At 47.2% G+C, this 285,119-nt stretch overlaps 2 protein-coding genes and 1 long non-coding RNA gene across 17 annotated transcripts; 2 read left to right on the top strand and 1 right to left on the bottom strand.

Moving 5' to 3' along the window:
* Positions 1-61,499: 61,499 nt before the first annotated feature.
* LOC119146086 lies at positions 61,500-78,309 on the bottom strand. Of its 8 annotated transcripts, XR_005103631.1 has the most exons (8): positions 78,195-78,300; positions 77,120-77,206; positions 73,035-73,180; positions 72,211-72,315; positions 69,274-69,435; positions 68,043-68,193; positions 61,601-61,686; positions 61,500-61,520 (listed from the first exon to the last, which is right to left on the bottom strand). It is a non-coding gene; the product is annotated as an uncharacterized LOC119146086 (long non-coding RNA). The 8 variants fall into 8 exon arrangements; XR_005103634.1 differs by lacking the exon at positions 73,035-73,180; XR_005103629.1 differs by lacking the exons at positions 72,211-72,315; positions 73,035-73,180 and having other exon boundaries at positions 77,120-77,202; positions 78,195-78,309.
* On the top strand, positions 77,841-164,020 carry ADAMTS9 (ADAM metallopeptidase with thrombospondin type 1 motif 9). 7 transcript variants are annotated; one of them, XM_037383189.1, is made up of 40 exons: positions 77,841-78,032; positions 78,149-78,537; positions 79,788-79,950; positions 93,036-93,322; positions 94,289-94,372; positions 94,475-94,596; positions 94,999-95,039; positions 95,160-95,265; positions 97,254-97,400; positions 98,256-98,397; positions 98,614-98,721; positions 103,298-103,443; positions 110,040-110,221; positions 110,323-110,459; positions 111,540-111,657; positions 111,922-112,017; positions 114,820-114,986; positions 115,095-115,224; positions 115,808-115,934; positions 117,550-117,760; positions 118,518-118,682; positions 119,804-119,968; positions 120,843-120,962; positions 122,755-122,859; positions 123,002-123,169; positions 123,365-123,649; positions 124,301-124,462; positions 125,052-125,228; positions 138,969-139,136; positions 144,209-144,382; positions 150,268-150,438; positions 151,930-152,124; positions 154,111-154,243; positions 154,484-154,578; positions 154,738-154,832; positions 154,927-155,060; positions 156,530-156,621; positions 158,557-158,661; positions 160,726-160,820; positions 161,130-164,020. In XM_037383189.1, exons 1-39 carry the CDS (start codon positions 77,939-77,941, stop codon positions 160,813-160,815), a joined length of 5,796 nt encoding a protein of 1,931 aa, XP_037239086.1. In that variant the 5' UTR covers positions 77,841-77,938; the 3' UTR covers positions 160,816-160,820; positions 161,130-164,020. The 7 variants fall into 7 exon arrangements, 6 of the variants coding, with proteins under 6 accessions (XP_037239086.1, XP_037239087.1, XP_037239089.1 ...); XM_037383190.1 differs by having other exon boundaries at positions 77,849-78,032; positions 98,617-98,721; XR_005103628.1 differs by lacking the exon at positions 161,130-164,020 and having other exon boundaries at positions 77,849-78,032; positions 154,927-155,026.
* A 10,892-nt stretch (positions 164,021-174,912) lies between these two features.
* PRICKLE2 (prickle planar cell polarity protein 2) lies at positions 174,913-283,900 on the top strand. Of its 2 annotated transcripts, XM_037386674.1 has the most exons (9): positions 174,913-175,001; positions 175,332-175,417; positions 252,603-252,786; positions 264,467-264,580; positions 266,323-266,460; positions 266,827-267,030; positions 268,765-268,951; positions 271,270-272,133; positions 282,839-283,900. In XM_037386674.1, the coding sequence occupies exons 1-9, from the start codon at positions 174,960-174,962 to the stop codon at positions 283,705-283,707; spliced, it is 2,688 nt and encodes an 895-aa protein (XP_037242571.1). In that variant the 5' UTR covers positions 174,913-174,959; the 3' UTR covers positions 283,708-283,900. The 2 variants fall into 2 exon arrangements, with proteins under 2 accessions (XP_037242571.1, XP_037242572.1); XM_037386675.1 differs by lacking the exons at positions 174,913-175,001; positions 175,332-175,417 and adding an exon at positions 240,062-240,590.
* Positions 283,901-285,119: the final 1,219 nt, after the last annotated feature.

The following is a 285,119-nucleotide window of genomic DNA, read 5'->3' as shown; positions in this document are numbered from 1 at the left end:
TTTCTTGCTTCATCTGAAAATACAGGGCTAGCAGCTGGTGCAGGTACACACTGTTACACCCCCACTGATTTCACTAGCCTGCCCTGATTTAAGTTAATACAGGAAGGGCTTTTAAAAAAAGAAAATGAAAAAAAAAAAAAAAAAAGAATGGATTTAGCATGCTGTGCAAAGTCGCGTGCTCTGACACCCATCAGTACTGGCACTGGGTTGGGTCAGAAGTAGAAAGGATTGTCAGGTCCCTTCTCTTAAATCTGGTTCTTGTGCCGCTGCCATGTTGACAGAGATGCCCCTTGTGCTCTGCTTGTGTGTTATGTACCCCCTGAATACTAATGCATGGCTTTCTGGGTCTGTAATCAGATAAATTCTCACTTCTTCCAACATTTTCCAGCAGTCATGCTTACAGCCAATTTTGAGAAATGTGGAATCAACTGCTGTACCTCTGGATTCCAGAACTCATCTCTGCAAGAGGCACATTTCTGGAGACGGCAATATACGACAGCTGTAATTTTGCAAGGAAAAACAATAGCAGCATCCTCACGCATCAGCGAGAGCTCTTTCATGTGGTGAGGTTGGCACCGACCCCACCTCTTGATAGGAGACCATGCATCAGTTATGAAGCACCAAATGCCTGAAAATAAATCAGTGTTTTGCCCAGCCCAGCTCCCTGCATCCAGCGGTTCAGAGCCAGGAAGCTAGGAGAGGCTCCAGGCCCCTGGCTGGGGGGAGTCCCAGCACCCCCTGGCAAGCTGAACCCCAACTGCCGACATGACTTTTATGGTTATTTTTAATGTCTTACAGCTTCTCGCATACGTTTTGGCACACACATCCCCTCGAGGCTCTTGCACACTGCTTGGTTTAGCACAGACTGCTGGATTGGACTGGGTTGTGACCTTTTTTTTTTTTGCTAGGCTGGCCCCTGCTCACACACAAAGCCTGTGCAAAGGATGCAGGATCGCACCTGCAATCTTCATGGCTAAGAGGAGCATGAACTTGAGGCATACTAAGGACAGATGAAAATAATTACTTCCTAACTGATCTGGAGGAGAATGACCCTTAGAAACAATTTCATTTGGTTGAATAAGTTTCCTAAGAATGATACTCAAATGTTGATGCAATGAACCATAGTACTTTCTTTCTACAGTTCTGTAGAACTTTGTCTCCATGTTTTGAGCCAATTTTAAAAATTCACATCAATATGCCAAGGAAAACTTCCTCAACAAACATAGTTCCTGCATCTGTGCAGTAGTTGGTTTTCAAAGTTAAACATCCCTGCTGTTCACATTTTTTTAGATGCCAGCAGTGATTAGACATTACCATGGGCTAATTGCTTGTACAATTTCAGTTTCTACCTTGCAGCAGCCTTGAAATTTACAGCTGCAACAACAGGAACAAATCCCATGTTCTCAGCAAACACAAATTGGTCAAAACCAAAACAAAACTGGTTTTTCTTGTGTTCTGTTTGCAGCTGTTTATTCCAAAATTGGAGAGCTGCTTACACCCCCTCCATCTGAACCTTATAAACAGACATTACCCTGGTCTGAGGCAACGTATATTTAATGTCAGCCCAGAGCTCAGCAAAGGCACCTTCTCTGCTCAGAGAGAGACTCACATTTATGATTAGTACTCTGGATCTCAAAGACTTTCTTTTAATGAAAGGGATGCTGAACCCTTTGGTTATAGGATTTGTGTGATTTGTGTTTTCTCATGTCTGATACTGCTGTTCAAACTAGATTTATGCAAACAGGACTCCATTCTTGCTGTAATTACTGCATGTACACCTAGGAATTGACAGACAGGATTGCAAACATATTGAGGGGAACAGCTGTGCATGTGCAGTGTTAAAAAAATCAAAAAAGCATGCAGACACGCACCCAGAACAATGCCTCTTTGGGGCAGCATTGCTCAAGGGTTAATGTCTTTCTGCCTAGAATGAATTTCTATATTAACTGAGCTGACTGTCCTCGGGACAGAGGCGCCTGGACAGCAGGGTGTGTAACCTCCCTTCAGCAGAGCAGCTGGAGTTACCACAACGTGTGTTTCCAGCCTGCCCCAGCTTCAAAAAACTCTCCTTGCCCAGGCATTGCCACCCAAAAGAGTGAAGAATCACCTTGCTGCCTTTTGCAAATTTTGGCATGCCGTTATTAGATTCAGATGCTGGAACATGTGCTAATGCTGGAGAGCCTACATCATGCCTGCGGATGTTTGCTAATCCCAAATTTCAGAGCCTCCCTGGTCTTGCCAGAACATCAAAGCTTAGCGGAGCATTGCAGCACAGATGAGGAAATTACAGAGGGGGCAGTACATGGCAGGTAATGGATTAGGGTCTTTCAGAGGAGTGAATGTTTGGATCAGGAAAATGATGGGTAATTATGAACAGTACAGGACTTGAGATTGTTCCAGGATTAATTTTTATCTAGATGCTTATTCTCTTGTCAGCATTTTCGCTGCCCCCCTCCCCAATATCCCCTACGGGCAGCAATGGGAGAGGCTGAGCGGCTGCCTGCGGAGCGGACCCTCCACCCATCTTCTCTTCTTCCTCTCCCTATGGATCTGCCCCCAGGTGCTGCCAGGCTCGGACCCTGCGCAGATTCTGGAGGCTGGCTGCTCTGTTGTTAGCAGCTCTTCATCTTGCCTGTTACAAAACCATGGCAAATCAGTCCTTCTGCCCTGTTTTACTGGGACAAATCCCCAAGCAAAGATCAGCACGTGAGCTCAGGCACACACATACTCCTATGAATGCTAGTGAATGCCAAAACAAAAGTAAGAATAAGTAACAAAATCTGAAGCCACCCTAATAAATCCTGTTTTTAAAAGCATTGGTTTGAGTAATTGTAAAAAGGTGTTTAAATAGCCTGGGCCAGTTTCAGTTCCTAATTCTAGGAATGATTGTGAAACAAACTACAAAGCTGCTGTTTACTGGGCACAGACAAAACACAGCCTGGCGAAGTGGGGAGGTGGAAGGTTAGGTGGCATAGGTGGAGGGGACTGTAACTTGGCCTTTTTCTCTCCAGGCATAACCACAGCCACATAACACGCCACTTAAAAAGCTGCTTGAAGTGTTCATGTGCGGGTGAAAGCAGGGTGGATCCGTAGCAAAGGCTCTCCTTGCCTCCTGGCTCAGCAGATGTGCGTCCTCGCTGGTCGGGCCACTTGGGCAAAAATACTTGCAAGCAGGAGGTCATCCTGGCAGTGTACAGATCTGCAATGGCTGGTGAGGCCAGAGCAGTCTCCATGCTGGTGGAGTTAAGGCACAATGTGATATTCCTTGCCACATTTCCCATCCAGAATGACTTCTAACAAAAACCAAAGTAGCTCTACTCCTCTCTGCCCTCGTCTCTACTTGTCTGGAGCTGCCTCTGCTCCCACCCCTCCAAAACCCCTCTGCCCTTTGTGATGTCTTAAAAATCAACGGGACTTCCAAAGCCATGCCATTTCCATATGAAAACTTCCAGCAGAGTTTCTCACCCCTGGCCCTGAGATGTTGCGTACAAACTGTAAATGTGAAGGGGAAGGCTCCATCATCTTTCCCCATGGGAATTTCTTGGTTGCATAAAGATTGAGGATTTGCTGTATAGTCCAGGTGCCTTTTGATTTGAGTTGTGGCTTAGTCACACAAGAGAGGAGGTAGCATATTTCATTGGAGCTGCTGGGAATAGACCATGGCCAGGAAATGAGAAAATGCGGCCGTCCCTCACCTGCATTTTCATTGCTTTCTTCCCTCTGCGCTCCCCTAACGCGTCAGGAGGCACTGAGCAGCCTCAGGAAAGCATTTGTGTGTATGCTGTGCTCTCTCTGGAGACCGGGTAATTCCTTGCTACTGTTATTAACAAGTAAATTTATTTCCTTAGCAAAAACTGGCAAGGCTCGTACTGCAGTACTGGTGTCTTTAAAGCTTTGACCAGTAGGTCATTACATTATCTTCACCCTACAGCACCAGCTACTCTGTTTATTGCTTTTCTTCCTCCCTCTCTCGTTTTGTCATGAGCAAGAAAGAAGAAACTGTCCTTTCCCCTACTTACCTCATTAGGACTTTAATAATTGAAAGCACATTTTTGGCAATTAAAGTTGGCAGTCATCGGGGTTTATTTTTTTTTTTTAAAAAAAAAAAAACAAGTCTGAACCTTTGCAGCAGCCTCAACAAAAAAACGGGGTTTTTTTCCCTCCCTCTTTTTTTTGGAAGCTTAAAAAAAGAAAGTCTGTGCCACCGTTGTGTAATGCTCTTCAGTGGAACAACTAGCTTTCTATACGGTTAGCAAAATTAAGGAGTTTACAGTTTTTCCAGCTGTTTTCTGTGATGCAACATAAACAGCAAGAGCAATAGCCTGCCTTGGAAATGCTCCGTGCAAGCCACACGATTGGATTCCAGTGCGATAAGGTTAGGTTTTGCTGTCTGCTGTTGCTTGTTGTTCTTAAATTTCTGAGTCAGCAAAAGCAGCAAGGAAAAAACATGCAGATATCTTACCATCACCCATTTTCGTTCCTTCCCCATGCCAGAAGGAATGCAATAAAATTGATGTAGGGATGCAGGGAGTTACCGAGGAAGTTTTTGTGGCTTCTAGAGGAGAAGCTTTGGGCTTTGCATTGTGGAAACAAAACAGCCTTGTGGTGTTAGCAGAAACAAAAACTTGCAAAATAAGGGAGCTTTCATGCCTGTGTATGAGGTGAGCTGTGCAAAACAGGGTCATATCCGTCAGCACGGTGGTCACAAGTTGCTCGGATTGGCCCTTGCTGCGAAATGCTGCATGGATGGATGGAGCTATGGGTGCTCTGCTCATGTTCTGGTTAAACATTGGGCAGCTCTGGCCTCAGCTGAGGCTGGTTTTTACCCATCCACGAAAGTCATTCCTTGCAGAAGGCACAAAGCATGTGATTCCCTCCTCATCATGTGGAAATGGCATGGACAGTCAGTTGGAAGCAGGCGTGGAATGGGAAGGAGGTTGTGTACCACCCGGGGTGGTGTGATGCTGCTGTCCCCCTGGTCCGAGCACCATGCAGGAGTAAATCTCAGTAGATAGGAGCGTTGTGGGTAGGAGTTGAGCTGGAGCAAGTACAGTGGCATGGAGCCAAAATATTGTCTGAAATAGCAACTAAATGGCAACGAAGCACCAGGTTTAAGTAGTAAGCACGTGGCTTAAGAATCTGAGCTAACACCTGCTCCGATACTGAGACAGTGCCCTCCATGTGGGAGGGAGCTAGTGGAAAGTTTGGTCAATCATTTCTGCAAGTGCTGCAATTGCAGATGTCGATGAAGCATGAGTGTAGTGAAGGACTTGAGCTGAAACATCCTCTGAAAATAGATAAACCCTTCTAGAGCTCAGAATCCACTTGAGAGCATCTTGCTGAGGAAAAAACAAATGAGTTTAGTGCTGTTTTTTTGTGTTTGGTTTGTGGTGATTGTTTTTTGTTGGTGGGTTTTTTTGGGGGGTTTTTTTTGTTTGTTTTTTTAGGGCTGAGCCATCTAAAACAACCATGGCCTTTCATTAAAGCCAAGGCAAAGCCATGGAGGTCCTGTAATTCCTTCAGCTTCTGTGGAAATCCAGAACCCCCGAGATGCCTTTACAAGTCTAGACATCATATACCTGCAGACACCTCAGCTGGAAAGGTATGCTTCCTATGAACACTTATTTTATTGTTGAAGATCAAGTGGAAAATCAAGCAAAAGATGGCAATGCCTCTAGCATCTGATTCCACTTCTTGGTTGCACTTTATCCTTCCATGTTCTTTTCAACTGGTGAGAAATGACAGGGCCTGATGCTGGTTTTGTGCCATGGGAAATCATCTGAATCTGAACATAGCCTTCCAAAGAGATTTTTCAGTGAACTACAAAGGTGGTTTTTTTTCCCCCCTTTGTGGATTTGCAACAAGCCCTCTCCTGCCTCCCCCACGCCTGTCTCTTTCTATAGCTGCACCGCCCGGTCATGCCCTGCTCCACGGAGAAGAAGCCAGGCATGTCTGCAATGTTTACAGCTGTCGTTGCTGCGATACAGAAGGAGGCTCTCTGGGTCTGTGTGCCAAGCTGTTAGCTATGGAAAGTGTACCAAGTCAGGGGCTGAAAATGTGCATACTGACAGGTCCCTTGCTAACAAGAGGACTGAAGGCAACAAGCAGCATTTTCTGAGCAATTCAGAGTCATTCCTTTAAGCAGAATAAACTAGAAGGCAAAATAATTTGATATCGATGGCGGGTAACCATGCAGCTGAGACAGAGCAACAGCTCCGGTGCTTTGATCTTGTTAGGATACTGGCACTGGTCAACACTCCCAAGTGAATTGTGAAGAGGAGGATTCAGATGCAATGATGTTCTTTGCAATCATTCCCTCTGAAATCTCTTGTTGAATCAATGGTTTCAGGAAGAAGAAACCAATATGAACAGCTGGGAGAAAAACAGGCTTCCCATGCCCGAAGATTTTAGAGATTTCAGAGATTTTTCTGTTCTTTGTCAACACAAACCCAAGGCCTCCCAAAATGTTCTGCAGAAAAAAAGGTTGAAAGAGGCTATTCAGGAATAACAGAGAGCCCGAGGGCAAGGCCAGTTGCGTGGGCTTGGGGAGGTGCAGCTTGCTCTGAGTCATGGGGCAGGCTCTTGAATATTATCCCCCCACATTCCTGACAAGCTGCCCAAGAAGTAGGCAATTCCTTACTCTGCAGTGAGGCTTTTTTGGCCTTTGGTGAGGAATACTGGCCAGGAGCTGAGAAACCTTTGTTGATGAAAGTCTCATCCACATCAATACATTCTCACAAAGGCTTTTGATGAGCTGACATCACGCAGTGTAGATATTTCACTGGTAGAGCCCCAGCCTCCTCCAAATGCAATACCATAACAGGCTTAGCAGCAGCATAAACATCAGCTTTAATGAAAGATATTCAAACAAATATTCTAATACTGTCTCTCAGACTTCAATGGTGTTTTCATGGTATCATCCTCTAAAGCAAGACTGCAGTTTCCTGCTAGACTGCTCAAGCTTTCCATCACCTACAGCTACCAGCTGCAGTGCATTGAGGTTTGTAGCTGAGAGATGCATCAGGACAGAAACCCTCTGGTTGCTTGAACACCTTTGTTCGTCTTGGCCTCAAATACTTGTTCCATGCACAATACATCAGATAAATTTATTTAGTCCGATAACAGTTGTAGAGGGGAAACTCACTTGTAGGTAAGTTTCTTGGAGGAACTCCTGCAGCTCTTCCAGAAATACCTAGCTATAGGTATTCTGTCATTGAATCTTTTTTTAAAACAAAAAAGGTTGGAATAAACTCTATTATAAACTGATGATTCCTGCAGTGTTATTAGAACAGGGTTAACATGCCACTTTACTGCTGTTCTGCCCATAACTTCAAGCTTCTTAAAGTGTTCATGCTTGCCTAAAAACCGCAGCTTCTCTTTTTCAATATACAATTTTTAATCTTCATGGTTGGATTCATGTTGGGTTTAAACATGACCTTCAAGGCTTTATATCCCAGAAGCTAAATGGAAAAATCCCTGATGTATTTTGTTCATTTTCTCTCTTTTTTTTTTTTTTTTTAAGAAAATCAGTTGATCCTAAATGCCTGACTGTTGTGAAAGACTAACAGTGACCAAGGTTGCATTACTTGTATCACCTTTTTATCAAAAAGAAATATGTACTACATTAAAAGCCATATTGTTTAATTTTAAACTTAATGTTATGACCATGGTAAATAGAAAGGGAAGCATTATTGCGGATACAGTTCAACAAGAGAAATCCCAGACACTGGAAATCTCCCATCTAATTGCTGCACAGGTTGATAAGGGAATGATTAATACAGAGACAAAAGAAAGGGCAGAGCATTAGACTGGGGATGCAGAAAAAACCTTCAGGCTAAAAAGCAGCTAATAATTTTGAGCATATTCTTCAGGGACAATGTAATAGAACCAAAGGGTGGAAAACCTCGCTCAGCAATGCTGTGAATAGGCACAGGCAGAGGAAATAGGAATTGCCAGAGCTGGGATATTCTTAGGAGCTGTGAAGGTTACAGTTACCGGTATGTCACCCTGGGACTGTGAGCAAGGGACCTGCCCCACCAGAGACAATGGCAGACCTGTCCCTGGGTGAGAGCAGGGTCATGCCCTGGCAGAGCAAGCTTTGCCCGTTGAACCATTCCTTTTTCCTTTCTGCGTGGCTGTTTGTCAGTATCTTCTTCCTGCAGAGGCCCCTGGACTTTGGCTTAGCTGGCGAAGGGTGGGTTTGTAAGCCAGCTCCTTTATTGAGCAGAACCTGAGTGTCTTTGCCATCACAAAGCCTTGCACAAACTGGTACCGACTCTCCTGCTAACCAGAAGTCTCATCTCTCCTTCCAGTGCAGAGTAGCTAAGCTTTGAGTCCATTTGTTAGCTTTGGCAAGCTCCGTGATTTCTTTAATCTTCCAGTAAGTCTTTTTTTCCCCCTCCAAATGACTCTAGGTCCTTTACTAGAAGGATGTTGTAAATCACTCCAGAAGCTGAGGGGAAGGAAGTTAAGACACTCATCCAGCTTCTCAGCGTGTATCTGAAATAGCTCTTTCGCTCCGACTGATATCAAGGATGTTTTCACAAATTGCACTCCATGTTTTTAGGAAATCGACATTAATTTAATAGCTTCCTTAATGCTTCTTTTTTACTCCCTCTAGCTGGGGTGTGTGTGTTCCTTGACTCTATATGGTGTGGCAACTCGGAGTCAACTGTAACTGCATGGACACCTGTAGAAACTTGGCCTTGAATGTACTCATGGCCTCTTGGCAGGCCTGCTCCAGTTTATTTGGGATTGAACCAGCAGTAATTGACTTTCAGGAAAGGACTAGTAATTTCCTTTTCCAAGCTGAGTGCCAGATTCCGGCAAGACCCAAATACCTGAGCTGGAAGAAGAGCAAGGCTAGAACTTGTCTGTCAGCTAGAGCCGCGCTGCGAGGCAGGCATGCAGGGCAAGATGTTTCTGTTTCCCTAGTTCCTGGTGGAGTTATATCTAAAATTTTGCTATATTTTTTACTGAGAGCACAATAGTCCCGGGCTCTGTTTGCTCCAAAAGTGGGCTGCGAGGGGCTGTAGCTCCGGCAGCAGCACTCACACCCCAGGAGCAGAGGCAGGGTCACCCCCTGGTGCTGGCCAACGCCTGCCTCCATAGGAACGGGGCACCCGGCCCCACCTGGTGCCCGTGACAGCAGATGAGGAACCTTGGGCTGTAAAACACTCTCCAGTGTCTGCTGTAGCTGCAGGTGGTGGTGACAAGCAGCTCCCTGGCTGTGCATTAAACCCAGCACCCCTCTTAGTGCTATTAAGTGTATTCTTCTGGGCTGAGTAAATTACCACTGGACATCTGTAAAACACATTTATGTGGCTAGAAGTTTTCTGTAGACAAAGATGGGTTAGGTCTAGTTACCCTCCCAGTTTAGCCTCAGGGTACATTTCTGCTGTGGATGTCTCCAGTGAGGAACAGCATTCCAGAGTTAACAAAAAGCAAGAGAAGCAATTTTGGGCTGTGTTATCCATTAGTTGCTGGAAGCTTGTGCCAAACAAATTCTTATTGTTACGGTTGATTTGTGTGTAGATACCAATGGATATACCTCTGAGACCAAGAGAATTCTGTATATAGGAACCCGTCTCCAATGGTCCACATTTTTATGACTTTCCATGCACCGCGCTGGGTATTGCACATTATTAACACATATGCTATCTGATTGCTAAAACCCAGGGGGATACATTTGCTTTTCCTCATTCCTCAGACATGCAAAAGTGCATTCATATGTTCCAATTTTTGCATGATTGCTGTCTTTATTGACTTTTTTGGACCATTGTGTTAGGCATATATGGGTTTTGGAAGGATTGGAACCTTATCCTGACCTTTTCAAAAACGAAAGAAAAAACTAATAAAAACTCTTGTAACTTTGGGACAGATTCAATTCTTTTGTTCTGTGTCCCTGCAGTGCCTAGTTGTAGATTCCTCAGCCATGAATCCTGTACCTGCATACTGCAATTATTTAAGTAGCTACAAAATAGCTGTATACAAAGGCAATAGAGCATCAGGGACACCACTGCCCTGCTGCACAAAGATATGGATTAAGAGCTCCTTTAGACAAGTGACACTGCTTGCTGCACAGGAGTGACATCATGACTACACTGAAAAGCATACACTGAAAAATTTGATAAACACATTTCATGAGTTTCTCACGATGCAAGTAATTTTTCTAATTTTTAAAGATAATTTGAAGAAAACCAAGCACCAAAACCTTTTCTATTGGGAAGGGCCTCTTAAAACTGGGAATCAAAATTACGTTCTAGCAACAGCTAATACTTGGCAAACAAATGTCTACTGAGCCCATTTGCCGGAATTATTTATGTCTTGCTCTCAGTATGTACGTGAGGTATATTGCTAACATAGCACTCATCTAATTTAAAGCTGGGAGTGAAGCCATTGTGTATAGTAGAAGGTATGAGTGGGGGAAATCCGAAGATACTATTTTCCAGGCTGTATTTGTTTCTAAATCTGAGAAATGCCGCAATCTGGTTATTCCAAAGAGGGACAGGAAAAGGGAAATTTCTCAAGAAGTATTTTTATGAACCATGAAGATAAATCACCTTCTTCAGAGCTGAGTTAGCAGTAGTCAGAGAAGCCATAATTCCTAAGCAGGGAAGGAACTCGGTGTAACCCCTGTTCTGCATGCTGGCCGTAGGCTGCACCCGCCGAGCATTTGTTTAAAAGCTTAGTTCCTCCAATACCTAGGGGAGTCCTGGAGAAAGGGAGCACTAATGACATCTGAAGTTACTAACGTGCTATTAAAAGCAAGCCTGCAGTTTAAAGTTGGCAGTGCATGAATCTTTTGTGATTAGAGGAAAAGCAACAGATAACAAGATAAAGATATCTACCAGAGCTGACTCACAACCTTTGCAGAGCACGAAGAAGAAATGGGGAAGTGTGCTGCTCAGAGCAACCCTCAGTTCAGCTGGCCTCTAGCATTTCAATTGCTTTGAGTCATTCCCGCGCTTTACACATGCAGCTTAACCACTAAAGGATGAAGCAGAAGCTGTGCTCGCTTCTGGATGTCCAGCTGGGCATGGCTTTGATGCCCATAGGGGCCAAATGCCAACAGCCCTCTGAGCGCAGCTTCCAGAGATGTCCTGGCTTGCAAGTGTTGTTTGCTCCTGATGCTGTGATGCTCCAAAGCACCAGGGGGAGGATGAGCAGGGCCTTTGGGGAGAGGAGAGCATCACTGAGAGAGGGTCCACACCTCTCACAGTCTTCCTACCCACCCCAGTCTACCTTACTGCTGTGGGACAGCTGTTTGATGGACATGTTACCTTTTACAACTGGGAAAAGGGGCCCCTCTCCTGGAAAAGCTCTCCTGGGGAGGTATATCATCTGCCATCCAGTCCCTTCCTGCAGACTAAGCTTACTCAAAATGCACTGCGGGATTAACCCTTGAAGGTCTGATTTTTTTGAGACGCTTGGGTGACTTTGGTCAGGAACAGCTTTGCAGACTTTAGGCATACGCAAGCACAAGATATCATGTCTTTGATTTTGTTCTTTGGTGTCCACAGCTGAAAACGAGATCTAAAGTGCCAAAAAAATCAGGGCAAAAATAGAGAACAGAAATGTGTAACTCATCTAAGGTACTAGACAGTGACAGACTATATAAAATGTTATTGTTCAACAAACACTGTCTCTAATAAACTCCATTTACTAGTGTTAGTAGCTGGGCAACTTGGAAACCCCAAACTCCGGTTAAGTAAGGAAACAAAAAGCAGAGCCATATGATGATACCCATAAACTACGCAGCTGGTTTCTGTTTTAAAAGATATTCTACTTTCCATATTAAATAAAGCTGCTTAGAGTGCAAAAAGCCCCATATGGCTTTCTGGAAAATGAGAACCAAGTTCCAAAATAAAAAAATCCTTGGCTGTGTACAACCATTAAAAATAAAAGTGTGCTTTTTCTCTAACTAGCTACTGTAGCATCAGAGATGAACCTGTCTAGGTGAAGCGAGGAGCGGGGGAGCCTGCTACTTCTGCTTCTGTTCCCAGGAGACACCTGGACCTTGGGAGCTGCTGCAGCGGGAGCTGTGATGCTCAGTATCCCTATGATATGTATACATATATACACAGGTTTCAGTAGGAATGGAAAGACCTCAGGTTTTTGCATGAAAAATCTTTAGTCCTTTGTAAAAAGCTGACCTTCTCTGCTATCCTTATCGGTACAGTTTGACTTAATATACTCATTTCTAGTTATAGCCTAGGATTTCTGACTAAAGATGATTTAGAGAGATATATTGCTGTACTTTATAAATCTTGTATATATTTGTAAAATGAAGATAGATGAAGTATTGCTATATTTGTTTAAAAATATTTAAAACACCTCCTATTTAAATCTTCAGTTCAGCTACTAGTGTCAGAGGCAGCTGTTAATCTTGCCTTTGGTTTGGCCAGTCTCCTTGAGTATTTCTGTGCTTGTCTTCTTTTTGATAATTCCGTTGCATGCAAAGTCCTGGAAAGCTCCCAATTCTCTGTATTCCAAGCATCAGACTAGACAGCCTCCGAGAAAATAAAATTGCGGCATTGGCCTATCACCATTGCCAGTAGTTGGTTCTGCTTGTGCATAGTGGTTATCACAGAATCATAGAATCATTCAGGTTGGAAAAGACCTTGAAGATCATCAAGTCCAACCGTTAACCCATCACTGCCAAGCCCACCACTAAACCAAGTCCCTGAGCACCACATGGACGTGTTTTTTAAACACCCCCAGGGATGGTAACCCCACCACCTCCCTGGGCAGCCTGTTCCAGTGCCTGATGTCCCTTTCAGCGAAAATGTTTTTCCTAATATCCAAACTAAACCTCCCCTGGTGTAACTTATATATACCTATGGCCAGGTAAAAGTAGCTTGAGGCCTCTTAGTATGTTTTTTATATACATAAGTGTATTTATAACTATATAAGTTTATGTATCTCTCTGCCACGTGTTGGCAGAGTTCTCCTTTGGCTGTGCCGGTTTCTGTACAGACAGAAGTCGCAGACCCAGGGACACGCTTACAGGGGTGGTATTCTGGTGTTGAGGACTTCTGAGATAGGCTGGGGAGGTCAGATAGAAATATTTGTCGAAATCCACAGGTGTCTCATTCATCTCTAGAGGCTAGAGTCCAAGTTTACCTTGGATTTTTAACATTTCTCATGCTTCTGTGCTGTCTTCATCTGAATTTTCAGGTTTGAAGCCACCTTTCCTGACAGTATCAGGACTCACAAAGAACATGTGATGTGGTAGTCCCCAGTCATTGCTCTGCTGGTGGGGAATTTGTCTGTAAACAGCTGTCTTCATGGAATCTGTCAGCAGTTTTGAAAACATCCAAATGATGTTTTACTGAGAGTTTTATAAAAGAATTTTGAACATAGAGCATATTTTTTTCTATCATGCGCTGTCATAAGTAGCCTTTGAAGAATAATGAAACCATTTAAGCAGCAGCACTTGAATTTGGGAAGGAGTTTTGGCAGACTGAATAGCTTTAGGAAGCAAATCTTTCCAGAGGCCAGGATGTAAGTAATAACACATTTGTACACATGTGAATTAATATGGCAGAGATTAAAAAAAAACCAAAACCAAGTCAGAGAAGGTTGTTGACATTGCCCATCAGAGCTGGAGGCCACCGTGAGGCCATTGCTCCTTCTGTGTGGTTCTGCACACTGCTTTGGACAGCACAGCTCTCCACAGCCTTTGCAGGACTATAGTATCATTCACCCTGTGCTTACAGATGATGAGGGGGAAACAAATCTGCCGGGAGGGTGGTGGAGAGACTGTGGTTGCAGGATTTGGCCTGTGGGATGGCCTGGCTGAGTGGTGTCTGAGGATGGTTTCCTTCGTGGAGGGCTGGATTAGGTTGACAATCCCAATCCCCCCATGGACAGTTTGCGGGCTGTGGTGGCAGCAGTCAGCACATCCCCTACTAAAGAGAGAAGTGCAATTATCAAAACACAAAGCAGCATCTGCAGGGCTGGGAAGTGGGAAAGGCAGGATGGGAAGGAAGAGGAGCAGCATGGACAGATTCAGCCTCCCAGGACAACTGGATACAAAGCTTTACACAAACTTTGGTAGTAAGAGGCAAGTCTGCATTCAGAACTGGGAAGGGGGTTGGAGGATATAAAGATGAAACATCTTTCTATCTCATAACAGGGAGATAAAAACAAGGTGAGCAAGCTGCTGTTTTCAGGAGGAGAGCCCCATATTGTGGATCTGCTGCCCAGGGGTCACACAAGCATATCAATCTCAAAGAGGAGGTGAGTGCTTTCAGCTTCAGTGAAGAAGAACTGAGGAGGAATTCACTGGAACGTGCAGGACTAGAACTGCAAGTCTAGAGACAGAAAATCTTGCTAATTACAGATCAGGTTATTTATGAACTGTGGGGCTCTATCTTGCAGGAGCCAGTGGTGAGGCAAGCAGCTGTAACCCTAGAGAAATGCCTCCTGAGAGCCAGCAGCCTGGGAGATAAGCAGAGAGAGCTCCCAAGGAAGGAAGAACATGAGTCAAACAGAGGAAGCAATTGGCAAACAGAAGCTGCCTGGAGGCATGAGCATCCTGGGTCACAGTATGTCCTGTGGAGAACTGGTCCCTCTCTGAGCTGTGGCGCAAAGGGTGGGATGAGCAGCTTTGCCTTGTTCTAAAGCCTCAGTGACTGCAAGAACTACAAGAAGACAAAAAATAGAAAAAAAAACAAACCAAAAACAACCAACAAACCAGTGCAAAGGAAGAGGTTTGCCATGTGAATTTGTCAGATCTAGACTCAATAAATCCATGAGGCAGGAGAGGACTGCCAACCATTTGGTTATGTTCACACTTATGTTATTGAATCAACAACCTCTTCCCCGACAGCTGGATTGTCATTTGATAAGCAGCAAAAATCAGGCTGCAGAAATATAATAAAACCATTCTGAAGGCAGTGGGGAAATGCAAGCTGGTGATAAGAAACCTCCAGAACAGGCGACGTTACCACTTGGGCTTTATGAGAGCTGCTGGCACAGAGCAGTGCCACCTCCAGCAGCGCAGGAGGCATGGGCACAATGCCATGCAGCGCCACAATGCACTCAGCTTGAGCGCAGGGCGACGGTCCCTCTGCCCCTTGTCTGGGGCACAAGGCTTTGCCAGGCCTTATTCTGAGGAGGTGGATGGATTCAGAGAGAATTGTGTTTAGTCTTGATGAAGCCATTAAATAACGAACTGGCAAACCTTCAAAGAAGAGACATTAACGCACCCATAAAAACCAATATAGACTGGATCAGCAGCCACCCAAAGGAAAGAAATCACCTCCAGGAAAAGTAAAGAACCGCTTATCTAAGTGGAGGAACCACTTAGCTGAACGCTGAAAAGAAGTTTCTCACCACTATCAGCACTTTGGGACAGGCCAGCTCATCTACCCAGAGCGAAGCATCCTGTGGCTGGGAGATCAAGAGCAGCTGCTGGCACCCCGAGCCAGACAGGAGCAGCGTCGCCAGCCACTCCGGGGGAGCTGGCTTTCTGAAAGACAAGCACACAAGCTGTGCCCAAAAGCCTGAAGATAAATTTTCCACAGATTCAGAATCCTCCTTCGGCTTCCTGCTTGAATTCTTGGGATGGATGGCATAAATCAGCCTCAAATGAAGAGAGGCTGAAAGATACATAAAATAGCTTGGGGTATTAAGCTAATAACAAATCAAAATGGATCAAAGCAGGGAGCTGCTCTGTGTAACAGACTACGGCGCTGCTAACTCAGAGATTAATTCTGCTCTCATTCAGTAATGTAGTGGCCCTTGCCCTGGCCACCTCTGTGGCTCCCAGCCCCGCTCTGGGATCCAGGTCTCTCCTGCAGGACCACTGAAGGTGCTGACACATCCCACATATTCTCCTCAGCCAGGTTGCCTCAACAGGCACTCAAGAAGAGTGCCATTTCTGAGGAATATGAAATTTTTCTCTTCAGGCCCCTCTGCTCCTGCCTGCTTAAGATTGAGTCAGGACATTTACACTGTTGAACAGCCCCTTTTTCCCTCATGCTGCCTCGAAGTGCAACTGGAGAAAAAAAAGCTCTGCATCTGCCCTCCAACAGGTGAGCAAGAGTTTTTATCCCCAGTGTGATGGTACGATCTGTCTCAGGTGTTAGCCAGTCCAAAAAATGATGTCTTCATGGTGGAGACCTGCAAAAGCATGGCATGGGCTGCACTTTATTTTCAATGGAAGAAATGTTATATAGATATGACTATATATCTGAGTCAAACGAAAGACCTTTTCTTTCCCTGGGAAAGGAGAGAAGCTAATCAGAAAGGAAATGGGAACTGACTCCATCCCAGTGTTCAGACAGGACTGAACTCAACCCCTTTCCTTTTCAGAGGGTGCCTATGCAAACCTGCCAGGTTCTTCACCTTGCTCCTGAACTCTGTTTGAGTAAGAAAGTGGACGTTGCCTTTGGACCTCTCAAGCTGATGAGTTTCCCTCAGCTCAGGGAAAGGGGTAATATATTTTGAGGTACAGCTTATTCAGAGAAACCCTAGAGATCATGAGGCTTGGAAACATTTGGTCAAGCCCCAGCAGAGAAAGTACCAGGCCTGCAGAGACTGCCAGGTGAAACAACACTGCAGGGCGCCCAGGAGCCTGATAGGGAACAGGGAGTTTGGGGAGGGGGGAAACGGAGGCAAATAATGAAGGTACGGGTCTGGAAGGAAGGAAAGGAGCAGCCTGAACCGAGAGGCTTCAGGTAACAGGAGAGCTTTGGGGAGAGCTCAACACATATTGGAAGTGTTTTTACATGTCTGATCCAGACTGAGTGACCCTAGAAGGCTGCTGGCATCTTTGGTAGGACCCAATGGTAATGTCATTTAAAAAGAAAAGAGCTGTGGCCAAGTTTCAGAAGCGTGGGTTCACAGAGCGCTTGCACCTGCAGTCTGCTATATTGCACGTGCAGTCGCTCTGAGCACATAAGCAGATTAAATGCAGACCTTAGGTGGACTCTTGGCCCGCGCACTTCCAGGCAAATGGTCGGCACTTCTTTAAAGACATTGCAATGTGTTGTAAGCATACAGCCTCGCTTTCATCATGCCTTCAACCACATCTTTTTCATAAAGAGTTTATTTCACTGCCTGACTGACATCTAACCCAATCTTTGTGGCAGAGGGAGTACAGGTTGTAACTGTACCGATCATAACGACCTTGCTCCATTACCCCTCATTTGCACAGCCCTTCCCAACACAGCTGTGATGTTACCAGGCTGGGACTTCGCATCTCAATTTTCACTGCGAGAGTGCCAAGATGGTTTTTCAATACTGTTGCTTTAATCATGTTGCATCCTTTAGCATTACTGGAAACACAGCTCTAAAACCCTCACCCATTCTACACCGTGATTGAAGTACCACCTTACCACTGTTCTGCTAAAATAGGTACACTCTGAACTGTGGCAAATATCGGATATCTCACTTCCAGGAAGCAGATCTGAGCATCTGAGCTATACCAGATATTGTTCATCTTTTGTATCCGTGCTTACTTACTGTGTTTGCTTTTTCCAGTGTGCATTCCCTGCTGCATTAACACTATGATGCTAGCTAAAATTGCCTCATCATTTGTCTATTGAATTAAAAGATCATCAGGGCATTAAAATGTTATTTAGTAGCTGCTGTTTACACAGATTGGTCATTAAAGATTCCAAGCTCCATTTAGCTCAGAGCTTACAAAGCAACTCATTAAGCTAAGACTGCACGGCCCCCCGTTCAGCAAAGCAACTAGCGTGTGCTTACATCCCATTAAACTCAGTGAGGTTCAGGCTCATCATTTTGACTTTTGCCGTTTTGTTCATTGGACATTGCATCTGTTTCTAGCAGTTATTTTAAATTGTATCTTTTCTGATGCCACAAAAAAATCTCAAAAATACCATGAGAACGTTGAAAGCCATTTAGAAACCAGTGTCCATCCAGCTGTACCATGAAAAACCTTGCTACCTATATGCACAAGCTTTCCACCTGTGAGTGATGCTCACAGCGTGGGCTGTGCATTGCTATTTGAGAGGAGGCAGCAAAGAGGCAATGACTGGAATACAACTTGACCACTGTTGACTCAAGTGTTACCTTTCTGCAAGGTTGAAAAGATTAAACCCAGTCACAGAACACCTGCATCACTCATTATGTTACTCAATAGAGCTTTTTGTGTTCCCTTCTTTGTTTCTCTGTCTCCATTGATGCTATCGTAGATTAATTGGCACCACTGCAAATGTTCACAGCTGTCTACAAGATGCTGGTGAGTGCATCATGTCAGTCAAGCATGCTATCACCAAGGAGATGAATTTATTTCATTCTTCAGGAAGACGGTTCTGTAATGTGACCTAATAAAATAAAATCTTTCAGCAAGCTTTGGGAGAATATCCATCAGTCTTCAGGTTAAACCAGAGAAAGATAAGCTTGTGCTGATACTTTATTATTTTAACAGTTATGAACTGAAATTTTAATAAAGTGGTCACGAGACAAATCTTGTTATATAATATAAGCAAGATGCCTATTAAACTTGGGATGTATAGAGCTTCTTACTCACATGTCTGCAATCTGGCCCAAAAGAGGGTGAGTATATATGGTTTATATATGTATGCATACATATACAGGTATGTTTTGCAAGAATTATAAAATAACATTGTGTCTGGCAGGTAAGGTGGTTGTTATTCTCTGGGTCACTTAAATATTTCTGCCAAAGTGATTCTGACATGTGCTTGAGCTCACTGCTTCTTGAATATACACAGGCTGAAGCAGTTGGTTACAGTCACTCTGGAGTCAGACCTTTTACACCTGTATTTAGAAACACAGGCTGACAAGCCTACAGCTCAGACTGGCACTCCCACTGCTCATGCAAAAGTGGTGGTGCTGGCAGGAGTGCTGAGGCAGGCAGTGATGGGGAGGGGGTGGCACGGCCATCAGGCAGTAGGCAATGCTGCCCACCCGAAGCCCCTCAGTGGCCATTTGCAAACCATCTCCAACAGAGCAGGTGGGATTTTTTCAGATTGAAAAGAAGATCAAGGTGCCTTCACCCTGTGATTAACACAAGTCCAGCTGTTTCCCGTAAGAGGAAACTAGACGGTGTTTAGGTGGTGGCTCCTTTTGTTTGGAAGGTGACCTGTGGTGCGTGAGGCTGGGGTGAAAGAGGTACTCCTAGGAGAAAGCTCAGCACCTAGGCTACCTTGTGCCCTTTCTTGCACAAAGACAGTAGAGCTGCATATTCATGTTCATCCCAGGTAATGAATTTGTCTATGTATTTTAACCTAAAACATTGATGGAATTGGAAAACTCTGCCTTATTTTGTTCTTCTAAGGGGTCTTTACAACAAGTCTTGGGTTATGCTTCCTGAAAAGTGTGTTTCTGGTTTTTTGCTATAGGCTTTTCATAACAAAAGCAGTATAATATATCCTGTTTAATGTTATATTGACTTACCATAACAGACTGCCTGTTAAGTGTAGCTAGAATGGAGTCATTACACCCTCTATCAAGTTTCAGAAAGTAGTAACATTCAATTTTTTCTACAGAGACTTGTTTTTCAAATGACAAAGTAATTCATATAAGAACGCTAACCAGATTCATTTTTATTTAGTTCTAAAATCATAAAGAACTAAGCTACACAGAGCAAAAGCATTTGACTAGCTATGAAACTTTCACTTTTTAAAGTCCAGCCAGCATAAATGCCTTTACAGTGCTTGTTCTATGAGACCTCTGCTTAAAAGCATATTACAGGCTTATTGTTGTAGTATTGCTCTTGAATTATGAGTATTACTTGAAGTGACAGTGCATCAATGTCAAGTGCTGGTACACTCTCAGCATCTCTAAGGTTTTTGGAAATAAAGTAATAGAAAACCTAGGCAGCATGTATATCTTGGGGAAATATGAAAGGGGAAAAGGAAATTGGCTCATCAAAACCATTTTACTTTATTTTTTAATACAAGTCTGAAGAATGTCTCCTGCAAAATAGTGGTTTCCTGAATGCCATAAATCTTTCTGAGTTGGCAGCCTGTCTTAATTGTTCCTAGCTTTGAATTATTCATTCAAAAAATGTGCTCTTAATAACATTCAGTTGTGATTCTTAGCCTTCACGAGGGAGAGGTGTGCGGTTGTGTCAGTAGCCTGTGCTCGGCAGAAGCGTATAACATTTGTCGTAGCCGTGATTCACAAATCCAGGGCTGTTTCATAGCCCTCCTCAGCAAGCTGAGATGATGTACTTAGTACTGGAAGTACATGTGCATTGGAGAAGATTTGTGGGGCAGTTTGAAGAGGTGAATCTTAAATTAAATGTACTGGAAATATGCCCTTCTCATTAAAGTTGGGACTGCTGCAAAAGCTGCTGAATCCCCACACTTTGTATGGATTTCTTTGTGCTTTGCATGGGAGAAGCACCGTAGGGAGACGTTTTGATGCCCCTGCTAAGGAAGCAGCAGAACTTGTGCTACAAAAGGCCCTTGCAGACAGGGCTCATCTTTGAGGAGAGCAGAGCTGTCTTGGTAGCGCAGCGGGTGGCACAGCTGTCCCACAGGTGGGTGAAGCTACTTCAAGGCTTTTCAGTAGTTTAGGCACTGCACAGCAACTCGGCCCTAAGGAAGGAGCTGTTAGCCTGCCTCCTTGGGCTCTCCTTTCCCGCAATTACTGGAGTGGCAGAGGGGGCAACTCGTTCTTTCTCTTTTGAAGTGTTTGCTGCTTTGGCTAGAAAGGCAAGCCATCAAAAACCTGCCTCGCCAAGGCTGGAGCATTGGTAAGGTGGACAGATATGTCCTGTCCCTTGGGTGGTGCTCTTCCCTGAGCTGCTGCTCTTCTGCAGCTGCCTGCTCTGCCCAGGCAAAAGACTGGCCCTGGAGGAGCCACCTTGTTCATGTAGACTGCCCTTTCTTCATGCACCTCCATCCTTTCAAGCTCTCTTGAGTGCACAAACAAGGAGTTATCTACTGCCTTATTTTTCAATGTGTGGCAAGCACTGAAATTAAAGATATATTCCGCAGAGCGCAATTCAAGTCAGGAGCATGTTTTCATGTAACAGTTAAGGCAAAGAGCTCAGTAGGAGTCAAAAGTTAAAAATTAACAAAACCAAATAAAGATATTTGAATATTCCAACTTTAGGCTATAAACTAATGATCAAAGAGATGAGGTTAGAGAAAAATGTTCCCCAGCACAGCTGGTGAATAATTCTCAATTAAGTATGTTATAATTTACACGATAATGCCAGGGATGTATTCAACTAGAGTGGACGCTAGTCTCCTGGTAGAGCAATGTTCTTGTTCCTTGCCTTCCACAGTTCCAAGAAAGTTGATCAAATGGCTTAATACATGCTAGAACATCCATATTCTGAGTTCAGTCATTTGTATTGCTATCACATGCAATTATTGCTTACAGTATTGATTTCTTTAGAGGTCTTTCAGTCAGAGTTAACAACCTTCTTGTACTGACCTACTTATAAAATTTGTTTTAGACTTTCAGCTGCCATGCAGCAGCTGGCATGCCATCTGAAAATCTAGCTGCTTTCTTCGCAGACCCTATAGATTAATGGCAGAAATGTCCCTAATGCTCAATTACGCTAGCTCTCCTTCTCGCGGTTTAAAGAGAAAGGGGTGAGGAAGGCAGGGTACTTGGTGTTCTCAGCCTGGCTTTTTTTATTGTTGAAAGCAGGAAAGTTTGAGTCCCCACCCCTGTGGGACTTCATTAATACCTCTCCCAGGTGAACTTAGCCCCTCACAAAAGGGTTCTTTGTATTTTGTCTTTAACCAGCTCTCTGTTTGGGCAGATATCCAGGCCAGTAAGAAAAAAATGTCAATATTCTCTGTTGAATCAGTGGCTTTTTCCTGCTATAAGTTTTGAAAGAGAACTTCAGAGACAATATAGTTATAATTGGACATAGAAATAAATGCGTGGTCATATATATATATATATACACATGAGAAAGTAGTACAGAATTTACATTGAAAAATGTAAATTTCTCTCCAAGAGGGAAAACCAGACATTAGGGGCATTGTTTCATTTAAAATAAATAATTAAAAAAAAAAGCCACAAGTGCTTTGCCCAAATGAATATGGGCCTTACACAGCTGAGCAATTGCAGTTCTTATTTACTGTACTTGGTAAGATGAAAATAGCCAGAAGTTGCCCTTAAACCCCTGACCCAATACCAACATTTTAGCTATGCATATGTGGCTAGGGATGAGATGAAGGGAGGAACGCAGAACTCGCTTAATCCAGGCATGCTTTCCAGACGGTAGAAGTTAATGGTACATTTGGGAGTATCTGTACCTGTGAATTGCTGGGGGCAGGACTCAGGACTTGCACTGCTTGTTCTGTGGGATGGACTGGGACCACCGGCAGCCGTTCTGCATGCACTCTGCGTGCAGCACTTTTCCTGCTCCTCTAAAGCACTGCACGTAGGTTGTGTGTTAAAGCCTGAAGTGGCTCAATTCTGTTATCTTCTGTTCTGGTCCCTCTATTGATAGTTGTTTTGCCAGAGTGGAAACTTGGGGAAGAGAGACTGAAAACAGGCAGCTTTAATATGAGCTTTTGGGGCTTGCAAGAATAGAGGACAGATACTGTGCCATGTGGAGGTCGCTGGTGCCATTATGGCTCCTGTCACTATGATGTCTGAGCACCTGTGGCTTTGATATAGTTACTCTTCTAACGTAGAAGGCAGAGAAATACTGCTGTCCTCATTCTAACAGTGTGGCATTAAAGCAGTGCGAGTCACATCCAGATTCATCAAAATATTTCAGTGCCTAATTAAGGACTGGACAACGAATCCAGCAGTTCAGATCTAAGACTAGCATCCTACTTGCCGGGCCAGATTTCTTTCTCTAAAGTAGTTCGTGATTGTCTCATCTTGTTGGTGTTGCAGTGAGGTCCCTCTTCCTTAATGCACACGTTTATCTAAATAAATGTGTTTCCTCCTGGTAAACGTGTGTCATTTGTAGTTATAAAAGTGGAAGAAAGAATAAGAATAGTGCTATCGCTAGGCTAGCCTGCATCTCTGAGTTTGAATACTATCCTGTCCTGGAAAGACCCCCTGCACCCGAATATGTGATAAGTTTTTAATATTTTTTTCCTTCCTCCCATGGGGAGAACATGCAACAAACTTGGTAGACGACCATCACACTTTGTTATGCTAATCTGGCGCTGAACTGAGACCCACCAGTGGTGCGTCTCTTTCTAAAGAGCAAAAAGAAGCAGAGGAAAAATAAATTTTAAAAAGACCCAAACAACTTGCATTTACTTCATCTCACCAGAATGTAAACTAAAGTGAATCTTTGATGTTACATGCACAGATGTTGTAGTTGACATATCTCATGGCAGGCACCAAGCGAGAAGTGACGGAACGGCAGGAAGTTGAGGAGACCACAAACATCCAACGCTACGGGGATGGCCTGAGGCGGCAACCTACACAAACACAACGATCTGACTCCGTTCTTAATTAAAGCTGTTCTTCCTGAGATAGGACAGAAGATCGGTGCTGCGCTTGGACTCTGAATTTTAGCTGTGGTTATTGATGCTAAAGTAGGTTTTGGGGCCAGCAGTCCATGCGCAGGCACCCACCCAGAGAGAGATACGTTTATTGCAGTCTGCATGCATGCAATAAGCTGTGATATCTGGGTGCTCTTTAAAGAGTTACAGATTTTAGATAACCAAAGAGTTAACATGTCAGTTGTTTGCCAGTGAATTTAACCATTATTTTATTAGCTAGACAGGTACTCCTATTTCACAATTTATTATGCATACTGTTCTTGGAGTATCTGTGAGCAGGGAGGATGTCTTCCTCTTGTCATATATAAAAACTTTTGGAAAAAGTATTTTAAAGGGTATTTGGAGTTAATTGCAGACTCTTGACCCCACATACTTATGCTCTAGTGTTAATATGGGGTGTAAATCAACCAGTTCTCATCGGTTACATTCATATTTCTGGTCTGGGATTTGAGCATGCAGTGTTATAGAAGTCAGCTGTATTGTAAAGGGTCAAAGTAAGAAACAATATAAGGAGGTTTGGAGGGCAGTGTTACATGAGAAATAAGAGAAATTGTGAATGCTTATATTCAGTAAAATGCACAAAAAAAACCCCATGTTCCTTCATGGGCCAGCAGAGCTTGGCTTTTCTCTTGCTGCAAAATGACTGCACATGTTTGCACAGCCTTCCATGTAAATGTGTGTCCCACCTTCGTGTTGCTCATTTAATTCCTCTTTTGAATCCCGAAGTGGCGCTGGGAGCGGTATCTCGTACCGTGTTAACAGCAGTGTTCCATCCTCTGAGTGACTTCTGTGGGCAATGCTAGCACTTACAAGCTTAAAATTCTTACCGCAAACACTGATGCAGTAAACTCCAGTGGAAAACTCTGGCTGGAGCAAACTCATTTCAAATGCAACCATAATGTTCACAGGTGATTTTTATTTTTCTCATGCCTTTCTCTCCATTACCTGTGTGGTTCCCTGAATGCCGTGATGAGATACTAGCATGCTGCATAATGAAAATGCAGTGCTAGACTCATGCAAGTAGTTGGATTGCCGGATCCTAGTTGTGTGTATGTAGTTGGATTCTATTGAGTGTATCCATAATGCTACTGCCGTTGTCCTCAATAGACTCCTTTAGCTTTTGATGGTTTTAATGTTGACAATAGATTAGTCTAATTTCTCCAGACTCGATAGTTTAAATAAGAAGTTCAAGATGGTAGGAGAATGCCCAGTGTATTTGGACCTAAATATTACAAAAATGTATATAAAAAGATATGTGCAATCTGTCAAGTAATGTAGCACAATAGCTCTTAAATGTTATCAATTTATCACTAATATTAGTAACTCTGCGGAGGGGAATACATTTCTTATCTGGACTGCTAGGAGTGTTCCCAGCAGGGAGTTGGAGGGGACATGCTTGGGACAATGCACTGTTTCTAATAAGCTGTACAAATGCTGGTGAATGGCAGCAGATTTATCATCTGAAATTATTCCCTCCCAGTACATTTTTTTTTTTATTGTAATACCAGGAAACTAGTCTTTTTTTTTTTTTAAGTGCTTTATTGAAATCATCTGGATATACTCTACCTAATAAAACGGTAGTCTATGGCTGCTGGACTTCCTGTGAGAAAGAAGAATTAATCAGATATGCACAGACACTATAAAGGGGAATGGAAGTTGTATCAGTTGCTGTAACATAATGGAAAATGTTGGATCCGGGCGTCAGTGGGTGTAAGGTGGTTTAAGCACAGGGCTGGTCACTGGAGCCAGCCATATCCACTTTCCCCAGCTGAAGATGGCGTATTTGTGTCACATGTTTGAGACAAACCAAGCAGGAGCACTGGTACAAATGTTTCAGGAGTTATTTTATTTCCCTTGCAGTCAGCAAAAGCAATGTTTGGAAGCTGTTCTGGGTAGAAATCATTCCAAGTGAGAGGCTTGAACACCAGCAGCCTATTGTCTGTTGCTTGCCCAAAGCCTCTTGCAAAGACAGACGTGGTGCATTGAGGGGCGCTTAGGGGATGTGCATGTCGAGCCATCTTGGATGACTTATTGTCTGATCTGTGCACAGAGCAACTTCAGCTTTGCCGCACACAAGAAGCAACTGTGGATTTGATTCCCAAGTCTGAAAATGAAGAAACAAAGAGCTGCCATTCAGGATGTCTGATTTTGCACTGTGCAAGCAAATAATGGCTTGCCCACATGTCACTGGCCACCTCCAACTGCAGGATGCTCTGCAGAGGTGCAGAGAGCTCTGTTTCCAGAGCCACTTGTATAATTTAGGTCTGTATTAGGGGAAAACCTTCCTTCTTGATTGTTTGGCATATGCTATTGCAGTTGTCTCCTTGCTGTAATATCTAACAGCTCACTAATCATGCATGAAGTGACGTGACTAATACGGACCCTGTGTGTTTCTCATCTGGGGCAAATATCTGTTTACTGTTTTGATTTTTAGGAGGGGTTCTCCCCCCCCCCCCCCCCCGAAATTTGTTTGCTGCTCTCTACGCTGCAGGAGAGAGACCTAGTTAAATGCCTTACTTGTCTCTCGGAGAACTTTTTTTTTTTTCTTCAATGTATAGGAGGAAAGTCAGGAAAATTAAATCACAGGAAAATCAAATCAGTCAATGCTTTTACGCAGATTATTTCTTTTTTTACTCCCTGAAGATAGCTGGGGGGGAATTATTTACCTTTTCCAAGAGACAGCAAGTTAACTTTAAAAAATGTGGATGTGGTCTGCCTGAGCATTCTCCTCTCCCTGTTACCTGGTGGATAAAGTGAAAATGCTTGCAAGAGGGAAAGAAATTCATGAAGCCCAAAATGATGAAGACTCTGAGACCGTGAGGAGACCAGGCTGCAAGGCAGACTGATATGGGAAAATGTAGTGTCTGGCAGCGAGATAACAGGACTTGAGGTGTCTGTGGCCAGATTGGTTTTGATGAATGACCAGCTTAGTGGTGTTGTCTCTATGACTCACTTCTTAGCTATCTAAGAGGTCCCAGTTAAATAGCGCTTGCAGTTTTACACTCAACAGTTTTCTCTCCCACTGTGAATTCATGGCTGGAAAGCACTTGAATTAGCTCTGTCCAGGGTAAAATTTTGGTTTGGAAGACTCGATTTATATCAAAAACATATTTTTCCTGTTTGAAAGAAAAGCATTTCCAAAAGTCTTTTGTAACATCCATCTTAAATAAGCAACAGATAATGTGGTGCACTGTCTCCAGCCTAGTACTTGTCTTCAAAGGCAGGAGCACTTACAAAGTAGCAACGAATGGGCCATTCACTCATTTGCACCTTTCTGGAGACGCATATATTAGCAGTCAGCCTGGAAACGTCATGTGGTCATGGACTGGGGCTTTGAGCTTATTTTGCCTCATTTATCCCTTAGCCAGGCCAGGCTGGCGGCTGCCTTGGGAGGGATTCCTCAATCCGGTGTTTCCCAGGCGGGGAGAACAGCCTTCCTGGGGAGCGGGTCACTGAGGGGGGACAAGTTCAGGGCCTGTCTGTGACTTCCCAGAAAGGCAGAGAACAGCGAATAAATGGCTCACCTCCTTTGGGATGCTGGCAGACAGATACTCTTCTTCTTTGCCTGTGACTACTTCGAAGTGGGGAAAAAATTAAAAGCCTTTCCTGTGCCGCAAAGCGGTGTGAGAGTGATGGTTACTGTGAAAATCCTCCTGCCTGGTGGATCTGTCTGGAAGTCTGATGGTTTGCCTGCGTGAGGGCATTCAGGCGACATAATCCAGGGTAATTAAAGTGTGAATTGGAGAAGGTATTAGACTGCACTGCCTTGTAGTTACGGTAAGCTTCAGTTCTGGATAAAGGTATCTGCCCAGAGGTCTGATGTAGTCTTAACTCATCCCCTGTGAATTCAGAGTGACTTTGCTGAGTGTCCCTGCACAGTAGAGGAGAGGCAAGATGGGTAAATAGACAAAGGAAAGTGCTGAAGATTCCTTTCTCATCAGTTGTGTTAATTTTAGATGCTTCCTCAAGCCAGTAACCACCCACCCTACTCAGTCCTGGTGGCCTCTTTCATTTCCCTGCCCCAGAAGGTCCCCTTCATCCTGCTCACTCTGTATACATTGTAGTTGTGGAATTGCATGGACATTTTTCATGGTTAAGTTGAAGTCCCTTATGCCCCCATGTGAATTTTGCACATAATTTTTCATATTCTTGAACTATGTCCACAAGCCTCCAGATGCCAGTATAAATCTCTGATTTTTTTTTTTTTTTGCTTTCTATTTGCACAGAGCGTTTGTTTCTCATTTGCAAGGGTTAGAAGAAACAAGCTGCAGTCCAGCTGTAAGCCCTGTGCATTTTTATATGACTTTATTCAATAGCATCACTGAGTAATATTTACAGTGCCTCGCAGTGGGCTTCCAGAGCTTGACTCCTGCACGGGACAAGCAAGATGAAATATCTGTGGAGAACTATTAACTCCTGTATCTAACTTCAGGCTAGTTCCCAGGCTACTAGGGATAGGAAGGCAGGCAGGAGCCCAGAGCTAGAGCAGTCACCCTGCTTTTATTGGTAATTTTTGCACTGTTGAAGTCAAAGTATTTTTTTGGCACATGGGTGACATCTGATTTTTGAGGACCAGGGATGGCATAGCAATCGTTGGGGTCTCCTCCTGCTCAGAATAAAGTCAGTGGCCAGAGAGGAGGGCTCTGGCTCTGGATCTGCCTTCTGTTCCCTACAGGGCTCCATCAAAGAAAGGTGTCAGGGTTGGGGTTTTTTGACACTACTCCCAGGCAGCCATCTATGAATCTGCTCATAAGCAGGACATGTTTGATGGTGTCTGTAGAAAATGATGTAACCTCAGGTGAGTTATGAATAGACATTTCTGTCAATGCGCATCCCAGCGCTTCACTAGCTGAAGTCACTGGCAGTGGGAGCAGGCTCTTGATCAGCTTGAGTGATGTGAATGGAGCAATTTTTGTTTAAAAAAAACACACAAACCAACAACAAACAACACACACGAAATAAACTAAACATCTTATTGTGTGGTCTTTGGGCAAACAGCTACTACTTCAGTTGTATTTGTTAACAGCTTTGCTCTTTTGAGCCTTTCCTGACATCTTCCTCAATTTTGCCTGAACTTTTGTTGTAATTAAAATCAAGGGATGCTGTATTTTTCCCCGATTCATGGCTAGCAGAAGAAGCAAGAGCACAGAGTCTGGCTACGCCATCACTTGTGTAAGCGGGTGCAGTGTCTGAGTGAAGCACACTAAAAATGCAACCTCTGCTTGTGGCACTGGCTCAGCCTTCCCACTGCCTACCAAGAACAACTATGCTGCAGCAGCTGGAACAGTTGGGATGGGGAAACTTCTGCTGCAGACAATGGGGGGAGATGTTCTGTGCCTGGAAGAAAGAGTTCTGGGCAGAATTATTCAATTATGGCTTTTGGTGTGGGGTCAGGACTGAGAGTCTGATTTTGGGATTTGGGGGTTGGATTGGGGGAAGGGTGTCTTTACAGTGTGTTGTGGACATCCATCTTCTTTTTCCATGTTGTTCCCTGCATTTTGGTTCTTCATCCATCTAGAGATGGTGCTATGCCAAATTTCGAGGGGTGAAAGTTGTACCCTTCCCTATGCTGTAAAAATTCCAAGTCTCTAAGGAAAATTCTCTCTTTTTATCAAATGTGTCCAGCCAGAAGTTTAGGTCTCTGCTATGGATTTGATACACGGGGATCCACAAAACATGCTGTTTCGTCCTCACTAGTTGTCATGGGCAATATCTTTGCTTTTGATGCTGTACATCACAGTCTTTATTTGTGCCTTGGTGTTAGCTCTGTCCCTTGGTCTTCAAATGAGAATGCATCTACTCCCTGGCAAAGGCATGGTAGATATTCGTCACATCAGCTTGTTCCACTTAAATGCCTCTGAAGTACTTGCAGAGCAGAGAATTATCTCCTATTTTATATCCTTTTAGACTAGAATGAGTTTTTGCCCACCTGATTTCTTATCATTATATTCAGTCATTACCATCTCTTTCCTTCTCATCTCTGTTTCTCGAAAAAAGAATTTCTCACCATACATTACTTGGAAAACGATTGTTACGTTACGCCCTGATCCTACACTAGGATCCTTATGTCAGTCCCTTTTTTCTTGGATTGAGACTACATGAATTCTGGGGACGTTCACATAGGTCTTATGATGCATTTGACTCTTGTAGAGTGTCAGGATATTGGATTTTGGCTGACAGGGAGGTGGTACGGCAGAAGAGGGAAGCTGGTCCTTTAGGCAGGGGAGATATCCTTTCTTACCTCTAATGAAAGGGGGTCTGACTTTAAACATGCAGAAGTCTAGCGAGCCCTCAGGACAAGGATGTGAAGTGACTTGTAGCTGAATCTTTTCTTCCCACCCACCCTTTTTGCTCAACTAGTTTCAGGTCCCCTGTTGTTTCACTGCCTGAAAGAAAAGTTCTTGTAGCAGTGGAAAGCGCAGTGTGGGTGGCTTGGGAAAGCAATGCCCGCTTGCTCCCAAGTCAGACAGGGATGTGAGGAAGTAGCAGTGGTGAACGTTTGTTTTAAAGCAGAGATCTTGGGTATGATTTACTTCCTCATTTCAGATAATACCAAGGGTCAATAACACAAACGCAAAGAAAATGCATTGTGTGACTGAGGAATGTCCTGCAACATGCCCTCAACAGTTGAGCACAATGTTTGAAAACTGTTGGTATTTCACTGTGTTTCTCTGGGGAATATGGCAACAAAACATCCCCCGTTGGAATACTTTAAGCAATCTTACTAACTTACTCAGAGAAGGCAGTTGCTGACCCTGGGGCAAGCTGCCCTCCGGTGCTGTGGAGCACTGGAGCACAATGGCCAGAAGATGCTGGGCTGGCCTCCGTGCGGTTGGCTCTGCTCCAGCCCCCTCCTCTCCTTCAAGGGGAAGGGGAATTTTAGGGGTGTGCCATGTACGTGGCAGGATCGGCATGCAGCGTACAGATCCTCTCCACCTGCTGCCCTGGGGAGCTGTGTTATGCAAAGGTGGTGTACACTTATCTCTGCTTCCTCTGCCCGGGTTTTGCACTGTGGAGCTCATCCTGACCTTCACCTCTGCCCTGTCTTTACTTCGCTAGCCTATTTTGTTCTCTTTGGAAATATCTTGAGTACATTTTAACCATTTCTGCTTCCTCCTCTTCTTCGTTCTCCTGGCTACTGTTCATCTATTATTCAGGCGCAAACGTAAAAGCTGAAAAGTGGTACAGCTCTGGGTCAGCGCTCAGGTAATGCCTTCATCTTCAAAGGCTTCAGCTACCTGGACCAGGAGCTGCTAGTCATGCCCACCTTGAGGTGCCTTTGGCACTGAGGCAGGTATTTTTGTCTGCTGGACAGGATCCTAGATTTTTCCCCTTGGGTTCAAAGGCAGGGCTGTTACCTCTAGAGCCACTCACCACTTGGAAATTATTTAATGTGAATCATTTTCCCTCTGTGCAAGATCTTTGTTGCTAGAATGAACTAATTGGCTTCATTTGTTTTTTCTGTCTTCCAAGAAGAGAAGTGATGTCTGGGCGTTGTATGCACATTTGGTGAGAGGCTGTTCTCTGTGCTGTTTCAAAGAGGCAATTACAATTGTAGCTTATAAATCATTGGGGAGGTATAGGACTGTCCCCTCCTAATGGGGCTTTTTGCAAATGAGTGCTGATGATTTGCTTCCTGATGGTGTAATTGTATCTGGTCTGAACTTACCATACGGATTGCATACCGCTGTGATTATGTATTTGCCTCTCTAAGGCTGCCAGATACATACAGGGAAGCATGTGTGAGCTGACCTCTAGAAGAGGCTCTACAGTTGTGGGTTTCTTTCCCCTTAATCCCATTTCCAAGCTGTGGTGCCCCTAAGACAAAGTTTACTACCTGAACTATCTCGGCAGGACAGAGGATACTCATGCTACGGCACAGTATATCCTGGGGGGGATATCTCAGCCAGTGTGTTTAGCTGGTGTGAGTGGCGTTGACATTGTGAGGGGATCCACTACGTTGTATCCAAAATGCAATGGCTTAAGTGCTGTATTAATAGACTTATAACTACCACTGACACTTTAAGGATTAGACACGGTATGACTCAAGTTTGAACTTCATAAAAATCTGGGAGCAAGCTGGCAGAGATCAGTTCTGGTTGTGAAGTATCTTCCATTGTTGAGTATCGTAAAAGGGGTTGACTTGCAGAGCTAAGTGATGGTTGCTTGCACAAATGAGTAACGACAAGGAAAAAGCTGAGCTGTTTTGCTCGCAATGTTTCCTCCCCTTACAGAGGAAGCAGTGGTTTTGGGATTAGCAATGCTTAATACAGTACAAGAACAATACTATCTATATTTTTGGCTGCTCAAAACACTGTAGGAAAAATAATCTATTACTACACTTCTCTGTGAAATTGGCAGAGAAGGCAACCTTGAGACAGCTCCCATTAAACCAGCTGCCTCCAGGACTGGGAAGGTCTTCCCTCTGGTTGGCAGATCTGCATTGAGCAGTTCCTCCTGCCCACAGCTCCCGCTGCATGTTCCCGAGCCATTGGGCTGTGAAGTGAGCAGGAAGGAGGTCTCTTCAGCTAAAACTGGCCTGACTTTTCACAAATAATTTAAAAAAAAGAATGTAAGGCAGCCTGGAGGTATTGGTTAGAACACTCACCTGGAAGTGCAGATGCTGGGATCCAGGCCCTGGAAGTTACGTGGTATTTTTTAAATACAGAATAAATACCTTGGCTGGGCTGTCAGGTCCTGCTGTGATGGCAAGGTACTCAAGTACTCTGGTATGTTTAGCTATCTAAATAGTCATTTATCTAAATTTCGTAAGGTCCTAGTGAGATTTTTCTAAAGTATCCAGGACACCAGAAACACCAGGCATATGTTGGCTTTTTTAGGTAACGAAAAGCTTTTTAGTTTGTATTCCTAAGCCATTTATGAAAACAGACTTTAGACTCCTGGGCACTTTGTAAGACACTTTAATGTCACTTATCCTGGAGTAGGGCAGGAATTCAAAGCAAAAGTTCCTCAGCTTCAAGCTAACTGGGAGACTATCTCTGAAGAGATGCTTTTCATTCCCAGCAGAGAAAGGGGATGGGGGAGAAAGACATTTGACAAAGGGAGAGGGAAGGGGAAAGGAAGCCCTTTGTCCAGTTTGGTAATAGTTCTGTTGTTGTTGGGTTTTTTCTATTCAAATCATTCAGATACAGAAAATCCATAGAAGTCACTAGTAAAATTCACATAAAGATAATAATTTATCCCATCTAAAAAAAAATTGCTATATCACATCATTTGTAAATTGAGAAACTTGGTGGTATTCTTACAAAACTTCTATGAATAACCATTAAATATTCAAACAATGCTGTTTCTTCATATCTGAAATGAACTCTTGTTAACTTTGTTTTGAACTTTATTCATCTACAAACTTTGAAAATAGGTTGACTACATGTTTCTGTAACTTCAGTGTCTTTCTGCCATGAATTTTCCCATCTTAAATTTCTCTGCCCAGAATTTTTGAAGAAGGGACTATATTTAAATCTATGAGTTGAAACGTGGAGAGATCTGGACGATCAGATTTAGCCCCTTTACTCTCACCGCTACTCTATTCCTCAAAGAGCCATAGTCATATTCACCGTCAGGGACTTTCAGCTCTAGCTTCCCATCACATTGATGACTGTGACTAATTTCTGTAATCTTTAACATTTTACACTGGGTAGGGATATCAGGTTTTCCCACGTGCTTGGTGTGGCCCCCAGCGTTTGCATGTTGCCTGTGTGCCCCATCCAGTCTGGTCACTTGTCACTGCCTGATGTTGGGTACTCAAGTACCCATTCCAGCATCTGGGATGGCTGGAGACTCAAGGTCCTCTGCTCAGGCACGTTATTCAAAGCGCAAAGTTGTGTCAGTCTCTCTCTGAAGTGGTCCTTGCGTCTATATCTTCTTGCAGGGAAAGACCTGATGGAGAGACACGGCTGAGCGAGGAGGATCTTGGCCTCTGCTACGTATGATTTTGCCAGTGTTGGGAAATCAAGCTCTGCAAATTGAGTGCTGTAATTGTGCCGCATTGTGAAATCAGGCATAATATGCCCATGTTCGTGCTTTGTGTTGCGATGGAAGAGGCACTCACCAATATATTTGAAATTGCCTGATTTTGTGTACAGTTCCCAGAATCTTTTTCTTACCCTTCACACATCTGTATTTTTTTGCATCCAGACTGTGTAGTTGTATGTAATCCAGGAAGGACACTTTCCCATGGGGAAAGGCAGTATGTTCAGTCTTACCTATAATTAAAAAACACAACCGAAAACGCTACAGAGCAGAAAAATGTTGCATGTTCCTAGATGTTAGGAGGAGGGTAGGGGAGTATACACTCTAAAAAGCGCCTGCATTTGTTAGGTGCACATTACAGCATGAATGTAACGTTCAAATGATGCAGATACTCTTACTGTGCATTCAATTATCCCGGCTCATGAGAAATTTTTGCAAATTAAAGTGAGCTAGTAGTTACCCTCCAAGTATCTGTCAGTGCTCCAAGTAGCACTGAAGTAAGCTTTAATGGCTCATATGCACTGTATGCCTCAGCATGAGTTTGGCGTTGCTGCTGTTATGGTCTATCTCAGTGAGTCAGTAAGTATTGGAAACTGGAGACAGATAAATCTTCCTTAAAATATGTAGCTAGCATGAGCGAAACGGAGCCAGTCAAGCACCCAGTAAGCTGGTATTGTAATTTTTTTTCATATTCACTGGGTTGGGGGAGGAGTAATAAAAAAAAAAAAAAAAGTATTTTGGGGTACATTAAGATTATGATTACATTGTAGTCCATCAGTTAGTACTGACGTATTAAGTAATGCTGTTCTTCACAAAATCTCACTTTTCAATTCCTGTGCATCTCCAGTTTTGACTCCCTTACCAAGGAGGGGAGATTCTAGCTTTGGTGTCCCTGCACCCCTCTCTGCCAATGGCCCAGGTCTTCTGCCACTGCCTTCTGGGTTTGGAGTGAAGGCTTCTCTTAAACCGAGCTCCCACAGAGTCAGACATCTACACCATGTTTCCTACTCCCCTGATTTGGGGTGATATTCTTCTGGCTGGATTTTAAAATCCACTGAAAAATCTGGTGTGCCTATTGATGCCTAAAGGGGAGCTTTTGGGGCACTGTGCATCTTTCAAAATTGGTTTATTTGCATATGTGTCTAGAAGCAAATTGAGTTCCTCTTGAAAAAGCAAAGCAAAAAAATCCCACTAAAACTCCTAGAAGACTTAGCTCCTCGACTTTAAACAGAAAAAATGAAAAGCTTTAACATAAATGCATCCTGAATTTCACCAAAACTTATTTCCCGTTAAAACTTATCTCTGAGCTTGCAATTGCAGAAGCTGATGTCATAAGTGTAGTAGAGCCATATAGCACATTAAAGCAATTTACAGTACTGAGAATCTAATAAAGGTAGCTGACAAGATAATTGCCAAATTATATGAATGCATTACCACCACTCACACACAAATACTCTTTAATTATTTTTTGGCATCTGAGGAAAGGAAGAGAAATGCTGAGTTAATAGACAACGTATAATCCATCTGTGTTTGTTTTGGTGCATCCTGGGTTTGTGGAAGATACCGACAAGCGACGTTGCCTGGGGTACAATGACCTTTGTGCACAGGAAAAAAATTGCCACTTGCTAGGCTAATAGTGTAAAACAAGAGAGTTGCTTGTCTTTGGATTATGACCCGGTCACCTAAAGCATGTGGGAAAAATGTGTTCAGATAAAGGCTACAAAATTGTTAACACTTTTAATTATGTTTAGATTACAGAGCATTATACAACTAGCTGTGTCTATGTTATTGAAAACCTTATCAGCTGCCATTCAGTGAATGGCCCCACTAATAAAGTCCTTCGTGGAATTTCTGCATGTATTTGTGTCTGGTGTTTGTCCAGCCACATCTTGGGGGTTTCCTTCCGAGGCATCCATCTGATCCTAATCCCAGCCAACAATAGGCATTTTATTCTATTATACTCCATCACACAGTAATTAAATTATTTCCTTGCTATCATTATCATTGCCTGTGTGTGCATCACACAGCTGAAAATAAGAAAAATATTTCTTGTTTAGACAGTTGTCTGAGGTATTATTCAAGCGCTTGTCTGTTACACTTTCGTGATCCATTTAGAAAATGACTTCAAAGTACAATGACATGGAACTCTTTAATAGCATCATTGCCTGATTTCATTTTTTAAATTTATTTTTAAATGAAGTCAGCAGTCTATTCTGTGAGGGGTGAAGGTAAAATGTTCTTCATTTATAATACCCTGTTCAAAGCTTGTTGCTTCAGATGGTAGAAACAAAGGGCTTAATGAAAACCGACTTAAATTAGGGTAGGAAATATTGGCCATGCATTTCTTATGGACAGGACAGATAGGTGTCCTCTTGTGAGGGATGGCTAACTGGCAGTGCAGAGTACCAGGGTTATGTGACCATGCACGTCTCCCTGCTTAATGCATTCAGCATCCCCAAAGGACTCTGTGGAACCAAATTTATTTGGCAACTTGAAAACCTGGGTTGGAGGTTTGGCACTGAAAAAGCCATCAGATAGGGGTGGGGGGATCGGTGCTAGCATTCAGTATCGCAGCTTTAGTATGCCAGGGAAGGGGAGAGCAAGGAGGCATGGAGAGGAGCTTGGAAGAGGAGGAATTAAATCTTGCGGCTGTGCCACGGCTCGCACAGAGCACACGCCTTATCCCTAAAGAAAGGGTGCGATCTTGCACACGTGGGGCTGGGGATACCTGGCACAAACTTGTCTGATATCTTCTGATACCTGACACAACCAGGTTCTCTGGGAGAATAAAGTGGTAATCCTCTCAAATTGCTCCACAGAGCAGGGAAGTGATGACAGATAGTAGATATTTGCTCACTGAGAGTTACTTAGAAATCCTTTCCTCCCAGAATCCAAAAACTTGTGCTGTTTTATGGCCCAGACCTATTAGTCTAGGTTTCAGAGTGAAAGCTTCCAAGAAAAACAAAGTCTTGCCCTGAAGTGTTATTTGAAAGCCCTGATTTTGACTTGTGCAGATGGGAATATACTTGGGGAAAAAAAGCTTTGGGTGGTGATTGCTGTTCAACAGCAGTCAGGAGGCTGCACTTTTTTTCCTTCCTTTTCTTTTGTTTTGTTTTTAATTTTAAACTTCTTTTTCCAGCAGTGCAAGGCAATCACACCTTCAGTCACCACTGTCATGCTCTTTGGAGACATGTAGGATTTGGGATGGGCAAAAAGAACAGTAGGATTTTGGGTAGTTGTAGTATCTGAAAGAAAATGGAAACCTGTTCAGAGGATTTGTGTTCACCAGCCAGCAGCCGGTAACCCCAGGAGCCCACGCAGCACTCAGGTGTGCCTGCTGCCAGGCTGCTCTCCCTGCGACCGGTTCCCAGCAGCTGGCTTAACTGGGCATGCACGTTCATTGCTTTTGCCTGCGCTATCTGAGTGCAGATGTTTCTATCGCACAGCAGTTGTCTGGGTGTAGGTACAGCAGTGGTCCAAGCTGACCCAGCTGCTTTGGTGGTTCCCGTAACACCTTGGCAGAGCTGTGCCTTGTCCTGCCAGTGCTCAGCCTTGTCCCAACTGGGGTTATCCCAACCGTCAGACTCCAATACAGGGAAACTCCTGATCATGTAATGTAAACTTTTTGGTTTAAAATATTAATTTATTTTTGAAGTGATGGGACTTCCAAGCAGGTCTTCTATTTCTTCTCAGTCAGGGCTATGGGATAAGCTGGTAGTGACAGCTGTGGCCAGCACATCTGTTCTCGTTAGTCACTCATGCTCAATCCGCTCTCTGATCAGACCTCCAAGCTTTACTGCTGGTTAAGCACATGGCGCAATTACAAGGTGCTTTTCCTGAATAGCAATTTTGAGACCAGCTTCCCACTTGCTTTTGCCATTTCCTACTCAAATCCAGTTTCCACTGCCATCATTGGTATCAAAGGGAAATCTGCCTCTGTGTGTTTGCCAGCATTAAAGCAAAGCCTACAGCTCTCAAAACAGCACACGTCTTTTTGGGGGATTGCAAAAGGATGTTTTTGGACACATCACATTAGTATCATCTCCAGCACAGAACAGTTCATCCTCACGTGAAGTTTTTACGGTCCTAAATGCCTGGCTGAGGAGTACAAGCTGTTTTTCCAACGTTATTATCCTTTAGGGTACTTAAGCGTGTCCACTACATGGGCACCATTATATAATGAATAATATAATTGCAGAAGCTTTAGCAGAACAGAAGTACTGAAGTGATCTCCATCTACAAGTGTTGACTCAAAAATTGTTTCTGTGGCTTCTTGTCTTCTGTGAGCATTTTGGCCTGCAGGCTTGCTGAGCTGAGCTGTACTGTGGTTGACGGGGAACAGTCAGAGCAGGTTATCACCGTTGAAAAAAATTAATTCCCATTAATATTCCTTATTTCTGTGTATTTTAAGTCAATCAAAAAATGGAGCTGGTGGGGCTGAGACAAACATGGCCTTGTTGTATGAAGATCTGCAGAAGGGGGGAAATAATTACTCTACAGAAAGTTTTTAGTAACTTTAAGATTTCTTATTTCTTCCGACATACAATTTCCACTTTCAGAAATCCTCGAAGTATATGTTTTTGCTTATGCTTGAATAATCATTATATGTCACCAGATTTTGGTTGAATTTTGCCTTGTCTTTTTTTTTTGTTTTTATTAGAAATAGGATAAGATAAAAAGGCCATGTTTTTCTCAACAACTTTGTGCACCGCCAGTTTTAAGTAACCTTCCAGGAACGGGTGAATCATTCTGTTACATTTTTCTTATCTCCTGAGGTCTCTGAATCAGATTTCACCTCTGTGCAGTTAGGAATTTAAACACACTTTACTAAGACCTAAATATATGCTTAAAACTAAGGGTATACGAGTGTTTTTCTCGCATATAAATGTCTGAGAGTTCAAGCTGCTATTATTTTCTGAAAGGTCACATGTGAGTCGCTTTATTCAAGCACTGCAGCGGACCTGAGGTCTGTGAAATCTCTAGCGCACATAAAGTTACCCTCAGATAAGGGGCTGTGGCATCTGGGCTTTGGCTTCAAGAATATATTTTGTAAATGTAAACATTGTCTGTCATTAGAATGCTCCGATATTTGCTTAAAACATGTTGTCCATGTGTAACGCCTAGCAGACAGATTTACTAACAAATTACACTTGCAAAACTGGGGCAAACCCATTTGTGGGGTAGAATAAATGCACACAAGGTACTACAGACAGCAGCCACCCAGTTTTCAGTGGCAGCATTTTCATTTCAATATGTCTGATTAAAAAATAATAATAATCGCAGAGCACAGTAGAAGCTAGGCTAGGGTCTCTCCTTGTCTTTGGGGAGAGAGCAAGTATGAAGACTCCCTTGCTCTCATCGTTGACTTTCTATTTAACATTTATGACACCGCAAGTAGTTACACTGCCAGCAGGTAGAGTAACAACTGATAAAAGTGGTTGCTGAACTATTTCCCTTTAGCTGTAACTAATAGGCATAAATATTTACTCTGTGGTTATCAGTAAAATGTATTTTTTTGCAAGTACCAATAACAAACCAATCCCCTAATTAAGATATAAAACAGCTGGTGGCATTCACAGAAACACTTCCCTTGGACAGATAACTCCAAGAGCAGGGAACAGTGCTATTTTCATTTGGACCTTTTCAAGGAAACAGGAAAGTAGGAAGGGAGTTTTTAAAATGTATTCTACATGCACGTCAACTCCCACATTGTTTTCTACCCCAGATTATAAACCAATGTTTATTCGAGAGGCTTTAGGTTTGTTCGTGTTTCAAATGCTGTAGGGAATGATTAAAGATACTGAGCATTAATCTTGTGGTGGTACCTGAGGCACCTCCAGCTTGTGCCTCCCCAGCTAAACCCTGTGCAAACACAGGGGGGATGTAACCTTTCTGCTGCTGGCAGATCGCTCAGCAAAATTGTCATCAAATGCTCAGCTCTTTTTGATGTCTGCCTATGTGGTGCCTGTCAAGAGTTGGAAAGATAGATTGGCGTCAACTAACTACTGTTTGGATCCAAAAGGCTTTTAATAGCTGTGTTACGATCCCTAGAAACTGCTCAGGGATTCTTCAACGGTAGTTAATGAATGTGTCTTAGTGAAGAGAACAAAATAAAGTCAGGGCAGGCTGAACTCTTCCAAATGGTTTGTAAGTCCTAAACATGAGATTGATTCTATTCTTAATTCAGCAGTTTATAAATTGATATGCGAATGAGGGTGATAGGAAGATAGGGCTTACAGTCAGCTGTTGCCTCATGCTTTTGAGAACAAGCAGACTCAAATTCAAAGCATCTGTTGCAAAACTAAATTAATTCTGGTTGAAATTTATTTCTAGAAAAGTTGTCCACTGGGACATTCCTATAGTAAGTTGAATATTTATTTCTGCTGTGAGACATAATTGCATCTGCTGTGTGTTGTTGATTTCTGGATGTCTGAGGGCCACATCTCATTTGCTCTATAAGGGTATAGCTGTTCTCTTTCCTTCTGTTACAGAACCCTTTACTTGAGATATCCAGCCATGGGAAAGGTTTCCTGTGAGAAGGCTCTGAACGGGTTCATTTTCCTGTTGGGTTTTGGGGGTTTTGTCCTTGTGGTGGAGATAGGGCCAAACTACAAGCAGAAAAAAGGCAGAAACGATGGTCTGCTGTGGCTGGTAAGAAACCTAATTTAAATAGCTTCCTTAATAAAAAGTTTGGTCTGTCTAGTGAAAGTTATTCTTCTGTTTTGCTTGAGTTTCTGTTTCCTATGGGCACAATAATACTTCACTGACAGCCTAAACATTTCCATTCAAAATGGTGCTACTGCTCCTTGCCGGGAGCATGAGGGCTTCATGCTCTGATCCTTCACGGGGGGCCAGGCTCCCTGGCTGGACTGACATCCACTCTTGGGAGGAACATAAACTCTCCCTCTGCTTGGTTTCAAATGACAGAGGTTTGGGGTTTGGGAAGTTTTTGAGGGTGTGTGGTTTTTGTTTTTTTTAAGGGAGAAAATATTTTTAATATCTCTAGCTCTGATGTACTTTTTATCAGTGCCCACAGCAATTTTTTTTTCTTTTTTTGTTTTCCTTTTGGTCTTTTCCTCACCAATCCTTTTGCCCCTGAATAAAGCGATATATATGGGGCTATTTCCACGATCTCCCAAAATGTCTCCACAAAGCTTCTCCAGTGTAATTTCTTGCACGTTGGAGAAGGCTTTTATGGGAAGAGCAGCATGCAAACAGCATAGGTACACAACCCTTTCCATACCTCCTTGCTGATGCCCCATGCTCTGTGGATCTCAGTGCTAGAGTGGTGACGTACCTTTATAATATTACAGTTTAACTACAGAGGTTTTGGCGGTTTTTAGGATTTTCAGCCTTTTTTTCTTCGTTCTTTGTCTAACTACTCAGTGCATGAAATAATTAATGTAGTTTGGACATCTACTCAGGATAAGGCTTTAAGTTCAACTTTTAAACTGTTTACTTTGTGTACCAGAATTTTTTTCCCACTAGCTTTACTTTGGGCTATTAGCCATAGCTGTATCCTGGCCAAGCTTTTTCACGAAGCATCAAGAATTTACTGAGTACATATGTTCTTTTTTTTTTTTTTTTTCCCCCGTGGGACTACCTTTCTCCTGCAATCCAGCCTGGAAAAGAAACTTACCACTTAAACGACCTTGACACTTTGTATTTCCTATACTTACATTGCTGGGTTCAACACAAAACCAGCACCAGTGGGGCAGCACACAAAATTGCGAGCAAATGCAACTTTACAGTTGTACAACTCTTACCTAAAAATCATAATATAAACAAATAAACGTGAATGTTGGACATATGCCAGAAGACAAAATAGAACTAGTTAGCAACTCAGTTGGCATGCAGGGATCTTTATTGCTTTATTAGCAATGATACTGTGTGCTAGTCTAAGCTTTAGAAACTTGGAAAAAAAATTCTCATCGGCAGTCAAAAGTGGGAAATCCGACTGAGGCACCTCCATCAGCTGCCTGCAGCTCACAAGGTGGTTAGAGGGATGCATCTAGGGGAGCTACGTAGATAATTTTCCTTGTTAAATCCACGTTCAGGGTGCTTTCAGTGTGGAGATAAGCCCTAAAAGTCTGCTGTGTATTGGAGAAGTTGTTTTCTACTGGATGAGGTTGTACAGCAAATGTCTTGTGGACCTGCTAACCTTGCTTTGCAGACCTGACTCCATAAAATACGTCCTTTTCAATTTTTCATGTATACTTAGTATGACGCAGGATGCTGAATTGATTCCTTAGCTCTAGAGGCACAACAGTATTTGCTGCTGGGTCTGATGATGTAGTGATTTATCAGCATAAGATGTTGTCCTACTTCTTGAGACTGGTGAAATTGCCAGCCAGTGAAAATAAGATGAAACCTGTTACATTTTTAATGAGTTGTTTCTTGGCCACTGATATCCATATGTAGGGCACCCAAATCTGCTGCTCTGAGTTGTGAAGGCCCACGCCATGTGGATTTTTAACCAGGTAAACTGAATATGCTTTGACTTTCGACACAAGACACTTGACCCAGGAAGAACACCATAGCCCTCAGCCCACTGATTTTTCTGGCTTCATCCTCCAAAATCCTGTCCTTTGCTATTATTTTTGCAAGAAACCTAGCCTTGCAACACACTCCACGTCTGAGAGTTATTTACACTATTTAAGATCGCCCAGCTTGAAGCAGATTTTCCAGCAAGGGTGGAGGGCTCCAGCTGCTTAGGTCTTTTAGGAAGTCTTAAATTTGGCAACCAAAAATTATGTAAGCAACTTAGCACACCTGAAACTCTGGGCTGTTGATTAGTCAGTCAAAATAGCACTAGTTTCTTGTTTCTTTTCAGGCTGTGCATGACTATAGCAGAGGTACTGAAGCTCTGCCTGGGCTCTGGTGTAGCCATCCTCAGCACACCTTCTGTGTCCACACACTGATGTGTTTGCACAGCTCTTGCAGGCAGCTGGTCATTACCTGCTTTCTCTCTTTCCTAAGAAAAAATTGTACAAGTTTCTCTGCCTGCTTTAACAGGGTACTACGTTAATGTTAGTGAAAAGGTTGCTGTAGAATACTCATGAATTTGAAGCAAAAGTTTTCACAGGTTTGGGTTTTATCTTAGTTGGCTATACATTTTAGAGTGAAAGGTTCGTAGAAATAAACTTTCAAATGAATCTAATTGCTTTTTTCCATATCTGCAAACTGTATATATCCTTTGCCCTAGATCTCCAGGGGCTTTTGTGAGTGTCTTGGTTCTCAGTCACCAAGTGTGACCGGCCAAGGACTGCGATCTACAGGTCAGAGCTGCTATATCAGTTTTATATTCCCCTCCAACTTAACTGATTGCCCGGCGGGGTGCAGATGTTTTCAGGTAGCCCCACTTGTGGATATCAGGACATCATTTATTGCCTGTGGCATAATTCTCCTTGTGCGCTTCGAGTTGCTGGTCTAATTTTTTTAGGAATCTCAGTGTAGTGCCCCTGGAGTTTGAAACAGATAACCTTCCTCATTTTGTCCTGGGGGGAAAAAAACCTATCTTTTTCTATATATCTAAAAAAAACCCCAACACTCAAAGCTGTTTTGATTACAAATGCTATGCAAACATGGTGTATAACAATGTGACAGGCAAAGGAGAACAAGTCACTGCAAATTGGGGAGTTCACATTTGGTATTCAGCTTGCAGCAAGAATAAGAAATCTGATGGTTTCGTCCACTATTTTGTTGAGGACTGTCACTAACAATGATAAAAATGACAAGATGACAAGTCCACATGTGCACTTAAGGGAAAGGGGAAAAAAAGTGCAAGATAATTCAATCTGTAGATTTAATTTGCATGCTCTTGCAGTCTCTAAGGACTTGTATGACTGACAACTCTAATAGCAAAAATCTGGATCTAAGGGTCTTCCTCCACTGACCTGGTAAACCTTTGCCAAGTCATGATGGTTGCCTGATGCACAGCCTGAGTGTCAGCTGAAGAAAGAGAAACACCTGGGATTCAAGAGCTGAAAAAGCCATTTAAAAAGGAAATACAAGCTGAAGTGGAAGAAGGTCACAGGCGAAGAGCAAAGACTGGGGTAGCTAAAACTAATAGTATGGAGGAGCAGACATCATTGGAGATGAGGCTGCTCCTGCCTCGTTGATCACATGGATTTCCAGCCTGGGTTTTGTCGCTAGCAATACCATGCTGTTTGTGATATTACTAGTTCAAGCCTGGATCGTCTCTAAATGTCCATATCATGGCAACATGCTGGACAACGGGCAGTCCTCCCCCTCTGAGAAGAGCACCGTCTACAGCCGGGTGCAAGTGCCAGGATGCACCAGGGAGCAATGGCTTTGCTGCCGACTGGGAATGCTACAGAGCTGATCTGCAGATTTGAGATCTTATTTAATGTGATTTCCAGCAAATCTTTAATCGAGCTCATGATTATGGCTGACTAGCATTCTTACGTCGCTTTTATCTGGATCTCTCTTGTCTCACCCCATAAAAAGTGCTTTTTATGAAGATGTGGAGTAGCCTACTGCACAAGTGACACATCACCTCCTGAAATCTAATAGAGCTGTCATCCTCGTGTTACCATCGTATCTGTTAAAGCGATCAGCTGAACATCTGTCCCTCCGTATTTTACACATTACAGTCCACCCTGCCAACTCCCTTTGCCCAGCCAGGTTCCCGGAAACACTGCGTTTTAAATGCTTTTAGAGTGGGAGGAAAGAGGGAGTGTTTTTTTCATTTTTTAGTCAGCTGCATCTGATAAAACAACAATTTGTAGTGCTGGGTAACCCCAAGCATGTAAAAGCTGGTTTGCCAAGCCGTGCTGCAGTGTTATGAAAAGGACTGGAGCTCTTCAAAACCCGTTCAACTGGAATCATATTGGGCCTGAATTTGGCAAGAAAACCACCTAATTTCAGTGCTGAAATTTGTAACAAACTGGAAGTAATTCTCCATTAGCATGGAGTCCATATAAATCAAGGTTTCTGCTTCCAAAACTGAATTACCCACAACAGCACAAGCTATTGTTGCTTTTAAGAGCAGACATTCAAAACCAAGCCTGGCTAGTTCCAGGTGTTCAATGCTGTAACAGGGGCCAGTTTCTTTTGAGACGTTTGGATATGTTAAACAGCATGTTGAACTCTTCTGAAAAATCTGGTCCTCTCTTGGCTGCTATGGCAGGGATTTTTACTCTTTTCTAAAAAAAATAATCTGACCTGTTTTTTCTTATGGTGAATATTTTTGGAAAGTCCATTTTCTGACAGGATCCTTGTATTTGGTTTGATGCTGCCCACAGGAAAGAAATGCAATGAGCTCAAATTAGCAGCAGAGAGCTGGAGAAAGCAGGGATGAAATGGAGGGAGCAGGAAGGGGAGCAGAGGCAGGGCATGGCCAGAGGAGCTTGCTTAGCAAGTCCCTCTTCCTGCACATGCTTGGGTAATGCAACTTCATTGCACGTACCTCTAACAGAATTTCATCCTCTTCTAATGAAGAGCTGAGCTGATTGCTGTTCAAATCAATCAGGTTTCACAGCATTAGCCATCAGCTCACAAATACAAAATAGCCAACTGCTTGTTTTGCCCTTGTTTTGATGCGTTTTGCCTAAACAACAGCAGGTGTTCTGGGCTGCCCGGTCAGCACTTCCCCACGGGTCAGAAACCAAATCAACTACCAAGTACTGATGCAAAGTAATTAACTACTACTGCCACACTTCTCGACTCTCTTTTTGCAGATTTTTTTTTCCTTTCATTTATGGGCTGTACCTGCCTGTGGGGCAGTTTCCAGGTTAGTGTCTCTGCCTTTCTGTTTTCAACTTGGTGTGAGTGGAAAGAGGAAAAAACATCCTTCCCTATGTCTAATTTTAACTTTTACTAGTATGTGGAGGGTTATTTCTTCCTGACACACCTTTGCTTAGACATGGCAGGAGTGTCAAACTATGTGTAAAGATGCTGTATGTTTATATCTGTGTATAACCCGCTGCTATTGGGATCAACATGGGATATGGAGTATTTGAAAGTTCATCTTGAAGGACAAGCCACGGTGCAGGTAGTTTATTAGCAGTGATAGCTCTCAATGTCTTGAGAAATTCACCCTGTTCCACCTGCCAAGACAAACTGCCTTAGCTTTTCCAGGAGACAGTCTGTCTCAATAAATACTTGGATACAGCATAAAGGACACTTGCTGGCTGTGCACCTGCAGTCAAAATGGGTTAAGACTAAACTGTGTGTGTCTACAGCCTGATTACGTGCTACTGATAAACTCGTAATTAAAGAAGTAAAACTCTTTTGAAGATCAAAGGAACTGTTGTTCATATGGATGTGTACAACGTATCTGATTGCGGGCAATGGTCTAGCTGTGTCTTGCAGTAGCAAATACAACAGGGAAACAAACAGGGGTGGCTGGGATGGATGGATGGGTGGATGGATGGATGGTGCTTTAGCACTCTCTTCTTTGGCCTTGGGTAATCTACCTAATGCTAGGGGTAAAATATATGTTGTTGTGGTCAGCACGCCTCTTTCAAATTGAGTTTTCAGTCAACTAGAGAGACCTAGGAGGCACAGTGAAAGTGTTAGAAATATTTTGTCATGAAAAGCCACCCTGACTTCTAGAGAGAAAGGAAAGATGTACTTTCTCCCCCTGCTTCTCATTTTGTATTGCAGACGTGGGTGAGAACTGGGGGGGGGGGGGGGGGAGCGTAAATCTTGCTCAGCTAAGACATCTCTCATTTTTGCATTTTTCAGTGTTACTCATGTTGCATGGTTTGGGCTTTGACCTAGTACTAATGTGCTTTCTAGTGTAGTAATATTAACAATGAAGAGCTCTCAGTGCTTGCTCCTCCTCAGAGGAGCATCCCTCTCCACATCCCTCACCAGGACCATACCCCTGTCTGTTTCCTGAGGTTTGGGGGACAAGGAGAATTTTTGTAGTTTCAGGGCACAGAGTTCAAGGAGTCCCTGAGGCAAAAGTAGCTGTGTGCCAAGATTGGTGTTGATGGGATGTGGAGGAGTTTGATTAATATGCTGAAACTTAAGCTGCGTCTGGCAGAGACTGGTACCAAGATACAAAAAAAGAATTGCAACAAGATAGGTGTTTGAGAAATGTTATAGGTGGCCTCATGTTGGCTGGGGCACAGCAAGGAGGAACTTGCATTCTGGTCCATCTGTGCAGGCCAGGTGTTATGTTGCTGGTAGATACCGAAAAGCATGAGGAAAAGGATATGTCGTGTATCTGGCCACAGGGATTTCCCCCCGAGTTGCCTCAGCAGCAACCACAGAGCAGGATTTTCAGTCTGAAGCAGGTCAGATGCACTAACGTGGGCTGGCACAAATCCCTCCCTCCCACACCCTCCATTCCAGGTAAAATTGTCTGTGCCTGTCAACACCTCCAGGAATCGTGGTGTAAAGGGTCTGTACAACAATCCCAGTCTCATCCAGGGTATAAAGTGCTCCTGCTCTCTTTCTCCCCCAGCTCTCCCCCTCCCATTCCATATATTCCAGCAATGGATTTCCCAGAGCACTTCTGTTAGTAAGACATGCTGTCACTCTGGTTTGTCTGCCAGAGAAACTGGGTAACGCCTGAAAATCTGAAGGGGAAGAAACAATTATTTCTTGATAAATGACTTCTAAACTAAGAAATTTAGAAGTGAGGCAGAAGTATGTTCTGAGGAGAAGGGAGGTCCATGCTAAGAGACAGAAGGCACTGTATATTGCGAATTTCAGCTGCTCGGAAACTTTCCTGTTGTTTGTGAGAAATGCTTTGTGAAGAAAAAATGTGATTATGAGAATGTCCTGCTCTTGCTGTTTCCCAGGCATGTTGGATTGTGCCTTGCTCTTGCTGAGGTCAAACAGTGTCGTTGTGGTACAGCGGGGTGGGCGATGGGGCTGGTGGGCCACTTCACTCCTATCAGTTCTCACACGCTCCACGTAACCAAAGCCTGAAGCATGACCTGTTGGCATGAGGTTGGCTGAACTGGGGTATACAGACAAAGAACTTTTTCAAACACTTGACATTGCAGTCTCAGCCGTGGCTTACATCTGAAGTAATTTGGAGGCTTATTTTGATTAGAATCTGAATAGTCGTTTTTGATTAGCAGACTGCATAGATCTGAAATGATGCAGCAAAGCTGAAGCCGTGCAGGTTGCCAAAGGTAACACGCTATCTTCGCTTGCTCAGGTTTTCAGTGCTGACCTTTTTTGAAGTTGCATTGAACCATGGAATGTTTGTTTGTTTTGCAGCCGTTGTCTACCCATCTGCTTTAGGTTTTGCTTAATTTCAAGAAGGTTGGATTGTTTTGGCTTTTTGTTTTTTATTAAGGGAATTGGGTGCATTAATCCTCTGAAAAATCAAAATGCCCTCAAGATTAATTACAGATATGGGTCAGCTATTTGTTGCTTTCTACCCATATGAAACAGGTGTTTGGGTTGGCAAGTCACCCAGAGGCAAGGGAAGGACTTGGCAGATGAGAAGCAGCCCCATGGCTTTTTTTTTTTTTTTCTTCATCTTTGAGTTTATGGTGAAACCAAGCTTTACATTTTCTCCAGCAGTCAATTATTTCAAATGTCATGTTCTGCAGACAATTCTCATTGGAACAGTTTCCTGGGATCATGGAATGATTGAAGCTGGAAAGAAAAAACTGCAGGTCATCTAGAACAACCCCTGTGCAAAGCAGGACCATCACCATCTGCCTTTGTCTTCATCATAGCCACCCGTGAAGTAGCTGGTGAAAGCAATTAGGTGCATCTATCCTCAGCACTCTCTTTTCCAGGCTGAACAAATGCCATTCTCAGTCTGTCCTGTACTCCAGCCCTTGTCTGCCTTGGCTACAGCATATTCATGTCTGTCTTGACTGCAGTATTTCGGAGGCAGCTTTCCTGTGGGAGCACAGGGTAATAGTCACCCCGCTTGGCCTGCTGGCAAGTTCTTGAAATTCCGTGCAGCAGCTGGCTGGCTTTCTTTGGGACACTAGTGGCTCACACTCGGTTCCTGTCTGCCTCGTCCCTACCTCCTCTATGAAGCTGCTTTCTATTTAGACAACCTGCAGCATGCATAGGGATTATTGCTTCAGGCACGGGAGCTTGCATTGGACTTTGTTGAATTTCATGAGGCTTCTGTTAGTTGACTTCAAAACGTAGCTGAATAGAGCCCTGCCCTCTGGCATGTCGGCCATTCCCACCACTTCAGTATCTTATGTGAACATGCTGAAGACGTGCTCCATCCTGCTGGCTTGATAGTGGAACTTGCTGCCTTTAGCCACATTAAACTGTGAGGAGCTTCACTGATGATCAGCCACCAGTTGAGTGTCAAGTCACTGATCCCTACTTTCTGAACCTGGCAGCCCACCCGTTTGTTCCATATGTCTCCATGTGTCCCCTGAAGGGTTGGCTTGGGTTAGAGGATAGTGCAAGCAAGGTCTGGGGAGATAAGACGGGAAGTTAGTGAGTTCACAAACAGAGGACAGGCACCATTTGCTGATGGCTTTCAATGGGAGGTAGTGAGCTCACAGTGTTTTATCTTGGGGAAATCTCCTCCAGTAGCATATTTCAGTGTTCCTGAGACTCAGAACTCAAGTTTGTTTTCTTAAAATCTATTTGGCAATAGTCCTGCAAACTTGGTACAGCAGAGAGCCCTCTCGTGAAGTAGAAGGGATTCAGACTACAAAGGTTAAATCCAAGTGCTGGACTCCCAGTCCAGCACTGTGGAAGGCCACTCTTAAGAAGAGTTTGTTTGCCAAATGCTGACAGATGACTGTCTTTTCCTCAACAACTAAACTCTTGTTTAGCTTTATTTCAAATGTTTACTTTTCTGCTCGGGTTTCAATAAAAGACCCTTGTCTAGCAGCAGCAGCAAGTCATCCAGCACAAGAATGGGGTCTGTAAAACTGTCCTCATTTTGTGCTTGTAAAGCTCTTTCAGACAGAGCGCACTACCCATCCTGTGTTTTCCTTTTGGAAGGAAGTTAAATATACATTATTTAAGTTATTTGTGTTATTGTTAGATCATCGGGACAAAGGGGCTGCCTAGTAGCAAGCATAAAATAGTTTAAATATATGCCCCTATGATTTTTTTCCAAAACCCAAACCAAACCAAACTCCCAAAACAGGAAAAGAAAAAAAGTGAAGATCGGTCATTAGGTTTTGAGCTGCTTTGGTTTCTGAGTTGTTTCTTCTGAACTCCTATTAGCCTATTGCATCTCAGGCTACCTCCAATCCTCAGAAATAAGGCCACTTATTTAGTTCTTTTAATAGAACAATTGCTCTTGAAAATTAAATTCTGCAGATAGATCTTTTCGTGTATCAGGTCCACTGAGAAGGAATGCATCCAGCACAGTAGTATGCAATTGCTGCTCTTTTCTGGTGGCTTTTCTTTCTACTACTGCACAGTGATCATCTCCCCATCACCAAACTAATGCTACAGCAGCTCTGGGCAGGAGAGAAATCTGTATTTTAAATTTATATTTGTCTTTTCTGTTTCAAGATTTAAATGGTGCTGAGTAGTGAAAAAAGCAAGCTTCAAGGCTAGGGTGGGCGCAGCTCTCAAGCCTGTGAGCTCTGCAGACGCAGCTCCTGGTACCTGTTGGGTGCTCTGGGTGTTCACAGCTTCTGTGGCTTTCTGACAGCTCCCATCGTGTCCAGCCCAAGTGCGGTACTGAATTAATCTCTTCTTTCTGGCTTCTGAAGAAGGGGAAGCCATGGAGGCAAAACCTGCGGGTCCTTCTCCCCCACTGGTGTTGACTAAATCATGTGAGAGGGATTAAGGAGACCAGTGAAGCATTTTAACCCTGCTCTGGCCGCAAGAGCAGTGGGGACCTGGCTTGTTCACTTAACAACCGGGCATGTGTATCAAAGGGGCTGGTATATGAGAGGGGGAGCAAGGCGGAGTTTAACAAACAGCCCTTAATCCAGTTAGCTCTTGATGCTGACGACAGGGGCACAACTTGGAACTGAGGAGTGTGTGCTCCAGGAATTCCTTTACGGGACTGTAAAACCACCGTGTTCCCTGTGGGCAGGCGAGCATTCAGGATCCTTTGCTGCTTTGGGGAAGGCAGCAGTGCCGCAGCAGATCCGTGTGGTGCTCCCACAGCCATTCCCACTCCTCCCTGGAGCTTTCTGAAACCTCGCTGCCTTTTGATAGTGGCCCAGCTCCCCAGTTCAGTGCCTCGTCTTTGTGCGGGCACCGCGGAGTCTGCGCTGGAAGGGAGATAATACTTCCTGAAGTGCTCATTTAGCCCAGCGGGAGAGAGGCGGCTAGCAGCATCCACACGGGTTATTAAGCGGCGCTGGAAAGAAAGAGCAAACTGCAGAGTTGTATTAGTTTATGTATTAGCAGCATTTGTAAGGTACCTGTTGCCTTAGTAACAAGGAACAATGCATATAGCTTTGACCAGGCAAAAAACACCCTCTGGTCAAGGAAATAAAAAATTCATGGCCTTTACTCTGGAGCCACTCCTCTTGTGCTCTGGGAGGGGAGCTTAGGAGACAGAAGAAACTGAGCTGGTTGTTATGATCATACAATCCCAGTTTCTGTTCATTCACTGCTCCTGGGAACCCTGCAGAGCTGCTAACAAGCTGTGTGTATATTGAGAGCACGTAGGAATATGTCAGAGGCAGGGGGGACAGAGGGGTGTGCAAGCTCACGTCATCCAAAGCATGCCCAGTGCCTTTCAGCGCAACGGGCTTTAGGCATCCCTGTGTCCAAAGGGACCCACTCCTGGCTGGGGACCATATTAGTGGTGCTTCTCCTGGCCCAATCCACCCCAGGGAACCAGACTGTTCCTGCATGAAAGGAGTGATAGGCTCTGCTGTTTCTGTGGCAACTGTGCGTGCTGCACTGTCCTTACTTCTCTGAACTTAGTGGTTTATCATTAAATGGGAATAATAGTATTACCCTACCTGAAAAGCCACCGTAGGTCTCATGGTAGCAATTACTCTTCTAACATGGGCTGTATGAGTGAATGCATTAGATGCCGCCAGGGTTTGTATTGCAGGAGGGACTGAGGGCCATCGTGCTGGGCACCAGGAGCTCAGCACTGGCATGGTGTTCCCACTGGTTTATAGCAGGGTTGCCCCATCTCTGGAGGGGGGAGCCTGGCCCAAGTCTGTGGTCCTCTGGACTTTCAGATGCTTGACACTTGATATTTCCCTTATGGAAAAATAGTCTGCTCTGTATAAATAGTATAACAAGATAAACATTGTGCTCAGCATGACAACCAAGAAAAATACTGCAAGGTCAACTTAAAGGCTGAGATGGGTTCAGAAGACAATGAGGACTTTGTGTTAAAATTGGAGGAGAGTGATCACACAGGTCCTGGCAGTCGCAGGAGATAAAGTGGTGCTTTCTATCGCATGTGGGTCAGCTAGCATGGGCTTGTTCCTTTTATTTATTCTAGATGCTGTCTAATGACAGTACAGTTACTGTTCTTATACCTGTTTGCAAGGGGAAATGAACTGATGACAGAATTTTAGTGCCTCTCCAAGAGGCAAATGGGTCAGGTTTCTTCTTCTTTTTTATTTTTCTTTTCTTTTTTTTTTTTTTGCCATTTAGTGCACTACATCTGGTCTCACAAATCTGACTTGTAGCCCAAGATATATATAGGCAATTTAGAGCCTTGTTTTATCATCTTCTAAAGGACGATAAAGTAAGTCAATGAAAACCTTCACCAGGGTGAAATAAGAGGTGAGATTCCGATAGCTGTAAACTAGGCAGCCAGCTAAGGTGAATCCAATTATTTGTGGCATTGCAGGGTTTTGCTGCAGGAACACGTCACATGTGGTAGCCAGCAGCACAAAACTTATTCCACTTTGGCTTGACAGTTGTCGTCACAATTGCTATACAAACAACAGAAACACATTATCTATTACTGTTCCACCCTCCCATTACTCTTTCTGTTGCATCAGAATAGATTTATCTCCACCCTCTGTCAGCCACCACAGTGGCTGCTGCCACTGTTACTTTTACTATAATTTTAGTTGCCTATAGATGCTGCACTGATCTTCTTTCTGCCACTAGAAGTGGAGTTAAGCTGCAGAATCGATGTTAATAAGTCTTTATTTGGGACTATTTTATTTAATAGACTCTCATAGCTGCTAGAGGTAATTTACAAAACTGACCTTCACTGCCTGTCTGAAAAATCAGAGAATCAGAAAATACAATTCTTCAGCAAGTAATGGATCCTTCTGGATTGGGAATTACCCTGGCCTCAAAGTCATGGCCACAGCTTTACCTGCCCCAAAGCATTATTGCTCTAACTTTTGCCCAGGTGATTTATTGCCCTGTGAAGGGCAAAACAAAGCCAAATGACTTGTTCAATACATTTTAAGATGCGGCAGCAGAGATGGAAGTAGCTGATTACTTGCTGTGCAGAGCCTCTTCCCGTGTCTAGTTGAGCTGACAGTGTAGTTTTAAATGTCCCGAGTAATAGGAGTCTGAACCAAACGCTGTAAAAGATATGGTATGGAACAGCTAGGCTTTGATGGAGACATGGCTGGCTAACCTAACAGGCATTCCTTGGCTTTAACAACCCTGCAACAATGTGCAATGATTTGTGTGGCTTTGAGTTCAATATGAAGGTTGCTGCTTTAAAAAGTAAAGGGGAGGGGGGAAAAATGTATTGGCATTCTGTTCCAGCAGACAGCATGCCGTTGGAACCGTGCTCCCCAGTGAAAATGCCGTAGAGACAATCTGTCTGCTCCTACCCATCACATTTCTTTCCATGCCAGTGGCTGGCAGGGCACTTCCATCCATACGCAAATTCCACGCTGCCGGCTGCAGTGGTATTTGCAAAGGTGAAATCACGCAGCTGTTACAGAAGCTTGCTTGCTCCTGACCAGAAAAGTCGATGAGCATTTTACAGATGATGGGTTTGGGCAGTAGGTCTGAATGACTCCACTCTGCTTCGTTTTGCCCTCTGATTTGGCTGCTGTACAGGCTGCACGTACTTCATAGTAAATGGTATAATAAAGGGTTATTAAGCAATACAAGTGTGTTAAGAAGTGCTATCCACAAATCAGTATAAAATATTCAGGTTTATTATAAGACCTTATTACAAGAAAATTGAAGGATTTTGCATCAGTTGATTAACCAGTTATGAAACTGTTCCTCTTAATAAACTTTCATATGACATATTAAATGTACAGTTGTAAATGAAAGGTGACTAGGCTATTTATTGCAAAACAAATGGATTGGTATGATAAAAAGGGGGTTGCGCTTTTGTGCAGGGATACTGCCAAGAGGAATAGGAAGAGCAGTCCCAAAAATAAGAATGCCACAATGTGCTTTTGCTCCGAAACAGAGTCCTGAATCTGCCCTGTTAGAAAAATCTATCGCGGGGACTTGAGTGAAGTATTATCTAACCATCTGAGACACAGCCCTATAATTCATGGGTCATTGACACAGTAGAGAAGATCAGTTCTGTCTATTGTAGCAGCAGAGGGACTCTTAATCCATGGATTATTAACGTGGAAAATTGAAGGGGCTGTTACAGGCTTGTGGTTTATTAGACTATTGTGGATTTAGGGAGCTTTAATTTGAAGATTATGGACACAATGGAGTGCAACAGATCCCTTGACAATGTCAGTGGCAAGGCTTTTGTACAGGAGAAAGCTTCTGCCTGAATTCTGGCCTTCCCCATCCCACAGGGTACTGCTTAGGGAAACACTTATTGGGCTGTAATCACTTTTGAAACTCATTTGATCAAAGCAACTCAGAAACCCACTTCTCTGAAGATAACGTTCCCTGAGCTCTCCAATCTGGAAATTATTTTGCTCTAGCAAGGCTTTTCTTGCTAGCGCTTGATTTGCACCCACTGCTGCTGTTTGTTGTCGTGCAAAAATTTGATGCTATACAATTAGGTATGTATTAAGTCCGTGGAATGTTTTGCAGACTAGTGAGCTGAATGTATGCCATGTGTTAGAGAAGGACCAAGGAGTGAAACCATGGACTTCCACTAGCAACAGCTTAAAGAAATACCCTCCTTCCCCTGATTGCTGCCTCAGAGGAACTGAGCGAGCTTGTCTCTGCTTCCCATCTGCCTTGAAGGACTAACAGAGAGGCAAGGGCTCTGCGGGTACGGAGAGGAACAGTGAGGCTTGAATACAACCAGAGCTCAAAAGACCACTAGCGTGCTCTGAAAGCCCTCAGGGAGAGTTTCTCCCCTGCAGAAGCATCTTTCACGTTGCATGTTCTCCTTTTATCCTCTTCTGTCCCAGAAGCAAGGGAGGGAACCAGAAATCATTACAGGACACACTGCAGGAGGGGTTGGCCTTAAAGTGAGGTGAGGGAGGCGCAGAGCTGGCGTTGGTGTAAGCTTTGCAGCTGCAGTGGTGTTTGAGAATGAAATGGTGTGCCTCTGGAGGGCATGAGCCTCTGCCACTGGCAGTGTCTGAGCAGCTCAAACCTCTGCTGGGAAGCTCTCAGTAGTAACGTGCTCCACTGCAGAGCAAAGGCGGGAGCTGGACAACCTTCCTGCTCGATTCTCTGATACATGTTTAAGATGAAAGAAGAGGGAGCTGTGGACAGAACTTAACATAAAGTGGCTGGTTGGATCAAGGGTCTTGATGTGTCTTCTGTGCACATGCTTGGCTCAGGGTGCCTGTGCTTCCCCGGGTTGGTTTTGCAGCTCTCGCATGAATGTCTGCAGCTGTGGGTGGACTGAGGGGGGCAGGGAGGAAAGCCAAAATGCCATCTGTCCCTGGCATTGTGTGGCTTATTGTGCTGTTGTCCAGAAAAAGCACGATTCAGTCGTGGAGCTCCTTGCTGCTGGAAGTTGAGGAAGCTAAAGCATGAATGGGATCAAAAGGAACTACACAAATCCATGGGTAAGGGCTTGTGAATGGCTTTTGAATGATGGCTCAGACTCAACCTCAAGACCGAGATTTCTAGAAAGTGGGAGGACAACAGGAGGAGCAGCCGTGCTTGTCCTCTTGCCTAGGTTATTTCCCTAAACTGAGTACTGCCCATTCTTTCTCCTTGATTTCATTTGTAGGGCCAGACAAAACCTTAAAAGCTTTCCCAATAAAGAAAGGACTAAAGGAAGAAGACAACTATACAAAGTAAACCATAGGGTATGTAAACTGGAAGAGGGAAGCAAAGCGGGCAGCTCTCACAGGCCAAGAGAGGAGCGAAGGGGTGAACTGAGTGTTCCCCTTCCCTTGCCCAGCATCAACAGGATAGCCACAGGCAGCAGGCGATGGAGCTCACAGCATGAGGACAGGCTTAAGTCAGCAAAGCTCAGTTTCTCCTATTTGTCCCTATTTGCAAGAAGGGCATGCTGGAGGAGCAAGCATGTGCGGGGCTTTAAAAACTGACTGAAAAGAGTTTCTAGGAGCACCGCTGGGCACCAGGGCAGCCTATCCTTTGATGCTCCAACGTGCACCAGAGGTTTGGTTTATATGGACAATCTCAGCAGTCAAGCAGAGCCTTGATTTAATAATTGTAAAATTGGTTGAGGTATTTCACTAGCTTGAGTGATTATTTTCATTGAATAAATACATATTTACTTGAAATAAACTCCCGTTTCTCAACTATGCTTACGTTACATGCATAGCTTGGTTTATATTTAAATAGAAAATGTTTCATATTCAGCCTGGGGATAGTTGTTTAGCACAAATAACTATTTTTTCAATATTAATTTCCACTTCAAGTATTTACATTTGCTTGCGTTCCCTCCCTTGCCCTCTTCCATTCCCTTCCCCCATGAAGATTTACTTATACTTCCCATGGAATATATGTGTTTTAGAGTAATGCAAAACAAATGATGGATTAAGTGTATTTGCAATGGCCTTTGAAACCTGTCCCAGTGTCCAAAGACTGTTCAGTTTTATTCCTTTAAGTGTTCTGAGCTTACTGCTGCAACATGTCATCTACGCAGCCAGGAAGTTGTACAAGATATACAAGATTCAAGCCAACAGGACAAAATCCAAGTGATCTTTTAGCCAGCTTTTGAAATTAATAGAATTTTGTGACCCAGACTCCAGAAATTAATATTAAACTGAGTGGCCAAATGCAGATGGTCCGTATGAAGTCTTCTGTGTAACTTCTAGTTTGACATGTGAAATGTTTTATATAATTTTAAAATATATCGGGATTTTGAGCACAATGCTATTTAAGGAAGCACATGCTGTTGCAAAGGAACACGGACCTTCTGAGAAGTGCTTGGTTTTAGAAACAGCTAGGTTTAAGTAGCTTTCAGAACTTGTGTACTACAGTTATTGAGTTAATATTCCAGCCTATAACCTATGGATATACCAGCAGTGAGATATTCTGAAACCGCAAACTGTAAAATCTGTTGAGTTCGAAGATGTCCTACAAACTTGAAGATTTTGATGTTTGGATTTGTGAAGCTAGGACACAATGACAAATGATGTTGCAACTCGGCCCTGTAGCTGGGCATCAAGTTGTTCAACATGAAGCTAGGGATGTGGGCTAGGGCTCTTGCTGATAACAGTGCAGAATCAATACCAGAAGGTGAACTTGTGTGTACAGACCTCTCCAAAGGGAGGGGGAAGGCTCATAGCACGCTGTGCCTGAGCCCCCTCTGGTCTCCTTCACCAAGCACACATATCTTCTGCTCAAGCCAAAGACGCCTGATTTTTGGCAAGCATTGTACGTAGAAGTCCATGAAATGGGAGCACACCTTTTAATGGTGATGCACTGGACATTGCAAGGAGTCCTGAAAACTGTGGTTGCTCTGAAGCCCTGGGCTTTGAAGTATTGGGAATGTTTCCTTTGACTTCAGCAGATGTCTCCCACAAGTATGCAAAAAAATGTTTGTCTTATTATTAGCAGTAGTTTTTAGGTTACGAAATAGCTAAAGGTCAGGACTTAATTTTCTCTTGAACATGGTGCTGAATGAACAATAGCTGAATAACTTTTATTTGGTGTTTGCAGTCACTGATTACACTCCCTCACGATATTCTTAGAATCACTTATTCCAGTTCTGCCTAATAAAGTGCCTGGAGGTTGGTAAACAGCTGGAGTCAAAGGTTGTAGGAGGTAAAAACACTGTAAAACTGAGGTAGCTGAGAAGTTCTCCTGGTCAGTGTATGAAGGAAGGAAAGACAGTCAGTTCCTGGACCTCCGGGCATCAACCTCCCTGTGAGAGGATTGTGAGTAATGCATATTTTGGTCATTTGGTTGCTAACGTTCAGAGCAGAGTCATATCCTAGCAGTAAGCTTTTTGCCAGCAGATGAAGCTTTCCTACTGAGGTCTAGAAGGCAGAATGGTCCTGTTTGACATTCACCTTCAGAGGGGACACCTGGGGCTGTTTGTTGGACACGAGCTCCCCACTGTGCATAGTGAGTAGGGCTTCTCCCTGCCATTGCCACATAAAACACTGAAGGTTGTTCCCAAGGGTGCAGGGAAATAATGCTGCCTGGATGCCTGGACAACTTCACCGAATTACTCCTACTTGGGCTACTGCTCTCCTTTGTGTCAGGGCTTCCCTGCACAGCAAGGTCAGATGGAGAGCCATTGGGAAATTAATTCGGAGCAAGCCTAGCCATTGCTCCTCAGCTTTGCCAAGACGTTCATCTCTGTGTGGAGGGCCAAGGTGGGAATTTCTTCTTTTTTCACTTGATCAAAGCAGTCCAATTATATCCTTTTAGAGCTTTATGTATTAGCATCACATAACATCTCTTGTCACTTCACTACTCCAGTCATTAATTATCCATCCAAGTGGAACCTGGCAGTGCTTTCTGTATTCAAGACTTTTTGGATCAGTAGTTATACCTGTTGTCAGTCCAGAAAATGTCAGTTTTCGTCTGTCCTCTCCCTTGTATGGAGCTTTTCCTTTAAAACCAAATTTTTTGTTTAAATATTTAAACATTTATTTATTTAAGTAGCAAACCTTACTCACGGCAGATTTCACTAGACTGTATTTCTCTGGCTTTGCTTGTTGTCTTATGGCTCAGCAGATAACGTATTAATAGCCTGTAAGAAAACCCAGCAGAATGTATCCTAGGGAGAAAATGGACTATGTCTGGATTTCTTGATGGTTCTTCTTTTGGAAATGTTATGCTGAAAGATGTTAATGACTGATGGAACAAATACAGCTGCTTGTGCTACATCCACAAGGAAAGATCTTCCATGGTCACTTGTCTTGTATCAAAAGGTGCTGGCGTTTCCTACAGGAACGCTAAGCTCTGTGTTTATTAGTCCAATAAATGGCTGTCACTTAATGCTCCAACCAACCCTCCTAGTAATTACAATCGGCAGGGTTCCCATGCTGTGCATCAGTGATGGTTCGTGAACTTGTTTCAGTAACTTCCCATGAGTCATCAGTAGAGTTGACACAGCTGAAGTAGACAAGTCAAGCTACAATTACATAGCTTTACTGGTTTTTGGTGTTTTGGAATTGTTTTTTTTTCAAGCCTGGATTCCTAAAGAGAAGGTTTCCACCATCACACTGTATATCAGACTCTACTTCTGAATACGTTGCTAAGTTTCATCCCAGTTTGACAGACAGTTAGATATGTCAGCAATGGCAAGATAAGCAACGGAGGAGAGACTGAAGTCATGCCCCCCAGTCAGGAACAAAAGTTGACCTGTACTCTCACGTAAATCTCCATGAACTACTCATACAAAAAGTATTCCCGCTACAGGAGATGTTCTGATTTGATTTTGTGTGTTACTACCCAGGGACTGGCCCAACCCTGAGCCAGGGAGCCAAAGAAAACCAGGCTTTGTGCTTCTGCTGCTCGCAGTTTGGCTTCTTGTTAAATGCTTTCCTAACTTCACCGTCAGAGATGTGTGTCAGCTTTTGATCTTTTGTTTTAAATATACCAAGATGTTTTTTCCATCTTTGTGCAACTGTCCTGGGAGGTACATTTCCAGTACTTTCTTTGCTAATAGTTCTCGAGTACGGAAGCGAAATGGAACCTGAAGGGCGGGGGGGGTGGGGTGGGGGGGCACAGAAAGCTTTATGGTATGAGATAGGATGGCAACCTGAGAACATCTCTGGTGTGGGACAGAGGCTTGTATAAGATCAAAATGCAAACGTGCCAGATTCACATGACGTGTTGTGATGTCTCCACAATCCCAGAACTCTCCCCAGGACACTGATGTTTGGATCTTAACTGTCCCCTGATGAATGCTGATAAAATGGGGAGTTTCTCCCAGGTGTCAGGCCTGTTGAAAGGCAGGGAACAGGCAGGGGCTGGTTTTCAGCTTTGTGGTTTTAGTAGATTCTCATGACCAGCTGCACATCCTACCATTGCTGAGAGAAGGTGTGGGGGCTGAACCCCACAGGTGTGACGCTCTCCTCCAAGTCTGCACAAGCATTTTTTGCTCAGTTTAAAGGAAGGACAGCAATGCACAGGCATCAGCGATGTGGTGTAGGCTCTAGGTAGCATTGCCTAACATGAGGACAGTGATTCTGACAGTAAATATTTAATAGGTCATTCCTGTCTGATAAAGGTGAGAAGTAATCATTAAACTTTTCATGTTCTTTCATCTATCTCCCTTTTTCAGCTGACTTGTTTGTTGGAGTGCTTCACTCTCCTGATTCCTACTGATGAGGGAGGAAATCACTGGGTTTGACATTTTCTGAATAGGAAGAGCCAATGCAGGGAAAATGACATCTGTTGAAGCAAATTAGGAGAGAAAGAGGCACACAGATCAATTCTCAAAATTCTCCCCAGATGTCCAGCTCCCCTTGGCACCAGACATTAAAGAAATTCCTATGTTTTCTATCTGCATCTTCATAAACCTAAATCCCTCTGAATATCTGGCACTAAATCATCTACCCATGGTTACAGAAGGAATTTGAAGTATCACAGGGAACAGATCCTTCTTTAGCAACAAAAATAATGTTTAATTGCTGCCCTTTCCATCTCATGTGCCACATCCTAGAGAAGTTGCCACCTTGAACTGGGCATGTTTCAGCTGCAAATTTCTTTGTTGAGGGGAACTCCCAAACTGCCTTGTATCAGGAGTAAGTATATATATAAGTATGTGTAAGTGTGTGTATGTCTATATAAAAATATACTGTGTGTATACAAAATATATTTACAGTACCAGGAAAATAAGAAATGAGAGGTTCTGAGATTCCCAGTTTTCTACCAGAGGAGAATTATGCCTGTTGCTAGTGGCTGATGAAAACATTTGAAATTCAAGTGCTAGGTTGCACTAAACCCCTCCTAAAACTTAAAATGGCAATGGAACACTAGTAAATTCCAAGTAGTTTTTTTCTTTTCTAACATGTTTAATTTTTCCAGTAAATTCCCTCCTGCCAGAAGCTCAGCTGGGACTGCTTACTTAAATTTATTTTACTTAAAACAGGAACTGAGCCTTAAAACCATTATTAATAAACAGTTTATTTTTTACTGTGAGGCAGCCCAAGTAATTAATAAATTATTGTCCATTTAATTAGAGACAGTCACCTTTCCAGCTGTTTCTTTAATCAGCTTAACCTAAAGCCAATAAATTCAATGGGTGCTTTGCCAGTAAGGTCAGGGACTTTGGTGCAGGCACAAGCACTTTCAGGGCTCCTTTCCTTGTCACCCCAGGTGTTACCAGGTCCTGTTGGAGTTCGGTTGCAGAGGCCCTGAGACTTGCTCGAACTTCTGGGGACTCTGCTTCTTCACCAGCAGGTTGTCCAAGGTGGGGGCTGCCATGCCAGGCCAACACAGTGGACTCATCTCTCATCTTGATTTTTTTCTTATTCTCCTTGAATTCAAAAGTCAACCTGTGAGAAACTAAAGTCACCCAGTCCCAGCTATCCTAGAAAAGCCAGCCTGCCATTGACATAGCCAGCAACTTGCTCAGTGACCCTTCCAGCTAACCCATATGCGACATCATCTCCTGTGGAGTGGGATGTTCCAGGCAGCTGGCTGGAGAGAGGAGGCTGTCTCTGACTACTACCCATAGGAAAGACAAAAAAACCAACCTAATTTTCAGTCCTTCCTACAGCTGGCTCTCTGTGAGCCCCCTGACTTCAGGGGTAACTAGATGAGTTCATGGAAAACAATTCTACTGAGGGCAATGAAATACAAAGATATCACTCTGACTCCAGAAATCACCCGTGATGTTTGTTGGAGAGGGTTCAGGAGAAATGAGATGGGAGACAGAAGATAAAGGTAGCTAGAAATGTCTGGATTGGTAAAATTCACCTCAATTTCAGTGACCTGTAAAAGAGGGGAAAGTGGGTTAACCTTTGTTTATAGAGGTGTGCCAAGGATGTGCATTTTAGTTCTCTGCATCTCACCTTTAATTGATTCCTATTCCCAGTCCTCATATGCTCCAGTGGTACCTGTGACGTGACTCAAACTGGGGTGAGGCAGCCTGTGATGTCTGCAGATAGGAGAAACCAAGACGTGTCAATAATGACAGGTAGCTTGGCATCATTCCAAAATAACACAGAATATGACCAGTTGACTCTCCCTCTCTCATCTGCTCTAGCTTCATCAGACCCCTGAAAACTGCCTTAATCCTCAGTGTCCGTGTGTGCAGGGCAGACAGAAAAGGGGTGAAATCCTCATTCTGCCGTGTGTTATTTCAAGCATCTGAGCTTGACCTCATCTCTGCTGACCAAGTAGCTGCACTTTAGTGACTGCATCATCCGCACAGTGACACCACCACTGGTTGGCCATTAGATAACACTTCTTAGAAAGGGAAATTTAATCTGTTGGATTACTTTTCCAAGTAATTGTGTGTATGTGGGGAATATAAACAGGGAAGCTTTGCAAGGGCAGAGTTTGTTTTTGCTTATGACGTCCTTTAAGACAAAGGTTAACAGTCTGCTCAGACAACTCCTTGTAGGGCTAAGGTTCAAAACCGAAAGCAGCAGCCTGGCAGAAGCATGCTGATAGTAGATGTGACCGAGAGCTGTGTGGCAAGCTGGGGGCTATGGTAAACCTGAATCCTTACAAGAATCCATGAGGGCTTGGGTGCTGGCTCTTTTGGGCTAGTTTCTCACTTTCTGAATTCTTAATGCCACTTACTATTGCAGCTGAGTGGTTTGTTTGTTTATTCTTTATGAACCCTCTAAAGGAAAACCTTTTTATGTTGGAGAGAGTTGGAAGGGAGAAGGATGGAGGTAGCAGCTTGGGAAGCCATCCGCAGCCCCTCTCTCCTCAGAGGTAGATGACCTCCAAGCCACTCCATCTGTTTTGTGATTTTTCCCCTGGGCAGCCCTGCCCCTGTTAGAGGCAGGACCACTAACAGAAGTCTGAAGGACTGTGCTGGCACCAGGGATGTGTTTAGCAGAATGGCCCCTTCATGCACTGCATTGAAAACAGAGCTGGTGCCACTTGACCGCATCAGGTCCTGCATTTGTGGATTTAACCTCATTTTCTGCTATAGGCCTCCTGGTATGTAGGAAAGCAAATTCAAGCATGCCACTCTGTTCACTGAGGCAGCAAAATGGGGGGAGAAGGAAATTCCCCTCCTCCTGTAGTTCATGGTGTTCTTCTAAACTATTTATAAATAGGCCTACCGTAGCCAGTGTTTGCATTTGGATGGCTTCGCTGTTCTCATTTTCAAGGCTTCTCTCAGATCTGAAAGTAAAGGTCGGGTTGACTCCCCTTACTGGAAATAAAGAGGGGAAGAAGGATAACCAGTCAACCCTGTGGGCAGGTGGCTCCAGCGCCACAGTTCCCAGGGATGGGAGCAAGTCCTCGTTCACCCATGGTGAGGGCAGAGCTCCAAGCTCACTCTCCTGTCTGCTCCCCTTTAGTTTCCCTGCCCTCTTCATTAGCTGATGATAGCCCTAACTTCCTGCATCCTTTTCGAGAGATGCCCCTGCACATCATCTGGGATCCATGAAATGCAAAGATCTGGTAAGCAGCACAAATCACATGCGTCGAGCCCGCACTTGCCAGAAGCCCTGGATAAGTTTTCAGCTGAGTTTATACTTCACCTTCCTCCACTCTACGGAGGAATAACATATGGCTTCATTTTCTCCAGAAAAACTTGCACCAAAAAACAACAATCTATTTTGTGAAGGATTATTTTTCACTGATTGAGAGGTGTTTGGAGATGACAGGCATCTGATCTCATCTTAAGCCTTAAATTGCAGTAAATCCTGTATTTATTTACTTTTTACTTCAACCAAATAGGACATTATCCTCCCTTTGAGTTAACGCTTTCAGTGCTTGCCTTAGCTGAGTGCCACATGCCAAAGGTATTATTATCTGCCATGGCTGGACAAGGAACCAAGGAACAGCACAGAGCCACCGGTGCGCGTACGGAACACCAAAAACACTAAATAGGATGGCGTGGCTCATAAGACACAGAGAATCAGAACCAGCCTGTTAAGCAGTCTTTAAATTGTGCTACATGTACATAGCAGTTGTTTTGCTTCTGCATGGGACAATTGAAGGACAGGGAAAACCCTGTGAAATAGCCCAGGACACTGTGTTGTGTGGCTGGGGGCAGGAGGCAATGCCTCATCACCCTTCTGATGGTGGCATCCAAAGGCTGGGAGGAAGAAAGGTCGCGGTGGATATTTTCTTCAGGTCATAACCTATATCTGGATGAAGAAAACATGGCTTTGAATAAGGATGTGCAAAAATTCACTTCTGAAATGGAAAACACCTTTTTTCACTTTTTTTGTTTTGTTTGTTTGTTTTGGGTTTTTTTTTTCTTAAATAATCAAGAGCACGTTATCGTCCTGTATTCACAGGACCTGGCTATAGCAGCCCTCTTCAGAATAGAATAACTTTGACTCAAACGGCACGTTTATTTTGGGATGAGTTACTAATAGAGGTTTTGAGGTGTTCTGAATGTGGGGAATGCATGTGGTAGGTTGCTACGTTATGAACCTAAACAAAGACAACTTATAAGACTAAATATTGTTTTATTGCCTATTTAAGACTTTGAGATGAAATGTTTGTATAAAAGGAGGTACATTATCCCAAGACAGTGGGTTTATTTGTGCTATTACCAACATGGTATTACAAAGACCCAAAAGGTCTCAGTAAACTCTCTGCTCTGACTGAGCTATGAATCAAGGCCATGACGAACTTCTCCCAGTAAGTCCCAATCACTGAGACAAGGCACTTGCCTTTGGGGAGGTGTCTTGGACAGCAAGGCTAGAGGTGGTCTGATGAGTAACGGAACTAGATCGTATGTGTTTTCATCAACGCATGGTTTTTTCACCCAGCGATAATGTGTGCAGGTGCAATTTCTTTTAGCACAGAAGCACTAAAATATTAATTGCCCCTGTTCTCCTTGGAAATGTTCAGCTGCTCCTCATTCTGAACATCCCACGGGCCCAGGGGGATGGTTTCTGTGCAGGCAGTAGCTGTTACCCTGGCAAATAAGTGTTCACCCGCTGTTTCGAAATCTAATTTTCTTCCCTTACTTGTGGGAAAAATTGTGTGGCATTCTTGTGACAGAATTCCTTTTCTAGTTATCCTGTGTCTTGCGCTCTCGCAATCTCTGCAATTATCTCTGGCACAGCAATTATTATTGTACCAGCTGTAATTCTTGCAATAGGTGATCCTAATGAAACATTGCTAGGTGTCTTGTGAAATTCCAGCACGGGTGAGTACAGACCCTACCAGACCTTTTATAATGGATTTTGCTAATTTGTTTGGGTATGCACATGAAGGCTTTGATGTGATTTACCTCGCATGCTATAGCAAAGTGAATTGCCAACATTATTTACCTCTGAATTGTGATCTTTTATCTAGAAAACTGCAGTTTATGGCAGGTGTTTAGAGATGAGTTTCTGCACAGTGTTCTTTTTAATTGCTTGGCACCTCAGTTAAAAAAGCAAACTTATAAAACACTATTCATAAGAACTATCTCTGTATTTCAACAACCATTTTAATTATTACAAAACCATTTATTTTAATATATTGTCACTTCAAATGTATTTTTATATGAAATAGATCTATTTCAATTATAGAGACTAGTCACATATATATAAAATCATGGAGACCTTAAAAGTTGAATTTGCTTTCATGTTTCTTCCATTTACATTGATTAAATGTCATACACTAAATAATTCCCATACCCATTAACATATGATTTGCCCAGTAGTAATTACTTTGTCATCCTTACTTCCTCAGGCTATTTTCAACTTTAAGCCACTGTTAATCCATGACCTTACTGCTTTTGTCTCCAGGTCTGAATTATATAAGTATTATGGAACAAGGATTGAAATGAACTACTCTTGGCTTTATTGTACAATTACAGTCAACTGATTGGCTTTTCTATTTCCACTAACTAAAATAATAGAGTAAATTTAATTCCTTTGTGAAAGGATCATAAGAATTATTTGTGTGTGTGTGTGTAGTGTGGCAAAGCCAAATCAGAAATATTTCTAAGGGGAAAGTAAAACTTGAAGCAAATAGCAACTGCCTGCTTTTCTGGGTGTTCACGATTGCTGCCAAGTAGACACAAAAATGACTGAAGCAGGAATGTACCCCGCACTCGGCACTGGCCGCTGCAATGGTAATTGAATAAAATCCACTGAGAGAGGGGAAGAAAAAACCCCCCACAGTATTTTGGTCATGGAGCTGAAATGGAAAAGTAGGTGCCTTTAAAGGACCTTTTTGTAGTGTGTCTCCTCAAACTCTTTCTCCTTCCGTTAGACTACGTAAAAAGCAGAACACCTGTTGAATGTCAGGTTTCCTTTTGGATGCAGGAGTGCAGCATCGCATAGCATGGCCACGTCTCTAACAGGCTGGGCAGGTAGCTACTGCTTCTGTTTCAGGCAAGCTGTCTGATTCTCATTTGAAATGCTATCTCTAAGCTGCTTTTGTTCAATTGCTTGCTTTCATGAAAGGTAATAATCAAAAGGTCAGACTTTTGGAAGAGTTTGGCTCCCTTGTACGATACTGGTTTCCAAGTGACATGTACATAAGGGGTCACATTTTCCAAAGAGAGTACTGCCCCAACATCAGTGCTGTGAGAAATCTGCTTTGCAGCTCCATGGCTGTATTTAGGGGGAAACATTGCTGACAGGCTGAGTCAGTGGCCCAAATTCTCCTCCCTTTATCCATATAACCACATGAAAGCTTGTGCCTCCTATCCACAGAGTGTGCATGAATAATTTGCTTGGCATGGGACTGGAGCTAGCTAGCACAATAACTATGCTTTTGTAGGCTCCATATGTCCCTTGCCTTGGAGCTTTTCAAGTGATACAAAACTCTGGTACTGTGACTAAAATGAGAAAAGCCTGGGCAATGACTTCAGAAGCAACTGGGAGTGACCTAAAGCTCATGAAAGAACTCTTGGCTTCAGCGGTGTTGACCCAAGTCCATGAGACTTAGGAGTTACATCCAGACCCTATGGAGATCCTGGAATGACATCTGTAGAGACTGGGTTTTTAAGCACTGCAAGGGAGTCTTAATTTCCAAACCCTTCAGAAACACCGGACTCGTTAACTGCACTTTTCAAAATATGCTCAAGAAATAAGTGTGCGCAGACATGGCTGATCCCTCTCCTCCTCTATGCGCTGAACATTTTTGGTGTAGGAGAGTTCAGTAACGGAAGTGTAAACCTTTTGTTTACATCTATAAACCAGATAAGGTACAAATTGCTGCAATACAAACTTCCTTGCTCTGGCCCTCCGCTGACCTCAGCTATAAACGACAAGGAGCCTCCTTTCTCACAGCTGCAGGAGACTCCAGTCTCTAGGACAAAGTTGCAATCAGCAAATGTGCTTGCAAAATCTTCTGTGTTAATTATTCCAGCTGCGGTGTTATCCATGCACTGCCCGGAGCCAGGGGGCTCGTGGCTGTGGCACGAGGGCCAGGCGCTGCTGTACCCACATTGCAGGGTACTCCAGACACCACCAGCTGCAGGGTGAGGCTGCTTGCATTTGCAAGTATTTCCCGAAATCAAGAAACAAGCTGCATGCACTTTTACTGAAAGGCTTGGATAGAGAAGTGCACGCTTGTACCCCATTTCAGACTGACAGCAGACATCCGTGTCACTGTATCACACGCTCATGTCTTCTGGAAGCTCTTTGCTGGGTCATAAAAATTGTTTGCAAAATATCTAAGATTCTGCCAAGTAAATACAAGTATAATTAGATTAAAAAGCTACTTGTGAATTGTCTTATTTTTACAGATTTCAATGGATGTGAAAAGAAAAAGATCTGCCAGTAAGATGAGCTGGTTTCTAGGCACGGGAACCCAACTGCTTGGTGACCTGGACAGATGACACATGGCCTGAAGGAAGGACACAAGGAGAGGGCTGGGGCATGAGAAAAGTCTTTGGGAATGGGGCAGGAAAGCGAAAGGGATTTCTGTCCTTGACAGCTGTAATTATAGCTCCATGCACTGAGAGATCTCACCGCACTTTTTGCTAAAAGCTCGCAGACATTGGCAATACTAGTCTGGCTGCACATGCATGCTATTGAGACTATGATGGGGTTTTTTTTAATCAGAATTTGTTAATTAGGGATTTCTACAGCCATGTCTGTTCTGGGTGCTCAGTGTTTGGTGTCGATGTCAGACTGTAGGGCAGTGCAAGGTCAAGCTTTTCAACATCAGCACTGCACTTGCAAAAGGGCAAGGGTGACGATGCCGTTTGTATCTCCGCAGGCAGAACTCAGGTCCCTCTCCCAGGGCAGCTCACCAGAGGGGCACAAAAGCATTGTCTCTGGCCTGGGTCACCCAACGGCAGGTCCCCAGCAGAAGAGACAGACTAGTGCTCAGGTACAGCACTGCTGTAAGTTACCTTGTTCTTACCCTGTCACTGCTGCATGGTCACCACCGGCCTCCCTGGAGATGGCAAGAAATAGCTGTAACAGGGCAGTAGTTCTGTGTTTAAGCAATGCAGAAGCTCCTCTTTTGTTCCTTGCGCTGTGAAGTGGGTTGCAGGAGGGTGGCTTGGGGATATCTGCAAGAGAGGAGGGCTATGGCGATGGTTCTTGATCAGAGCTGTTATGATGCTGCCAAAGCAGCAAAGAGGTGCAGATGCTGGGTCCCTCCTGATGCTCTTGGTAGAAGCATGTCAGATTTGCTGACTCCTGGCCCAAAGGCCTATTTTCTATTCATAGCGGTGTTCAAAAAAACTTCATGCGGTCAATTAGATACTGCTGCTCTAAACTAGATGGTTTTACACGTGTGTAACCAGGGCTACAAAGTCACTGCTGAGAGGGATTAATTAATTCATGGAATTAAACAGACCAAGCATGTGTTTGTTTTAATGAGCCCAGTTACACACCTGTTTGGGGAGGGGGGTGCCCTTTTGGCTCTTGGGGTCTTTGGTTGACCTGTGGGTGCTGGGTGATGCCAGCACAGCTGAGAAGCTCTAACAGGTCTAGGGCACTCGGCCATAGGCCAGCATCTCCCTGTCCTGAAGGGGCACGAACACAAATGTCCACCTTGTTGGTAAATTAAATGACTCAAATTTGGACAGTTCTCTGTTTTGAAAATGGGCTTTGAGTTACAAAGAACCGTGGGCAGGAACCTGCTATGAAAACTGCATAGGGCAACAATGCTGCTGCTGCGTACCAGTGTTCCCTCTCCCTGTAACAAATGCTGCTCTTAGCTGGCTGGCTATCGTGGAGTAACGCATTAACTGAGTGTGATAAGGCAGGGCAGCTCTGATAGCGGCTCCATTTTCAGTCCTGTGTTTGTTCTGCAGTTAGCACAAAGGGGCCTTAGTCCCTTGGTAGGCCCTGTCATGTCAAAACAATGTCAGTTAAGCCAACAAATCCATTCGTGTTACAGTCAATTCCAAGTCATGCTTCCCCCCTTTAAAAATTCTGTATTGAAATATTAGGGATATTGAAAAATTAAGCTGATAAAACATGGTGAGAAAACGTGGTAACAGCTGGCTTACAAACGTAAGCCTGATTCCCATCACCAACATTCAGTAACATATTTGTATTCTAGTGTATAAAAAAAAAGTAGAGGGGCCTGAAAAATATGGCATGTATGTCCCAACATACATGCATCGTAGGAAGGGAAGTACCTCCTTAACAGAGCTGCCGTATCTCCAGGCATCATGTCCATGTGTGTGTCTCCTCAGGTCTGCCGTGCACCTGCAGGTGATGAGTTGCTCTGGCGGGGTTGTGGTTATCAGGAAGGCTCCAATGGTCCAAATCCTCTAAATATCTCTGGGTAACACTTCTGGCTAGGAAAGAAACAGCATGACCTCAGACTGGGTGTATGGGAGCTCTGTTCCTGGTGTCATCAAATTCAGCCCGATACTGTAGGCAATAATGCCATAATCCTTACTGATCACGCTTTGTTTTAGAAGTTGGCTGTATGAAAGCTACATCTAGATTACCAGTAGGTTGCTAGCTAATTCTTTCAGCCATACTGCTTATTCCTACTGGCATCCTTATGGATCCTGTCCCAGCCTATGCCTCCTTGCAGCCAAAAGACAAAGGAAGGCTTAGTTTAAAAGTCTTGGGAATTTTGAGAACTGATCCATGCTTTTATGTGCTTCAAGTTGACAAAATTAGCTGCTTGCTTTGTTGACTGAAAACAGATAAAAAGAAATACCTGCTTGTGCAATGAATAATTCATCAGTGAAAGAAATGCTGCAGGATAGTATTTGGGATGAAAACTGCACAGTCTCCACGAGTCAAGCTGCTACCTCTAAAGTTAAAGGAAAGGATCCCTGCTGGCTGTCTTCTCTTCAGGAAAAAAATGACAGAAAAAGCCCTCCTCTTAACACTGTCTGCATTTGGAAACAGTCTACGTTTTAAGTAATTAAAACTGATGATTCTGACAAACATTCGCCTCCAAAGAAATGGTCTATTGTAAACGTAAACTCTCAAGATCCTTCCAGGCATACCAGCACAACTGTCTCCTAAAAATTCTTCCTAAGCCATCTGGTGCCTTATCTTTGTAGCCAAGCCACAGAATAACTTTAAAAGAGGATTGTTGCTAGCAGGCTTTAGTCTCAGGACTACAGATTCCCTTGGAAGCATCACAGCTAGCTCTGAACCCGTCAGCCAGGCAGTTCTGGCTGTGTGAATGCTCCACTTCTTTCTGTCACGACCCAAAATGTCCAGCTGTGGTTCTTCAGGGGACATGCTTTCTCATGTGGTTTGCAAAGGGAGTGAAGGAGTTACAGGGAGAGGATGGAGATGATGTGTGCTTCCAAAGGGGGATTTACACTCCATTAGTTCTCTCTACCGCCGCCCAGCCTCAGTGGCATGTCACAAATGTGGTTTACGAAGGCTGCAGCCAATTCACATCCTTCATGTAGCTCTCCCCGCACCTGCGAGGGAACACACGAGGGGAACATACACAGCCTTTGCCATCAAAAAAGGTATTTAGTGGGTGAGAAGGCAGGAAGGCATGGAGCAGGGGGTGGCTGATGGAAACAGCTGGGAAGGAGAGGACAACTCTCAGCTTTGCAGATCATCCTGAGTTTTCTCTCCCTTGGCTGTACCCCACTACTTCTGAGCGTGCTCCTCAACATCTAAACTTTGACACTTAAGAAACATTGAATTCTTGCTGTTCAGTGCCCCATTTTGGTTGCAGGAGCGGAGCTTGAAGGTGAGGTTAAGTAAGAAAGCCAAGGCTGCAGGCACCTGACAGCAAAGCGGCGATCCAGGCACAAACGAGAGCGAGGGATCCCGAGTTAGAAGTGCCCAGCTGCCCAGGCAGGGCCACCGCTGTCACGAGAAACGGGCAGGTCAGTGCAGAGTGTGCAGCTGAAAATGGAACTTGCTCACCCAGGACAGAGTTGAGGAGAGACCAAATCCCTTTTTAGATTTTTTTCATGTGTTTATAAGTTGACTTCTCTCCACCTAAGCATCCCTAGTCTGTTCCTTATCAATGCTGCCTTCAGAGGAAACGAGGAAACGGTGCAAGAGCGTAGGAGCAGGTGTAGGAGGAGAGCTCCTTCCTCGGCACATCCTGCACTCAGCGGGTTGCAGACTTGCTTGAAGTTGCATCCACAGCATCACATTTAAGCAGCATCTCTTATTCCTTTAGCATTGGGGGAGCAATCCCACATGGCTGCTGTGGTCTGGTGCACCTTCTGGCTGTAGTGATGATGTGATGCTAGTAGTGATGCCAAGTGATGGAGCTACCATTAGATTATCTTCTCCCTCCCTGTGCCAGTCTGTACCAGCAACCTTGGCTACCTGGGCAGCATTTTAAAATGCTCTGGTTCTTGGTGCTGCACTTTAGGGAGCAGAGCCATTTTTTAAAGTTAGAGAGAAATGGTTTTTTCCCAAGCTGTTGCATCTTGGTATTGGTGTTATATTGTGTTCATCAGGTGGATAATAATGAGCATGATGTGATGCTGTAAAATAGCTCCTGGAAGCGACAGAGGCCCCTATTCTGTGCTTCTCCAAGTTGATGGAAGTTTTATTGATGAATTTTGACAGAAGCTGGATTAGGTTTAAAACATTCCCATGTTTTAACCATTGACAATCTTTTTTTTGATGGGTTTACAATTGGTATAGACTTCCTACCACTATGGAAATACAACGACATCACAAAGACTTCCCCCAGGGAGATGTCTTTCTGCTTTTAGCTGGCTACCTTGACACCCCCAGGGAAATCAAACAGTTTAGGGAAAAAAGAACTTGGTATTTGTAAAGCTGCTTAGCTTTTTTCCTACTCTAATGGATATTTGTATTTTATTATCTCTGGAGCCAATCTACTATTTGGGGAAAGAATGAAAACAACCCTCCTAAAGTAGAGTTTTACAGTTTAATGATCCCTGCACCGAAATATTACATTGTTCACTTAGACTGCATGCAAGCTGGAGTGAGAGAGTGGAACTGATCACAAGGTCAGAGCTCCACGACTCTGTGTCCTTTGCCAAATCGCCCATCTCAGTCTCCTCTTCATAAGGTGATGGTGATACCTCGCAGAACTGCTCTGATAATTAGTTTATATGAATCAAAGTACATGGCTCAAGGGCTAGAGCTTTTTGTACCTGCAGAACTTTCAGCATTCCCAGGTTGCCTTTTGGTGTGGGATTACAGAACATCTGCTCTATTCAGTCCTCCTAGTATTACTGCTAATGTCTTGGCAAAGGCACCTGGAACACAGCATACATGCACGTGTACATTGTATCAAAAATCAAAAGGAGCATATTCAGGTCCTGTTTAATTTATAGCGTGTCAAACAAAAGATAAACCAATATAGTGTTTAGCTTGATGTCTTAATTTGCACAAAAATGGGCAGATGTAGGATTAAGTGTTTCTCAGCTACTTTAAGACGTGCACCAGATTGCAACCTGTAGTAAAAAGGGTAGGGGATGGGATCTATAAATTCCTGCCAGGCCAAAGGAACTGCCAGGCTGCAGTGAGACCCAGAAGTTGGGCTACGCTGAGCACGCATTTTCCACAAAGCAGATAAGAGGCGTAAGCAAAAGGAGCATCATCTGAACTGTCTGTGGCAATGCTGGGAGCAGGGGAGGGGTGAACTGGAACCAACAGTTTTAAGTGGAAAGCCTCAAGGGATCATTACATCCATCCGTGCTGACCTGAAGCAGAAAATCCCACACATTTGCAGCATCTACGTGGGCTTTGCTGTTCCTCCCACCCAGTCCCTAGTTCCTACTCATGTATCTGTTTTCCAGGGTCAAAGTTGTTTCTAAGGCAAACCGAGAGCCAGCTCCCTTGCATGTGAGAAGAGCAATGCAAGAGACTTGTTTGCTTTTCCTCCTTCACCTTCTGTTCCCAAATGGTGGTTCCCCACCCAGGCAAGGAGTAGGGATGATGAGCAGGCAAGGAGCAAGGAGGAGGTTATACTCACATTTCCACTGCACCCAGCTTGTGCCTCTGTGCAGAGGGGTGGCTCCCACAGCACGCAGCTCCTGCTGCATTCCATCGGCTGAGAGGACATTTATGTTGCACGGTCTAACCCAGGACCAAACAGAAGGATGTCTGGGTCTTATTCGCCTGGGTAACATTGGATTAGTCACTTCAATGTGCCCATCTCTGTATTCAGGGGACCAGGCTGGGACTGAGAGTTTAATTCTTCTCTGAAGCATCCTGGCACATCATTTCACATCTCCCTCTGCCACTGGCCTAAAATGGGGACCAGGACATGGGCCCACAGAGGGCAAGCTGTGACAGCAGCACCAGAAGTGCTGTGCTGGTACTGCTGTCAATGGCAGGTACCACTTCCCAGCCCTCTGCAGTCTGAGGAGCAAACCCCAACCAGCCAAGTGTCGCACACCTCGATGGCAGCAGCACGTTACATGGAGCACAGCTCGGGGTAGGAACTGAGAGCCCCACTGAGGAAGCAGGAGCTTAAATGGCTACTGTAGATGAGTTTAAACTGTATATTTAAATCCTTTTAACCAGGATCAAAAAGAGTGGGCTTGGCATGGATAACAAGTTTGAAAATTAAGTATACAGCAAGAACTTGCAAGTCTCAGCCCCTCCAAACAAACCTGAAAGGTTAAAATGATTTAAAAATCCAGCCTTGACACAATTGATGAGAATGTCCTTCAACAAGAAGCCTTTATGTGAGCAGAAGAGCTTCGTAAACTGAGAGAAAGGCAGCACGGAGCAGCATCCTTGCTACCAGCATAGGCAGATGAGCAAGACAGGCCGATGTCCAGCCAGCAAGCAGTCAGCTGTTTGAAGGGAATGAAATCTTTCACTTTCTGACCACACAGATTAGACACGAGGAGAAAATGTTGGCTGTCTTTGGTTATCTTGTGGCATTGAAGAGCAACCATCAAAGGAAAACAGTCTGCCTTCTGGGATAATTGTTGGGCAAGTGAGTGAATGTAGCAGATAAGGGAAGATGACGCTTACTCAGAGAGGCCGGGCAGCAAAAAGCGAAGATTAGTGACTGGGGATTGCCCTCACCTATGGGGGAAAAGGAAATTGTAACAAGGGTGAAAAGCAATGCAAAAACCTCAGGAAGTTTGGGTTTCTTGAGTGCATTCTTGCGGCAGCATGCACTGCCTTAAATTTTCTACTGAAGTTTTGCTGTTGCGATCAAGTTCTCATTTTGTAGTTTATAGAAAGAGGCATTTGCAGCTCAACTTTTGCAGTATTTATGTAGGCAAAATTCCCAGTGTTTTACAGGGATTTTTTTCATGCATAGGTATGGGCTCTTAGGGGTTACTTTTGACTGGGTGAGGACTTAAGAGTCTGCACAATTACCATACCCTAAGTATTAATAGATCCTTCCTAACAGGAAAGCTATTTGAATTTAAGATTGTAGCTTAGTTTCTCTCAACTCCGCAAAATCTATTTAGTTATGTGACAGCTTTCCTTCTGCACTTCCTAATCTCCAGCTGTAAAGATTCAAAACGCCCCACAAAATATAACTCTTACATCAATGGAAACGGCATTGAAAGTAAGTCATGCCATGCTCCTAGAATGTGTTTAGTGCCATTGCAAAGCCAGGATTTGGTCCTGGGAGCACTTCAGCCCATTCCCAACTCTGCCCCATAATTGAGACCTAATTAGCTCCTCCATGGGCCAGCTCCCCTCTTCTGAAAGATGGAAGGGTTTTCTTTCTTGCCTGCCCTCGTGTCTGTATGTGCCGAGGCTTCAGATCAGTGAGTGAGCCCATGAGGATGCTCCTCTGCAAGTCACCCCGTTCAGCTCAGTGCCAAAAAGAAGGGTCCTATCCACCCCAGGCACAGCTATGTGCTGCCACTTCTCACCCCATGCCAGCTCCTCAGCTCCTTTGAACCTCACCCCAGAGCCAAATTAACGGGTTACCTTGTAGAAAACTAGGGAAAACCCCCAAAGCTTTGATAGGTTTTCCTGTGTCAGTGAGCTGAACAGAAGCAAGGCAGCTCCTGCCAGCGTGGGATCTGGCGCAAAGGGATGCCGAGGCTGGGAGCAGTGGGATGCAGGACACTCGTGAAATGGGGATGGCAGCTGTTCTGGGGCACTCTGCAATCCAGATAAAACAGCAGCAGACCTGTTTCCCCAACACCATCCTGGTCTGAGGACGAGGAAAGGAGCGAAGGCTGCATCCCTCTCCCCCAGGACACTGGCAGGACTAGTTCCACGTAAGCCTTCTCCCCTCCCTTCTGACTCAGCTCTAATGCTATGCTCAGCTTTTCACTCTCTCCTTCCTCAGGCAACTCGGTTCACTTTTCTTCAACTCCCCCTCTGCTGACTGGCAGCTCGATATCGCTCAACACACCCACCTGGCCACGCTGGCTCGCCCCGGCACTCCCGGGGTACGTGTCTGCGCCCACCTGAGCACAGGACACGGCCTCCCCCTCCCCTGCCACGACTTCTGGGGCCATATCCCCCACTCGAGCACCCTGTATCCTTCTCCCTGTGAAGTCTGAAAGTTTTGGGGCACACGTGGAACTTGTGGGAAGGTGCTGGAAGGCTGTCAGGGGTTCGGTGATGTACAGGGTGCTCCTGCTGGCCTCGTGGAGCAGGACTGCAGCTCAGGGAGCAGATAGTACTCCTGCTACAAGTTAAGTAATTTATTTGACGATGAGACGGAGAAAGCCTGAAGAAAAGAATCGGAGTGATAAAATGCCTGGAGGGAAGCCCGGGTGCTATGTAATGATGTTACAAGATTCTCTTTTTTTGTTCATCCAGCAGCCCGAGGACCTCAGTGGCTTTTCCAACTCAATCAGGACACAATCCAGTGTGGGACAGGTGGGGATGCCACACTTTTCTTGCCAAGCCACGAAAGGCCACGCAAGCCAGGGGTTTGCACATTGAAGTTATTTCAGTGTAGTTTGGTCTTGTATCTCTTCTGAGGTTTTCTTTCTTAAATAGTGTGCATGAGCAAGCAATTAACAGAAAATGTGACTGAGCAGGCCCTTTGCATCATGAAAAGCAAATCTGGTCCAGGTTCACCCATGAACAGGTGAGTGCATGGAGATATAACCATGTTTGGCCATTGGGAAGAGCTGCTGCTGGCAGGAGAAGACACGTGTACCAGAACGGGCACGCCACTGCTCCTACACACCCATGGTGCGAGCAGGGAGACACCTCTGCTCCCCAGGGCTGGGGGACCATCAGGCAGGTGTGGCTGTGCCCGTGCCAGCCCTAAGGCTGGACACAAGGAGACCCAACACCACTGTCAGAGCTGACTGCACGCGAAGTGACTCACACCTGGAAGCATCCCAGCTTTGTCAAGCCCCCAAAGCCAATATAGGTGAGTTATCTTATTGTACGCATCCCAGACTTAAATTAAACATGGTTTATAGGCGTGGGCCCAACGCCATGCTGGGAGGTTATGTGCCATGACGCCTTGCCCTAAAGGTGTGCTGACTTGGGTCTCCACAAATGTGGAGATTCCTAAACCGTGCTCTACTGCACAAAGCTGCTGCCAAGAGCCTGCCCCGGCTTCGCAGGTGATGCTTTGCTGACTTTATGTTCACTGTACAAAACTGATAATTCACTCCTAATAGTTGAGGTTTGTAGGGCTTCACCAGTTAGTCTAGAAGAGCCAGGAGGTGCTGTTTTGCCCAGAAGTGGATTGTGGTTTGTTTTTTTTTTTTAAGCTTTCCCTTTCTGTAGCAAATACTGGTATTTCTGTTCCTTGTCCCAGAATGAAGTGCAGAACTTTGAAATTCTCTATAGAAATGCAAATCTGAACTTCCAACCATTGATCTTCTTTTGCCTTGCCTACAAGCTTTAAATTTCATCGCACCTTTTCCCCTATTTTGAAAAAAGAAAAGAAAAACCACCAAAATTTGGGGGTTTGGCTTGAGGAAGGGTAGAAGATACTGCTTGATTACATGTAGCTCTAAAGGATGTCTTAGATTTTCATAGAAAACTTCCAAACTGTAAACCAAAATAAACTCAGATAAGGAAATAATCTGTCCCTTCCCTCAGGGTGCCTGAAAACTGCACAACAGAAAACTAACCCTGAAAAAAAGTTGCTTTAAGCACCTCTTATCTGACAAACGCAGAAGAAAACTGCTACCCAAAGTGTCACACGGGGGATTCTTCGATTGCTGGTACACTTCTTCGAGCTGTCTTTAAAGAAAAGGAAAAGGGGGAAAACATCAATTACGTAAGAAACCTCGGCTGTCCCCCCGGTGAGTGACAAAGTGGCTGGTCCCCCCGGTGCTGGCGGGGCCACTCTGCATTTCGAAAATCCCTTGCAAGGAGCCGGCGGGAGCGGCCGCCACCCCCCCCCCTCCCCCCACCCCCCGTCCAGCCGCAGCAGTTTTTCGAGCCGAAAACCTGCGATTCCGGTGCTCCTCGTCGAATGAAAGAAAGTGACAAGGGGGAAGGCGTGGGGGAAGAGGGGGTAGGAAGGGCTGTCCCTGTTCTAACAGGGCGGGATCTTTTCTCCTGCTTGATCTATGGAGCCCGCCCCCTTAAATTGGCTCCCGGGAGCGCCCCGTCCACCAGCCCGACGGGGGGAGAGGCGGAAAGCGAGGGAGAGCAGGCAGGCGGCCGGGCGGCCGGCTCCCCCATCCCGGCCCGTCGGTCCCGGCCCGTCCGCCCCCGCGGACCATGCGCGGCCCCCGGCGCCCCGCGCCCCGCCGGCCCGCCCGCCCCTAACGCCGCCCGGCTCCAGCGCCTTCCCCCGGCAGCGCACCGGGGGGCGGGGAGGGGGAGAAAGGGGGCGAAAAAAAAAGGGAAAAAAAAAAAAAAAAAGAAGGTGGGGGGGCGGGTGGGAAGGGAGGAAAAAAGGAGGCGAGGAAGAGCCCGAGGAAGGCGGGGGAAGGCTGCTCTCCTCTGAGGACAGCGCGCAGCACCATGCAGCTGGCGCCGCTGGCGCTGGCACTCACCACGCTCTTCATCGACGGCTTGAGGACGGGAGCGAGGAGGCAGAAGCTGCACCCCAGGCAAGGTAAGGGGGTGCTCGGGGAGGGGTGGGGAGCCGGGGGGTGGTGCTGTGCTGCCGCCCCTCGGGGGTAGGGGGCTCGGCCTCCTGGCTCAGGGGCATGTGCCTCTCTTCCCTTGCAGCCAAGCTGCTGGAGAAGCTGAGCGAGTACGAGATCGTGACTCCTACCCGGGTGAATGAGTTTGGCGAGCCCTTCCCCACCGATGTCCACTTCAGGCGGCGGCGGCGGAGCACCAGCGCTGCCCCCGACGCCTGGACGGCCGCCGCCGCCGCCTCCCCCAAGGCGCACTACAGGCTCTCCGCCTTCGGGCAGCAGTTCCTCTTCAACCTGACGGCCAGCTCGGCCTTCATCGCCCCGCTCTTCACCGTCAGCCTCCTGGGAGAGCCCGCCGCCGACCAGCGGCGCCTCTACGCCGAGGCGGCGGACGCCGACGTGAAACACTGCTTCTACCGGGGGCACGTCAACGCCCGCCCGCGGCACACCGCCGTTATCAGCCTCTGCTCCGGGATGGTGAGCGCCCCGGCCCGCTCCCGGCCCCGGCCCCGGCTCCGGCGGGCGCCCAGCGGCGGCGCGCCGGGGCGGAAGCGGGAGGAGGAGGAGGAGGAGCAGCAGGGCGAGAGGGGTGGGCACAGCGATGGGGAGGGTCCCTTCCCGCCCCCGGGATGGGGCTGGCGGCTGCCGCTGGCCGCGCCCGGGGGTTTCTCCCACCCCACTTTTATTATCCCGTCGGGTTCTGGCACTGGGGTGAGCCCCTCCTGCTCCTGCGGGTTTTGGGGGGAAAAAGTGCCACCCAGCGGCACCCTGGGAGGGGTCGGCGGGCACGGACCCCCTCCTGCCCCGGGGGGCCGCCGAGGGCTGCAGAGGGGTGACTGGGGGCTGCCCGGCAGCGCTGGCCCCAGAGCCGCCCAGCACCCCGGGGCGGGGGCATGGCCCGAGGAGGAATGAGAGCAGGCGCCCTGCCAGCCCCTCTTGCCATCCTGGTACCCTTCTGTGCAGGGAGATGCTGGCAAAGGGACAAGCAGAAGCTCCTGGCAGGGCTGGCCCGTCCAGCACCCCGGGGTGCCTGTCCCAGGTGCCCCCCGGCAGGTCTTTGCTGGCCCTTCTGCTCCGGGAGCTCCCCTGGGGGTGCACGTTCACCCAGGCTAGTGCAGCTGCGTGTAGCTGGGCAGGCCTCCCTCCTGCTTCCTGGTCATGCATCCTAGTCTAGGACAGTTGCAGGATAGTTTTTGTCTTGGACGTCTTCTATTTACCCGCCAAATTCCCTACGTGCACGGTCACATGCGACTGGGAGTGTTGGTGTCTTCTCATAAGCAGGGTTGTTGCTGACTGGGCACCTCCCCCTGGTTCTCACATGTGGGTTTCAAGCCCATCCCAGGGAGAGCTGCGGTATGAAAACTGGCACAGTGGGGTGGCGTTGCACCGAGGCCTCTAGCACCATCTCCCCACGAGCAGGGCAGCTTGGTAAACGCCACCGGCATAGGGACAGAGTGTGGCAGGTGTGCCCCCTCTCGTGCTCCCTGCCTACAGATTAGTAATTTGCTTTCCGTAAGTTCCAGTGGGATGGCTGCAGGGAGCAGCGCAGCCCGGTGCGGGTGCAAGTGGAGTGATGGGCGCTGGAGCTGCAGCTGTGCCTTTGCAGGGGTCGCTGCAGAACGGGGCACTGGCGTATCTCCCTCCTCAACTGCTGGCGTTGTTGGGTAGTCCTGCTTGGGTTGTTGTTGCCCAAAGCTGACTGCCTGTTCCTTTCTGGTCCCTCTCAGCTAGGCACATTCAAGTCTGATGATGGGGACTATTTTGTAGAGCCACTGCTATCACTCGAAGAACAGGAGTACGAAGAAGAGCATAATAAACCACATCTAGTCTACCGACACCGCACGCCTCCAACCAACTCTTCAGGGGACAGGCAGACTTGCGATACTCCAGGTACTCGTTTCGTTACTGCCCTTGATAACTCGGCACTTATGAAAGGGAACTAATTTGCAGTAAAAAGCCAGTAGGTCTGCGTGGGGCAGAAAGGATGTGGAGTTGAGGAACCCCTCTAGAAATGGTGCCGCATGCGCTAGGACCGGGCTCACGGTGGTACTGCTGTACCGGAGAGACGTGGTGCGCCTGTGCTTTCTAGTAATCAGTTATAAGGAAGTTGTGGTTAGGAAAGACGTTGCGGTTTCAATTTCATTCTGGCTGTAAGGCTGGCAAGAGATCCGTTGGGCTGTCTTGCCTTAAAAATCCCACGAGCCTTTAAACTTGCCTTCTGTCTTCTCCTACATGTAATTCCTAACTATCCTAATCTGATTTTCACTCTGTCTGAAATTCTGTGTCTGTCCTTTAAATGACATCCTTCTGCCTTGGTCTTGCTGTGCTCCTGGTTTTCCCTCCCTAAATCTGGTTGTGAGTCGCAATGTCCTATTTCTTTCTAGCGGAAGTGAGAAGGTCCTAACGTCAACCCTGATGGTTTTTCCCTTATTAATCACTTTTCCGTGGCTCATTTTCAAAGGCTTTTTTTCTCCTTGTGGCCCTTCCTCCACCAGCACCATCTCCCTGACCTCCTCGCTTCCTCTTTCTAGTCTTTGCACATATGAAAGAGCACAAGCCTTTTCATCTCCCCTTCACGTGCCTTGGTGAGCAACAGCCATGCTCCTACTGTCCCTATTATCTGCAGTGGCCTCCTGCTGCTCTTTGCTTCGTTGACTTCCTGATTTTCACAACTAATCCTCTCCTTTGGCAGCAAACGCTTAAGTTCTCTCTGAAGAAGCTTATTCCTTTGGTCTCCTGTTTCACTTGCTGTTTTTCCATCCTCCTTTGGCCTGCAGCTAGACCTACAGGAGCTAGCAGAGTAGACCTTGACTGGCTTTCCTTGCATGGGCTGCAGGCTGCTCATGTGCTACAAAGTAGGTGGAGTTGCTCAGGGAGTAAAGGTACCACTGGAGGAGAAGTGTGGTGCCAAACTTAGACTTCATTTAGCACGTGTGACTTGTTTGGCACCTGTGACTGTGGATCGCGGTCGTGCTGTCCAGCTTGTGCTAAGTCAGAAGATGCTCTGGTGCTCTGTGACCAGCCAGAGCTGATGCACTAGCAACATGTGTTTCTTCTAGAAGATGTGTGGATACGTGTCTACATGCAAGCATACGTGCTGGGGGACAGTGGTACCTCTCACAAGGCTGTTGTTGTTTGTTCTTCCAAGGGTTGCTGCTGGACTATGCCATTCTGGTTTCTCTCTTCCAGCTGTTTCTGCTCCCTTCTTTGAGATCAGATGCAGGAGACTCAGAACAGTTGGAAAGAAACACGGAATCTGGCACATTGCATCAGTAGCCCTTGGAGGAACGGAGCAGCAGATCACAGGACTCATTGAATCAAAGGTAGCTGGGAGGGCTCTGACTTTCGCTGTGGACTTTACTTTGTGCTGTAATAACGGTCTACTGTATTTCATCCCACTGTTCCATGCCTCCCGTTTAGGGTATTATTCTTCTGGATCATGATTCGCAAGAATAGTACTCCATCCATGATATTACCTACGTGGTATCCATCTCTTTCTCTCTTTTTCCAATATGCTTTGCCTCTTGCTTGTCTTTGTTTCCTTGCACTTCTCAGTTGCTTTGTGTAGAGGAGGGAGGAAGTCTCGCCTCTCAAATACAGGGTTAAGGGTTCCAGATAGGCGTGACAATTTTACTGGTCCTCCTGTCTTCTTCCCCTCCATCTCTTCCTCTCCCTTTTGACGTTGTCCAGGTTTTTGAAAGGGAAGGATGCTTTGGTCACATGTGTGTGGTGAACAAGTCTTAGCCACTTTGTTTAAGGAGCAAGTGCAGGGCAGCTTGGGCAATGCTGACCTTTGGTGTTCCCCTTGGGGTTACATCTGGTGGAGAGAAGGTCTCTCATGTCTTTGGAACAGAGGGGAAAATACAAAATCTAGCAGTGCTTACTGTTTTGCTCAGGGTGCATCTGTCACTCCTGCTGGAGAAGAATGTTTTCATGAGAGTTTGGGAGTTTGTTATAGCTGTAGGGTGTTGTGTAAATCCAGTCCTTTGTCAGAATAACGTGTGAAAAGGTGCGTTCGCATTGCCAGCTTCTGGCAGGGAGTGAAATTTGCTCAGAGGAAATTCGCGTGAGGGAAATCTGAGGTACCCACCCTGCAGTGAGCAGGGGAGCCCATGTTGCCAGGCAGTGGTGCTATTAAGAATGGATTTCTGATAGCAGTCTTCCTGGAAATTATTATTAAGCAACACACTGGTGTGCCCGTGCCATGATGATGTAATTACAGACTTCTCGCAGTATCCAGGAAAAGTTTCCCTCACGAGCTGACTGACAGATTGAGTAAAAGCTTTCATTTCTAGTGGTCTCCCTGGTGTTACTTTTACTTTCTGACCTCCTCTGGTCAGCTTAGAAAAGCAGGTATTTGATTTTCTGAAGTTTTAATTAGCAGTTTCTGATAACAGTTTTAGGTCCTCTGACATATGAGATACTCTGCAGATGTTCTGAAAAAAGATCTTTCTCTTCTGAATGCTGACGGATATCAAATGCAAACCGTGCTCTGCACATGAACTTTCATAGCACTGCGCCGGGGTCTCCTGGCAATGCACTTCAGCCGTCTGGCGTATAGCTCAACTGCCACAATAAAAACTTTTGACGAAGTTTTCCTTGGGGTAATAGTTAATGTAGTTTCAGTCATAGGAAATGGTGCAATTTCTCCTCCTTCCCTTCTTTTCGTTAGTACCGTGAATCAATTTGTCATCTGGTCAAGGATCTGGCAGAGTAATTAGTTGTGTTTCACTGAATAGCCCTGACGGGATGAAGACTTGGCCAGGCTGACAGCATGATGTCACTAGGTGCAGCACCGCTACCACCCATCGCTTCAGGATAGCGAGCTCTTCCGATCCAAATTATTAAATATCCGCTTTTTTGAGGTGGAGGAGGAAGAGGAAAGAAATTCTGATCCTAAAAAAAGAAAAAAAGGAAGTGGCTCATTGCAAAGCTGGAGAGTGGAGCTTTCCTGCGCCCCACGGGGGAACAATCTGACTCCAATGATAAAAGGCGCGTAGCTGCATCCTGCGGCACCGCGGGGAGCTGTGCCTGCCGTGATGGCTGGATTCAGGAGGCCGGCAGCAGGTCTCTGACCACCCCACCACCCCCAGGTCCAGTCTGACATCCCGCTAGGAACAGACTGGCGAGCCCTACCCACCAGTTTCCATGTGAACCCACAGAGGTTTGGTCTTGCAGAGAGATGTCCAGCTCCACACGCCAGCAGGGCACTGCCTCTGGTTGTCACCTAAATAAAGCATTTCAGCCACCTCTTGCTCTGCATCTTGTGTTCCTTTCTGCTGCCTCTCCTTTCTCTCACCTTTCCCACTTTTGTCGCTGATATGTTTATACGTATATTTTGGTTGTTGGTTTCTCTGGGGTTCTTTCAGTTTTCTTGGATTTTGTCGTAGGTTTAGCTTTTTACTGAATCTTGCCCAATCCTTCTGCCTGCTGGCCACCCCTCGTTCTGAGACAGATGTGGCCTCCACCTGCCTGGGGGCACCGAGCCACAGTTGCCCTGTGTCCATGGGTATAAATGCAAAAGTTGGGCTTTCTCGTCTCCCTGCTTCTGCTGCATGCTCAGCTATTTCATTGCTCCAAACTTTGCAAATTCCTTGCGGCGTTTGCTGTGACCCTGGTGCAGGACTCCTGAATGAACTCTTTTGGGCAGCTCCTTCTTTGTTCCCACTGCGTTCAGTTTGCTGCTCTCCTGATCTGTGCTTTCCGTTTCCTTCCCAGCTTCGTTAGTGAAAAGCCTCCCTGTTTTTGCCTCATTTTTCATAATTCTTTTGTATTCAAGACCCACCTGTGGCTGAGCTGAATAAATCAAGGACTGAACATATAGCGAGGGCTAGCTGTTCCCATGGCTTGTTGCTGGCCAGCTGTGCACGTCCTGAGGCTGGTGTGTTAGACCTGAGCTCTGGGGCTGCGTGTGAGGATCTTACAGTCCTGGCTCCTTAATGAGAGTGCTTAAAGCGGGAATATCCACCACGGGCAAAATTCCTCATGCAGAAGCAGCAATAACACTCTGATGGTGCCAAACTAGTAGGAAGATGATTAGAGCTTTTTCCTAGTCCTGGAGGAGAGCCAAAGGGGCTGTAGCCAGCAAAGAGGCCTTCCAACAATTCACACTGAGGTGGTGAGATCTTGGAAGCAAGCTCAGATGAGTGCAGGACGGAGCAGATCTTACCTGCACAGAGCCGGCTGTGCCCGCACCTGCTGCTGGCAGAGGTGGGGAAGCCTGGTGATTCAGCTGCCGAGGTCGCTTTCCAAAACACACCAAGCGTTACCAGCATAGGCGGCTGCTGGGCACAGCCTGGATGGAGGCTTAGCATGTCCCAGTACTTGCCAGAAATGGATGCAAAAGGGTCTCAAATTTGCAACTGACTATTCAGTTGTGAGGTGTTGAAGCGGTTTGACTGCTCAGGAGGCAGCACATGCGTGGCCAGGCACAGCAGCTCCACAAGGGCAAGACCTATGTAATGTGTAATGTACTCATCTGGGTGAGGAGGAGAGAAGCTGTAAGGTGTGTTGAGAAGGCTGCGATCAAAAGCACAAGACAGATTGTCAGTGTGGACCAAGTCTTGCTGCTGAGCTAGCGCGACACAGACATAATCAGTAATATGTCACTGATTTTTCAGCTGCGTTAATGAGTAATTTGTAATAGATGACCTTTTCATGGTAACCTTAAAAACCCTTCCCACTGAACGTGATACTGAGAAGCCACCAGAGCAGAGGAGCACTACCCTGCGTCTTGAGCAAGTAAATGCCTGGTGCTGCCAGGTTGATGATTGTGATCCTGTTTCTGTGTGAGAATTAACACCAGCCTGCTCAGCCCCTACAGATGGTTGTCATGGCTCTCCCAGTGCCACCCAGCTGTGTGGGAAGTCATTGGTGAACCCATGGCACAACCAGGAGATGGCTCTGCCAGTGTGTTCCCACGTGCTTGGGAAAGGGTGGGCAGGTTGAGGTTGCCAGGCTGTGGGTTTGTTAATCGGTTATCAGTGTTGTGACTGGGGAGGTGCCCTGGGGGAGGATGTGTTGGGGGTCCAGCACCATGGCTAAAGCCTGGCTTTGGCCTTGTCCATGTAATGTGGTCTCTCGTTGGCGCAGGTAGATGATGTCTCGCTCCTGCCTGAGCTGTGGTTTGAGGTGTATAGCCAGTGTTAGAACTGGCAGTGGTGGGGAACAGGGCCAAACGGGCCAGAGGTGGGAATCTCATACTCATCCTACAGACCATTTGTATGTGTTAGATTCTTACTTTATAACAGTTTTGAGGCAGAAATTTTGAATGCTTTTTCCACAAGACTTGGTGCTTGTACCCTTGTGAGTGAAGTCCTGGATGCTTTGCAGTCAAGCTGTTGGTCTAGAGCTCTTTTGTATTTTTTGTTTCTTTTGGACTGTTCATCTTGCTTCCAACTGTGACTTTATTTTGGTTTTCAGCTCCTTCATCTAGCAGAACTTCACGTTCTAGATGTCTTGTTTCCAGGCAGGTCTTCAGGCAACTTCTGTACTGCTGGGTCTCACGTAACCGTGGGGCTGCAGATCAGGAGGGAGGTTTTCCTAAGCCTTTGCTTCCAGGTTGAGCAATCCTCGAGCTCTTTCAAAGGCCTGTTTAAGCTGTCAGCTTTGCTTCTGGCCTCAGGGTAAAACATTGACATCGTTCTTTCTCTCAGAAAAGTTTCTCATCTTAAGGAAGTGAATTGTAATTATAGTCAGATAGTAATTATTTCAGGTTTCCTTCCCTCCCAAAACCAGCAAATGAGAGAGTCACGTCACAAGTCCCATATGCTAATGTAATTAATTCTATTTCTGGCTTTCTGTTGAGGTAATAGGGCAGTTACAGCCAACTAGTACTTGGTCAAATGGGCCTGGGATGTCAAACACAAGCTTTTCCCATAATGAGTCAGGAAAGGGATCAGGCTGTAATGTTTCTGCTATCTTTCTGTGGTGTTTAGCAAGTGAAACAAGGTATTAGATTGACTTCAGTGAAAACATTTGATTGCAGCTAATTATGCAGATCCCATTGCTGTGGTTTTGTTCTAAAATTTCTCAATGTGAGCTATAAGCAGGTGCACACCTTTTGTTGTTGTTACTCTTAGTATTGAAAATGTATTGAGCATCCAGCTGGCATGGTAGAAGCCCAAGATGGTGACTAAACAGATTATTATTGGTTGGTTATTGTTTTGCAACTTAAACATGGATTATTCTCCTGGAATCAAAATGGGCATACTTGTAAAAAGTAGCTGCAAAATTGCATCATCTGTGTGAACATCTGCTGAAGAAGGGCAGGTGGGAGAAGCTGAGAGGTATCACTTTGGTACTTTCCATCTGTACCCTGTGGCAGATACTAGTGAAAATAAACAGGCAGATTATTCTGTGAGTTCTCTTCCCACGTGCCTGTATTGTCATTACCAGCATCCCTGTGGCCAGTCGCTAGGGAAAGTCTTTCTTTCTAATGGGATGTTTTCCCTCATCTTTTACCGAGTGTCAGTACAAAGTTGTGGTGATCTCAGTGGTGTTCTCATCATTATGGCACCTCATAGGTATCACTAGGCTTGAGCGCGGACAACGTGTTGGCGGACTTGTGACTGTTATGCATTGAAAGTTGCATTAGGAGCAAGCGTGGGAGTTCAGGAGCTCTGGTGGCTTGCAAGGCAGAAGCCAGGTTCAGCAGGTGCAACCTCTGAACTCTGAGCTCTGCGGACAGATAGGTAGATTTGGTTAGCCAGGCAGCCCTGGCTGTTTTCCTGATGTGCTGAAACGCCACCAGTGCACGTCAGCGTGGCTGTGGTGTATTCATACTGGTCTGACCTACAAGCTGGCTCACATACATGTCTACTCGCAGGTGAAATGCCGGGATGTACTTTAGCAAACTGCTCAGCCCTTTGCAGTGTCAGGGTGGGTTTTGAGGGTATTTTGCTATGGTTTTTTTAGTCATTCTACAGAGCTAGTATGTTTTTCTTCCTGAACCGGTGGATCATGGAACTGGTTTCAGTGATTTTTCAGCACTGTAACTTTCTGTCAGCTATACTTTAAACCAATTTTGTACCAATTGAATGGTGCTTTTGTGCCTTGCGGTTGTGAGGTGCGGTTCTTTTAATTATTTTGTCTTTAAGATGATCTTGAATCATTTTCTGCCACATGCTCAGCTGACGTGTTACTATCTGCTTTCTCAAAGAGGCAATTTATTGTTTTGTTCATTAATCTAGTTTCTGTCTGTTGTGCAAAATTGATAGCTTTCATGTACAACTTTTTACCTTAGGCAGAAAAAAATTCTTTAAAGCTGGAATGCATTCTCACATACATCATCAGGAAAGGAAACGTCTAGAGTATGTGTGGTCTTTGGTGTTTACATGGCACAAAACCAGAATATTTTCTTACTAAGGGAAGTCGATTGGTGCTAACTGTGCAAGTCCGTGGTCCTCAAGTGTTCTGGCTCAAGCAGCAGGAAGAAAGGCAGAATCACCCTGAAAGACATAGGGGCCTTCAGCATCACCTTGAGCTTTAGCACTTCCAAGGTTGGGGTCTCTATAGCCGAAGCCACCACAGACTGCAGTTGGGTGAAAGGAGGTGGCACTGCTGATTTTTGTATCAGTGATGCTTCATGCCAGTCTAAACTGCTCATGGCTCTATAGTGTTACTTTCTGGCCTTAGAGTATTTTCACACATTACAGAAACAAGTTCCAGGCTCTGGGCTTGATGCGGAGGACTGACTTCAGCAGCCGGTGGTCCTGGACGTGGACCTTTCTGAGGATCTGAACATCTAGGAATCCACTTAGAAAAGTGTATGTGCAAAATTCAAAGTGAAGGAAGATGAGAAAATTAACAGGCAGGTGTGCCTGGGTCATGAGGGCTTGTGATCCATTTGTGCAAATGTTTCTCTTAGCAGCAAAGAAAACTGTTAAGAAGGTCAATATTTTGGTTGTCCTGGAATGGTTTGGGAGGGAACTCTTCTAAGCCCAGACTGTTTCCTAATTCATAGAGAGTATGAAAACACAGGGAAAATTCAAGTTTCCCTCCTTTGTATTGCTCTAATAGTGGCACTTGTGAAAGGTCTGGTATTTTATTGCATTTCCAATAGTTCCAACCATGAAAGTTTGGTCTATGCAGTTTTGTCCAGCTCTCGACGATGAAGGCTGAAACTCCAGTTGATCTCTTTGCTAAATGGGTTCAGGCTAATTTGCAGTTGAACGCTTTCTGGTTTGCAGATTGGAAAAATCAAGCAAACTTTCATTTTCAGTGGTAGTGCAGAGTATCTTTCTCTTTGGATTTTGGCTGGCCTAGTTCCTTCATTTCCCTTCCGATGTAGGTCATTGCTCTCGCCTCTATCAATAAAGCCTGTGCTCCCCTTCTAGCTGCAGCAGCAGCTCCGACTACACAGTCAAGGGGCTATCCAGAGGGAAGGCAGGATTAGTCCTGCTCATAGGACTGGTCATCTCAGTGTGGTGCAGAGCAAGGCAGTTGCTGCTCCCTCGTTACGTTACCGTCACTGGCTGTTGTCTTGAGCAGGGTGAGAAGCTGTTGGCAGCAAAGGGATGTTCAGCTCTGGGTGATGCTGGCCCCAACAGCACACCCACAGTAACAAATGTGAGAATTTGGCCTTGTGCAAGTTCATCTGAGATATATCTGTAGATACATTGAAAGATAGAGATATAAACCATATTGATACAGAATTAAAACAGACCCAGGGCTAGAAAAATCCTTTGGTCCAGCTTAGGATCTGTTTGGGTCTTAAAGAGGGAGCTGGTCTCCATCCCATTTCCTAGCAAGAAGAGCCTAAAAGTGTGGGTTGAAGACTGGAGTTTTCAAGTTAAAGCTGGAGCCGCAGGGTGGACCGAGCCCTTCGGGCAGAGTTTGCTGCCGTGGCTCCTGCTCGAGTGGAGGGAGGCAGGTCACACTCTGCCTGCCTGCCTGGGGGGAGCTCAGCTGAATTCTGATCTGTTTTGTGGAGGTGTGCAATAAATAATTAACTTCCAAACGATAGTTTTATCATCTGCGCAGCTGGATCAGAGCAGGTCTGGGAGCGTTAAGGGCCAACCACTGAGCAGCAAACTTTGTGTTAAAAATCCTAGGTCACACGTTTGGAAAAGGTATGATAGTGGGTCGGTTTGAAAGGACCATGTTCCTTTTCTAGTAGGGGGAGGCTGTTAGTTTTATTAACTTGAGAAATTGATTTCCACACACACCCTGCATCTTGCTCTCTCTCTCTTTTACCTCCCTCCCCTGCTATGTCCAGCTCTCATGAACTCGGAGCTGAACTGGAATTGCTTGCATTGTCACATGTCTTATTTAATTGTGCAAATTGCTTTCTATTCCAAGGACAAGTTAATGTAGAAATGGAAAGGATTAGAACTGTTGGGATAAGCGATCACTCTTTCTTTTAATTTTTGGTTTTAGCATAACAATAGCTACTATTTCAAAAGCAGTCCCTGGCTCTGCCCTGTCACCCTTTCATGCAAAGTACTTGCACAGGGCTTGAGTTTCCCCTGCCCTCTCCCTTGGGATAGATCCAAAGTCCATTAATCAACAGGAATCACCCATAAATCACCTCAATGGGCTCTGGACGGAGGCTTCTTCCACAAGCAAAAATAAATGGCATGGGTGGGAAGGTGTCATCAGAAAGGAATATCCCTGTCACAGAATTGGGTCTCCTTTTTAAGTCCCACACAATAAAGAAGAAGCCAAGCCAAAAAAAACCCAAAAAAACCTACACCTCCAGATCTGTCTAAAGGCAGTGCAAACACCATAGAACTGTCTTAGTAAAGCAAGCAATGACATGGGCATTATTGCAGCAGCCTTTTAGCCACCTCTTAAATGAATATTAACTGTTGAATCAGTGCATAGGCTTGCCTAATACTTGAATTATTGGTCTGTAGTTTGTGTGGTTTTACAAGTGTTTGTCTACTCATTGGGGTTTGGTTTTTCCGCAAATTAAAGAAAATGTTTTGTTGCTTAAACCCATCCAGTTACTGCCATGTGTAGGTAGATGTTTTTCAGGTCATTTGCAGAGACTGAGAGCTTACCAAGCAAACCATTTTTTTTCCCCGATTTCTGTTAATATATTAACACAGTAGAGGGAAAAAAAAAAAAGCAAAACCAGTTGGAAAAACATCACACCCTTCTTTGTTGTTGTGTGTGGTGGTACGAAGCTGTTGCTGTAAAACTGCAGGTTTCTTGTGTAATGTGAGAAATTTTCACTTCTGCTTGATTAAACAACAGTATGCTGCACTGTGCAGTAAGAGCATCTCTTCTCTGTTGGGGCTGTTGTAACAGAGCGAGATGATCAACAGCATCAGGCATATGGAGTAGTGGTAGTGCCTGTTTGCAACTCCCATTAACACTGGTGGGAGTTTTATGGATGGGTTGAGAGCAGTGCACTGCCATTCAGTGATTAATTTTTTACAGGTGAGTGTGCACCGTCTCTGAGTGTAGTTATATGCAAGAAAGATGGGTGAAGATAACAGTTCACTACTATCAAAGTCCAGGAGTGGCTTTACATGCAATGCATCCCACTCGTTTGTGCTTGGTTTTACAGTAACTAGGCTGGCAAACATACTATACGTGACTTGTCCAAATGGCAGGCTGGAAGTGTTGAAGCAATTTCATACCTGGGAAAAAAAATAAAAGTTGTTTTTTGAAGGGATGATGTGGCTGGCTTGCTTTTTGTGCCAGACGGGGGAGGTACACCAATACTGTACCGACACTTGACAGCGTTAGGTTAATGATCAGACTCAATGATCCTAAGAGTCTTTTCCAACATGAATGATGCTGTGATTGTGACACCAGATCACTGCAACAGAAAGAAGGGTGGTTTTTCCTCTGTGCTGGGCATGCCTGGCTGTGTTGGCTCTGGTTCTTCTGCATGGTGGGTCAGGTTGGGGCTCTTGGAACCAGACGTGGCATTTCATATGGACCTCTCTGGTTTTTGGGTGGGGTGGTTTTGGGGGTTATTTTTGAGAATGTGACAACACTAGCTGCAGCATTTCAGTTCAAGCTTAGTGAATATCAATTAATTTCTTTTAAACACCTCCCATATAACAGGTGTCTCTTCAAAGAATCCTTTGCATTTCCATCTTCTTTTGACATCTAACCTCCCTCTGCCTGGCTGGCTGGAGGAGGAGATACCTGAGGCCTGTGGTCCCATCTGGGGCTTTGTGGAGCGGCGGTGGCAGATGGTGCAGAGCCCTGCCTTTGCACGACAGCCTTGCTCAAGCCCTGTTGAGCATCTCCCCATCTCCCCATCCTTAACATGTTTTCCCTTGAGCACCTGTTTCTTTTGGAAGTTAAGTAACTTAAAAGGGAACTTGAACTGACTGGCTGAGGGTGCAGAGGCGGGGGGAACTGGCTGAAGGGCTGAGGTTAGCACTTTCTCCTCAGTCCGGTCGTCTTCTCACCTTTAAGTTATTTGTATGCATAGTTGGCTTCCTGCGCTGATTGGCACTGAAGTCGGGATAATGTCACGGTTGCCCATGAAGCCGTGCCAGCATGAGAGCGCAACCTTGCCAACACAAGGGCATTGATTAGTGCAGAGGAACTAGGGCAATCCAATTATAACCACAAATGCCATTGGCTTTCTGGAATTCTTACTCAAATAACTGCAGACTCTCTGCTGTATTAAGGTAGTCTGGACTATATTGAGAAAGGGGAATTTGTAGGACTTGGGTAGTGTAGAGTAGACAGCAATTAATTCTTAAATATTCTATTGCCTATTTACACGTAGGGCAAAAGGATAGTATTTTTCAGATAGGTAGAAGCTGGCTGACCCCCTTTGCCTGCCTTGATATTAGAGAATGTATTTATTTTTTTTAAATCATTACAAAATATCCTAAAAGGAAACTGCACAGAAAAAAAAAACCTAAGAAGTTTCCTATCATTTCAATCTTGTTCGAGCATTGAATATTCCTTTGTTCCCTAATATTATGCTTCCTCTAACCTACTCAGTGGGTCAGATAAGGAAATGTGATTTTTTTTTCACCACCATGACGAAATTAAGCTAAAGCTACAAAGAGCATGAGGGTTGTAGCCTGGAGTCTTAGATGAGTAGTTCAGATCTGGCTTTATATTAAATGCAGAAGCGAACAGTCTCTCATGGATGAATCACATTCAATTAGCTACTTCCTATGATGAACTGATTAAAAATTAAGTGGCATCAAGTAAGACTGATTTTGCTCTTACATTTAAATAATGCTATAATTACATAGTAATCAGATGGTAAATCTTAATTGTACATGTTCCATATGTTTTATTTGCCTGTTCTGCCTCTTCACTTTGTCGTCTTTGTATCAGCATGGAGTATATTTTCAGGCTGCTTTTATGTTTGGCCTAATTGAATATCAAAAACAGTATATGTGAGACTTCCTGAATTCTATTCTTTAGCTGGTGGCAGCTGTGCTATTAGATGACCTTTACCATTCCCGTAGCACAGAATAATAAAGGGGGGGGACGGACGTGAAGCCCAGCCGTGTTATTGTTAGAGACAGAAATAAATCATATAATTGCTTCGCTATGAAGGCCAAATCCTGCCGTCCTTCATGCCTGAGTTAGAAATACAGGATTTGGACCTTTGTTTCCTGTGGTTTCCTGGCCACCTTGGACGTGCCCAGAATCCTCACGCTGCTGCTGCAGTGGCTAATTACCATCGCCGGGCTCACGTCGCGTTACGCTGACCCGCAGCCCAGGCTCCATCCCTCCTCCGCGGGCAAGGGGACAGCTCTGCTGCCCGAAAGCCTTTACGTGAATGTCTGCCTTCAAGTGCCGTTGGCTTCTGTAAGGTTACTTACAGAACTTACAGAAAGAAGGTTACTTAAGAAAAGCCTTGGGTGCTGGATTACGTGGTGGGCTCCCACAGGGTGCTTCTGGTTTGGTTAGCCGTTTGGAACAAGCCTGCTAACTCTTCATTGAAGTAAATAGGTATTTTGACATAACGTGCGTGTGGCATTAACTTCATACACTCCATAATGTGCTTTATGGTTTTGTCTGCTTTTTCATCATAGATCATGAACACAGTCACAAAAAGAACAAGCGGAAACACTGGAGAAGACAGTGGGCAGAAAGCAGCATATTATCCGACGTGGAGATATTGAAACACAGCCTGGAAGTGAACTCACTTTCTGCAGATAGTAACAAGACTGGGAGCATCAGTGAAAAGAAGAGCCACAAGCGAACAAAGCGGTTTCTCTCCTACCCTCGGTTTGTGGAGGTGATGGTGGTGGCTGACAGCAGGATGGTCGCCTACCATGGAGCTAATCTGCAGCACTATGTCTTAACGTTAATGTCAATAGTGAGTATTCAACTACAGGGAGTAGATACACCCCCGGATCATTTTCTAGAGGTCGCAGCACCCTTTCTGCTGTGTTCGTGTGTAATACTGTCAGTTTGCCTTGGCCAGGCGCAGAGGTAATGCTGGGATTAGAGTAAGGCTTGGCTGGGCAGCACTGGTTGGACTCATCTGCCTTCCTAGACCCATCATGTTTCCTAACCCTTCCCGCACCTCTCCCTTCCAGCTTTCCGAACCCCAGGCAGCGTGGGAAGTATCACTGGCCCTTAAGTCCTGTTCACGCTGTACTCTTTATTTAAGCCCGTGTGAAATAGCAGCTGAATTAAAAATGTTCTCTTGGGGACTGGGTCTTCCAAGAGACTGGTGCTAGTAGGTTATGCAGTTGCCTGACTTCCCTTGCTGTTGCAAGGAGGAGGAGCCAGTGGTCACCTTGATCCTTAGCATAGTGCTTGGAGTTGGCTTTCCAGGCTGAGGACAAGGATTTTAGCAGCTGCTGGCACTAAGATGCAGTAGTGCAGTCCCCAAGGCAGCTCTGTAGATGCAGAGCGACTGGAAGTGAGTATCCAGCATAGCTGTGTCACTGGGGGAATTTTCATCCTATTTGAGGGTAGAAGTGCGGTTGAATATGTGGTCTAAAACCATCCATGTCAAAATGAGGCACTTGAGAGAATAAGTTGCTTTTGAGAGTCTTGGCTGGTCATTGTACCTCAGAGCAGAATGATCCTGTAATTTGGTGAAATGTGTGCTAAAGCAAAAAGGAAACGTTGGGTTTCTGTGATACCAGCAGGTTTGTTTCATTCTAAAATTGCTCTTATGGCAGGTGTCTCCAAGTAGCATTGGAGCACTGAGTGGTACAGAAGAGCAGCTCGAAAGAAAAACAGTTGCAAAATGGAAAACATTCATGTGTTGTCTTAATTATTTGTTTCTTTGAACGTTAGCAATAATTCTGAATATTTCTTTTTGAAACAGGTGGCGTCTATCTACAAAGACCCAAGCATTGGAAATTTAATTAATATTGTTATTGTGAAATTGGTCGTGATACATAATGAACAGGTAATGGAAGTGATTTTCTTCACCTTCTGTTTGACCGTAGCATTTGTAGTGAGCATTGCGGCAAATAATTAAAATACCTGCTTTCTCTGTGTTGCTTATTAGGATGGTCCTGCAATATCTTACAATGCCCAGACAACATTAAAAAACTTTTGCCAGTGGCAGCAATCCCAGAACCACCCTGAAGGAAGTCACCTCCAGCATGACACAGCTGTGCTTGTTACCAGGTATGGTGAATATTCTCATGAAAACTGTGACGAGTTACGAGTTAGAGGCTGTGAACATATAATATATCCAGCTATGGGAAGTGTTCGGGTTTTGATGTGGGTGTAATAACATTTGCAATTGTGGGAGCAATGTAACTGTGAGCAGGATTGGGATAATGTGTCCACCGTGGCAGTAGATGACTTTGAGAGGTTCAGGACTATTCAAGGTCTGCCCGTGGATTCAGCATAAGATGAAAAACTGCGGTAGGGAGTTGGTTCGGACTCTGACAGGACAATGTGGCAAACCAGCATGAGAAAAGTCCATTGGAGGACCAAGAATTGCTTTTGGATGTTGTTATTGTGCTTGTACCTTAACCCACTGCTGCATTGAAAATTAATGTGTCAGGTCTGTTCTGCTTTCAGACAGGATATTTGTAGAGCGCACGACAAATGTGATACTCTGGGTAAGGAAAAGCTTTTCTTTGTCTTTTAACAACTTTTTTTGTAGTGACAATGTTAGTTGCCTGTGCTGAACCGTGGGCAACATTTCTTTTTCCATTGTAAACCTCTTTGTTCTCTCCTAGGTCTGGCAGAGCTGGGCACAGTCTGTGACCCATACAGGAGCTGTTCAATTAGTGAAGATAACGGACTGAGCACTGCTTTCACAATAGCACATGAACTTGGCCATGTGTACGTTTTATCTAAATACATTTACATTTAAATAGCCCAAGATTTATGCTAGCTAGAGCTTGCCAGCCGGGCTAGGACTTGGTACCTGCTGAGCCTAATTATTTGAGAGGAGATAAATATGCTTAGGTAGAAAATGCACCACCGAGGACGATTAGGCTGTGGTGTGACTCTGGGAGGTGGTGGGGTCCTCCAGAGCCTATCTGAGAGTAGCAAAACCAGCAGACTCATATTTTGGGGAGGATGAGGGACATGGTACCCCAAGCAGCACCTAGGCAAGTGGAGAGAGCTAACAAAATGTCCCTTATTGCTGCGTCTTTTCACATGTACATGCAGATGTCAGCAGAATCTGCCCCAGCAGCCATGATGTCCTGGCCAAGCCATGGGGACTAGCCAGGATTTTGCCAGAGCTAGGAGGTGCTGAGTGCCTTGAGGAGGACCAGGGTGAGGGGCACAGGCACGTCTCACCTGGCTTTTGGGACTGAAGTCTCTGAGAGCAGGTCCTCAGCCTGCCACAGCTTGTCCCACTGCCACGTGTGGGGCTCCTGAAGGCAGCGCAGCCGCTGCCTGTGATGGGAGGGCTTTGCCCAGGGGGTCTGGCAGGTGATCGGGATGTATAAGTGAGCCTGACCCGTCTCCTGGGCTATTACACAAGGGAAAATCTCATGCTGCTGGACATTCCCAGAAAAGATGCTGTCATTCAAGATGCACCTCCTCCAGTGGAAATGTAACTGGTTTTGACTTTTCTTTAAGCGTGGTAGTGAGAAAAACCTTAGGTCACATAGTCCTTTACCCTCCAGTTACAGCTCTTAGGCAGCTGGTTCAGTCCCCAACCACCTCACGCCTGGTCTGCGGTGGAGGTCTGTCAGTGTGGGATGGATGAGTACTTGGGAACAGATCTCTCATTGTTTTAAACTCCCTTTTTCTTCACGGAGAGCTGGCTGAGACGGTCTATTTTTAACCGCAGTAGTATTTGTTTAAATGAGATTTCCTGACAGAAGGTCCCCCAAGGCTTGGTGTTCCTCACACCCAACCTGTGGCTAATTCCTTCGCGAATGCTGCCCCGGAGCTGCCGGAGGGGTTAGCGGTGCTGCCGGGCAGGAATGCCTCTTTGCTCTTTTACAGGGAGCAGAGAGAAAAGGTGGCTCATTGGAGGCAATCTTAATGGGATATAAACTCCCCAGCCTTCGAACGCAGGATCACACCGGGTCATTTCCCCTTCTCCACTTCAAACAGCAAAGCGCTTTAAGCCGCTCCATCTCTGTTAGCGTATTTGCCACATTCTTCACTATGTCATGTGCTGCAAGCTTCGTGTGGGTTTCGGCTGATATTGATGCCTGATGGCGTTTTGTAAACCTGCCACGTAAAGTATAGGAGCCAAGTCTATCCCCAGTGCAACCCTATTTAGGCCAACAGCATGAGGGATCAGCGCAGCCCAAGGTATTCCACTGCATTAGAAAACATTTTGCAGCCCGGACAGGGTGCTGCCTGTGTGCACGAGGGGCTTCAGGCAGCGGTGGTCGGGGGGCTCAAGTTGTTTGTCTCTTGAGAAGCTTATTCCCCCAGATCAGCTCGTGGCAATTTGGCTCGGTCCCACAGTACTTGCCATTTTTATGAAGGTGGAGCCAAACTCCAGCCTGCCTGCGGGATCGCAACCATCAGCTGAAAAGGAAACTGCAGCTGAAATTGCATCTTGCTGCAGCCTCCCTCAAGGGCTTGTCTGGCTAAACGTGTGCACAGTGTGGAGAGCTTAGCGGGGTGCTGCGTGGCTTTTTGCAGACAAGTGTTAGGAACCCCACTGGGGCAATGCTTGTTGACACTTACAAATTTGTGCATAGTAACGTTTTTATTCTGTAATATCTGCCAATAGCATATCTGGGAAAAAATCCTGGGTTTGCTTACATTTTGTTCACACTGTTCCTCTTGCTATGCTAAACACTTGACATTTGCCACTGAAGTGACTCTGCTTTTCGCTGCTGTTTTTCTCTTAGATTTAACATGCCACATGATGACAATCATAAGTGCAAAGAAGACGGAGGTAAAAATCAACAGCATGTCATGGCGCCAACCCTGAACTTCTACACCAATCCCTGGATGTGGTCAAAATGCAGTAGGAAATACATCACTGAATTTTTGGAGTAAGGCCTTGCACATGCACGTGTTGGGCTGTGTTTACATGTGCATGCATCCCGTGGGGTTCACAAGTTCATCTGAAGTCCTAGTGTGCAGCGTTTGGAGGAAATCAGAGGGATTTGTGTGTGCACGCATCCTTTACATAGAGCAGGAATGCACCCCTGGCATCCAGTCCCTGCCAGTTCAGCCTCGTGATAAACTGGCAAGGACCGGCCTCTCTATGGGGAAGAATAAGTCTTCCCCCATGGATATTGCTTTTAAGGAATGCACGTTCTCCTTGAACCTGAAGAGTGAGTTTTCCAAGCCCTGTGGCCCAGATAGAGCCGTGGTTTAGGAGGCAGATTGAATCTGCCTTTCTGCTCCACAGGTAAAGATAAAGCCCTGGCACTCGTCCATGGTGGGAACACAGTTCCAGGAGCCCGCGGGTCAGTCTGATGCACAGTGGTCACCCATTTTGCTGCGATGCCTTCCCATATGTTGTGATGGGAAACAGAACGAGAGCCGCAGTGGCAAATCCAGCAGCTTGATCCTTTGGGCAGTTCTGCTGATCGATGAGGTTTTTTCCCAGTATGTACCAGTGCTTGCTCAGGGACTAAATGCAGGTCGGGCACACTCAGAAAAGCTTTTACCAGGGGAGCTGACTGCACTGTGGTGGGTGGTCGTTGGCACAGCACTGGGGGGGGGGGGTAGCGGATGGGTAACGCACCCTCCTGTGCTTGAGTCTGCAGTAGCTGTTGTAGTGCTTGTTAAATCTGGTAGATGTGGTGTGCACCTGCCCTAAGGCTAATTCAGGTAAACACCAATGGGTTCGAGTCTCATCGCCTCCTGTTTAACACCATTTTTTTCAATTTGTGTTGTAGCACGGGTTACGGGGAGTGTTTGCTTGATGAACCTTCATCAAGAACTTACACGTTGCCTCAGCAGCTCCCGGGGCTGATTTATGATGTCAACAAACAATGTGAGTTAATTTTTGGACCCGGATCTCAGGTGTGCCCCTATATGGTAAGTGACATTCCACACCTTGTTTTTCCTGGTATTGCCAGAGCAAAATAAGGCCTTTTGGGGTTGGATGAATGGGAGACTCACAAGCCATCAAATTACTGTCAGGCTTGTGAGCTAATGATAAATCCTGGGGGGTTAATTTCATAAAGGATCATCTATCTGGTAAGGCATGTGGCACATATTTACTTAATATTTTGATCTTTCCAATAACTTAAGCAGATGCAGTGTCGGCGACTTTGGTGCATTAACATCGATGGTGCGCACAAGGGATGTCGTACCCAACACACACCTTGGGCTGACGGGACAGAATGTGAGCCGGGAAAGGTCTGTAATACCCGGGGGTTCATGTCTTGTAGCTACGTTTCCTAGGGCCCAGGCTAAGCACGTCAGCCAAAATCCTCCTGTGCCAATGGCCGCTTGTACGGGGCACAGCTGCTGACTGCAAGGGTGGAAGCCCAAAGCAGCTTGGTGTGTTTTAAGCCTGGTGTGCATGGGTCAACTCTACCCCAGCTAATGTGATTAAAATCAACTCCTTGGCGTGTTGTTTAAAGCAGGTATTCCTTCTGGAGCACTTATATTTTTAAATCAATGCCCTGGAGTGAACTCTTGAACAAAACTTTAGCAAAGCTTCCCTAGGATTTTATTAGAAATTTCCTATATGATGTGAGCAATTAGTAATTTTGTGTAAAATAAACTTGCCAACTGGCTTCTCATCTTGACAACTTCAGAGTAAAATATAGAACTGCATGACGGTTTCTGTATGGAACGTTTTTGGCAGTAATTCATAGGAACTTTCAATTTCAAGGTGCAGTGTTGGTTTTCAGCTAGTGCTGTGGTTTCTAGAGTAAGTATTTAGGTTTTAGTTATACAGATCTGGAAAAAAATAGTTGAGAGGATTTTTCTTTTTTTATTGAGATACTGAAGCTATTGAAGAAAAATACTAACTAATTTTCATCATTTATGTCTGAACAAAAGTATTCTCCATCTGGCTCTAGTAAAAATTTTTGCTTTTCTGGCTATTAATGGTCAACAGTTAAAGTTGTCTTTAGAAAGAGTCAACATTTTAATTCATAGTTTTCCAAATGTATTTTAATAAAAATATCGGGATACTATTTCAGATACAGGTTTCCATACAGGCTGTGGATCCCCTTGGCAATTACTCTTTTGTTGCATGTGTCTGAAAAGCCAATTGTTCAATGACACTTGACTGATTTCCTTGAAGACAATGGGCATAATGTATCAATTTGCCTTCCTTTCATAAGGAAAAGTGCAGTCAACACGTTTGTTTTTGTTGTTGAGAATGTGCATTGGAGATGTGGATAGAAATCCTATTCCGGTGCTACTCCTTGGAGCCAGTGGTGCACCAGTATTTAATGTTTTAGTGTAAAATCCTCCCTGTTTTGTGCCTCAGGATAAAGCATTGGCATCTTCGGAGTCCCTGTGACTTGAGACCTTGTGTCTTCAGCTTCTCTTTTAGAGAGCTTTAGGGGTCTGCTCATGGCTGGAAGCTCAGAAATGAGTGTTTTCCTGAAATTCCAAAAATAGGGGCTGCAATTTTGTTCCGCAAACCTGCAGCTACCCTTGGGTATGACCAGAGTGATGTGCAAACAACTGTGATGGAGCAGATTGGCACCTCTTCAGAGTTACCCCATGTCATGCAGGAGGCAGTGTCCAGCTGTGTGGCTCTTAATAAAGACCCTGTAAGCAAAAACATTTCAGTCCACAAATTTAGACAATTTGACAAGTTTAGACAAATTAGACAAGTGTGACCTGAACCTCTCAGCTGAGAGCAGATGGGCTCTTAAGAAAAGCTAATGCAGTCCACTCGTGTTCAGGCATTTGAATATATTCTCACAAAAAGGCTTTATGGAGTAATTCTTGGATCTGTGTGTTGGTCTAATTCAAGCTTAAGATTCAGATCATCATAAGCCCTCTCCTCAGTGTTTACTTGGGCTTGTAAAGCACTGAGGTGTGAGTCTGGAGTGCTTTTTGTTGGAATAAATCACTATTTTGGTACTCTGCTGTGGCCAGGAGCCCCATCAAACTGCTGCTTGCTGAATAATGCCTTGCCTCAAGTCTGCACGTTTAAAGCCCGTGATATATGGTTTGGCAGATGGAGAAAATACTATGCCATTTTTTATGGAGATACCTTTGGAAATGAGGGAGCCTGAATAGCTAAAAAAAAATATATAGCTAAACCTACTGGGATGTAGATTTAACCAGGCTCTAAATTTATTCTTAAATCAAGGACACTGAAACAACACGGGTGTGTTAGCTTATGCATATTTTGCATGTGAGAACACTGAATTTAATATTGCTAAATCAAGTAATAAGTCCAGCCCAGAATTTGGCCTTTGCTGGGTGAGCACCAGTCGTGGTGGTTTACAGTGTTTCACAGCACCAGTGCATTGTTGGGTGGAAATAAATCACTGAAAGAAAATAAAGAGGGTTGTAAACTTGGGCCTCTCTCTCTTGTGGTTTTCAAGGTTGTTTAAAGAATGGTAAAAGAAGAGTAGAGGAATAGTAATCATTTCTGTCTCCTGCCGTATGGCAGCAGGTAGCGTATATGTTATGCATGCATGAAGCTTCACAGCACTTGTCTGCCCCCTGCTAATCTATTCAGCCAAAGTCAGCCCAAGGATGGGAGCTGGATTTGGTGAATTATCTGGGACTCCAGTGGCAAGACAAAGGAAAGGAAAGTCTGTTGTCTTGTCTCCCGTCCCTGCCATTGCTCTCCTGCTCAACTGTGTGTCTAAGTTACTTTGAATTTGCTCGACAAAAACTCTTTTACTCATTTTCTGATCTGTAAACTCATAGCAAAGAGAACCCTGGCAGGCTTTTTAGTTTTTCTGTTGTAACTCCACATAGAAATTATTTTTAAAATACAAAAGGCACAGCCAGACTATTCACAGTGTGGTTCCAAGAAACACTATTGCGTTTCCATAAGATAATCTTGCTGTTTATGTAAAACAGCTGCTCTTTTTTTTTTTTTTTTTCTCCCCACCATTTGATATACCATCAACTCCAAACCCCCATTTTTTAATAACATCAAGGGATGTAGGTGATTTCCTGGTTAATTCTCAACCATTGGGTGGCAGACATATAGATCATGTCATGGTCTGTTCGCTGTGTACATTCACTAGTTAGCTATTCGGTCATCTTCTCTGGGTCAGTGGTGCCAAGCATGACTGTGGTTATATATTTAGCTGTGAGCATCAACACGGCTGCGAGAAGTTCTCCACTGGGACAGCAGTGTTGGATTGGTGTCATGTATTTTTTGTACGTTGATGATGGCTGTCAGACCTCTTTGTCCCTGTACAGGACTGGCGTGGGGTCCCCATCCTGCAGTTTTTCAACCCTTTGAATGCCAGGAGGAGTTATGCATTGTAAGGGTTTATCCTACAGCAAACAAACAGGCGTTTCAGCTTATTTTATTTCTGTCCTGTACTGTAGCAGATATTTTTCAGCCAGTTTCTATCCGGGGAGTCAAATCTTCAGATGAAAGCAAATCCAGGGCACATTGCAGCCTAGAGACTGTGCTCATCTCTGAGCAAGCGCCACGTTTAGGGCCCAAGCTACAAGCTGGTGCCCATAGGCACGTGCACCTGAGATCTGCTCTCTTCCTTAACAAAGCAATGCGACAAGCCTGCCTTCGTGGACAAAAAGTGTTACACATGCTGCAGAGCCAGTGTCCTATGGGCTGCGTGCAGAACCCCACGGCAGCTTGATTTTGCTCTCTCCCTATATCACTTTCCCTAAGGTGGTTCATAAGGATGTCTAAAAAAGCAGGATGAGCTCACGGTGTGTCTTGAGACAACCTTGTTCTGCTATTAGTGAAAGATCTGGAAAAACGCAGTACATCAGTAAATCCAACCCCTTTCCCATAAAGATCATCAGGTGTTTCCCTGCCTGAACAGCACCTGGTGCAGAGAAATATGGCAAGGGAATATTTTAATGATGTACTACGCGTTTTCTTCGTTAAGTCTGTAACCTCTTCTAATCTGTGAGCAATCAGCAATGTTTGGGCTTCCTATAATTGCAGAGATTTAGGCATATGCCAGCAGCTGAGCACATCTGTGTTCAAATCTGCTTTAGGGAGCACTGTTCAGTGGGAGGGATGCCCTGCTCTCATGGGTCCTGGGGACACTGCCATCCACTCTGGTGGGGCCAGACACTCCCCTAGACCTCACGTGTCCAGGGCTTTGGGTAGTCAAACTAGCAAACATACTCCAAAGGGGCACAATTTATACCATAAAAATGGGGGGCGGGGGCTTGCTAAGATAAATTTAAGCCACTTTTCCAAACAAAAGGAAACAAGAGTTATAACTGGAAAACAAAAGTGTAGGCCAGGCCTTGGCAAGTCCTGTGTTATGGCTGAGTGAGGAAAAAAAAAAAATTCCAACCAACTTTGGGTTGAGGAATTCATTTTTCTATTTTATTTGCTATTTGAATTTGGAAGTTAACTTTCCCACTTTGTACAGCTGTAGGGAGGTTTGAGTTTTCCCTTGTGTTTTTCCCCATTGCCTGTCTCCTCCCCTGCCACAGCTCTCCAGGAAATCAGATAAGCAGCTTTGTCAAAACCCGATGCTGTTTGGCACCAAGAAACAGGGAATATTCAGCAGAAAGCTGTTGTCCTAAGTCTTCTTCCCATAAATTGCTCTTGTGGACTCAGCACCTTGCCTTTACTTCTCCATTTAAGGGTGCAGAGAAAGAAAAATACGGGGGTGACAGACAAAAAGTAAAGAAGTTCAATTTTATTTGATTGCAAAGTCTGCTGCGTTTTGCGTGTGGTTGAGAAATAAGTACGCCTGAGTCCTGTCGTCCAGGCTGGTCGCTGTTGGTTGTCTCGTAATGCAAAAGCAACGCAAACCCATCTTTCCCACCTCTCCTTCGCACACAGCACTGCCGGTTTGGGATGTGCGTGCCCAAAGAGCGAGAGGCGCCAGTGATAGACGGAGCCTGGGGGACGTGGAGCCCTTTTGGGACCTGCTCAAGAACCTGTGGCGGTGGCATAAAGACGGCGATACGAGAGTGCAACAGGCCTGAGTAAGTGCACGGGGGGGAAGTGTGGGTGGGTGAAACGGGGGAAAGCAGCTGGGTTGCCCAGATGGGCTGAAATCCCCTTTGGCTGTCCGCAGCCCATGCGTGCCCCAGGGACTGGTGGCTTTGCCCTGGAGATGGGTGGCTTTGCCTGGCACGGATGAGGCAGCATGGGAACCGAGGAGGAGCCAGTCGCAGGTTTGGTTTGTGGGAAAAGTGCACTAAAAAGGGATCCGTTCAGCGGAGAGAGAAGGAAAAAGCTAATATCTGTGTGTATTTATCGCCTTCTGTTTTCCTGGGGAGGCACAGCTGGGGTCCATTTCCAAAGGTGGTCTTTTTGCACCAAAGTTGTGGATCAGAAAGGAGGGAGAAGGGAAGGAACCCTGTTTTTACGCCTGCTTTGGCTGCTTTTGCAGCTGTTCCTACAGGCTAGATCCTTTATACAAGTTTTCTACCATTTTACTCCTGCTTTGGCTGGTTTTGCAGCTTTTGGCTGCTTTTGCAGCTGATCCTTTCTACAGTTACATGTCAGCTGGTGCAGACTAGCCAAACCTCAGCAGAAATCTGTGCCCCATTAAAAAGTGGCACTCAAAAATATTTGCTGTCAGCCTGGAATGCGAAATGCTGCACCCTTTGAATTGGCAGGGAATTTTGTCATGGACTTCAAGGAGATAAATGTGTGGCCAGCAAAATATTAGTAATAGGTTGAGCAACTGGTATGAAAACAGCCTGTTTGCATAAATCACAAACTGTGCTGGTTTCTGTTTAACTGCTTCCTTTCAGCCCATGCAAGCAAGGAGCAGTGGGCAGGATGCTTTCTGGGCTCTCATTTGGGACTGAGACATGGAGAGAGAGGTCTGTGGAGCTGGTTGGTCTGAAGGGTCTTAAAAAGATTGAGCAGGCTCCTTCCACTTTCTCATCATTGGTGTTGGATGGCTTATTGCCAAGGGAATTGCCATTAGTGATGTGCCAGTGACAGTTTCACCACTGCTAATGAGAGAAGAGAGAGCTTGTAGCTGCGGGCACCGGTGGTGAGGTGATGGGAGAAGCTGGCTCAGGTGCTGGGACAAGCGTTGAAAGAGAAGGCTTAAAGCTAAGGGAGTAGTTCACCAGCAAGTTAATTAAAACGACACACAAGCACAAAGGAGTTCTCCTCTCCTTGTGCTGAGTCAGCACATGCCATATGGTCTTCCAGTAGCCATGGAGACACAAAAATAAAATATCTTTCCACATGCAAAAATAGCTCTGCTGCTGAACCTTTGCATGCTGTCATTGAGATGTATTCCCATCTTATGGAGGGGCATCTGTTTGGACTGATAGCCTTTTGTGATAGAAAAATCTCCTTTATCCTAAAGGTTAGCCAAGGGATTTTAAATTCCATCTTCTCTTATACCTTGTGTTTGTATCTTGGCGTTTCATAGGACTGTATCTTTGGCTGGGATTTGCAAAAGCACCTAAATACGCTCGGCACCAAGCTGCCTGTGAAATCCCCTGTGCTTAGCATTAATAGCGGGTATTTTCCAGGCCCCTTTTGAGAGCTGTGGAGCTGGCACTGGCGTCTTCTCCAATTCATCGCAGTGTCTCTGCGAGGAGTCGTCTGTCCTAGCACCATCCACAGAGCTTTATACTGACTCTGTGTGTTGTCCCTGTAATTTGACATCGTAGCATGAGCTCCCACCATCTGCGTCCCCATTAGTGGGGCTGCTGAGATGATCCAAGTGGATGAGATTTGCTGGGTACTCTCCTGCCTCTCCCGCTTTTCAAAGTACTTCAAAATACACAGTTTCTCCTCTGTTGTAGAAGGCAGCAAAACCGACCCAGGTACCTTGAGTAAGGTCTGAAATAGTTTTCAATAAGGTTTTTTGTATTCAAAGTTGGGTTAGCTTTTTAAAGCTTTTTCTGTCCCTGAGGATCTGGGGTGGGATCTTGCATACAAGTAAAATATCGTGTTAAATCTGGCATTGAAAATGACCCCCACCCCCGTCATGGTACAGAAAATAAGGCTGCAGCTCCTGCCTCTGTAATGTGCTCCGACACCCACCCAGACGAGCATCCTGCAGGGCTGTAGAAAGAGCTGTAATCCTCTGAAATGACAGCAGACTGTGTTTTGACATACGCTGAAGGAATGTATCAGCTAACCAGACCAGACCCTTCCCACCAAGATTGCCCACTTGGGAATTTGAGGCTGGTTGGTACAGACAAAGCCCACAAAGACACAGCCACGGCTGTGGTGTATCACATTTGAGGGTCTGTGGTGCAAGCCCTGGTTTTCAAGGCAAGGCATAGCTGCAGAATTATGGGGAAAAGGCATATTTTGTAAGATGTCAATACCAGGAGCCCTGTTTTCAGGATGGGGGGAGTGTTATCTCTGGATGCGACTTGGATCACATCTGCATCTTAGTCCATCACAAAAGTATCCACCTGTGCTGAAAGCTGCCTGAGCTTGACATGTAAACACATTTATGGGTAACTGTGCAGGCCACCGGCAGCACACACGGCAATTCCTAGTCCCAGGGCTCCCCCGGATGCTGCAAAGGACATCTCAGACTGATCTGTGCATGCTAGAGCTTCACAGATTTATTTTTATCTGCAGTCAGCGGATGAGCACGGGTGTATAAGCAGATATGCAGATGAACACGTCTCCCACAGTTAATTCTCCAGGGGTCTTTCACTGTGCCGGTCTGAGTGCCCCTAGGCAGAGCTGCTGCCCCTGGGGCTGAGCACGTGCAAGGCACCCCCAGAGCAGTGCTGCCTGGCGAGGTGCCCGTACCTTCTGCTGCTGGGCTGCCCAGAGCTGGGTGCTGCCTCAGGGTCTGCAAATGGAATTGTTCATTGCAGATGCTGCCTTGAGCATTGCGTATTTAAGACCTCTTGGTGTGGGAGTGGGGAGAAGACCCCACTGTCCCCCAGGCCTGTCTGCTTGTGCTGGGAGGGATGCAGCAAAGCTAGGCTGCGTGCAGGAACTTGTAAGGGGAATGATGCTGGGTTGAAAGTGGGTCCACACTGGCTGTTGATCAAATAGATGATCTGGAGAGAAGGGAAACTGAGGCAGAATAAGGAGGTTTCTATGCGTGCACTGCTTTCCCTCTCACCTCTGCGGTACGTTGTTGATGATTATCCATAAAAATGTAACGTAGTGGGAAGTATTTCATATTTCTCTCTGACACTGAAAATCGATGTTATATGAGGCTGGCTTATTTTTCAGGGTCAGCTCTTTCTGTTTACTCAGACTCTGTGAAAAGCAATACTGGTTTAAAAACACTGTAAAACTGTCAGGGTGGTTTGGGGCTGTTTTGAAATGTCAAAAGTGTGAGTGTGTTTCAGCCCCAAACACTGGCTGCGGGGAGATTTACTGCCAGAGTTACGAAGCTGACAGTCTGCAATGTGATGGCAAGTTTTAGCATCCTTCATTTTGTGGTGTGTTCAGTGTTATCTCAACCTCAGGGGTCATGTCTAAAGAAAAGAAAGCTATACAGTAGCTTAGGCTGTTTGGATTTTGTTAGACACACCCTTTAAAAAAAAAAAAAAAAAAGGGTCCAGTGTGTTGTTTCTTAACTAACTTAATATTTAAAAGTCTCATTTAAATTAAATTCATTTACATTGGAAGCAATGTGGTTACCATAAAAATGTTGTAATTGGAATTTTTTTTAAAGAAATGCCCTGTTAGAGGTTTGCGTAACATAGAGCCTTTGTCAAACTGCAGCAGTCCTGCTGTGGTATAAATGCTGTCAAAGTGAGAATGATGAATCCTGTTAACTCCCTCATGAACGATTCGGACTCACCGAGGGCTGCAGTGTGCTGCTGCCACACCTCAGAAGTTTCCCCATGTGCTGCGTAGTTCGATGGTAGCACCATCCCTTTGTAGCTGGAGGTAGATAATGTGCCTGCATGGGCACAGTCTGCAGGGTGGGCTCCAGTGGTGGTACCCTAGCAGTCACCACATCTCTGCAAGGCAGGAGGAGTCTGGGATGCATCCGCAGGGGCTGCTGTGCCGGGTTAGCTCTGGAGTGGTCCCGAGTGTAATCAGCTAAATGAATTCAAGTTGTTTGTCATACCGAGGCAGAGAATAGACTAAATCAGTAGAAACTGGCTTTAGACTTGCTCCACTAGGAACTGGTATAAAATCAGTCTGTAAACAGGAATCTGCACAGGGCATCATGCGGTTGTTTGGGCTTTTTATCACTGGTATTTGCTTAATTGCAAGCATCAGAAACCTTTGCAAGCGACACGTTTAGTTTTCAGATGGTATGTGAGCTGATGTTACCAGCTGTTGCTCCGGGCTGTGCCTAAAGACAAATCATACCCATTGGCATTTAGGATAGGACTTGAGGGGTCTGCACCATGGCAGTATGTTTCTCAGTGAGGAAAGGATGCTGGCAGGAAAAATCCCATTTGCATAGCTGGTGGTGCTCTGCATCTCACCTGCGGCTGCTGGAGGAGTCTGGGGTGTGAAGCCTGCCTGCCCTTCCCCATTTGGCAGATAATTTTTTGGCAAGTGCAAGCTGCTCTTTGCCCCTGTCTCCCCATTTATTTTACAAGACCTCTGATGCTTCAGTCACAAATAGTTTTCAAACATAAGAATGAAGAATTGTTATTTATGGCAGAAAAAGCACTGCTGGGCTTCCTAGGTGGTTGATGGGCAGAGATGCTAAAAAATTGACTCACTGTGTATAGAGACCCTCGTACGTGTGCAGGGAGTTTCTGTCTCTGTTATGTTAGGAGATGCTGGCTGCATGGAATGAGGAGAGCTTACGGTGGGCATCTCAGTGCTAAGGGCAGGGGTAGTTCCCATTTATCACCGTTAGTTCACATTTTGGAGGGTTTCCCAGTGTGCAGACCAGCTTCCTTCCCAAGGAGGCTCAAAGGGAATATGTGCTTTGCCAGCATCCCTGGGGCACCGATGGGCATCTGGTCCCAGCATGAGGCAGAGCCGATCCCAAAGAAAAGCCCTGAAAGGCAGGAGGTGTGGGCACCAGGACTTCAGCACCCAGCAAGTCCCTTTTCTGGTCTGCACTTCTTGCTAGCACAGACACTTGTTTTTGCTCAGGGGCTGGGAAAGACTTAGGTTTAGCAGTTATTTTTCAGCAGAGGCTGGAGCTGAGCAAAAATGTTGTCCTGAGCTTCAAGGGCCACAACACAGTCAGGACACAGTAGCTCTGGCTGCTTGGGATGCTCTTGCCCTCCACTGGCTCCTCTGAAGCCATCTGTTAAGGGGAGAGGCTGGGGCGAACCTCGGCCGGTGGAGGCTTTCCCATGCTGATGGCCAAGATGCATGTTAACTGCATCTCCCTTGAGTGCAGGTCTTAGCTGGTGTAATTATCCAAAAAGGAAAAATTATAACTTTGCCCAAGTTGACCCTGGCAACATTTCATCCAGATTGCAATACCTTTCCTTCTGTAACATCAGGGAAAGGAAAGCTTCTTGGGCAGTGCTGCAGCTTTTACTATGCATATTAATGGTGGTAGCTGGTAGAAGCCACCATGCCCTCCCAATTTCATCTGAAGTTTCAGGAGAGAGCAGCAGAGGCAGTGGTTGGTTGGTTTTTTTTTTTTTGGAACATTTAAAGCACAGTGCATCCTTCTTTATTTTATTATTGCAATTCATTATATATGTGGAACGCTGCACATAGATGGGCATATGGAATTTTACCTGAGTTCCTAGAAGAAATGTCCTTTGAAAGGACAGTAAATAGGATAGCTTGTATCCCAAGGGAGATTTATTCGTAGCATTACCATAGCTGAAAATAAGTCCTCACCAAAAAAGCACCTTCTGCTAGGCTCCCCCAATGCAGTCCACGTGCCACTTGTGCCCATGCTCCTTGGCTGGGACGAGGGGCTTTTTCAGTCCCCAAAGTGAGCTGTGACCTGCCAAAGGCTCTGTCTACATATAAGGACAAAAGTAGTTCTATGACTAGAGCCCTGAACCTGGGAGTCAGGAAAGTCAAAATGACAATTTCTCCTAGGCTTATCCACTTGGCCTTTATGTGGCTTAGAAGATATCACTTTCCCCAGTTTATACCGGAGTCATCCTACTATAAAATGGGGGTATTTACTGGCTGCCTTTAGTGCTTTCTGGAATACACGGAGATAAAGTTGTTTAAAAGTGTCTAGCATTACCATTTCTACCATTTTGGGCTAGAAATCCTGAAGGACTAAGTGCTGCCTGGCCTTTCAGCCTCTGCAGGGAAGCCCTTTCTCCTTTCTGCTGTGAGTTTAATTATTTGCAACCCACTAGATCAGATGCACACTCTCAGCTACCAAATCAATAGGATTGATGGAGTTGTGGATGGTCCCAAATGGGATGCTGCGGTATGAAACTAAATCTTCAGATGGGGAGGGAGATGATGTCCTTCCTTGCTGGCTTCTCTCACTATTGCTGCATTTGAGAGCAAGTATTCCCTTTTTCATCCCTTTTTAGCATCACATATATTGTCTTTTTTTTAGACACTTGCATGACCTCTCCTGCTTGTCAGCCTGGGGTATTAATTAAAAGACACGCACAAAGACAGAGCCCACAAAATGGGTCTTGCAAATCCTGACTGTGCTGAGCAGGTTGCAGAATTGCATTTGCATCTTGTTTCCAGCCTGATCTTGTTCCTGCAGGCCTAAAAATGGTGGGAAATACTGCGTGGGTCGTCGAATGAAGTTTAAATCCTGCAACACTGAACAGTGCTCAAAGCTGAAGAAGGATTTTCGGGATGAGCAGTGTGCCGACTTTGATGGAAAGCACTTCAATATCAACGGGCTGCCCACAAACGTGCGCTGGGTTCCCAAATACAGCGGCAGTAAGTGGCGGGGGGGATGCAGATCCTGCCTCCTGCATCACCACGTCGGGGTGATGGCATTCGGATAACGTGCTTCTGGTTTTCCTCCTTCCCATCCCCAGTCCTGATGAAGGATCGGTGCAAGCTGTTCTGCCGAGTGGCGGGAAATACAGCATATTACCAGCTGCGGGATCGCGTCATCGACGGGACGCCCTGTGGCCCCGACACAAATGACATCTGTGTGCAGGGCCTTTGCCGGGTAATTATTTTCCCTCCTCCTCAGTGAAGGGTGATTTGCAGTTCTGCATGGCAGGCTGGCGCTCCTGTACGTTGCTGCACCCCGTCGTTGGCATGCTCGCTTTGCTCAGGGGCTGCCAGCAGCATCTGCAGGCTCCGTGAGCCCCGGCTTGTTGTGCCAACCTCCAGATTTGCAGGAAAGTCACACGTGGAATCGCAGAATCATTCAGGTTGGAAAAGACCTTTAAGATCATGGAGTCCAACTGTTAGCTTAGCACTGCCAAGTCCACCACTAACCCATGTCCCAAAGCACCACATCTGCACATTTTTTTAAACACCCCCAGGGATGGTGACTCCACCACCTCCCTGGGCAGCCTGTGCCAGTGCTTGACCACCTTTTCAGTGAAGACATTTTTCCCAATATCCAATCTAAACCTCTCTTGGTGAAACTTGAGGCTGTTCCCTTTTGTCCTATCACTTGTTACTTGGGAGAAGAGACCAACACCCACCTCACTACACCCCCGTTTCAGGTAGTTGTGGAGAGTGATCAGGTCCCCCCTGAGCCTCCTTTTCTCTAGGCTGAACCACCCCTGTTCGCTTGGCTGGTTCTTATAAGACTTGTGCTCCAGACCCTTCACCAGCTCCGTTGCTCTTCTTTGGACACACTCAAGTGTAGGGTGTGTGTACGTCTGCCCTACGTTACCGAGGGCTGTGGGGCGCTGAGCCGGAATCCAAGTGATCCTTCCTTCTGTGGTCTGCCCTGGTTCTTCTCGGTCAGACCCCGGAGCACTTGACATTTCCATTCACAATTATTTTTCACACGTTTCTCTATGGGAACAATTGATGCAAAAAATTTTCTCTAGCGAAAGCATGGCTTGGTGCAAATGGCAGTTGTGATTCTTGCTTTGTAAAAAAGATTTTTGTTTGAAAATGGTATGGGATGGCCACACTGTAAATGAGTGGGAAAATGTGGGGAGGCAAAACAATTTGTCTCATGGCAGCCTTTTGCATACACAGCTTTTGTGTGTCTTAATTGGGAGGTTTGTAAATGCTGTTCTGGTCTGTATTTGCTCAATCTAGTTTTTCAATTTTTCTCTCAAAGCAAGCTGGATGCGATCATGTGCTGAATTCAAAAGCAAGAAGAGATAAATGTGGTGTTTGTGGTGGGGATAATTCTTCATGCAAAACTGTTGCAGGCACATTTAACACGGTGCATTATGGTAAGAATCTGTTGCTAAAAACTTTATAGTAAAAAATGTGGGTCTATAAAAGCCATTACCACACTTAATCTACAAAAACACTGATAAAAAATGCAAAATCCTTCTAGCTATAGCATATTCCATTTTATAACTATTTATGCTATCCCTAAATGAAAAGTATCAGCTTGTGTAATGTGAGGTAATTTTGCTGATTTCCCTTCCCCCCATAAAAAGCAAATGAAATGCCTGTATAATAGCCTTGACTTTCTGTTAAATCTTTTCTAGGCTATAATGTTGTGGTCCGCATCCCAGCTGGTGCAACCAATATTGATGTGCGTCAGCACAGTTACTCAGGGAAACCAGAGGATGACAACTACCTGGGTGAGTTGCAGTCCTTCTTTCAGTCCAGAAATCTGCTTTATTGTGGTGATACATCTACTGGCTGCTCTCTGCTAGGGAGAATGAAGAATTCATTTAAGGGAGACGTTTTCTTATCAGGAATTTATCTCTGATGTCTACCAAACATTCAGCCTTATCTTGTTCCTGCTTTATGTTCACGCCATCCTTAATGCAAAGTTTGGGAGGTTCACAGGTTGTAAGAAATATCTCCTTAGAGAGTGTCTCCGGGGCTGAGAGGGTCTGTCGAGCCTGGGCTGTGGGTGTTTGCTGAGGCACAAAGCTGGGAACTGAACAGTCTTCTGAGTTCTGCTGGAGTCTCCTCCTCGCAACTTAACACATCTCTGCTGTCACCGTGACTTGGCTAGGGTGTAAATATGCCATACTCTGAAAGTTGTGTGCGCGAATAAATCCAAAGAGAAATTATTTTCTAGTCCTCTGAGAATAATAATTCTGATTTCACTTAGACTGAGCCCTTCTTGTACCCGCCCGACAACGATAAGTAACTGAAAAGAAATACCTTGCACCAAAGATATTGGTTTGATTTAAACCTAACAATAGCTTGACCTTTGGCTGTTACACGTTCATAGCCAGTTTTCTCTAATCTGTGAGTATGCTGCTAGCAGCAGATGAAAATGCTCGTGGTGCTGCATTAGCCCAGGCTGCTGCATGCACATACAACGTTTAGCATGGCCACGTGTCTCTTTTCCACCATGCTGATCAGTGATTCACCCCATCAAGAGCTCTCTTTGGGCTCAGTAGCAGAGATAACATAAATGCACGTTACAACTGATGTTACAGCTGCCAGTGGAAAGCTGGTTTTGCTCTTAAGCCCTGTTTGGGTCCCTCGGAGTCTGTTCAGGTGGCTGATGGAGCAGGGACTCGGGCTGCAGACCCCTGCGGTCCCAGGGAGGCGGCCGCTCTCCCAGCTCTGTTCCTCCTCTTTTGCACACCCCGCGCTTGGCACTGCCAGCTGCGCTCCGGCAGTGCGGGGCCCCGTATTTACACCTCGGAGCAGGGCGCTTCATCTCATGTCGTCTGACAAAATCCCTGCGTTGCTGAGCATTTTTGCAAAACATGGGGCTTAGCCCAAGTGCTCGCTGTGGCTGGGTACGTTAAAAATAGGGCTAGGCTGGTGGCTGCTAGCTCATCGAAGGTAAAGGAGCTCACTTGAGAAATGAGTAGAGCAGGCTATCATGCACCAAAGGGAAACGGTGCCGATGGCTTTGCTGTCGCCCTGAAATGCCATCCACGTGGCTAGGCCCTTTCTTCATGCAAAAAGCTGAGCAGGTCCTCCCCATCCTCACTCCCAGCCTGGGATGATGCGAGGCTGGCTGTCACTGTGGCCATACTGCCATTCGCCTACAGCCGCCTTGCAACGTTTCTGCGTCTTCACATCAATGACATGAAATGGTGCAGCATGAATGCATATCGCTGCCAAGAAAACCTTACCAAGGTGTGATAGTTTTCCATCCTGGGAGAGGGAGGTACAGTTTGTTATTTATCTTTTCTAGAAAAAATAATCCTCCCCATGTTGTACCTATTCAAACTGGTTCACCCCAGAAGGAGCCCCAAAGAACCTCTCAGTTCTTCTTGGAGGGCCTTTAATCTTCTTCGGAAGCAACGAAGTCAAATCTTCTTTAATGTTGCTTTAATATTGCTGGGAAAGCATCTCTTCACATTAGGCCTGACTAGAAGCAAATGAGAAGTGTGCATGTGTCCACTTATTTTGCAGCTCACTGAGTGTGAAATCTTGGGCCCTCAGTACTGTGAACATTGTAGTTGCTTAACAATTTAGGAGGAATTTGATGTTGTCATCAAGTCCAAGACGTGTACCTACTGTTGTAGGAGATACAGTAAACGGGAAGGAATCTTTTAATGACTTTTACTACTGCCTAATGACATTAAAGCCTCCAAAGTGTGGAACTTGGTTGAGTATAGCGTCTGCTTTGTGAGTTTTTCTCTATGTCTGTTTCCTACCGAGCAGTGTTTTGCTTCATTATCTCTCCTCATTCAGTGTAAAAACCTTCCCTTTGGTGTTTTGGTGTTAAGTCTAGATTTTTCAGTACAGAGGCTTTGTAGTAATGTAGCTGTGATGGGTGAAATGGTGGGGAAACTAACTTAGGAAATTAGCTACATAATCGCATTAGTGTGAAGTTGTGCAGCAGACTGCTGTTTTCAGGAAACCGTTCCTTTTATAAAGCATTTAGGCTCTAAGCCTTCAGTGCTTTCCACATACCTTAAGATTCGGAATAATAAAAAGTACAGGAGGAGGAGGAGGGAGAGGGAGAGAGAGGGGGAGATACTGACCAAACTCCCTGTAATTCTTTACTAGAAAATGACGCTTGGGCAATTAGGGTACATACATTTACCCTAAGAACACACCTGGAAGCCACAGGGAAGCCACCCTATCTGCACGGCTAATAGAAAGGTTTGGCCAGTATTAGTTCTGTGGTACACAAGGGGCTACAGACTGTGTGCGCCGTGTACAGCAGCCGGCTCGGCGTGCCTTTTGGGTATCTGTCTGCCTTGGGTTATGGGTGAAGTATTTAGCAACAACTTCAGGCACTCAGCCTTTATTTTAATGAGGCTCTCCAGGGGAAAAAGGAGAAGGCACAACGTCTGTAAGAGCTCTGCTGCTCTCTTTACATCCTTTCTGCTTGAGAGTTCCAGTGGGCTTTTCCTCCCACCCCAGTGAAAAGGAGCACTGAGAGCGCATGACCCACGTTGTTATGTACGTATGAGTTAATTCTGCCTCTTTAGTTCTTGTTTTTTGCACTTATGCAGCCTTATCTAACAGTCAAGGAGACTTTATATTAAATGGAGACTTTGTCGTCAGTATGTTTAAAAGGGAAATCAAAGTTGGGAATGCTGTGATCGAATACAGTGGATCGGATAATACTATTGAAAGGATTAATTCTACAGATCGGATTGAGCAAGAAATAACACTTCAGGTGAAGTATATGTTGTGCGTGTGGAAATGTCTGCCCAGCATTATTGGTCTGATAAGAGTGGGCAGCAAAGTGTGTTGGTTTACTCTGCTTCATCTTTTTTCCTGCCAGGTTTTATCAGTCGGCAATTTGTACAATCCTGACGTTCGTTACACGTTTAATATCCCCATTGAGGACAAACCTCAGCAGTTTTACTGGAATCCATATGGCCCGTGGCAGCCCTGCAGTAAGCTCTGCCAAGGTGGGTGCTTGGGAAGGCTTAGTTTTGGGTTCACCTGGGATCTGGGCACTGCTGTCAAATCCCTCTGTGTCTGATTTCTGTGAGATTCTCACGTTGTGGGTGTGATTGTTTCCCTGGGCTATAGTAGTAGATAGCATCACACAAGCAGGTAACCTAGCACTGCTCTGCTGCTTCGCGGTGCCAGAGCAGGCAGCCCCTCTGAGCCAGGTAAGCCTTGCAACTGGGTTTGCAGTTGAAGGGAGCCCAAGTGCAGGAAAGGTTACGTGGCATTTCGTAAGGCCCCAAAAGGCATCGCTGTCTGGTCTGGGGTCTGGCACCCAGTCGTTGCCACCTGCCAGTGCTGGCCGTGCCAGACACACAGAGCCCATCCTTGCAGGTGCACTGCAGCTCTGCCTGCATCCATCGCCTCTGCACTAAACCCCTTCTGCTCCTCTTAGTCTTAACCTCCTCCCTGTTTCTGAAAGAGATTTAAAAGCTTAATTAAATGCCTCTTAAATGCTACTATGAAAGGAGTAAGAAAAATATCTGACTTGATGGCTTTCCTGTGTGACTCGAACAATGTGCTGGTTTTTTTTCTGTGTAGGAGAACGAAAAAGAAAACCCGTGTGTACGAGAGAGTCGGATCAGCTCATGGTGTCGGACCAGCGATGTGATCGAATTCCCCAGCCTGACCCTGTCACTGAGCTTTGTAACACAGAATGTGAATTAAGGTGCACTCTACTCAGCCATGTGTATACGTTACATCCTATCTTACTCCTCTTTCCTTTCACCTCTCACCATAATTCCTTTTCTCATCAGCCTGTATTAGATTTTAAAAAAGAAAAGGATTAGCCGTTGCTTCTTTGTCAACCAAGAAGGATTGACATCCACCAGCTGTGTTTTCACAGGCACTTTCCTACATTTTCACATTTCTCTTCTTGAAATAAATTAGCATTAACTATAAAAACCAAATTCACCTAATGTTGAAAAATCTCCCTGTGCAATACAGCACTGAAATTCGCATCTGCCTGGATCGCTCAGCACCATCCTACAGACTGCAAAGGGAAAAAAAAAACATGCCTAAAGCAAAAGACTAACTAAGACTTGGATTTATCATCATTTGCTTAAAGCAAAGAATAGGCTTAAAGTGCGGAGCAGGTTTGGGGCTGTCCCCAGACAACTCCTGGCGAGCTGGAGTTGATGGAGCATGGCCTGAATCACCACAACCCATTTTGCTTTAAAAAACAAGCTGTTTTCCTTTCTGGAGCTTAAATATGGTGGCATTAAACGGCTGCTGCTGAAACAATTCAGATGCCGCCTTTCCCGAGGGGCTTCTCTGGCTGTGTTAAACCCGGGGCGGTACAGGGGCTGTACAGGGGCTGTATAGGGGCTGTAGATCGGGTTGTCGAGGTAACAGCTGTTGCCATTGCAACAGGTTGGAAACTTGAGAAGGGTAAATGCAGGAGTTTGAAAAGCAGGCAGGGATGTGAGGGCTCCCTCCATTCAGGAGCTATTAACTCCAAATCCCATTGATCTTATCCTTCTCCTAGCTGCTCTGTTTCCCTCTGCCCGGGCTCTGTGCTCCCTGCACAGGCGCTTGCAGCCGCCCGGGGGTCTCCAGGACCCGCAGGGGATGTCACTGCCTCCTTTCCATGGAGCCACCCCCGTGGGATGAGGGGGCAATCAGCTCCTGTTGACTCCAGCATCTCTTTCCAGAGTTGGGGTCAGGGCTGATGTGCAGCAGGGGCGCATCCCCAGGTGGATGCTTGAGAGCCACCAGTCCCAGCTGCTCATCCCGGGAAGAAGGCAGCAGGATGGGAATCTGTTGAGAGGGAACACCTCTAACCCCTGCTGACACCTCTGGGGCTCCTGTGTCTTGGAGTGAGTCATTCACTTCGGGGAGCTGAAACTGTTTTGCAGGTGTCCTGCCATGTGGAGCGCCTGTCAAGCCTGGGCAGATCATTTTCCGATGCTGTAATTTTCAGCTGTTAGTTTTTAGAGGCTGAGGTGACACCCCTGCAGGGGAACGTGGGGTACAAAACCTTCAAAGCACTGCTCCCTTGCTTGGCCACGGACTCCCCGTGCCGCCCTGCGTGGTGCCACAGAGTCGCAGTGTGGCTTTGCTGCCTGTAAGAGGGACCTGGTTGACAGTTCCTTCCCTGCAAGGAGCCATGCCAACATGAGTCGCCTCAGATTTTTGGAAGCCACAAAACATTGGGAAGTATTACAAAGAGCCAAAACTTCCAGTTCAAGACTGTATATTCCTCATTTATGTCAAACACCCTCGAGCACGTTACTGGCAGAGTCCCAGTGCCCCGCAGCTCATGTTTGCTCTCCCCGGCTCAGGTGGCACGTCGCGAGGAAGAGCGAGTGCACGGCCCAGTGCGGGCTGGGGTACCGCACCCTGGAGATCTTCTGCTCCAAGTACAGCAGGCTGGAGGGGAAGATGGAAAAGGTCGACGACCGCTTCTGCAGCAGCCAGCCCAAGCCAAGCACGAGGGAGAAGTGCACTGGGGACTGTAACATGGGAGGGTGGCGGTACTCAGCCTGGACCGAGGTAAGGGATGCTCGGTGGTACAGCAAACACTGTCTCCTTCTTGCACAGGGGTATGTCGGGCTGTTCAGTTTGCAAACATTGTGTCTCTAAAAGCTGGCTGCAGTGATTCTGCTTCCATTGCTTTTTCTGGGGGACACTAGTCCAAATCAGCCGGGTACTCCTTATTTTCCACTGCAATTAATTTATGCTTTTAAGCATCCCAAGGTCTATCTTGATTATGTTAAGCCCTGCTGGCTGTCTTCTCCCATCAAAGCTGGCACCACTGCCCAGGAGTTGGGGAGAACATGTTACCATCAGCAGAGGACTCTAAATTTGTTTCGTTTACATTTTTTAGTTTTTCCATGAACGAGAAAATCTCTGAATGCAGGCTTGGCACCAAGAGAACGATAAACCTCGGGCTATCTAGGGAGGGCACAGTGAAGAGGGGCTGGTGAGAGGGAATTAATCTCTCCTAAAAAGAGTGAGCAACAGCCTTTTGGAGAACTGAAAGGCAACGCTTGTAAAAGTAATAGTGAGGTTATAACCCGAAATGAATTTGTGAAACTCATTGCCATGAGATTTTATTAAGCTTAGCAAGATTGGCTTTTTAAAGGAATATATAAAGTAACAGCCTGTTACTTAAAGTACAAATTGTTCTTCTGGAGGTTTTCTGCAGTCTCTTCACAGTCCGGACTGCAAAGAGGGAGAAGGCAATAAATGGGCTCTTGGATCATAATAGGGTGGCAGCAAACTATTTACTCGGTGTCTCTCCATCCAGTGCTCCAAGAGCTGTGGCGGGGGCACGCGGCGGCGGCGAGCTATGTGTGTGAACACCTACAACGATGTCCTGGACGACAGCAAGTGCAGTCAGCAGGAGAAGCTGACAGTGCAGCGATGCAGCGACTTCTTGTGCCCCCAGTGGAAAACTGGTGACTGGTCCGAGGTAGGTGCTGGTCACCAGGGTGGGCTCACCCTGCTGCTTGACCACCCTGAGGGGCTGGTACCTGCAAAGATATATCTCTGTCTCTGCTCATCCATTGTGTTCTCTCTGGTGGCACCGTGCCTCCTGCAGAACATCTCCCTGAGCCTGTGCAGAGGGAGGCTTGGGACAGCCAGAAAGTCACTGGTCTTGTCCCTGCTGGTGAGGTGGCTGTTTCCCTCCCTGCAAAGCCACAGGGGGTTAAGTCCTGTCCAATCCTGGAGTAATTTTTCCCCAATTTTTCCAGGGTTCATCTGCTCCTTTGGGAAGAAAAATATCTTCTGCCCTCATTTTCCCTTGAGATTGTCCTCATGAGCCCTGGCAGCTCTGGCTGTCGCTGGAGGGCAGGATTTCACCCTACTGTCTTGCTCAGCTGTCTCCCTGCTGCTTATTACTGATACCTCTCCCACAGCTGCTGGTGTCCTTTGCAACGCGACAAAACCATATCTTGATCGGCTTTTCCCTGCAGCAGGACCAGGGATGCTGGAGAACAGCCTTCAAAGGCTGCGTGTCACCTTTGTGGCCAAATATCTCTCATTTCTGTGAATCACATTCTTTTAGGAAATAGTGAAAGCAATTAAGCAAGTGGGAATAGTGATTGTTCTCTGCAAAATATCTGTCTTTTGGGTCTAGCTGCTGCCAGCCCAAGCCACGCTGGGGCGGTGGAAGAGGCACTGGCAGCTCATGGGAGCTGAGGCCCTTAACATGCACACTCGGGGCTGAGCAGGCTTTTTGCAAGCCTTTGGCACCCCGTTGTGCACAGCTAAAGCCCTGTAGGGCAGTGCTGTGACTTCGCCCTATGTCTCACAGCTGCTGGAAGTCAAGAGCCTTCGTGGTCTTGCTTTGCCTGTGCTGAAGGGTCCCAGCCTGCCTGTGCTGTGGACCAGGTCCTGAGAGCAACCCTGCCTTGTTGCAAGACGCTCACATGTGTTACAGCACATGTGGTCATTAGCTAAAGAGCTGCCTCTCGGCACCAGTTTTTAAGTTGCAACAGGTCTCCAGGTTTATTTTTCAGTGCTGGGGCAGATGCTGAGCCAGCAAGCGCATCCTCGGCACCTCCTGAGCTTGTGCTTTACTCCTCCCAGTGCTTGGTCACCTGTGGCAAAGGGCACAAACACCGCCAGACCTGGTGCCAGTTTGGAGAAGATCGCTTAAACGACAGGTTTTGTGATCCCGAGACGAAGCCGGAGTCAGTGCAGACGTGCCAGCAGCAGGAGTGCGCTTCGTGGCAAGTGGGGCCGTGGGGGCAGGTACTGCAGAGCCGCTGCGGGGCTCCTGGTCCGTGACACCTGGGTGCTGCTGGCCGAGGCTGGGTGCCACCCTTTCATCCATGTTCAGCAGCGTAACTGTGTTAATTGATTTGCACACCAAAGCAGCCCTCTGTTCGCTCGGGTTCAGCGGACGGGCCAGCAATAACAGTACCTGCCCTTTGTGCTAAATTTAATCTCTGTCATACTAAATCGGCTGTGATTTTTCAAAAAAGGGTTTCCAAGGTTACGCTCCTAAATCCATATTTAGGCACGTAAATACGTGGCCTGATTTTCACAGAAAAGCTGCTCCCATTGAATAGCTTTTGTTGCTTTTAATATTTTCCAGTTTCTGGGTTGATGAGGTTTTTTCCTGTTAAAATGCAAGTTGCTCATTTCTCCCAGAGTGTTCTGGCATCTCCTTTTCCACAAAGCTGTTAGCTCTTGACTTAAAAAAAACAACAACAAACCCAGACCAGTTGTCCCAGTCAGACTTAATTTCCCATCAGCAAAATTATTCATTAGTCACTTGTGCTACTTACTGTGGGGCTGAGCAACCAGTTTTAAAGAAGGATATGATGCAGGTTATACCAGACTATGATTTATTGTGTGCAGCGAAGTAAGTCATTTAAATGCTCGCACCTTCATTCCTGAGGAAGCAAGTGAAGCGTGCGAGGCTCTGGTGGGCACAGTGAGTTAAAACTTTGACCTAATTTAAAGCTGAAATGCATGAAGTGGAGAGAAACCAGAAGGGAAACTGTGTTTTATTTTTGCTGCTCATGCTACGTGCCTAAATGCAGGCTGGGCTGATTAATACTTTCTAACCAAAGCAGCTACTCGGACCCAGCAGTTCTTTCTCCCATCTGTCCTCTCCCAGTGCACCATGACTTGTGGCCAAGGGTACCAGATGAGAGCGGTGAAGTGTGTCGTGGGCACCTACGTGTCAGTGGTGGATGATAACGAGTGCAATGCGGCAACGAGGCCAACAGATACCCAGGTAAATCCTGCTGCCCTGTCTCCATTTTTTCTGCCAGCATGTGTACAGAGGCATCCAGGCTGCAGCTTCAGGGGATGTCTTGTCACAGCAAAGGCTTGCCCCGAACACCAGCCCATGCAGAGCAGTATCTGCTGTGTGGCCCTTGGGAAGGTGCAGCACAGCACCCCACTGTTTTGGTAGAAGTGGGAAAGAAGAAAATTCAGAGAGTTCCCATCCAGACCCTCTCCATGTGGTTAACCTGACACTCTGAAGCACCAGATTGCTAAAAAGGCAATGGACAACTTGTTGTGAGAGCATCCAGACTACTTCACAGGTTACAAATTACCTTTGCTTATGGCTTGTATGCATGGAGCTCTGGTCATAGTATGGGATGTGCAAGGGGCTGGCCAGATTCAGAGCTAAAGCTGGTCCCTAATTGCTCGTGAGCTAAAGAAGCAGCAGTAGATGAATATCGGAAGACAACCAGCCACCAGAAGGATGAGACAGTATTTACTAACCTCAGAGGCTGGGGTCTCAACACAGCAGACCCCTCCTTTGGCTTGCGTGGGGTCTGGGATGCCTGGCTGCATCTGGGCTCACTTGGCTGCAGGACTGTTGCCGTCTGGTACCAATGAGGGCTAGGGGCTGTCATGTCTTGTCTGCTGCACGGGATACTGCAGGACACATGCCAGCTACAATTCCAGGCACATCCCCTTGGCTGGATAAATTAAGAAATGCTGCACACCCTCTGCAAATTTTCTGAATAGGATTTCCATGCTGTGTTGGCTGGTACTTAGAAGCAAATGTGTAAATTCCCATTTCAGGCAGAGGATGTGTCCAGGGTGTCTGAAGGAGTTGAATAAAACAGAACATTACCACCTATCTGTCATCCAGGAGAGTCATAGTGCTGGTGCCCTGCCCAGCTTCTGTCCTGCATGACTTCACAGAGTTTAACTAAGGCCACAACAGTTAGGAAAGGGCTGTTTTTCCCATGTATGGAGACCAACTGCGCTATAGTCAAGGGGTAACAAACCCGCTTATCATCAGCCATCGTTTGGCATGCACATTTCCAGCGTAAGTAAAATCATCGCAATGCAGAAATCATTCATGCCATTTGTCAAGAGCCGCTCTCTCCCTTGCAGTGACGATCGGTATTAATTTCCTTTTTGGCAATGACTACTTGTAGGTTCATGAACCAAAGTCATGGCTATTCATCATTTCTGTTGCCAGACCTCCCAGGAAGTCCAGACAGGACCAGAACCCCCCTGTTAGGCACCATACCAAGGCTGAGCGGAATGACATGCCTGTCACCAAAACCTTGCATGCTTGTTATGTGGTGAAGATCAGGACGCGAATATAGGTGGTCTGGTGGGCTGAGGGAATCAAAGAGCTGCAATCAGCTCAGCAGCGTAACCTTTAAGTGGGCTGCAGGTCTCACGCTGAAGGAAGGGAGCTTTGAAGAGAGATAAAGTTGCTGCCTTGCAGATGTGTGTTCATACCAGAACTCTCTTAATGAACTTTCATCTTTTGTCTCAAAAACATCTGGTTTTAATGCATGAAGGTGGCACATGGTTATGGGGGTCCCTATTGTAGAGTCTCCTGAGGGTTCTGCATAGGAAGCCCTCAGGGTACTGATACCGAGTTTTGCTGATTCACCAAGAGGATGCAAGGAGAAAGCCTGCCAGCACACAAGCATGCAGGTCATAGACTTTCAAGACGTGTGCTGCTCATCATTACATCGAAGAGAAGGTGGTTTAACTGACACATCTGCAAACTCCTGATTTCCCTCTTTTCCCTCCTATTTCATGTATAGGACTGTGAAGTAGCAGCATGTCCTCCCCATCCAAATAGTCCTGAAGCCAAGAGATCCATACCGGGCATTCACAGGACGCAGTGGAGATTTGGATCCTGGACACCGGTAAGCATGTGTCATACTTTCAGGATTACTTTACAATAAATAATGTGATGTTTTTAAGTGCATTTGTTCAACTTTTTGTTCCAAAGCCCTTGTAATATATATCAGGAAACTTTCTAGTGGAGTGCTTGTTGTTCTTCCCTAGTGCTCTGCAACCTGTGGGAAGGGTACCCGGATGAGATATGTCAGCTGTCGGGATGACCAGGGCTCAGTGGCTGAGGAGTCAGCTTGTTTCCACCTCCCGAAGCCATCAGCCACCGAAATGTGCACCGTGACACCATGCGGGCAGTGGAAAGCCTTGGAGTGGAGCTCTGTAAGCATCACGTTGTCTCTTGCAGGAGAGCCTTGTAGACCTCATTACTGGAAACATGTTTCGGAAATCTGTCACGCTTGCCCTTTTATAAGTGGGGAAGATTCAGATTTTCTGCTGTTCGTTATTAGCAATAGCTGTGTGTCCGGTTCTCAAAGCAGACATGTGACTGTGTCTCCTTTTCCCACTGTAACGCAGTGCTCGGTGACTTGTGGTCAAGGTAAGGCAACGCGACAAGTGATCTGCATCAATTACAGTGACCAGCTGGTGGATAGGAGTGAGTGTGACCCAGATGACCTCCCTGCCACCGAGCAAGACTGCTCCATGTCTCCTTGTCATTCAAACAGCCATGACTACGGCAGGGCCATCCACCCTTTCCTCTATCCGGATCATCGCCTGAAACTGCACCCTGGAGGCAGCCCGAACCGAAACCGCGCACACGTACCAGGAGGCAATCAGTGGAGGATTGGTCCCTGGGGTGCTGTAAGTGCCCTGATTTTCTTATTGATGGGGTTTGTTTGGTTGGGTTTGGTTGGTTTTTTTTCCAGGCTAATCCAGCCTTTTATTAAAGTATAAAAAATACAAGGAAAAGAGGGACCCTTCTCCCTGCTGCCTGCTCTCTGCTCACACTTGCAGCAGGATGCAGGCATTGCTGCTTAGCCTCTCGCACCTCGTATCTCCAAGGTTCTCCAGGCAGAACACTGATGTTTTCCATGAGGCAGACGCCAGCCTTTGCTTCTTGGCCATCTCCCGGGATATTTACAGCTGCAAAGAGCTGTTGCCAAAGCACAGCAGAGCCTTAATGCCAGCTCCTCCCACCCCAACCAGTTTGCAGCTCTCTATCAGGGAAGTCCCTAAAGGGAATTAAGCACAAATAGGATGTCAAGCACTGCATTAAAGCCAGTGGGGATTACTCACCTGCATAAATCTAGTCTCGTGTTTATTTTCTTTGCTTAGTCAGCACCTAAATCATTGCACTGCTATTCGTAATAGCTGGGTTTTGAAGTTAATAATACCTGTTAGCTGTATTAAATTTCTAGCAGTGCATTCCCACGGTGCAAAGCACTGGGAAGAAGCTGGGAATGCAAAATTATTCCCAGACTCAACGAAGCCATGGGCAATTGTGTCTTTCAGTGCTCTAGCACATGTGCAGGGGGGTTCCAGCGACGAGTTGTGGTGTGCCAGGATGAAAACGGATACACCGCAAATAACTGCGATGAGAAAAGCAAACCCATGGAGCAGAGATCGTGTGAATCTGGCCCCTGTCCTCAGTGGGCTTACGGCAACTGGGGAGAGGTGAGTGCACCATTCATCCCAGGCTCCCTGCGCAGGGCCAGGCTTTTGTTAGCAGGTGGCTGAAAAATGATGGAGAAGAGGGAGAGATCTTGGTGACATTTATTAGAAAGATTGGAGCATGAAAGGCAGCCTCTGATAAATGAATGAACCCTAGTACCTGCTTGGTGGTGTTTTCCTTTCTATTTGTCACGGGGAATTTTTCTTCCCAGGCAAAAGCAAATTCTACAAAAATGGAGATTTATTTTTTTTCTTTTTAAGAGAAGTCTAGTTTGACTGAAGGCCTTTTTATTTTAGTACAAACACTGCTCCTTTCTGAAAATTCATCTGAGATGAGCAATTAGAGACATTAACCTCCAGTGTCATGTTGGGTCTGGCAGTATGGTTGTGGAGCAGCATGAAAAGCTTTGGGAAGAGAAGCTGAAGCAGCTGATGCTCCATCTGAGGCTCCTGCAGCCTTTGTGGGGGGATTTGGCTGGAGTGGGTGGCTTGGGAACAGAACCAACCATTGGGTCTTGGGAGGTGCTAGTGCTTTGAGCAACTGTTAGCAGCTGCCCAGACAGTGATTGCTCTGTCCTCTGCTGACTTCCAGTGCACGAAGCCATGTGGGGCAGGGACAAGAACACGGCTGGTGGTGTGCCAGCGCCCTAATGGAGAAAGGTTTACGGATCTGAGCTGCGAAATCCTTGACAAGCCACCGGACAGAGAGCAGTGCAATGTGCAGGACTGTCCTAGAGATGCTGCCTGGAGCGCTGGTCCTTGGAGCTCGGTACGACCATAAACTCTTTCTCTTTGTGAACCGTTTTGTGGATATCCCATAACAACAGATTTAACTTGCTTCAAACCAAGGTGCTAATGCTTCATGTCTTAAAACTGCACTTAAAGAGGATTATTGACAATATATTCAGAATAACACCTGTTCAGGAAGGGCTTACATTAGGGCAGCTTGAGTCCTTTAATTTAAAAGGCACTTTCTGCTAAGTAGCCACCTTTGTCCGTTTTATTACACTGTGCGAGCGCTGTGCATTATGAGTCTTGGTTCTGACTGAGTTCTTTGCATATGGATTTGAACCTGGCATTTAAGCAGTACATTTCCATTGAACTTAAATTGTTCTGGTATTTAACGGTAATACTGCACTGTGCACCTACTGGTTTACCAGTCGCGTGTTTTCTGCCAAAAGCAAGATGACAGGGGGAAATGTGCCCTAAATTGCATTAACTCCCAAGCATGTACAAGCTTGTATAGATGTGTGTGCGTGTCTCTACCTGCCCCCACACACACAGCTATACAGAAACCTGTGTGCATTCACACCTGTGCTCTATTTCTGTTCCCGTGTATATATGATATGAGTGTGATATACTGTGCAAAGGCACCTGTAAGCTTTTCTTGTGCATCTCTGGTTCTGGAAAGTTACTGTCTGGCCTGATCTCCAGCTGCTGCTCTAAATATCATTAAGACAGCAAGGGATCAGCGAGGTGGTGGAAGGCTTAAAACCCTGGGAGCTTTTTTGTAACAATATAGAGTGTGGAGCAGGGGTGCCTTAAACTGCTCCTTTGCCACTGGAATAGCCTGCTGCAGGGATGCTCCTGTGAGGGCAGAGCAGCCCTGAACTGCAGGGCTGGGATGCTCGTTTGGGTGCCACAGCTTTGGAATTCTCCCTGGCCAGAGCAGCACCTCCTGCTCGGCGTGGAGCCCCGGTGTGCAGTGTGGGGCTGAGCCTTGCGCCGAGGCGAGAGCTGCCTGGTGCACTGGAAACCACGGACCTGCCCGGTTTGGAGTGGCCTTCAAACAAATGTCAACCTTGATTGTGTATCATTTGAAGAAGATGTTAAAAAAAAAAATTATTTAATCTGACTCAAAAGCACTTTATAGGAAAACAAAAAGAGGCCTGTTTGTAATGTATTGGACTTCCTTAATTGTCACAGTTGGAAAAGTCACCTTGCTAAAACATAACCACGCTCGTTTCTGCGGGTGCTTCCAGTCATGCCTTCGGTAACACTCCTCGATATCTTTATCATACCTCAGTGAGTTATGCAATAGCCATAAAACTGCTGACCTGGTGTTTATACGGTGCTTTACCAGTACAAGGGACGGTGATATGAATAATTTCGTTTGAGGTGCTAATGTATCACTTGTACACTGATAGAGCTGGTGCTAAAAATGAGCGAGGTGAGCTAAGCAGAGCTAGGAACGTGTGCGGTGGCTTCCCCGCAGAGCTGCCGGCTGGGAGCTGCTGTGTTACCTGTGCCGGACCGTTTGCAAGAACCCAGGGGGCGGACAGAGTTGTGTTGCATTTTGGTGTCGCTCGGCGTTCAGCCTCCTCACAGCTGTTCAGGAGCAGGCTCCAGGGCTGCGTCTGCTTCTCTGTGTTGGAAATGCAGGGTGCAGTCCTGTATTTTGGGGTTGGATTGGTTGGTTTTGGTTTTTTTGTCCACCCAGAAAAAGTTCCCTTGACTCTACTCAGTCTTATTAACCTTGGTGGGTTGTCCTCGCTCAGCATCCCGGGAGCGGGTGGGATGTCTGGCAGACAGGCAGAGGGCAGGGGCATCCTACCCTGCCTGCGGCATCTCCCACCGGCTGCCCCCGGTGCTCGCAGCCCCCCGGCCTCCCACAGGTGATGGGGCTGCAGGGCTGAGCCCCAGTCGTTGCCACAAAGTGACTTGATTTTTCAGTCTTATTTCTGAGGTGTCCTTTGGCTCTGATGTAGGGGACCCCAGAGCTGTTTGAAAACCAAATTTTATCTATGGGGTCAACAGGCTTGGTGTCCCTCCTGCAAAATACTCCACATGTATGTCTACCTCGTGCTACTACTGTAGGTAGTAACATCCAAATCTTTTTTTTTTCTTTAGTGTGGTATCACCTGGATTTGCTTTAGCTCTGTCATTGGTTACAAACATCATTCTGTAGCTGTACGTACTTCATCTGTTGGGATGGAGTGTCACTACCATATTTTTTTGGTCACTTTTGAAACAAGAGTATAGTATTAGCTGAAACTTTTCAGCAGTATGGATTTATGTATTTATGTAAAAGTGTATTTATTTTTCCAATATTGTTATTTAATTTTATAAAAATATTGCATACATTTACGATGTTTAATGTTAATGTTGAACAATGAAAATTAAAGACAAGTAGAATGTAATCATAAATGAATTTGTATAATGATTTCTAGAGTCTTTTGCTAAATTAAGATCATATACTTAGTTTTGGTATCTTTGACTATATTTTCTGAAATGGTACTGCCATGTTCCATCTTTTGACTCGCTTTTCTTTTACTTTGTTGTCCAACAGAAACTGTCATTCGCAATAATTAAACACAGTTTAAAGTGTCTAAATTACAAAGTTCAGATAACTAATTTCTTGCAAGCACCTGTCTGGCTTAGCTTTACTCAAGTTTCAGTGAAATTAGTACCATAAAATGCATACAAATTAAAGCAGAGAGAGTCTGAGGAGTCCAACCCGCAGTCCTCAGGTGAAATTCCATTGGGATTTCATACAGTAAACAAGTGATTTTATCTGACTGGTTAAATCCAGGTTTTAAAGAAAGAATTAAATGAATAAAGAGGTTCTGTATGTCAATGATAATTTCATAACGGGAGACTGGTGAGATACCATGTCATTATAATGGGTGTTCAAGGAGGGCTAAGAGGAGGTGACCATTTTATATCCTTGTTTATTTAAGAATATGTATTTAAACACTGCAGAACTGTACACCATGTGATAGACCTGACCTTTTTATTAAAATAATACTTTAGAAAACATGCAGAGACTGTCACCAAGGTACAGAAAGTGGTGGGTTTTTCTCCTCTGACTGCCCCATGGCATGAACACAGATGTCCGTACATGCTCTCGAATACCGAGAGGAAATCTCTCCATGTTCTCCAGAGTGAGGGAGATGTTCACAGAGAGCATTATCCATCACTTCACTTAAAACCTGAGGCTGAACCCAATTCTCTCGGGGCGGATCTGCTCCTTGCAATCATTATTCCCATGAAACTTTGAATTTACCGTAATATCAAATTGTATCCTGATACAATTTATGAATAATGCTGAACGGACTTGTTGTGGGCTTCTCATTCTGTCTGAGTTAGGAAATGGGCACAGATAAGGTAAAACAATTATATCTCACAGCACCCAGTCCTGGTTCACTCAGGGAGTGATTTGAACTTTGCTGCACCAGGACAGTAATTATTTGACTTTGACCTGTGGAAGATGGATGGGTGGGGTTTTGGATTTGGTGGGGGGTTTTGTTGGGTTTTTTCCTTCCTAAAAAAAAAAAAGTATTATAATTTTAAAAGTAATCTGCTTTTTCAAGTACTTATTGCTTTTGGGTATCAAAAGTTCTAGCTGCTGATGCAATGGTTGCATAGCTCTTCGTGCCTGCAAAATGGCAGTGTGTGCTTCCCAGCTCTTTATCAAATAGGCAGAAACGCTGGCATCATAGTCCTTGACCGCCTTTTGATCTAACAATGAAAAATTGGAAGCTTAGCATAAAATAATTAGAATATCAGCTGGCTAAGCTCCAGGCTCTGTTATTGTCAATGTGAATTCAGGTTTTCGTTGGGACGATATTGCTGTTTCTATCCCCTTAGGCACTGATGGTTTTGCAGGGCTCTCCAGCTGCACGCAGGGACGTAGGTACTGGCGAAGGGGCTCTGGACTCAGTGGGAAGCAGGAGGATTGCCTGGCTAACAACTGTGTCAGGGAGCTGGCACTCAAGAACTTTAATCTTAAAACCGGTGTTAGTGGAAAGTTCAGGTTATTTGTATTTAATTCTGTCAAAGCCCCAACATGCTGTTTACAGAATGCCTTCCCCGTGAAGCTGGCTGAAAATAGGCGGTTCAACAGCAATATTCTCCATGTCGTTGTTCTGATAATATTCTTAGCAGGCAGGATGTCAGCTCTTGCTAAGGCAGAAGTGATAACCAGGGGCAGATTTGGTTGCAAGTGTATATAACTCCTGTTCTATTCCTCTCTTCTGCAGCAAATGAATTTGCTGTGACAGCAGCATTACTGAGCTGCTGTATGATTCTTTACACATGTTTTGCAATAACAAAGCCATCCTTGAAAATGAAGTGATAGGCATGCTGAACTCTCCAGTCACTCAGTGATTCACATTGCTTTTTCTGTTCTTCATTCATATGATGACAGTTTAGGCTCTTGAGGCTGCGACCGCAAGTCTGTATTTCTCTGTAGTGCCAGGTATTACCAGAAAACTAATAAAAACTGTCCTACCCCAAGAGTCTGTGGGGGAAGGACAAATGTTTCTGCAGCAGAGGAAGGCTGTGCACATGGTCCCAGAACCCAAGCAGAAGGGTGCATTGCCTGGCTTGCATGCCTTTAGAAAAACAGGTAGAAATAGATGCCTTAGTGAAGATTTAATAAAGCTGATCCAGACCAAAATGGGAACTTGGTAGCCTATGGATATCCCCGTCTGTCTGAAACTGTCTCCATCTCGGAGCTGTTTACCGTACGCTTAGGCTGGCCCACCAAGGCTGCTGTCCCTCTTGGGTTCCTGGCTGCCTCCCCTCTAGGATCACTCAGAGTGACTGACTCTAGGGACTGCCGGTTCGATGCGCTGATAAAAGGCAAGAAGTTGTCTGCTTTGGTTCCCCAGTCAGAAAAAGGGATTTGACAGCGCAGTCGTCTTTGCTTTTGTTTAAAAAATCAAACCAGATCTATTTCAGCCCTCTCTTATACTCCCTACTGTGTGACAGCCACCCCGAGCATCCCACCATCAGTGCCCAGCTTCAGCCACCCTCCAAAACTGCACATCATAGCTGGGAATCCACCTATTTGCTGCCTCATGCCCTTCTCAGACCTTCTCCCAGAGGGTAAATGCAGTTGGGGTTTTTATTTGAAGAGTTTCAGCCTGTTGGTCCTCCAGGGCAGCGGTGATGTGTGCTCCTGCGGCTCTTTCCTCAGCTAAGCGCCCACCATCCCTGCCAAGGCTCAGAGCCACAGCTGGTGGCTCCAGGCCAGTTACAGGTGGGTGAAGCCAGTGGTACCCAGCTGCTTGGTAGAAGAATGTCACTTTATTCCCTCTTGCTACTCTAAAATCTCCAATTTTTATTTTTCTTTCCATTTTTCTTGTTTGCCTGTCATCACCATCTCCCATTGCTACTTCTGTTTCTCCTTAAATAAGACGAACTATATAGATATACTTTTTCTATCAGTTTTGCTGACTTTTTCCTATCAGTAGTGCTGGTGCTCCATGGGTGAAAAAACAGCCATCAAAGTCCATTTACTACACTGCAGGTGAAGGACCACCCTGTGGCACTGTGAGCTTAATGCTGAGCTGCACTTAAGGGCTTTGCTGGATCAGCTCCTTGCAGGACTGATTTCCTGCAACTTAATGCTCAGCTGTTGCAACCCACGCTCCTCCCCTGCAGGCATCCGTTAGTCTTTGCACCCGTTGTGATCTGACCTGGTGGTTAAACCAAGTGTCTTTTAGTCTGATGGAGAATTAGAAGGATGGGGCAGCAGTGTCTCCTCTAACCTCCCCAAGACAGTGCCCAAATGCTGGGGAAGTACCAGGGCAATGAGCTGCAGAGAATGGCCCATCTCATCTGCTCCCCTTCCATAGTCTCTCCTGTTGCCATTGGCAGGACAGACAGGAGCTGGACCAGTGGTTAGACTCAGGAAGGTTATTTTCCTGTATCTTGAAACTCTTCTCTTTCCCCCACCACCAGGTGATGCAGCTTTTCCCAAGTTCCCCAGTGCACCATCCCACTGGGAGCAGGTAACTCCGTTAGTACTCACTGATGTTTCTCACCATGTATAGTCCAACCCGTGCTTCTGTCCTAACTTACTGCAAAATATCACCTTTCTCCAAGGAAGTACTGTGGCTGTTTGGCTGTATTTAGTGTGCCTCTGTGGTTGCCTTTTTATGCCTCTCCTCTTACACATTTTCTCAATGAGATGGTCATTGTCCAGGCCCTGCACAGCTGGCCTGAACTTGAACTGGTGGTGGGACCGCTGTTCAGTGGTGATGGGATCCAGGCTCTGTGTCGTGGCTGGCCCATCCGTGGCTGCTGGCTTCGTAACGTCTGCAGATGTCCTATGCATGCACATATGCACACACTTGCACACACGGGAGAAATAAGGCAATAAATAAAAGGGCAATTGCTGGGAATGTTTGTCTCCCAGAGCACTGGTTTTGAGTGTGGTAATTGAAATATCTGTTAGACTGCAGGAGACACATTAGAGCAGTAACATGCTTTCAAGAATGAGCTGTGAAGTTTAGCATCTTTGAGCAGATCCCTGAGCTGGGCATTGGGAAGTCTGTGTGCGTTTTTCCTATATTCCAGATTCACGCTGTATACCCCAAACGGCAATAACTGCTGTTGCTCGGATCCTAGGGACTGTAGTATTCAGAAACAAGGATGTGCGAAGATGAGGGATGCTAAGCACAAAGACATTTACGGTGTTTCTAACTTTCCTGGTGACTGATTTGTGCAGTCATTAAGGAAAAATGATGTAGTCAGCCTTGTTCCAAAGGCACTTAATGCTCTATTCATGTTTTAATTTTTACTAGCTCATGGGAGGGGTGAGTGAGCCAGCAGCATGGATGAAAATCTGTCTGATGCCCCATACCATGTGCAGGCTGATACCATTTGATCCCTACAGCATTAAGCCAAGATTTTCCTTTATAAAACCAGAGAGCGAGAAGCAGCCCAGTGCTCTTACAAACTCCCGGTGTGATGCACACCTGTGAAATAGGGCTGACATTCCTCAGAGAGCTCTTTACTTTGTGTTTCACTCCATCTGACACGGAGAAATCCTGTTCTTGAATGGGACTTCTAAATGGCATTATAATACAACTGTTCACTAAAAATATGAAGTGTCAGTTAGCTTAGGCTGCTTGCTGCTTCAACTGCTACTCTTTTAAAAGTGCCACAGCATGGAAAATAAGCCTTATCAGTGCCTTCCACATCCCATTATACCTGCATCCTTGGGCAGCTCACACATTTCCTAATTTGAGGATACGCCGTCTAATGCCTCCCTTCCTGGAGAGGCCTGCAGTGGCTATTTGGGGTTTTTTGCTTGCTTGTTGTGCAAGTTAAGTAGTGCAGAGTGGGGCAGGGACACAGCTTTCAAGGTAGCTTGATGTGCTCACAGCCCTGCTGGTTTCTGTACTGGGTAACGTCTTGGTATGGGATGTAACAACAGGGTGGGTGAAAGAGGAGGAGGAAGTGATATTGACTAGGTGGGCACTATAGAAAAGGAGATGTATGGCTACTGCAATTACCTGCTTTTCTCCATATACCTCATGAGGTTTCCCGGCTCAGGGAGATTACTGTGTGACTTCAGTGCTCAGGGCCTTACATCTTGCAGAAGTGAAGGAGCCCAAGAGCATCCTTTCTTCCAGGCAATCTGCGCTGCTGGAGGAACAGGCTCCAAACACACCAGCCTCTTCCCTTTGCTGCAGCAACACATCAAGTTGGACGCTTTTCTTTGAGAAACTTTTTGGGGGGGGTTCCTTTTTTTTTTTTTTTTTTTTAACCTGTCACAAGACATCATCTGAGGTCACTCACCAGTCTCTGCGGCCGGGTTTGGCAGCGGGAAGGTGAAGGTTTAGTGGATAGTTTCATTTCTCCCTTTTGCAACTTATCACTTGGGAAACTCTGTGTCTCTGCTGCAGCGCTGAGAGCAGAGCAGCAGAGACCCTGCAAGCACTGCAGAGCCAGGGCCAGCCGCTGTGGGTGTCCCCCCTAACCCGTGCCCAAGAGCCCTCAAGGGCACCAGGGAAAAGCCTGCTCTTGTGCACACCAAGGGATGCCCTCCAGCTCCAGGAGGGCTCCTCAGGGTGGCTTTACAGGGGTTCTGGACAGTGCTCGCAAACCTACTTGGAGTAGACACTCCAAAATCCCTAATGTTCACATCCTTTTGTCAAGCCTCCCATTTCTCTGGGGAGCCAGCCTGGATTAAGCATTTCTAAAGCCTCTTTCAAACGGCAGTGCAATGCTTCGGTGTGTTTCGCTCAGGTCTCAGGTCCAGTTGCCCTCCCTTGAATGTAGAGACCACTTTTCCCTCTTAAAAGCACAAAAATCAGATGGATTTTCTGGCTTTGTACCAGCTAAAATCGCCATGACCACGTGCTCTCGGCAGCTGGCCGCGTTAAGGTATGGCTCCCGCTCACAGCTTTGCAGGGAAGGAAAGCCGGGCTGGGTGAATCCCACTGTGTTCCCACCCTGCAGGCATGGGCTTCTCACTGTGCCGATGCACCAGGGGTGAGCCCACACTAAAACAGATTGGTGGAAGGAACAGGGTCTCACAGTAGCAACAAATACTTCCTAAAGTGCTGCAGCCACGGGAGAAACCATGGCATGGAGCTGCGCCCCTGTTTTAAGCCTGTTGCTTGTCTCGCTGAAGCCGAGGGAGTTACCTGCTAAAATACCTTGTTGTGAGGCTAACAAGTTTGGATGGCACAGAGCTGCTGTTGCTGGATAACACACAAAGTCATTTTAAGACTTCTGGTAAAGGTCCAGCCGGAGAGGAGGGATCCGGGCTTTCCTTGGCAGTGTGTCTGCTGATGTCCCTGGTGCTCGAGAGACTTCAGAGGTGCAGAAGTCACAGGGCTGTGATCTCAGCGTCGGATAGCAGCAGTGTGAGTTATAGTACGGGCTGATGGAGACTAATAGGATGCTGAAATGTAAGGACAAGGGTGCGTGGTTGGGCTCTGCTCGGAGTTGCAGGAGTTTACTGACATCCAGGAGCACAGCCCCCCATGGACAGGGGCTGTAACGCACGGTAGGGCTCTCTCGCTTTTCTCCTTTATTTCATCCAGCACATGTTTCAGCTCAGATTGTTGGAAAGGATGAACAAGGCCTTACTTACGAGCGCTTACTTTCCATATAATCCTTAATGTGTGGAAATCTAAACCTACAAGGATTGATTTTAATTTCCTCCAAAAAGTTGCTCCTGGCAGAATCTGATAAAGCCATATTTAGTCTAATTCTTCCCAGCCCCAGCCCTGCCCTTGGTGAGCTATCGGAGCATACCTATCTTTGGGAATTCACTTGGTGATCACCGCAGCTTGCATTCATTATCTTAAATACCTCCCAAATCGTTGGCTGATGCTTGAGAGGCCTGGAAAAGCGGTCTAACAGCATTTTCTGAAAACCTTCACTTTTGGGGGAGAATGTCCCCAGGTTCTTGCAGGTGGTTTGCTTTTCTGCCTCATGTTGAACTGCCCCTTCAATGCACAGTTTTGCCTTGACTGTTTTGTGCTGCCTCTTTTCACCAAGATTTGCTCATTTCTGCCCGGGGCTGTTGCACCCTTTGGGTACCAGCCCCCAGCCTGGCAGCGGCACAGCCCCAGTACGAGCTCCCAGTGCAGAAGAGCAGGTCATGGTCTCCCCACAGGAGGGTCAGAACCTGGGATCAGCCAGCCAGAAATTTTCTACAAGTTTTTAAGAGCTTTTGGGGTACATACTCTGGGTTTTTCCTGCTACCAGCCTAGTGAATCAAGTAGCAGCCTTTCTATTTTAGAGAGATCTTAATGAACAAGATAGACTGTCATCTTCCAAAATATCAGAGTAGGATGTGCAGCAAGGTTTAGTTTAAAGCAGTTTGCATGTGCTTGGTAAAACAGAATAATCTTCCTCATTCCTGAACTCTGAAACAAAAAACAAATTTTTGTGGAAACAAAAACACAAGCTTGCCGCTGTGCTGGAGCAGAGTGATGCCTTGTAGGAGATATTTAGCATCGTGTTGTGACCTTTCTGGAAACAGTTGATAGGGAAATATTTTTGTCCTATTTATTTAAACTTTTTCCTTTCCTTTATTTAAACTAGGCAGTGTATTTATTTGAAAAAATCACCAGCGTGCCAATCCCTGGTTCTTGGCATGTTAACAAAACGAATTATGCCATAAACATAAACCCCTTAAATCTGTGCTCAAATGCTTTGATCTTAATGCTCTTAGGAAAGTTCTTTTGTTCTTATTCTCCATGTAAAGCGCCAGGTGTGATTTGTGGTGATTTTAGGAGATAATAAAGATAATAACAAGAGGAAGGTTTACAGATCCTTTAGTGTACCGGCTATAGCTGTTTTTTGAAATAGTATTCCTATATTATTTTATGTGCCACAATAAGCTTGGTTATTTCTAAGAAACAACATAGTGTGGTGTTCTCACACCATCCTCCATGCCTGGCTATCCTCCCAGGTTCACCCAGGGGTGTTGTTTGCTGCTGTGCCTCCATGACAGGCTGGAAACAGCATTTCAGAGCAATGTTTTCCCACTCTGGAGTGGAGGCAGGGATGGGTTGACCATGGGCATGCCCAAGTGCATGTGATCCTCAACTGTAGGAAGCTGGTTAGCGAAAAAGGTCAATACGGTACCTCGGTTACACCTTCAGGGCTGGATCCAGAGGTGATTAAAACCAATAGAAGTCTTTCTGTTGACTTGCAAAGAACCTTGGATGAGGCTGCTATTGCACAAAGAGCCACCTGTCCATCCGCAGGACTTGGAATTATTTTCTACAGGGGGGGAGGATAGAAAAGAAGTCAAGAAAAAAAAAAAGAAAAATATGAAAAGAGTGGTTTTGTCTGTTCTATTCAGATGTTTTAAAGAAAGCAAGGTCAAAGCTTACCTCACCATGGCACTGAAAGATACCATAAGTGGGTGGCAGCGTTTGCAGTGATGAAGAGTCCTGCTGGTAAAATTCAAAGTTTCTTCAGGGTCGAAAATAAATGATGAGGCTGATGGCAGTAGCTATGTGTGTTGCTTCCTTAAGTCATATGGCGTTGAGACGAAGCCCACTGTTTTGGGCTTTGAGTAAATTTTGGGTAAATTATTTTCTGCATGTGGCTCACACATGCTTCAAAACTACGTGCCAAATAAAAGCTGGAAATACCTAAGATGTATTAGAAGGCAGTTATGAAGTAGACTCTTTGCAAAGGAATTTTCAGTCTCTGATACTTGGTTATGTTAGACTTTTTTTTTTCTGTCAGTGCAAATGAGATCATAACTCACATGTGCATGAGAGCAAATGAGTGGTTTAGATCTAAAAATGCACAGCTGCCTAAATTTGATTTGTATTAAAGACAGACATAGAAATGATTAATTCCAGCATCTTGGGAATTACATTTAAGTATTAACAAAATTAGGGAAATTATGCCTCAACCTCTGAGTGCACCAAGGTATGCATGCAGTCTTCTTTGATCACGAGATAAATGTCAGAATCAGGCTCCACGCCCAAGTTAAGCAATTTGTAAAAGGGGAATAATAATTTTGGAAATGACTAGCACCACATTATTTGTGAGATCAAATACTTATCAACCGACTTCAGGTCCCCAGAACTGTTCTTGTTTTATTGCATGATACAGTTATTCTTCCCTTGGGATAAATACTGGATCCAATGTATTTTTTAAATTAGAGAAAAGATGTGCTAGGCTGTACTGGCTTGGTATGTGGGGCAAGAGAGAGTCCTGATGAGGTCTATGAATTTATGTTTTAGCTTTGGCTGTCACAGTAATGTGGCATCGACCTGCATGGAGAGCACTTACTGAGGAGCACTTGAATTTTGTGGAAATATCGGTGTTGGCGTTTAGTCCAAAGACAGTAAATGGATGAAAGTATTAGAAGTTTACAACTCGGTTCAGAAGGATTTGACAGTTTCTTCTCGCTGCTGACGTTCGTTGCCTGGGGAGAGATGCAGGGAGAATGAAAAAAATGAACTTCTGATGGAATTTGAAGGCTTATAAAAATAAGATAACATTCACTCAATCTTTTTTCTGTTGATACTAAAGAAAGACGTGAAGTTTATGAACCTGGGTAACTCATGGAAGTCTTGTTTTGAAACAGGGGACAGAATTCCCTCTGTTTCTCAGTGCAAGGTTGAATGTTGCTCGCTGGGGTTTTTTAGCCTGTCTTGAAATTGCATCTGGGCTCAGGAAAACTCAGAGGCAGCCATCCCTGCCGGAGGCTCACCTGGCTTCCCCACCTCTTGGAGGAGCATCATTAGTGGCCCTGAAACCCTGTTGATCACAGAGGACATCAGCTACCTTTTCTCAGCCTGTAACAGCCTTGCAGCAGGAAAGTGGCTTTTTCAGGACATAGCTTATACAAGCTTTTAAACAGCAATGTCTGATCTTGTTAAGTTACACCCATTTCTTTCCACATTGGTCTGAAGTTTTCCCTATGATTTCGAAGCAAGTTACTACTCTCACTGGTTCTGTGTGTACCTCTTAACACAATAGGGGCTGAATGCATTGGAAGTAGGGCTGTAATTTAAAATAATCACAGCTGTAAATGTATATGCCAACTTCTATTCTAATGGATCTTCCAGAACTGCTACATATATAAATTGTAGTTTTTTAGATTTCGAATGTATTCATAGGCTGGGAAGAGCTCAGGCTATAATTTATTTCTTAGGAAATATACTGATGGAGTTCCAAAATGAAGGTAGAAGCCTCATCTCTGCATGTTTCCTGCATTCTGAAAAGAAAGCAAAACATTTTATGTTGAAAAATGGTTGAAACAGTGTGTTTGTGCCCAAGGATTAAACCAGGATGCTTATGACATAGTATGTAATGACTTGCATAATGTGTAATGAAGAAATTGAAGCTGAGTCTCTGGGTGCATCATGCTGAGTAAGAGGCTTGTTCTACACGAAACTGTCATATTAAATTCTTGTCGTGATTCCAGACCCCTTTGATTCCTAAATCTTTTGGAGGAGACTAATCTGAAATCAAAGTGAAGTTGCTTGGGGTTTGCATGCCAGAAGTGGTCACATTTGAAAAAGTTCAGTGAACCTGCAGAGGGAGGTTGAAATTAGTTGCTTCACTACAAAGCTTACAGCTAACATACCTGCTGGTTTGCTTTTTGCTTTGATTCTTCAGGCTCTGCCTTCTTGCCACCTTCTGAGTTGTTTTCAAAATGCATAAATCTTAAGGATGAGCATGTCCTGGTTTCAGTCTGTTTAGTTAAAAAAAAAAAAAAAATCAGCCTACATTGGTAAAACAACCATGAGCTTTATTACGAAGGACATGGAAAGATGCACTTTTCTCTTCCATCTTGTCCTTTGTTCACTTATTTTCCTCTGTGAAGGTGTATATCACACTTCACTTTCCTGATTTACCAACATTTGACCTCCCTTTGTACCAAAGTAAATGGAAATGGTTCTTTCAAGTCCTCCTAAGCAGATACTGAGGGCTCCTGCCTTGATCCCTGTAAGATGACTCTGCTCCTTTGAAACCACTGGAGCAATGCTAGGAATCCAGCCTGTTATCCCTGCTGAATGTCAGCTGCTTTCTCTGTTTTGATATTGACATTTTGGGGGGCTTTGACTAAGAATATCATGCAATATTCAGTGCAAATGGGAGCATTTCCAGTGGTTAAATTCTGCCCTTCTGTATCCCCCTCAAGCTTTGCGTAGGCTGCCGGGGACCTGGGGATGGGCTTTTTGGTCCACTTAAAAGAAAATGCCCTGGGTAGCATGGCCCATATATAACCACGTAGGTGGCCCTGCATGGAAACTGATCTGTTGTTACTTTATATTTACAGTGTTCTGTCTCCTGTGGAAGGGGCCAAAAGCACCGCAGTGTGTACTGTTTGTCAAAGGAAGGGAGGCATGTAGAAGAAGATTATTGCAAGCACCTTGCTAAGCCCAACATGCAAAAGAAATGCAGAGGGGGCAGATGTCCGAAGTGGAAAGCAGGAGATTGGGGACAGGTGAGACGCACTGTACACCTTTTTGCACCCTTTGATATTATTCCTCCATCAAATTGGTTAGAAGCTGGTTTTCCCATTGCTTCTGTCCTCTTTAATTTTGCAAGGGTAAAAGTTTTGGGGCAGATCCTCAGGTGCTGTAAAGCAGCGTAACTTCATGGACAGCAGTGGAGCACCACTGATTTGTACCAGCTAAAAATGTGGCAACTTGCTTTTACTGTCTATCTGAAAGCAAATTCCTTGTACATTTTAAGTTTCTGCTAGAAAAGGCATTAGTATATAATATTAAAGAGAACCTACTAGTTATTCATGCTTGTAATACCGTTATTATTTAAATGTGTCACATTCCAAGCAAAATCTTCCTGAGTCTTGAGAAAACTGAAAGTAATTTTATCAGCTTCCTGGGAAAGCCTAAAAAATAATCAGAGCTGTTCATTAAAAATGCTTTTCACTACCTTTTGTTTCTTAACAAGCTCATCACTTGATTTTGCTTCATTAAAAAGTCAGACACTGATGCATAGAGCAGAGGCTGCTGGAAATGTGAAAGTGCTTGGCGTTATTAAGTGTCTTGTTTGCTGAAAGCATACCTTGAACCCTTGTTTTCCTGAAAATAACGTCTTTGTCATCACATTGAATCTGCTGCATCAAATTTTTATCTCTGAACCTTGCTTCTCCCTCTACCTCATTAGTGTGCTAATCAGCAGAATTATTGAAAATCTCGGACTAAATGAACTGTTAACTTGTAAAACATAATGTTCTCATGCAGTCTGTCTTCCAAATTAAGGTACAAAACACCACTTCTCACTGTATGCAAGTTCCCTGAAAGATAAACCACTAACATTGCCACAGGCACACACACAAATGCTAGGACTAGGACAGCATACTGTTGTTTAATGTCACCTATTAAAAAAGACAATAAACCCATCGATGTTCTATGATTGTTTTCAGACTAGTATTTGTTGTAATGCTTACCTTTGAATTCATAGGATGGGAGTAGTTACCTTTAGGTGTGTAAAGGGCTGAGGGCACCTTCACCATGGAGGTTCAGTTCCTGAGGTCTGGGTCCCTTACCCAGGGTATGGCTGGGAGCACCCAGGTAGCCCTGCCAAATGCACGGTGCTGCTCCTCTGTTGGAAATTAAGTCAATATTATTACCTTTATGACCTGCAAGACTTGAGTCCTCAATTTTATACAGAAAGCTAGACTGAAAAGAAACGAGGCCATTAGATAGTCTTGTCATAGTCGATTTGCGCCTTGTTTAAAGTGACTGCTCCTGAAAGCCATTTTTTATAGCTAATAGCTGTAAACATAATGTAATGATCTGTCGATTGCATTAAAATACACTAATGTTAATTGATAAAAGTGCGTGTTTTAAAATTCCCACTATTCCACCGCATGTTCAGAGTTAATTTTATGCAAGTGGAGAAAGAAACCCAAGTTAATCGGCGGATGAGGTGATTTATGGCCTGAGGTAATCTCTTGTGACTAGGCAATTAAGAAATATTTGTATGCTAGCAATAAGGCTAAGAACAGGCAGCGCATTTCCAGGGGTAGCTCCTCAGCCCAGCTCCCTGATGCTGTATGGGCTCAGCCAGCCGGCATCTTGCTTGGGGGAAAAATAAAGGGGTGGAAAGGCTCACTCTGCAACATCAATCACACTGGGCTCTTTAAAGGCACCTGAAATGCTCTGACATGGCTTCCTGGCACCCTGACCCTCGCTGGTGCTGGCGGCGTCTCTTTGCCCGTGACCGATGAAGAGCTGGGGCTGTCAGAAGTTTGGAGCACTGGCAGTGGCTGTCCCTGCGAGAGGCGCGCAGGGCTTGCACAGCTTTGCAACAGATTTGATGCCTTAGAGCTGTGGTGGATTTAGGTGCTGAACTTCTCATGAAAACTATGAAACAGGCAGGGGTTTAGCACTGGATATGCGGTAGACCAGGAGTTAAATGGGCATGGAAACTCTGTGTCACCTTCCCCATCACCAGTGCCACTGTTGAAGATAGGAGCCATGATGAGTTTGCACTTAAATACTATCAAAAAAAGCTTTCTGAGGGTCTAATTGCCTCTGAAAGATAATCCCAAATCTGAGCAGCTGTGGACTGGTTGCCTTTTGTCCTGGGTAAGCAAGCAAAAGTCTGCGTGAGAAATAAGGCAAGGTTTTCCTTTAAAAGTGCATCCTCCTTGTCACCTTATATACACAGGACATGTGCCTGCATGTGGTTTGTTTTTTCCTTTTGGGAAAAGGAATGATTAAAAAAATCAGGATTAAAAAAATACAGGAATAGTTAAAAATGAGTCCTTGTCAGCGGCTGGCTAGGCTGGTTCTCTGGTTCCCGTATTTTTTCCCTCTGAATGTTTTGTATTCAGAGTATTCAACTGGGTAATTCTTTTCTACATTGTTATGAATCCACTTTCCTGCAGCAAAGTGTTTTTAATATATCCGTAATAATCAGAAGGGAAGAAATGAGGCTTTTTCTCCAAGTTCTAACTGTGCTTGTGTCTGCACTGAAATGTCAGATTTAATGTTTTGCATCTCCTAAGTGGTATCAATTATGGCCATTTACCTTTCACTTAGCAAAAATACCAATGTTTATTCTGCTGTCTGATATTTACATATTTCAGCTACAGGCGGAAATCCAGCCCTGCCTAAAAACATAGGTAGAGCTTCTCCAGAGCCGAGCTGGCACTCGGCAATTTGGTGATTGACTCCCAGCGGAGAAAGGAGCACTCCTGGGAATGTATAGACTCCCCTGGAAGGACAAGCAGGCTGCCTGGCTCGTGGCATCCCATACAGGAATATTTAAATACAGCAAAGGTCGGCTGCCCCAAACTGAGTATCCTCTGGCTGTGCCAGCCAGCTCTATTCCCCCGAAGTAGACACAGGCTGGCTGACCAGCATTCTGGATTAAAATAGCCAGGATAAAAATGGTGTTAAAACCCACCTCTGTAACAGAGCATACCGGGGTTATTTTGAAGCCAGCCATAAACCCAGCCGGAGCCATGGCAATGCTGATGCTTTAGCCTGGGCTGCAGGAGGAAGCATCCCACAGGAGATGCCTCGATCCACTGGGAAAACTCCCGTGGTCCCACCTCGCCAACCTCACCAGCCCTTACCCCACCACAGCCCTCCTGTGGCCCCAGAGCTGGCCTCACCTGCAGCTTCAGCTTCTCGGGCTGGGGATGCGCTAGGATTTCTTTCTCCCGGGATGTGGCTGGATGGCATTGTGGCAGCTGGCCACCGAGTGAACTTAGAAAGCCCATTCAGCTAGGGAAAGCCTCCCCTACACACATCCTTGCAATTAACTCAAGGAAAACCTCTTTGCTTGCTTGCTCGCTTGCAGGAGGGCAGCTCAGAGCTCTTCCAAGGGACAGTCCTGGACGTGGCAGCCCTGGCCTGGGGTTCTGGGGGGGCTCACTCCCCCACTGCAAGTCCTCCCACCGATTCGGTCAGGGTGCGGCACCGATCTTAATGGGTTTACACAGGGGTAAAGTTTTGCCCAGGCACGTGGTGGGATGAGCTGACAGCTTTGCCCGGTGCCATGCTTTGCCCAGCACAGCCAGGGACCCCCCCCAGACCCAGACCCACTCTGCTGGGCTGTCACACGCAGCACAGCCCCCCGTGACAGAGCCACAGTGCGACTTGCTCTCCCTCATCACAATGCACCCGGGCATGTGCTTTTTGGGTGGGTGATAAATGCAAACCAAAAGGCATTTTACAGCATGGTATGCATCCTGGCGTATATGTTTCTCCAAGTTTGTGGCCGTTATTCAGTTTAACTGTCCCCTATGGAATGTGTAGCCCAAACAGTGCCGTTAATCACAAGGAGGCAGCGCAGCATATGGGAAGCATTTGCATCACCAGTGACAGAAATCTCACTGCTGCTTTCAAAAGTTACACCAAAAAACTCCCACCCTCTTACACATATCTGAAGCCAGGCAAATAGTCACAGTCAGCTTTTCTTTGGCCCTCTTGGCTTTATGGGGCATTTGGATAGTAAAGCAAACAGAGCATTACGGAGGAATACTCTGCAGAAGAGAATTGCTTCCCTGTTAGGCACCGCTTAATTCCCTGCCTTAAGAAGGCTCGCTTTTATGGGTATTGCAATAACGGACTGTAAACTTGTTTTCTTAGTTCCCGGCGTATTAATAAGGTTGTTTATATTAGTTGTTAATTCAGGAAATGGTTAATCGTAATAGCTGTGTTTTACATGCATACCTTTGATTTTTACACGCTTTCTTCTATGAATGCAAATTCTCTTTATTCCAAATCTATACAGTATACTAGCCAGGCAGAATCCGTACCAGAGGGACTTCTAAGTACTGCTAAACATATTACAGTGTGCAGTCACAATACTAAGAAATGTTGCATGAAAGAAAAAACAAGCTTTTAAAAGCATTGTAGTGTAGATAATAATTTGAAGTTGTCTGAGAAACAGAGAAATCCAGGCTTTTCTTGCTGTGCCTAGAAGTGGAGAGAAATGTGCCCACAGTGTAATTAAGGAAATAGGAAATGCAGTTAATTTTAAAGACATTTGTTTTCACAAACTAACATTATGTCCTGGCTTGTGTGCATGTGCATGTTTAGATGCATGCTGAAAGAAATCCCAGCTGTATCATGCCTTTACCTCTCTACTTCTACAGACTTGCTTCTGTTATTCAGGTTTGCTTTTCATTAAAGTCCACTCCATTTGTGGCATTTGATATATTTTGAACTACTACTTTTTTGAGCCGAGTGCCTGAGAAGTAATATACAGAGCCTCGCCACCTCTCGTGTGTTGTGATGGTTTAGCAGTGCCGTTATCTCCAGAGGTTTTTGCAATAAAAATCCTGGCTGGGAAATCCTGACCCCACTAAAGCTAACAGCAAAAATTCCCACTGGCTTCAGCAGAGCAGGGATTTTAGCCTGTCTGCTCTGCCCTTGCAAAAATTTTCCCTTGTGCAACAAAAAGCCGCACCTGTAAGTTTAAACACCGGTGTTAGAGCGTTGCTCTCCCTGCCCAGAGCACAGGGTGAACCGCAGGAACTTACCATGGTGGCTGCGACAGGGACCACCACTCACCTTCCATCCCTTCCTGCAGTGCTCAGCGTCCTGTGGCCGGGGCGTCCAGCGCCGTGCGGTGCAGTGCCACAGCGGCACCCCGAAGGCGGCCGAGGAGGCAGAGTGTGACCCGGCCAGCCGGCCCTCCTCGCAGCGGGACTGCCACCTCCCCGAGTGCCCCACGCACCGCTGGGCAGCCGGCGAATGGCAGGCGGTAAGTGGCGTCCCCCCTTCGCCCTTCCCTGGGGTCACGTCACTTGTGCTCTCAAGCGTGCCACACGGGAGGATGCTGGGGACGGGGGCCACCGAGGCAGAGGTCGCTGCCGGAGGGCCGGGGGATTGGGGTTGCAACCCCAGGCTTGTCAAAACAAAACAAAAAAAACCCAGAGGAAATGCTCATGAGTGCTGGCTGGAAGGGGGAGCTGAGAAATACCTCTGTAGGGTTAATTTATTGCTTCGTGCCGCCCTGCGTTTGGCTGGGACCTATGCAAATATTGAGCAGGGTTTGGATAGGGCGGATTTGGGGCTGATCCTAGAGGCTGAGCCCTGCCGTGCCGCTCCACTGTGCCTGTGGGTTCGGAGGAATTGGGGATGTTGATAGTGCCCCGTTACCCCAGCTCCTTCTGACCTCTCTCTCCTTTCATGACGCCCCTGGTCCATGCTTTCTGTCGAGCCACGAGCAGCGCTGAGATGAGGTCTCCCATGGGACACAGTGCTTTTCCAAATGACCAGGATCAGCCCCCAGCAAACCCAGCCCTTAAGCTGGAGCAGGGGATATAGCTGCTGCTCCAGTGGTTCTGGGAGCGGCTCTAACTCGCCTGCAGTGTGGATGATGGGTGGGCCGGAGGCTGAGGGGGTGGCAGGAGGACAAGGGAGCTCCAGGCAGGAGGAAGGGGTTCAGGAGGAGCCCTCGCACCAGCTGCCCGCAGGGTGCTGTGGCAGGCTTTGAGCGCACAGCCATTTTGGCAGAGAGAGTTCAGACCAGGCACTGAAATGATTATTTTCTCTCTGGTTTCGTTCCATTTTTAACAATCCCTGGGTGAGAGTCCTGCCCCAGTTCTCTATCCCTCTCCCACTGTCCCAGACTCTTCACTGCTGTCCAGGGACTGCCAGCCTTGGAACTGGGAAAAGCCATGGAGCTTCCAGCTCTGGGGAGCTGACTCCTGCGTCACACAGACTGCAGAAGAGGCAACCACTCCTATGGAGGGGATGTCCTCGTCACCTAGGGAGAAAGGGAGTGCTCATCATGGACCCTCCATGGGGATGCCGGGGATGGAGAGGGGCAGAGGATCCTCCCATGCCAGGTGCATCAGCCTCCCTGCAAAACCATTGCTGGTCCCGGTGGCAGAGCAGCAGGGACTCAATCCTGCACCCTTTCAACAGCAAAGGTCTTCTGGGGGTGCACGATCAGAACCTGATCCTGGTTGCCCTGGTGCCTGCAGTGTGCAACACCGGGGAGCAGAAGAACTATGCATCAAACGGGGATCCAGCTTTCCTTGGCAGTCAGGCTGCTTTTATATTGCTCCTGCGTGGCCCAGGGAGGTGTGGAAGGGGGACCAAACTGGCCGAGGACCCTTCCTCTGCCAAGACAGTGTAAAGAGGCCATGGTGTAAATGCAAGGCAGGGCCTCCTGCTCCATTAAAAAAAGATGGAGAGGCACTGCCAGGTTCCAGCTCAAAGCCTTGGTGTTCGCAGACACTTCCAGAGCCTGCCTTTATTGTGCCACTAAAAAGAAAAAAGAAAATAAAAAAAGGAAAGAAAAAAAGGGGGAGGATAGGAAAAGCAATTTTAATGATGAGAGAAAAAGCATCTCACGCATGCAGAGGCTGCACAACTTTTTCACCGCAGCAAGAAAAAAAAAATCAAGGTTAAGGCAGCGCCTGCTTTGCTGTCATCCTTCCCTACGGGCTCGTTCATGGCTCCTTACTGCGAGAGCACCCCAGACTGCAGGCAGCGGGTGCATGACTTTATTGATATCCTTGCCCGTGGTACCTTGGCCTGACGGGGGTGGTACAAACAAGTTTAGCTTCATCTCCTCGGTCTCAGCAGCACTGCGAAGCTGGGTTTATAATCCTGTGTAATGCAGCCAGCAGCACAAGAGGCCGGGGGGGTCTGTGCCCCGTTCCCACCTGCCAGGGAGCCGAGGTGTGATGGGAAGCAACAGGGAGTGAAGCTGAGCTGACCAAGCAGTGGTACCCAATGGAAGCATCCCAGCCTGGAAAAGAAACGTAGGAATGGCTGAGGGGCTCCAGCAAGTTCCTTGCAATGAACTTTTGCTTTTACAGAGCCCCTTAAATTTCTTCAGCTAATACATTTACAGGCAGCAAAGTAGGTCACCAAACAGCATGCAGTTGCAGTCCTTACCCAACAGTTTAATTAGCCCTGTAATTAGCTCCTACCCATCCTTTCACCTTCTTTCTCTTATTTCTGCAACTTTTCAAACCAGTGGTAAGAGGCCCCTGCCCTAGCAAGCCCTCGGTGGGAAGTGGGTGCTGATGTTTTCCTAAGTTTTCCAGAGCTTCCCATTGCACTGGGAAATATTTAACATGTTACAAAGATTTTTTGTTTGTTTGTTTGTTTTTTCTCCCAGGGGAGCTTTGCTAGGGATGTGGGCTGGAAGTGTCCTCACCCATATATAATCATTAATAGAAACATGCATGACATGCCCAATGTGAGCTCACCTCCTTGGCTGACTCCAAGCCACTCTTCCTCTGAGCACTTATTTTGTTCTGATGTACCTCGGAAAAAAAGGAATAGCACCTTCTCCCCAGCCACAAGTACTGGCTGCGTGTTATTTATAGTGAGGAGGCAGATTGCATTAGTATTCTCTGAGCAGGGAACAGCAATGAACCCTAATTGACATGAAAGGCGGGATGTAAAATAACATCCCAGTGCTGTCTTGTTCTTGATTTCTTATCTTTAAAGGGAATCTGTTGAGAGGGGGGATTTTTATTGTTCTTCCTTCTTGTTGTTTAGAAAAAAGTTAGTCTTGCCAATGAAAAGGAATAGGGAACTTATGGGGAACCATTTATTGCTCTCTTGGTGTAACACCATTAATTAGTTGTTCTCAGTGCCCACACCAGGGAGAAGAGAGTCAGTAGAAAGGGCCTTGCTAATGTCAAAGTAAAATTCAGACCACGGTCACAAAGCAAAAGGGAAAACTGGGAGAGAGAAGGATTTGGTGAGGCTTTTTATGAACTTCTGTGGAAGGACACTGACTCTGGCAGTTGCAATTCAGTTCTTGAATCTTTGACATTTGCCATTTGGGGGAAATTGTGCCATCCTTGCCTGATTAGGATTGCAGAGTTACCCAAGGCGTGTTTGAAGTGTTCATGGCATGGGGTTTCATTTCATCTCCGTGTCAGATTTTGGTTTTTTTTTTAAAAAAAGAAAACAATTAATGCTTTTGCAAAGCAATGCCTTTGGGATTTTTTTTAATTGCTATTATTACTCTTCTGAAACAGTTGCAGAAGTGCTTGAAATGGTCCTTAATTTGAACTGCCAGGAAAATAGTTCAGAATTTGGGAAATGAGGCAAAAGAGACAAATATTGTCAAATGCCTGACCTGTTTTTCAGCTCTTGCTATCAATAGCTGTTATACCCTGGGCCTGCTGTTTTATGTGAGGTTTAGATCAGTCATGAACATGAGATTTCATACAAAATCTATCACCATATTAAAAGGAAAAATAGCCTTTTCATGCTAGCTGAACTGTCCACTTCCTACATGAATGATGTTTTATAACCTTGGGGTGGCTGATTGGAACCTCTGCAGTGTTTCTCTTTGATTTATTTTATGGCGGTCTCACTGTCTTCGAACCATATTTAATATATCAGTGGAATTATTTTAATTGCCAGTTGTCCCTAAAAAATACAAATAATCAAGCTTTAATTTACTGATGATGACAAAATGCACAGAGCTGGCTCAGGCTGATTTGGCCATACAACTGTTATTTGCAGAGAAACCCAAAGCAGGCTGGTGTGTGCCTGAGAGTGTCAATCTGTCATCAGCAACTAATGATTTTAAATGAGGATGGGCTTCTGATACGATGGCTCTTCACGGCCAATGTCAGAAGGTGCATTGATGGCATAGAGATTGCTTACCCTCTTAAAATGGAGAGCCAATGTGCTTTGCAAATTTAGGCTTAAATATACATTAAGAGGAGGAGACAAAATCAGCCTTGTTTCTTCCCACTCCTTGCAAGGTGCCTCCTTTGTCTGTGAGTAGTGGAGGGCTGGAATGATTCACCCTGTGCTGGTGACCAGGTGCTGGGCTGATGTATGGCAAACCAGAGACAAGAGCTTTGAGCATCCATCCCATGGGCCCACTCCCCCTGCGTGGGAGTCCCTTGTTGGCAGGGGGCAGGAACGCTGGGGTTCACGGTGCCTCAGAAGAGGGGGCTCAGGGAAGCTACATGATGATGGAGCACTAGTGGTGCCTTACTGATGTGCAACAACCCCCTTTCAGATTTTACTTGCATAACAGGGACATATCAGAGAAGGGCAAATAGAGTACAGTTTGTTTGCTCTCTGGGGAAATTGTGCTCCAGCAAATTCCTCCAGCCCCCATAGGATCACTGTGTTTCGGCACAGACCTAGAAGGAGCTTGACTCCAAGGACTTAAAGCAAGAGAGTAAATAAGGTTGAAAGCACACGAAGCCCTTGGGGTCTTTTGGCAGACTGCGGATTTTGCAATGTTGACTGTTGCCTAAGAGCTTCTAAGTTATTTTGTCGGAATAAATGCTGCTTTGTGGGGCTGCCTCTCCTTCCCCGTCCCCCTCCACTTTGCTCAGTTACTAAATATTTACGACCAACATGATGTTGCGCCCACTGCAACTCTTCTGGTTTGCTGCTCCTGCCATGGACTGATCTGATTTTTCAGTGTTCTCACAGAATCTGCAGTCTTGGTTCTGACAGCTAATTACAGAAAGGGGGCCTGACGGTGCCTGTGTTTTACAATTAGCTGAACCCACTAATATCTTGCTAGTTGTGGGCCAGCCAGGAAAGTAGGAGCTGCTTCAGGGAGGCTGGAAACGATTTTTGGAGGGTGAGACTTTAACTAGATTAAACTGGCACAGTCCTCCGAGCCTAGGTGACTTCAAACAGTGTTACTGTGCAGATAGGGATGGTGTGATTGAATGTTTTATCCTTTTCCTTAGGGGAAGACATTTCCTGCACGTTATGTAAAATGATTATTTTCATGCATTTTTCTCCTTGTTAATCCTGTTAGTTGAAAGTGTTAGAAGTCCATTACAGGCGATAACTTCAAGAAAATAGGGTTTTATCCAGACAGCTGCTCTTATGCTGACTTATTTTGGTTTATGTGTGTTTTTTGTAAGATGCGCTCTGAGTGCAGACCCATTCCCAGGAGCACAGCCTCACAGCCGGGCTGGTTTTTCCAAGAGAAAGAACCGAGTCCTTAAAGTCTCCAGAAGCCCCTGGGAAGAGTTGTCCTCAGCTAGCACGGGTTGCCCTTAATACCAGCAGGACAGTGTTTAAAAGAGAGCGAACCCATAGAGCTGCCTCCAGCGCAGCAGTTGCAGAGACGTGCCCTCACACCGTGCCAGGACAGTGCTGCTGCTCGCCCACCAGCAGGGACTGGGGAGGGGGGTCCCCCACACCAGCCACAGCCAAGGTGTGACAGCGTGTAGTTTGGAAGGGGGGGGTGGCAGGGCTGTCATTCTCCAAGCAGCTATTTTCACTAGGGGCTGAAACGATGTGGGTTGGCCCTTTTCTTTGTTGCCTTGCCCCATCTCCTGGCCCGGCATGCCCACCCCTTCATCTTGTGGTCCCATCACAGCTGGATCCCACATCTGCCCCATCCCAACAGCTGCTGCCTTGGATTCTTCTCTCTCCCTGCATCTGCAATTTGGTACCTCCAAAGGATGGGAGCGGTTTGTCACTGACTGCTCCTGGCACAGCGCCTGGCACAGCGGGGCCCTGGCCTCGAATTTGCACCCAGGTGGTACCAATGAGAGATGCCAACATGGGGCACAGAGCCACCTGCTCGCCCGGGCCACTGGGAGGAGGGCTCTCTCCGCATGCAGATTAATTTGCTGAAGTCCCTCATGGGTTGCATGAGCCATTGTTTCTTGCAAACAGTGCATGAAGACGTGCGGGGAGGCGTCCCGGTACCGCAAGGTGGTCTGTGTGGATGAGAACAAGCAGCTGCAGAACAGTGGCTACTGCGATGCCAGCAAACGCCCCCCTGAAATCGAGAGCTGCGGGTTGCCGCCCTGCGAGTACATCTGGATCACCGGGGAGTGGTCGGAGGTGAGTCCCCATCCCTGTCCCCGCACAGGGACCACACCGCTCAGCACCGGATCACACCCTCGTTCCCTTGCCGCCAGCTTTGCTGAGATATTGCAAGCCAAATCAGCAGGGGCAGGGCAGGGCTGCGTGATTTAATTATTATTTTTTGGTTTGTTTCTGTATGTGATTTCCCTGCTGGAGAGAAAGGAGCAGTGCTGTGGGAGAAGACCAGGATACTAAGACTGAACGCCAGCATGCTCAGAGTCCTAGCTAATGTCTAGAGGCAATTTTCTTCCAAAGCACATTGTGTTCAGCAGGCAGCCTCTTTGCTTTTGTGTAATTTTATTTCATCTATTTATTTATTTATTTGGTTTTATTTCCATCCCCTCCCAGGGGGCTCCAGGGCCCTGTGAGCTGTGCAAGGGTCTGGGTGAGCATCCTGGGGAAAGGCGAGCCTGGATGTGGCCATGGGGACATGTCCTTCCTCGGTGCCATCTTTGGCAGGAGCGAGGACTCGGTGTGAGTGAAGGCAGCAGGTTTGCCCTCACGGCTGGGAGAGGGCTCGGCAAGGAAAATAGATGAGTTTTCTTTGCAGCAGGCACTGCACGCGGGAGGACCCGGGCTAATCTCAGCCTGTTTCCTTCTGCAGCGAGTGAAGGATTACTTTCCACTTGGAGGAACAGCAGAGGGAAATGACAAGGCAGCTGCTGACACAGCACTGATTAAAAAGAAAGAACAAGAAAAGAGAAAAAAGAAAACATGCCAGGACTGAGGGGGAGGAGAGACAAGCCACCCGAGATAGCGCAGGAGGGAGAAATGCAGAGAGATGAGAATTTCTCAGAGCAGCCTGGTCTCCTGGATGGTTTCCTAAGAGAAATATCAGGGTGCCTGTGAGGCTGGAGCCCTGGCTGCCCCTTGCCCAGCTACCCTCCACCCAGTACCACACCTGTGACCCCCAGGAGCACTCGAGCCCATGAAGACAGAGGTGGGCGAGGGCTCACGGAGCCAGAGCTCAGCTCTCCCCAGCTCCTACTCAGCCTTCTGGTGAGGAGGTCAGAAGCACTGTTTGTCCTGTATTTACAAAGAAAACCTTCCCTTCCTTCCAGTTGCTGCCAAGTACCTGCAATTCAGGGTCAATTTTGATCATTTTCTGTGTATCCCCACAGGGAAAAAAAAAAAAAAAAGAAAAAAAAAAAGAGAAACCCCAAATCACAGAAGCATTTCTGAGTTCCCAGGGATCTTCTGCTCCTTTTTTTGCCCAGGAACCAACCTGGACTAGGGAGTCCTGGAGCAGCTGTAGGGGCAGCACAGGGAGGAATGGGGTGCTGGAGGTCAGTGTCAGGTGCCAGCCCACTTGTAGCCACTCACAGTACTCATGGCTGGCTTAAACAGCTACTGGTGATCCTACGGAGATTCTTGCCATCTTAAAACCTGGCAAGCCTGCTTTTCTTCCCCATTCCAGGCAGCCTTCCCAAAGCATATGGTGCTAACAGGCGCTTCCTCTGCCCACAGTGCTCCGTCACATGCGGGAAGGGATACAGGCAGCGCCTCGTGTCGTGCAGTGAGATTTACACTGGGAAAGACCACTACGAGTATGGGTACCAGAACACTGTCAACTGTCCTGGCACGCAGCCACCCAACATCCAGCCCTGCTACCTGGGGGAGTGCCCTGTCTCGGCGTCCTGGCGCGTCAGCAACTGGGGAAGCGTAAGTTTGGCAAACTTCTTTTTCCTTAACCAACAAAATTGCAACAAACGTTTTTCTTTACACTAGAGAAATGGTCTGAAGGTTTGGTGGGGGAATGTTTAAGAGCTGCATAAATTAATGTGATGAATACCCTCGTGCAGCAGCAGCCCCAGTGTGTGTAGGGCTCCGTGCTCCAGACTGAAACCCATCGTGTTGGGGAGTCCCAGCAGCTACAAGCAGAGTCATGATTGCTGAAAATTCGGATGTAGCCAAAATTTGTGGCAGTGTTGACAATCATGCTGAATGCTTAGTCAGAAAGTGGAGTCACCGTCAGAAAACAAGGGTTGGAAAGCCCTGTGATAGAAGGATTGATGGATAGCTGGCAACTGGGGTTGATCCCACTTGGCCATGTGTATGAGCAAGACTTGGGAACCACCGGTAAGCCAAAACACTGGTAATTAGAGCCTTAAAACCTTAAAGGTTTTTCTTTCTTCGCCTCTGCTCCCCCTCTCACCCTGCCCCCAAATGCTGGGACAGGGCAGGGGAAAGAACTTCGCCCTTCTGCCAAAGTTACTTGTGTCAAGCCTCTTCTGGGGCCTGAACTACAAGATCAAATTTTAGTTAAGGCGGTAACATTTCACTTCTTTCGGCTTCTGACATTCTTTGAAATGTGGTGTTTCTCCCATAAATTTGATGTATTAGCCCAGCTTAGGCATTCGTGGGAATTTGTCAAACCTTTACGAGGCTATGAGGGTCAAGTCAAGCAAAATGCAGTGGAAGCTGTCGCAGTAAATGGAAGAGCTGTTTGAAACCAAAGTTCCTCCTGACCCATAGGAAGCTTCAGTTCCTGCCTGCAAGTCAGGGCAGAGGAGTTACAGCAAAAGAGCTCAGCCTCAATTAGTTGGCATTTTCCCTCAGAATTTCAGTGCAAAATGTCCAACTCGTTACTACAACTTCATTGCAAAGAGTATCCATTTCAGAGAGCAAGCCCTTCCTCCTCGCTTTGGACTGCTGAATGTCCCAGTGACTATCCAGGGCCATGACCCTTCTCATCTCTGTTTTTCAAAGGGATTTAATGTAAAATACCATCACCTTTGATGGGCAAAGAGTCCTGCTCAGCTCCTTAGTTAAGTTTTATGGATTTGGACCTGATGAAGTGTAATCGCCACGCTGCAAATACTGTGAGCCGTTGAAGACAGTCTCCTTCATGGTGTGCTCCTTTAGTCTAATCAATTCTAAATAGATGAGCAGCAGCGTTTTCTTGGCAGGCTAACCTGGTACCTGTAGGAAGAGCTGATTTTCAGTTCTCAAGTACTTGAAAGAACAAGTTGCAGAGGCGGAGCAAGATGCCACCCACCCCATAGCCTGTGCTCAGCAGCAACTAGCCTGGACGAGCTGGTAGCTCAGTAACTCCAGTAGCTCGTGCAACATCAGCCTTAAGGTTGCCCTTGATTTGAGCCGTTTGGGTATGACCCAGCGTTGGCGCAGATTTAGCCATTTTTCCAGAGAGTGAAGGGAGACGGGGTTTGGAGGCTGCAGTTTTTTGGTGCAATTTGGATAGAAAATAACAACCCATGTCAGGTTTGTTCAGAGGCCCCTGTCAGTGACCCAAGCAATGTCTCCAAGCCAGCAGGAGAGGATTTATACCTTTCAGGCCTTCTGCTGAACACTCCTCTCTTGTACCACCTTCCTAATGTGAAAAATAAACAATTTCACTTGAGCTCATGGGTTCACCTTAACCAACTTCCTCATACAGTAAAGTGTGGAAGTGCTAAGCAAAATATGGTAGCCTTTCTTGAACTAATTAATGATGATTATAATAATAATGAAATTATTAATAATCCAAGAGACTACTGATGTGATTAAAATCCAGCCAACGTTTCCACATTTTGCAGGACGGGGGCTTTTGCTGCTGTCTCTTGATACAAGGAAAACCATCTGCCTCTGTTCTTCTGGAGCCCAGAAACCTCTGAGATAAAATACAAGTGTCTGACTTCTGTCTTGCAGTGTTCTGTCACCTGTGGCATCGGAGTCATGCACCGGTCGGTGCAGTGTTTGACAAACGATGACCAGGTCAGCAGCCTGTGCCCTGCAGATCTGAAACCTGAAGAGAGGAGGACATGCCACAACGTTCATGACTGTAAGTCTGCGGATTTTCACCTTCCTTTGCCTTTCTCTTCAGCATCTTTTCCCATCAAACTCCTAGAGATATGCAATATTACCAAGCGTTGGGAGCCATCCAACTAAGCACTAAGGCACTTCAGGGAAACCTCTTAAAAATAAGCAAGGCGTTTTGGTGCTTTAGATGCCTCATAGTGTTACAAAAGAAATTCTGATGTACAGTTGCTCAGTGACTACAAGTATTTCTGTTTTGTTTCAGGTGAATTACCAAGGAGTTGCAAAGACCTTAAAAACCTCAAAGGTGTCACTGAAGATGGTGAATATTTCCTTCAAGTCAAAGGAAAGACATTAAAGGTGCATTTCAGCAACAGACTGATAGTTAATGCATTTCCTAAAGGTGCAAGAGGACCCTGCATGCACTCTTCACTTCTGCTCTTGTATTTTCTATCTTTGGTTTTCTCAGCGGTCCCTTTGAACATGATGCTTGACAAAATTCTGGCTTCTCTCTCTCAGGTGTATTGCTCTGGGATGCACACTGACAGCCCAAAGGAGTATGTGACCCTTGTAAATGGGGATGCAGAGAATTTTTCAGAAGTGTATGGATACAGGTAAGAAATCCTTTAATCCTGAGCTTCACAATATTTTTATTTTCCTTGGCAATATTTTCCGGTCATGAGTAGAAAGGGTTTTCTTTTGATTTAGATTGCATAACCCGACTGAATGTCCGTATAACGGGAGCAGACGAGAAGACTGCCAGTGTAGGAAAGATTACACAGCAGCTGGGTTTTCCACCTTCAGCAAAGTAAGGCTGGACCTGAACACTATGCAAATAATAAGTGAGTAAAAACAGGGCCTTGCCATTAAAAAAAAATGTTTATTTTACGCAAATGTAGCTGTAACTACAAGCAAGCAGTAGGACTCTAGTGAGCAATATTCCTGAGCTCTCCTGTTAAAAGCTGCTTCCTTTAAACTTGGTCACCTGTTTGCTGCTTTACGCTTAGAGACTGCAACTTGAGTCCATCAGAGATGCTCATGCTAATTCTCTGTAATACAGGAAAATATTAAGACAGTTGCTGGTGCATCTGCTATGCAGAATGAATATTTGCGTGCTCCCGGCAGGCCGGTGTATTTTCAGAAGGTTTTTATTTCCAGATTGGACTCAGACAGAAAGCTTAACCGGGGAGGAGCTGCCCCTCCATTTTACCCACAGATGTGTCAGGAGATCCCAGTGCAGGGGACTCCACTGGGGATGGGATGCTGCTCCCTCTGGGCCAGGGCAGAGGAGGCTCCTGGCAGAGCCAGACCATGGGGAAGTAACTTGGACTGAGAGTGATGGAGCTGGGGCCCTGGATTTGCAGGGGAGGAAGGGACTGTAACTATGCAATATAAGTGATACCCTGTGTCTCTCATCATTGATGGGAGCTGGGAGCCATCCTGCTGCCAGAGAGCCCACGGCATCCCGTAGGGTTACAGTTTCAGACCCCCTGACTCCAGGGATGCTATCAGTTTCCAGCAAATGTTTTAAAAATACAACATACCGTTGGGTGTTCATTCAGTAAATAGCAGAGATTTTTTTAGCGAATCAAAATCCTTCCTTGTAAAATGACGCTTTATCTGATAAGGTTTTTTTATCACTTAATTTTCAAGCCCTGAGACCTCCCAGTCTATCCATCTGTAAAAGGCTACTAATAGTCTGTAAAAGCTCCTAGGTAAAGATCTCAATGGAACCACCCTCAGGGAACCTGATACCAGCTCCCTTTGAATTTCAAAAGGATCTGGGCACCTACCCCTGTCAGGCAGGAGCTATCTCACATCCCCATCTAAATGAGTCTCGGTTACTTCAGATCCCTCCAGAGCAAAATACCCCAATTCCCTTTGAAACCCCGACCCCTGGGCTGGGGCAGCCGGAGAGCGCAGAGATGGTTGTTTGCCTTTGTTTAAGAGGAGATTTAGGAGGTCCCCATGCCTTCTTGAAAGTGGGGAATTTTCTGATAAATAAAAAACAAGTCAGGGGGTCGAGTTTTGTCGTTATTTATACTTCGGCCCTAAATCACCGATGTGCTTAAACTGAGCTGTAAATGTTGAACATGTCCGTGTCCTGCTGAATTCAGTGCCCATGTGCTGGCAGTCACATGTGGGATGAATTGGGGGATTTAATACTAGAAAACCACCAGTCTGACTCGCAAGATTAATGTATGAAACCAGCTTTAGTGAATTTAAACATTAGCGAAGAGCACGTTTACATTTATTTTGTCTCTTTCCCTGCATCTGTCTTTCTGTGTTATTCACCAACTATTCTCCACAGCGACTGATTTACAGTTTGCACGGACACATGATGGACGACCTGTTCCTTATGCCACTGCTGGGGACTGCTACAGCGCAGCCAAATGCCCACAGGTATTTGACAATAGCATTTCATAGGAATTGGTGCCATTTGTTATGTTCAGGCCCTCTGTTAATTACTGCTGATCACATCAGCCCAACCTCTGTGAGCATCACATTCTCATCTCAGCCATGGGAAACTTTTCCTTTTGTCTGTGCAGAAAGTGTTTTGCATTTTCCATATGGGAAAATGACAGGTCGTTATCAGGACATTCCCCAGGGCCTCACTCAACAGTAAAGGAGAAAAGGAGGAAGAAATAAGCTGTGGGAGAAGGGCTGGGCTTTGCATGCGTAGGTGAAGGTAGGGGATCAGTCCACGGCAGGGCTCAGTGGAAGCGCTGGGCAGGGGAACAGCAATGAATCAGGCTGTCAGGATGCCCTCCTCTGCGCTCTGCAACCTCACATCTGCTGGCACCACCAGAAATGGGTGAGATAACCCCTCTGGATGGAGGAGGCAGCAGACAGACAGTGGGACTCCTGCCATGTCATCTCCAGGGGAAGAGGCCCGGGGACAGGGCATTTGCAGGAACAGGTTGGGTTTCTGCTGCTGGGTGGACACAGCCCGTCTGTCAGAGACCACAGTGGTGCTGCCAGCTGCTGCCCCACCATCCCCGTGCCCAATGCTTATTTTCACTGCAACACGGTGGGACCGTCACTCACTCCACTTTGGGGCTGGCAAGATGCTGACAAAGTGAAGGTGGTGCCTGCACATCAGGGCAAATCCAGCCTGTCCCAGCGCCGTGAGGTGCCTGGCCATGCAAACATGGAGCGGGGCACAGGCTACGTTGCCTCCTCAGTAGCTCTGGCAGGTGATCTAGGACATTGTAGCCCAGTGGCTTGGAAAAAATACGCTTTCTCCAAAGTCTTTAGGAGACTAATATAGGTGGCTTGCTCGGTGTTCCCAGCACACCTAGCTTTTGTGGAGCTGGGGGATGATAAGTGATATGTTTGGATAGTTCAAGATAGTGGGTGGACCGTGTTTGCAAAGGGCATTAAGCAGCGAGTCGCAGCAACAGACGGCAGAGGGCAAACCCCTCCATCTCCTTCCCTCCCTGCTTTCAGAGCTGACACTTTCCTGCACAGCTCAGCGGCTTAGGGGTTGACTTCTTACCTCAGGAAGGCTCATGAATGTTAATATCCATCCACCTCACCCAGACAGTTTGCTCCTCGCAGAAAATCGGCATTTCCAAGGCAGGCAGTTCGAGGAGCAAAGCTAACAGCCATCTGGTACCGTGCAGCCGTGCTGGGCTGTGGGTCAGCCTGGGGATGTGTCCGAAGGGTCCCCCCCGGGTCCAGAAACGGGCAGGGCTGGGGTCCACCGTGGGGGTGAAGGGGAAGGTTGGGGGGCTGTGCATTGGATGCAGGCATAGCCCTTACTTTTCCATCCATCTTATGCATTTTGAGACAGGGTGGAGTGAAGCGAAAGACATTTTTAAGAAATAAACGAATGAACGAGTTTTGATTTTACTGAAGTTGAGGCCGGGGGGGGAAATAAACCCAGTGGAAAATAAGGAAAATAAGGACAAGTGTGCCCTCTCCAGTTGAGGAGGGAGCAGTGAGAGTGGCTGCAGCACATCCCTGGGGTACCTTTCCCATCAGCTGCTGGAGCACGTCAGGCTCCACAGTTTGCCGTGGAAAAGCCGAGAATGCCCTCAGCTGGCAAACGGCGAAAAAGCAGCACAAAACTGAGAAAAAGCAGTGAAAAACTGAGAAATCAGTACAAAGCCAAGATAAAACCCTTCCTTCCCTGCAGCCACCAGCGAGAAGGAAATTCCTAACCCGAGACACTCTGTGATTCCTGCAATCTGTGCTGATCACTATCAGAGCGATGGGGAAAATTCCAAACATTGATGGCAAGATCCTATTAGGAAAGTGACACCGTGGCAAGCCACAGGAGGCCAAAGGATGGCTTTTTTGGAGGCTAACTGAGCTCATCTGCTTGTTTTTTAGGGTCGCTTCAGCATAGACCTTTACGGGACAGGCCTGTCCTTAACAGGAACAGCAAAGTGGCTCTCACAAGGGAATTACGCGGTGTCGGAAATTCAAAAATCCCCAGTAAGTTGTGATTTTAATTATGGTTATACCCACTTAAAAGAAGTTTTTAATTGCCACGTTGTCTTCCGTGGCAACATCTTCCAAGTAGAGACTAACAAAGAACTAACATCTGACATGAAAGTGTTGCCCGTAACTGGGGGAGGCTAGTGGGTTTAACTTGATCTGAGTTATTGCAATTAATTAGTGAGTCTGCTTAACCGTGAAGCTGAAAATGCTGAGTGCTGTGGGGCAGACATATCCTTAATTAGTTGTCCGAGATGTCCAGCACAGAGCATGCACCATGTGGCAGGCAGGACCACGGAGTCAGGGCTGCCTTGACCTGCCAGAGAGGGTCTGGGTGCCAGGTGAGTGCTCTGAGTAGGAATTATTCCCAAAACATTGCTAATGAAGTGTGGAGGACGTGGACCTTCCCACTGGGCTGGGTTTACCTTCCTGGGGGAGGCTGGAGTCACTGGTGCTGCAGTGGGCTGGGGCTGCCCCACTGCACGCTGCGCCCTGGGGCTCTGTCCCCCGCAGCTGCCAGGGGCTCTGCGGACCGAAGGCTTCCAGGTAAGCCAGGCAGGCCTTCAGAATCACCCCACAGCCAAATCTGAGCTTGGACAGCTTAATGTGCTTGCCTGTTAACACCTCCGTCACTGTGTGCCTTCACGCTGTCTCTTCTGTGTCATGTCCTGAAATTGGAGAAACCCAGGATTGCTTTTTTGGCTCTTACTTCATGTGAGTCATACTGATTGCCCCTGTTAAAACTCTCCTAAGGAGGTCACCATAATCATTTAACAAAAAACAATTTGCAAAATACCTTCTCCTGGACTGCTTTCAGTCTCCCTGGCTCTGGAGAGCCCCTTGAGCCCGTAAGCCTCGTCAGTGCTGGTGCTCTTGAAGGAGAATTAAATGCTACTGGTCTGACCATGCTGCAGCAAAGCATCCACCAGTGCAGGTAGAAGAGGACCAGTACCCCTGTATGTTAGTTCTGGCAGGTGCTTTGCTGTTCTCCACTTCAGAATGGAGAAGCCCAGGCAGCTGACTGGGGTTGCGGAGAGCAGACACCATCACAGGTGGCAGAATTAAAACAAACTTTAAGGGACAAGGAGTCTAAGAGACAATTCTTACTTCCATCATCCGGTGGCATCTGTCAAGTGCTGTTTCAAAGGTGTAATTGCCCACAGGAGCAGAAGAAAGGCATAGTGGGAAGAGATGATAGCAGCCTGCTGCAATCACAGATCAATAGTGTCAAGGGCAGGATGGAGCTCGTTTAAAAATAAATGCTTTGTGCAAGCTTGCCCTGCACTTAAGTCCAATTTTCTGGTAATTGAGGGTTGAATTCCTTTCAAGGACTGTCTGTCCATTGCAATGACCAAGAGGAGAAAGACTGCAGAGGTGGGATAAAGGCAGCCAGATGGAGGTATTAATCTCATGACTCAAGCCCAGCGTTGCACCATGCTTGCTGGGCTCTCCTGGAGACTGGACCAACCCCAGGACCACTCCACATTTTCCTTGGTCTCTTCTGGCTGTGGAAATGCAGAGTGAGGGGGGATGGCACCTTTAGCGAGCGGCATAGCATCACCCCTTTGCCTTCCCTTGCGTCTTGGCTCTGGAGCCACTCCAGGGCTTTCCCTTCCAAATGGATGTTTCTTGATATTGCCTACAAGTATCCTTCCCGTGCCCTTCACGTGCACAGGCACAGCTGAGGAGCTGTTATTGTCTAGGTGTGATTTTGCTCTTTCCACTCATGACAGTTACTCACTGTGGGGCAAACTGGAGAAAGCAGATACCCTTGAGATATCCCTTCAAATGGCCTTCTCCTTGGGCATCTTTCAACTCCATAAATCAAAACTGCCCTTTCTTATTTGTGTTCACCATCTGACCTGCTAGCACTAAAGAGAATTACATTTGCATATGTTTAAATATAACAGTGATTTTGTAGATTGATTCAGGCATAATTTGTTTCCCTTCCAAGACATTTTCTATTAAAATCCCTGGCTAGAATAACCTAGATCTGGCCCTCCTGCAGCATGGCATTCCTGAGCCCTCACGTGAGATGTTATTTTCTGGTTTTGCCTGCAGGATGGTACCAAAGTAGTAGGAAAATGTGGCGGTTACTGTGGGAAGTGTACTCCATCATCTGGAACAGGCCTCGATGTTCAGGTGTTATAGCGATGGTGAGTTCCCAGCTGCTTCTACATGAAGGGAAATCTTCCCCGAAACATCCTGAAGAGGCAGAACAGGCCACGCTTGCAAAGTCGGTGACAGCCACCTACCCGAGCAGCATCCAGGGATGGGATCTGGTGCCCCCAGCCCTTGCTTCCCCCAGTAACCCTTAAGGGTGTAACACTGTCAACTGGAAACGCACTGTCCCACCTTGCTGGCACCTGCTTTGGCTCCGCTCTTGGGCCAATCTCGCTAGTTACAGGTTTCAGAGGCAAAGATGATGATCTCTCCCCAACGTGCACCTTGTCTGTATTTTCCAGGTTCTCTGAGAGCAGCCAGCGGAGATGAGACGGATGAAGGATAGCGATGCAATACCTCTGCCTTCCACTTTTTTATCTGTTTATGTGTGTATATAGATCGCATATTCTTAATGTACAGTATAATATTTATGTTTGGAATTATTTATTTTGATTTAATATTTTTGTACGTAAAATCATTATATTAAGGCTGCTTTTACTATTTTTATTTTTTATTGTTAAATCCTGCAGTCAAACCACTGCATTTTGCGTACTCTACATTATATGTAGCATTATGACAAGTGATACTTTATTGTCACTGTATTCAGTTGTTTACTTTCAATCAGTAATTTTCCTTCAGTTATGGGCTGCTTTGGCCCTCTACGGTGCTACACAATCTGCATAGGGGTATTTTTGGCATTTCAATCTGTCTTTATGTAAGGAAAATACACAAGATGTGCTTAAATTTTATTTTTAGGGATTAGGCCAACAGCACTCAAGGAAAACATGACAATGAATACAGTGCTAGTTGCATTAGCAATCTTTATCTTTTAGGTATGTTTTGAATTTCACATGACCTCTGTGGCCAGTGCTAAAAGCGCTGGTTTGGTGCTAACGTGATATTTATTAATGCTCTGTAGTTTTAGTTAATCCAGTGCCTTTATCAGTGAAAAAGGGAAGAAAGCAGAAAAATTGTCAGGTGATTCAAATAAATGAAGATCTACCCCAGGTTTAGGAAAATTCCTCTGTGGGTGGATCTTCAGCTCGAGCCCCTTTTTCACAGGGCTCTGAAGTGAACTTGCTTTTTAAAAAAAAAACGTATCTTTGTCTCCTAATTGCATGTGCCGCTGTGCTTCCTGGCTCCATCTGGGAGCGGGGTATTAACTCATCCCAGACAGGCTGATCGGGCCATATGTTTCCCTGGGCTGCGCGCTGAGATGCGATGCAGTTTCTTACGGACGTTGTCACAAAACCCTGACCTGAAGCTGAAAGCATCCCTGCCCTGTTACCTCCCCATGGGGCTGGTGAGGACCACAGGGCCCGCAGCAGGGGATGGGGGACAGCAAGTACAGCCAAGCCGCCCCTTCCTCTTGGCTGGGGGACTCCACTGCAGGCACCTGCAGCGTTTCCCCAGCTTCCTACTCACTCACAGACCATCTGCAAAAGGGAGGCTTCAGTGCCAGCTCTGCCTTGTTTCAACAAGATCACTCTGTACTTACAGATAACTCTGTCCCCCCCCCTTTCAAAAACAAGCTGCTTTACACCTACTTCTGTATTGCTTCAGATCTTCCTGGTAAGGCATCTGTGCTCCTTGCCTATCCGCCATCCCATGTACAACCAGACCTTTAGCATTGGCTTATTTATATATATATATATATAAAAAAATTGAGGAGACATCTCCCATAGGCGCTGAATGCGGCTGTGTGATGGCTCCCGCCTGTACATAGCCTGCCGCTTGTGGCATGACACGTTTTTGCAGAGCTTCGTAGCACGTTGAACGGGGGTGATGTGACCAGATTATTTTTGTAGTCTATGACTATGTCCCTTATCTCTTTCTCCACAATTTTACTTAGTGATAGGAAGATGCTGCCCCTTCACCTTATATGTCGGGGTAGCCAGGAGCACAAAGTACAAGGAAAGGAAGCTTTTCAGCACAAAATTGCCAGCAGTTTGGAAAACCAGAGAGGCTTATCTGCTACTTCAGATAACTTTGAATTTTGGATGCAAACGGTTCACAAACACGCAACCTCAGGATCTTGTGTGAGTCTTTTGCAGAGCTCCCCAAAGGATGTGTAATCAGTCTGTTACTCAACAGTCAGATCAATCGTGATGAATGATCCGACCCCTGGATTCATAACCCATGTGCGTGCTGGGCTGTGTCCAGCCTTCAGAGCGAAAGCTGTCAGCCTGGCAGTCAGGGATCCACTGGTCCACGTCAGCTGGGAGGCACCTCGCAGGCGAAAGCAGGGCTGTGTTACAGTCCAGCAGCCACAGAACTGCTGCTCTACACGTGTTCCCTGTGTGCCTCTGCTGCTCTTACTAATATTCAGACTTACAAGGAGAGAATGAGACTCTTACCTGTAATCTGGGGGGGTTGGGCTTAATAGCGCATCAGTAGATGTGATCATATCTTAGAAAGGCTGATTTTTCACCTGTGTTGTATGTCTATGCATAGATTCTACCTTTCTGAGAAAAATGCCAAAAATACCATTTCAAAGGTGAAAGAAAAGGGAAAAAGGGAAAGGGGAAAAGGGAAAGAGAAAGAAGAAAAAGGGAAAGGGGGAAGGAGTAGTAATGGAATAGTGATTTTTTTTTTTAATGATAATTACTTATGTAAACTTCTGTAGGGGAAAAGGGAAAATTGCACTATGAACTTGAGAAAGAAACAGTGGTGCTTAGAAAGTACAGGCTTATTATATTTTCTTTAATGAAGTGAATGGCTATTTATAAAAAGAAATATTATTTTGACCTGTACACATTCATTTCTACCGTATAGTTTCATAGCAGCTATTAACAGAGCAAGAGAAACCTAAAAAAAAAACAACCAAAACTAAATAAACTAGAAGGGAAAAAAAAAAAAGATAGATCACTGATCCTGTGGTTCATTAATGAGCTTCATTAAATAGGAGCAGACTTTGAGGACCAGAGACATCAGACAATCCTTGTTCAGGAAACAGCTCTGGGGGTTGTATATCAATGCCATTATTTTTCTACAAACTGGGGGTTTTTTTGGAAGCACTTTCCTGTACAGTGTTTCTTTTCTTTCTGCTTATACTCAAAAGGAAATGAAAAGACTCATAAGACATGTCTGTATGGTCTTTCTGCATTTGCCATCATATTTCAATACCTGTGTGCTATTATAGAGGCAAAATACTTTGTACACAAGGGAATAATACATTGAATGGTAAACATTCCTTTCTGTGCTGGTGTTTATTTCCAAGATTTGGGTTCCTTGCTTGGTTGTCCCACGCAAAAAGAATAAGGGAGGGTAATAAGGTTGTTTATATATATATGGAGCCCTGTCCCAAGCCCACGTTGGAGTCTGTGGACCAGGAACTACCTTGGAGAATACCCACAGCCGTCCACTCATGCCCTGCTGGTCAGATAGACTGGTAGTCCCCAATTTCTGTCCAGGAGAGGAGCACCCTGAGGTACAAAACATACACGAGCACATCTCAGCTGTGCTTTGTGCACTACGTGGATGTGCCTGGTGACAGGCTGATGCTGCCATCCATGCACCCAGGGCATCCCCTGCCATGGGACGATAAGGGAACACAACGGTTCATTTTGCAAATGTTTTTGAAGGGTGAGCTGGGATACCAGACCTGGTCCACACTGCTAGCAGTGCTATTTAAAGAAATGTGCAAAAAAAATACCAACTTTTCTAAGTCTGAAAAAAAAGTATCAAATATACAAAAAAAATCAGGTAGAAGAAATCTGGGTTAAAAGGAAGCGAATGTGGGAACCAGCTCCCAGGAGGGCACCCAAGTGACAGACTGCAGCCAAAGTCTTGTATCACCTCTGCCCCAGAGGCCGCAGGTAAGAGCAAAGAAGCTGCGTTTTTCTGTCCTCGCTTGTATGTTCCTTATGCTTTGTCACAGAAAATGCAGCATATCTCTTAGTGCTGGCAGCTCCAGCCTTTTTCAGCTTCTGGTTTTCAAGTCCCAAAGGAGAGAGACAGCACAAGAAAGGTACCTTAAAATTCTGTCAGATGCAGAAAACGGAACATGCAGTATTTCAAAAGCATGATTCGTAGTTTAAATGACCAATATGTTAAAGGTATCTTTCTTTCCTATAATTTTTCTTTAATGAATAATTATAAAAATTCTAAACATGAGATGCAGTTGGAATTAAGCCAACCGTGGGTCTCTGCACAGCCACTGAATCATATCTAACCTTCCAGCCCTGCAAAATGAAAGAGTCATTTTAACACTTTTGATGCTTAGGTCCAGTTATTCTATGAAAATTACAGCACTCTTCTGCAGCCTCGTTGTACAGCTGATGAGGACTAATTGCTTCAGAGGTGATTGCCTCATCTCTTCAGTGTCCTCTTCTGCCCCAATAATGTGCATTTTTTCCTCTATAGAAAAATAAAATGCATTTTTTGGAGGCTGTTGGAAACGCACATCTCAAGGAGATAGTGTTAAATCAGGACATTTGCTAGACATCCTTCTCCTGCATAGGCATGCCTTGGAAACCGGGGAAATGCCTTGAAAAATGAGGAGAGGCAGAAAAGACCAAGGAGGGAAGTCTGGGCTTGAAAGACTATTTTCCACTGGGACACTTCTGAATGTGGTCTAGTAGGTCTTTCCAGCATGACTCTTCTTCCCAGACAGACAGCTGAGGGCTGGCTTAGAGAAAGCATTTGTGCTGGGGGAAGGGCACTGAGGTGACGCTGTTCTCCCATCCACCCGGCAAAGGCACAGACTGTAGAGGAATGAAGGCAGTGGGCTGATTAGCATTGATAACATGCAGCTGTGGCCGTGCCTCGAAGGCAGTGGGTTGATTGACATGGGTGATGTACAGCTGTAGCTCGTTCAGCTAAGTAGTTAAATAGCCCTGAGGATTGTGGGAGGGGGGCTGGATGGAGGAGTAGTGTGGTCTGGCCTCTGGAGGAAGGTGAAACAGCAAGGACAGTAGAATCTGACTGACAGTAGCGCCTTGTTGCAGCCTGATGGCTTGCTGGTGCTGCAGCAACCGGTGTTCAGCCCAACCCGGGAGTCGTTAGCTGAAGCAGCCCAGCCCACACGGTAAGCTCTCCCATCACCTGAACTCTTCAAATCAAGAACTCTTCAAATCAAGCCTTTTTAAGGAATACAGTTAAGTTCATCCAGCAGCCACTAACCTTAGTAGCTGTTGGTCATTTGGTGGGAAGGGATGAGTCCCTTTGCTGTACAAGTTCCCGAAGGCAGCTCTCCAGTTTACACCGTGCTGGAGGCGGGAGCCGATGGCCAAGAGTGGTGCCTGTCCATCTCACTGCAGTGTTTTCCAAGATTTTTGCCTGTGCTGGAGTAATCCAGGCAATTGGAATTGTAGCCTTCCAGAAGCAGATTTAATTGACAAGTTTCTGACCTCTCTTTGCAATAGTGAGATGATGAATGCTAAGAAGTTATTTTTGGCCTTCACAGAAGAGTCTGAGTTTCCACTTCAAAGCTGGAATAATTTTTCAGCTATTTTATATTACCAAACATAAGGCACAGTTTTTGAAAATCAAACCAAAGAAGAGAGAATAGTGTTTTGACCTAACCCATATGGTTTTTATACTTTATTTCCTGGGTGGGTTTTTTGTTTGTTTGTTCCAATTAAAAAAAAAAAACCAACACAAAAAAACCCCAAACAACAAAACCAACAAACCTGTGAAATTTTCCATGAAATGACTGCTGCCTCTCTCTAGTTATAAATATTACTTCTGAAGTGTTTGGAGACATGAGCTGTTGACTGTAAGTACGGGGAGATCTGATGTAGGTACCATTTTAAGCCGAGGGAAGGTAGAAGTATGTTTCTCCATTGTGAAGCTGATTCAGGTCCTTCAGGGCAGGGGCTGGCTATAAAGTGCAGAGGCTGAAGCCATGCACGTCAATCCTATTCCACCAGGAAAACATCAGTTCTGCTGGGAGCATAAAAGTCCAAATTGTTTCCAAGTTATGTCTCCATGCGGGTGTGGGCACGTGCCTGGCTTTAATGCTCCTGCTCAATCCGAGCTGCCAGCAGTGATATCAAGCTGCAGCTACTTAAACATTTGTTGGTAGTCAATGTCTCCATCTCTGAGAAGACAGGATGAGGAGAAGAGACGGAAGTCTGGAGTAATCTCTGAATACAAACCTCTTTGTATGCAGGGCAGAGGGTGCAGGGGGAGGCAAGGCTCTGTGTATTTTCTCTCTTAAAATCATTACTTGGCTCCATTCATATGCTTATAAATTCTTCATCCTTCTTTCATCTGTGACTACATTTCAGATGAGCAATTAAATTAATCAGGTCTTTGCTGCATTGTCCTTTACTAATCCATCCTCACTGGCTTGCTGACCTTTCTCTTTGAAGCTATTCACTGCTTACTGCCTGCCATCCCCCAAACCACGCAGAAAGGAGTATTTGCTGTGAAATGCTTTAATTGCTCCCACTCACAGTAGCAGGGAAGCGGGAATGGCTCCCTGCAAACTGACTGGGAAGAACAAATGTGTCCAAGTTGGCTGCTCTAACGAGCAAATACGAGCGGGGGCTTATTTGCTCCCATGCCTCTGTAATTCCCCTGGCAGGTGTGAGTGAAGCCACCCGCACCAGAGGATGTGAGCAGGTACCTGATGCTGCCAGGGGCTGGAGCTCTGGCCTCATACATGGCTTGGGCTCCCGGGATGAAGTTGTCTCGGGTTTGACTAGCCCTGAGGAGCAGGGGCCAGATGTGTGGTGGTGGGAGCATGCAGCTGTGCACTTGCCCCTGAGGCTGACACCTTGCCGGAGCTTAGCTGGAACAAACACGTACCCACTGGCGGCAACCTAGCCCTGCTTGAGAAAATGCAGCTACGGATAGAACACACCCGCATTAGCTGAACCGGCAAATAACTGAGCTCTGAAATAATAAACCGCATATGGCGTGGGCCAGGCTGCGCAGAGGTTTGCTCCCTGGCAGCGGCAGGGAATGGCATGGTGGGGCAGGGAAAGCCTTGCCTCGTCAGGGCAGAAGCCGGTGGCCTTTTCTCCCCGTCTCACTGCGGCTCAGCTGCTGAAGGTCTTTGCTGCCTTCCTCTCTCCTTCACTGCTCTCTCCCTGGGGCATCCCTGGGCGGACCAGGTCTTTTCAAATCCGAGTGTCTCGGGACAATCTGGATGAGCGGCACAGACGACCTAAGGAAATCGCAGCCAAGGGCACTACAGCAGACTGCCCTGCTGGCTCTTGCTGGAGCTGCTGTCCCATCCAGGCGAGGCAAATGGAGAGGCGATGCCCTGCAAATGCATTTCTTTTAGAGATATTGCTAAATTCTGCTGACTGAATTGTGTAAAGTGGGGTGTCCTCAAGTCCTTCCAGTGGCTCTTGTCAACAGCTCTATAGATACAGCTTCATCCCACTCCATGTGGGAAATGGAGCGGGTGCGCCTTGTGCTGGTGTGTAGCTCACTTGGGATAACCCCTGAGGGCTGCCTGCCCGAGGTGCATGGGACAATCAGGTTATATCCTGCTCTTCAGCATCTTTCCTGCACGTTGTGCAAGTGCTATGTGAAGCTTTCCAGATATGACTTGCTTTTGGGTTTCACTAATGGCATTTTCCCATTTGATCATTTCCAGAGCCTAAATGTACGGAAGCATTCAGCCTGGGAGTATCGGAAGCTTTGGAGAGCAGGTAGGTCCTGGGCTGTTTGCCTTGTCCAAAGAAACTATCTCCAGCAGGTAACACCAGCATAAATATAAGACCTGACAACACCGGTGGCCAGAAGAGACCATTTCTGGCATCTCAGGGACCATAGACATAGTTTTCTGAATTTTCCCTTAGCCCAGCTACCTAACTTCTGTCTGATTTGAGTGATTGCCCTGCCACAGCCACCAGCACCCTGGTTTTGTCAGATATCTCACTCCCCTATTTATCAGCAGGTCTCCATCTTGTGAAACACTAAGAAGTCACCTATTTTCTTTTTAACTGATGAGAAGAGATAATAAAGCAGCTTTAAAAAAAAATAAAAAATAAAAGGACTTTTCTACCTGTGGGATGGCAAAAGCATGATTAATGTGAGGGACTGAACAGTATCTGTGATGCTTGCAGTGCTGTTGCAAGGGAAGGGCAGGATGGCTTTGCTCCCAGAAGCTCACCACCTGCCTCGGCTGCTGACACTTGCTTCTCTGTGAGTTAACCCAGATAGGTTTGGTTTTTCCCATCTTCAGGAACGGTCCTGAGAAGTAAAAGTAGCATGGAAGGAGTGTGAATTGACAGCGTAAAGCAAATAATTCTGCTGGACCACAAGAGAGCTCGAGGGAGTGGGGGGCGGAGGGTAGTAGAAAATTACTTGTTGCTATAGCGCGAGGAGGTTTTGTGCAAATTGGCAGAGCCCCACTTGATTGCTTTGTTTAGCCTCAAATTGAAAAGCATTAAGGAACTGCATGAACCAGGGCCATCTACCACCCGCCTCGCCTCCGAGAGAGGCGAGGTAGAGCTGTGCCTGGGGATGCTTGAGCCTGACAGCAAAGAAAGGCAGCTCTGGGAAAAGCTGCAGAGCTGTTGCTTTGGGGAGTAACAGCCTGCAAAGGGTGAGGAAGGGGCTGGGAGAGGGGCCGGAGGGAAGGGAGCGGGGCGGCAGCCGGGATGCACTCAGCACCCGCCACAGCCCGTGCCCCAGCACCGACACTTTGTTGTGCCAAAACCAGAGGTTGGGGGAGCCCGGGGTCCCCCCAGCACCCCAGCAGTGCTCAGCCTGGCTGGTTTGAGAGGGGCAGGGCCCTTTTTTTGGGGGGGGTAAGCTTTATGTATCCATTTGGCTCCGTGTTTCATAGCAGGTGCTCCTCTCCACGGAGTGGGACTGGGCTGCAAGTTTTTATTGGTGTGGACTCCAACTCCCAAATGCTATTTACAGGGAAATTGAAGACTGCCTTCAAAATTAACAATAGATGGCTATAAATCTTACTCAGTTACCTAGCAACTAACACAATAAAATCCTAAGGTTAAAAGGAGAAGGGTTATTTGGAGATACCTTGGGGAGAACATAATGGCCATTTGCATTCCTGGGTGGGAGAACAAAAAAAAAATTCCTGGGATATTTACAAATTAGTGTATTGATGAAGGAAAAAAGGTGAAATTACTCAGTACGGTTTTAATCTAAATACCTCAGAACTTGACAAATCTAACAAAAAAATAGTAGTCAAATGGCTGTGATAAAGAGCACTTGGAAACTGTATGGTGATCTGCAGAAATGATGGAAGGGGTTTGTTAAGTTGCTAAGCCCACTCTGTAACTGTTTCTGACATCTGAAGTGTGTGTACTGCAGAGTAACAGTGTAATAAATGCTCAGAGTGAATTTGACCAGTGTGTGCCTGATGGAATATGCCCTAGAAAAACCTACGCAGTGCAAAAAAAATTTAAAACTGAAGTAACATAGCATGATTCATCCCAGCCTGGGTTCCTGTTTTGCACGGCACAGATTGAAATTCCATATCCCCACCTCAAACTGGGGCTTATGCTCAGCCTTGTCTGCCTGCAGTAATTGCAAATCTCGAAGCCAGAATAAGCGGAAACACTGAATTGTCTCCCTTCAAAAAGACCCTTGTGGGGGCACGTTTACCCAGAAAGAAGGAGGCTTGGTGGAAGAACCATACAGTAAAATAGGTGCCTGGTCCCTAGCATGCTCCTTCAGCAGCTGTGGCACTTACAGGCATTTTTTTAAGCCCTCTTTTTTTGTTGTTGAAGGGTCTCGGACAATAACTGCCTAATAACAGCCAGACGCTTACAAACTTTGGTATACCAGATGGTGACAGGATTCACGCTGAGTTGTAATTCACCTGTGTAGCCCACTGGCAGGAGGAACCAAAAGTGGATTTCGCTCAGTCTGTTACAGCTAAATTCACCTCGACATCACAGAGGAGAGAAGTGTATGGGTCTGGCAGACAAAATGAGAGCTGCTTTCTGCCTTATCCAGTGTTTTCTGTTGATGGTACTGCTGCCCGGTGCTGGTGGTCAGAGCTGGACCGTAGGAGGCACAGGGATGTTAGAACCGATGGAGGGATGCTAAGAGCTTTCTGCAGGTTATTTTGGAGGCAATTTCATAACATGAGGCACGGTTTGCAGGACAGAAGAGCTGGGGACACTTTCCTGGAAAGACTAGCAAATTTTCCTGGCTCCATTCACAGAAGTGTTGTATCTGCCAGCTAACTCCCATCCAGAAGTGCTGGCCCACAGCTGGCGGCAGAGACTCCATGGTCTCTGTTGTCATAAGTTGTCCCCGTATTTCCCATCCCCTGGTTGCAGCTACTGCTGTGAACATGCAGCTCCTCTTCCTGGGTGCTAAGAACTGCCCACTGGGCTCGGACACAAGTGACTTCACCACTGCTATTGCTCAAGCTGATGTCCCAAAGGGAATGGAGGTCACCAGGAGAGCAGAGCCCTAATGGCGTTGCCTTTCTTCCATGTGGGGCACGCTACAAGGTGAGGCTTGGCAGAGCTGTGAGGTCGGGCAGGTTCCCTGGCACCAGGCAGGCAGAACAGCTCTGCAGCAACATAGAATCACAGGATCATTCAGGTTGGAAAAGACCTTTAAAATCACTAAATCCGACTGTTCACCCAACACTGCCAAGCCCACCATTAAACCATGTCCCTAAGTGCCACATCTACATGTCTTTTAAACACCTCCAGGGAACATGACATGGGTTTCTTCTTTCCACCTTCTGCTACCAGAAGCTGAAGTCACTTGAAGAAGAGCATTTATCTGGCCAGGAGGCACAGCTCAATGTGCATGTCAGACTAAGATGCTTTGCAGGGCTTGTGACCAGACCCGCTGAGCCACAAGGGCTGACGCCGCCTGGGTATGCTGTGGCCGCTGCAGCACCTGCCCTACAGCCAGGGCTACTTTCCTGCATGGATGTCAGCCCCTGCACCACCCACGCTGTGGCTGAAAGCTAACGCAGGAGCTGCGTTTTACTTTTTCCTGAGCTCTTTGATTTTAATCATAATTATTTCTGTAGTATCAAGCACAACAGGGAGCAGGAAAGGAAGAGCATCCCTGCCGTCTCCCTCCTCTCTCTCAGCCATCCATAACTTCAAAAGGGAAAGGGGTCCACTCACAGTGCATGAATGGAGCCAACTAGGTTTTAAACTGGTGTTGTCGTGAGGAGGGCTGGAAGAAGTTTCATCTCTAGGCAGGTTTGGTTGAAATAGAAATGGGAGGGGAAGATGACGTACAGAACAATTTAAGTGACAGCAGAAACAATAATTTGTCAGACAAACTGTCTGGCATATATTATCCATGTGTGTCTGTTTCTGAGCCTATTTGACAGCAGTATCTGACACCCCCCACCTCCAAGCCGAGTCTGTCTCCTCTCAAGAGGAAGATCTACATATTTGTTAAAACAAAAATACAATACCCCCTTTTGACAGCACCTCTTGTGGTAGCACAGGTAGGGCTGGAACTCTGTTGCTGTCCCCTGCCTGCCCAGCCATGCCAGGATGTGTGCATCACCCCCTTTGAACATGGTGAGAACAAGGGAGTGGGAGTTTATTTCCTGAGAGATCTTTACTCTTGGCAGCTTTTCTGGGGGAGGAAAGAGAAGAGGAACGTTCAGGCCAGTGAGATAATGTCTCCCCTCCCTTTCCCAAATACATCCCAGAGATGATGTTCTGGCTTGGCTGTTTCCTTATGTAGATGCAGCATCTGAGCGTCCCTAAAATGTGGATCGAGTCCTGCTGACTAGCCCTTCATTCGTCCTGGATGTCTTGGGCCAGAGGGAAACCGCTGTCCCTATGAGATATTCGGAAGCCTAAGAGTCATGAAGGACCTGACTTTGTTGGGGTCTTTGGTATCTGATTATTTTTACAGCTTTGGCTGCAAGTGATTTCCCCAGCCCCCCCCAACCCCCCCTCCAAGCACACCAGGGCAGAAGCAGTGAGCGCCCCTCTTATCTGCATCTTCTGCACTCCCAGGCTGAGCCCTCATCTCCCCGCTCCTTTCGAACATGCTGGTGCAAGTACTGACAATGCTCAGAGCCTTCCCTGCCTGTTGCCTGTGTATCGAGGAGTCCCCCACCAGCACCTGCAGCATCTACTGGAATAAAGCTGGAGGATACAAGCCGTGCAGGGTGGCAGGCAAGTTTGGTGGCCCCATGGACAGCGAGGGATAGAGGGAGGGGACCACTGTGCCTTGTTTTAAGAACCAGTTTAGGACCTGCCTCTTCATCAGAAGACTGGAGCTGTGATTCAGCACAGCCACACCTCCAAGGAATTCACCCTCCAACTTTGACTTACTTTTGCTGTTTTAAACTTATAGCAGATGTCCTCACCAGCCCTGTTATTGAGGGCACACAGCATTTCTTGCAACAGCAAAGCAATTAAAAAGGATTTGCAGGTCACCTTTAAAGCATTTCCCACAGCACGTTGAATCTTGTTATAAGTCCTGTATCCAATAATGTTTTTATTTCAGCAGTTTTAATTGGAGTTTTAAATATTCTGAATCTTATGCAAGACACCCAAAGTGCTGGAGATTTTCAGGCCCTCTCTTGCACGAGGCTTGTTTCCTGAAATCCTGCTGACCTTCAGCAGAGGTAACAGTAACTCAGCACCCCTGATACTTCTGGATCCAACATCAGATACAGCTTGCAGGTAGGGAGGTTTTAAGATGAGGTCAAACCCCAGTTTGCAACCAGTTGCCCACCATGTGACAAAACGTGTGTGTATTTGAAGAGATCAGATTGCCTCCTCCCTCCAGAGTTTATACCATATTCATGCACCACTGTAAGAGCTGGAAACTGGGAGAGAAACAGAGGAGGAAAATAATGAGGAAACATAGGAGAAGGGAGCAACGCAGGGAAGCTGGAGGGTTTGGGAAGGGTAGCAACCACAGAAAAACAGAGCAGGGAGGGATGGCAGTATTTTCTCACTGGCATGAAGAAAGCCTGTGAAAAGAAAAGTTTCTCCATGATAAAATTCCCTGGGTTTGGTGTGGTAGGTTTTTTTTAATTATTATTTTTGTTGTTGGTGGTTTTTTTGGGGTTTTGGGGTTTTTTTGTTTGCATTGTTTTTTGTTTTTGTTGTTTGTTTTTGTTGTTGGTGTTTTTTTTTTTTTTAAGAAAGCCTAACATTTATGGGAGGAAAGACTGAAAATCTCCTTGAAACTTTTTGCAACCACACAGCTCCGACTTATTTCAGTCTCCTAGAGAGGAAGACACAAGTGAAAAATTGACAAAAATGAGAAATGATTAAACAAAAAAAAAAATATTATCAAAGCGTTACAGTTTTAAGCAGCTCTGAGGCAGCAAGGCAGAGGAACAAAGGGGCAGGGAAGGAGGGGAAGGAGATGACAGGCTCTGCGAACAACCACAACCACGGGGTGAAGCTGTGAAATGCTAATGGCGAAGCTGCTCCATCCCCACTGGGGACAAGTTTCCGAGGACCCCTGTGCTTCGCGAGGCGTGTCTGCTGCTCCCCCTTCTCTCCGTGTTTCATTTTGCTCTGCCTCGCACCAGATGTGCTGTTTGATTGCAACCCCCCAGGGGTACGGGCTGGTTGTTGGCTGCGGGGATCCCTTTATAGTACATCGTATACATGACAAGAGCTGGCTGGTGCGTGGGCTGCCCCTCGCCCCCCCGGCTCCCTGCCCCACAGGCCCACCATTAGCTCTGGGAGGACCCTGAGCTCCGCGTGTGTAACAGGTGCTTTGCATCCCAACCCGGCATCTAGGCTGCAGGTAGGGTTTGCATCCCTGCGTTTCTCCTGCTCATGTTGGTGGACTAAATCCGTTCTCTACGAGGAGAGGACCAGGAGCCCAGCCTGTTTGCGTATGCAGCGCAGCTGCAAGGTGCTCAGAGGTGTAGCTGCAGCGCCTGCCCCTTCAGCACTGCAGAAGCCTCCCCCGCTCTTCGGGACGCCCGGTTTATGAACACCCGGGCTCTGGAGCGTAAGGGGCGCCCTGCGGTGCTGGCCGAGCGCGGCGGGGCCGCAGCCAGCGCCAGGAGGGGCGGCGGAGGGTCGTTAACTCTGAAGCGGAGTGACGGCAGCGGGCGCGGGCGGGGGGCGGCCGGGCTCTCCCGGGGCGGTGCCTGCCGGGCGGGGGGCGGGGTGAGGGGCGGGGGCGGCGCGCGGAGGGGCGGCCGCCGGGGGGGGCGGGCCGGGGCGGCCGCTGCCGCGCACTCGGGCTGGGCTGCGCTGGGCTCCGCGGAGCGCGGCGCTGCCATGTTCGGCCGTGGCTCCCGCAAGCGGCTCTCCGGCCGGTCGGTGAGTGCCGGGGCCGGGGGGATCGTCTCCCTTCGCCCCCCGCCCCGCCCCGCGACAACCTGTGGCTCCGTCCCGCCGCCCGCTCCGGCGGCGCCCCCGGCGCTGTGCGTGCGTCCCCCCCCGCCGCCGCCCGGTGCCCCTTTCCCGGGGGCGCCCCCGGCTCCAGCCCCGCCGCGCTCCCTCCCCTGCCCCTCCTCCCAGCCGTGCGGTGCCCCCTTTCCCCACGGGTACCCCCTCTCCCCGGGCGGGCCCCCCGCCGCTGGGTGCGCACCCCCGGTCCCCCCCGTCCCGCTGCCGGCGGCCGGGGCTGACTTCCGCGCTTCCTTGCAGCTGACGGCGTCGGGGGAGCCGGAGCGGGGCCAGCCCTGCACCACCTGCGGGGACCAGTGTCCCGGCTTCGCCCTGCACAAGTGGAGGTAAGGCCCGGCGAGACCCCTGTCCCCCATCCCCCCACTCCTGTGGGCAGTGGGACCCCGGCGGGTCTCCCTCCAGCTCTGCCTTCGCAGGGTTTTTGCGGCTCCCTCCCCACCCTGCGCGTATCTGGGGTGCAAATGTGGCTTTTTGGGGAGCACTTGCGTTAGCCTTACCCATGTTGCCCCCCCTGGCTGGCGGCTCCTGAGCCACAGGTGGGTTTGTTGGCCCCGGCCAGCAGCACAGGTGTGCCTGTGCCCGCCGCCGGTGCGGGGCGCAGCAGGAGCCAGACCTGCAACTGGGGTAACTGGTTTGGTAATTACCACCTTGCAGCCGCGGTCAGGGGCTCATCCTGCTGCCGCGGGTCCTGCCGAGGGCTGGAGCCAGCCTTGCCTGGCGGGGACAGGCTGGGCTGGGGACGTGCCGTGGGGGCTGCAGGGTGCCCTGTGCTTTGCAGCAAACCGTTGTGTGAAACTCCTGCCTCCCCCCCCCGTGACACCAGGCTGGGATTTATCCCCTTTCAGTGATGCCAGGCAGAGATTTAGCTATTAAAATGGGTGAGGCATGTGTAAAAATTAACAAGTATTTTTGGCTATTTCTGTTGCGTCTCTTTACAACGCTGACGGTGCTGGTGCCTACGAGGCAGAGCGAGCCCTGGCCTCGTGCTGGACCAGCCCCTTCTCCCCTCCTGGCGTTACGCAGCCTAGAAACATGTTCTTGCTCATGGGTGATCTGGGACTTGGCCGTACTAAATCTGTGCTGTGGGCTCTGGGAGCTGGTGCGCACTTAATAGGCCAGGGAGCCCTTGGCGACCTTTTAACCTTATTTTATAGGGTATACCCTTTTCTCCAGCATCTGCCATGCTCGGCACTCCTCCCAGCTCCTGCCCTACTTCTCAGAGCTGTGTCTCAGCAGATTAAAGCATAGGGTCAGAGCAGGAAGGGGCACTGATTTATTCCCGTCGAGTTGTATTTTAAGCTTCAGCCTTGCAAATCATTGTTCCCAGTGGCGTTTGCTCCAAGGTGCAATGGGGTGGGGTCCATGGGCTGCCGTCTGCCTTGAGGGATGTGCAGCAGCAGGTGGGGCTGGCCATGGTCCTCCAGTCTGGCCTTGGTCCTCCAGCCTGGCCTTCCACAGGTGCTGGTGGCACATCCAAGTGCACCATGTCCCACTTCAGACCTTCGGAAGGTGAAGGTGTCCTTTCCTCCTAGGCTGCAGGAGCTGTGGTCTCCTGACACCCTCCCAATGATCTGAATCTGCCACGTTAATAGATTGATAAGGTCACTTCTGAGTTGTCTTCTTTTCAGGGCTTATAAAAACTTCTGTGAGCTGTCCCAGGTTTCCTTGTGTTCTTGCAGAACCAATTGATAATGCTTAAAAGTGTCAAGGACAGCTTTCACATGTACGATGAGAAGAAAAGTCATGGTCACCAAAACTATTTCTCCTCTGTTCCAAGGACTTATGAGGTGCTGTGGTTTGTGTTTCATTATGTCAGAGGGTGCAACTCTCCAGTGGCTCGTGAAGAATTGAGTGATTTTGATAACATCCCATCGAAGGCCAAATGGCCCAACAGAAGAGACACCCAGCTGCTTGGGGAATGTCAGTAGAGCGGTGCTGCGGCTCGCTTCAGGTTGTGCCCTCAGCACTGGCATGCTGTGCCTCTTGCACAAATCCTGCAAAACCCCATGTGCAGGAGGAGGTGGAGCAGGAGGCTCCTTTTCTTCTTGAGAGACCCTGGACACAGGCAAGGATTTGGGCTAGAACAGTGTTGATTATTCCAGCAGCCTTTTCTTGGAAAGGATAGGGGTCACCTCCCCCAGGGCAGGAGGGGGATGGGGGTTCCTTCGGGTATGAGTGGGGGTCAGCACCCAGAGTCATTGCAGCTGATGTGCCCCAGGTTTGCATCCCAATGAGTGTGCAGGCGATGCCAAGTTAGACCTTACACCAGGTGGGAGCAGTAGGAGCTGAGAGCTCTCCTACACACACTCACGTTTAATTGCCATGATATAAGAGTGATTAGGCAATTAAAACAAATAAAGGCAACCTATTTGCCAGAACACAACAGAGAGGAAGTGCATTCATTTTTTATTAGCCAGTGATCTATTAATGCCAGGGTCATGTAAGTGGGCAAATTATTAATAGTAGTTCTGTAGGTTGTACACGTGCTGAGGAGCCTGTGTCCTCTGTGTGTGAGGTGGTGTAGCCAGCTGCTGCTGAGGATGCTCACTGGCACCTGAATGTGCAGAATGAGATTGGAGGAGAACAAGGGTTTGCAAGGAGATCCACAGATTAAGGATCCAAACCCAGATCAATTAACCACTGGAGATTTGAAAGCCTTTTTAGAATCCTTTCGCAGAGTTTTGCTGATAAATGTAAATGTGACTTTTTTTGCGTCGAAGATGGGAACTGGTGATATGCTTTGGGGAGAAGGAAAAGAATTTATGAGCTTACAGGCACTGAAAGTACTGCTGATACAGGCATTTTCGTATATGTAATTATGCAGGACCACGTATTTTCTAGTTACCTGTGATTTTAGGTGTGATCTGTGCGGCTACTCCATCAAGCAGGCAAATTGCTTCGTTAGACGCCAAAGATTTCTGTGCCCGTGCATTCCCTTAAAAGCCACTTTTCTCAGATGGGGAGATAGCTTTGAGTGTTGGCTGAATTTATCATTCCTGGAAGCACATGCATACTTCTAGAGACAGGGAAGCCACTCAAAAATAAATTGTATGCTGCAGAACTGTTTTCTTTTCAGAATAAAGCTGGTCTGTCTACTGTAGGTGATGTGCAAAAAGAAGATGGGAGGGGATTGCTAAATAATAAAAAGACGTCCCTGGGTTTAAAGCTTGTTTTTTGAATCATCTTAAATTTGCTGTGAAATTATAATCTCAAATTCAAGGTAGTGGGTGAATTACCCTGTAAAGGTGTTGGTATATTTAAGACTATTGTGGTGGAAGCAGGGAGGTGAAAACACCCGGTGTTACAGGCACGGTTAAACCAGAGCCCGCTGCCTGTGTCTTACCCCCCAAAGCTCTCAGACCTCCTGTGTGCCACAGACCTCTGCCTCTTGTAAGGCAGAAATTCAGGTTTTGGGTTTAAATCATTTAGCCCCAAAGAGGAGAAATAAAGTGGTTTGTCTGCAAAGGTTGAATCCCATCACCTCGGCAGTGATGTCTGCGAGGATGTGGCTATCAAATTTCTCGTGGCCTGAACAGCAAAATGACTCGTTCCTCTAATCAGGTCGCTTGCTTTTATGGTAGGTTGTCAGTAAAGTACGTAAGGACTGAAAAATTCATCTGTGTGGGCTGCAGTCTGGAGGATGGAAACTGGGTGTACATAACCAAATCCTCATTAATACAGGTCGATACTTGAAAGGTGGCTTTGTGTGGAAAAAGTGAAATCAAATTCAATAAAAATCTCGCAACTCCTTAGGAGCCCAGTTGCTGTTTTCTAATCAGATCTGCATTACGTTAGACTGTGTGCCATTCAGCTTGTTAACAAGCTTTGGCATTAAATAAAGCTGTCACTGGAGTTTGGTGACTGAATAGCCATTAGGAGTGTCTTTTGCATAATGTCTTGCAGAGAAAAGCCTTCGAGGGAGGTGGTCTGAGAGGAGGGAAGGGAATTTATAACCTAGTCCTGGTGCAATTAGTGTGAATATGCAAACCTTAAAGGTGACAAATGGTTGGCAGCTCCAGGAAGGGAGTGAGTGGCTTTTGCTGCTGTTAAGCCTACTGTGAAGAACTAATTTTGGATTTACTCTGGGTGAAGTAAAATTACAGCTTTAGTACTGTATTTAAAATAGCGGATCCTTCGTGTTGGAAGATTGGCATGTGTTTAGCACACAGAGGCACTGTTTGTTGGCTTCTTGAGAAAGCCTTGCAAAAAATGATACTCTTGCAATTCAACAGAACTTGCTGTCCCCTGCTTTCTGCCTTCTCCTCGAAAAACACCAGCTAAAACTGGAGATGCAGGACACCTAAATCCCGAGGTGGTGTTTGCGCTCTGGTTTGAGGAGGGAGGATGTACCACCTGGTTTGCAAAGCCTGCAGAGGCAGTGGCATGCGGCTGATTTCAGAGGGAAGGCATTCAGATGCTGTGGCAGATAAGATAATTTTTAAAATACTGTCTGAAAATCTTTGGAGAAGTCTTTGTTGCCATAGTTATTCTCCTGGTTTGCAGAAGCATTTAAATAACAGTAACAAACATGACATAAAGATGAAGACTGGCTTATTGGGGTTTTAGTTTGTGTGAGATTGTTTCACCTCTTTTCTTGGAGTCTCCTTTTTTCTTGCATATACTGCGTAATCTTTGTCCCTCAAAATCACATTTTGGTGGGGAAGAGATCTGCTTCTCTTCATGCGTTGCTGTCACATGCCATGGTCTTAATATCAGTGGTGTGTGTTTGTACAGCCCACGGTGCCTGGCCCTTACCTTCCAAGGAAAATTTATGTGACTGTGGACTTAATATCGAATATTACTAGATATTAACAAGTGAAGTTTTGGTGCATACGGTTGTTTCAAACATTTATTTGTTTCCATAGCTCAGCATCTCGCTATAGTCTACTGCAGTAAGTCCCACAGAAGTCTGATCTCATCTGGCCTTGGTTGGGTCTGAGAGCACCTGCAAGGACAAACTTCCCAGGAGAGACCACTTGGAGATCCCAGATGATACAAGATCAGCCCAAAGGGTTGTGATTGACCACTAGGTCACAAAAACCTATGGACGAGGCTCAGCTGATGGACAAGGAAAAAGAGATGTGTGTCTGGGGATGGTGGCCTGGTAAATGAGATGGATGACCAGAAGCCCAGAGGTGTTTGATGTTGCTGGGTGATGGTGGGTAGGTCACTTTGCAACTCCTGTCTCTGCCTTGTTGACTGTAGGCAGGGAGTTGCTAGTGGCAGTGGGTGTTTGTTTGCTTTGTGTGTTTGTCCAGTGCCCGGCGCGATGGACATCGTCTGCTTGTGTGTGGTGAGCAATGAGAAACTCTGTGTGTTTGCAGCCTCAACCTGTGTTTGCCTGGTGCTAGCCCTGCCCGCGGGAAGGACATCCCAGCAGGCTTGCATACGCATCCCGGGGCACATTTGAGTCTCCAGGTTGATGCCTGGTGCTTCATCCAAAGAGCAGAAACAATAATATTTGTAACGCAGCATGTGAATGAATAACACCAAATTCTGAAGCATTTGTTTCTACTTTAAAAAAAAAAAAAAGTACAGATTATTGCTTCCATATGTTTTCAGCATTTTTCGTAGGTTATGTATCTTTCACACACACGCTCCCAGCTTTTTCCCTTTCATGAATAACACACTTTGTGCGCCTCTCTCCTTTAGGATTCAGATATTCCACACTTCCTTGCATGTTTATTTGAAAGGCTTTGGAGATGTGAGAATAGCAATACGTTATCTTGAACGGGCTTATGTCTGTATTGCTGCCACAGTGAACTGTACCAGGCCCGGTGGGTTTCAGCAAATTTTTCATTGTGCAGTGGGGAACCTGCTGAAATAGGCAAAACTCCGTCGGTGCGGTCCATGCCGGTGTTCCTGAGGCACTGCAGAGGGGCCAAGCAGGCTGCTGTTCCCAGGGGTGGGTAGGAGTCACCTGTGTCCCAAGGATGCTGTCATCCTGGTGGAGGGGATGAAAAAAAAATCCAAAGTGTTTTTATTCTGCTGATTGTAAGCCTTTCACAAAAGGTTTGGTATTCTTAGCTTTTTTTTTTTTTTTTTAGTGGTTTGGGTTTGGGGTATTTTGGGGGGGGTTGGTTTTGGTTTGCTTTTTCTGTTTTGTCATGAGCAGTTCAGGAAGGAGAAGTTGTTCCCTGCCAGGTTACTTATTGACAAAGTCATTGTCCTTCGGCCTCTGTGCCCAGGGTGATGTGGTACGAGTGGCTGCTCTGCATGCTGCAGCTCAGTGCCGGAGAATGCTGGAGCATCCACTTTGCTTGGCATAAATGACCTCAGCTGTCCTATTTACTCACACCTGTGAGATTAGGCACTTGTGTAAGTGTCTGAAAAATCAGGGTCTGCTTTTTCTTTGAGTTTTCAACCCCTGTGGCAGTAGGTAGAGAGCAGGGTAACTAGTGGTGGCTCGTGCTGCTGCCACCCTTCCCACAGCATCTCTGCAAAGGGCAGCCGGGCCATCGGGGTGGGGCTTTGGGTGGGTTGGAGTGTGGGGATGAGCTCCCTCCCGCCCTGGGACAATTTATCTGTTCATAAATGTCAAGCACACAGTTGCAACCAGTTTTTTGGCCTGTCCCTTCCGCGTCTTCATGCCCTGCTGCTGAAACAGCACTTAAACCAGCCAAGACTGATAAGGTGTCCTGTTTGTGTTGGCTGAGGGACACACTATCCGCTGTAACAGAGCATTACAGTATCGGAGGCGGTGTTGTCCCTGGCAAAAAGCCTAAAATAAATTCTTTAATTTTTTGATTGTGATGTACAAAAGAGCAGGTGAGGTATGTATTTGTTTCCGGGCAAGCCTGGGGAGCCTGTTTGAAGTCCTTTACAAGCCACTCAGGATTGTATTGCAAGAACTCAAAGGAGTTTGAGATGCTTCTTGATTAAATTTCAGCTGAACACAGAGCCCTAGTCTGCAGCTGCTTTAACTGGAGTTGCTCTGCAGCCGGCTCAGCCCTGCTCCAGCGCAGCTGAGCTGCCGGCAAAAGCCAAAAAAGCAGAATTTCTCCTAGAGAAAGTGCCGGGTATATTTTCTGTCTGTTTTAAAGCAGCCTCGTGCAATTCTAGTTTTGTGAATGGGGTTAAAGTCACTAATGACGTGTTGTGGGTTTTTTTGGGGGGTTATTCTGTTCCTGGAGTGATAGTGAATGACACTGATGATGGAGGGAGCGCGGCGGACAAACACCAATTGCTGACTTTACCTGATAGTTACTCCTAGACCAAACAAAAAGTTGTTGGTGGGGTTTTTTTGCACCTTTGGAAAAGTGACTATAGCTGCTCCTTAGCGTGCAAAGAGCGATGTGTTATCTGCCTGTTGTGAACGAGTGGGGCTTGCTGTTGTGAAGGCAGAACAGTGGCTGGCAAGTGCTTTCCCAGTACTTTTGCCACTGGGCTGTGCTGGTGGACACTGACAAAGCAGGGGTCCCTCACAGAGCCTTTCGGGGTGGCATTGCCTGAGACAGACCTGCAAAACTCAGAAGCAGGGTGGGTTGGCTTGCAGCGGGGATCTCCTTCAAGCAGCCCGTCGGTGCTGGAGGATGCGGTTATGGATTTGGTTGCTGCATAGGGTGTGATTTTGATTTAGTGGGATGTGGCAAACTGATTTAACAGCTCTGTGCTGCTGGGTGCATAAGGTCCTGAGCTCCCTGTGCATACCCCCCGAAACCCAGGGTAATGGGTTAAATCGGTTATTGAAGCCTCTGCTGAGCTGAGGAGAGGGAGGAGGTGGGAGGTGGTGGGTTGCATCGGTCCCATGGCATGCAAAGCTGGGCTGTCATCCCTGCCCTTGGCATCCCCATCCACTTTCTGAGTTTTACTGCCCTACCATGGCCTCAGCCCTCTCTGTCCTCTTTGCTGGCTCCAGAGGAGTGCGCAGAGCCCGCTGTCCCAGTGGGATGTGTCCCACCAGAGAGCGCAGAGCCCCGGCGGTGCTGCGTGCGGCTGTGATCGCCTGTCCGGGGCATGCGGCACGTGTTCGGCAGGGAGGGAAAACTCCTACTCCTTTAGTAGAGGGTTTGCAACAGGCCTTTGTCACGAGTGCAGTGCGGCGTGAAAGAAAAAGCTCCTGGCCACCAATTTGGAAAGAAAGCCGAACTGGATGGATAAAGGCTGGTACCAGAGATCCTTGGCTGGAGGGGGCCAGGGTGCAGCTATTCGGGCGCCCCAACGAGCGCTGCCCTCCTCTTTGTTGCTCTCCATTGTAGAGGGCTGTTCAGTGCTTTCAGGAGTTTTTTTGGGGGGATTGTTCCCTTTCTGTTTGTCTTTAAGAAATCAATCTGCAGTCTTTTTTTTTTTTTTTAAAGACATTCTTCTCCCCGCCCAGTAATCCATCCTTATTACACCAGTGAGTCACTCTACAAATAATCAATTGCATTTTCATTGTCTGGCTTGTAAGTCTATCACCAGGCTTAAGGATGGCCGCTAGTATCAGCTGAGACCTTTGGCAGATGGTTTTGCAATTTGTGATGCTCATTTGGGTATTTGCTTTTTTTCTCTGATGAATAATCTCCCAGCCGCGGTGGGGAAAAGCTGGGCTGGGGGCTCTTCCCTGCGCATGCAGTATCTCTGTGGTCACTATCTAATGTTGGAGGAATTTGTAACATTAGCAGAATTGTCTGATGCGAGGAAAACTAATTTCAGGGTTAAGCCTCTTGAGCATGGCTGTAAAGAACCTTTTTCTCATGGGCTGTCGTGTCCTCGCAGGCTCCGGGCATGCGTCCGTGCAGCCCTGAGGTGGCTGCTGGCCACAGCCTTGCTCAGGTTCATTGATGCTGGGGCCGAGAGGCGTATATAAAATTCAGGGTGCTCCTCTCTGCTGCTGGAGGGGCTGTTTCTTTTCTTCCCCTCTGTGGTTCTTTGCTCTCTGCAGGGTCCTGATGCTGGAGCTTAACACTTTGAGAGCTAAGTATTACAATTATTATTCTTACCATGGAGGGGGAGGCACTTTGTACTCAGCCATCGCAGCAAATACTTCATCCCCTATCAATTGCCCTTGTGCAGATGCTGCCGCCGTGGTGATAAAAGACATAATGGCTGCTCTTGCTGATAAGGGGAGTATATAAATATAATTATTGAAATCCCTACGCAGAGCCTGTGGATGGATGGATGGAGGAGAGTTCCTCTCCCTGCGAGGGATTTCTCTTGCTCTGGAGCCCCTCGAGAGTGGGACCGCTCATCCCAGTGCTCTCCCCGCCGGCTGCAGCTTCTGGCAGCCGAGATGGGAGCTGCTTGGCCACAGCTGGGAGCAATTAGTAAAAGATGTCTTCCCCACACACACACTTTCTTTCCTCCTCCTCTTCTCCTTGAAACGAAGACACGGGTCCCCGGGGAGCCAAGAGCAAAGCCCTGAGCAGCTTGGGTTTGAGATGTTCCTGGGCCGGCTCAGAGGTGGCCAGTGCTCGATGCAGTTGCACCCCAGTAGCAGGGTGCAGGTCTAAGGATCCAGCCCATCCTTGCAGGAAGCATACTGCAGCCAAGGAGCCAGGTATTATTTAGATCAAGCCAACAAAAAAATATTTCCATGGCAGCAGTAACCATAGGAAACCTCCCCAGCATGTCTTGGGTGGTTCTTGTTTCCTTGCCTTCAGCTGTTTGCTTTGCAAGCAGCACAGGGGTTGCAACTGCTCCTCACTTGTGGTGCCACCAGGAATGGCTGGTGAGCCTGGCTGTCCCCTCCACGCCTGTCCCCAGGGGCTCAGCAGCCGCACTCCAGGATGCATTGCTGCTCCTGGTTTTCTCTTGTACTCTAGTTGGTAAAAAGATGCTTTCAGAGGCTTCTTTAGGCACCCTAAAGTCTCAAAGACACCTTTTTACCTTGTGTCAGCTCACAAAAGCGTGTTTGATCCTTAAATACCCAAGGCATGAAAGTGAATTGGCTCCCAGGGTCCAATTCTTCTTCCTTTCTATAGCGTCTTAGAAAGATGCTTTTATATTCCCTCTGGCTCAGCTAGTGATGCTTGGCCTTCAACCAAGACAGGGAATCTAGGACAAGTATCCCTGAGAAGAGCAAGATGAAAAGTTACTAAAATATACCAACATTTTGTTGGGAGAAATGCGGGTAAAGGATTGCATTTAAAAAAATTAAACTGGAATATTTTTGATCAGCTTCATGCGGACATGTTACAGGAGGGCCTAAGAGGAGGGTTGTTTTTCCTGGGTATTGCTGCCTCTTAGGAAATCGAAGCCGTGAAGGGAATACAAATGTTGGAAATGGAGAGGGTTTGCAGTGAGTCGGGGAAGGGATGGGGAACCAGTTGTGCCGGTGTGGCTGTGCTGGTCGACAGCCAGCTCATCCGCCGACGGGGATGGGGTGGCTGCGTGGAAGCACCCGGGGGCCTGGGCATCGCTGGAGGCTGCACCCATGGGTGCTGGGACCCCAGCGACCCCCTCCCGCCCTCCGAGGGCAGTGTGGAGGTGCACCCACCTCACTTTGTGGAGCAGATGGGTCCCGCTTGTGGAGCTGAGGTGTTGCACAGAGACAGGTTAAAAAAAGATGTCTCCTTCTGCGGGAGCGCGAAGTGGAGGGGGGAGAAAATACATTGTGATGCCAATAGCTGGGATTTTGATGTCTGAGTGCCATGTGGCGCTGCTCTGTCCTCCCCCAGCCGTTGGGTGCTTGTTGTGGCAGGCTTTGCTCCGTGAGGGAAGACCCAATTGGTCTTGGACCCATCTGCCTTGGGTGGAGGTGGCCCCCTTGGCAGAGATGCTGCTGGGCTTATAACCTGCCCTGGCTCTTTGCAGATGATTTAATCCTTGTGTTTGCAAACCCCACAACTCTACGGAGTCAGGCTTTTGCTTAAGATGACGCCACGTTTGAAGAAGTGGCAATTGGGGCAGAGACAAGGCTGATTCCCTTCCTCTGCTCACCTGCCAAATGGCAACGCTCCTCATGGAGATGTGCCCGTGCTGTGTTAAATCTGCATTTGATGCCTTAAAGGCCAGATGCTGTAAAGGCAGCCCCTTTAAATGTCAGATTTGAAAAGAGCTGGAACATGAAAAGACTATAAAAGTTAATATTCTTAAGTCAGCTTTGTGAGGCGTAGCTTGGGTTTTTAATATCAAGTGCATAATTTATTACAAGTTGTAGCAGTTTCAAATACATATATTTGAATACGTTTTAATAGTATCTTTCCTTCCAGTAGCAGGGACAATGCCGCTTTACAAAAGAAAAATGATTTCATGTTGCCATGTGATAGTTTCAGCTTGTACACCTAGTAGATGTGTGATTTGCTGAAGTATGAAGGCTATCTGATAAATGCCTGAATAATAAAGCTATATTGTTTGTTCTGGTTTCCCTTTGCTGTTTTCAATTGTATAAATAAAACATTTTAACACCATACTCTGTGCAGTTCCAGCCCAGACTATTTACTTTCTGCCGATGCAACCTATAGGAGACATGAATTTTTCAGTCTGACAGGAGAAACCCGGTGGCATTAGTGTTGCATGTTGCTCTCAAAATGATCAAACGTGATTTTAGTAAGTATTTTGTCCAAGGTAAAGTTACAAGTATTAAAAAAATAAATAAATAATAAACCTTTTTAAACAAAGAAGCATTTGTGTCCATGTACAGCAGAGGGCACTCGGCATCGCTGCTCTGGGAGGCTGCTGCTCCTGGCTGCCTGAAGGGTGAAAAAAACAAAACACATCACTCTGCTTAAATTATATTTTGCAGAAATGAAATTCTCTATGTGTGTGTTTGCTTATATATGTGTGTGAGCGTGTATATATAAAGACATGGGGTGGCATATATATAAAAATAATCCCAGCACATAATATAAAACTTAAATGTTCGTAGTGGTTGCTGAAGTTGGATGAAGCGCATGTTGTGTTGATTAATGCTCAGCCTGGTGTTACGTTAAGCTTCAGAGGGGATTGAAGCATGCTGAGAGGGGAAAATGAAGAGGCCCCAGCTAGTGAAGGGTTGCGATCTTCCTCCTCCTTGCAAAGACACGGAGTCTGGAGACATCTTACGATGTTGGGAACTACCCCAAGTCAAGGAAAGGTCTTGAAAGACGAATAATATTGGAGTATGTGGGATTATGAATCCTTCATTCTAGAAAAGCAGCAGCACACGTGGGGCTGGGGGGTTTGGGGCTGGACTTCACAGTGCTGTGGTCTTATTCCTGGCTGCACAGAGGGTTTTTGTGAAAGTCCTTGAGATGATTCTTATCCTCACCTTAGGCGTTATCAGCTCTTTCAGAAAACTTAAAAAATGGTGAGTTTGGTGGCTGAAGCAGGAAGCAGCCCTGGCCATGGGGTGAGGCGGCAGGAATGGATGCTGGCTGGAGCATCATTAAATGGAAGATGAAATGCCGGCTTGCTAGTGAGGGACCCCATCCTGCAAGTACAGAGTGCTTAATTGTCCAGGGCCACTCATGGAGACTGTGGCCTCGCCTTGTGTAATAAGGTTTTTTCCAACAGAAATGGACTTTTTTTTTTTTTTTTTTTACCCCCCGTAACTAATTGCACAGACACTACTAAGACGTGTTTCTCATTGAACTCTCAGCACGCCTTTTGTTTCTTTTAAGAAAGAATAAAGAACTGCAACGCCAAGTCCGTGCTCGGCTTTTGGCTTTGCTGTGGCACTGTTAAAATATTCAGAGCAGCTTGATTTTGTGCTGTGCTTTGGGATGATGTGTTTTCTGGTGAAACTGTATGATGCCATGCTGAATTTTCAGATTTTAGTCATTAACTCAAGAGGAATTGGGATTTCTTCTGTCTCCCCCAGCAAGCTGCTTGGATTGGGTTTAATCTAAATCTCTCAAAGCAGTGCTCCTGCAACACTGTTGTATAAAATATGGGGCCCGTAACGAGAGTGAGAGGGCACGTGGTTCAAGATAACCAGTTTATGCAAAATACACATCTGGGTGGATTTTGCTACTGAGTAGCTGTGGACTCTTAATGATCAGAGAAATACGGAAATGTTGGAGGGGCTTTGTAATAATGGGCACTAATTAAGATGAAATGGATTTGGGTGGTAGGGAGTAATCCAAGATTACAATAATAAGGGGTTTTTTTCAGTAGCCCCTGCTATTTGGGAGGGCAGCAGAGCTCCTTGTTATAGGGCTTAAAACAGCCTCGCCATGGGATTGTCGCAAGCAGCGTTTGCCCTTGCCTAGTTATTTCACAAGAGCCTGGTACAGCTAAGACGTGAAATACGTGAGTAATTTCAAGGGTACAAGCTGGCCTGTGTGCTGTAAAGCACCTTCTCACTAGGATAAAAATGCTGTTATATTGATGTGCCTGGATAATTGCTTTTCTTGAAGTGTCCCTGGAGCCGGGCTCTGGGAAAGGGCTGTTTTGTCCTGTTACAGCGATTCCTGCATTGCGTGTTTTGGAGCTGTGAGAGCAGCCCGGTGCTGCCACCACCAGTTAGATGCTCCTGCCTGGGATGGTGGGCTGGGAGATACTGGGAGAACGCTACTGGGAATGAACTCTTGCAGCTCTGGAATTGGGAGCAAAAGCAAGACGCAGCACCACAGCCTGAACTGCAGGACCCCAGTCCTGCCCCACCAGCTCCAGGTTTTTGGGCTGGAGCAGACGTGCGGAGCCAGGCACGCTTCTGCTTGTGCTGCTTGGCTTTTCCTCTCTTGTAAGGCTTCACTGGTCTTTTTTCAGCACTGACCGTGCCACAAAGCACTGAACTTAGCACACACCAAGTGCTTCAGGCCCCCATCTCCTTGGGACATGACGGTTATGAGATGTTTTGCAGGCTTGCTGTCGTTAAAGGAGATTTGGCAACACGTAGCTCGAAAGGCTGCGTTCATAGGCAGCCCAGCCTTGTGTGAGAGACGGGTGAGCCTTAAGGCTCACCTTAGCCAATGTCAATAGAAATGAAACTACTTAAATACACAGTTAAAATATGTTGTTATGTTAGCATGTGGACCTCCGTGCAAGATTGCTCCTTAACTGTATCCATTAAAGGACCCCCATGGAAGAGATGTAGGAGGCTGGTAAAAAAAATTCCCGGTCTTAACTGCTTATTTGCTGCCAAGTGGATTTGGCACTGAGGCAAAAGGCACCTGGGCTTGGGGTATTTCTGTCAGCTTTGTGTCTCCGGAACTTTGTAGGCAGTAAGAAAAAACAAGTTAAAAAGATGCTGCATGCTTCCTTGAAGGTGATGAAATCCAGCTGCCCTGTCTGCTGGCTTTTCTCTTCCGTGCGGTCGCGCCCCGTGCCCCAGCCGTGGCAGCAGGGATGTTACCGATGGCTAGCACGGCACTGTGGTCCAGGTCGGCCGTCTTCCTGGGCTTTTCCAGATGATCCGGGAACTTGAGTAGTTCATAAAAGGAGCGAGTAGCCAAACGGACCAATAAAAGGAGTTTGTGGAAAGGCCCAATATATTTTATGAAGAAAGAAATGGATCCTCTAACGTGAGGGTTGTGTCTTGTAAAATTTTGCAGGGCTGCTAGCGCTGTGAAACGCTGGCTTTCTGCTCCAGCCGCTCGCTTCGAGCGCATGCAGGAACTATGTAAACTTTCTGTTTGGCCTGAGCTCTTCCAAGTCTGGGATGAAATCCTGGCCCTGGGGAATGCACTGGGAGACGTGCCGTGAATTTCCCAGGGACCTGGACAGTGATCCTCAGTGCCAGACCTGTGATGACAGCCTTTGAATAAAAACTGTCTGGCCTTTGCAGGGCATTTTAGGCAAGGTAAAATATAGTTTTACATCTTCTTGATGCTCTTCAATGGCAACAACTGCAGCTAGAAGGATGAAATTTGGCCTGACGGTGGTTCTCACTGGGAAACGCCTTTGTGTGATCCAGGAGGTTAAGCCGTTTGGATGTGGGTGATGGATGAGTTCGCAGCGGCGGGACAGTGCGTGCACACGCAGCATTTCTAACCATGGTAACCCAACGAGTGAAATTTCAGCCCAGCACAGAGGGCAAGCAGAAGGCTGATCAATGATTTAAATCCCACCCCCCAAGCTGTTTAAAGAGCTTGAAGTGGGCTGTGGCACGGGGAGCTGGGGTGCCTGCCAGCCCAGGTGGATTTCATGCACTGTCTGTAGCTGCAGAGATCACCTCTCCCCGTGCTACCCCGAAGCCCATGGGATGGGCAGGCAGCAAACAAGGCACAGCATCCTTGGATGCTGAACCCCTTCGTACCATTGAAGGGAAAGGCAGGCAGTTGCAAGAAATCAGAAAATGGGGATCTTGCTACCAGTTCAGTGTTTTGTATGCCTGTACACAGGAACGTCTGCAGCTTCAACCTTGATGCTACCTGACCTGTGAGATTTTTAAATAAATCTTTTCAGTATTCTCCTTGTGCAGTTTGAATTTGTTCTGATGGGCTGCAGAGATGGGGTGGAGTTCAAGCTAGGCCTGACTTTCTCAGCTGATAAAAATTTGATATCATTCTTCTATCTTGGCTCAAAAAGGGCAAAGCTGCAGAGCTCAGCTAATCTTACGAGATCTGTGTCTTTTTGATCTGACAGTTCTTGAAGATAGTTTCTGCTGCATCCAGGCTTTAAAATGGGGTAATTTCCCAATTTCCAACCTGCAGTTAAAATTTGGCTTCAAATCCAATCTCTCAGCTCCTAAATACCAAACAGGGACAAATTTTGGACTGTCCCCCCTCTGCAAAATGACTGCAGAGACGATGCACACCACTGCGTGGCCTTTTGCTGCGCCAGGGATGGGATGACTCCGATTGCAACCAGTGCTAACAGGAGGGTCCAGATTTTAGAGAAATGGCATTACATTTCCCAATCGCTGGAAGTCTTTACAGTCAAGTACCTTTAGGGATGGGTTGGTCATTCCCAACTCTGGGGAGCTGCTTGTGCTGAGCTCTCCTCCTCGCTGGGGTTGCTCAGCTCCCCTCCGGCTTCACGGGAATGCAACAGTGCCTCCTCTCATGCATAGGGATGCTCATAAAAACAGGCTGTGGGGCTGGATGGAGCGCTGTGCCAACCACCATGCTTTTGGCTACCAGGCCTTCCTGCGAGCTTTCTCCAAGGTGAAGGTTGGGTTTTACTGCTGGGGTTTGGCTGCTGCTCTCGTTTTCCCCGTGGCCACCTTTTGAGGGGATCAGTGGTTGGTTTTGGCAGGAACTGTTTTATTTCTTGCTTGTGAACGTAGTGATCTCAGCTGTCTGCGGGTCTGTGTGAGGCTCGGTATTAGAGCTGCTTTGATGTCTGCACTGATACATCTTAAGGCAGCTCAGGATGATTTTATGCAGTAGCCTCGAGGTGCTCGCGCAGAAAAAGGTGCTTTAGAAATGTAAATTCTGTTTGAGGACAGATTTTTCTCTGCCGCTCTATCTCAATTCAGGACGAGGCAGTAAAAATGTAGCATTTAATTAAAGTTTGTAAAGGTTTGGAAATGAATTGCTATAAACATAAAAGACACAATCAAATGCCTACCTAATCCCCACCTTAAGGGCACATTAAATGCAAAAGAATATAATGTGTTTGAGACTAGGATTGAAAAGCGATGAGGATTTGGGAGCAGATCTTTTATAGCTGGAGCTTCTAAATTATTTTACTTCAGGCTTAGGGATTTAAATATCTACATATTGTAGATAAACATGAAGCAGCCCAATTCTCAGGTGGCACAGCTGACATAATTCTACTGAGTCATTTTAGCTGCAAATCCATACAGCGTGGCCTTGCGATGTGCGTTGCAGTGCATGTCCTGTCCTGATGGTGGATGAGATGGGAATGAGCCATTGGTGCATCACCAAGGAGAGGACTTCTTCCCTGAAGTCCGTAGCTATTTAGGGGAAAGCACCTGATAGGTTTCCATTATTAGGTTAGAACAGGGTGGAGAAGGGGATGTGGCGTTGTGCAGCGTCAGCCGGGGAGCTGGGCTTTCTGGGCTGCAGAGCTGCCTTCTGTCGGCCTCAGCTTCAATTAAAAAAAAAGAAACAATCTTTTATCCTGAAAACCTCAGACAGCAGGAACAAAATGCTGTTATCTCTCTGGGTCTCTAGAGAAATAAAATCTGGGTGTGTTGGGGCTGCCTGGCTCTATCACCATCTCCCCCCCACCCCAGCCCCCGCCCTGTATCCGCAGGAGCCAAGCATCCCGAAGAGCAGGTTTTCCCCATGGGACTGCTGGGCCCTCCAGCTACCCTCTAGCAATGCGTTATCAGCAGGACCACACCATGGGTTTGTTTTGCAATTAGCGATATTTGGCTTTGGTTTGGTTTTGGGTAGAAACCAGGCTGCGTTCTGTGGTCTAGCTGTGATTCCTGTTGTTTAAGGCATTGTGATTTGTAGGGAAATCGGGAATATTGTTCTTGGTGGAGAAAGAGCAGTGAGTGTGTTTTACCGAAAACCCAGCTAGATCCGCATCTCACGGCGCTTTGCTGGGATGGTGGCAGCAGAGGCTTGCTTTCTTTGGGACCAAGGCTTGGAGAGGTGGGATGGGGTGGGCTGTGGGTGGGGTGCTTGCACAGGCAGCAGGGGTGGTGGTGGTGGGTGACAATGCTTGGAGGAGCAGAAGTGGTGGTGGTGGTAGGGGATTGCCCTTGCCAGTAGCAGCAAGGAACCAGCAAAAGATTAACTCATCCTCTAAGTGCCAAGGGGAAGAAAAGAACCTGGGCAAAAGGGAAGGAGCTGAAATACCTGGTGACAGAGCCAAAAGGTGCCCAGTTAAGGGTAAAATTAGTCCTGTGTCTTATACTGCAGGGCCCCATGGAAACGGGGAGGGCTTTCTTTTTCTGTTGAATTGGGCTCTACGCCAGGTGAAAGAAAACATTTTCCCAACACCAAATGGAAAAATGCAAGGCAGACGTCTTAAATGAACTGTTAAAGGAATAGAGCCGTGAAAAGAATATGTTTGCTGTGTGCCGGGGTTATGCATTTAACAGATTTTTGACTATATGCGACCCTTGCAGTTTGTAGACAAGAGAAATCTGCTGCAGAAACTCAAATTGTGCTAAAGGCTGAAGGCAAACGTCAGAGTGTCATCGCTGTTCCTGGCCTGGGCTTTGCTCAGGAGGGATGGACAGTATCTTTCTGTCCTCCCCTAAAATCTTGCTGCATTTTTCCTTTCCCCTCATGCCCTCTCCACACTCTTTCTACAGATCATTGGCAGCTCTGCTTGTGCTTTAAAATAACCCAGGCTAAAAAGTGTGATTTGCGTTTCAGCGATTTTTGATTACACCCACGTCCTATATTTATTGCCGTTTAAATCGTCTGTGTTAGATTGAGATGTGTTTCTTTTGAGCAAGGAGGAAAAAAAAAAAACAACCAGCCTTGACTCTGTTGCTAACTGTTGCTAAGGGAAAGAAGATATTTATTCATCGGGGCACTTCTTCAGTACTGTGAGGCTGGTAGCCATGGAGGAGTGTAAGGAAAAGAAACGGTTATGTATTTAAGCCCTTTCTGTTATTGTTGTTGGACTCTTGCCATATCTACTGATGGTCAGCAGATGTCTTCTTTTTCCCCTCCCAGCACTGTGCATCTTGGATTGGAGGTGCAGCTTGGGTTATGGTGCAAGGCAGCTGGTCCCTGGAGCTGGATGGGAAACCCAGGGGGTCCCTGGAAGAATCCACAGGGCTTTGGTGGGTCCGTGGTCCCACAGGCATGACGAGGCTCCCGTGTTTTGTAGCTGTTTCCCCACAGCCTCTCCAAAGAGGCTTTCTAGTCCTTGGCTTCAGTGTGTCCTTTTAAAAATCCCCATCAAATCAAAGACACGGAGAGCCAAAAATGATGCACATGGCGGCGCTCCCTCCCCGAGCGGCTGCTGCTGGGGGACGTACGGCAATGCCGTTCGCTGGCTGTCGCCGAGGTAAGAGGTTTTCCTTTCAGCTGTCATAGCAACGAGAAAATATTGTTTTGATGGAGATCAAATTAAAAATTAAATTTGTCTCTTTCCTAGTAAGCGAATTGCTCACTCGTGAAAAATATAAATCACTTCGATTGGGGTAGATATCTTTGTAAGCACCTCTGTGGGTTTCCAAAGTGGATTTTGCAAGTGCCTCGTGCCACATTATGTCCCTGCTGGGTTTATGTAGAGCGTCCCGTGAATTTGAGCTTTATTTAATGTTGGGCTTGGTTGAAAAACTTCTTGGTAAAACTTCCTTGGTGCTTGTAACCTGCTAAAGCTTGGGGGGGAAAAACAGGTCTAACAAGTGTCTGGAAGCAAAAGGGATGACTCCTCAAATGTAGTGTTTCTATTCTTTACTGTCTGCTTGTCTGGTTTTTTAGTGGAATTTGGTGGTTTATGAGATGCTCTGGTTCATGGAACACAAAGCTGAGCACAACCTGAGAGTGGAGAGGAGGAGGTGATGAGTCAGGTAAACGGGAGGGTTTGTGGCAACGCTAGGAAGAGAACAGCATGAACATCTCTCCAGTGCTCTCCCACAGCCAAAGGATTTCCAGCTCGGGTTTCTGTGCCAAGCATGATTTCTAGGTATTTGGTGTCCTGGGGTGCCTTTCTGTCCTGCAAGCTGTCTGTTCTCCCTTTGAGGCCTCATGAACTTTTGGCACCTGCAGCATCACTTGCCACGGCTGGGTGCCCCTGCATGGACCACCTCGCCTGGGTTGCTTTGAAGCCGGTTAGCTTCCTTTGGCGAGGTCACACCATCCTCAGCCTGCCAGTGGGGAAGGTGAGAGGGAAGGACCGTCCCAGGCTGCTCACAGGTCCGTGCCAGCACTGGGGCCACACTGATGGCCACGTTTCTTCTCAAAGCAGCATGTGGAAGCTCAGGCAAGTCATACCTGTTTCCCTTTTGGCCTATAGTATAGTAGCGGTAGCAGATTTACTATAGGCAAATGGGTTCTCTCATCAGTTTATCTGTAATCAAGATTTCTAATTGATAAAGAAAAAAGCTTTTTGGTTGCAGGTAAAGTGAATGAAAAGGTTTTTCTTGGAAAGCATTTAAAAATCGCAGGCATTCTTCAGCAGAAGTGAACAACCGCCTGCCCAAAGTTGTACAAATAATCGTTTTTATTTTTTTTTAAGAGACTTGCTGTTAGCAGGGATGGTTTGAGGATAACCAGGCTTTTTGACTGCATGAACAGCTCTGGGCTGACATCTGGCACTGGAGCATGACATAACGAGGGCTGCATGAGTCCATGGCACCTTGATTGGAAATGTTCTCCCAAACTTTGGGGACAGATGGAGGCCAGGAGCTCCCTCCAGCTTACGTGGGGTGCACAGTCTAGCTGTGGGTGAGGGGCCAACCTCTCAGCTCCATGTCCCTTGAGCTGCTATCTAGGCAGGCTTTGGCACTGGGTTGCCAGAAGCAGGAGGAGAGAGAGAAGCCACCCAGAAGATAACCAGGTCCACATTTTATAGAAGCGATGTGGGGACTTTTGGTCAACTCAGCTTTCCAGGTGCCCAGGTCTTGGTTCAAAAGTGGTGGCTTTTTGTAAAGAGCTTTATTTCTGTTCTTTTTCTGTTCCTCTTGGGGAGGACCCTGGGTCCGTGGGGGGATGTAACTGCTCTGCGGGAGATGCTGCCTTGAGCCTCATGTCCCGTGTGCGTGCTGCAACATCTCCAAGAAAGGAGAACAAAAGAAAAGGGGCTTGTTTGTTCAAAATATCAGTGTTGAAATTATAACAGAAAATCCCCTTTTTTTCCCCCCATGGAAATCCGTGCACAAAGCCTTTTCCAGCCAACTGCCGCCTTAAGCACTCAGTATTGATTTGTGAAATCAAATCAGGCTTGGGCGACGTCGTCGTTATCTGCCACAAGCTGATGGAGAAAGTCGATGCTGACATCTATTTCCTGTTGCACGTAGCTTTCCTGGAGTTCATGGTAGACTGCAAGCGGTGTGATGCTGAGACCGTATCTGTACGGTTGATTATCACCCACTTCTGGTAAAATCTTCCTTCTTTTCCCCAGACTGAGGTCCGCAGTGATGCTGGGGCTGTGGGGACCTGCATCCCCGGCAGATGGGCAGCTGCCCGCAGGCAGCGATGCTGCTGAGCGCCTGCCTCTCCGCACCAGCTGGCATTCGTTGTGCATTTTATTTTTCGCATGTGTTCATCTTCTGTATTACAGGCGTGTATGTGCAGAGCAGTGCTGGCGTGCCGATGAGGATTATTATATTGCTGGGGTGGCTTTTTTTTTTTTCTCATATATTTGAAAAAGCAACACAAAATTACATATATAAACGGCAACATCTGTTACGGAAGCCTGGCCCAGGCAAATTACTGCTTTAAAAAGTCGGCGCAGATACTCGTGTGATTCACTTTCATGCTTGCCAGAGTCACATCATACCCACAGTGCTTTATTCCAGCTATGATAGGTGTGTCTTTTTTCTTTTACACCCACATCAAATTCTTAAAATAAGAGCACTGTAAAAGGAAAAAATAACTTGAGTTTATTTTCCTCTGGAGTCCACGGGGCCCTGGAAGTTATTATTAGAGGTGAAGTCATCACAGAGGAGGCTGTAACCCTTGGGGAAGGGTGTGGGCGATGCTGCTCTTGCACAGAAAGCAGCGGTGGTGGTGTCCTGGTGCAAGGGGACATGGATGCCAGCGGGAAGGGTAGAGAAATCCATGTCTACCTCTGCCCATGCCCATGATTTTGGCTAGATGGAGTGTTCCGATGTGCATCCCTCCTTTGGCGCAGTGGCACCGGGAGCAGAGCGCATCTGCCCCAAGCGCTGCCAAGCTTCCCATGTCTGCAGCACCATCCCTTTGCTGGCTTGCAGTGCCCAGACCACACCAACAGCTGGAGTGGAACTATTCTTTTTTTCTTTTTTTTTATTTCACATAAAACAGAGTTGGATTGTTGTTACCGTGGAAACCAGCAGCCCTAATTATAAGGAGTTTGATTCGCTGCATGTAAAAAGCTAGAATTCTTTTTCTCTTAAAAAAATAGAAATTAAAAAAAAAAAAATACCATAAAATGATAACCCCTTACCTGACATAAGGTTAATCTCGGTATGAGTGGTGTCCCAGGAATATACAAAATACTAGTACTACCATGTGTATAATGGTGAGCCAGGCTGGGATCAGCAGTGCCATCCTTTGCTGCCCATTACTTGTACCGAACCACGGCTGCCTTCAGGCCAACACTGGAAACAAATCAAAGTCATTGCAGTCTGTATGATTTCCCCCTTTTTTTTTTTTTTTTTTTTTCTTCTCTGTTGCATTACGCACAGCATGAAGAGAGGAGATAAAGCCAGAGGGCAGAGGTGAAAACATCTCCTGCCGGGAACTCCGGATTGCAGCCAGGAAAAGAGCTCAGCACCACTCGGTGTGGGAAGGAGTGCAGTCTGTGCGGGGCCCGTGAATGGCCCCATTGAGCAGCTGCTGGTCTGGAAGTTAAGCGGTGGCTTAAGTGTTTTGCCAGATCTGCTGGAATTCACTCATTTTGCAGGCAGCGGTGAAGTAGCATTACGGTTTGCATCAAAACAGGATGCGAGTCAATATGTAAATACCAGATAAAGAATGCTGCGTGTGTGCTAAGTGGCCTTTGCAAGTGTTCTCAGAGTTCATCCTCCCCATCACTCTGTCCTTTGAGGGAAATCAGCTGAAAAGTGCAAAAATTGGGGAGCGTTTCCTGTCTTGGCTTTCTGGCTTCTTTTTCTTTAAGCAGGCAGCGAGGGGACCATCCGCCTGGGTCAGAGCATGGCTTGTATTTGGGTCAGGAGGGTTACCAGGAGGGCAGAGATTTGCACATGGAATTGATTATTTTATTCCATTTTTAGAATGTGCTTACTGTGGTTTAAAACTCAAATTCGTCTTGTAACACGGATATTTAAATCCTGGCCTGGAACCATAGCTAAGAGGAGAGCATTTAATACTTGCTAAATCCCTATTTCAAATAAACATGTGAGAGAGTGGCTTTCTGGTTTATTGGTGGAGAAACAAAGCTGATATTTTAGAATATATCCAATTAAATTCTGCAGACTGGGCTTTCACATGAGGATAAATACATTTAGGGCCCTGTCCCTCCAAGCGTGAAAAGCGCGGACTGTTGAAGCGGGGTGTTGGTATAACTCCATCCATGCTTGTGACAACAGTTTTTTCCAGCCCTGGGTATGGTTGCTCATGAGTTGGGAGCTCATCTTCCACCTGGGAATGGCTGGCACATTCTTGTTGTGTGGCTTCATGGAAGGAGCAAGACTCGTTGTGTCGGGTTTATGGTTGGGCTTGATGATCTTAAGGGTCTTTTTCAATCTAAAGTAAAATCTATGATTGCCACCCTTGGGTGGGTTGGTATTGTACGGATGAGAAGCCAAGCTGTGGAGGGCCACAGCAGCCCAGCTGGCTCAGCAGGGGAAGCCTGGGCTGCTCTGTGGTCTCCCCCCATGGGCTGCACCCTACCAAGGTGCAGGCACGCCCTGGCTGGGTGGGAGACACTGGTCCCTCCTCAGGATGCTCCTCTGCTGGGGCGAGCTGCTCTGGACAGCTGGGGCAGGGGTGCTGCTTCCGTGTGGCAATGCCGGTCTATCCGCGCCAGCCCAAGGGTGGTCGGTCTGATGTGTTACTGCACTTTGCTTCTGTGGGGGTGATCAGCACCATCCGACACTCCTCTAAAGGCCTGGGGGAATAATTTGGAAGCGGGGAGTCAAACGGCATTCCCATTTGCAGAAGTGGGATGGGTGCCGGTACCTTGCATGCGTGGGAATGGGATGAGGGAGCTGGAGACCCCAGGGATGCTCGTTCTGCAAATGGTTTCCAGTTAATGATGTCTTAATGTCTGTGATTGTGGCAAATCGTGTGCTTAAGGTTGCGTACACGGATGGTTTATCAAAGGCAGCGGAGCCTACTTCTGTGCTTAATATTAGGCATGTGTTTAAGTACCTTGTTGAACTGTAGCAAAAGCAGCTAACCTCAGCCAGGGCTTCAGCTCGGCTTTTCCTGGACTGAAAGAGTTTTTTCTGCTTTTTAAATACCTCAGGATTTTTACAAGACATCCATATCTCATTTTAAAAACACATCACCATGGTATAGCATATCAATGTCTGACAGCTGTGACCAGGTAAGAATTACGACCTCTTGAACAGAATTTATGAAACCAGAAATTACCTTTTGCCTATTGAAAATTAAACCAGCGCTAGTGGTTTTGGACTAATACAAAGGAACCACAGTACTTTTTTCATTTATCGGTCACCATGTGACTGATAAATTTTTTTAACATACGTGCCCTCCCCCCGCCAATGCTTGGAATGAATAAATATATATTGGGCATTAAAAAAAATTATAAAAACCATTAAGCAAGTATAGCACATTACAATGTATTTTACATGGTTTTTTTAGGCTCAGTTAGCCATATGTTAAAATAAACTTCAGCAATGGTAACAATTCTTCTTTGAGAATTATGTCTTAATAAAATGGTATGTGGGTGGTAATACAAGCAGATACCTTTCTGTGCAGGAATTGGGATTCAGCTATTTTATATGATGTTTATCTAAACCATCTCCACTGAGCAGCTTTCACCTGCGTCCCCTGAATTAGGATGTGGTCCCGTTCCCACCGGAGCCAGTGGTACATCTTTGGTGGGAAGTGCCACGGCAAGGCTGTGCGTCCTGTCCTGCCCGTGGGGTGGATGGACCATGGGGTGAGCCAGGCAGCCAGTGCACTGGGAGTGAGGTGCAGGTCTGCTCCCCTGAGAGCATCTGTAGAGCTCCTGCATCTCCTGAAATATCTGATAGATGTGGCGCTAGCAGAGCAGGCAGGACCTGCAGGGCTTGGTGCACAAAACAGGCTGTCACATGCAGCTGGGAGCATCCAACCCCGTTCTCTGGTATAACATGGCCCAGGACTGGAATGGGGAAGATGCCAGGCAGGCTGGGTGCTTTAGGCTTTTTTCTTCATGGGTTGGCATGGCATCCAGAGCTTGTACTGGTGGAGACAGCCAAGGAAAATATTCCCATCCACACGCACACAGCCTTGTGGCACGGATGGTGGGGACCACAGGAGATTCATGTGCCAGGGCCTGGCAGTGGATGGTGGAGGGATGATGACAAGACAAGAAAAGCAAGGGCTAATTTGCTTTCCATACACTCCCAACAAACCCCAGTCCAGATCCAGTTCCTCCTCTGCCCACTCCAGTGGTCCCAATGTGCTGTAATGCCTGCGGGCATGAGATGGGCTCTGTCAGTGTTCCCGACCATCCCCACTCTGCAGCAGGAGAACATCTTGTTGGCTGCTGGAGGAGCCTCACTTGAGTAAAGACCATCGGGTTCATCTGCTTGCTTCAGTTAGGCTGGGAATAAGTCCCATGGTACTTTGGCAAGTTTGTTGCTTCCCGATGCTGTTTCACCACTGCTTGTTCCTCGTGGAGATCGCTTCTGTTATTGCTAACAAGTTTCCAAGCTCTGAGTGGCTCAGGGACTTGACCTATATGGGAAATCCATGCTTTAGCATGTGTGTGCAATATTTACTATTGTGTGCCCGCGTGTATCCGTGCATCCTTGCGTGCCTAGGCACCCCACAGCATACCAGAGTTTTCTTGACACCTGCACGCGGTAGGTTGAGGGCGCAGAGTTAGCCAGGCAGCTCGCAGCCTTGGGGCTCTCCAGTGTGCAGGCTGCAGTGTGCTTTTCTGCAGACTTTTTAGCATGTGGCAGTTGATATTTTTCAGATGACGATCTGCAGGACTTGGGTGAGGTGGGCGCTGGCAGGTCAGCCTGGTGCCCAGTGCTTTGCGACCACTGTTTTACGTGTTCTGTTCATCTCTGGCTCTGGAAGTCTGAGCCACCCTCAGATCATTTTAAATAACTTCTTACTTTTCTGTTCAAGACTTCACAGACCCATGGATGAAACTGTTGTTTCTGGTTTTTGGGTTTTTTTTTTAAGCAGGAGTGAATAATCGAGGTCAGCTGCACATCGGATTTTATTCAGGGTTCCTGGAAACCACATCAAGTGGTAACACAAGTGTGGTGATGAATGCTAGGAAGGTCAACTCCCAACCCGGTGCAGATGGTCCCACTCCCTATGTACATTTTGAGGGCATTGTTTCAGGTTGTATCTCTCTGGCCACTTCTGCTAACACGGTGAAAGCCAGGGCTGCGCTTCCATGGTGTGCCCATGCATGGTTCTGTTATTTTTAAATTGCCTTGTGTTGCTGCTGGCTTTCTTGTTGGTGAGCAGTGAAGGGAGGAGAACGTGCAGGGGGGATGCCCTTTCAGTCTGGCATTTCAGCCTTTCAGCTTGTTCTACTCTTGAATAAACAGGGATTTGCATTTTGACAGTGCTTTTCCCCTAACTTGGGGAGTAAATTGCATTTTCCCCTGTAATGTTCTGCTGCTTTCTCCCTGCAGTGGTGCTGGTGTAGCGAGGTGCAATGCAGCGGTCAATGAACAGCTAAGTCTGCATTAAAGACAGGCAGTGAGCGATGTCCTGATGTCACTGTCACCAGCCTAAGGGCCAAGAAGGGGACTGGCTCTACCTGGGGTTGGTTTGGGGTGGTTGCCCTTGCTGCCAGTGGTGCCCTGGCCCTTCCAGTTCCCACATGCCATCAGACCCATCCCCGAGATGTGTATCTTGACTACTGATCATTTACTTAATTTTGCATTTATTCAGGATTTAACTCCGTCAGCCTGTTTTAATTGGTGGGGCTGCAGCGTTGTGCTAAACTTGAGACAGATGGTGCTTAAACAGGGACCACACACAGAGACCCACAGCAACGGTGCTGGCCGGCCAGTCGAGGAGGGTCCCGCGTGGAATACCAGTGGGTGGGAGCCAGCACCGAGTCCGGGATGCTTTGCTGAGCTGCCCAGAGCACAAGGTGGGGAGGGGAAAGGGGCTACGCTGGATGCAAGGCATAGCATGGCCCCTCCAGCTCACCCATCTCTATTTTTTTCATGGCATGAAGTGTTTCCTTGAAGAGCAGTGGAGAGTTTTCCAGGCTCTGTCACCTTGGTGGGGCACCTGTTACCAAAAAAGCCCTTTTTTCTGGAAGGAAGGGGTGGGAAGGGCCCTGCAGAGCGATGGCTGGAGCGGTCCCTTCCCCTCGCAGGCAGCATGGGGAGCAGGGACAGAGCCAGGCAAAGGCTTTCCAATGAGGCAAAGTGATGCCTCGTTATTAAGCGTTGTGGTTGGACATAATTAGCTTAGCACACCAGTTGCCATGGCATCTGGCACACGTTGGCATGAGCACTGGCTTAGCCCTCTGCCCAAATGCTCAGCCAGTTTGTTTCATCGCTTGGAGCCGGGAGAAAAGGCACATCCCCAGTCCTGATCCCTAAGGAGCTTGTGGCTCCTCGGCATAAGGATGAGGAGAGCGCTGGGAGCTAAGGTGGGTGAGGAACCTGGGGAGGGGACACAGGGGCGATTCACCACCAGGAGACCCCAGACCTTGTGCTCTGCTGCAGCACCTGTTCTAGGACCCCCCAGGGGTCACACTTTAACCTGACCTACGTGGTGGCACCAGTGCTCAGATAATCATGGTGTCAGTGTATCTCCCCATTGCAGGCGAAGTGGGTGTAGTCCTGGCTCCAGCACAGTGAGGCTCCTCAGGATGCTTGCAGCACTCCTCGAGAAGATGCCGGTAGCAGTGGAAGGGAGGGATGCTGCTGTCGACTTTTGTGTTTTGGATTTATGCTGGTGAAGGGTCTGGAGCACAAGGCTGCGGGGGTTCAGCCTGGAGAGAAGGGGGCTCGGGGGGGGACGACCTGATCGCTCCCTACAGCTGCCTGAAAGGGGGGTGTAGCAAGGTGGGGGTCAGTCTCTTCTCTCAAGTAACAAGTGAAAGGACAAAAGGGAATGGCCCCAAGTTGCACCAGGGGAGGTTTAGATTGGACATTAGGAAAGATTTCTTCACCAAAAGGGCTGTCAAGCACTGCAACAGGCTGCCCAGGGAGCTGGTGGAATCACCATCCCTGGGGTGTTTAAAAAAACACGTAGATGTGGTGGTGCTCAGGGACATGGGTTAGTGGTGGGCTTGGCAGTGCTGGGTTAAAGGTTGGGCTTGATGATCTTCAAGATCTTTTCCAAGCTAAAAGATTCTACGATAAACTTGTTATCTCTTAAAGAGGATGATGGGGTCTTGAGGGTAGAGATACCACCCTGGGCACATGTTTCTGTGGTGCCTGCTTTGGAGCTGGGCTTTCTCTTAAGCTGTAGATGCCTTCCCTTCAGCCTGTGCGCCGGCTGTTGGAGCTGTAGGGCAGAGCATCCTGAAGCAATGGTCTTGCAACCGAAAACGTGTCTTGGTGACCTCAGACTGTGGGTGGGAGGTGGTGATTCACAGGAGCCCTCTGATGGGATTAGAGATTTACCGACTTGAATTTCTTGAAACCTCAAAAAAAAAAAAAACCCCCCAAAAAAACCAGGAGCCACCGGCGAGCAGACCTGTCCTCTCTTGTCTGGTCCTGCAGGCGGGCAGTGAACCTGGTGGTCAGTGGTTTTGTGAGCTCTCAGGAGAGCCAGTAAAATGTGCTGACCATGTGAAAGGGTTTGTGCAAAGGCTTTCTCGTCTCCCACGTGGAAACTGGTTTGCAAGTAGAAACAAGGAACCTGGGAATGGTTCTGCAATTAGAAACTCATCTGTCTGCGATTCCGGTGGGATAAAGCAGCTTCACACCTTTCTGTAGAGTAAATGACAAGGTAACAAATGCTGGGATCCCGGCAGCTGGATTAAGGGTGATTATCATAGGATTTTGAGAGAATTAACATGGCAGTAAAATCAAAAAGAAACCCTGAGAAACAGTAAGAAGCACAACAGGAGAAGACCCATGCTGTCCATCTTCCTAACGGCTGGGTGTTCAGGAGTGCTTGGTCTGGTCTAGTCAAAGCAGCTTGGGAAGTGGGAGCGGGTCCAGGGCTGTGAGCCTCTGATACACGATTATGATGGGAAAGGCAGAACGAGATGTCTCGGGGTGTAATTTGCCCCATACGAAATAAAATGTGATCCCAGGTTGTTGGTTGTGCTGCAGCCAGGATGCTATTACGTGCATTTTTATGAGGCATTTTATCTAGAAGTGCTATTTCTCTCGAGAACCCTTTAAGTTGATTTTCCACATCAACTTATTTTTATAATTGCATCATGTTTACTGATTCTGGCTCATGAACTTACAACATCTGAATGTTGTAACTGCGAGGCAGCCAGCCTTTCTGGGGAGGCTGCATTGAATAAATACAGTACAGAGGAACAGACACAGTCAGTTAACTAGCTTGCACCCAGCCGCAGTAATGAAGTGGCTCACAGGGCATTTATCCAGGGAATTGCACCTTCCCTTGGGCTCTGCCCGGGGGCAGGCAGAGGAGAGGTGACCTTATTGCCATCGGCTGCAAGTCTGCTTGCGTGGAAGGTGAAAAGCAGCAAACTGGAGCCGATGTTCAAAGCTGAACTCTGAATTCTCTAAATAGGGGAGAGAACTAAACAGGAAAAAACAAAAAGAAAAAAGCTTTTTATTGAAATATTTGATAAAGTGAAGTAGTAACACAGGTGAATAGTGAAAGAGTGTGGAGTTATCAGTGAAGTAAACAGGGATTAGACAGGATTTGAAATAATTTTTTCCTATGAATTTTGGTGTTTTGTTGTTTTTTACCAAACTTACATCAATTGCCCAGTCAGTCATTCAGGGAATACCATTTTACTGGAGAATATTCTTTTTCATCATCTCAGCAGCTCATCTGCAGTACAAATCAGTTGCCGTAGTATTTTAGCTGTCATTTCACTCAGCCACTCTTGCAAGGCTCCATCTGATTCTGGGTGACACAAAGCAAAAAGCTGTCCCGACTTCACCGCAATCTGACATTTTCACTCGGAAAAACGTGCTTTTTTAGAACCAGTAGGGATTTGCAGAAAATGGCTTTGTGTTTTTGGGTGGCTCGCAGTCCACGGCGAGCCTTGGCTGCCATGGCCAGGGGCTTAGAGCTCCAGCAGCTCCCTAGTAGCCGGCTGGGGTTCCCTCTGATTTATACCCCATCAAACCTTCCCACATTTCTCCGGTTTTCCGCCAAAATGTGGGTGCAAAGCTTCTGAAGCCTCGGTTCAGGCATTGCACTTTGTGCCTGCCATTAATAAATGGTATTTACATAAGTAAGAGGGTGGAATATTGCTTACAGCCCTCATTTGGTGTAGAGTAGCTCTCCAGCGATAAACTGTTTATATTGAAGAGGTAAATAATGTTTAAACGCAACGGATAAGCAAACAGATGAATTTGGCAAACAGATGTGAGAAATGGAGTAGAAGTCAAATCCTGGAGTTGTAATAACAAGTAAAATGTTTTTTGGGCTCTTCAGTGTCCTAGTGCCCCTTGCCTCTGGTCCGGCATCCCGGGATGGGAAGAGCAGGGACTCGGGGCAATGCAGCTTCTGGTGGGAATTTCAGCCCATGGTGAACATTTCTTTAAATCACTGATGAGCAGGACATTTTTCAACAGCTTTGGGAACAACATGTTAATGGCAACTAAGCAAGTTTTTAATGGTGTTTACAGAGGGGTGGAGAACAGCATTTTTCTCCCAAGATTGGTCCCTCTAATACACAAGTGCCAGTTTGTACTGGGATGTTTTGCTAACGTGATTTATTACCGGCCTTATTATTATGTGGCCTTTCTAAATTATTTTTTTATTAATTCCAAGTGTTTGTTTGATCCCTTTCAAATAGAAAAGGAAAGAGCCAAGTCTGACAGTTTGAAAGTTTGATGTATTTATTGAGATCTGTGTACTCTGATTATCACCCCCTCCAGCTCCGCAATGGGCTTGTTTACTCTGAATAGGGGTTTATGTACTGCACATGGAAGTACTATAAAAATTAAAACAACTTTACATTTGTTTTCCTTGCTGTCTGAGCTATAGTCTCGCAATCTGTCCCAACCATCCAGAGCTGGGAGAAGAATTTGGTGGGGCAGAGGCAAGGTGTGGCAACTCTATGTAAATTCTCCTCTTCTAAGGTAGAAGACCCCCTTCTGTGTCGATAAAACACCTTATGCTCAAAAAAGCAACCTAGGTACAAGAGAGGCACAAATTAAAGGGGAGCTGTGATAAAGTCTTAGACAAATGTAAGCAATGTATATGTAAATATACTATTCTTTTTATTCTATTCTATTTAAAAAGAGAGCTTTTTGCAGTCTCTGTTTATGAGTGGTATGGTCCCATCTGGAAACCATTCTTTCAGACACGCATCCTACACAATAGATCGCCGTTTTGCTGTTTCATATGAGTCCGGTTCCCTCAAGCATCCAGTATATCCCGGCGCTGGATATATTTCTTATCGTCTAAATTGCTTTGTTAGTACTGCACAAGCTGACCCTGTAGCTGTGCAGCCGCTTTTGTGTGGTCGGTGTCAGCTCTCGCAGCCAACCGAAAGCACATGCCAAGGAACTGAGGTTGCAAATCTGGACAGGCAACATGCTTATGGGGCCGTTAACCACCATCGGCTAATTAAAGTTGGACTCCCATTTTCTAACCCTCTGACCTGACAGATTGCTCGAGGTTTTTGTTTTGTTGTTTTTTTTTTTCTTTTCTTTTCTTTTCTTTAAAAGATAATAAAAATGAGCCTCAGGTTGAGAAGTCTGAGGAAAAGTGTCCTCCTGTGACGGTTGGAGATGGCTTTGCCAGCCTGCAGGGTCACTGTGCTTTGAAAACAGCTGGATGGGGACCGTGCGCTTAATCTGAGATGCTCATATGGGCCTTTTTTTGGCATCCATGGTGCCACACTACTGATTTAAATGAACCCCAAACAGTTCTCCTCAAGGTGGGAATCACTTTTTTCAAGACATAAGAAAAATGTGTTTGTGTTCCGCTGGAAGTGGATAGGAGAACATGGGAAGTTCCCAGTGCAGATGAATGTGTAAGGGAATCCCACTCCTGCTTCAAAAAGGAAAAGAAACCCATACAGAAAGCTGTATTGGAGCCGGGAGGAGGTCTTGGGCTGTGTGAGCTTGACCTTGCTGAAATCCCGCAGGATTTGTTACTTCAGTGAAGAAGCGTTTGAGCCTTTCTCAGTGTTTGTCTGGGCAGAGTGATGAGCACCCAAGGAACCATAGAAACAACAAATAATAACTGCGGCTCTAAATGGCTTGCTCTAATCAAAAGCAGACTGTTGTGGTTATATTTGAGCACTGTCATTACAAGAAACTCTGTAATGAGTATTTTTTTTTTTTCTTTTTTTCATTTGCATCAAACAGATTCCCTGTATTAACATTAACAGCCTTCCGTGGAGCCCGAGGTATTTACAAATTCGATGGTGCTGCTTCAGTCTTGTGGGAAGATTTTCAGTTCTTATTTAAATCACCCGAGACAGTTATGCTAGGCATATTGAAAGCATGAGCTGTATGGAAAATAGCACATATAAGCTTTGCTGTCAATGAGTGGTCTATAGTCCTGTGCCTTTGGAGACCCAGAGCATTGAAAAAGAGAGAGAGAGAGAAATGTGAGAGAGAGATATGTATATATGTAATGTGTGTATTTATATATATATATATATATAAAATATGTATATTGGCTTACTGCATTGTGGTTATGATATACATGTCCAGAGCATCTGGAAAGGTAAAGATGGAGCATCCTTTTGCTAACAGCAGGTGAGACTTTGTTTTCCACGTTTGCTGAAACACCCCTTGTAGGAAACTTTGGATTTTGGTAGGTGATAATTGGGTTTATTCATAGGGTAGTATTCTTATTAATTGAAATGTCAGTTGCCAGAAGTACTGTGGTTAATCTTCTTTTTGGAAGGGGGAGAAAATGTATCTCAAAGACCTGGGCTGACATTCTGTTTAGCACAGAAAAGGCAGATCTGCTCAGGATAAGCTGAAATGCTCTTCCAGCCTCGGTTTTAAGGAGCATCAGTGAAAACAGATTCTGTTGTGGCATTAATGTAGTTTGCAAACAGAAAGCATGTTTATGATGGATGTATTCTGTCCTTAATTGCTTGGCACAAAAGCATGGCTGTGGACTCACAGGGGAGGTGTATGCCTGCCTTCTCACCTTGCAGTTACTGCAGTGCTGCCGGTCACACCTGCCACCGCTTTGTGACGAGTTCACCTCCATCTCCAGCAGCTACTCGAAAGCAAACTGCCTGCCAGCTTCAACCTCGCATCTCCCCGAGGTGGGAGCAGGGATCAGACCCGCCTGTGTGTCAGTTATACCGATGGATAGTCACACCTCGCTAGTGCCTTGCATGGGTTTGATTGAGAGCCCTGGCCCTGCAAAGGTGGCGGCTGAGACTTTGATGTTAGGTCAATAAACCTTTAAACCTTAGCCAGGAACTCTGAAAAAAACCTATAATTTTGGAGGATGGTAAGCGTAGTCATGGTGGCGTGATGCACTGCTGGTGGAGGTGTGGTGGACGAGCAGTGCTGTGAAGGGGCAGCCCAGTCTGGAGTAAATCCCAGGAGCCAGACCTCTAGTGCTGAATCCTTTCTTGAAGGAAGCCTCCAGAAAGGGTGGGCAATGGGGTCTCGCTTGTGCCTGGGGACAGCCAGCCCTGCTGAGGGGCTTCCCAGAGGAACTGAGCTAAGGAAAAGGTAGCGCCTTGGAGAAATGCCTCCTTATTTCTCAGGACAGGTATAACATAGTGATCCAGGTCGAATTGCTATAGGTTAAAGCATGGAAGAATCATGAATATTCCCTCTGCCAGAGAGCATAGCATGCAGAGAGCATGTGGTGTCCTCCAGCGTAGCACAACAATGAACATTTTGGGGAATGTTACAAGTTCAATGACTTTTCCCAGGTGTGTTTGTCTATTTCCTGCTTTTAGTTACATTCTGATGGACCTGTGAAAGCAAAGACACTCAGTGAAACCGTACTTGGGTTTCTAACGGGTCTAACGGGGAAGGGCAGAGCTGCTCTGAGGTTTTCAGAAACAAAATTGTGAAGCCAATTCAGGATTCTTTGGTTCCAGTTAAAATTTTGCACCCTGGGCAGTTGAGCACTGTGATCACCCAGGGGACAGAGCGGGGCCCCAGGCTGGGATATGATGAACAGGGTCTAAATTTATCCGTCCGGGGGTGTTTCTCCAACAAGCATCCCATGCAGGAGCACAAGTGGGAGCGAGGCACTGGTGGTGCATGAAAGTGTTTGGGGTTTTTTTGTCCCTGCATCCCCCCTCCCCTCTGTTTTGCTGTTCTCCAGCCCTCCTTAATTTAATGGGACTGTTTCCACTTTCCACTGATCGTTTTCCAAAAAAGAGTTGTCAAAGCAAAATCTCTCCTTGTTTCTGCAGTGCTGTGCAATCACCCTATCTGCTAGGTCAGCCCTCATCAGCTGAGACGTTGGGTCAACACCCTGGACCAACAGATCTGTACAATCTAGCACATGTTTAAACTGGAAACAAAAATTCTCCTTTTCAGGTCAAGAGATACCTTATTTAATTCAGTGTTTCGTTTTCAAGGATCCAGAGAGCTCACAAATTTTTGGAAGACTCAGGTCTTGTGTCAGCTTTCATTCTCTTTTGGCATCCAGATGTTAATTACGGATGAACTGAGCAGTGGTGCTGAAGAGCCTGTTCCCACCCATAAATGCATATAAAGAATAAACGAGTGTCTTGGCTGGAGCGAACACACGCTTGAGCTCTGTTTATGTGAATCCACGTACCTTTGAAATCGATGCACAAATCCACATGTCATCATGATATGTTCTCAATAGATTTAGCATATGTGCTGCAGGAGCTGGAAATAATAGAATCAAAGTGTAATTCAGAGCGCAGCCGTTGTCAGTCCAACTTCATTTATCATCATCATTGTCTTTATCATTTGTGATTTTGACTGTGGGCTGCTGTTGGGCAGATGATGGCCATTTTGAGGATGGTGCTGTTTGTGCATTTAGTTGCAGTGCAGCCGTTTGGGGCAGTAACAGGAACTTTGAAATTCCTTTTTCATAATATTGTTTTTCTGCTGTTCATGTTTATGGTGTCTTGGAAGTAGAATGTATTTTTGCACATGATTTTTTACGTTGTGGAGAAGTGGTCCAAGAGTATTTGGTATTACCAAGATGTTTTTTAATGGAAAACATCTCCGTAGATACAGACTCAGATTTTCATATTTGCGTGCACAGAAACTACCAATTGCATGCTCACTGAAGCAGTTGCATCTCCACCCATTCCCTTCAGCTCATGTTTAATAGGGTGATTTGTTTGGTCATGAGGCTTGGAGGATTTCAATGAGCCCAATTTGCAATAAGAAATAAGGGAATAATAAATTTTGTAGAAGTTTGTGCGCGCTGTGTTTAAGGTACAGGATTTACTGACTGTTTTTTCGGACATCAGCACAACCCAGGCTGTTACACACCGGTGCATGACAATGGGATGCTGCAGTTGATTTCTTCTACTGCCTCTTCCTGCTTGCACGGACATAGCCAAAGTCCAAGACGTGCTAAATTACCCACACGGTCAATGCACCTACTCCTTGGGGCATGAGGGTCAACTAAGGGATCTTGCGTGAACCCTTCTTGTTTTGTGATTAGTTGGTTGAAATATTGACCTTGTATCTTGTGTGCACATAGTTTTGCAACAGGCTACTAGTTTTATATCATTCCCTGCTCTTGAGAAGAGATTTGCAAGGTGTTAACCATTCATTGGACGTTTACTATTGAATTCTGTGGTTGTCCAAAGTTCCCAGCAGCTGCTAGCTTTGAATCTTCCCTAATACATACTGCAGAAATCACTCTCCTACAGTAATCATTATAGCAGGGAATATCTTGGCTCTGGCTGCTTTCTAACACCATCCATTACTGTTTGGGGTTATGCGTTGGTGCACAAGCGTTTCGGCCACCTGCTGATATCTCAAATACTGTTTTGCACACAGGTGAGCGGAGTCCTTTTGAAATGCTTCTAGTGGTGCTATATTAATCATAACACATGAAAATTCAGTCTTTTTCTATACTGTTCTTACACATCATAGCTTTCTATTGGGTTTTTAAAAGCCAGATGTGCAATTCACAGTTGAGCTGTCAATAAAAGATGCCCGGCACTTTCCTGCAGTGGCTGTAGAGATTTGTTTTGCTTGTCTCCCTGGATTTCACATGGTTTGATAAACATGCTTAGTCTATCTTTCCTCCCTCTCTGTTTCCTGCAGTGATAATGGATTGGAGAAATCTTAATAAGCAAATTCAGACCGTTCCATCAAATAACTGGGTTGAAAGACATCGCGTCTTTCTCTCACTCAGCAAACAGATGCGAAATACTGGGGCTGTGAGTCGCAGACCTGCCTGAATTTAATGGGAAGGTTCTCATCATTCCCAGGGCCTTTGGCTAGAGTTGTAAAATAGATTATTCTCATTAATTTTAATATTTCATGAAATCTTGCAAAGTGATGGCTTTCTGGACAGATTAATACAAAAGCTATAAAATTCACCTGCCATATGTTACGTGAGCACCAAATGGGACGCCTGGGATCCTTAACATCAATATCATTTTAATGTTGGCTTCAGAAGTGATTCACGACACACTCATCCCTGAGGAGAACCTCAATAGTGCAAGCAGCGTTACTTCAATGTGCATTTGCTTGGTGCAAACTGGTTATTTGACAAGGTTTATGAAACCCCACCATGCATGGTATTTACTGGCTGTTTCAGGCCGTGTAAGCAGGCCTGAAAGGTGGCACGGTACAGCCGCAGGCTGCAGGTGTGGCCAGGGCCACCGTCCCCTCCTTGCGGTACCTGCAGCACAGGGCTCGTGCCAGGCTCTGTCTCACCAGTGAAGTAGCCGGGCTCTGTTATGCCAGGTTGGTGCGTTGTGACGTGATGGTGCAGACGTGAGCTCTTTGATGCTTGCTTCCACGCTAACGAGCTGTCTTGGGTTTCTGCATTAAATCCACCCATGCTGTTCTCTCTTCGTGCTACCGGCCTCCCCAGGCCCCTCTCCTTGAAGCAGCCCTGGTTAAAAGCAGCGGTGCAGGTGTGAGAGCAATGATCCTCTTTTGGTCTTGCCAATTCTAAAGTTTATTTGGAAGGTGTACCCTGTCAGCCTTATCAGGTGCTGTTTGTAAACTGACAATATTAAACACATTTATACTTTTGATATTCCTCTGGAGTCTGTGCAAGCCTCTTTAGAAAGGGGGTTGCCAGCTGAGTCTGGGTCTTTATATTATTATTATTATTTATTTTTTCCTTGAAAACCCTGCCAGCCTCAAGGCTGCGCTGTGCCAGCATAATCACAGGCACTGCTTGCTACTTGGCTCTGCATTTCACCCTGCTTCTCCTCACTGCATCTGTTCATTTATCTTGGACCCATCCGTCACGTCTTAGGTCTCAGCCTCTCACCCAGGCTAGTTTTTGGAAGTGGGATGCTCTGAGGAGCCAGCCAGGCATTTTGGCATGCTGGGCTCCCCCACAGCACCTGCATCCTGCATCATCCTGTGCCAGCACTGCCCCAGTGAGGCGGTGGGGACAACTTGTTCCTGCAACTGACAGCAAAACGATGGTGTGGCTTGGGTTGGTTTGCTTGCTGGGGAGTTAAACCCATCCCTGGACATGGATTTGGGAAGGCAGACGCCTTTCATGCCAGCACAGCTTCAGGAGATTGCTCGCTGTACAAGACTGCCAGGTGACAGGGATGTTTTGATTACAATTACCTTAATGCACTTTTAACCTAGAGGTTATTCTGCATCTCACAGAATGGTTTTAAAAATCCCATCCCACGGGCTTTCCAGTGTGCTAGATTTTAGTACCATTAACGGGGAGCACAAAACTGTATTTTTCTTTCTGTGTTTCCTGCTATTTAACCTAACAATCTCATGTGCTTAAAATAGCCGATGCTTTTTCTAAGGCACAAATACCATTTATTTGTTAAATGTTCAGTTTTCATTTTTTTCAGGCTGCTGCTTTTTTTTTTTTTTTTTTTCCCAAAAAAAACCAGGGCTTGTGCTGCAAAAAAATGTGAACGTGGTTATTACTTAGGAAAGAGAGGATTAGTTGGCAACTTACTGATGTTTTTGTAGGAATAAGTACACGGGGCAGGAGTCTTTAGCCCCCTGGAAGCACAGTTGCTGTTAGAGAAAGGTATATTGTACCCTTTGCACCCCCGTTTCATAGCACTGTAGATGCCCGTGAAGGTTTAAGCAGAACCCAGGCCCTGGCTGTTGTGTGCATACGAGGAGCAATGAAGCCCAGCAGTCTGGATCGGCGCTGTTAGCTCACCGCCCATCTCTTGGATACCTCTTGAGAGAAAAGTCAGAGGTCCCTGAAAGCTGTCTAATCAAGGCAATCCAGGAGCAATTAAAAGCGTGCAGGTGTCTGTGCTGCAGAGTGGGTTGTGGGCATTAACGAGTAAAGCATTAAGAAGCAAACAGGAGACAGGCATCGAGACTGAGGTTCAAAATAGAAAACATCTTAAGCATATGGATGAGAGCATCGTCTCCCGCTGCCAAACGTTCCTGAAGCCCTGTGCAGCCGCTTGCTGCCTCCTGGCCCGGGGGGAAAGAGGTGCAGGGCAGTGCTGGGAGGTGTGTGGGCACCCCACCATGCTCATTAGCTGGTGGCAGGGAGTGAGCCTTGTTTGGGGTCTCACTTGTCCCCTGGGCATCCTTTCTAGGCAGAGGCTGCCCTGGCAGTGGTCCCTCCTCTCCAAGCCTTCTCGGTCCCTTTCCTGGTCCAAGGGGGAAGGCAGGAGGTGAAGACAGGCAGGGCAAAGGCAGGATTGGGCTTTGTGATGGTGCTGCCCTGGTGCTGGGCATCCCCCCCAGCACCACAGCATGCTTTATGCTGGCTGTCAGCTCGCTGGAGTGAACAGAGTCATCAGGAGGGCTGAGGCACGGTCATGTTTTGCTTTTGCTGCATGATAGTGGGGTATCACTTTAAATAGGTTTTCTTGATGTGATTTCAGCTCTTCCCCGTCCTCTGGGGATTTTGGCACATCTGAGGCAGGCAGAGAAGGTTTCCTAGGAGAGAGACAGCATAGCGCTGTGCCCACTCGCCTGTCCCCATCCCTGGTGGCACGTCACCGGCTGTCTCTGCTCCCCAGCAGGGCTGACTTGCTCAGGACCATGACATCCCAGACACTGGAAGCCTTGTGAGCCTGAAAGAATGGGCAGAAAAACAAGATGCAGCTGTGAAAAGGTGGTAGGGGTGTTGCTGTGCCAAACCTACCAAGGCTGAGCAGGGGTTCAGGGCAGACCCTGATGCATATCCCAGCCATGGGATAAAGATGTGCTGTGGGGATGTTGGGAGGAAGCTCTCCAGCAAGGGATGCAGTTGCAGGGAAGAGAGGAGGAGGAGAAGCCGCCCGTGGGTCAGGCAGCCCTGGCCACCCCCAGAGCTGTTGGTGTTTGTCCTTCTTCCCCGGATCCACAGGGGAGACACCAGTTTGAATTTTCTGGTGGTATCGCTGAGACAGGCTGTTCCCAGCTGGCAGGACACTCGGGGGTTAATTCTGAGCATCCTTCCACCCTTTCAGCAGAAGGACAGCAAGCCCTAGCAGTGCTTTGTTTTTAATATCAGTTGGCCAGTGCAAGAAAAGTGATGTCAGAAAAACCATCTTTCAGTGACAATATGATTAATTCCTTCTTAAGGAAAAATAAAAAATGAGTTAGGTAATTTTTTCCCTTTTCCTGCTGTTACCTAAAGATGGTCTGACAGTAAAGAACCTATGATTAATTACACCAAAAGAAATATAATAGACACCTTTTCTTGGCATCGTCTGTATTTTGTGTGATTTTTGCTGTTATCTTGTTGGCTCAATGCAGAAAAATTATCTCGGAGGCCGCTGTAAGGGATGTTAACTTCCTTTTCCTTATTACAGATTGATCTTTGATATCTGCTTTTCCCTGGGAGTTCTTTTATTCCCACAAGTGATACAAACCTTCTGCTGTTTTCCATATATTGCACTTAAGTAGTTCAATACCTTTTGGATCTCGTATGGGAACATTTAATAAAGACTTGATGATTGCCATATTTTGAAGGTTATAAGATATGAGAAAGTATATATTGTTTTAATAGCTGAATATATCTATGCTGTTGATTTCAGATAAACCAATATTTTTCTAATAAGGTGGGGAAATTATAGCGCTTTTTTTGTTGTTTATATCCTCTAGAGTGTGACTATTCTTCCATCTGTGGTTTCCAGTAAAATGGATTTTCAATTTCTCTGAAATTTCTGCCCAAGCCCTAGGAATATTTGCTTAAGAGTAATCAGAGTATTACCCAGATATCTGTTCAAAGCAACAGTGACCTTACCAGCGGTAAGCAAAAATTGGATTATTTTCAGAGATGTAGGAAGATCCACTGTAGTAACAAAAGAAGAAATACCAAATGATAACACCACTTGTCTGCCGCACTGTGAGCCGCAGCACTTTCTGTAGGATAGTGTAATAGTTTAGCACATTATGAATACTGAGTAAGAAAGGCAGAGGCTTGGGGAATAGATGCTGTCTTGTAGTTTGGGGTGATGCACGTGATGGTGGGTGGGTGGGTGGGTGCTGATTGTTATTAAAGTACTTTTGTCAGGATGTGATGCTCTGTATGCATAGAACTTGCACCCAGGGCAGCACTCACGTGCCTGCCAGGCGGGTTGCAGTGAGCACCGACCTTACCCCGATGGCGCAGGCAAACCCATGGCCCCAGATGTCCTGTCTGGGTGGCGCGGTGCAGCTGTGGCTGGGACACCTACACGTCCTGGGTCCATGCTGCCCACAGCTTGGCTGCGGCTGGGTGCCACCACTGTGCCGTGGCTTCAGCAAAGCCAATGTCTTGCCACAGGTTCCTCAGCAGTGTGGGTGCAAGGCATCCTGCAAAGCCCATGGGCATGGGCTGCCATGGGGTGCAGGAGCAGCATCTCCATGCAGCACAGGGTAAAAGCCGGTGGGGTTTCTCCCAGAGAGGCTGAGCTGCTGCAAAGACAAATTAGAAACCATTTGGAAGAGCAAATCCATACCAGCACAGTGTCGGGTGAGCTTGATTGCCTCACTCTGTGCTTTTAATTGTAATGAATTATATGGCTCAGCACGGTGGGGTGCCAAGCCTCTTGGCTGAAACTTGTGTAATTCACGTAAGTGTTTACACAAAAGCCAAGTAAATGTTAAGCTTCCTACAGATTTCAATATACATGAAGCCTTGTTTGTATTCAGTTCGGGCGACCGGCGGAAGGGAAGCAGCGCTTATGGCTGTGCGTCTGGGCAGGGGATGCGTGTGTGTCTGAATTGCGTGTGTTAACAGATACGTAAAAAAATATGACCTTTAACTTTCCCTGGAGTGGGTTTTGCAGTGACCTGTCTGTTTCCCCCGCTAGAAAGGATTCTGTATAATGTTGGGTTTTTAAGAGATGCTCAAGGGCACAGGGGAATTTTTGCTTCTTGACCACTAAAAAACAGACTTGTGCTGTCGAGCTCACCGGCATCCTTTGAAGTCCTCCTGTGTGCCCACATGATGCTTCTAATTACTGCAAATGAGCCTTCTGCAGCACAGGCTGCTGTGTAATTCAAACCAACACTGCTCGCCAGATGGGATCCCTCCCAAGCTAGACCTTGGTGATGTCTGTGCCCACGACGGTGACAGGGAGCACATCACATGAGCAGGACAAGACGTTGGTCCTGACCTCTGATGGCAGCTGGCTGTGGAGCAGAGGTCCCCTAGTCTGGCTGTGCTGTGGTGTGTGGAGAGGTGACCCTTGGCTCTAACACAGGGTCTGGCCATGCGGAGCACTGGATCTCTTGGCTTCCCTTTGACCTGAGAGGAGCTGAAATGTGGGACCCTGCACATCTGCCCAGCCCTCGCTGTTGTCCTTGTGGGGCTGGGGTTTGCTTTGAAACGACAAAACCAAACCAGGCTGTTAGAGAATTTGCATTGAGGTGATTCCCTGGGCACAGTGCAGCCAGGGGATCTGTATACCTGGATGTAATTTTATTTTTAGAAAGCATGTTAAGGAGCGTAATGACCTCATTACCATGCCAATTGTAGCCCTGCCTGTTTAAGAGTATTTAATTGTTTTCATTCCCTGTGCACAGCCGTTTCAGTGGGTAGGGGAAAAGCAGGAGAGGGAGTGAGCTGTGTGACTGGAAACAATAAAGATGCTGAAGGAGAAAGCAAAGTGCTTGTCTGGAAGCATCCCTGTGAGATTCCCTCCCCAAAGCATCCCAATACTCGAGGAAACTGCAATGTTTCCTAGCTCTTTCTTCCGAAGAGGAAAGGCGGCTCCTCCTCCTGTTGCCTTCTGAGAAGCCACAATTTTTATCACTTTTAGACCTTTCTCTTGGAAACAAAAAAAATGTTCAAAAAAGTGTTTGAAAGGTAACGCAAGCTCTTGTTTCATCAGATGGCCCTGGAGGCTGGGGATGGAGGAGAGGTGGGAGACCTGCCCCAGCAGCCCTGCTGCCGGCGGTGCTGTGGCGGTGGGGATGCTGACCCTTCCCAGCCGCTCCCCGCGGGTTTCTCTTCTGCCTGCTTGCCTCGAGTATTTTTATCCTTGTTACTGCTTTTGTGCAAGGAAGAATGTATAAAAACAGGTTAAAAAGAGGAAAGGAGAAAAAACAAAAAAAAGGACTTCTGTTTCTCTGGCAGTGGTTTTCTAAGGAGCCCTGGTTATTCAGCAGCAGTGGAAAAAACTGCAGAAGATGTAAATAATCTTCAGGATTATGCTAAAGCCAAGCTTCAGTCATTTTCCTGAAAAAAAAACATGCATGAGGCCTGTTCATTTAATAATGATCAACCAGAATTTCTCTAGGGCTTCTTATATTTTCATGAAAAGGATCAGTTGTCTTTAAGAGAAATGGTAATTCTGGTATCTACAAATATCCTTTGGTTGGAAGGCATGTGGTTCAGGTTGGTGCACTTTTTTAATTGGGCTTCCCCTCACCCCCCATTTTTTTTTCATTATATTATCGTACATTCACATCCACGGTTACACACTAAAATGATCAAAAGCAGGGAGTTGGTTTATCACAAAATAGCAAACCACGGCTGTACTCTGTGGTGTAGGCTCTATCAAGATAAAAACACTACATGGTTTTTAGCTTTTGTTATGTTTATATTTGGTGCCAGAGGTACTTGAGCGATTTTGCAAAGTGTGTATACATTGCAGTCAGGCTTTCAAAAAAAAAAAAAATAATCGTGGTATCTTTTGAAATCTATACAGTACAGGACCTTACCCTGCTGGGCTTAATTTTAGACTATCGAGTTTATCGTTCAGGGAGGAAAAAAAAATGGGTTTGTTGTGTGCTGTATTTAATCAAGTGCAGCAAAAAACTATCACAGGCATCGTTCATCTTCTCAGTCCAATTTTTGTTTCCATTTAGTTGTAGCAAAACCCTGCCCTGGACTCATTTATTGTGCAGATCCGATGGCACCAAGGTTACAGCTGCTGGCAGGTATTGGCTGGTTTGTGGGGGCACTCTCCATATGGATTTTTGTTTTATGGAGTTTCAGTGTGGAGAACTGTGTGTTTTAATTGTTGTAGAAATGCCAGGAGCTGGGGATTTGGGGATCCTTGGAAATAGGGGAAAGTGCACAACATTCCCGTTGCAGCTTCCAAAACATGAGATGTGCTGCAGAAGCCCAAGACCACTGAGTTTCCAGCGACTGGCAGGGTTTAGGGTGCTCCTACGTCCTTAGGCAGCTTTTATCCTTCCCATCCATCCTCCCTCCTGAGAATCCCCATCCATGGTGAAAGCAAGAGGTGCTCATCCCTTTCGTGGTGAAGCTGGGTGTGATTAACCAGTTGCTGGTACCAGCTGTGGAGGGGGTCTGTGGTCCCTCTCCGCTGTGCTCCCACTACATCCCTCGGGCTCTGGGTGTTTCTGCGGAGCATGGTTCCTGAGGTGATGGGAGCGGGGTGAAGAGGGGAGATGTCCACCATAACTCATGGCAAGTGGCGCAGTGATGAGTGTGTCTCCTCCGCATGGGGTGCAGCCGAGGTTACACTTCCCAGCGGACAAAGCTGCAGCTGAAGTTTCCGCTGCGGGAAGCCTGTTGACTGCAACTACAGAACATTTTAATATTTAATGAAGACTTGGAGAAACATCATGAATCACCAATTTGGGCCTCGGTGACACATGGGTAGTTTGGAGCGTGCTTCAGCCACTGCAGCAGTCGCACGTGCAGAGCAGCCGGCGAGGTGCCTGGCTGGCGGTAGCCTGAGCAACGGGGAATCCTCACTTGCATAAATTTTGGGCAGACAGGCATGAAAAATCCAAGCCCCGAGCGTGGTGTTAATAAAAATGCCTGGCTTTGTACCGGACAGCCCTTTGCATGTTGGGGATGCTCTGATTTATTGGTATGAGGGGCTTATCAAGGTGGGATGGGGGGGCTCACATTGCTCGGGAACAAATTCCAGTAGTCACCACCCGTAGACCTCTCTGGGGTTTCATTTTCAGCAGTCCTTAATTCCAGAAACAGTTTCTGTTACTCTGGGTTCAGCCACAGGCAAAGAAATGTCTGGGGGAGAAATAAGTAATGTGTCCTAAGCTGCAGGGAGGGAGTGGTGGTATTTTTCATAATTTGATGCATTAAAACCATAATCTTTCAGTTCTGTTTCTGAGCATCCTGGCTGTCTGATATATCTATGGACTCCTACAGCAATATATTATTCTCCAGATTCACACATGCCAGGGGTGACGGCTTGTGAGCTATTTGGGCAACCCCATAAAAAAAAAAAAAAAAAGGCTTGGAAGGGGCCAGGGAGGGGATGTGATGCCAAGTGGAACAGCTCTGTCTTACCCACCTCGAAGAGAAATCATCCAAATGCTGAAGAAGACAGGCTCCATTGCACCGATTAATGTGCAGTGTTTGAAAGCAGCCAAGAACGTTTCATACACACACGGCGAGGCTGGAAGGAGCTGGGCGGTTCATCTCTGCAGAAGCCATTTCTTTCCCTAAGAGGGCATTCAAAAAAAAAAAAAAAAAAAAAAAAAGGAGAGTACAAAGGTCTCTGGGAGCACTCAGCCGCTCAGGCAGTTTAATTGGCTGAACGTAGTGCTTTACGGTTGGGATTAATATGGATATTTCTTAATAACATGTCACCTTGTCAGGAGTTTCACGGTCAGAACTACAAGGCTGCGTAGCGCTTGCAACTACAGTTCTTGCCTTTCCTTCTGGTTTTTATTATTACAATAGCTCCTGTTAGTGCCTTTTGAGGGGAAGATGTTTTTAAGTTGGTTTCTTTTCTTCCTGCGCAACTCGTGAAAAAAACTGGAAGGACGAGGGGAAGGATGGTCTGCAGAGCTTGGCAGTTATGGCTGCGGCATGGGCTTTGACCTGCACAGCATATCAGCATAAACATTGTGAGCTCAAACCTAAGCAAATCCCACCAGAGAGCAAATAAAAGAAGTGATTTAGCAGTGCTCAAGATGGCTTAAAAGGACCTGAGGCCATTAGGATTTTTACAAGTATTTTACAACTGGTCTTACTGCCTTTTATCTGTGTGGGTCTCCCCTGAGTGACCACCAGCGCAGGGATGCCCTCGGGGAGGAGGCTTCTACCCTGTGCCCTGCTCCCGGTCAGCCTGCCCGATGTCTGCCGCTGTTGTTGAGGGTTATTTTGCTTTTTCTCTGTTTTTTTCCGTTCCCTTCTTTCTCTCACCTTCCCCTCCTACCCTGTAATTTCAGAGGCGGCTCTGGGATGCCCACCTACTTGATCAGCAGGCATAATCGCCAGCAGCCCTAATGGGATGCTCTCAGAAGGTTTCTCTAATTGCCTTGGCCCCTGCCTCCCTCCGGGAGTGATTGCCTCCATGGCTTTATAATCAACAACTCGCCCACCGCAGAAGAGAGGTCCCTCGGCCTCAAGATGCTGTGGCACAGAGCGACGAGGCTGAAGCCTTCCCCTCTCTCTATAAAGCCGTTAGCAGCACAAAAGCAAGCAGCAAGCGCGCAGCTGATAAAGGCCTCAGCAAGGCGTTTGCTGCTATAATGACTGTGGTTTATGCATGGGTAATTTTGATAGAGTTGCACCTCCGAAACCCACTGTCACCAGGGTGGCATGAGCTGACCTGTTAATCGCAAGAGGAATTAATGGGAATTACAGCTGGTGAGGGCCCCTCTCAGCGGAGCTGGTTCAGGGCGTAGCACTGGAGGGGAGTTCGAAAACGAAGCAGCGTGTGTTGTCTTTAGAGCTGCAGATAAAGTGGCAGCCAGTCGGCTCCCGGGAGAAGGGGGGTGTGGAGGAGATAAACTCCAGGGGTGTAAACACCAGATTAACAGCCTAATTCCCAGGAGCGCGAGCACATGTGCATTTTCATTGCATCCACTTGGTAATTAATGGAGACTTTTAATTTAACCGGGAGGGAGCAGAGGGAGACCAGGGCCACCAGGATTTACAGCCTTCGTAGTGGTTGTACCCGAAGGAGACCCAGGTGAGGTGGTCCTGCGTTACCTCTCCTGGTGGTGCTCCTGTGGTGTAAATTGCTTTAGCACTGTTGACTTGAAGTGAGCTGAAATTAAAGGATCCCTGCTGATGCTTTACACCACCTGATGTCCTGGTTGTCTCCAGGTATTACCAAACAGCTACAACACACTTCACAAAGCATTTCCTCCATGTTTTCTTTTTAGGATAAGTTTCCTTTAAAATGCTCTACATCCATGTAGCCTGCAGAGATTAAAAGAATAGCTTACCTCATCCATACAGAAGACCCATAAAGTCCTTAAATATGCTTTATATTGGTGCTTCTAAAAGGAAGGGTTGATTGCCTGGTCTTAAATATCCAAAATGTGGTCCCTGCACGCCTGAACATGCATATACAAGAGCTCTCTGAAGAGCAGTCAAGAGAGGCTGCTCAGCAAGACTGTCTTTAGAAATTTATGAAAAATAAGACAGCAAACTGTATTGAAATGCTGTTATTTGTGCATTCAAAATGCACATGCAGTCCGAGGTTTCGAGGAAAGGACAGCAATTAGTCCTGTTAATAAGGAGCATGTTGCTGGGAAGGGGAGAATGATGACAGAATGAGTCATTTCTTCTTTAACAATGAAAGGAAGGTAAGTGGCCCTTGGTGGGTTGGTTCCATGTGTGCAATTTTGGAGCTTTTAAAGTCTGTTTACCAGTTTTGAGACTAACCAGCACAGCCAGAGGAGGGGGACCGGTCTGCAAAGAACAGGCTGTTTTGCGAGGAGCTGAGCAGGTAGCTGGAGCTGTGGGCATCCTGGCTGGTAGTGCTGCCCTGCCACAGCAGCGGTGCTGTGGGATGGTGCTTTCCCTCTGTGGCAGAGGCCAGCAACATGGGTCAGGACCCAAACCCTGCAGCCTGAGCCTGTTGCAAAGGCTGTTGCTACATGGGCACAACCCTTACCCGGGGGTCTCCTACATGGCTGCACACCAGGGGGTGAAAGCCCCCATGCAGAATGTGCATCCCGGAAAGGGTGAGCACCTCTCATAAATGCTTAATTTCTTGTTGGGACCTTCAGGGTGTCATTTAAGGATTTAAGATGAGGAAAGAAAGTATATTGTGCTGCTCTCCACTGTTGCTATCTTTGGCTTGGCTGAGGCTGTGCTGGGTGGCGTGTGGGTGGCTCTAACTCTGCGTTCATTATGGGGAAGCTCAAAAGGTCTCCGTTCACCATCCGATGTCTGGTGGTGAGGTGCTACTGCTCACCTACCGAACGACCCAGGGAAAATAAAATAGCAAAGAAAGCTCAGACTTGCTGGGGAGGGTGGGGAGAACATATTTTGGGTAGTCTGTCAGTCAGCTTGACACTAATTGGTTGCAGTAAGTAATCGTTCTCCATGTAAATTAGACTCCAATTTCCTCTGTAGTCTGTCTGTTTGCTGTGTGGGCTTCAGTCTCTAATTAGGCTCTCACGTGGCAAACCTGGTTTGTAAGCTGCTTTTGTTCCCAGAGAGCCAGGCTCAGCCCTCCCCGAGGCTGCCAGCGCTCTTCCAGCCCCACTCACCAGTGGGATGGTTCTTAGATCAACACTGCCAAGTTCAAAATAAATTCTTCTTTTAATGTATGTTTTGATTATTTCCATATTTAAAGCTTGCAGCAGTGGTGATGTTTAAAACGCAAAGGGTCTTATTGGACTTACAATGGGAATACCCCTGGAAACGCTTCCTCTGCATTCCTGGAAGCCCTGCTCGCTCCTCCATGAATAGACCTCATTGAATCGCTGGCCTCTGCGAAGGCCAGAGCAGCTTGCCCACATCTGGATCCTGCTGCCTGTCCGCTGGGACACCTGGAGCTCATACTGCTCGCTCCAGCCCCCTCGCTCGGACGTAGCTCTGTGTGTGCCTTCAAAGCTCACCCGAATGCCGGCCCACGTTCTGGAGCTGCTCCAGGGTTGCACATCTGTAACCGAGTGCAGAAATGTGCAGTTGCACGAGAGGCTTTTATCCCCAGCCACCCGCTGTTTGCAGGCGAAGGCAGGGTGTTAGGTTGCTGCCCACCGTGTAGCTCTGTGGTTTCCCTGCTGCTGCCCATAGCCCCCAACGTAGCCTGAGTGTCAAAAACAAACACCGCGGTCAAGCATCTAGTTTTGCGTGCAGCAGAGAAAGGACGTGTCTCTACAGCTAATGTCTATACCAGGCTAAAAAAAAAAAAAAAAAAAAAAAGGAAAACCATATGTGTCAGCCAGCCAGGCTGTTTGCCAGCAGCGCTTTATGATTCAGTAGTTACCTTTGTGAAATTCAGTATAACTTCAGGAACCATGTGCTAACCTTTTCTATAAACCTTCTCCGTATGCGATACAGTCCTGACCCAGATGTGTCAGCGGTACCATGAGGCATTCTGATAAATCCTGGTTTTATTGGCATCCTGGTATTTAGATTATGGACTGTCAGTCCATGCTGGGGGTTGTCACCTTTCTTTAGCGCACTCTTGAAGCTGCGGTTGCCTCCAAGTAGGTAGATAAGAAACTTTTTGGAGAAAGAAGTGAAGCAAATTGAGCATCGGTTTTCTTTATTGCCTCTCTTTACGTGATTTATATCTTGGCAAGGTAACTTTGCTTTCATACCGCTAGTCAAAACGGGAAGGGATGCTGGCTCCGCGGAGAGCTAAATTTGGGTAGAGGGACAGGATTGGGTTAGGGATTATGGTTTTCACCAATAAGCTAAAACTGGGGTGGGCGTCACTGCGCAGCTGGGGCAGCAGCCGGAGCCGTCCCTCCCCGAGTGACCACAGCTGCTCGCTCGCCGGGCAGGCAGCCTGCTGGCCCGGCCACCACCGTCACCAAGGATGCCCCACGGTCCATGGCACCGAAGGCGTTCGCCACATCGCTGCCTGCCCTGCCCATCCCTGTGACATGGGGTTTTTCCTCGTGTGAAGTGAACGCCTGTTTAGCCTGGGTAAGTAATCGCACCCGATTTATAGCATATGGAAGTATAAGCCATTTTAATGCTGTACAAATGTTTGCATTGGGAAATGATTTTCTTTTTTCGGCTCTGATTCCTGCCTGCCTTTGCAAGCGCCGGGTCTCTGCGGGAAGAGCCCAGGGGCGGGCAGGGGCTGCCGGGGGCCAGGCACAGCCCTGGAGCAGGGATGTGCCGTATTCCCTGCTAATATCTGACCCAGCAGACATGGCAAAGCATTTCCCCGATGCAAACATGACTTCTCTCGCCAGCCCCTGAGCTGCTGCTGCTTTTTTACTCTGTTGAAAAAAACCCTGAAGAGTAAAACCCTGCGGGAGGCTGGAGCTTATCTTCAGCTCTGGGTTTCCAAATGTGCTGTGTGTCTTCTCAGCTGTTGTGAGGATTGGTGTGGAATGACAAAATGTGAATTTTGAACCTTTGGCAGCTGTGTTTAATGCAGGATGAAGTGTTTTTTTTAACTTTGGGATATTGGATTATTTTTTTTTTCTTTGTTAAAGTGAATTCAGGAGAAAATGTCCAATTTTCTTTGAGGCAAAACAAAAGCTTCTTTTAAACAAACAAAGACTTCTAAGTACTTAATCAAACTTGCTGAATTCAGTTGCTTTTGGATACTTCAGGAATTAAGCAGATAGGAAGCTGTGTTAGTGACAAACTACGTGTTTGGTTGGAAACAAGGATTCATTCCTGCCGGAGAAGGCGAAGGCAGAGGAGCCCACAGCCTGCTGGGCGCCTGCTCTGGGTTGAGGTCCTGGGGCTGTTTGCTGGGAGGGGTGTTTAACAGCATCCTCTGTTTGCCTTTGTTTAGTCAGTGCAAATTATTTGTGTGCTTTAGGATTCCTTCTCTCTTCCAGCAGATGTTTTATCGGTGCAACTGGTGGAGTAATTAGAGAGAGAGAGAGATTGAGACGTGATGCTAGTGTGCAAACACCTCCTAGGCTTAGGGGGGGGGGGAGCTGAGAAATTGCAGAGTCTGTCCCAGGAGCAGCTGGCTGAGGAGTAAAGTCCGTACAAGATGCTACAGACAAAACGCATAGTGCCCAGTGTATTTGGCTTTATTTCTGCAAAGGGGTTCTTCATCCTGCCAAAAACAGGCAGGGGCTGCATCCCGGAGCAGAAGACCGTGCTGCTGCTTATGGCAAAGTTTTTCCTCAACGTGTGAATCATTCACTCAGGATTTTTGTGGTGGCGGCTGGGGGATGATTAAACATTCTGTCTGCGGGAAATTACCAGGAGATTTGAGTCTTTTCCTCAGTGACTTCAGCACCAGCAATAGGGTGACATGGGAGCCTCCCACCACGTAGACTGAGCTGCCCGGAGGCTTTAAAGGCTCCACTTGCACGAGCATATTTTTGCTCTTCTACCATTTAAATAATGGCAGCAGCATGCCGATTCCTCTAATGATCTTGATTAAGTTATTGGTTATTTCCTTAATTAGCTACTTGATCTACTTACACCTTAAATGAGTCTATTTGTTCACCCAGAGGAGGAAAAACAAAAGCAGCTCCTGTTTTTTTTCCCTTTTAAAAGGGGGGGTGGGTGGTGTTATCTCCAAAAGGCAGCTGTCATCTTAGGTCAATAAGGGACACTAGATGAGCTCGCTTCCCTAGGGTGCTGTGGGACGGTCACCATGTCAGTGTGGTGACAAGGGGACCACACTGGTGGTGCTGGAGCATCCTGCCAGCCACTGCCGGGTGCTTCCCCAGCAGAGATGCCTTGAGGGGGCTGGGAGCGAGCTGCTTCCAGAGGCTGAGCGAAACGGCCCCCTCACTTTATTTGTGGAGGTGCTAACCTATAAATCCAACCAGCTGTTTCAGGCTGGCCTTGGAAATGTGCTGGTGTTCGTGGATGTGACACTGAGACGGGTCTTGGTGCTTCCCAGGGGCTGGCTGTCCTGGCAGCAGCAAATTTTAAATGAGACAGTATAGATGTACATTTATTCTTGGCATCAGTGTAATACAGACAAACAAAATATGTTGAAGTGGTCTTCTGAATGCGCTCTTTGTGTGTTATTGACTGGGCTGGGGCTGGGGTAGTGTCTCAGGGCCAGTTCTGGAGGAGAAAATGCATATTTTAATCTCCAGTGGCCTCTAAATTGCCCATGTGTTAGTATATGGCACTACACTGTGCACCCAGTGTCTGTGCATAGCACTGCAAAAGCTGTCTCACCAGTTGGCACCGGTTCTTCACCAGTATTGCCCATGCTCCACCGCTTGTTGCCCTCTCCCCTGTCCCAAAGCACAGAGACTCCCAGTTTCTCACTTTTGCAGCTCTCTGTGATACATGTAGCAGCTGCCCATGCTTCAGACAAGCCTATTTGTTCTTGCTTTTGTACTGTTTATTACTCTTAATGATATCCCCCTCATTAGCCTTAGCTTCACACCCTCCCTGATGCAGAACTCGCTGAAACACGTATTGCGTAATGAGCCTGCTTCCATATATAACTTGGAGAGACAGAAGCTGGGACTCTCCCAGAACTAAATGCTTGCCCTCCACTTACATTTTAGCATCTGTGCCAAAAAATTATGTATTTGAGAGGAATTACCAAAACTTCTGACATACACAAGCTTTATTCCTTTGAGTCATTTATATTTTTAGCAGTTTGGCATGACTTTGGACTGTACGACTTTCCTCTCTCGGAAGACACTTTTCCCATGGCCCATGTGAAAGCCAGAGCATCTCCCCGTGATGCAGAGCTGCAGGGAGCAGCACAAATGTGTATCCAGCGCTGGTGCTCGCTCCAGCCGGGACGTGCTTGGACAGCAGCACTGGAAATCCCACGTGTTGCGTTTGGCAGCGTGCACAGACCCCGTCCCCAGTGCTGCCAGCCCTGTGTTGGCTGACTCTGGGCGCTCAGCGTTACTCTTGTGGTCTTGGGAGATCCCAGGAGGACTGCAGCTTTCGGTTTGGTTTGAAAAAGAGCTTTTGAGCTCAGAGTTGGTGGGAAAGACTCAAACGTATCAATTCTAATGGTCCAGAAAACAATATCCTAGTATTTCTCTATCATGATTCCTAAATTATTATCGTGATGTTGTGAATGCAAGCATGGTGGATCTTGTGGTCATCTGTGCTTTGGACACCATGCATGAGCGTCACAGGTGTAGCAACTCCAGAGCAGCGATGGTGACACCTCTGGGTGATCCATGGTCCCTTCCACATCTGTCCTGGATTGCTTGTGCAACCTTGGATAAATCATGGACATTCTTCCAAGTTTCAGAGTGGGGAGAGCAGCAGAGCTCCTGTTGGAGCAGTTCAGGTGTTGGTGTCTGAGTAGAGCCGGCCCCGGGGTGATACCCAGGGATGCCCGTATCCAGATGGTATGTGCAGTTGGCCCCCGTTGTGGCCAGGACCTCCAAATGCGGTGGAAAAAGATAACAAAACCCGACAAATAACTGCACTCAAAAGTAAAGTATATCGCTGGCTTGTCCCCTCTGCTTTTTGTTCTCTGCACATCTTGGGAGGAGATAGCTGAGATGAAATATTTGCTCTGACAGGGTTAGATTTTGCTTTACATTCTTGGAAAGTTTGTGTTTGGATTTTGCCCTGTTTGTGTTGATTTATGCAGTGATGTTTCCAGGGGCTCGATCGCATGGGTATCGTTCCAACTCTTGGTATTTTGTGCAAAGATAAAAATGAAAGAAAGATGGGCCTGGGTAATGAGGTGGCTATTTAATCGCAGCAGGACTCACAGGAAAATGTGCATTAAATATTTATGGCATGGTATTCATTAACATTTCCACTGTGTTGGCACTGGGCAGAACGAAAAAGCCATCGAGAGAATTGGAGTCTGTGTTACACAGCCACAGACCTGGAAAGAGCTGCAGCACAGGACAGGCATGAACGCTTGCTTTGTTACCCCAGTGTATTCCTCGTTGCAGGCATTGCATTTGGACTTGCAGTAGTAAGCAGGATTTAATCGGTTTCACTTACAGTTCTGAAAGTGCTCACAGTAAATATTTTAGGTCTGATTTTTCAGACTGCCGTGTCTTATGTGAGTGCAAGTGGCTGACGCAGGACCCCTGACTCGCAGGCAGGCAAGGAGGCAATTAGAGAGATAAGCCTAAATGACTTCATGTGTCTCCTTTTTAGATTGCTCAAGTCTGAGTTGCTGGAAAGGGCTGGGATTAGTGGAGATTGAGTTCTCAGGGTGCTGGAAATCGGCTGGGGGCCTTGTCCAACACGCATTGTAAGTACTGAGTTACGGAGTGAGTTATCTGTGGGCGTGAAACGATGCCAGGAAGATTACAACTGATGATAAAATAGTATTAATGCTTGTTTCATTAACAGCTTAGAAGGTATCAAATTACTCTGGTGCTATAAATCTAAAGTGTTTCTTAGGTTTGTTAAGTGGAGCTACTTAAATGGTTGAAATATGTTTATTTGCCAGCCGTGACATCCTCAGACACAGGATCACGGCAAAGGATGTTCGACTTCCCGCAGCATAAGTGGACAGTCCGAAGCAGTAGCAGCCTGATGGATTAAATATTCCTTTGAGATGGGATAGGGTCTTGTGCCAGATTTTAGGATACCTTGTTCTAGATCAGTAGTGTGAGCCCGAGGCTGGGTTCAGGCTTGTGCCAAGGGCTGTACTGGTTGCACAGGTCTGCCAGATTTGGGCTTCGGGGCTAAAGGTCTGTGGTGCTAGACGTGGTACTTAGGGACATGGTTTAGTAGTGGACTTGGCAGTCCTGAGTTAACGGTTGGACTTGATCTTAAAGGTCTTTTCCAACCTAAGTGATTCTGTGATGCTGGCCCTGCCCCATGCCATTAGCCACCACAGGCGATGACCCCAGCTCAGGCTGCACCCACAGGCACCTTGTCTTGGTATTACTGTCACTGGGAGACAGCTTTGTCCTACTTCTTAAGTGCAAAAGGGGCTTACACAGTTATAACAGATCTACCTCTTTTACCTGAATGTATATTGGATAAAATAAATGCTAATCTTGACTAATTAGGTAATAGATTCACTGTGGATGTCTCTGCAATCCATTTAGGTACTTGAAAGCCCCATTAATTTCCACTGGTGCCTTACAGCAGAGTGGCAAGGGAGAGGCTCGACCGTACCCATGCTCTTTGCTTTCTGATACCTTTTTCCCCCCCGTGTATGAGAAAGGAGCCCCGCAGCTCCCGATGACAGCCACGAGAGCGGCGTGGCGTGTGCCAGGCACGCAGCAGGCAGTGCCACTCGCTGCGCCTCAGTCTCTGGTGTGTCATGTTTTGTCACTGCATAAAGCTGTGCCTTGTAACACCCCACGTACACGGCTTTGGTTAACTTGCTTACCTTCTGGCCGTGTAACTGGTCGGTAAGGTGCGCTGACAGGGAAGGGGCTGTGTGGGAGCTGCCATGGCTGGTCCTCGTGATGAGCTGGATTCCAGCTGGGAGCTGGGGAGGATCAGTGTCACAGCTCCTCTTGTTGCTTTGATGTGCTGCTCTTCAAGAAAGTACAAATGTGTTTCTTTGCACTAGGAAATTAAAGAAATCTTTGTTCTGGTGTCACGCATCATGTTTTTCAACCCTTTGGTGCAGTGTTTGTTGGCATCCTTGTTTCCAGCAGATCACTGCCTGTTTGCAGTTGCTCCTGAACTCTCCTGCCCAGCCTGGCTGGGGCTTCTTTCTTCACAAGGGGTTAAATTTCCTCAATGTAAATATTCTCCGCTTCCCAAGATTGTTATTTGTTGGCTCCATGCTCTCATTTTCTTAAGCACTGTAGGAAGGGGTTGATTGCATGAAGAGCTTGGAGCTCACACCTCTGAGCATCTTCACAGTAGGCACTTTCTCAGTGTCTAACACCCACTAAAAATCAGTGGGAGCTGAATCCTTAACTACTGCCAATATATCCAGTTGTCCTGAGCATCTGACTTCTCTTGACCGGCTCTGTTAGACCAAGGGGTAGCAGAAAGGAAGCAAGAAGAGCAATCGCTCCTGGAGCATGAGCACCAGAAATAGTTCAGAATTACTCTGCATCTAAGCCACAGGATATTTTGCTATTTAGGGCCCATAGCCTCTCACATAAGCAACTTTGCAACCCCTGTACTGGCTGCAAGCCCCTAAACTGGTGGTTAGGGGTGAGGGTGGTGGCGCTTTTCCCTTGCAGCGGGCTCCCCAAAAGGAGAAGAGCAGCAGCAAGCGGTTGTTTGATGAGGGTGTTGGGAGACATTAGTCCTCAGCTCCCCAGAAACCTAGAGAAGGCTCATTTGTGTTTCATCGTAGCACATGGCACGAATCTGAAGTGGAGCGGCAGGCACATCTGATGTTGGCTATTCCAAGCTCTGGCCACAACCAGGAGCAGCACAGGGTGGGCGTTGCAGCACGGTGAGGTGTCTGGTGCCTGTGCAGGCAGCACGGGCTCTGCTGGTGAGCTGCCAACAGGCAGTGTTTTCACCTAAATTCCCAGTGGATTTCAAACGAGCATCTACCCCATAACTTCTCCACCGTTTTCAATGTTTCCAAACCAATTAACGGTTAGTATATAAAAGAATAATAAAAATCATTGCACTCCAGTTATATCACTATATCTGCTTTCCAATCCTTTAAAATATTCTTCTATCAGGAAGTCTCCTTCCATTAAACCAGGGCTGCTTTGGCTTTTGGTGAGCTGCAGAGCAATTTTTTCTGTGCTATGTGCTCACTGCCAACTTTTTGCAAACATGGCATGGGTGAGGACAAGTGTGTTTCAAAGGAATTTATCTTAGGATGCTTCAGAGAAGGACGTTGGGCATGTGCCCATCAGAGGAGGACGGATATATATGCCCACCGTAAATTATTTTTGTCGTGTTGTGTCATTTTCAGTAGAATGGCTCATCTCTGAGGCTCTAGGGACTTCAGAAAGCTGAGTATGGCAGGTTTGCCTCAGTGTGGAAGTGACGAAGTTTTGTTCAAAGCCACATGCAGAGTCATAGTTGACATCAAAACTAAACCCAGTTCCGTGCCCCTTCTCTAAGCAGAGCGTGCTGCTTGCTCAGGTGGTGGTGGAAAGTCTGGGAAAGCAGGAAAGTGCTCTCCTCTGCGTCTGTCATGGAATGAAAACTTTACCAAAGTCAAAACTTTTTTCAGAGCAGAGATATTCAGAGTACAGCAAGCCTCAAAATCTTTCTTGGCCATGGGTCTGTGCCAGTGCGTGGAGCAGACGCTCGGGGAGGGGAAGGCAGCTGTTGAGCTGTGATTGCTGCTTATTACACTAATTATAATAGTCTCGCTGGTATTGTGAGCTTCCCTACTCCTTCCCCCATCTGTCTGTTTGGCCATCCATGGTTGCTCATCTTTTTGAGATGCATGTTTGAAGTGTTTAGTACTGCAGGGACCCTGACTGCGCTCCCCCTCCGCTTCCCCGCGTGGATATGAGGGAGTGATCGCTGCACAGAGAAGGAATTTTGGGGATTGAGCTGTTTGCCCTGAAATAAGGCCATGGGAAGGTGAGATGTTGCCCTGACTCTGCAATTCTACATTTCTAAGGATCTCAGCTGGGTGAGCCACCTTGGTCTGGAGCATCCCAACCTGTTTGGGATGGAGGGAAGAGGACGATGTCCAGCACTTGCATTGTTGCCTTTTTTCCTTTGTATTTTGTTTTTTTGCTCTGTAGCCGTGCAGCCAGTCTAAAAACTGGTCAGAGCAATCCCTTCCAGTCTGAGCATGCTGCAGAAAGGTTCTCAGGTCTAACCCCAAGAACATCCACTGTTTTCCAGAAATGCCTTCACCCCTCTGCCATGGGAGCCTGCCTGACCCAGCCCTTGGTACACCCCCTGGCAGCAGCTGAGCTGACCCCCAAATTGCTGTTCTTTAGTTGCAAGGAGACACTGTAAGTTAAAATGCTCAGCAAAAAGAAAGCACTGCTCCTTTGGATGCCCACCTGGTTTTTATTTCACTGGGGAGGGGTTACTCCTTGTCACAGGGTGCTTGCTTTGAAGAACAGCCCACTCCAAAGCAGCCAGCAAAATGCTTTCTGAACAACGAAACAATGGGACTCGCTAATCTCTAGCAGCAATAATTACTTCTAAAAGGCTGATGTATTTAGTCTGCTTATGTTTAGCAAATATGTTTGCTTCACCCTTTGAAGATAATGCTGCGTGCAGCACAGCGTGGTAGGGAAAAAAAGAGGAAGAAATGGCCTGTGGTTTTTAGCGTGTTTAACAAGCAATGGCTGACAGCAATAGCATTCGATAGTGCCCCTGTTAATTGTGAGTAACGGGGTTTCTACACCCCTCCTGGTGCACGAGCTGTGGGCAGGGTGCCCTCGTGGGCTCGCACAGGCTGGGAGCACCGCGCCTGAGCCTCAGTCTGGTGGAGGGAGGCAGCAGCCCAGCACAGTGATGCTGGTGTCTCTGCAAGTGTGGGGCACACCTGAAGTCCACTGGCTGGGGACGTCTGCGAGCCGTGCTTTGGCATGGCTACGATGGCAGCAACCAGCATCTCCTTGTGGGGTGGCTTTGACCCTTCGCTAGAGACTGTTAGCGGGGGCGGGGGCTGGGGCTTGTGCAGCCGGGAGGGATGCTGCTGGGATACTGCCTGCACGGGACCCATCCAGGAGACGGAGACAGGCTGGGACCCACAGAGGAGCGAGCCAGCGCTGGAGTCAGGGACCACGCTACTGGCTGACCCTCTCCTGATACGGTCTTAATCCCTCCCGGTGGGTCCTGATCCTCCGCTGTTCCTACGGCAGACAATTTAGTTGCATTTCCCTATAGATCATGGTAAGATAAAAGCATGGCCGTGTTTTGGAATAAGGGAAGTGGGTTTCGAGGATGACAGGTTGTGCGAGGAAGGGATGCGGGTTTCCAGCTGCACGCTGTGGCCGCCTTTGATGAGGGCGGTGATTGATGCTGCGTTGGGAGCAGGCAGCCGTCAGCTGGCGATGTGCTGACCTTTCCCGCGCGGGCTGAGCGGCTCTAATGATCTTGATGGGGCTGGCAATTTGTATATTGGGTTTGATGTACGAGGCTTGACATGGCATGGAGAAATGGGACTCGGATTTGACTGACAGCCCTTTCCCATTAAGGATGGTGAGGCGCAGGCTGTTTTCCAGTCATTTCTTTCAGGGACCGTTTTGCCGAATTATATTGTAGCAGAGAAGTTTTGCCGTTAAATATCTTCCTTTATACTGCTTCCAAGCAGTTAAAAAAAGATGAGAGATGAAGTAACTTGCAGGCCAGAAGGCTTATCACTAAAAAGGCTGTTCAAATTATACACTTAAATTAATTAATACTTAGTGAATAATTTTTACCCTCGCTTTCATGTTTAGGCTCCTTAGGCAGATAAAACAATGCAGTAGCTTGAGCCTGGGATTATTTTTTTTATAATTCAGCTGTATTCAAAATTTAAAACCCTTGACTTCTTGCAGGCAACGTTAAAACCTTTTAATTTCCATGAGTCAAGCTGTGTATAAATCATACCCTGGTTGGCACATCTCATGGGTGCTTGTGGCAAGAGTAATGAATTTCATGGTTTGTTATGAACTACTAAAACCAACACAAACACAGAAAGCCCGTTGTAATCTCAGCATATCATTCAAGGAAGCAATTTATTCCTAAGTATGAACAAATGTCAAGCCATGATAACAAATTGTTATTACTAATTAAAACAAAGGGAAGAATAGCAAACAGCTCTTGTCATTTGTGTGCAGTGCCAGGCTGTCTCAGGGGTGCTGGAGCTCCATCCAGCCACAGCCGGTGGGACAGCCAGGCTGCAAACCTTGCCAGAGCCTCAAACACGCTGACCCCCTCCGTGCACGCCAGGCAGCCAGGAAAACACCCAGGCTTAAGTCAAGATAACACTTTTCATAATTTTATTGGTTCAATTATTGGTTGTTTTTTTTTAAATTTAGAGTCAAGGTTAGCTAGATTGTAGAAGTCTTGTCATGGGTAGAGTCTGGGGTGGACGCGTGCCAGTCCATCACCTTGCTCTAGCTGGTTTTATATCATCCAGGTCTACTTCATGCTCTCAGGTACGGAATAAAAACCTATTTTGGCACCTTTCTTCCTAGTGAGCAGTTAGGAGGTGAGGAGCCAGGTGTTCCTGACCATGACCACTCTCCCTGTGTTTGTAAATACACTGGGAAATTTAAGACTCGAAAGGCATCACGAAAGCCCATTTCCATTCATGACCCAGCAGCGTGTGTGATTTCCTCCCAGACGTGTTACCGAGCATCAGCTGGATCCAAAAATGTGCTGGATTTACCGTCTCCCTGTGTATTTACACCAATTTGCAAGCAAGCAGCAAATAGGTCTTTTCTCTTAGTTGGCAAAGAGCGGACAGCCATGTCTCTCCTGGGCAGGAGCAGAAACATGGCCATCTGAAAGCATCGGTGGTTCCTGAGGAGTTTGGATGCAGGTTTGTGCAGCCCTGGGACCTGCCTGCGGTGCCTGGCTTGGAGCACCAAAACCCTGCTGGCAGCCAGAGAAGATGTGCACGGTCCGTTTTTTACCTCTAGGGAGGTAAAACCCAGACCTGTGTTGCTTGACCAGGACTCTGGGCTGGCTCAAGACTTGCCTCTGAGCACGGAGACAGTGGAGCACCGTGCCCTGGTCCTGGGGGATGCACAGCTTTTTGCTGGGGGGACCAGGTTCTGCATGGATAGTGCAGAGGGGAGCTCAGTGAGCAAAGGCAAGAAATCCTCAGGGCATACCTACTGACCCGAAACACCCTGTTAGACAGGTTTGAAGCCAAGAAATAAAATAAAAATCATCTAACATGACAGCAGCCCTGACAGTGTCAGGCAGCGAGAAGGGCGGCAGCGAGGGAGTCCTGAGCTGCTGCCAAGGCACACGTTAATGCAGACTTGCAGGGTTAGTTGGTTATCCTGAAAATACATCTTCTGTTTTGTGTAAATGGAAAATTAATTTGTTGCTGATCAAAGGTTTAGATCTTTGGAAAACATACCACCAGATAAGCTGAAGATTTATGCGTTTCCTTTGTAACATATTTTCAGTGAATGTTTTATTGTTCATGGAAAGGCCCCAAGAAAAATATGTCATTAAAAAAAATAACTGTGTTGAGTTTATTTAGCTTAAATTACAATACAGTGCTTTAATGAGGCTTTTGTAGACATCATTAAAGGACACTATTAAAAAGTCTTCAGATTAGAATACTATCAGGCTAGCAAAGGGGAGAAAACCACATGAGCATCTAGATTGTTGTTCACATTCAGTTACAGATTTGATTTCAACGTACAAAAGTGAAAGACATAGTACTGCTGAGTTAAAGCCGGAGGCTATGAAAAGCCTTATTGTTGTTAAGCTCTCTAAAGCTTCTTGTGTTAAGGTGATTTTTTGGAAAAAAAGAAAAAAAAAAAAAAAGAGAGAGAGAGAAAGAGATAGTGATGGATTGAAATGCTATCTGCAGCGTGCTCCGTGTGTTGCACTGGAACGTGTGGTGTCAGTCTGCGAGCCGGGGGTGTGTGGTGGGTGAGGGTCCTTTTGGGGTTCCTTGTGCTGGGGGGACGGGGTGCAGGGCAGCGATGCTCGGGTGGGAGCACCAGCACAGTGTGCTGGGTCCTCCCACGGTGCCACCCCTGCGTTCGCATGGCTCAGCGCTGGCCGAGGACATGGGTGGCACAGGGTGTGCTCACAGCTGCAGCCTCACTACCTGACTCTGCCTGCGCACCGGAGGATGCCAGCGAGGGTCAGGCCTGTCTTGCTGAGTGAATTGGTAGAAAATACAGAAAATTGTGTCTAAAATCATCTGCAGTGCATATGGGCTGTACCTCCCCTTCTCTGTCAGCTGCTGCTGGGCTCAAGGGTGTTTAAAAACTAAATTCCTGCTTGCAGACCGACAGCACAGATCCTTATCCGTGGCTGTGCCGAAAATGAGTGGAACGCAGCAGCAGTGACAGCAGGAGGAGGGGTCTGGCTTGCGCAGCAGCCGCGTGAAAGTACAAATGGCAGCCCCGAGGAAAAGCGGAGGAGCCCAAGTTTTTGGGATTAAAGATCGGCATCTGATGTTGGTCTCTCTGTCCCTCCCTCCATCCCGTTTTTCTTTGAGATAAGATATCCCTGCTTCTGGCATTGAGAGATATGGGGAGGGTCTGATGCCTTGCTTAAAAAGAATAAGAAGAAAAAGAACTAAAAAAGAGAACTTAACTTCATTTAAAGTCATGACCTGTATTTCATGACTCGAGCTCTCCAAGAAGCCTTCCCCATACCTTGGGCTTATCCCTTTGTGTGCCCCAGGAGGAGTGGAGCCAGACCCCACCATGTAGGGTCTCCCCTCCTCCCTGTTCACTGCTAACAGCTTTTTGCAATCACCTTGCCTTTCCCTTCTGGTCTTTGCAAAGCCATGCCCTCCCCAGCCTCTCACTCTGCTGTGTATTGCTGCCCCATCACCAGGGGAGCACTGCTCCAGCTGTCCCCAGCCCTGGGGCCGCAGGACACATCCCATCCTGGCACCGGGGCGGGAGGGCTGGCTCAGCCTGTGGAGATTGCTCTGCAAAGTACAGGGGCAAGTGTGGGATGGAAGGGGGAAAAGCCATGTTAAGTGCCCATTTCTGCATTTCTGTGGCTAGAAAGAGTAATGCGAAAGTAATCTGTTACTGTGCCAATTGCTGTGAGCCAGGGCAGGCTCAAGTGATGGCAGGGGGACCTGCCATCCCAGCAAGCCCAGACAGGCTGGTGGTGCACGTGGTGGCAGTCAGCCTTCACCCCACAGGCAGCATTTCAGGGTGGCAGAGGCTGGAGCCTCTGTGACATCCCGTAGTGGCAGCACTGTGCTCTGCCCTGGCACACGGCAGCAGAGGATGCTCACTAAATAATTCAGAAGGGCAACTCGATCTGACATTCATCAGGTTAGTAGCCTGGTGACCTGGAGGGCACTAGTCTGCTGTCGCTGCCTGTGGCTGTGCCGTGTAGCTCGTTGTCATCAGGAGAGCCGGCAGTGTCACGTGGAGGAGCCCTATTGACTGACAGCTGATCGATACACCAAGGGGATAAAATACAGCGTTTATGAAACATGGGCTCTTACAACGATTTGTTAAATGAGCCGTAGGTATGAGTTTGTGCAAATGGCAGAAAGCTTAAAGTTTATCTTTAAAACCAGCAGCAAAGAGCAGAAAGTGGCTATGTTTACAAGCAGAGTTATCCATCTCACACCCCTGCACCTAAGCGGGGGCTTCCTGCTCTTGATCTTTATTTCTGCAGCTAAGGTTTTACTTCTGGTCATTTGCTTATTGCTGGCAGTTGTCAGCATCCAGCCTTGTAATGGTGCAAGTCCTTCACATGACCTTTGATAATGTGCTCCACCGGCTTGGTATTCTCCTTGCTGCTTAATGAAACACCCGTTTCACCTGCATAATATGCAGAATCTGTCAAGAAATCTTGCGTGCCTTCTGGAGTTACTCCAACACATGACCTTTTCACAAGCCTCGCAGTAGGTAATGGTAATATGGAGCAGTTGCCAGTGAACTGGCAGCTTTCAAAGCAGGAAGGATCATTTCCACTTTCCTAAGACACTTGTGTGTCCAAATGTGGCAGCTTCTAATCTTACTTCTTGTCTCAGAAGAGGCTGTTTGTTGGATGTTGTGGCTATTCAGGTTTGCGAGGACTGGAATAAGTCTGTGAGGAGCAGTGATGATTATACATGCTGTTTGGATACACAAGCACTTCTGCTCATAGCTAGTCATGCAGCTGAGATGTTGTAAGTGTTGGTCTTACTGACCTTTTACATCTTTTCACGATTCTCACTCCCATTTTATCTTTGTGGATTAACTTGTACTTAAAAGTTTGCAATTTCTGATGTGATCCCTTTCTTGCGGGTGGTCCGGTTGGCCAAGACAGCCAAGCAGAACTCACCTTTGCTGTAGGATGCTTGGTTGCACGGGGATGACACCACCATCCACCCTGTGGTGGGATCATACCAGGCTGGTGCCGGGTTATCAAAGCTGCTGTGGATGGAGTTACACAGAGCACGTCATACAAGAAGTGGGGTTGGACACCTGGGCTTGTGCCCTGCCAACCTTACCCCTGAGCAAGGGGCCAGCTGGTGGTCCTGCCCAAGTGGCACTTGGAGCACTAACAGACACTTTGCTCCCAAGTGTTTATAGCTGAAGGGCCTTTGCTCCTTGAAAATTCATGCAGATAAAGTCAGGCATTTTACTCATGGGTTTGACGAAAATTAGCACCTACAGGACCCACCGTACGGAGCAGGACATATTCTTTGTGCCGGTTGCAGCCCCTAGTCACTGCTGCCTGCTTTTAGCAACACATTTCCAGGGAAGATCGTTACAGTAAACACAGGTAATTTCTGCTTTACAGCATTTCTGTCAACAGTATCATTTTATAACCAGGCTTCTTTATTTGCTTTTGTCCTGTTCAGGTTTGTCTCATTTTCTTTGCATTGTAATTAACATGTTCTCATTTCAAGAAGAAAAATACATCATCTCTGGGCTGTGGCACGTTAACCATAGAGAGGTGAGCTGGAAGGGGCAAAATGTGCCAGTTTAGGAAGCTGAAGGGTCAGGGGAATTTTTTTTCATAGAAGTTTTGTTGCTCTGTGTAGTTGGAGGAGTTGCCCAGCAGAAGTGGAGGTGATGCTGCTCCTTCTTCCATGAAAGGAAGGTCTGACCCGGCTAGATAGGGTAACAGGGTCTGCGCTCAGCTCTTGGACTTGCAGCTGCAGATTGGATTAAAATTAGGGGGGGGGGGAGAGAAAAAAAAAATTAAGAAATAATTAAAAAAGGAACTGTAAGTGCTCAAATGTTTTATCAACAACCCTGAATATTTTCTTTCTTCTGAAGCTGTCTGAGCCAGAAGAGATCTCTGCAGGTTCTCGCTCCATCCCACCTGGCCAGGGGAAGCTGGGGGGCCTTCAAGGGGGAGCTGGGCTGGTTTGTCCCAGCTGAAGGTCCCCCTTGAGATTTTGAGTGTAATTCCATATAATGAAACCTAATTTATGAGCCTTAATAATAATAATTCAAGGCATTTGAGACTGCAGAAAGACTCACAGCTGTAGTTTTTGCATCCTTCTGTGTTCTGTAAACATAGCTAATGTTGCCAAAATCAAGGGCTCTGAAATCCGGATTCAGGCCCCAAAAGTCAGGAGCGTGCTACAAAAGCAGTATATTGGGCATGTTTTATTTGCTTTCTGTATTTTTCCAAGTCCACAAAAACTAGGTTTTTTGATTTCACTCACTTTTCGCAAACGCAGGAGCTAAGAAGTATGCTCTCCTCCTGTTGACTTGCATTAGAGATTTGTGATCACCTAATTCCCAAGCAATGGGCTTTAGGACCAGCAGAAGAGATTTGGCAGCAAAGCTCCTTCTCTGCATTTTCTTTTCTTTTCCAGAGGGAGGAGAACACGGGGGAAGGAGGTGGTGGTATCCCTGTTGGGGTGCTGTATTCCTGGGGCTCACAGTACTCACCTGAGATACACATAAAATGTGCGAGTCGTGCCTCTCTTGGGGCTGTATGAAAGAAAATGTATTAAAATATGTGGTAACCAAAATGCCACGCTCATAACTTGTATTTCCCAGAATATTTAGCCCTGCTGGTGCACAAACATGCTACGTCTAAAACCCAGTGGGGAATCGTAGCAAATGACTGCAGAAAATAATTAAGAGGGCATTGAAAGCCAGGAGAAAAACGATACGTCGCTGAGAGCCAGCGGATCATTGCTTTAATAGCCTGCGTACCTAAGAAGCAGTGCCTTAAGTTTGACAGCGAGTTGAGATTCGGTCAGCATCTAATAAGATGATAGTTGTGGAAGGATAATTAGTGTCTTCACACCATTCAATTTGGGCTGCTGGTGTGGAGCCAACTCTTTGAAACGCGCACATGCGAGCCAGCGAGAAGGATTTATTATGATTATTTTTTATTTTTTTTCCCCCTAAGCAGCCTAGAGGATTTATTGATTTCTAAGAGCGGGCTGATTTCCTTGTAAATAAACGGGAGGGTGGCCGGCCGCGGTCCGGATGCGGTGACTTTGGCTTGCTGACATCATTGCTCATTAGCATGCAGGAGAGGAGCGCAATGCAACAGCAGAGCCCCGCGTCGCTCCCGCACCAGCAATTATTCTCCACGGGCTGCATCTCTCCTCGTTAATGCCTTGTGCTCGGAGAGCAAATTGGACATCCTCTTGCCACCTCGAAGGGTCATTTAGCGAAAGGCGGGCTGGAGGGGGGAGCTGCTGGATTCATTTGGATTGGGAGCAGAGAGGGGGGCACCCTCCAGAGCTGGATTGCAGAGCGAGGCAATTTAAGCCAAAGCTTAAGGCGCGGGGCAGGAATGGCATGTTTTTCCACGGCAGGTTTCCTTCGGAGCCGTGCCGCGGTCGGTGCGTGCCTCCTCTGAAAGGCTCCGACAAAAGCCCGTCTGGCGGCAGCCCCTGGCTGCGTGCGGCGGGGCGGTGGGCTGCGCCGGGGGAGTGTGGGATGCTTTATGGCACTGCGGTGCTTGGGCTGGTCCTGGGAGCAGCCCACCAGCCAAAAGGCGACCGGCGTAACTAGGACGGCTCAGCATCCCGCTGGATTTTTCCCTCCTGCACTGTCACCGTCAGTGGGAACAGGTAAGAAACTGTCTTTTGCCAGCAACTTCAAAGTTGTCATGCATTCTTAGGACGGATAGAAAGTAGAAGAGAGGGAGGAGGAGAAGGAATAAGCAGCATTCTGTGGATGCATGTAGCTGCGTGCTAACTTTGCTCAACGTGCCGTTGGTGGAGATCTGTGAGGGGGCTGCACATATTTTCCCAGCCTTTGCTGTTCTCGTTGTTTATGGATGTAAAAGGTTAATGGTTAAATTGCATTTCTGCAGCTGCAGGAAGTCAGGGAGAAACGCTGATGCCACCGTAATGGATTTTTCATTTTAGAAATAATCAGGAAGGCTCAACTGGCTCTAAACAGCCATGAGTATTAAAAAAATCCTCATCTCACCATGCTAATTTTATTGCTTTGATAAATGCAGCTTCTGGAAGCCTGGGTTCTCTGGGTATTTTCTGAGCAGACTGTGTGCAGGCTGGTGTTCTGGATGAGGACATCACTGCTCAGATGTTTATTGTGGTGATTTTGCATTCCTGAGGAAAGAGAGTTTTAAAGTAATAATCTTCCTGCATCCTTCTGTTTCATGCCAGAATGCCTAACTATAAACCAACCTGGAACTGCAACCTGGGGGTTATGTTTTTCGGTGCAATCTTTTCAAGTCAAATTTCCTTTATTCCTTGAAGGAACATTTTAAGCAGATGTGACACAGACATGACCTGTGACCGTAGAAAGATTTTAATCCAGTTACTCTTTGTTTTGTAGCCATGATTCCTTGGCAGTGCTAAACACTGATTGAATCTTTTCGAGCTGTTGAGGATTAGCGCTGGACAGAATAATGCCAAAATAATTATTCGCACCAGATGCAGTGTCATCCTTTCAGTTTTAGCTCTCTTATCGTGTAACTTATCTGACTTATTTTTATTCGGCAATTATTTCACCTACTGTGGGAGCACTTACATGTCTCGCGTCACCGCGTTGTATTTATAAGGGTGACAGCTTGAGCCTTTGATAAAGATTTGTAAAGTAAAACTATCTGCAGCTAACAAGATTATATTTTGCTTCGTATTTTAAGCTTCTCCCATTGCATGTTTTCTACCGGCTTAACAAAATGACCCAGCCTTGGACACTTGCTGTTGCCAGACTTGCTCAGGCTCAGCCGGCACATACACAGATCAGCCTGGCGGTGATTGCTTTCACAAGTGGGTCGGTATTGCCTGTCTCAGGGGACGTTGTCTAAGCCTTAACTTTGGAAATAATTAGAATTTTCAACTGAGCTCATCCTGCTTCTGAGCATTCTGCCCGTTGGCCAGGTTTTTTCCTTTAGGATGTATGGCCTGGGAGATGCTGGAATTGCAGCGTGTTTACTGCTTCCTGTGGGTTCTGCTTGTCATGCTGCAAATGTGGGCTGGTGAAGTCCATTAAAATAGCACTTACATCCCCGGGGCAGATCGCTGGGAACCCGCTTAGCTTAGCCCGTCTGTCATGAGACCGACCAGGGCTGGAGAGATGGGCAGCAAGCCTGGAACAGCACCACGGGAGAGAGGGGCAGGAAGATAAATGCTGCCTGTGGAGAGACCAGGGTTATGCAAACTTGAGAAGACAGTGAGGTCCCACATGCTGAACAGAGACAGGCTTCTTCATGGAGACTGGTCCTGGATCCAGAGGGAGAGCCCCAGTCTTGCTAGAACCCCAGGCTTGGAGGCAATTTTCTTCCTTCAGTTAAGGAGCAGAAAGAACCCCCCTGGGCTACAGCTCTGCATCTTGTTAGGCTGAAAAGCCACCAAATGGTATAATAAAAATCTGACAAGATAACCCGTGGCGTAGGACAGGGGCTTTGCAGCACAGGCGCACGCTGGCTCCGGGGTGGGGAGCCCTGCTGAGCTCAGCCCAGGGGCAGAGTTTGGCAAAGGTCCCATTGCTGCCTCCCCTGCTCCATCCCCACCAGCTCTTGGGGCCTTGGGCTTGGGGCTGTCCTGCCAGAGGGGACACCAAGCCCCTCTCCAATGCCCACAGCTTCTGGGTCTGCCCATCCTGTGGCTCCCTCTGCCTTCCGGAATCGTGAGATTGGCTTCAGTGTTGTTTGCCCACCAGCTCTGGTGTTGTTATTGCTGTTACTGAGCCTGTTCTTCTCTTCCACTTGGAAAATAGTGCTTTGCATTTCTTCTTGGTGACCGGGGAAAAATACGTGGTTGTAATTGTTTCTGTAGGCTAAGAGGTGGGCCTTTAAGGGGGGTAAAAGAGCCAACCCAACATAAATATGCTGAGACGAGTGGTCAGCCTGTGAGCTGGCAGGCTGTCTCCATCACCTTGGATGTGACAGAGCAGCCTGTTGGACACCTTTTCTCCTGGTCGCATGGCTGGGCAACAGGCTGGGGCTCACGGCACCTGATTTTTCCTCTTCCCCCTTGCTCGATCTGCAGCTTACATGGGTATAGCACTTTGCCTACCTCTGCCTAACCTCTATTACAAAAAAAAAAAAAAAAAAAGTAATTGCGTCTTCTGCAAAATATCTTGAGAGCTCCAAACACAGAGTTCCTCTGAGAACTGTTGAGTTATTAATATCCCGTAATTTAACCATCTCATTTTTATGCATCAGAGTTTTCATGGTCTGTGTCAGGGGTTGCAGCTCACGGGAGCAGTCTGACAGTGTGGTTCAGGTCAGGAGGCTGTTTAAACACCCTGGGGCTCTTACCCAGCTCACAAGGAGAAATGGAAACCAGCTGGGGACCTGTGGTCACTGCAGAGTGCTAGGGTGCACCTGGGCTTCCCAAAATAACCTGTGGTGCACCCCAGCTCCCCCAGTGTGATTTAGCCACAGGCTGGAAAGGTTGGTCGTGTTTGAATTCATCCTGGGGCATTGCTGAGAGGTCTGGCCACGGTTTTGGGCTGTGGTCCTGGTTCCTTGTTTGCCTGAGAGGGCAGCAAGACAGCCCAGGTGAGGAATTTGGGGATTTGTATGTTGTGTCATGTTTTGTCCTAATTTCTTGGTCCCATCTGGGAGGAGCACAGCCTTCTGCACTGATGGCTGTCTGCTACGTGGTGCCTTAGACCATGGACAGCAGATCTGGAAGCACCCTGGGGGCTGCCCAGGGCTGTGCTGCTGGGAAGCAGTGGTTTGGGGACAGGGCAGTGGGGACCCACAGGCAGATGTTCCACCCGCTTCTCAAATTGACGGTCCTGATTCACCATGAAGGCAGACCAACTGGAAAATCCTTAGAGACTGCCTTTGCTCGTATTTGGCTGCAGCTGGCAATACTGGGGATAGTTCTTTTTTTTCTTCTTCTTCTTAATTAAGCAAGAATAACTTTTGCAATGGTAAAGGATTTTTACAGAGTCTTAAAAATAAAATTAGTCTCCAGCCTGAGACTGAGCATGGACAACTTTAGCCAGAAAGGAGAATTTTTCCAGGAGCAGAAACAGGGTTTGTAATAAAAGCTTCAACGCCACCCTGGATACCTTCGCAACTGCTGCTCTTGGCACTGCGGAGGTCAGAGGGGATTAAAAATAAAGCAACACTGAAAATCTGACTTGCCTTGAGCAAATCAAGCAGGTAGAGAAGGGAAGATGGATGGGGAAGATGGAGAAGAGTCTGGCTTGCAGCTCTTCCATGCTCTGTGTTCCCTCACCCACTGCAGACCTTTCTGGAGATGCACAGCTGCACGTGCTCCCCTGTGGCCACTGAGATCTGGGGGAGTTGCATCAGTCGGAGTAGTTTGGTTGCTGGATGATTTATCATTTCCTTGGTTTTCTGGCGTTACTCTGCTACCTGCTCTGTTGCTACCACCTGATGTTGATCTTTTAAGCCAACTGCTCCTACAGTATCTTGGGTGAAGTGAGCACTGCCCTCCCTTGGCTGTCTTTGCCAGCCATCAAGGGCACCTTGTCCTCAGACTTTGAATTGCTGCTATTGTACATGCCTGTGTCTAATTCACCTCCGTTAGCCTCCTGCACCCCGGCTGGGCTGATAAAAGCTTTCACTAAGCTTCCTTTTCAACCCAGGTAGCATGAAGTCTTTGCAGTTCATTGCCACTGATAGGTTTTTTTTCCAGCTGAAGTGACTGGAAGAGCTGTGAAGTCACAGAAATGTTTTGTCCAGAGGGATGCTGCTTTGTCGCTGAGGGCCATGGGGCCATGGGCGGCAGCTGTCTGGGGCTACCAGGAGCGGTTGGTTCAAAATACAGTGTTAAAGTTGGAGAAGGAGGCTGAGCTTCGGCTCCAGCTGTCTGTTTTGAGCACAGAAGCCTGGGGCTCCTCTGATGAAGCTGATATTCAGAGATTCGGTGGGGAAGCCACGGCTGGGTGCTGCCTGTGGGTGCTCCCGTGCCTCAGCTTCCCCATCTATGAAACAGGAGAGCAGCGCCCAGAGTGGGGAAGAGCTGCTGGGCTCTCTCTATGGCAGTGAGAGACTGTTAATTTTTCAGTGTAGATGAATGTTTATCCTGCCTGTGGGGTCTGGAGAAATGGGTCTGTGTAGCTGGAGCTCGCTCAGGGTGGAAAGATGCCTCATTAGCTGTCAAATGAGGGGATGAGATAACAGTCAGGGATATTAAGACACCCTTGTTAAGAGACTCCAGGGTCATATGAGCTGCCCCAAATCCACAGCCTGTCCCGTTTCCAAGAAATCTTGTGAGTTACTGACTGATGACTGACCTAAAAGCCTCGTTGCAATCAGAATGATGGCACGATGCTGAGAAAAAATCAGGCTGCCTTATACGTCTTAAGCCAAGCAGGAAGGGAATTGCCCCTTTGCGTTTACACTCCCCGTCTGAGCTGAGCAGACAGTTGCTTTTTGAGGGATTCCAAATCTTGCATGTTAATGTGTGCACAAATGTATGCAAATCCTTTATTACGGAGCGCAGCAGAGGCATCGCATGGCCTGGCATGGGCCGTGGCATTCCTTCTCGCATTGTCTGGCGATGGAGCTGCTCCCTGATACAGCCCAGTTATTTCCATCTCGGAAGAAACAAGTGAGAAGCAGAGATAAGCAGCGCCAGGGGGTGATAAGGGCTGGTTGTCAAGTTCCTTCTTTGTCCGAGAGGAATTTTAACATTTCTGCCATGATTTTAAACTCTGCCTTTATTCTTCCTGTTGCCAGGAGGGGTTGGACTCTTGCGCTGCCCTTTCTTAAGATGCGGGCAGTGCCCAGCCTGGGCAGGCTTTGCTTTGGTGGTGGTTGCTGCACCCGGTCCCGCGTGCCCACCCGGCCACACCAGCAGCCGCGGCTGGAAGAGCAGAGCAGAAGCAGCCAGGAGCTTCTGCCGCAGGCAGGGATCTGCTGCCCTCACCACCCCAGGGGAGTCCGGTCCTGCCTGTGCCACCCCAGACCCCCACACAGGCAGGCTGCGTGCTGGGAGCAGCCAGCCTGGCCGGCTCCTTTGCTGGAGCTACAGACCATTTGCAAAGACCCACTTTACCTTGGCTTCAGGCTGACCCCCGTCCCTCTTCCCTGGCTTTTTAGCTCTGCTTGTGCTTTTCCAGGTTGCAGTTATTGCTGTTTTTTCACAGCAGGAAGACCTCGTCTCTCTTCAGAAGGCTGGGGCCACGCTCGCGGCTGTCTTTAGAGCCTCTCGCACAGCACTTGGGCTCTCAGCGTGGTTTAACTTGTCGGTGCCACTGCTATGATGAAAGGGCTGTGGGATGCTCCAGCAATGGCAGAGGCTGTGCTTTGCTAACCGCAGCGTACAACAAGAGACTGCCTTGGCCCAGAGACCTCACGGGTCAGTTTGGCTCCTGTCGAGCTGTACGTAGGCGGACCTGGAAGCGTGCATCTGCATCCCGAGCAAGAGGGAGACTCAGGAGCCAGGTTCTCTGCTTGGTGTGTTGGGCCCTGTTTGCTTCAGATTCCCCTTGTGTGCCTCCTTTCACCCAAACAGAAGAGCTCTGGTGTGGCATGGTGGCTCTGGTTTGCACTGTCTCCCTGCACTGGTGGATGGGTGGGGATGTTACTGGGGGTGGGGGTTAGAGCCTCCTCTGAGGAGATGACTGGCCACCATGCCAAGAGCACCGTGGAAAAGCAGCCGTTGCAAAATGAAATACATCCATCTTGTAACTTCATCACATGGAGCACTGGCCTTGAGTAGAACAAATTTTTCAATCTGTTTCTGAGCCGTTGTTGCTTCGTACCATGTGAAGTCAATTCAAGGCAGGCTCACTTCCAGCTAAATCTGACACCAGGAAATGTTCTTTTTCTCCCCATCTGCTTCCCGCCGTCCTGGCCCCGCTGCAGGGCAGCTCCGTGCACAGCTCCGTGCGCAGCTCCGTGCCGAGCAGCCCTACTGGGTGCTCCCCAGCCCGTGCCTCCCGCAGCAGCACAGCTGCTGGCCAGCTCGGGCCCTTCTTTCCTCCCAGTCCACAGCTACAGCTGCGTAACAGCTCCTTTATTTACCCTCTGTGCCCGAAGCTGGTCATGCTGTCAGTATTCCTTGCTTCGTTGGGAAACACAACATCACTGGATTTCTCCTCGCCAGCCCTCAGCTTCCAGAGTCATGTGATGCTCCAGGGTGTCCCCAGCCTTTAGCCCAGGCACGGAAATATCTCCAACCCTGTGTCCTCCCCAGTGCTGGAGACCTCTCTTAATCAGCAGGGCAGGTGCTTCCCTGAGATGAGCCTGTGGATCCTCCTCTGGGACGAGAGCAAGATAGAAGGGCTCAGGAATGAAGACAGGATTTCCAGAGAGTTGGCTTTAGTTTCTTCTTGCTTAAAAACAAAACTTGCCTGCACTCCTCTCAAGTTGTGTGGGGCTCCTTGGCAGCGCAGGCAGCAGAACTAATAGAATCATTCAAATTGGAAAAGACCTTTAAGATGATTGAGTCCAACTGTTAACCGAGCACTGCCAACTCCACCACCAAACCATGTCCCTAGGTGCCACACCTACATGGCTTTTAAACACCTCCAGGGATGGTGACTCAACCGCTTCCCTGGACAGTGTGTTCCAGTGCTTGACAGACCTTTCGGTGAAGAAATTTTTCCTGATATCCAATCTAAACCTCCCCTGGTGCAACTTGAGTTCATTTCATCTTGTCCTATTGCTTCTTACTTGGGAGAAGAGACTGACCCACCTCGCTACAGCCTCCTTTCAGGCAGTTGCAGAGAGTGATAAGGTCCCCCCTGAGCCTCCTTTTCTCCAGGCTGAACACCCCTAGCTCGCTCAGCCGCTCCTCATGAGACTTGTGCTCCAGACCCTTCACCAGCTTCGTTGTCCCTCTTTGGACATTCCCCAGCATCTCGATCTCCCTCCTGAACACAACATCCAAGGTGAAGCCTCACCAGTGACAAGTACCGGGGGACGATCACTGCCCTGATCCTGCTGGCCACGCTGGTTCGGATACAAGCCAGGATGCTGTTGGCCACCTGGGCACACTGCTGGCTCATGTTCAGCTGCTGTCAATCAGTACCCCCAGGTCCTTTCCCACCAGGCACCTTCCCAGCCTCTTCCCCAAGCCTGCAGCGCTGCATGGGGTTGTTGTGACCCAAGTGCAGGACCCGGCACTCAGCCTTGTTGAACCTCATACAACTGGCCTTGGCCCATCAGTCCAGCTTGTCCAGATCCCTCTGCAGAGCCTCCTGCCCTCAGGCAGCGCAGCGCTGCTGCCCAGCTTGGTGTCATCTGCAAACGTGCACTTGATACCCTCATCCAGATCATTGATAAAGCTATTAAACAGGACTGGCCTCAGTACAGAGCCCTGGGGAACACCACTTGGGATCGGCTGCCAGCTGGATGTAACTCCACTCACCACCACTCATGGGGCTTGGCCATCCAGCCAGTTTTTTATCCAGCACAGAGCACACACTTCCAAGCCACCAGCAGCCAGTTTCTCTGGGAGAAGGCTGTGAGAAACAGCATCAAAGGTTTTACCAGTATCTAGGTAGGCAATATCCATAGCCCTTCCCTCTTCCACTAAGCAGGTCACCTTGTCATAGAAGGAGATCAAGTTAATCAAGCAGAATCTGCCTTTCATAAACACACACTGACTGGGCCTGGTCACCTGGCTGTCCTGTACGTGCCGTGTGATGGCACTCAAGATGATCTGCTCCATACCTTCCCCAGCGCTGAGGTCAGACTGACAGGTCTGTAGTTCCCCAGATCCTCCTTCTGGCCCTTCTTGTAGGTGTCTGTTGCACTTTCTGACCTCCCGTCAACTGGGACCTCCCCAGTTAGCCAGGACTGCTGATAAATGATTGAAAGTGTCTTGGTGAGCACTTCCACCAGCTCCCTCAGCATCCTTGGGTGGGTCCCATCCAGCCCCATAGACTTGTGGGTATCTAAGTGGAACAGCAGCGCAGGTCACTGACCGTTTCCCCTTGTATTATGGGGGCATCATTCTGCTCCCCATCCCTGTCTCCCAGCTCAGGGGGCTGGGTACTCAGCCTTTTCCTCACCCTTTGTCACGATGTTTCCCCCTCAGATACAACAAAGGATGGAGATTCTTCTTAGCCCTCCTTTTGTTGCTAATGTGTTTATAGAAACATCTTTTATGGCAGTAGCCAGATTAATTTCTAGTTGGGCTTTGACCCTTCTGGTTTTGTCCCTGCATAACCTCATGACATTTCTTGTAGCCCTCCAGAGCTGCCTGGCCCTTCTTCCAAAGGTCATGAACTCTCCTTTTTTTCCTGAGTTCAAGCCAAAGCTCTCTGTTCAGCCAGACTGGTGGTCTATCCCACTGGCTTGTCTTTCCACATTTCCACAATGGCAACTATGTCATAGTTCTCTTGCTGTACAACGGTTTCCAGCTCCTCTTGTTTGTTGCTTATGATGCGTGCATTGAGGTAGATGCACTCCAGTTGGGCTGTTGATCCCCCCCACCTTTTGGGGGACAGAAGCCCTAATTCCTACATGACCATTCTCAGGCACTTCCATGATTTCTAACGTATCACTAACCCTTGCACCTTTGCTGCTGCATGGATCTCCATCCCCTACCTCCACTGAGACAGCAGACCAGAGGACCTTCAGTAGCACACTGTCCCTCAAGCAGTGGCATGCCACCCCCAGGTGGCTCTAGCAAGCCTGGTTTTATCCCTTTTCCCTTTCACATCTAGTTTAAAGCTCTTTCAGTGAGCCCTGCTAACTGCTGTGCAAAGATCTTTTCTGCCCCCAAGTCATTGTTGATGAGGCTTTGGTGGTGGTTAGGTGAGGCTTGTGTCTGGCCAGAGCCAAGCCTAATGGGTTTCCCTTTGCAGGACATGCCACTCCACCTGAGCTGTGGCATCCTTTATATGGCAAGGTATGTGGCACCCCGATGTGCTGAGCATCTCCAGGCTCCACCACTCTTCCCACGTTAATGAGTAACAAACCTCATCAGCTGAGCGGGCTGTTGGCCATGGCCTGCTCCTCTCCAACACCCACCAGCTCTCTGCCGCAGCACCGGCGTCCATGGCACGTTGGTGCTCTGGTCATCATGCGTGCCGTCGAGCACTGGCACATGCATTGTCTCACTTAGTGCCACTCTGCTTTGAGTGTGGTGGGGGGATACTGCTTTTTCAATTTCATCTCACATTTGAAATGTACATTATCATATTAAGTTTTTACTACAGGGAATTATTTTTAATTATAGCGAGCTGGAAGATGATAAAATAAAGTTGAGTAAGTGAGACCTATGTGAAGAAGTCATGGAAACTATTATCATAGAAGTGGAAAGACACTCCCAGGACACTGAGTATTGTTCCCATGAAACAACATAGCCTAATGTAAAGAAAATAATTGTAATTAAAGCTGTTAATCTTCTGCTTTTAATGAGAGGAAGGGAAGAGAACTGAATACCTCAGGGGCAAGATCTTAAAGTTCATACAGTTTGTCCTGGGAGGTGACAGAAACCCCATGACTGGAGATGCTCAGTTTTTAATGGTGCAAAGTTTTTACAGAGCCTGTTGTCCTGGCCTGGGGACATTGCTGAGTAGACAGGCCACCTGTCTCCTTTTCCTCCTTTGCTTTTCTGACCAGGAGAAGCCACTTGCTGGCAGTACCCACTTGCCTGGGATGGGGCAGGAGTGCAGGGTGGGGATAAATCAGCTTCCTGAGCTGGTCCTCGCACTCCTGGCTGTACGTGGTGTGAACTGTGGGATGGCGGTTGTTTGGATTGACTTCTGGGTTCTAATTGATCATACATCTCACCTATTAACTCTTCAGCATTGTTATTTAAAGTCCTTATGATGACATGATTTATCTAATTTATTAAAAGCCAGGACCTCTGATGCTCTCTTGCTGTATTGCATCTCCCGGAGGGGATGCGTTTGGTGCGGGGAGGAGGGCAGAAACGTGCGGGTTGGCTTTTTCCCCATCACAATGCCTGTGCTCCCAGCATTGCTGCTATCTGAGCATGGACCACTGGGTTTGTCTCCCTTTGTAGCTTGTGATTGTTACCCTGAAAATTAAAATTTGACCAAGAAGTCCTAAACTCCGTTAGAATGGCTATCTCCAACACCGAGTGGGGGGCTCTGGAGCTATTAAGTATTCTTAGCATCTCGTTGCATGTTGAGCTGCTTGTAATCATATCATGAAGTGAGATGGAAACGGCAAAGAAACTAGCGGTTTTGCTGAGGCAGAGCGCCCTTCCACGGTAGCTGATTAATTAAAGTATTCACATGAAATTCTGCCTTGATTATTTTTTAAGGTAACAGCCAGAGGCAATACTGAGACTCTCCGACTGGACGCAAACCAGACGCTGGGGTGCGTGGGGGTTGCTGTGTGGTTTAGATCTGATGAAAGGCAGGAAATGGGAAAATCTGGCAAATCTCCCTGGCTTGACTTAACGGAGCCTCTTGACTTTTGCTGGAGTGCAATTCTTGTGCTGTAATGGACAAATGGAAATTCAGACTCAAATCTGGATCTGAGCGCTGGTATGCTTAGCTGGCTTGTACACAGTGGTGAAAAAGAAGGAAAGTGAATTTCTGTGCTTTACCTTATAGCAGAGAAACCTGCAATGGCAACGGCAACTATTCCCTTGCTTTTTGTGTGGTACCTTATTTCTGAGATGTCCCCCTTCTGCTGCCCAAGTGAAGCCGTATCTCGTTCCTCAGAAATCAGTGGCATTTCATTAGCACAAATTAATTCAGAATCCTGTGTGGTTAATTTTAAATACATACCATTGACCCATATTTGGAAGAACATTGCATTTTCAGAAAAAGAAGCCACTTTACCAGCATTCTCTTTAACCTTTTTTATGGGGCTGGGGGATGTTTTCAGCCAGGTTAGTCCTTCGCTGTTACCCCTGGTGAAGGGTTGCGATGTCCTAGCAGCCCTGCGGATAAATGCTCAGGTTCAAGCACATGGAGAAAATCTCCCACAGACCACCGGCTGCAGGAACAGACACTTAAAAGAAGTGATAAGAAGTGATGTTTGCAGTGAATTAAGCTAACGGCTGTTAAATTGCAACCTGTGGGCTGTTTTTTTCAGTTCTTGTGCTTTCCCTGCCCCTGTCTGTGTCTTGGGCAGCATGCGAGCTGGTGTGCCGCTGAGCTGCAGTGTGTGCCGTCAAGCTGGATAGTTAAGATACTGTTGTAGTGTGACTGTGGTTTTTGTAGCCTCCCTTAATTTAATTTAGCTTTATATGTTCAGACTATAATCAATTTTTATGCTACTTTAATAAGCAAATCTATGCTATCAGCATGTGAAAGGGACTTGTCATTCACAGTTTTCAAGTCAATCCACCATTTTCTATATTAGCCAAGTACTCAGCTGTCCTAAATTCAGTAACTGCTCGGCAATTACCGGCTGGCACGCCGATCTGCACCAGGCGGGTGTGTGGCCCTTGCCTGTGCTGGCCCCTGGAAATACTCCATGCAGTGCAGTAAAGGGACGAGCAATTACATATCCCCAAACATCGGGCAGTCTGACTCAGCTTGAGTGCCAAGTGTTGTTACAGCAAATATGGACTTTCATTTCGTCCTTGTAAGAGAGGCAAATCCTGTGTTAGAAAATGCCTGTGCATAAAAAAGGTTGAGTTTAGTATCTGCAGGCCAGCAACTGGCAGGAATTGCTTTGCTTTCTTATTTAAAGTGCAACTCACCGGGGCATCTGCTCTTTTTCCTCTCTGCTCCCCTTGCAGGAAGATTTGCCTTCACTGTAAGTGCTCCCAGGAAGAGCACATCGTAACAGTTATGCCTCTGGAGATGGAGAAGACCGTCACGAAGCTCATGTTTGACTTCCAGAGGAATTCAACTTCTGACGATGACTCGGGCTGTGCCTTGGAGGAGTACGCATGGGTCCCCCCCGGCCTGAAGCCTGAGCAGGTAAGGACAACACCACCGAGTGACCTGAAATAAATTGTTTTAATATACTTTTTTGAAATAGTTGCCCTGATTTTTCTTCTAGGGGTGTGAGTGCTTGTTGCATGTGGCTGTTTCTGGGTGCACTATAGAGCCAGGTCTGGTCTGAACGCACAATTGAAACAAAACAGAGATGCGATCCTTGCAGAACTTGTGGTTTTCTGTGTCTGGAGATGTGATTGGTAATTGAGGGAGGGAAACAAAATACTTCCAGGATGGGATTTGTTGTGATGGTGCAAGGGAACAGATGCAGACGTGCCTACTGCTGTTTCATGGGGAAAAAAAGTGATGGGACTCCAGCAGGACTCATGTCCTGCCCTCCTGGAGCACTCTGCTCTGCAGTAAGCCTGGGGCAGGCAGGCAAAGCTGGTAGATTACTCTGAAAAATGGGCCACAGTCGTTGGGGCTGGGTTTTTTAAGCATGATGTTTGTGCCTTACCAGGAGGAATGGCTCAAATGAAGTTCAAGCCTCTGGGTACAGGAACTGAACGGGATGGATTAGACCTCAGCATGCTGTCTGTGTGGAGTGTGCATTGATTTCTGCTCCTTGCAGTTTACGTGATTCATTTGGGTTTTATGCTGATCTTTTACATGTTCGACTCAGAACTTAATTCACAGTGGAGATTGCAAAATGAGCTTAGCCCTGATAATTGCTATGGCAATCATTTTAAACTGTGTAAGGAGGCTGGGAGAGGGTGGAAAGCTTTCATTCTCAGTGTTTTAGTTGCTGTCCTTAAATATTGTGTTTTCCTGAGCTTTTATTCACGTGGGCTTAGGCATTTCCTGAAATATTTTGGCACCACCCGTAGGCTGTAAATATTATCTGTCTGATTAGAGAAAATCCAGTTGTTTGGTGGTGGTGTTTGGTTTTTTTTTCTTCTTGTCTTTACAAACCTTGCTTAGTGCTTGCTTGAAACTCCGTAGCACTGTGTGTTTCGTTTGGTGCCATCCAGTTGTGCAAATCAGGCAGTGGTCTTGTTTTCTGTCACCTTCCTTCTGTCAGAGGCTGCCTTGGTGCCTCCCAGGAGGTACAAGACATGGTGTATGGAGAGGTACAGACGGTCCTGAGGTAGCTTTGTGGTTCCTTCATGCTGTGGGGACATGAACCAGTTGGGTTTTGGGAGTCCAGTTGGAGGACCATGGCCAAGCTGATGCCACCTGCTCTCAGCACCATCTTCTGTCCAGGCGCATTGGTAGCTTCTGGAGCCTGAGGTACCCCATGCCCCTGTAGCTCTGAGTGGAAATACAGGTATTTAGTGACAGGTGGCACATGACCAGTTAGACGTGGTTTCTGGTGAGTACAGCATGGCCTGGACAGCAATTGAAACCCACTTCCAGCATGGTGGTGACATATTCCAGAAGACCTGGATGCTTCTTTGATCCTTCAGGTGCTTTTTAAGAAATAGCGTGCCATCAGGGAGTTTAGAGTGTAAGGAGAAAGTTAAAGTCCGTTAGCTCTAGCAGCAGGTACTGACATCTCATGCATTACCCAGGTTAATGTACTTTTAGGTTCTTCTGGCATCTGTTTCTTGCCACGGTGCCCCCGATACAAACACCCGCTTTCTAATCACACCCCTCTGTCAGCGTTGCTGGGCCTTTTAGCAGATTTGCCACTTCAGACCTGCCTCTGATCACCATGGAGATGAGGAGCAGCGTAAGCAGCCACAGACAGGCACTGAAATCCTTCCAGCGTAGCTCACCCGCCAGCCCTTTGGGGACCTGCCCCGTCAGATGAGCCACTAAGGAGACAAAAGCAAGGTGTGACTTCTCTGGGCTGTGAAAGAGCCACAGTGCAGGGCTGGGGCTTGTCTCTGGGTGAAGAGCAGCACCCTGAATTTCTCCGGGAGTTACCAGTGCCCGCGGGGCAGGAGGGTGCCGTTTGCTTCCCATGGGGGTAGGGGGTCCCTCTGCAGCAACTTGCTGGAGCCGTGCAAGGCTGCAGACAGACTTGTGGCTTTCTGGTCGATGAGTCGGGTGTGCGTGCGTGATGTGCAGCCTCTGAAAGGCTCATGTCTGCTGCGGAGCAGCTGGTGGGCTCCGCTCCGGCTGAGGACACTGCTGTCAGGCTGGGCTGGAAATACAGATTTGCAAGCAGTGAATTTTTCTCTGCCTTCTGCTGTTTCACTGTCATATTTCTTTGACATGAAACAGATGAAACGAAACAACTTTTTTCTGCAATATTCTACTTTATTAAAATCTCTACGCAGCATACGAGCTGGGGAGGTAAGTGGTCCCCTGAAAGACTAATGCAATTTTTTTATTATACTTGGACGACAGCCTTCCTACCTCGCTATTCTTGGGAGACAGTGCTCACGTCTCACTCAACGCAGCAATTTACAGGATTTCAGGCGGCTGAGGTTGGCCAACAAACATGACATCGGTTCTTGGCAGTTTCCACAGGTCATTGCAGAATTTGGAGAGTCCCTTCAATCCGTAGCTTGAATTATTAAGTATAATCTAGAGGGGAATCAACTCAAACCTACAAGGTCTCACTGGATTCCTGGATGCTAATGCAGGCATCAGCTGATCTGTGGTACGTGTCAACCATGTGAAAATCGTGTTGGTTACTTAACACCCACTATTGAAGAGAAAAAAAGCGTTGGCCTGGTGTTCACAGCTAACGATCCAGACATTGCATTGAAGAGTGGAGCTGAAAGTTATCCCGTATATTATGGCTCATCAGCGTACAGGAGTACAAAGTGCTTTACGCAACAGCCATAAATATTATATATTTCTAAATACGTTTATAACACAGGGATGAAGGTAGTAATATAAAAAAATGTTATAATACCACTGCATAAGGTGTGGTAAAAATCCATCTGGAAAGCTGGCTAAAAATTATGACATCTCTGCTCAAGAAAGAAGGTTATAAACTGGAAGGAGACTGGAAATGTTATTTCGTTGAAGAGGCTAGAAGAGCTTGGTTTGTTCAGCCTCACAAATCGAAGGGTTGTGATCATTCCCTATGCATTAGATGAGGAAGAGCAGTTATTCAAGCTCCAGCTTTGGCACAAGAACACAGTTATAAACTGGCTCCAAATGCATTCAGGCAGGAAATTGGAAGAGGTTTCAAACCATCAGAGGTGTAAGGCTCAGCGGCAACCTGCCAACAGGGAGAGCGACGGGTAAAAACCCAAGGCTGAGCTCCATAAATTACAACGTGATTAGAAAACATGGTTTCTTGCAATAGCCGTCACCTACGCAGGATGGCCAAGAGGCTCCTGTGGGCTCTGATCCTGCTTGGATTGGACTTGAATGAGAAGTTGTCTTATGGCAGAAGAGGGACTTCTCTTCTGTAAGGTACGGATGCAGATGGGAATGGGAGAGGTGGCTGTATGGGAGGCGAGACAGAAGCTTGGGATATGGGCTTGGAGAATTTTTTATTTTTTTTTCCTGCTGCTGTTCGATGGTCCGATAAAAAAGTAAGTGTGAAAGTCCTGAAATGGGCAGGCACCAACAGAGACGTGTCCTCAGCAAAGCAAAATCCCAGACTGGGTCTGGCTGCAAAAACGGGGGAAGGCAATTTTGGGAGCCAGTTTGTCTGCTGGGGCTGGCAGTCCGACAGCTGATCCTCCTTGCACTGACATAAGTTTGAGGGCAGATGCTTAAAAATAAGTACTTTTATGATGTGTTTTTCACATTTTTAGGCAAGGCATGTGTAAATACATGTGAATGTTCAGTCTTGGAATTCCTTGGGCCTGTGGTTTGGAGAAATCCAAAGGGGTTATAACATGCCAGCTTGGATTTCTGAATACAAGGGATTTTTGAGTATTTCTGTCTTTATTGTGTCTCAATAATAGGAGCAGCTGGTTATGGGCACAGATTTCCAGTTAAACAAAAGATGGAGCTCTACTTCAGCTGCGGTGCGGCTTTCTGTATGGCTCCAGCATGCCAACATTCAAGACCCTTGTATGTGCCGCAAGAACTTAATTCCCTCTTGCTGTCTGCAAAGTTGCTTTGATTGAGTCCCTTAAAAAGTTATTAAAATCTCATCTGAGCTATAGTTAGTACCATGAAGGTTCAGGGGACCATTTTTCTTCTAAGGTAGCCATTAGAGCTTGGACCCCAAGAGCTTTGCAGTGTAGTGTGAAACTTGTAGCTGTCACGGGGAATTTACACAGGGGCTAACGTACGTGTTGATTCCTGTTCTGGATCTTTTGCAAGACCTATAGCAAGGGCCCGAGTTATAAAACCTGCAAGCTTCAACAGTTGCTGTTCAGGTCACAAAGTGAGGAAAGGAGAGCAGAGATGAGCCTACACTGAACATGCATTTACACCTTACCTAAAGATACCCATTTTCACCACCTCGGTGTGGTAGAAAGTCCATTATCAGGGCAAAGTTGTCTCTGGGGGATGTGTGCCTCATTTGTGCCTATGTGTCACGGTCAAGTGCATTTTACTTTCTCGTCCTTTCTCAGCCCTGTAAGTTCAGCAAACTCTTTCGCTCCTCCAGAGACTAAAGTCTTGCATGCAGCAAGGAAGGAACAAGAGAGACCAAAGCAACCCTGTGCCCCAAGCCTGTGCAGTAACGGGAAGCAGATAAGCTAATTTACAGCCAGGTAGAGGAAGGGCAGAAGCCCCATGATGAGCTCTACCTTCCTTGGTAGATCCTGATCCTGAGAGCAGAGCCCAGCGCTGGGGAGGCTGAGGGTGCTGAAGAGGAGCTGCAACTCACATACACCAGCTAGAAGCTGCGGCTGCCTCTCGCTCTGCCCCCTTGCACACATGCATGCTGTAGTATTTTACCCCAAAGCTGCATTTCAGCACATTTTTAAAAGCTCTCCGGTTTCACTTTGAGGTAGCGCTAAGTCCATCACCTCCCCAGTGAACTCTTTGGGTATCTAAATAGCCTGGCAGTTAGCGGCTCTTATTTCAAGGTTGGAACAGTCTAAATCCAGCCTCCAGGCATCGAACCGTGCCCAATGCTTCCCAGCTGGATGGAGTAGCAATCCCGCACACAAAATGCTTTTTTCTGTGTGCGATGCCAGTGCTGTGTGACTTAGGGGCGGCTGGGACAGGTTCAGAGATCCTGGAGCTGTTCCCTCTGCCCTGGAGCAGAGCGGATGGAGGAGGTGTGAGTGCATGCTGTGCTGCAAAAAAAAAAAGCCGTAGCAAAACCATGCGTCTGGGCTTTTGCTCCGTGTCCGTATCCTGGGGTGTTTGCCTGATCGTGGTGAGCTGATGGAAGCTGTTAAAATTATTTAATCCTTGAACAATTTTACTATCAGGCAGGGAATTGGCTTCCTTTGGTGGGCCGTGGAAACAAACCCACTCACCTGACATGGTTTGCTCCGTTCTTAAATTTGAAGTGGGTGGTGGTCAGCGGAGGGGAGAGGCAGGGAAGGGCAGGGAGTGCAAAAGAAAGCAGAAGAACCCTGGACTACACAATATAAACTTGTCCTGGAGCTTTATTCCAGCAAACAATTACAGCTCTCCTTGTTGCGGTGTTACTCTAGTGTGCTACCCTGTGCCTTATAAATACAGGAGCATTTTAAGTGGCATGCCCAGGGGAATTATCAGCTACGATCAATGCAGCAGATTATTATAATTGCTGGTGCTCCAGAGGACTCCGAGTGGTGCAAGAGCAGCTTTGCTAGTCAGTACCTTGCAACACAAAGACCACTCTCAGCTGCTTTTGAAAGCACCGTTTCTGGCTCCTTTTAATACCAAATTTGATTTCTGCTTAAAAAAGAAGAATCGTGGCATGCGCTTTCACAAATCTGAAACTTGTGGATGTACAGCCTTCATTCAAATGTTCTCCTTTGATGCCAGCAGGAAGCAATGTTTCCGCGAGATCTCTTACAGACCAAGAACGGCTCCAAAGGCTTGGCAGGGATGGATGTCGTTCTCAACTGGTGAGCAGCGACACTCAAACGCCTCGGCTGCTGTTAGCCGTGGGAGAGCAGCACACAGAGAGCTGCAGAGTGTGCCAGAACAAATAGCATTTAGGAAGATGATTTTTCCTTTGTTCCCTGCCTTTGTCCCTGCGACTTGGGAGCGGGTTTCCGAGAGCAAACCCAGCATTGCGGGGCGCCGGACCGCCCGGCGCCAGGGATTGCATCTGCCTCCCACCGCCGTGGGCCGGCATGCAGGCGCATTCATGGGTCTGGGGGTGATAACGGTCTTCTCCTAGCCAGGGCTGCAGAGTCTCGGGGTCGGGGGGGGACCCCAACTCCCTCCCAGGGTGCGTGCCTGGCTGCATCCCAGCGCTCAGTGGATCCAGCCAGCGGTTCCCTCTCCTCTCTGTTTCGGAGCATCTGGCCATGCTGCAAGGATTGTTTTGCTTCAAGAAATAAATAAGTGCTTTGTATCCTAATGGCCACAGAAAAGGAGGATGTGCCAGACTCAGGCCAAAGCACACTGAACCCATTTTCCAGTTTCACACGTGCTATCATCTGTGGAGCTTGTGTGTGAGCCTCTGTGTACAAGCACTTGCAACATTTTGCAGGGTGTTGAGAGGGTTATTTGCGTGTGGCTCATTGGGATTTTTTTCCCCTTTGACTTTCCAACGAAGGCCAACAGGAATGAGAGAAATACCAAAGACACCAGATTTGTTTCTCTGTCAATTCTAAGTGCAGAAGATCACTGAATGCCTGACGTGCCATTAAAAAGCCAGCACTGGGGAGGAGCAGGCAAGCCGTGGGACCAGCCCTGCTTGCCCAGGCCAGCACGGGCTTGTCAGGGCGACTGGCCGCCTTCCTCCTGCTGCAGCCAAAGCTCAGGGGGGCTGGCACACAGCGAGCCAGGGGACAGGACCATCAGTGGGCACACACGCACACGCATCGGCAGACACTACCCTGCACATCCTTGTGTACCTGTGCCGCTGTGGTACATCCCCAGGTGGTGTGGTGTGGGCTGCCAGGGCTGTGGGACCCCTGGCATGGTCCCAGGGGAAATGACGCTGTCCTGGGCACTGGGGGACACTGGAGAATGCTAGCGTGCCTGGATTTGGAACCGACTCCGCTACATGTGATGATTTACTGTGCGTACCTGAGCAGTGGCTGACCCACCAAGGTCCCCTTTTTGGGGACATCTGTGTTTGGGCGCTCTGCTGCACACAGAGCAGCACATGCTGCCCTCACAGGGCTCTATGCAAAAGCCTTGCAGCTGGTTTTGCTGTTTGGTTTCATGAAAGCCAGGTGGGATTGCCCAGCTGGATGTGCCAGAGCTGTCATGGCCGAGCAAGTCGGCATCCATCAGGTGAGCCACGCCAGGACACCGCGAACTCTTTGCAGTCCATCCCAGCAGTACAGTCATCCCAAACAGCCCGGTTTGGTGGGTGCTTTTAGTAGGGGTGTTGTACTTGGGCGAGTACAACCGAGTGCTACTTCCCAACAGCAATTACTTTGTAGAGAAAGGTGGTGTTTCCCCTCCACCTCGTTTAATTCATTGATCAAAGAGATCCTTCATCAATGGCTTAAATTCACAGGTTGTTTGCAAACTTTTTCTTCTAGGAGAGGGTTTAAGACTGCTTGCAAATATGCTCAGATGGGTTTTTTTGCCTTTGGTCACCCGTGGGACTGCCAGGAGAAGGTGCAGTCCTGCCTTTATTTAGCAGGGCCAGGGTAGGTTTGTAAACTGTCAAAGTTAAACTAGAAACACACCCCAAACCTAGGAAGACTGCAGAACACAAAGGCATTTGTAAACTAATGTAATTACTTTCCTCAGTGCCTTTGAATAAAGTTGGCTCCACTTTAAAGGCATTTTCCTACCCTCCTTTTACATTACGTTCTTTCCTTTCTCCTGGTTTCTTTCTTTTTTAATTTCTATCTTCCCCACCCACCCCCCCCTTGCACACACACACCCCCTTTTAGCTCTAAGCAGCTGTTAATTTCCAAAATGTCTACCGTTTTTTGTTAGCAAAACTTGGCGTTTGGATGTTTTCCTTTTGAAGGTGAGAATAACACCCTGGGAAGATGGATATCTGCTGTGCCGGGTTCTCCCAGCGCAGAGCCTGTCCGAGCACCTGGGAGACCTTCCCCAGGGCAGGATGGGGCTTGCCCAGCCGGCCAGCGTGCCGCGGCACCCACGGCCAGCCCGCCTTCCCCATCGCAGCCAGGGCCTCGTGACATTGTCTGGAGCCTTATTTTAACTCAGCCTGATGTGTTCCAGATTCCTCTAGGGTTTCTCACATCCAGATGTGAGTAGAGGCCGGAGCAAATAGGGGCAGGCGGGGAAACCGAGGATGAAGCCTAGCCTGGCCCCACAAGTGGCTGCTGTGTGTTAATGATGCTTGTTAGGATAATTGTGGGCAGAGCAGATCTGTTGCAAGGGGAAATAGCAGGATGTGGACATGCTGTCTTGTATGGCAGAAGTATTTAATAATAAAACAGTTGAAGATACCGTATGCTTTAAAGGGGAAATGTTATCCATCCTGGGTCGTTGCCCCACACTGTTTTCCTTATCTAGGTGCAGCTCATGTTGCAGAGCCTGTAGGATCGGTGAGGAGCCATATGCTGGTGCCTGGGGGGTCTGGATCAGGCCCTTTGGCCACAATGGCCCTGCAAGGCTCACTAGCTACAAAGGCTTGTGCGTGCTCCAAACTGGAGCTGGACAGAAGAAGAGTTATTTTAATGGAAAACAGCGACCTTTTGTACAAAAGTGAAGTGCAGACTGAGCAGTTTTCGGTTTTTGACATGTTAGCATTTTCTACAGACCTTTTCCCTGAAAAGCCAGACTGATCTGAGAATCCCCCCTTTCCTTCTTTATTTTTCCTTATTCTTGAGCATCACAACCGGGCAGTGCCAGCCCAACAGCCAGCCACTTACTGGCAGGGTCAGAGATGCTGTCAGCAGCCACGTGAGCACAGAGGCAGGGAACACTGGCGGCCTGGGACCCCATCCCTCCCGGGCTTGGCTCTCCTGTCCAGGGGGCTGGGTGCATCCCATGGGGAGCGGGTGATGGATGAGAGCATGTATTTGCACAGGCCTGGGTTAACATCAGCCCAGGGAAGGGGTGTCCTTCTGCTCCTCGTCTGCACTCTGGCTGGACCTCTTTGGATAGGAGTGGTGTCCCGGTTAAAAGGATCTGATCATCCCCCCGGTTCAGGTGTGTCCCCAGGAGGGATGGTAGATGTAAAGGCAACACTGGAGGAAGCCATCGGCAGGCATAAGGAAAGGGTTTTCTCCTCATGAGATGTCCCGCAGGCTCTGGGCAAGGACTGACAGCTGCCCTGCTCCATCCTCATCGTGAGCACCCCTGTGGCAGCTCGCCATGGCTGATGTGGATCCAAAGCAAACCCTTTCAGGTTATTTCAAGCAACAAATCGCAGGTTGGAGCCTGTTACGTTTATTTTGTTTTGCTTTTGAAACCAAATTGCCCATCCCTGCCGAGCTATGCTGCTGGTGTGATGGGAGCTGGTTCCTGCGGACCTGCTGAGACTAAATGGAAAACTTCCCAGCGGAAGCAGGAGTGGAGCTGAGCACGTATGTCTTGCCTCACCGGGCTCCGGCAAGGCAGCACCCAGGTTGCTGAAGGAAGAACTCGCATCCCTGCTTTTCGCCCAGGGTGAGCGTCTTACAGCTCAGTGCTTGAGGAGCCAGAGCAGCCTGATGGAATTTGGCATCTCTTCAGAAAAAAAAAAAAAGTAATTTCTGGTCTATGCCAACTTCAAGGACTCAGTGGGCAAAAAAACTTCATTGCAAGAAAGGAAAACACAAGCTAACCAACCTGAGCCCAGGGGAAAGCGAGCAGCCTGTCTGCACGTGGGGAATTTGGCAAGAGAAGTCAGCAGGCGCCTGTGCCGGCCGGGAAGTATTCTGGCAGCCCGGTAAAAGGTATGGCAACAGGGGCATCGCCGCGAGATTTTCGGCTGCGAGCACTGCTACAGACTAGCTGCATGAAGACAGGGAGCTCGTTTAACGTCATTGTGCTGCACATAGTGCTTTCTAGTACGTTGATTTGCTACCTCGTGTAGCGCGTCAAAAGAATTTAAGTGTTTTTAATGTGCTTTGATGTCCCTGGATGAAGGATGCTCTATAAATGCAAAGTAAGTGTTCTAATGTACATAGTTTGTTTTCCTTTTAACATAAAATGCTTAGCAGCCTTTCTTTCTTTGACAGTTTCCATAGCTGGTGGGTCTGTTTCTGCTATGCCGTAGCAAAACAAATTTAGGGTTTCGCAGTGGCCTATGCGTGTTCCTTAGCTTCATGACATGGGCAGTTCCCTGTCGTCAGCACTGCAGAGTTACGGGCAGAAATCTGCTAAAAATCTCCCTTTCTGCAAAACTTGGTGACAGGGAAAGGTGGATGTTAGGGTTGGTCTGAGGAGGAACTGTAAACTGAGAAATGCGATTGCAAGCGTTGGAGCAGCTCTGCTTGCAGGTAGTTCTGAATGAGAGCAGGGAGTGAGCTGAATGCAGAGTAATTATTCCTGAATAACGCAAGGTTTGGGTATTTATTCTGGAATAAAAAAAATATTTCTTCCTGTTGATGGTGCCTCCCTGCATGAGCCACCCCCAGCAGGCTGCGAGCCCATGGGTGAGCTCCCCTGCCAGCCAGCCCTGTGTGACCTGCCTCTGTGTCCCTGTCCCTTGTGGTGACCGACGGTAGCTTGTCATCCCGCAGATGCTGTGGGGTTGTGCGGGCAGACAAGGTTCCTCTGGGGAGTGCCAGCCCAGGTGGCGCTTTCTAGGCCAGAGCCCAAAGCATACAGCGAGGGACAAAGCTGATCAGAAGCCACTGCAAAGTGAACGTCATTTGGGGAAAGCCCTGCAAAAGCTGCAGGCGGTGCAGCCGCTCTGAAATCAATTGCTGCAGCATCTGAGAGCCAAGGGGGCATCTCAGGGGGTTAATCCCACCGCAGTGAAGGGGGAAAGCTGTATACATCAGGAAAACAGTTTGCATCTCTCTAGCCAAGTGTGGATTTAAGGAAGCCATCCAGCCCTCTACTTCTGCCCGAGCATCCGGAGGCATCCGGGGCTGCGGAGACTCCCGATCCCGGCCGAGCTTTCCCTTACCTGTACCTTCTCCTGTTTCTTCCCAAGCGGCTCAAGTCACCGTGGCCATTTCGGAGCTGATCCCTGGCCAGTGACTCGCATCCTGGTGCCTGGCCCGGCCCTTGAGCACACGTTCCAGGTGTGGCAGTCGGAGGAGAGACACTGGGGTTCAGGGTGTGCTTCCTCTCTGGGCTGCCACCGGGCTCCTCCAGCGCCGGGCATGCCATGCCCCACCATGCTGCCTTTTTAATAGCCAATTTTAATTATACGCTCTGAGACGAAAGAGAAAAACCAAGCCTTCCAACAGATTTTATCTGCTGTTTATTTCCACAAATTGCTGCAGAAAAAAGCCCGGAGGGGTTTGATGGAGGTGGAGGCTGCGATAGCCGGCAACACGGAGGCTGCCGGGGCGCAGCCTTTTTAACCTCCCCTGCCGAGGCAGGTGCCGACACATCCCTGCAGCCGGCGAAACATGCTAACGCTATGGAGGCTGACCGAGCAAACGGTAATGAGCTCCACTGCCTTGCCGGGGCTGCCAGCCCTCTTTCTCGGTGGAGGAAAGGCAATAAACCCAAAGCAGCGCCTAGCTGCATTTCCCTGCTCCAAATCGTGGGGAAAACCTGGTGCCCGCTGGCTCGGGGGGTGGCTACTGGCCAGGCACGGGCTCAGCCGGGGAGCCCCACTGCAGTTGCCTCTCTTGCTCCGTAGGTGCACCAGTACTACAGCTGCCTGCCTGAGGACAAGGTCCCCTATGTCAACAGCCCAGGAGAAAAATCTCGCATAAAGCAGCTTTTGCACCAGCTGCCACCGCACGACAATGAGGTCAGTATCCAAAAAGCACCCTCGGACATGCCACCAGGGCTGCGGGTGGGGAGGGGACGTGCCTCCCGGGGTTGCTGGTGGGAAGCGTGGCTGGCCCCTTTGCAGCCCTTTCTGCTTTTTGGGCGGATTTACTTGGAGTTTGGTCATGTTGCCATTTAAGTGCTGTATTTGCTCCCTGCTTCAATGGCATTGGAGGTGGGGAGGGAGTTGCTTGTTTCTAAAGTTAATTTTTTTCCCAAAACATCTTTCTTAAGTCTCGGAAATAAAAGCCTTTTCTCAGCCCTCGGAGGCCAAAGCTGCGTTAATTGTAGTGTGAAATGCTGTTGAGATCAGCTCGAGCCAGATATGAGCAAAAACCTTTTCCCAAGTGCTGCTTCCAACTCACTTTGGGAGTGGGAACGCGTGTGCTGGGGAGGGGTTTCACTCGTCTGAGCCGTGCGAGCTGGGAGAGCCTGGCAAGGTGGAGGTTGAGTCAAGACCAGTCAGAGCAAATAAACCTTCTTAAGTCTCCCAAGAACGATGTGAGTAGCAAAAAGGGTCCGGTCTTTGACATCCTGTTCTCACCAGTGAGAACATTGGCTTCTGGTAGCCCACAAAATTTCCCTGTGTAAACAAAAAAAGTTATTTTCATGTTGCTTTCTGAAGAAGCCGCTCTGGAAAATACGTGCAGGTAACTTGTTTGATCTAGGTCAGATTTTAACGAGTTTTCCTGCGCGTGGCTGGGTGCCATGGGCACAGCGCGGCGCTGCCAGCGCCGGGGGAGCTCCAGGCACCGGGTAGGGGCTTCTTCCCGTACACCCTCGGGCCCCAACCCGCCCGACTGCCTTCCCTGGCAGCTGCTGAGAACCCACAGCCTCTGACAGCCGAGCAGCGTCAGAGTAAATACACGTGAACGCTGCTACGTGCTGCTGTAAGCTGGAGGCACGAGACTGCGTGTATTTTCTGCAAATTGGCAGTTTTTGCATCCGGTTTCCCCTTGTGCTTAGTTTTGCTCCTTTGAAAATTCAAGTTGTGTTGGTCACTCACGTGAATAATCCTGCTCGGCTCCGTGAGCCTACGCTCCAAAGTAACGGAGGCTGGGCTGGGCACTGGTGCTACACGTGGCCACCTTGACTCTTCAGTTGTATTCTCCATTGAGATGCAACAAGCCAAGAGCTAAGCCTGCGGGATGAAAATAGCCAGGAAAACCTCAGTTTTACAAGCTTCGGGGAAATTGCATCATTCATTGTTTGTATCCTTTTATTTTACTTATTTCCTTATTACCTTCTATGCAGAGGTTTTGCAACATACAAACTTGACCCAGTGCTGGAAGAGTAGTTCCCAGATAGCTCCATCATTTGCACAGGGAAAAGGGGCTGTGCTCTTGAAATGCCAATAAAATATTTTGAAGCTGCTGTAAGACCTCTGCCTTAAGGGGGCTGATAAAGAAAGCAGGAAAAGTGTCAGTCTGGCTGCTGGTCTGGGCGGGAGTCTGAGGACCCAACTTTTAAGATTTTCCTAAAAACCGAGCACCCAAAGAGCCATCTTCCTCCTTGCCCTTTCTTCTCATCTCTACCGCTTGAAATGTTGACTGGACCCCGGGATGACCGAAGCCCTGTGTTTCTCCAGCCTCCCCCAGCCAAGGGCAGGGTTTGTCTGCGTAACCCCCACGCGGAGCTTCAGCAGAGCTCGTGGGGCAGTGTGACATGCTGGCCGGGGAGCCAGTGACACCCGTAACATTGAGCATCACTTGTGTTTTTTAGGTTCGCTATTGCAATTCGTTGGATGAAGAGGAGAAGAGGGAGCTCAAACTCTTCAGCAACCAAAGGAAGAGGGAAAATTTAGGGAGAGGCAATGTCCGGCCATTCCCTGTAACCATGACGGGAGCCATCTGCGAGCAGGTGGGTAGCAGCTGACAGACTGGCACAAGCCAGGAGGCTTTTGAATCACCAAAGTTAAGTGAAGCTCGCGGGAGCAGCGCCCACCCCATGCCCCCTGCCAGCTACAAGCGCTGGGGTCTGTTGGGGTGCCTGCCAAGAGTACCCCGCAGTATTTGATGCGGAGCAGCCACTTCATCTCCTGGCCTTGTGCAGGGGGGGAAGCTGTTGATATCCTGGCCACAAAATGGAGATGAAAAGAGATAAGAGAGACCAGAAAGGAGCTGTGAATTAGCACCTTCTTCTGCCACAGTTGTGAAAGCAGCTGGTTGGCGATGGGTGGCAGTGGGCTTGTCCGTCCCCCCTGCTAAACACCCGCTTTTCCGACAGTGTGGTGGCCAGATCAACGGGGGGGACATGGCCGTCTTCGCCTCGCGAGCGGGGCACGGCGTCTGCTGGCACCCTCCCTGCTTCATCTGCAGCGTCTGCAACGAGCTGCTGGTCGACCTGATCTACTTCTACCAAGACGGGAAGATCTACTGTGGCAGGCACCACGCCGAGTGCCTCAAGCCCCGCTGCGCAGCGTGCGACGAGGTAAGAGCCAGCTCGCCCCAGCTTCTGCCACGGATGCTGCCCGTGGGGGTGGGTTGAGAGGGTCCCTTTTGCCAGCTAGATGGTATTTCCCCTCCATCCACCCTGGCCTCTACGTGGGTCATGCACATGAAATACGATGGTTGAGGTTTGCCAAGGGTTCATGCAAGCTTTGCCTGAGGTTTCAGGTGAGCGTCTCGGGGATTTTTAGTTGCAGCCTGCCTGGGACTGTTCTGAGACCAATTTGCAGCTACACGCAAGGAGCTGAGGGAGCTGAAACATCCATGAGTGTTTGCAGCAACAGCGCAGCCCCCGTGCTGTGTGATTTTAGTCCAGCTGTGTGTGGTGGTCCTCCCTTCCCCTCTCTTCCCCCAGAAGAAGCCTCTGGTGGATGGCTGCTGTATTTCCTACAAGGCGGTAGTGTCTGGGTACACGCTGAGCTGAAATAGGCTCTGAGAGAGGCGATTAACAGGCTATAGGAAGCTGAACAAATGGAATACAAAACGAATACAGAAAACTACAGAGTCGCCTCAGAGCGTTTCTCAAGTGTCAATCTCTGTTTAAAAGGCTGGTGAAGGAAATTGTTCTGGCTTTTAAAGTTATGAAAACCATAGTGTGGAAAACCATATGTACTATAAAATACCATGTCCCATCTATGCAAGCGTGTAATAGTAAATATCCAAGGCTATATGCACTTCAAATATAAGGAACATTGACGTATGTATCCAATTAGATTTGTAACGTTACCAGTAAAAAAACAACTCCTAACTATTCAACTGGCCTTATTTCCTTGTGGCGTAGGCTGGGTAATTTTTTTTTCATGTACTTTTTATCCCTGCAAATTCTCATGTAAGTCTTTCATTCAGCTCCATCTTTAACATGCATTTCTTCCCCTGGAATATCCGTCGCTAATTTTGAGAAAGGGTAACTCAGGGGTAAGAGGAACTGCAGAGGGAAAGCTTTTGGTGTGACCTGTGCCAGGGCAGAGAGCCAGGGAGAAGAGCTGGGCACTGCTTGCTCCTCTGGCTTGGCTTTGGGAGTGGAGATGGGGTGGGGATGGGAAGCACAGGGGTGGGGATGGGAAGCAAGAAAGCATGTGCTGAAAACATTTGAGATGGCCGCTTCACCAGCCCACCCTTAGCAGCGCTCTGTGCCTCAGTTTCCTCACTAGTCTAACGACTGCAATCATTTTTATAAGCACACAGGCTGGGGTAGAGGTGATGGTGAGGAGCTAGTTAGCTCCATTTCTCTCCCCTCCAGAGTGCTGCCACTTGTGTTTCTGCTCACCCTTTTTACTCAGGTCCCTGTTTCAGAGACAGATAAATGTGTTTTAGTAAGTGTTCTTCAATAGTCCGCCGGATCTATAGGCTGTATATAAGGGTGTTTATTACCCTGATCGACCCCTCCTGCTGATGGATGTGCTTAGGAGCACGTTACTGCGAGCTCTGCCTTAACGCTTTGTAGTCCGTGCACTGACACGGTCCTGAGGTATTTGCATTTTAATGGGTTTCCCTGAGAAGCGATGGGTGCCCCTGAGCTAGATGGGTGCCCCTGAGCTAAGCCGAGCCAAGGGAGTTTCCCTGTGCAGAACAGGGAGGGGAAGTAGCTGTAAAATTTGGAGGTGGCATGAACAAAAGGTCAGAGCTGTCATGCACGGGCAGGAGAACAAAGGTTGGTGCCCACATCCCAGATCCCCTTTCTGACCGACTCTGCTCCGTGTTTGTCTCCCCCACCCAGATCATTTTTGCCGACGAATGCACCGAGGCCGAAGGGCGGCACTGGCACATGAAGCACTTCTGCTGCTTTGAATGCGAGACGGTGCTGGGAGGGCAGAGGTACATCATGAAGGATGGCAGGCCGTACTGCTGCAGCTGCTTTGAGTCCCTCTACGCCGAGTACTGCGACACCTGCGCCCAGCACATCGGTACGTGCCACCGTCCCCCAGCCCTGGGGCGAGCGCGGGGCTGGGTGCGAGCGGGGCAAACCTCTGCTTGCAAGGTCATTTCTGGCAACGAGGGCTCTTGCATTAAGCCTTTGACAACAACCTGGGCTGTGAGCAGGACTGCCTGCGGCTGGGGTCTGCTCCAGCCCTGGGGCATCCAAAGAGACTCGTGCCCCTCTTGCATCGCCACCAAGGAGCTAGCACAGTAATTTGTTTGGGTAACCCACTGCTTATCCCTTTTTGGGGTCAGAGAAGGAAGGACTGTCAGAAAGCAACCTCTGGAGCTGTTGCAACTAGTGAAAGCTTTCTCTGTCCTAATATAATGCACATTTTTTTCCCCTCTAAATCTCATTTTTCTGTAAGCAGGCTGGCTCTTCGACTCTCAGATTTTTCCCAGCCAAGCGTGCCAAAGGATGGCGTGAGTTAATGGGCTACTGACAGGAAAGATGCTTGTTCTTTAGGCATCATTATTGTTTCTGTTTGCCTTTTTTAATCAACGCACAGATAGATGTTCTCGGACAAAAAAGAAATAATGCATCAGTCGAGAACTGTTCCTAGAACAACAATATAAAATATACTTTGTTCTGGGGGCTAGCTGTGCCCCCAGTGCTCGGGGTTGGGAAGCGGGGTGGGCTGGGAAGCCGCCTCACTGCTCGCCCTGGTCCGTTTGCCACTTGACTGAGCATTTGCTCGCGGGCCCGCGGGCAGCCCTTCCTTTGTCCATGGAGGTGAGCTCACGTGTTCCAGTGTTTCATGGGCTGCAGGGAGAGGAAAAAACCCAACCGTTTTGCTCTTGTGCAGTGGCCAGATGGCCCGGGGGGAGGAAAACTCAGGGCTTCAGTGAAGCACTTGGAGGACATGTTTGCTGTGACCTGCAGCACATCCTTCCCAAAAGCTCAGCTGCAGAGCGGTGAAGAAGCAGCTGTTAATGCTTCTCGCACACGCTCTTCTCTCATGCTTCCCCCATCTGCTGTCCTCCCCTCCGTCCGCCTGGCTGGAGCCTGCTGACTGTCAGGTTTTTGGGGCAAAATGCCTGTTTTGGTGCATATCTGCACATTTCTAGCAAAGGAGGGACTGCAGCCATTTTGCTGCAAGTTGCTTATAGTAGTCACCGAGTGTTGTGCTTAAGAGCCACGTAAATCAAAGGTGAGCCTGTGCTTAAGACTTGTAAGGCTTGGGTTGGGTAGCCGAGGATGGAGTAAGGAGACTGTGCTCCTTGCTCTGTGACATGGCTTCATTGGGATGGAAGAGGAGCTGATAAAATCCCACCCATCGTCTTGTCTCTCCTTTGTCCACAAGCCTAGCGCTCCAGCCTGTATAAAAGCATTCCGCTCATTATAACAGAGGAAGAAAAAACAATTACGCTAAACCAAATTTAGCTTGGAATAAAACGGACTGTTAACGTACTGTTCATTTGCAAATTACCCGGCAGCATTCGGCCCCCCCAGCAGCACGCTGCGGCGGGTGTGCAAGCACGCGCTGTGCACACGTGCGGTGCAGCACCCCGCCGTGCCGGCCAGCCCACGCTGTGCACAGCAGTTTCTCAGGTAACGGGGGCTTTTGCCATGAACAACAGCTTAAACAAGTGAATAAATGTTATAATTGAAACCTCAGGAGCTTTGCTTACGGCTCTGACCAAGAGTGCTGTGCATGCAGCAGGCGTGTGCTCCCCAGGGTTTTGCTGGCAGGGGACAGAGTATCTCCATCAACTCCTTTATTTAGCCCGGGGTGGGCTGGCGGGGGCTACCCCAAATGTGGCTGGCTGCAAGGCAAGGGTGTGCACTCAGATCCCTGGGGCCGGCTCTTTCCGCTTCCTTTTGGAAAGGGGCCCCAGCAGCCAAAATAAAGTTAGGATGGGGCCGCAGTAGCAGTGAGGGACAGGGCTGTCATCTTCTCTGTTACATACTTAACCAAGGCAGCACAAATTCCTCATTATGGTTCAGCTGGAGGCTTTTTTGTTTTTTTTTTAAATAGGCAGCATATTATTGCTTTGACTTCAAGGACTTTATGGAGAACTTCTTGCATTCCTTTGCTTTATGATCGGAAATATCCCCATTTAATACAAAATAGCTTGAGGCTCAGTCCTGCTGCCTTTCCCAGCATTGAGTAACTCCCGAGCAAAGACCTGCAGCCTGCAAGGAATTAGAAATGGGCTTAACTTCACACACTGGAGCAGCCCTGCTGAAGGGCTTTCAAGAGCAAGCCTGGGTGCGTGTCGCTCGTAGGGGCTGCGTGCGTTAAGTGCAGTGTGAAGTGATGTAGGCAGGCTGAGTGTGACACTGTGCATCTTCCCCCTCAAGGTATTGACCAGGGCCAGATGACGTATGACGGCCAGCACTGGCACGCCACTGAGACCTGCTTCTGCTGCGCGCAGTGCAAGAAGTCTCTGCTGGGACGGCCCTTCCTGCCCAAGCAGGGGCAGATCTTCTGCTCCAGGGCTTGCAGCGTTGGCGACGACCCCAACGGCTCCGACTCCTCCGACTCTGCTTTCCAGAGCGCACGAGCCAAGGAGTCCCGCCGCAGTGCCAAGATCGGCAAGAACAAGGGGAAGGGCGAGGAGGGGGCACGCAGCCCATGCAACCAGTTGCAGGTCACCTCCAACCGCCTCTCCACTGACGTGGACCCGCTGTCCCTGCAGATGGATTTGCTGAGCCTGGCCAGCCAGACGCCGAGCCTCAACAGGGACCACCTGTGGAGGAGCCGGGACGAGCTCTATCACTACGGGAGCAAAATGGAGCAAAGTCAGTCCCAAAGCCCTCTGCAGCTTCTCAGCCAGTGCAACATAAGGACCTCCTATAACCCCAGCCAGGTCCCGAGCTCGCAGCCGGATTTATGGGCGAAACATTTCAGCAACCCAAAGAGGAGCTCCTCGCTGGCGATGAAGAGCCATGGTGGCAGCTTCATCCAGGACTGCAGAGAGGACTATTACTCAGGGAGACTTCGCTCACAGGAAAGCTACAGTGACATGTCCAACCAGAGCTTCCCTGAGACCAGAGGAAGTCTCAAAGTCCCCAAGTACGAAGAGGAAGAGGAAGGTGGGATGCCGACACCGCAGTGCCGCACCCGGCACCCCATCAATGCCCTCAAGTTCACAGAGGACCTGACACCCACCGAGCAGACTCCCCGTGGCTCCATGGAGTCCCTCGCGCTCTCCAACGCAACAGGTACGTCACCTCCGCTCCTGTCACCTTGCCACCACCCCAGGACCTCCTCCATCCGATGGGGTCCCTTGTGTGGGTCAGTGCCATGATGGGTGTCTTCCCATTACGGGAGTGACGGGCAGCTTGGGGACGGCCGTGCGGTACCCTGGGCTTGCCTGCCTGGCTGCAGTGTGCCCAGCAGCCCCCTCTCGCTTTGCTTGCTTGTTTACTAAATGCAGGGCTTTATAGATGACTGGCCTTTCTTTATAGCTCAAAACAAATGTTTTCAGACTCTTTAATCCTCCCTTTTGTGAAGAGGGGAGAAAAATCAAGGCCAGCTGCTAACACAGAGGCCGATTCCAGCCTTCAGTGCTTGAAGGACTGCTGTCAGCTGCTCTTGCAGGCTAAAAATATTTTTAAATGCTTTGAAATAGGCCCAGTTAACCCCGTTTGCATGTCATGCAGTCCTTGAGCATGTGACTAGTTAAAAGCAATTCCTCCCCATTTACACACGGCTCTGTTTCCCCTCTTCCTCAATCCCCTGGTAGAAACTGCAGGGAAAAGCCAGGCAAGATGCTTGTCCCGTCAGGCTGAGCCCATTTCTCATGAACACATCCCAGGGTAGTATTTCTCAGTCTTCTCACCCCGAACATATTTGGGTTTCATTCTGCGGCTGCAGGGATGGGTGTGCATGCACGGACATGTCTGCAGCAGGGCTGTGGTCCGCAGCTCAGCACTGGGGGGGCTCAGTCCCCTGTGCACCCCCTCCTGCTGTAGTTTGCTTTATTGGACAGCTGCGCTCGTCTGGCACAGCTATCACTTTCTTCCGAGCCCCTCGGCAGAAAACTTCTTGGAAAGGAAAACACTGAGCCTGGTTTGCTTGCCAGAGACACTGCCTTGATTTTTCTTTGCCTCTCCCCCAGCTTTTCTCTGTTCCAGCCAAGCATTGCTTGGATTTGGGCAGGTCCTGCACCCATCTCCTGCAAAACGTCTGTCTTGCTGTCAGTGGCAATGCAGCGAGCAGCCTGGGGAGTGTGTGGTACCCTGCTCCGAGGGCCCCCCACGGGATGCTGGTACCAGGTGGTGGGGATGCGCCAGCGAGCATCGCCGGACCCCGCAGATCTGAGCACCCCTGAGCCCGATCTCGGTGCTCTGCCCCACCTGGATGGACAGGTTTGCTCTGCTACACCCGTGCCTCCTCGCCTTGCTCCTGGGTTTCAGTGTGTTTGTTTAGGGAAGCTGCCAGCCCTGTGCCAAAATGTGAAATGATCTCTGTGTTCAGCCAGGATCTCCCTAACTGGCCAGTGGCAAAGCAAGGGGGGAGAGGAGAAGCTAATGAGCTGGAGAGGGTTCTGCTCAAACAGCCTCGTGTATACACAGAGGAAAAATAGATGGGAAATGGCGAGGGAGTTGGGAATTGCTCTCCAAAACAAAATTTCCCTAAGTAAAGCTCCACATTTCCAAAGCCACTCATGTGCCTGAAAACTCATATTGTGTAAACCCCATCAGTACAGAGAGTCTTGAGCAACACAGAGTTCAGATGAGCAATGTCTGAGTATTAGAGGAGCTGTTGCATGCTTTGGAGCTGAAGTGTAACAAGTTATCAGGGATACAGGTCAAGGGACGGGAAACATGGCAAGGCCTTCGTATTAGAGTGAAAATCATTCTATCTTTCGTTTTAGAAGCCCATTTTTAAAACGCTGGGAGGGAGACTTTCCACAGGCATCCATCCTACATATGCAGCCAAAATATGAATTCCCTTACTTGTAGTGCCTGCCTTAGGGACTCGCTTCTTTCCTGCTTTCTGGAGCAGATGCTCAGCATGATGGGGCTTGCAATGAATTTAAGCAGTTTCTCTGCAGAATAAGGTGATAACATTTTTATTAATGTGTAAGATTCTAATAATTTTCTTTGCTCTGGGACCTGGCTCATCTTGAGCTGGGAGGCACTGCAGCAGTAACAGGCGGGTCCCCCAGGACCCTGTGCAATTATGGAGGTCACAATTATCATCCCATTTAATAGGCAATGTTTTGAGGACAGGGAGATTTGGTGACCTGGCCGAGGTCTATGGCAGAGCAGGTTTTTGGGCAGGAGGTGTCAGGACACAGCAGCTCACTGCCTGGCTTTTTCTGTCCCCACACTCCCTGCCGGGGCCGAGCAAGCTGCCCAGCAAGCACTGCCATGAAGTCCCCCACAACGCAGCCCAGGGGTCCGGCTCACCCTGTGCCCTCCACCCCGCATGCCCCAGGCTCTGCTTTGCAAGAGGCTTCCAGTCATCCACATACAAGGTCCCTTTGAGCTACCGATGCTGCACAGTTGCTCCACCTTATAAAGTGAAATAATTAACACCGCATCCATCTAACATTTTATGGCTTTGCTGAAAACGTTCCTTTTTTTTATAGGGAGCTGAAGGGCAAACAGTCCCTGCCCTGCAGAGCACATGTTAAAAGCTGGTCCCTCCCTGGCAGCAGATTTTGCTGTGATGTTTCTATTAGAATCTAACTACTAATTAGCTGGAGACGCTGGTGGAAGCAGGTAACTCACGGGGTGTGCAGCGGTAGTCCCTGTCCTCTGGCCAGAGGGCTGCCTCCTGTAAGGAGAGATTGTCCCTAGGATATCTGTAATGCGTTCAGTGCTGGGTCAGGGGTCACCCACTGGGTGGGACAAGATCTATGGTGACTCCCAGTCTCCTGCAAGACCCCAGGTTTTCACCTTACCAGCCAGGCTCTACTTGATCTCTTCAAAGACAGTTCCTTGCAAGTTAGTAAAGAGATGGGACACTGTTAATGCTGGGCACTTGCCCTTAAAATGCTCGGCTGTGCTCTGCTGTCTCACCATGGCTCGCAGTGCACCAGCACACTTGAATTGCAGAGGTAGCTGTGACCCTCCCGCTCTGTTTCAGGGTTCAGATTAGACGGGAGGGTCTCTGCTGTCCTCCGGTTTGTGCTTGTGTAGTTGCCACAAGTGCTGATGTGATTTAAACACGTCCACTGGCAAAGGGCAGAGTTCCCTGATGCTACAGGGCATCTCTCCTTTTTTCCCACATTTCTGTCGGAATTCATCTGTCTGCCATCAACTGAAGGCTACAACAGACTCCAATCCACTACAGCTTCTTGGAGAGTGGGTCCTTCTCCTGCCCAACGTGGCTGTTAGATGGAGAGGCAGAGAGCAAAACACATTTTCCAGCACATTTTCCAAGGGAGAGCTCATTTTTGCTGATTTTGTATTATCTTTCCTTTTTTCTTTCCTTTGGCTGCTTTTGCCTTTTTTTTTTTTTATGGCACTAGGAACAATACAAAACAGTGAATGCTGTAGCAATGTTTACCCCGTAGCACCCTTCATTAAGCAATCAGGACCAGACTAAGATGGAGTTTGTCCAGAAAGCTTTTCTCATGAGGAGGAGCCTGATCCTACCAGAGGTTAATCACTTCCCAGAAGATACTTGGTCCATCATAGCCTGCTCCCAGTGCTTGTGCTCTGCCTTGTTCTGCCTGTGCTTGTGTTGCCCTCTAAAATTTGCAGGCACTGTACGTGCCTAGCAGCTGAATTAGAAATCAAGAGCTGATCTCTGCTGATTCCAAGCAGTCATTTCCACAAAATGCCAGCTGGTCAAATAGCCCACTTAAGAAAGTACCTGCGGGCTAAACATTATTCTCTGGGAACAGTGTCTTTGTGTGCAGCTTGCAGAGAGCTGACGTGCTTTGGAGGTAGGAGGCGTGTTGAACGGTGATGCTCTTGTATGCAAAAGGAGAAATAGATTTCAAGTATTCCTTCAGAAACTGAGCTTGGGTGAAGGTAGCAGCCTTGTCTGTCGCAGGCATAAACCCAGGAAAACAAGAAGTTAAGCTGGTGCCATTACAGGGTGGAATGGGCTGTCACATGTATGGCACACGTTTCTCCTGTCCGAAGGCCCCCAACAGCTTGTTTTTCCAGGACTAGACAACTGTGATATACCCAGAAAGCAGAGAGAAAAAACGTATGGATATGCACATGGGTCAGTCAGCACTGATCCCTGCACGTCTGAGTTGCAGAGTGACCTGATGGCATCATCTGCCTCTAGTTCCCTCTTCTTCCTCTGCCTGAGGAGGAGCTGAAAGGTGGCGTGCAGCCAGGGGGAGAAGGAAAAGCCCTTTTTCTGAGGGGCAGGGCTATATTTTCTGGAGAAGCATTCAATGGCCCAGTCTCTTCTGCACTGAGGGCCTGGGAGCAGCTCCGGAACAGCCGCAGGGATAGCAGTGAGGGGGCGAGGGGGCTGGGGGCTGGTGCCCATACCCATGTCCCCAGTGGCACTGCATCCCACAGGTGTTCCTCGGCCCCCTGGGCTGGAGAGGGCAGCTGCCCCGGGCGCTTCAGCTGAGTTTTGCAAGTCAGAAAATAACACATTGGCCATTCCTGACTTTTTCTAAGAAAAAGGAGGCTCCCACCTCTCCCGTGCGCTCCTACCAGCCTCTTTCCCACAGACACGGGCAGCATAAAACTACTCCAAGTCAGAAGATGGGATCCCTGGGCAGATTTTTCCAATTTTGAATCACAGATGTAACATTTCCCAGTCCAAGCTGGGTCATTTTGAAACCCAGCATGCGAAGACAGAGGTTTTCCATCCCAAGGGGCCAATGCCAAAACACTGTAAAACTGCCAGGAGTGTTTTTTCTCCCCCTCACCCACCTTTTGCTGCTCAGCCATGGGAGGTTTGGTGGGCTTACCGTGGGGGCCAGCCACGTGCAGACTTCCACCCCTTCGGTCTCATGCATGGGCGTGCCAAAGCCGTGGGGTAACAACCAAACCAGAGGCAGAGCCGAAATGGATTTCTGGAAGGAGATGTTGTTGGGGGAAGCAATAGCATCTCGCCCCCAACCCAGCGTGCCGGCCACCCTGGGAGAGCGCAGGCGCTGGAGGCGCCGACACAGGGGTTACAGGGGTGCTTCTCGGTGAAAATCCAACCCCTTTCTCAGGCAGCACCCGTGTGTAGGGGCTTCCTTGAGTGATCAGATCAGGATGGAGGGACTGATCGCATGGGAAACGGGCTGTGACACCCGTGGGATGGCCTGGGGGGACACACCATGGGAGGCTGTCAGGACAGTGAGCACTCCGCTTTCCCCCAAATTGTTTACTTTCCATGGTTTCCACTTATAGAAGGGTTCTGCTTTATTTCTGCACACCCTGAGGTCGCTCAGAAGTGAGACGAAGCTGAGCTATAAACAAAGCCCTGGGCAGGCTGTTTCTCCTGAAGTTCCTTTTTAGTTCTCAGGGTTGAACTTGAAATAAACCCTGTTTCAGGGGAGGTGAGGATGTGCCTGCTTGGTGCTATGAGAGAGAGAAGGCTCTGGCATGGGGGGCTGGACACAAGAGATGCGGTACCGTCCCCTCCTGCACCTGTATAGCTGCATTTCAACAGCCTGTCGGGGCTGGGCGCGGGGTTTTGGTGCAGGCAGGCACCCATATGGGGCTCAGGTGGCGAGGGCTGCGATGCACAGGTGTATGTGTACACTATGATAAATGTAAAGGCAAGAAGCAAACATCAGCATAGCCCTGTTTGTCTGCAATATCCTAAACCAGAGCGTTTTTGCATTCCCCAGCCAGGGTGGAGCAGGCGATGCTGTCTCTGCAGTGGGATGTTAGCTGCCGTGTTAGCCCAGCTTCGTGGGGAGTTTAATTTAATGGGGGCTGGGAGCTGCTGCCCCTCACTGGGGACTTCGTTCCCAGCCTTGCACCCAGCGTACGTGCTCTCTGTGGGCCCTTTGCTGTCGTTTGCCGAATCGTTTAATAATTCATAATTAATGCAACTTGCAGCCCCGGTTTAGCAAAGCACACGGTGAGATTTAAGCACCTCCGAGTGCTTTGTTGTGGCAAGGTTGTAGAGGTGATGCTCACGAGGAATATCTTTGTGCCGTTGCTTTGCTTATTCTGTTGTTATTTCCCTTGGCAATGTTTATGGGATAAACATGGTTCATAATAGGGGTGGGGAAGGACTTCAGAGGGGGTGGTACAGCATGTTCTTAACAAACTTTAATGTTAATCAAAAACCTGCTTTGTGTTCCTGGCGCCGTAGCCAGCTGGAGTTCTGTATCGAATGCCCGCAGCCAAGCTACAGCTTTCACTTGTGCTCATCTGAAAAGCGTGTGTTTCCAAGGCTCCAGGGTGAAATATTGAGCCTGGCAGCCCCACGCAGTGGAGAACGGCAGCAAAGTAACCTGCCGTGTCCACGTGTGCTATGGTGCTGGCTGCAATCTGGCCGTGGGACAGCCACCGGCCCGTGCACCACGCTGGTGGCAGCAGGTGCCATCTCTCCTCTTCCAGTGCAAGAGCCTCTAGGGCAGGTGCTGATGGATGGGCTCAGGGTCTGAGCGCATCGTTTTGCAGAAGGGAAGTCTGGTGGGGTCGGCACGTCACACCTGGGTTTGCACCCCTGGAAAGGGCTCAGGGATGTGGTAACAACTGTCCCATGCTGTGGGCCAGAGGCAGGGCTACTGCGCCCCTGGACGGCCTCGGGAAACAGATTCTGAGGTTTCCTTGTTAGAAAAATACCACTGCTGCGTGGTGGGGTCTCCCCTCGCGTGCTCTTTCTTCCAGGTTAGGGCTTGCGCGGGTTATTAGCTGTGTTCCCAGATGAAACACTTCATTAAGAGGGAGCTGCAGTGGCTGTAAATAAATACTGGTAATTTAAGAAGATTGGGCCTCAATGCGCTGGTGCAGCTCTGAAATGAGGAGTGACTGCAGGAGAGGAGGGTCGGTGCCACGGTTGCGCCACCCAGGGTAGCATGGGACCGGAGACCCAGAGCATCCCTGCGTGTGCCCGGGCATCTGCCACTTTCTGGGGCCCAGGAGATGCTCTGGTGCCGGAGCCTGCCCCAACTGTCTTCTGCTGGGGTTGCACAGGAAGAGTTTTCCTCTTCTCCAAGCTGAAATTGTCTTTGTAAGAGGTCAGCAGACCTAGAGAATAATGCATTCCCCTCTTTGCAAGCATTTTTTTCCACATTTGAAGGCTGTTATTATATCCCCTTCAGCCTTCTCTTCTCTAGACTAAACAACCTCTGTTCTTTCAAACTTTACTCCTAGGTTGTATGTTCTAGATGAAATATTTTAGATAAATGGTTATTGCTGTCCTTCCAACTCGCTGAAGTCAGTGAAGCACTCCTGGCTCGCTCCCGCTATGCCTTGCTGGGGTTTTGTGGCTCTGTGGAGAGGGACAGGAGCATTTAGGGAGCTTCGAAAGCCTAATCTGAGCCTGACCTCTGCTCACGATGCTTCACACCTTGCGTTGGTGTAAATGTAAAGTTAAGCCTGGAGGCACCTTTGTGTTCACATGGGTTAGAAGTTGCATTGTTGACCTGGTAACTGCTCTGGGCACTGTCAGAGTCATGTGGAACTCTCAGTTGTCTTCAGTGATGCTATAAAAGCTCAGCTTTGCTCCTCAGGGAGCAGAAGAAATTGTTCGCTGCCACCGTGAGCAGAGAAAACAAAGCTTTCCTGGCCCCTGGCCACCCTGCTTGCTGCGTCGTTCCCTGGTGTGGCTCCCAAAGAAAAGCTTGTGCACGTGCAGCCTGCCAAATCGGCCTGGGAAGGTGCATTTGGCCCTCAGCAAGGAACGTTTCCCATTGTGTCGTATGCAGAAATGAAGCCGTTGGGTCTGGAGATGGCTTTGCTGCAGCCTCTCGAACATGAGCTCCATCACACCCCAAGTGCCCTGGCGATGCTGGTGTGTGTACGTGCAGTGTGCTGGATTCCTTTTACAATCAACATTTCCCCAGCAATTCAAGATCTTAAAATGTGTGTGCTTAATTATAATCAGGCCGCCTGGATGAACAGCCAGAAACATCCCCTGGACCTAATAATCACTGATTAAACCTTGCACTCCGAGCATGAGCCGTACGTGTATTGCACTGAAATTGCTGCCCCCTGGGCTGACCAGCACTTTGAAGGGGAAAAGACAAAAGCAGTCACAGCGTCTGCTGGAGGCCTGCGCAGGGGGCTGGAACCCCCCATCCTGCATAAAGTAAACCTGTGAAGCGCTGGTTCTGCCTTTCCCGGAGCTGGGAGCCCCATTTATCATGGCTGGCTTTACTCCTGGCAAAAAGAAACAGAGGTTTCACCGCGCATCGTCCCGCTCGGCCACCGCAGCTGCATGCAGCACTCCTGCCGGTGATGTGGAGGATGCACGTGTGTCTTAATTTGAGAATAGGGGTTTGCTCTTTCCGTGTCTCTGGAACCTCTCCCGAGATGCTTGGTTTTATTCTGGCTGGATGCAGGACTGGAGGAGAGAGGTGGCCATGGTGGGGGAGCCGAGAGCTATGGGTACCACTCGATGCGGCTGGCTATGCAGGGGGGGGCGAAGCACTGGCTCACCCCTTACCCCTGTGAGGCGGGATGAGGTCGGCCCCTCTCCAATGATGCTGCCAAAATCAATCTGCTGATGCCGCAGAAGCATCCTGCAGTGTTTGGAGCTATATTCCCCTCACAGCGCTGCCGCTGCTCGTTCTTATTGCAGAGCTGCGCCAGTTCTCTTAATGAAGGGTTGCATAAATGTCACCGAGGGCTCATTTTCCTTGGCATCAGCTATTGTCTGACAGATCTGATTAAGGCCACATTCGGCTGTCAGCGGCTGTGATTCACGTTCGGATCAGCTCCACGGGCAATCCCGCTGTTATTCTGGCTTTTCGGGAGGTTTTTGTGCATGTTACCAAGTTGCTTTTCCCTCCCGGGGGAGCTGCTGGGCTCCTCCATGGTGGCACAGGAGGGATATGGGGAGCAGTGCCTGATGTGCCAAACGGCATCGCTGGGATCAAAGGCCGCGATCACAGCTCCAGCGGGGAGGAGGCACGTGCTGGGAATTGCCTGTTCCCATAACGGGAGCAGGGAGCACGGGCAGGCAGGTCCCCAGGGGGGACGGGGAGCCTGTGCAGGACTGTTTCCAAAGAGCAGTGGGCAGGGTTGGGTTAGCTCGCTTCTAGATCAGTGTGGCTTAGGAAAAAAAAGGCATGAAGCTGGCTTGAAAAGTGTGTGCTTTTCAAAACAAAGCATGGCTTTTCCTTTTTTTTTTTTTTTTTTTTTTTAACCCAGCCTCTCCCTTTTCCTGCGGCGTTCAGGGATCTCCTTTGCTTTACCTTCCTCTGTAATCATAAACTCCAGAAACATCCCCATTAACAGCAGAAAAGCAAAAGAGCTGAGAGAAATGGCTGCAGCAGCTGGGACTTGGGGAGCAAAGCCAAACCATGTGAGACCCAGCGGCGGCTTGCGCTCAAGTGCTAAAGCTCTCCCCGGTGCCACTGAGTGGAAGATTTGGAAAACCTTGCCCATCTTTGCAGGATCTGTTGATCTTATTAAGGCTGAGTCCAAAGAAACCCTGAAGCAGCTCGTGAGCAGGGTTAGTGACAGCAGCCCTTGTTCTTGTTCAGGTTTGGCAGGCAGCAGTTAATGCCGAAGGAGCTGAGCTCTTGATGAAATGTAAGCAGCTTTTGTTAAGGCAAAAAGAAGTTTATTCTTGAATTGTGGGTTGGGTTGTTGGTTTTTTTAATTAATTTACAAAGTCATAAATTCTCAGCGATTGCATAAGGGCTGTGCGTCATGTTGAAAATCCTGCTGATGGTGCACAGCTCTCCACGTTTGGTCTGCATGGGGAGGTTGTCGGAGAGGGATGGGGAGAAGGGCGCCAAAGCAAACACTCTGCATTTGATTTGGGATGAAATGGATTTCCTTTGAAATAGCTTGCGAAACATGTTGTCCTGAGCTTGCAATGCAAGCGCTGACTGCTGCCAGTTGTCAAGCCAACATGGAGATAGTCAGAAAATAGTCAGGAAACACCCATAAAACAGGCCAAGGGCTAGGGCAATGTGCAGTGCATTGAGTTTCTTGTTGATGGGCAGGTGTTGAGCAGAAACCCCCCTTCTCTGCTGCCAGGTGAAGGCTTTCTAGGCTGGAGGAAAGCACCTTGCGGGAGCTGTGGGCTGGAGGAAAGCAGCTTGCAGGAGCTCAGGTCTGGCTGGCACGTGGGAGAGACCCAGTGGGCCACCTTCCCAAGCAGGGCAGCCCATCAAGCTGGAGCTGCTGTTCCTGGCTCCTGCCCACGTGCAGCTCACCAGGGATAGCCTGACTCTCCTGCAGCAGGACAGCTCTTACAGGGAGCTCCAGCAGACCCTCAGGTGTTTCCTTGCCTCCTGGGAAACCCGACTGCCTGCACATGGCCATGGCTGCGCCTTCAGTCCCCACCGTGGGTGACATTCGGGGGACCTGTGGAGTGCAGCATGGTGACGAGCCTGAATTAGTCAGTGGCCCCATTTTCAGCTGCCCCTGACATTGTTCAGTCTTTCCAAACATTTTGTTGTTGCACAAGGTGTGGGTGCCGGATCATGGCACCCTAGTTATCTCAGCATGCAGGAGGCCTCAGGTTACCTCTGACGCATAATTTCTCACTGGCATCACTAGTTATTCCTATCAAGTTACACTCAGTGTAGACATATGGGGAAGGAAGTTGTGAAAAGCAACTTGGAGTCCAACTCAAAACACCTTAAATTGGTGTGATTTCCCCAAAGGAGGAACTGCCTGCTCTTTAAAGAAAAAAAAAATCATCCTCTTGAAAGGGTTCTTCAGGACAGCATCTAAACCACCAAGTTATTTTTTAAAGCAAGTCATGGGCCAAACCCAGCCTTCTCCCTGCATCTCGGCTGACAAAAAAATTCTCCTCCTTAACTCTCTTTTTTTTTTTTTTCCCTTCCTTTGCCCTTTCCCTGCAAAGGCCTCTCAGCAGATGGTGGAGCCAAGCGCCAGGAGCATCTCTCCAGGTTCTCGATGCCTGACCTGAGCAAAGACTCAGGCATGAACGTCTCGGAGAAGATGAGCAACATGGGGACCCTGAACTCCTCCATGCAATTTCGCAGCGCCGAGTCCGTCCGCAGCCTGCTGTCGGCGCAGCAGTACCAGGACATGGAGCCGAACCTGCACGGCCTCGCCAGCCCCCTTGGGTACCGAGAGCGGCCGTCGCACGGGCAGATGCACCAGAGCTTCGACTACGGCAGCGGGGTGCCCGGGGGCAAGCTGGGGGCGCAGGAGGGCTCGAGGCACACCCCCATGAGCGAGCGCACACGCCGGCGAACTAACCTGCGGGATGATGACCGGCATTACCGCCCGCACCGGCCCCGGCGGTCTCGCCGTTCCCGGTCGGATAACGCCCTGCACCTGGCCAGTGAGCAGTGCTGCCGGCTGAAGGAGAGACCCTTGCTGCGAGCCAGGGAAGACTACGACCAGTTCATGCACCAGAGGAGCTGCAGAGAGACAGTGGAGCAGGGTCCCCGCAGGGACGTCTATGGCCACTGTCCCCGGACGGTGTCGGATCTCGCCTTGCAGAACCACTTGGGCGAGAGGTGGGGGCCCTACTTCGCTGAATACGACTGGTGCTCGACCTGCTCATCCTCTTCGGAGTCCGACAACGAGGGCTATTTCCTCGGGGAGCCAATTCCCCAACCCACCCGCCTCCGGTACGTGACCAGCGAGGAGCTCCTGCACAAATACGGCTCATACAGCGTGCCCAAGTCTTCCACGCTGGGTGGCAGGGGACAGTTGCACAGCCGGAAAAGACAGAAGAGCAAAAACTGTATCATATCCTAATGGCATCCTTGCTAGGCACCTTGGGAGAATGTAAATTAACTCACAAACTTGCACTGTTTTAGATCATGTAAGTGCTTTTATTGTAACAAAAAAGACCTAAAGAGTAGGGATTTGTAAGGAGGTTGTAGACTGGCTTCTATAAATAGTCATAATCCTGGGCACGGTGAATATATTTTGCACATCTTTCTTTGGAGGAAAAAAAAAAAAAAAGTTCACTTTAGCCTGTAATATTTACCCAGTAGTTTTTCCTCTTTCTCCCAGATACTGCCACCCTTTTGAGTTCTGTTTGTCCGTACGTTTTGGTTACCACTGTCAACTCTCATCATCAGTTTGCTGATAGCTTTTGCTTTCCAACACATTTTTGTTTTCCATTAGCCATGTCAGTAGGTAATTTGTCTCTCGGACAGTATGGGAGCCTAAGTTATTTCCACGATTGTTGTAAATGCAATGTAAATGCGAGTTTGGAGAAAATATTTTTGTATTTTGTAATATCAGAGGAATTTCTATATCTTAGAAGTCACTGGGAAAATACATGTGCATTCGGAATTGTTTTCAGCCAGAGCTAACCAAACATACTTTTGACCACCCTTTCCATTTCATTATCAGATTTCTTCAGTATATCAGTGAGAGTTTGAATTGTCATTTGTTTTGAGGGGTTTTTTGTTGGTTTTTTTTTTAACCCTTTTTTTCTGTTTTTTTTTGTTTGTTTTGATCCTGGTAAATAAAGAGAACATTTTCTGATTCATGAAATCTTGAAGAGGCCTTGGTGGCGTTTTGAAGTCTGCTCATGCCTGTGATTTGCAGGTACGCTCCATCAGTCAGATACAGGAATCCCGACAGCTGCAAAAGGGACTTTTTTTTTAATTATTATTATTAAATAGGAAACAACAGAACTACCAAATGTCTGCAACATTGTAAATGACCAAAGCCGGAGAAGGAATTTTACACCTCTGTAGAGAACGCTGAAGTTACTAAACATTGAACTATTATTTGGAGTAAATAAAAGTGTAAATGGTGCAATTGTGTGATGTCAGCATGACGTTGTTTTGAATATAGACTTGTCTTATGGTGCTCTAGTCTCCTGGGTTATGTTAACTGCTGTTCATTACCAAGTGGAAGTCTCAATATTGCCTACTGCCTAACACGTAAGAAAACAACTGCAAACTGCTCCCGTGGGCCTGATCCTGCCCTGGCGAGACCCCCTCACCCCTCTGAGGCTGTTTGTGGCTGGGGCGGCTGGTCCCCCAGGGGGGCTCAGCCCCTGCCCGCAGAGCTAGGACAGCCCCACAGCAGCCTCGCCGTGGCACAAGTGTTCTATAAATAGGGCTCAGCTGTGTTGTGTTATGGTGGATGTGAGTTTGTTCTCTGTATGCTTCAAACCATTGGGGTCCAGCCATCGCAGCGCATCCCAG

The sequence above is a fragment of the Falco rusticolus genome, chromosome 4 (assembly GCF_015220075.1).
Source record: "Falco rusticolus isolate bFalRus1 chromosome 4, bFalRus1.pri, whole genome shotgun sequence".
Lineage (NCBI taxonomy): Eukaryota > Metazoa > Chordata > Aves > Falconiformes > Falconidae > Falco > Falco rusticolus.
Note: the sequence above shows the minus strand (reverse complement) of the source record. Positions and strands in the feature narration are given on the sequence as shown.

Coding starts and splice junctions, on each gene's coding strand:
- ADAMTS9 (XM_037383189.1), top strand. CDS start 77,939: ATGCAGCTGGCGCCGCTGGCGCTGGCACTCACCACGCTCTTCATCGAC. Junction 117,761..118,517: donor GGTACTCAGCCTGGACCGAG/GTAAGGGATGCT, acceptor CTCTCCATCCAG/TGCTCCAAGAGCTGTGGCGG. Junction 154,833..154,926: donor TCAGAAGTGTATGGATACAG/GTAAGAAATCCT, acceptor CTTTTGATTTAG/ATTGCATAACCCGACTGAAT.
- PRICKLE2 (XM_037386674.1), top strand. CDS start 174,960: ATGTTCGGCCGTGGCTCCCGCAAGCGGCTCTCCGGCCGGTCG. Junction 252,787..264,466: donor CCGGCCTGAAGCCTGAGCAG/GTAAGGACAACA, acceptor CTTGCTCCGTAG/GTGCACCAGTACTACAGCTG. Junction 268,952..271,269: donor CACCTGCGCCCAGCACATCG/GTACGTGCCACC, acceptor TTCCCCCTCAAG/GTATTGACCAGGGCCAGATG.